Source organism: Convolutriloba macropyga, chromosome 7 (genome assembly GCF_964194025.1).
Source record: "Convolutriloba macropyga chromosome 7, txConMacr16.3, whole genome shotgun sequence".
Classification (NCBI taxonomy): Eukaryota; Metazoa; Xenacoelomorpha; order Acoela; family Convolutidae; genus Convolutriloba; species Convolutriloba macropyga.
Genome location: NC_134474.1, coordinates 54,497,228 through 54,785,585, shown reverse-complemented (window position 1 = coordinate 54,785,585; position 288,358 = coordinate 54,497,228). Strand labels below are relative to the sequence as shown.

The window sequence follows — 288,358 nt, the reverse complement described above, 5'->3', positions numbered from 1 at the left end:
TATTTTAAGCCCATGTTTGTTTCCGGTAATTAGTCCCTAAACAGGCGATGGACTTAGAGAAAATTGAAATCCGCAAAATTTTTTTTAAAAACTCCGGATTTCGCAACTCTAAAACACTTAATTTTTATTATATTGTGATACCAATCTTCTCCAAGCCGTTCACAGGCAGAATTGTAAATTATCCCGTGGATGAAGAGGTGTTTCGAAAAAAATGGAGCGGCCAAAGACTTTGACTTTAAGCAAAAAAAGTCAATTTGAAAAAAAAAATAGGGGATCATCTCGAGTTGAGGGCTCTGGCCTTCAACTGGGGATGATCCCCTATTTTTTTTTGACCCCCCGAGAAATCCCATTTTATGTCCGTTATTTTAAGCCCATGTTTGTTTCCCGTAATTAATCCCTAAACAGGCGATGGACTTAGAGAAAATTGAAATCCGCAAAAATTTTTTTAAAAAGTCCGAATTTCGCAGCTCTAAAACACTTAATTTTTATTATATTGTGATACCAATCTTCTCCAAGCCGTTCACAGGCAGAAATGTTAACTATCCCGTGGATGAAGAGGTGTTTTGAAAAAAATGGAGCGGCCAAAGACTTTGACTTTAAGCAAAAAAAATCAATTTGAAAAAAAAATAGGGGATCATCTCGAGTTGAGGGCTCTGGCCTTCAACTCGGAATGATCCCCTATTTTTTTTGACCCCCCGAGAAATCCCATTTTATGTCCGTTATTTTAAGCCCATGTTTGTTTCCCGTAATTAATCCCTAAACAGGCGATGGACTTAGAGAAAATTGAAATCCGCAAAAAATTTTTTAAAAAGTCCGGATTTCGCAGCTCTAAAACACTTAATTTTTATTATATTGTGATACCAATCTTCTCCAAGCCGTTCACAGGCAGAAATGTTAACTATCCCGTGGATGAAGAGGTGTTTTGAAAAAAAATGGAGCGGCCAAAGACTTTGATTTTAAGCAAAAAAAATCAATTTGAAAAAAAAAATAGGGGATCATCTCGAGTTGAGGGCTCTGGCCTTCAATTCGGGATGATCCCCTATTTTTTTTTGACCCCCCGAGAAATCCCATTTTATGTCCGTTATTTTAAGCCCATGTTTGTTTCCGGTAATTAGTCCCTAAACAGGCGATGGACTTAGAGAAAATTGAAATCCGCAAAAATTTTTTTAAAAACTCCGGATTTCGCAACTCTAAAACACTTAATTTTTATTATATTGTGATACCAATCTTCTCCAAGCCTTTCACAGGCAGAATTGTAAATTATCCCGTGGATGAAGAGGTGTTTCGAAAAAAATGGAGCGACCAAAGACTTTGACTTTAAGCAAAAAAAGTCAATTTGAAAAAAAAAAATAGGGGATCATCTCGAGTTGAGGGCTCTGGCCTTCAACTCGGGATGATCCCCTATTTTTTTTTACCCCCCGAGAAATCCCATTTTATGTCCGTTATTTTAAGCCCATGTTTGTTTCCGGTAATTTGTCCCTAAACAGGCGATGGACTTAGAGAAAATTGAAATCCGCAAAAATTTTTTTAAAAAGTCCGGATTTCGCAGCTCCAAACAACTTAATTTTTATTATATTGTGATACCAATCTTCTCCAAGCCGTTCACAGGCAGAAATGTTAGCTATCCCGTGGATGAAGAGGTGTTTTGAAAAAAATGGAGCGGCCAAAGACTTTGATTTTAAGCAAAAAAAAATCAATTTGAAAAAAAAAATAGGGGATTATCTCGAGTTGAGGGCTCTGGCCCTCAACTCGGGATGATCCCCTATTTTTTTTTGACACCCCGAAAAATCCCATTTTATGTCCGTTATTTTAAGCCCATGTTTGTTTCCCGTAATTAATCCCTAAACAGGCGATGGACTTAGAGAAAATTGAAATCCGCAAAAATTTTTTTAAAAAGTCCGGATTTCGCAGCTCTGAAACACTTAATTTTTATTATATTGTGATACCAATCTTCTCCAAGCCGTTCACAGGCAGAAATGTTAACTATCCCGTGGATGAAGAGGTGTTTTGAAAAAAATGGAGCGGCCAAAGACTTTGATTTTAAGCAAAAAAAATCAATTTGAAAAAAAAAATAGGGGATCATCTCGAGTTGAGGGCTCTGGCCTTCAACTCGGGATGATCCCCTATTTTTTTTGACCCCCCGAAAAATCCCATTTTATGTCCGTTATTTTAAGCCCATGTTTGTTTCCCGTAATTAATCCCTAAACAGGCGATGGACTTAGAGAAAATTGAAATCCGCAAACATTTTTTTAAAAAGTCCGGATTTCGCAGCTCTAAAACACTTAATTTTTATTATATTGTGATACCAATCTTCTCCAAGCCGTTCACAGGCAGAAATGTTAACTATCCCGTGGATGAAGAGGTGTTTTGAAAAAAATGGAGCGGCCAAAGACTTTGATTTTAAGCAAAAAAATTCAATTTGAAAAAAAAAATAGGGGATCATCTCGAGTTGAGGGCTCTGGCCTTCAACTCGGAATGATCCCCTATTTTTTTTGACCCCCCGAGAAATCCCATTTTATGTCCGTTATTTTAAGCCCATGTTTGTTTCCCGTAATTAATCCCTAAACAGGCGATGGACTTAGAGAAAATTGAAATCCGCAAAAATTTTTTTAAAAAGTCCGGATTTCGCAGCTCTAAAACACTTAATTTTTATTATATTGTGATACCAATCTTCTCCAAGCCGTTCACAGGCAGAAATGTTAACTATCCCGTGGATGATGAGGTGTTTTGAAAAAAATGGAGCGGCCAAAGACTTTGATTTTAAGCAAAAAAAATCAATTTGAAAAAAAAAATAGGGGATCATCTCGAGTTGAGGGCTCTGGCCTTCAATTCGGGATGCTCCCCTATTTTTTTTTGACCTCCCGAGAAATCTCATTTTATGTCCGTTATTTTAAGCCCATGTTTGTTTCCGGTAATTAGTCCCTAAACAGGCGATGGACTTAGAGAAAATTGAAATCCGCAAAAATTTTTTTAAAAACTCCGGATTTCGCAACTCTAAAACACTTAATTTTTATTATATTGTGATACCAATCTTCTCCAAGCCGTTCACAGGCAGAATTGTAAATTATCCCGTGGATGAAGAGGTGTTTCGAAAAAAATGGAGCGGCCAAAGACTTTGATTTTAAGCAAAAAAAATCAATTTGAAAAAAAAAAATAGGGGATCATCTCGAGTTGAGGGCTCTGGCCTTCAACTCGGGATGATCCCCTATTTTTTTTTGACCCCCCCAAAAATCCCATTTTATGTCCGTTATTTTAAGCCCATGTTTGTTTCCCGTAATTAATCCCTAAACAGGCGATGGACTTAGAGAAAATTGAAATCCGCAAAAATTTTTTTAAAAAGTCCGGATTTCGCAGCTCTAAAACAGTTAATTTTTATTATATTGTGATACCATTCTTCTCCAAGCCGTTCACAGGCAGAAATGTTAACTATCCCGTGGATGAAGAGGTGTTTTGAAAAGAATGGAGCTGCCAAAGACTTTGATTTTAATCAAAAAAAATCAATTTGAAAAAAAAAATAGGGGATCATCTCGAGTTGAGGGCTCTGGCCTTCAACTCGGGATGATCCCCTATTTTTTTTGACCCCCCGAAAAATCCCATTTTATGTCCGTTATTTTAAGCCCATGTTTGTTTCCCGTAATTAATCCCTAAACAGGCGATGGACTTAGAGAAAATTGAAATCCGCAAAAATTTTTTTAAAAAGTCCGGATTTCGCAGCTCTAAAACACTTAATTTTTATTATATTGTGATACCAATCTTCTCCAAGCCGTTCACAGGCAGAAATGTTAACTATCCCGTGGATGAAGAGGTGTTTTGAAAAAAATGGAGCTGCCAAAGACTTTGATTTTAAGCAAAAAAAATCAATTTGAAAAAAAAAATAGGGGATCATCTCGAGTTGAGGGCTCTGGCCTTCAACTCGGGATGATCCCCTATTTTTTTTGACCCCCCGAAAAATCCCATTTTATGTCCGTTATTTTAAGCCCATGTTTGTTTCCCGTAATTAATCCCTAAACAGGCGATGGACTTAGAGAAAATTGAAATCCGCAAAAATTTTTTTAAAAAGTCCGGATTTCGCAGCTCTAAAACACTTAATTTTTATTATATTGTGATACCAATCTTCTCCAAGCCGTTCACAGGCAGAAATGTTAACTATCCCGTGGATGAAGAGGTGTTTTGAAAAAAATGGAGCGGCCAAAGACTTTGATTTTAAGCAAAAAAAGTCAATTTGGAAAAAAAATAGGGGATCATCTCGAGTTGAGGGCTCTGGCCTTCAACTCGGGATGATCCCCTATTTTTTTTGACCCCCCGAGAAATCCCATTTTATGTCCGTTATTTTAAGCCCATGCTTGTTTCCGGTAATTTGTCCCTAAACAGGCGATGGACTTAGAGAAAATTGAAATCCGCAAAAATTTTTTCAAAAAGTCCGGATTTCGCAGCTCTAAACCACTTAATTTTTATTATATTGTGATACCAATCTTCTCCAAGCCGTTCACAGGCAGAAATGTTAACTATCCCGTGGATGAAGAGGTGTTTTGAAAAAAATGGAGCGGCCAAAGACTTTGATTTTAAGCAAAAAAAATCAATTTGAAAAAAAAAAATAGGGGATCATCTCGAGTTGAGGGCTCTGGCCTTCAACTCGGGATGATCCCCTATTTTTTTTTGACCCCCCGAAAAATCCCATTTTATGTCCGTTATTTTAAGCCCATGTTTGTTTCCCGTAATTAATCCCTAAACAGGCGATGGACTTAGAGAAAATTGAAATCCGCAAAAATTTTTTTAAAAAGTCCGGATTTCGCAGCTCTAAAACACTTAATTTTTATTATATTGTGATACCAATCTTCTCCAAGCCGTTCACAGGCAGAAATGTTAACTATCCCGTGGATGAAGAGGTGTTTTGAAAAAAATGGAGCGGCCAAAGACTTTGACTTTAAGCAAAAAAATCAATTTGAAAAAAAAAATAGGGGATCATCTCGAGTTGAGGGCTCTGGCCTTCAATTCGGGATGATCCCCTATTTTTTTTGACCCCCCGAGAAATCCCATTTTATGTCCGTTATTTTAAGCCCATGTTTGTTTCCGGTAATTAGTCCCTAAACAGGCGATGGACTTAGAGAAAATTGAAATCCGCAAAAATTTTTTTAAAAACTCCGGATTTCGCAACTCTAAAACACTTAATTTTTATTATATTGTGATACCAATCTTCTCCAAGCCGTTCACAGGCAGAAATGTTAACTATCCCGTGGATGAAGAGGTGTTTTGAAAAAAATGGAGCGGCCAAAGACTTTGATTTTAAGCAAAAAAAATCAATTTGAAAAAAAAAATAGGGGATCATCTCGAGTTGAGGGCTCTGGCCTTCAATTCGGGATGATCCCCTATTTTTTTTGACCCCCCGAGAAATCCTATTTTATGTCCGTTATTTTAAGCCCATGTTTGTTTCCGGTAATTAGTCCCTAAACAGGCGATGGACTTAGAGAAAATTGAAATCCGCAAAAATTTTTTTAAAAACTCCGGATTTCGCAACTCTAAAACACTTAATTTTTATTATATTGTGATACCAATCTTCTCCAAGCCGTTCACAGGCAGAAATGTTAACTATCCCGTGGATGAAAAGGTGTTTTGAAAAAAATGGAGCGGCCAAAGACTTTGATTTTAAGCAAAAAAAATCAATTTGAAAAAAAAAATAGGGGATCATCTCGAGTTGAGGGCTCTGGCCTTCAATTCGGGATGATCCCCTATTTTTTTTTACCCCCCGAGAAATCCCATTTTATGTCCGTGATTTTAAGCCCATGTTTGTTTCCGGTAATTTGTCCCTAAACAGGCGATGGACTTAGAGAAAATTGAAATCCGCAAAAATTTTTTTAAAAAGTCCGGATTTCGCAGCTCTAAACCACTTAATTTTTATTATATTGTGATACCAATCTTCTCCAAGCCGTTCACAGGCAGAAATGTTAACTATCCCGTGGATGAAGAGGTGTTTTGAAAAAAATGGAGCGGCCAAAGACTTTGATTTTAAGCAAAAAAAATCAATTTGAAAAAAAAAAATAGGGGATCATCTCGAGTTGAGGGCTCTGGCCTTCAACTCGGGATGATCCCCTATTTTTTTTTGACCCCCCGAAAAATCCCATTTTATGTCCGTTATTTTAAGCCCATGTTTGTTTCCCGTAATTAATCCCTAAACAGGCGATGGACTTAGAGAAAATTGAAATCCGCAAAATTTTTTTTAAAAAGTCCGGAATTCGCAGCTCTAAAACACTTAATTTTTATTATATTGTGATACCAATCTTCTCCAAGCCGTTCACAGGCAGAAATGTTAACTATCCCGTGGATGAAGAGGTGTTTTGAAAAAAATGGAGCGGCCAAAGACTTTGACTTTAAGCAAAAAAATCAATTTGAAAAAAAAAATAGGGGATCATCTCGAGTTGAGGGCTCTGGCCTTCAATTCGGGATGATCCCCTATTTTTTTTTGACCCCCCGAGAAATCCCATTTTATGTCCGTTATTTTAAGCCCATGTTTGTTTCCGGTAATTAGTCCCTAAACAGGCGATGGACTTAAAGAAAATTGAAATCCGCAAAAATTTTTTTAAAAACTCCGGATTTCGCAACTCTAAAACACTTAATTTTTATTATATTGTGATACCAATCTTCTCCAAGCCGTTCACAGGCAGAATTGTAAATTATCCCGTGGATGAAGAGGTGTTTCGAAAAAAATGGAGCGGCCAAAGACTTTGACTTTAAGCAAAAAAAGTCAATTTGAAAAAAAAAATAGGGGATCATCTCGAGTTGAGGGCTCTGGCCTTCAATTCGGGATGATCCCCTATTTTTTTTGACCCCCCGAGAAATCCCATTTTATGTCCGTTATTTTAAGCCCATGTTTGTTTCCGGTAATTAGTCCCTAAACAGGCGATGAACTTAGAGAAAATTGAAATCCGCAAAAATTTTTTTAAAAACTCCGGATTTCGCAACTCTAAAACACTTAATTTTTATTATATTGTGATACCAATCTTCTCCAAGCCGTTCACAGGCAGAAATGTTAACTATCCCGTGGATGAAGAGGTGTTTTGAAAAAAAATGGAGCGGCCGAAGACTTTGATTTTAAGCAAAAAAAATCAATTTGAAAAAAAAAAAATAGGGGATCATCTCGAGTTGAGGGCTCTGGCCTTCAACTCGGGATGATCCCCTATTTTTTTTTGATCCCCCGAGAAATCCCATTTTATGTCCATTATTTTAAGCCCATGTTTGTTTCCCGTAATTAATCCCTAAACAGGCGATGGACTTAGAGAAAATTGAAATCCGCAAAAAATTTTTTAAAAACTCCGGTTTTCGCAGCTCTAAAACACTTAATTTTTATTATATTGTGATACCAATCTTCTCCAAGCCGTTCACAGGCAGAAATGTTAACTATCCCGTGGATGAAGAGGTGTTTTGAAAAAAATGGGGCGGCCAAAGACTTTGATTTTAAGCAAAAAAAATCAATTTGAAAAAAAAATAGGGGATCATCTCGAGTTGAGGGCTCTGGCCTTCAATTCGGGATGATCCCCTATTTTTTTTTGACCCCCCGAGAAATCCCATTTTATGTCCGTTATTTTAGGCCCATGTTTGTTTCCGGTAATTAGTCCCTAAACAGGCGATGGACTTAGAGAAAATTGAAATCCGCAAAAATTTTTTTAAAAACTCCGGATTTCGCAACTCTAAAACACTTAATTTTTATTATATTGTAATACCAATCTTCTCCAAGCCGTTCACAGGCAGAAATGTTAACTATCCCGTGGATGAAGAGGTGTTTTGAAAAAAATGGAGCGGCCAAAGACTTTGATTTTAAGCAAAAAAAATCAATTTGAAAAAAAAAATAGGGGATCATCTCGAGTTGAGGGCTCTGGCCTTCAATTCAGGATGATCCCCTATATTTTTTGACCCCCCGAGAAATCCCATTTTATGTCCGTTATTTTAAGCCCATGTTTGTTTCCGGTAATTTGTCCCTAAACAGGCGATGGACTTAGAGAAAATTGAAATCCGCAAAAATTTTTTTAAAAACTCCGGATTTCGCAACTGTAAAACACTTAATTTTTATTATATTGTGATACCAATCTTCTCCAAGCCGTTCACAGGCAAAATTGTAAATTATCCCGTGGATGAAGAGGTGTTTCGAAAAAAATGGAGCGGCCAAAGACTTTGACTTTAAGCAAAAAAAGTCAATTTGAAAAAAAAATAGGGGATCATCTCGAGTTGAGGGCTCTGGCCTTCAACTCGGGATGATCCCCTATTTTTTTGACCCCCCGAGAAATCCCATTTTATGTCCGTTATTTTAAGCCCATGTTTGTTTCCCGTAATTAATCCCTAAACAGGCGATGGACTTAGAGAAAATTGAAATCCGCAAAAAATTTTTTAAAAAGTCCGGATTTCGCAGCTCTAAAACACTTAATTTTTATTATATTGTGATACCAATCTTCTCCAAGCCGTTCACAGGCAGAAATGTTAACTATCCCGTGGATGAAGAGGTGTTTTGAAAAAAAAATGGAGCGGCCAAAGACTTTGACTTTAAGCAAAAAAAATCAATTTGAAAAAAAAAATAGGGGATCATCTCGAGTTGAGGGCTCTGGCCTTCAACTCGGGATGATCCCCAATTTTTTTTGACCCCCCGAGAAATCTCATTTTATGTCCGTTATTTTAAGCCCATGTTTGTTTCGGTAATTAATCACTAAACAGGCGATGGACTTAGAGAAAATTGAAATCCGCAAAAATTTTTTTAAAAACTCCGGATTTCGCAACTCTAAAACAGTTAATTTTTACTATATTGTGATACCAATCTTCTCCAAGCCGTTCACAGGCAGAAATGTTAACTATCCCGTGGATGAAGAGGTGTTTTGAAAAAAATGGAGCGGCCAAAGACTTTGATTTTAAGCAAAAAAAATCAATTTGAAAAAAAAAAATAGGGGATCATCTCGAGTTGAGGGCTCTGGCCTTCAATTCGGGATGATCCCCTATTTTTTTTGACCCCCCGAGAAATCCTATTTTATGTCCGTTATTTTAAGCCCATGTTTGTTTCCGGTAATTAGTCCCTAAACAGGCGATGGACTTAGAGAAAATTGAAATCCGCAAAATTTTTTTAAAAACTCCGGATTTCGCAACTGTAAAACACTTAATTTTTATTATATTGTGATACCAATCTTCTCCAAGCCGTTCACAGGCAGAATTGTAAATTATCCCGTGGATGAAGAGGTGTTTCGAAAAAAATGGAGCGGCCAAAGACTTTGACTTTAAGCAAAAAAAGTCAATTTGAAAAAAAAATAGGGGATCATCTCGAGTTGAGGGCTCTGGCCTTCAACTCGGGATGATCCCCTATTTTTTTTGACCCCCCGAGAAATCCCATTTTATGTCCGTTATTTTAAGCCCATGTTTGTTTCCCGTAATTAATCCCTAAACAGGCGATGGACTTAGAGAAAATTGAAATCCGCAAAAATTTTTTTAAAAAGTCCGGATTTCGCAGCTCTAAAACACTTAATTTTTATTATATTGTGATACCAATCTTCTCCAAGCCGTTCACAGGCAGAAATTTTAACTATCCCGTGGATGAAGAGGTGTTTTGAAAAAAATGGAGCGGCCAAAGACATTGACTTTAAGCAAAAAAAGTCAATTTGAAAAAAAAAATAGGGGATCATCTCGAGTTGAGGGCTCTGGCCTTCAACTCGGGATGATCCCCTATTTTTTTTGACCCCCCGAGAAATCCCATTTTATGTCCGTTATTTTAAGCCCATGTTTGTTTCCGGTAATTAGTCCCTAAACAGGCGATGGACTTAGAGAAAATTGAAATCCGCAAAAATTTTTTTAAAAACTCCGGATTTCGCGACTCTAAAACACTCAATTTTTATTATATTGTGATACCAATCTTCTCCAAACCGTTCACAGGCAGAATTGTAAATTATCCCGTGGATGAAGAGGTGTTTCGAAAAAAATGGAGCGGCCAAAGACTTTGACTTTAAGCAAAAAAAGTCAATTTGAAAAAAAAAATAGGGGATCATCTCGAGTTGAGGGCTCTGGCCTTCAACTCGGGATGATCCCCTATTTTTTTTTGACCCCCCGAGAAATCCCATTTTATGTCCGTTATTTTAAGCCCATGTTTGTTTCCCGTAATTAATCCCTAAACAGGCGATGGACTTAGAGAAAATTGAAATCCGCAAAAATTTTTTTAAAAAGTCCGGATTTCGCAGCTCTAAACCACTTAATTTTTATTATATTGTGATACCAATCTTCTCCAAGCCGTTCACAGGCAGAAATGTTAACTATCCCGTGGATGAAGAGGTGTTTTGAAAAAAATGGAGCGACCAAAGACTTTGATTTTAAGCAAAAAAAATCAATTTGAAAAAAAAAATAGGGGATCATCTCGAGTTGAGGGCTCTGGCTTTCAATTCGGGATGATCCCCTATTTTTTTTGACCCCCCGAGAAATCCCATTTTATGTCCGTTATTTTAAGCCCATGTTTGTTTCCGGTAATTAGTCCCTAAACAAGCGATAGACTTAGAGATAATTGAAATCCGCAAAAATTTTTTTAAAAACTCCGGATTTCGCAACTCTAAAACACTTAATTTTTATTATATTGTGATACCAATCTTCTCCAAGCCTTTCACAGGCAGAATTGTTAATTATCCCGTGGATGAAGAGGTGTTTTGAGAAAAATGGAGCGGCCAAAGACTTTGACTTTAAGCAAAAAAAGTCAATTTGAAAAAAAAAATAGGGGATCATCTCGAGTTGAGGGCTCTGGCCTTCAACTCGGGATAATCCCCTATTTTTTTTGACCCCACGAGAAATCCCATTTTATGTCCGTTATTTTATGCCCATGTTTGTTTCCCGTAATTAATCCCTAAACAGGCGATGGACTTAGAGAAAATTGAAATCCGCAAAAAATTTTTTAAAAACTCCGGTTTTCGCAACTCTAAAACACTCAATTTTTATTATATTGTGATACCAATCTTCTCCAAACCGTTCACAGGCAGAATTGTAAATTATCCCGTGGATGAAGAGGTGTTTCGAAAAAAATGGAGCGGCCAAAGACTTTGACTTTAAGCAAAAAAAGTCAATTTGAAAAAAAAAATAGGGGATCATCTCGAGTTGAGGGCTCTGGCCTTCAACTCGGGATGATCCCCTATTTTTTTTTGACCCCCCGAGAAATCCCATTTTATGTCCGTTATTTTAAGCCCATGTTTGTTTCCCGTAATTAATCCCTAAACAGGCGATGGACTTAGAGAAAATTGAAATCCGCAAAAATTTTTTTAAAAAGTCCGGATTTCGCAGCTCTAAACCACTTAATTTTTATTATATTGTGATACCAATCTTCTCCAAGCCGTTCACAGGCAGAAATGTTAACTATCCCGTGGATGAAGAGGTGTTTTGAAAAAAATGGAGCGACCAAAGACTTTGATTTTAAGCAAAAAAAATCAATTTGAAAAAAAAAATAGGGGATCATCTCGAGTTGAGGGCTCTGGCTTTCAATTCGGGATGATCCCCTATTTTTTTTGACCCCCCGAGAAATCCCATTTTATGTCCGTTATTTTAAGCCCATGTTTGTTTCCGGTAATTAGTCCCTAAACAAGCGATAGACTTAGAGATAATTGAAATCCGCAAAAATTTTTTTAAAAACTCCGGATTTCGCAACTCTAAAACACTTAATTTTTATTATATTGTGATACCAATCTTCTCCAAGCCTTTCACAGGCAGAATTGTTAATTATCCCGTGGATGAAGAGGTGTTTTGAGAAAAATGGAGCGGCCAAAGACTTTGACTTTAAGCAAAAAAAGTCAATTTGAAAAAAAAAATAGGGGATCATCTCGAGTTGAGGGCTCTGGCCTTCAACTCGGGATAATCCCCTATTTTTTTTGACCCCACGAGAAATCCCATTTTATGTCCGTTATTTTATGCCCATGTTTGTTTCCGGTAATTAATCCCTAAACAGGCGATGGACTTAGAGAAAGTTGAAATCCGCAAAAATTTTTTTAAAAACTCCGGATTTCGCAACTCTAAAACACTTAATTTTTATTATATTGTGATACCAATCTTCTCCAAGCCGTTCACAGGCAGAATTGTAAATTATCCCTTGGATGAAGAGGTGTTTTGAAAAAAATGGAGCGGCCAAAGACTTTGACTTTAAGCCAAAAAAATCAATTTGAAAAAAATAGGGGATCATATCGAGTTGAGGGCTCTGGCCTTCATCTCGGGATAATCCCCTATTTTTTTGACCCCCCGAGAAATCCCAGTTTATGTCCGTTGTTTTAATCCCATGTTTGTTTCCGGTAATTCACCCCTAAACAGGTGATGGACTTAGAGAAAATTGAAAACCGCAAAAAATTTTTTAAAAACTCCGGATTTCGCAACTCTAAAACACTTAATTTTTATAATAATGTGATACACATCTTCTCCAAGAGATTTACAGGCAGATTTTTCAACTATCCCGTGGATGAGGAGGTGTTGTGAAAAAAAGGGAGGGGCCAAAGGCTTTGACTTAAAGCAAAAAAGATCAATTTGAAAAAAAAAATAGGGGATCGTCTCGATTTGAAGGCTCTGGCCCCGTAGAAATCATTTTTTCTTACCCCTGTAGCAATCAAAACGTATGTCCGTTATTTTAGACCTCTTTTTCCCCTGTAATTGATCCCTAATCAGGCAATGGACTTCGAAAAAAATTGAAAGCACTCAAAAGCATTCTACTCATACCAAAATTTTGGGCTAATTTTTAATGTCTTTAAATAATTTAGGCTGGATTTTTCCGTACGAACATCCATGAGGAGTTCGAGGAATTGGTATGACAATTATTTTTATGTTTGATAGAAAAACCTGGCGACCAGACCAATAGGGCCACTTTGGCATTTTTTTTTCGAACCCAAATTCTAGTTTTTTTGTTTTTCAAAGTTTTCCCCTTGTATTATTAAGATATGTGCATTTTCATCAACGTAAGTATTTTTTTCTCCATAAAACTGAATTGTAACAATAAACAGTATTTCAGAAATGACATCAGAAACCGTTCTCAAATTCGTTTTTCTGTACCTTGAACTCTTATTTTTTTGTTTCAGATTTTTTTGCTTCCTTTTTTTTCGAAGTTATTATTCTTTCTGCTTCAAAAAAAAAACTGGAGGAAAACAACTATATCGCAAAGGTACTGAAAATATTTCTTGCATGAAAATGATCATTTTTGTTTATGTTGTTCTCTCTGAATGGATCTCATCTTTTTCAGTTTGACTTCAACAAACTGCGATGTACCCAAATTCAAGTTTTTCACAAAAAATCAAAATCAACTAAAAACAACAACAAAACGGGTTTTCCAGTGAAAAGTTGTGTTAAAAAAAACGTTTTCGGTAAGCTTTGTGAACCAACAAGCAAACTGAAAACATTAGAAAGAAAAAAAAAGTTGCAAAAACGACCTATCAACTTTAATAATTTTCTGCTGCTTGACAAGAATTTGACATAAATTTCAGAACTCTATTTTTAGAATTGGGAGCTGAAAATATCGAGATCGCTGACTCTTAACATGTTTATTTCAAAACATTTTGAAGCACAATCCTCAGTAGCATAAATTTTGAATGGCCCTAATTTTGCTGAGTCTCGTCGGAAATTGCTTCTGGTGTTCGAAATAGTTTTTCGTTTTTTCTTATGTTATTTGAATCGAAAAATCGGCCCTTTTAAACCCGGATAGCATTCTGAAATTGAAGTTCCATAAATATTTTGCTGAGCTCATTAAAATTAACCGTCTCCCTGATATTCGCATCCGGCCAAAAATTATTAAAAATTCGTACCCAAATTCAAGTCCAGAATTTTAAAAACCTTTTTTTCTCGGTTTTTATTAGATATTAGAATCCAGCAAAATGTTACCTGTCTTGTATGACTATTTTTAGTTGACATGCGAAATTTCAGACTCCAGGACTCATTTTTGAGTTTTTGCCTCATTCCACTTTTCTTGCTTTTCTTGCAGTTCAGTGGTCACTCGTTTGGGTCACTTTCATTTTATGACCTAAAAATTAGGTCGTTTCCAGGCACTAAACGCAACTGCACTACAAGACCAAAAATGCCAGAACTTAGTCATACAGCACCAAAATTGAAAGAAAAAATCAAAAATATTAATTTTTGATGAAGAAACAGAGTTTTCAATTTCCCTTACTGTTTGGCCGCGGATGTCACCCTACTCCGCTCGGTCCATAAAACAACAAAAAAGAGAGCTAGAATGATTAAAAAAATTGTTCTGGAAAGCTCTCAAGCCTGACTAGCAATCTACGATGAGAAAAAGTAACTTTTATATGTAAAATTGAGAGAAAAAAGCAGTTTTTTCAAAAATTAATTAATTTTTTAAAACCTAATAAAAACCAAAGAAATGCTTTTCAAATAGGGCCATTTTCAGTTTTGGCTCGATTAACATCTTGGCTAACAAAAACAAGCTTTATCTGAGCTCTGGGAACAGAAATGAGAATTCTCCGAGCAAAACCGTAATCCGCGGATCGCTTACCCCAAATTCAAGTCGGCCGTAGTAGTAGTAGTAGTAGTAGTAGTAGTAGTAGTAGTAGTAGTAGTATTAGTAGTAGTAGTAGTAGTAGTAGTAGTAGTAGTAGTAGTAGTAGTAGTAGTAGTAGTAGTAGTAGTAGTAGTAGTAGTAGTAGTAATAGTAGTAGTAGTAGTAAGAGTAGTAGTAGTAGTAGTAGTAGTAGTAGTAGTAGCAGTAGTAGTAGTAGTAGTAGTAGTAGTAGTAGTAGTAGTAGTAGTAGTAGTAGTAGTAGTAGTAGTAGTAGTAGTAGTAGTAGTAGTAGTAGTAGTAGTAGTAGTAGTAGTAGTAGTAGTAGTAGTAGTAGTAGTAGTAGTAGTAGTAGTAGTAGTAGTAGTAGTAGTAGTAGTAGTAGTAAGAGTAGTAGTAGTAGTAGTAGTATTAATGTGGCCAAAACAAAGTATATGGGCGTAAAATGCGACAGCCCAAATGTTGTTGCAGTGCCTAGTATCCAACAGAACGTGGAGATACTCACTGGAACACATAAAGGCAGACTAGGACTCCTGGCAGAGACATCTAGCCAGTCACGACTAACCATCAGCACGGAGGTGCTGCTGGGAACGAAAAAGAAAGCGGGCTGGTTCGAAACACAAGATGGCCGGAAGCTAAGATTGAAAAGCTTAGCGGTGGCTAAGCCAGCGTTGGTAGCTTCACAACAACAATCTGTGGTATCAGATTCAGAGTCGCTAGAAAATGAGAGTCGGTCAGTGGTGGCTGACCAAGAGTCTTTAAGATGTCAGAATTGTCAGCGGCAATTCAGTACAGTTACCGGACGCAAAGTGCACCAAACAAGATTCTGCAAAGCCGGTTTGTCAAAGAATGTCGTCGACAAGTCAAAGTTCGAGCAACTAGAGGCGAGCCTTACCTGTGACAAGTGTGAAAGAAAGTTCAAAACAGTCAATGGCCGAAAAGTTCACCAATCGAGATACTGTGGCAAACCTAAAGCAGTTGCCACACGCGTGTTTTCCTGCAAAGTACAAGATGTTATCGGAAACGAGTTTGAAAACATAGAAGCGTTCAAGTATCTCGGATCATATGTCAGCCTCAAGCATGGAGACCTGCAGGAAGTCAATTGCAAACTTGCAGAAGGTAGACAACGGTTTGCTAACTTCCAAAATCTCTGGAAGAGCAAGCAGCTCAGCGTGCACCTCAAGAGCAATTTGTACAAAGCACTCGTTTTATCAGCCGTGCTGTACAGCTCAGAGACTTGGACTCTTTCGAAATCAATGTAGAGAAAACTTGAGAGTTTCCACTGTGGTTGTCTTCGGAGAATTCTACGTGTGTCATATCTGGAGAAAGCAACGAACGAAGAAATTGTGTCAAGATCACGAATGCCCCAACTATCCACGATGATCATGCTCAAACGGATAAAATGGTACGGACACATCCAGAGAATGGAACCAGGAAGATTGGCCCGCAGTGCCTTCGATTGGGACCCGCCCGATCAATACGTCCATGCTAGACGCGCTCCTGGGGGGCAACGGAAAACGTGGATGAGTCAAATCGAAGGAGACTGTGTACGAAACAAAGTATCGTTCACCAGATTGCAGGAGAAAGCAGCAACCGGGTCAAAGAATGCCTTCAACAATTTCGTCGTACAGCACTTCACAGAATAACCAAACAAATAACTCTTCTTGTTTTGTTTGTATTTGTTGCCAACCGTGCCTTTATTTCATATTTGGAATTAAAGTGTTGAAACAGTAGTAGTAGTAGTAGTAGTAGTAGTAGTAGTAGTAGTAGTAGTAGTAGTAGTAGTAGTAGTAGTAGTAGTAGTAGTAGTAGTAGTAGTAGTAGTAGTAGTAGTAGTAGTAGTAGTAGTAGTAGTAGTAGTAGACATTGGGAGATTGGTGGCTGAAAAGCTTAGCGGTGGCTAAGCCAGCGTTGGTAGCTTCACAACAACAATCTGCGGTAGCAGATTCAGAGTCGCTAGAAAATGAGAGTCGGTCAGTGGTGGCTGACCAAGAGTCTTTAGGTCAGAATTGTCAGCGGCAATTCAGTACAGTTACCGGACGCAAAGTGCACCAAACAAGATTCTGCAAAGCCGGTTTGTCAAAGAATGTCGTCGACAAGTCAAAGTTCGAGCAACTAGAGTAGAGCCTTACTTGTGACAAGTGTGAAAGAAAGTTCAAAACAGTCAATGGCCGAACAGTTCACCAATCGAGATACTGTGGCAAACGTAAAGCAGTTGCCACACGCGTGTTTTCCTGCAAAGTACAAGATGTTCTCGGAAACGAGTTTGAAAACATAGAAGCGTTCAAGTATCTCGGATTATATGTCAGCCTCAAGCATGGAGACCTGCAGGAAGTCAATTGCAAACTTGCAGAAGGTAGACAACGGTTTGCTAACTTCCAAAATCTCTGGAAGAGCAAGCAGCTCAGCGTGCACCTCAAGTGCAATTTGTACAAAGCACTCGTTTTATCAGCCGTGCTGTACAGCTCAGAGACTTGGACTCTTTCAAAATCAATGGAGAGAAAACTTGAGAGTTTCCACTGTGGTTGTCTTTGGAGAATTCTACGCGTGTCATATCTGGAGAAAGCAACGAACGAAGAAATTATGTCAAGATCACGAATGCCCCAACTATCCACGATGATCATGCTCAAACGGATAAAATGGTACGGACACATCCAGAGAATGGAACCAGGAAGTTTAGCCCGCAGTGCCTTCGATTGGGACCCGCCCGATCAATACGTCCATGCTAGACGCGCTCCTGGGGGGCAACGGAAAACGTGGATGAGTCAAATCGAAGGAGACTGTGTACGAAACAAAGTATCGTTCACCAGATTGCAGGAGAAAGCAGCAACCGGGTCCTTGAATGCCTTCAACAATTTTGTCGTACAGCACTTCACGGAATAACCAAACAAATAACTCTTCTTGTTTTGTTTGTATTTGTTGCCAACCGTGCCTTTATTTCATATTTGGAATTAAAGTGTTGAAACAGTAGTAGTAGTAGTAGTAGTAGTAGTAGTAGAAGTAGTAGTAGTAGTAGTAGTAGTAGTAGTAGTAGTAGTAGTAGTAGTAGTAGTAGTAGAAGTAGTAGTAGTAGTAGTAGTAGTAGTAGTAGTAGTAGTAGTAGTAGTAGTAGTAGTAGTAGTAGTAGCAGTAGTAGTATTAGTAGTAGTAGTAGTAGTAGTAGTAGTAGTAGTAGTAGTAGTATTTGTAGTAGTAGCACTACTAATATTAGTAGTAGTAGTAGTAGTAGTAGTAGTAGTAGTAGTAGTAGTAGTAGTAGTAGTAGCAGTAGTAGTAGTAGTTGTAAAGGCTTCTGGTGTTATTATAACCTTCGGTTCGCAAACAAATGTTGAGTTGAATGAATTTAAGATTATGTATTTTTCACTGAGCTTTCCACTGGGTTTGCGTGAGCCGCAGTAGCTGTTTGTTATCCAAGTACTGGAGTCAGGTTTGCAGTGTTTCTCAAAGTATTTTCAGTACATAAAACTGAAGTATTTATGGATACTTCAAGCATTTGTTTTCTAACTGCTCTAAATCTTTTGTTAGCAAGGATCGAAGTTCTGATAAAGAAGTCTGAATTTGATTTTTAAGGCGGGTTTTGGGAGAACTAACTTACTTCGGTCACATTGTCGCGTGATGGTCAGTGTTGTTTGAAAACAATCGCTGATTTTGATATTACAGTTGGCCTCTAGAAGTGATTATGAGCAAAAGGATGTCATGCGTTTCAATATATAGAATATAATGTAATGTTAATGTAAAGTTGATGTGTTTATTTAGCAGTGAAATGATAATTGCGATTTCTCAGTTGGTAATTTCGCCACCTTTTCAACCGCACTTTGACTTTAGTTTGAATTTGGTTTTGATATTTTCGTTGGTTTCTGGTGGTTTATGTTGAATCATTGTCTGAAGGATGGAGGAGGATAGAGGCAGTGAGAGTGGTTTGGATGTGATCTTTTTCTGGTTGTGGAGTTTGAGGAGGCCTTGTTATGTATTTGTGGAGCAATAAAGGGAGCCTGAAAGTGAGAGAAAATGAGAGAAAAGTTGATAGAGAGATAGATAGATAGAGAGAGAGAGAGGGTGAAAGAAGATAGGTGAGAAAAAGAAAGAGAGAAAGAAGAGAAGGAAGGGAGAAGGAAAGAAGGAAAGAAAGAAGATATAAAAGAGAAAAAAAAGATGTGACTCATTCTGGCCGCGATGTACAGGCACAAAATTGAGCAAATTTTTCTTTGTAATTTTGTAGCGTTTCGTGTGGACCTAACAGTCCAGTTTTTTGCATGACACATTTTTTTTCAAAAATCTATAACTGTGCCAATTTTTGCGAATTTAGGGCCATTTTTTGGATTTCGACCATTTTTCAGGTCAGGAATCTGAGTTTTTCTTTTCAACTGGGTCGTATACACTTTTTTGACGAATTTTTGACCTGAACTCATACAATATATGTGGGATGCTGAAACTTTGCAGACACAAAGGTATGTCAAAAAAAAGTGTCCACGCAAAATTTCAGGCCCGTAGTTTCCATTTTGAGCGAGAAAACAAGTTTTGAAAATCACTTAGTAAGTGGCCAGCTTTTTGCCTCGAACTCCGATAAATGAAAAACGCATTAAATTTTGCTCCAATTGTCAAGTATTTGATATGGTTGGAAAGCTTATTATCTCTGCTCTCCTCTAAAGTATCTTATGAAGGTGTTTTTGCAAAAATTAGCAAGAAAATAGAGTTTTTGTGAAAAATGAGCCGAAATTTTGCCAGCTCAGAAAACTGTCCTATAATTATTTTTTCCTGGCCATTTGTGGGCGCCGGCTTGGAAAATTCATGAAAATAATTTTCCTGGCCTTTTTAGGGCCTAAAAAATGAAATCCAGCAGCTGCGGAGGTTTTTGGCCGCACTCGGAACCACTAGCACAATTTCGATCCCGCTGTGCTAGTAGTAGTAGTAGTAGTAGTAGTAGTAGTAGTAGTAGTAGTAGTAGTAGTAGTAGTAGTAGTAGTAGTAGTAGTAGTAGTAGTAGTAGTAGTAGTAGTAGTAGTAGTAGTAGTAGTAGTAGTAGTAGTAGTAGTAGTAGTAGTAGTAGTAGTAGTAGTTGTAAAGGCTTCTGGTGTTATTATAACCTTCGGTTCGCAAACAAATGTTGAGTTGAATGAATTTAAGATTTTGTATTTTTCACTGAGCTTTCCACTGGGTTTGCTTGAGCCGCAGTAGCTGTTTATTATCCAAGTACTGGAGTCCGGTTTGCAGTGTTTCTCAAAGTATTTTCAGTACATAAAACTGAAGTATTTTTGGATAGTTCAAGCATTTGTTTTCTAACTGCTCTCAATCTTTTGTTAGCAAGGATCGAAGTTCTGATAAAGAAGTCTGAATTTGATTTTTAAGGCGGGTTTTGGGAGAACTAACTTACTTCGGTCACATTGTCGCGTGATGGTCAGTGTTGTTTGAAAAAAATCGCTGATTTTGATACTACAGTTGGCCTCTAGAAATGATTATGAGCAAAAGGATGTCATGCGTTTCAATATATAGAATGTAATATAATGTTAATGTAAAGTTGATGTGTTTAATTAGCAGTGAAATGATAATTGCGATTTCTCAGTTGGTAATTTTGCCACCTTTTCAACCGCACTTTGACTTTAGTTTGAATTTGGTTTTGATATTTTCGTTGGTTTCTGGTGGTTTATGTTGAATCATTGTCTGAAGGAAGGAGGAGGATAGAGGCAGTGAGAGTGGTTTGGATGTGATCTTTTTCTGGTTGTGGAGTTTGAGGAGGCCTTGTTATGTATTTGTGGAGCCTGAAAGTGAGAGAAAATGAGAGAAAATGAGAGAAAAGTTGATAGAGAGATAGATAGATAGAGAGAGAGAGGGTGAAAGAAGATAGGTGAGAAAAAGAAAGAGAGAAAGAAGAGAAGGAAGGGAGGAGGAAAGAAGGAAAGAAAGAAAGAAAGAAAGAAAGAAAGAAAAAAAGAATGAAAGAAAGAAAGAAAGAAAGAAAGAAAGAAAGAAAGAAAGAAAGAAAGAAAGAAAGAAAGAAAGAAAGAAAGAAAGAAAGAAAGAAAGAAAGAAAGAAAGAAAGAAAGAAAGAAAGAAAGAAAGAAAGAAAGAAAGAAAGAAAGAAAGAAAGAAAGAGGCACCCTCAGTGCACGTCCGGCAGCTAGTCCTCCTTTTCAGAGGAAAAACAACCGGCATGTGCACTGGGAACACAAAGGCTTGTATCTTATGCCTCTTATTAAGGTGCGGTTTTTTCGCCCTTGCAGGGGTGAGTGGTTGTTCTCAAGCGTGAATAGAGTGCCGGACCAGGATCAAGGCTTCATCATATTTCCCATAATCATGCTGTACTCGCTTACTGGTACCCTGGAGTTAGATCAGCTTCAAGACCTATACAGATTTCCGTAATCAGTTTAGTCTCCCACTCTGATAAACCATCAGTATTTTTCGCAGTTTTCTTCTTCGGTGTGTGGGAACGGTAGAAACAGTAAAGTAAAAGAAAAAATATCTAGAGAGATTCCCGTGATCAGATTAGTCTCCCACTTTGATAGGCCATCAGTAGTCTTCGCAGTTTCCTTCTTCGGTCTGTAAGATCGCAAGAAAAAGAAAGGAAAAAGAAAAAAGAAAACGAATAGAAAGAACAAGAGAAGGTTTGAAACTTCCAGAACACTAATTATATGTGTAGAGTATTATTAGGGAGAGGTGTGTTGATAATACTTGGTTGAATATAAGACCTCTACCCGAGCATGATGTAAGGCCCTATGATCGGTCTATTGCTAATCGGTGATCGACAGAGACCTGACCAAGACCTGCCTTGGGCTTGGTCAGGCACAACAGGAATTAACAATGAGACCGAGGGGTCTGAGAGAGCCTCCGGAGGTAAAAATGGTGCTAGATGGATTCTTGGGAAAGCTAGATCAAGCAGGGTTGAAGCAAAACAAATGACCGAGAAGTCTGACTAGTCCTCATAGAGAGGCCCGGAGAGAGAACGAGAGGCTGAAGTTTGCTAGACCTGCCTTGAGCTCGCACGATCGAGCAGTATCGGAGTTAACACTGAGACCGAGTGGTCTTGGAGACCCATTTAGAGGACCATTAGAGCACGATCAGGCCCTGAGAAGTCTAGATAGAGTAAGACTGAAGCTAAGTTACGAAGTGAAAGGTCTGAATGGTCCTCCTAGAGAGACCAGATGAGAATTTATTTAATGAGAGTATGATATACTAAATGAATAAACTTCAATTGCGCCTCAAGCAAGCAAAGTCGAGTTGTACTGGAGATGCCACTAAGATCGAAGGGTCTTAGAGAGCCCTCTTTTGGGTGGTGCGACTAGAGCAAGTCTTGTCAGAGCCACTTTTTTTGGTTTGTTGCCTTTAAAAAAGGCGGTCCAAGTGGTGGCTCAGCTCTTTTTGTTTTTTCACTTTCTTTGTTTTCTTGTCTTGAGTGAGGTATGCTCTTTCCTGCTGTTTTTCTCCTGTGTCTATTGAGCCACATATCTGCTGGTCTTGTTGTCATCATGAGTATCAGTGGTAAATCTATTTCGGATTCTGGGTGTACTACTGTTAGTCTTAGAGCTTCCTTGTGTTCCGCTTTCACAATTTGGCTCAGCAGCATTAAAATCACTCCCCCGTGTATATGCCTTTGCAGTAATTGATCTTTGACACCTTTTCTTGAGTCCGGCATGATGGCCGTGCTCATGTTGAGTCTTGACATCTGTTGTCCCAGTTCTTGGCTTGACATGGCTTTTTGATTGTCTGTGTAATGTTCACTGAGGCTGTTGCCAATGACGTCGTTGTAAATAGTGATCATTGATGATGAGTGTTAGATTTTGATGTTGTTGATGATATGTGGCACTCTTTTTTTGGTGTCTCTGTGGTTGAAAGGGACTCCTCCGGCAGCAAATTTCAGTTGTATGTGGATGTGTTTCTTGGGATCTCTGAGGCAGAAGTCTCAAACGCAGTAGATTGGTATTTTGCAGTTGTGTAGATGGATGGTGGTGCTATTGTGTCATTCTGACTAAAAGATTCACTTCAAAAAGCCATTCTAGTTGGTATATTTCCAGCCAATCACAAGTTGGCTCCTAATTTGGTTTGTTTTGATGTCGTCCAACCAGTAATTGAGAAAATGTTCGCTCTTTGATTGTTCAGATTCTATTTTGGAGTTTGAAATTGCTGTTTGGATCGTTTCAAGATGTTTTCCTCTTCTTCAATTCTTGTTTCTTCTTGTGGTGCAGTGAATAAGGTCATCATCATCCCGTTTTCTCCAAAGGGCGAGGTTCGTGGTCCTCGTCCGATGCCTTGTGTAGATAAAAACTTGGTGTTTGATGTGAGATTGCCTGATGCTCAGGAAGGGTGCATTGCATTCATTTAGCAGAAGCGGGCAAAGAGACAGGCAAAAAAAGAGAAGGCAGCTGCCTAGCAACTTGAGAGTTTTTCAGATGGGGATCTTGCTGTTGAATTTGTTTGCGATGATCCGCCTGATATTGGCCACTATAATTCCGAAGACCCTCGAAGTGATCCAGATGGTTCTCTTAGTCGTTTTAAGTTTCTTAACTCTGTGGTTACCTATTTGGTTTGGTTATTAAATGAAGTCGAATTAGAAAAAAATAAGACTAGTTTAATTCCAGATTGCAGTGTCTCTTATCCTATGTGAAATTGCATCGTTGTTTGTTCTATTTTGAGATCTACACTTCCCGTTCTTCTATAATTTCAGCTGTGGAGTCGTTTAATCTATATTTTGCTGCAGAGTCATTTATTCTATTTTTTTGCTTGGGCCCTCCATTACTGGTACTCTTGAGTTCAATCAGCTTCAAGACCTAGAATGATCGTCCTGTCGTTTTTTTCCTCCCTTCTATGGTTTTCCTCCCGTCAGGCTCTGTATATATACCCTAGACACATATGCAATCATGCGTGCAGGAAAAAGAAGAGAGAAAAAAGGAGATTAGCCCGGGCAAATTATTTTTTTGATGGCTTCAACTAGCGTCTCCAGTCATTCCCCAGACTTCAGGTTTTTAGCTTTAAAGTTGGATTTTAGGTTGTTAGCTTTAAGATAACTTAGCCTGTTCATTCTTTGTTGCAATTTTGTGACTATTTTGTTGACATGGTTTCTCGATGTCATATTTTAATTTAGGTCAAGTCCGAGAAATTTTACCGCTTTGCTGAAGTTAATGTCTTCTGACCCTAGTGATAGAATTAGATTTCTGTTCATTATTTTTCCGGTGAGGATAGTGTATATGTTTTCTCCCGCGTTGAGGAGTATTTTTCAATTGTCGCTCCATTTTTCTAGGTGTTTGATTCCGATTTGAAAATGTTTAGTAGCTATTTCTTGTTTTTCATGTGTGTATTATATAGCGATGTCATTTGCATATTGTGAAATTGATGTATCTTTACGTTTCGGTTTGCTTACATACATTTTGAACACGATTGGGCTTATAATGCTCCCTTGGGGGACCCTGCTTCGGGTGTGAACCTTTTATAAACTGCTTGGTTGTATTTTACTTCAATATTTCTGGTACTTAGGAGGCGGCTGGCCCATTCTGTGATCCAATCCATGTTGAGATCTGCACTTCCTTTTATTCTATATTTTCAGCTTTGGAGTCGTTTATTCTAAATTTCATTGGAGTGTCGTTTATTCTATATCTGAAAAAAGACGGAACCGTGAAGTGCAGGGTCTCCTTAGAGTTCGGGGCCAGTATCAAATATTCCCACGATCATGCGGCCCTCCCTTGCTGGTACTCTTGAGTTAGATCAGCTTCAAGACCTAGAATGATTCCCGTGATCAGTCTAGTCTCCCACACTGATCGTCTTGTCGTCGTTTTCCTGCCTTCAATGGTTTGTCAAGCTCTGTGTATACACCCTAGACACATATGCAATTATGCGTCAAGAAAAAAGGAAGAGAGAAAAAAAGAGCTTAGCCCGGGCAAATTGATTTTTTTTTGGCTTCAGCTAGCGTCTCGAGTCATACCGCAAACTTTCGCATCCAACATTGTTTAAATTGAATTTAAAATAATTTGTAAAAGATTTTGATACCTCTTAATCTGGCTCCAAAATAATAAATTTTTTCCTATTTTGTTTTTTATTTCTTTATTCCGTTTTATAGACCTTGCCAGACTTTCTGAGCTTATATTTTGGATTGTTTTGCTTACTCTTTCTGAATTTTCTGTTTGATGCAGTTCTTCTACTGTCGTCCACATTGGATGGTTATATGCAAAACTTACAGTTTTTTTTGTTCTTTTTGTATCTTGTTGAGATCGGTTTTTATTACATTTGCCCACGCTGCATTTGCATACATATATAGTGTTCTTCCCATTGTTTTTATATGTACATAATAAAATTAGATTTTAGGTTTTTGTCTTTAAGATGCTTTAGCCCGTTGATTATTTGTTGCATTTGTTTGACAATTTTCTTGACATGATTCATCGATATCAATTTTTAATATAGGTCAAGTCCGAGAAGTTTCACCTCTTTGCAGGAGTTAATGTCTTCTGACTCTAGTGATAGCATTAGATTTGTGTTCATTATTTTTTGGTGAGGATAGTGCGTATGGTTTCTCCCGCGTTGAGGGGTGTTTTCCATTTGTCGCTCCATTTTTCTTGGTGTTTGATTCAGATTTGAAAATGTTTAGTAGCTATTTATTATTTTTCGGGTAGGTATTATATAGCGATGTCATTTGCATATTGGGAAATTGATGAATCTTTACATTTCGGTTTGCTTACATACATTTTGAACACGATTGGGCTTATATTGCTCCCTTGGGGTCCCTGGTTCGCGTGCAAATCTTTTATTAAATGCTTGGTTGTATTTTACTTTGACCTTTCTGGTACTTAGGAAGCTGCTTGTCCATTCTGTGATCCACTTCATGTTGAGATCTGCACTTCCCTTTGTTCTATTTTTTCAGCTGTGGAGTCGTTTATTCTATATTTTGCTGCATTTTCATTTGTTCTATACTTTTAGTTGCAGTGTCTTTTATTCTATATCTAAAAAAGAACAAAACCGTGAAGTGCGGGTCCCCTTAGTGTTTGGGGCCAGTATCAAACATTCCCAAGATCATGCGGCCCTACCTTACTGGTACCCTTGAGTTAGATCAGCTTCAAGAACTAGAAAGATTCCCGTGATCAGTCTAGTCCCCACACTGATCGCTCTGTCATGGTTTTCCTCCCTTCTTTGGTTTGTCAGGCTCTGTATGTGCACCCTAGACACATATTCAATCGTGCTTGAAGAAAAATGAAGAGCGAAAAAAGGAGCTTAGCCCGGGCAAATTATTTTTTTGTTGGCTTCAGCTAGCGTCTCGAGTCATAACCCAGACCTCGCATCAAACATTGTTTAAATTGGTTTTAAAATATTTTGTAAAAGATTTTGATACCTCTTAATCTGGCTCCAAAATAACAAGTGTTTTCCTATTTTGTTTTTTGTTTCTTCTTTCCGTTTTATAGAACTTGCCAGACTTTCTGAGCTTATATTTTGGATTGTTTTGCTTACTATTTCTGAAATTTCTGTTTGAAGCAGTTCTTCTACGGTCGTCTACATTGGATGGTCATATGCAAAACTTACAGCTTTTTTTTGTTCTTTTTGTATCTTGTTCAGATCGGTTTTTATTACATTTGCCCACGCTGCTTTTGCATACATATATAGTGTTCTTACCATTGTTTTTATATGTACATAATAAAATTAGATTTTAGGTTTTTGTCTTTAAGATGCTTTAGCCCGTTGATTGTTTGTTGCATTTTTTTAACAATTTTATTGACATGGTTCGTCGATGTCAATTTTTAATAGAGGTCAAGTCCGAGAAATTTTACCTCTTTGCTGGAGTTAATAACTTTTTACCCTAGTGATAGCATTAGATTTGTGTTCATTATTTGTCTGGTGAGGATAGTGTATATGGTTTCTCCCGCGTTGAGGGTTATTTTCTATTTGTCGCTCCATTTTTCTAGGTGTTTGATTCCGATTTGAAAATGTTTAGTAGCTATTTCTTGTTCTTCATGTGTGTATTATATAGCAAGGTCATTTGCATATTGTGAAAAAGATGTATCTTTACATTTCAGTTTGCTTACATACATTTTGAACACGATTGGGCTGATAATGCTCCCTTGGGGAACCCTGCTTCGCGGGTAAAGCTTTTATAAATTGCTTGGTTGTATTTTACTTTGACTTTTCTGGTACATAGGAAGCTGCTTGTCCATTCTGTGATCCACTCCTTGTTGAGATCTGTATTTCCCTTTATTCTATATTTTCAGCTGTGGAGTCGTTTATTCTACATTTTGCTGCATTGTCAATTATTCTATACTTTTAGTTGCAGTGTCTTTTATTCTATATCTAAAAAAAGAACGAAACCGTGAAGTGCGGGTCCCCTTAGAGTTTGGGGCCAGTATCAAACATTCCCAAGATCATGCGGCCCTCCCTTACTGGTACTCTTGAGTTAGATCAGCTTCAAGAACTAGAATGATTCCCGTGATCAGTCTAGTCTCCCACACTGATCGCTCTGTCATGATTTTCTTCCCTTCTTTGGTTTGTCCGGCTCTGTATATGCGCCCTAGACACATATGCAATCGTGCTTGAAGAAAAAAGAGGAGAGAAAAAAGGAGCTTAGCCCGGGCAAATTAATTTTTTTGTTGGCTTCAGCTAGCGTCTCGAGTCATACCCCAGACCTCCGCATCCAACATTGTTTAAATTGGTTTGAAAATATTTTGCAAAAGATTTTGATACCTCTTAATCTGGCTCCAAAATAACAAATGTTTTCCTATTTTGTTTTTTGTTTCTGTATTCCGTTTTATAGAACTTGCCAGACTTTCTGAGCTTATATTTTTGCTTGTTTTGCTTACTGTTTCTGAAATTTCTGTTTGATGCAGTTCTTCTACGGTTGTCCACATTGGATGGTCATATGCAAAACTTACAGCTTTTTTGTTCTTTTTGTATCTTGTTGAGATCAGTTTTTGTTACATTTGCCCAGGCTGCATTTACAGACATATATAGTGTTTTTACCATTGTTTTTTATATGTACATAATAAAATTACACTTTAGGTTTTTAGCTTAAAATTTGTTGCATTTTTGTTACTATTTTATTGACATGGTTTGTCGATGTCAATTTTTAATATAGGTCAAGTCCGAGAAATTTTACCTCTTTGCTGGTGTTGATGTCTTCTGACCATAGTCATAGCATTAGATTTGTGTTCATTATTTGTCTGGTGAGGATATTGTATATGATTTCCCCCGCGTTGAGGAGTGTTTTCCAATTGTCGCTCCATTTTTCTAGGCGTTTGATTCCGATTTGAAAATGTTTAGTAGCTATTTCTTATTTTTCATGTGTGTATTATATTGCGATGTCATTTGCATTTTGTGAAATTGATGTATCTTTACATTGGGCCTATGATGCTCCCTTGGGCGACCTTTCTTAGGGTGAAAAGCTTTTATAAATTGCTGGGTTGTATTTTACTTTGATTGCTGCTTGTCCATTCTGTGATCGACTTTGTAGTTTCAATATAAACTTGTTTGTATAGAATACTTTCGTGCCTTAAAGAGTCAAAAGCTTGCTCTACATCTAAAAAGGCACCAGCTGTGGCATCGTTGCGTTTATTGCTTGTCATTGCCTTTTCTGTTAGTGTTAGAAGGTTATCTGTAGTGGATCTGCTAGACCTGTAAGCGCTTTTTTGGTCTCTGATCCGGTTGAGTTTTTCACATTGATTGACCAAGTGTTCATTTACAAGTTTCTCGCATAATTCTACAAGGCACGATGTTACAGATAGTGGTCTGTATCCTTTCAGCGTTCTGTGAATTTTTGGTATCATTGTTACAGTTGTAGTGTTCCATTTGGCAGGTACATGTCCTAATTGTATTGATGTTTGAATTGTTTGCGGGAAAGTTTGTATTGTTTCTAATGATAGTTGTTTTTTATCTGATAGTTTTTTCTGTCATGTCGTGATGCAGTATTTTTTTGATCTTTTAATAAACTTTTAAGAGTTTCAGGTTTTACATCGGTGGGCTTTCTTTCTTCTTTACTTAGATTGGTTGATTTGAAATTTATTTCCCTTACGTTTAGTGAGACAATTTTCTCATGGTCTGTCGCCTTATCTGTTTTTGATTCATTTGCTTTCATTGTTGTTTTAATATTTTTGGCGAAGGCATCTACAGCCTCCTGACTATTCATTGGTAACTTTTATTTGTTTTTCTGATTTTGGTTAGATAATAATTTTGCAGCTTTCCAAAGCTAATTACCGTTTCTTGCGTAGTTTAGTTTGTCATTTTGTTTTCTTTGTTGTCCTGTTGTGCTTTTTCTTACTTATTTTTTTAATTTCCTTTGTGATTAAATTGATCTTCTTGCATATTTTTTATTGCAACGTGTTTCTTTCGTCGTTTCTTCTTACTTTGTTCCTTTTTCTCTCTTATGCTTTCCTCTCATCAGTTTTTTGGTTTGTAGCTATGTGTTCATTCACATATTTGCTTTCTTTGTATGCAGCTTAAATTTTTAATGCAATTTTGTCTATGTCTCTTTCTAAGTCTATTTTCTTTGTTATGTTCCTATCTAGGTAATCAGAATTATTCAAGATATGATTTTTGAGTTTTTTCCAGTTGACTTTGTTATGTGATTGGATTGGTTTTTCTATGTTATGGTGCTAACAGCAGGGTAATGATCGCTTGGGTTTTCGTTGAAGACATAATTTTTATCAAATAAATTTGTTAGTTTATAGTTGGCTAGGTGCACATCCAGTTTTCCCCTGTACCTCTTTTTCTAGTTTGAAACAGTTCTGATTTTTAGTTATTACAGGTTTTTGTTTGTTTTAGTGCGGAATGTTCTGGTTTTTTGTTCTGTTGAAATTGAGTTAATTTAGTTTTTGTCTCAATTTTCCTTCATCTACTGTAAGTTTGTTCTCTTTTAAAATTTCGCTTAACCCTTTCGAGATGTCTTCCGGACGGTTTTCCTTATATTTTCTCGGGTTTTTCATATAATTTAATTGTGTTTTGTAGGATTGCATTTAATTGGTCTATTTTAACCTGAAGGTTGATTTTAAGTCGCTCATTTGCAATTTTTGTTATCTGTTCTTCTTTGCTTTTGAGTTTGCTTAAAAGACTCGTTAGTATGCTTTCAAGGTTTTTCTCTATTAATGTTTGAGAGTCAATTGCTTTTTTGTGCTCCTAATTGTCTTTGTTTTCTGTTTTATTTTTCAGAGCCTCTGCATATAACACAACGCGTGCTCGTTGTTTCGCTTCTTTTACATTTGACAGCCTTTTTATGGCTGTGCTATTGCAGCCCTAGCGCTGTGCTTTTCCTTGCAATTTGCGCAGCAAGGTACGTTTTGACTGCAGTCTTTGTTTGAAGTGGTGATTTCCACCGCATCTTGGACATCTTTGCACTTTGTCGCAGTCTGCTGCTATGTGACCATGGGTTTGGCATTGGAAACATTGGACTATTTTTGGTTGCTGTATTGACGGTTTTTGTAGGCACACTACTACATTTGATTTTTGTAGGCACATTACTATTCCATTCTTGATTGCTTTTTTGCTTGGTTTTCATTTGTAGTAAGGACTCTAACCAGTCTTGTTTCTTGATTTGTAACGGTGACTTTGACCCTAAAAGTATTTTCGGTTTTAATTATTTCTTTTTTGTTGTCAGAGGTAACTTTTACCTTATACTTTTGGAACTACAGCTTTATGTGTGTAAGCAATTTAGATGCTTCGTTATTTTTGTGTTTTATAGAGAAGCCATTTCTCATTTCGCATTCCTCTTATGCTGCCTGGGTCTTTTTGGTTAGTTAGTCTCATCATGGTGCTGGCGAAAGCAGCTCGTCGAGATCTCTCTCCCTTAAAATTAACAAACACGTTTGTAATTAGTGATTGCTTTTTGTTGCAGATTCTTTGTTGTATTCAGAGGTAATCAGATTTTTTCTTGTTGTCAGAGGTAACTTATTATACTTTCGGAACTATAGCTTGTTGTTTTTTGGTGTAAGCAATTTAGATGCTTCGTTATTTTTGTGTTTTATAGAGAAGCCATTTCTCATTTCGCATTCCTCTTATGCTGCCTGGGTCTTTTTGGTTAGTTAGTCTCATCATGGTGCTGGCGAAAGCAGCTCGTCGAGATCTCTCTCCCTTAAAATTAACAAACACGTTTGTAATTAGTGATTGCTTTTTGTTGCAGATTCTTTGTTGTATTCAGAGGCAATCAGATTTTTTCTTGTTGTCAGAGGTAACTTATTAAACTTTCGGAACTATAGCTTGTTGTTTTTTGGTGTAAGCAATTTAGATGCTTCGTTATTTTTGTGTTTTATAGAGAAGCCATTTCTCATTTCGCATTCCTCTTATGCTGCCCGGGTCTTTTTGGTTAGTTAGTCTCATCATGGTGCTGGCGAAAGCAGCTAGTCAAGATCTCTCTCCCTTAAAATTAACAAACACGTTGGTAATTAGTGTTTGCTTTTTGTTGCTCTACATTGGCACGTTTATTAGCAGCTTCTGCTTTTTCGTCTGCGTCAAGGGCCCATTTTCAGGCTCTAAGGAAAGTAGTACCGTTTCCGGTTGGTCTTTTTTTGTTTTTATTTCGCAAGGGGATTTTTTGGGTCTGAGCCCAAATCAATGTTATTATTGGAGTGGGTTGGTTCATATGGGCCGTTTCGGTGAGGATAAAAGGGGATGCTTGTTTACCATTGTACGCGGTTATGAGCTGAAGGTTCATTCTTTTTCATAAATTGGCGTATTATTGGGGCTTAAGGGAGATATGTCGAACTTTTGTTCGTAACATCCGGCGTCCCGGGAGTCGGATTATGTCTAAATAAATTAATTTAAATATTATTGCACTGAAAATGGCTGCGTCAAAACTTGCAACAACTTTTATTCATTAAAATTTCTAAAAATGGCAATTGAAACTTGCAAAAACACTTATCCTATAGAAGTTAAACTGCGAAAACGCTTATTCTATATTAAAAGTTGCAAAAACACATTCTACATGTAAAAAAATATAAGTTTCTGTAATAACACTTATCGTATCAAAAAAGTTTCAAAAAAACTATCCTATATTTTGAAAGACCTAATTTGGGTAGATCTAGCTTATAGGGAGCTGTACAAGCTCTTGGGTGCTAATCCGGAGGGGTCTTTAAAATCACTGATTTAGTTTATACTGAGAAGAGAGCAACAATTTACCTCACCGGCAACTTTTCGGACGAGTTACTAGGCTGCTGGTAAGGCTTCAATGCATCTCTTGTACTCTCAAAGCAAAGGCTAATGCCTCTGGTCTCACTCCCTTGTCTTGCTCTTTCGTCTGTTGTCTGCTTCTCCACTTTTAGAGCACATCCTGTCTTTTCTCAGGTCGCACTCTCACGTCTCAGGTTGTCTCTAGCTAGTCCAATGGTTCTCCTGCTTCCCCAGTTGCTTCTATTGTCTTGCTTTTTGTCTGTTGTTGTAGTTGTAGTTGGGTTGTTGGGTTGTTGATTGCTATTGGGTTGTAGAATGTCGTGCAATTCCATATATAGAGACAATGGCAAAAAACTTAGTTATATGAGTTGTTTTTTAAGCTGAAATATGCCTTTGGTATCCTTTTAATGGCTTTTCTCTGAATTCTTTCAAATAATCAAAATTTCGTATTATTATAGTGAGACACAGAGCAACCGTAATCAGTCGTTGGAGCCACGTAGCCGGTATAAGCATTCAATTTTCTCGTGACCGGACAGAATTTTCATGAATATGTCTGATAGAGTATTTTGATCCAATATCTTTCTTGCATCCTTTGACTGTATTTGTGTTCCAAGAAATTAGCATTCATTATTAAAACAGGTCCTTTTGGAGAACTGCGGGTGTTGCTGGATTACCGTTCATTTCCGCCTTCAATGTTTCCTTGAAATTTATTAGTGTGCATTTTCCTTCGCTTAGTCTCATGCAATTTACATAGCACTGCAATGCAATAATTGAATAAATTTTGCTCCTTGCCGCCTGATCTGTAGAAATAGCAGTATAGTCGTCTGCATAGCCGTAGTTCAGTTGATCGTTTAAAATTTCAGGGAGATCGTGTAGAAAAATGAAGAAAATAGTGAACCCAGTATAGATCCCTGAAGAAAACCACTAGTGATATCACATTTTTCAGATTTTTATTCACTGACTTTGACATATTGCTGACTTTGGCTTAGATACCAATCACTTAAGCTCAGTATTTTACCTCCAAAACCTTTTTTCCGTAATTTTCTAATTAACGGTTTATGGGCCACACAGTCAAAGCCTTCTCGAGTTCTAGTTAGAGTAGCGATAGGTCAGATATAGCTTGTTGGTCAAGGAGCTTGTATATTTGGTGGAGATTTAGTAACTACATAATGGCAGATTTCTTTTTTACGAAATCCGAATTTCGATTGATTGATGAGGGTGATCTTTAAATTTTTCGTAGATATAATCCAAAACAAGTTTTTCAAATGTTTTGTATAGGCAGTTTAATATACTTATAGGACGGTATCTGTTTATTTGGCTTTTATCTCCGTCTTTGAAAACAAGGACATATCAAAGACGTATCACGGTGAACTTACATTAAAGAGACTAAAAAATGCGGACAAAGTTCTCAACCTGCTCAGGAGAAATGTTGGGTTCCGAGCAAGAAAAACCACTTAAATAGGGCTCTACAGGTCTCTTGATTGATTAGATTAGATTTCAGTAGGGTTTCTCATATGCGGCAATAGCACAATCAGACCTGCGGATAATTAAACGCTTTCAAAAGAAGATGGATAACCGGTAACAAAGCAACATGTAATGTTTATCAATTAAAAATGTTAAACATCCTACCCCTTCCAATGTTCCTGCAGCTTAAAAAATTTCTCTACATTAAAAATCAATTGGATCAACGAGGAGAGCTTGTAACCAAACGTATACTCCAGGGACGGTCGAACGATATCTTTAAAGTTTCGTAAAATTGAATAGAAAATCACGAACTGATTTTTAATTTTGGACAACACAATTAGTAAATTGATTATCGAAATGTCAAACATATGATCGACATATCAAGTTAACGGTTCAAAAAATCAGCGTGCTAACTTGCAAGTCAAAATTTTTTAATGAAAGTTTTGATGGACAAAATCTCTGCTCATGGCATTTGGTCAGTGACTGTCGTCTGTGCAAAAACTTTAGCATAAATATATAAATGAGACGACTGGTACATATATATATTCGTGCAGGTAATTGGTAGTTGCTAAAACCCAACAACAACAACAATAATGCCTGATCTAATCCAGCTGTTTTCCTTAAGTTGTGTACGTCCTAGCTCCTGCGAAGGCTCTTCATCTAATTTACAGTTATTTTTGAGATTTTTCTGGGAGAATCGATTGTTATCTAGATTTTGCGGTACTACTGAAGCCAGAGAGTAGGAGTTTTTTCTATTCGAACTATTACATTGAAGTATTATTTCAAAAAGAAGTAATGTGACTTTCGAAGTTCAAAATTTATTCTGGTATATTTTAACTCAAAATTTTGTCAATCCCAGCAAAAAAACAAAATAAGAACAGATAAGAATGAAAGTGAAAATTCCTTTTCTGGAATGGAAAACTGTACACGCGGTTTTTTTCAAAAACTCCGGAATAAAAATCTAAGTAATTTAATTCTAATAAGTGTAAATAAATTGTTGTAATTATGACTGTTGTAAATTGTTGTAACTGTAAATAATTTGAAAAATTCGTTAACTCATTTCATATTTTAACTCATTTCACAGAATTAGAGTCAAAGTTTTCAAACTTTGGAAAATATTTTGTTTGTTTTTTTAAGTCAACTTAAGTTTTATTTGACAATTTCTTCTCTGCATCTTTAACCATTTTCAATTCGATCTTTAACGGGCCCAGAAACGGCGAAGTCAAGCAAAAATTTAACAGTCCATTGAAAAGAATCAGTTGAAAGACGCGCAGAATCTCCTGGTCAATGGCCGATGGAGCACGAGGACTGACATAGTTGTGTGGCATGATCAGATCAACAACAGCATCTCAAGCCACACACCCAATAACTACAGACCAAGTAGAGTACAAGAGCTGACAAACTACTTGACCACGAATAACAACAAGTTTAAAGGGCTGGTATACTGCCAGCGCACTGGAATACCTGATATTTTCAAGTGAGAAACTGGTTCTGAGTGTGACAAAGCACCTGATATCAAAGCGGAAGGCAAAAACACAGCTGGGAGACTACAGTGTGCTCCACCAGGAACCAGCACGTGAGATCAAGTCCCTTGACATTGTTCTGCACAACCAAGGAAACCTGAAAACTCTTCTCAAAAAAGAAAGAGGAAAAATTTCGGGAATCGGCAGAGGAAGGCGTGAGCAAAGGTAAGACAGGTAGAAAAAACAATAGGGCTTCCTTGCTCCCTGTCCTTGAGCGAGCTTCAGCGATGTGAAAAGTTTTACCACAACCATGTCTCAGATATTTCCTCAGGCACAGCAACTGCTTAAAATTTCCTAAACAATTTAAGATCTTCAAAATAAACTAATAAACTGTAAATATCGATTAGATTTCCTGAAAACTGTAATAAAAATGATATAATTCCGTATTTTTGAAGTTTCGAATTCACAAAAACGAAGTTTTTTTAGAACAAGCGGTGCAGAGTTTTCAGCTTAAGCTCTTAAAGAAAGAAAAAGGTCGTGCGGAGCATGGCCGTAGATTGTTCGAGGGAAAACATGCGGAGGATGGAGCCATTCTCAGGAAAGAAGTGAAAACAGAATTTTTACCTGCAATTGTGTACAGCATTAGAAAATAATTGAGATATCATTCCGAAATAGTTAGTAAGAGACTACATGACAAGTTAGCGAAGCTGTCTGAGAGACTGGACAGGCCTTTGCGGAATTGATCTCACAATGGGGTTGCTACATTGGACGGACGGTGTTGTACTCCAGGATTTGTCCTGGGCGTCTTATCATTAGGTCCAAAGCATCCATTCAGAGACAAATTCAATGAAGTTTACTTTCCTCCGGGCGTAGACAGATTAGCTCGTGAGTTAAGGGAGAAAAACACTGATGGTGAAAAATTATGTGAAATAGAATCTTCTGCCAAATGGTACGCCAACAAAGTGCGTAAGAAACGAATGGATAGAGGAGTCAAAAAATTTAATGAAGTTTTGACAGATCAAAAACTACTACTTTTTGGTAAAGGTTGTAGTTTTTATGTTATGAAGCAGGCAACCAACTGAAATGAACTAAATTAAATCCTTAGTGCCAGTCAGTTTGAGTCTCCTAATGGAGAAAGTGATGATCTAACAATAAAATAGCAGTTTGCATCGAATAATGAAACAGGTAAAGATAAGTGAAACGATTTATCATAGACTCAGCACAACTGGATGGCAACTGGCCAGGCTTTTTGTCTTGCTAAAGTACATAAAAACGGCACGCCGCTTCGGCCTGTTCTGTGAATACCCGGCAGCAGTAACGAGAACCTCAATGAATTTCTGTCTCACTGTATCGCGATATTACCAGGTGCAAATATTGAAATTAACTCGAAGGAAGCTAGAACCGCTTTAGAGGCTACTGAAATGGATGAATACGAGCTAGTAGTATCTTTTGATGTTAAAAGCTTGTACACCAATGTACCTGTTGAGGAGGCAATTGAAACTGTGCTTAAAGAACTCTACTCCAGTGACGAGGTTCCTGAGATTTTGAGGTCAGCTATGAAGAGCCTTTTGAGACTAGCCGTAACGAAGGCTCACTTTAGTTGTAATAAAATGTGGCTCACTCAACCGGACGGTTTAGCATTGGGTGCTTTGCTGGCAGTAATTCTAGCAAACCGGTGGAAAAAATCTTTTAAGGTTTCTTGCAGAAACCAGATAATGAAAGTGAGAACAAAACCCCTGCCATGAAGGGAATATGCATTGATTATAAGCGACGCGTTACTTTCCGGGGAAAGGAGTCGAGTACGTATCATGCAAAAATTGGTTTCATGCAAAATGCCAAGTTATCACTGACACTGAGTATAAAAACAGGCAGAAAATTGTTTGGATCTGTTTGTATTGTGCAGGGAAATGTACGACAGAGGACACACAGGAATTGAAATTATTCAAGAAGTATCTGGATGACAAAGTGGGCATTGTGAAGGGCAACCCTCTAGAATAACTTGAGGGTGAAAATTCTCTTCGCGATAAATTGCAACTCACTCCTGAGTTACAGAATGGTAGTGGGGACCTCGCATTCCTAGATCTAAACGTAATTGTAAACAAAGATTGAAAAATTAGCTGTCAATGGTATCAAAAATCGACCGATACAGGCTTCATTCTTAATTTTCGTTGATGTGCACCGTTACAACATAAGAAAAATGTGATTCAAGGGATTATTCATAGCGATTTAATTCGAACAGTGACTGGCAATCCTTTGATGTAGCTCTTAATAAAAATCAAAAGATCAGGACTCGAAATCTGTATCCAATTGAGTAGTCATCCAGTATTATAAATGAGACGTTGGATAAAATAGTCACGATGAAAAAGGTTACAAAAAGACCCCCGAGAAAGAGCAACATCTCAAAACAATTAAACGTCTCAACCAATATGAGCTTAAACCGATGTTTTTTATTCAATACAGAGGAAACATCACTCAAAGTTTGGCAGGTAGACTGAAAAAAGAGTGTGATATTAAAATCATTTTCACAGCAAGAAAAACACGAACAGGCTTGCGCGCCCTGAAATCATCTTTTGATAATAATCTGAAATCCCATGTGGTATATAAAGTTACATGTAATGGATGCATTTCCATCTATGTTGGCCAAACCAGCCGACATGTTACCACTAGAATTTCGGAGCATCAGAAGAAGAACTCCCCTGTGGGACAAGACATCGTTGAATCTTGTGGTTTAGCGCATAATCTTGAAAGGGAGATCCTAGATGCATGTCGCCGGGTTGGAAAAATAATGACAATAGAAGTGATCTATATCGAAAAGCTGTAACTGCAAATAAATACCCGCGACAAGTACCGGGGGCGGGAATTAACATTGAAGTATTAAATCAAATAGAAAAAAGTTGACTTTTGAAATTCAAAAATTATTGTGGTACTTGTTAGTTCAAAATTTTGTCAACCCCAACAAATAATGAAAATAACATAAGAATGAAAGTAAAAACTCCTTTTCAAGAATTAGCACGTAAGCAGAAAAACTGAAAAAAAGTTTTAGATTGCGAACAGTTCAGAAAAGAGTTGTGACAATATCGTAATGAAAAACGAAAAAAGAACGAAACAAAGAACTTTTGGATATGAGGAAAAAAAGGAAGATAACAGTTAATGTTTACGAAGCTTTAAGGTCCACTGGAGTGCAACCGGCTAGGTTGTATGTAATAGCTAAAGTACACAAAAACGAAATCCCTCTGAGACCTGTTCTCTCTATTCCGGGAAGTTGTTACCATAAATTTAACAGGTTTCTAACACCCTTTTTCCAAAAGATTGAAGGAGCAAACATAGAAACTAACACCAATGACGCACGAAACACTCTGGAGAAAATAAAACTTGAAAAAGACGAACAAGTCCTATCATTGGATGTAAAAAGTTTAAAAACCAGACGTACCTAGAACAACAATGAAACGTCTGCTTAAATTAGCCGTCACCAACGTTCATTTCAAATTCAAGGAAAGTTGGTACTATCAGAAAGACGGGTTGGCAATGGGTGCGTCCTTGGCGGTGATTTTGGCAAACCTTTGGATGAAATCGTGGGAGCCACAACTGAAATTACAGACACCTATAAGTAAAACCAACACACAATCAAGCACTTGTCGCAATTGCGAACACCATGTGAGAGCACGTTCCAGGGGTGCTTAGTGTGAAGTTTGTAATAGATGGTTCCACGCAAAATCTCAGCAGTCAGTAACACAGAATATCGCAGCATGGAAAACCAGTTCTGGATGTGCTCATTCTGTCGTGAAAATGATCAGACTGACATTAACCATTCGTCCGAAACTAAATTTTTTCTAAGATATGTCAACGATATTGTGAGAACAGTTAGAGTTGACACAAAAGAGCTGTTAGATGCGGCCAATAAACTCCATCCAAATCTCCAATTTACATTAGAAAAAACAGATGATAAAAACAGTTTGCCATTTCTGGACATGTCATTTAACGTACAACCGGAGGGGAACATTTTTTGCACATGGTATCAAAAAACATCAGATACTGGAACAATTCCGAACTATCGTAGCTGTGCAACCCTACAACATAAGAAAAGCATAATACAGTGAACAATACACTGTCTGTTCCGAGCCACCAGCAATTGGGAAGCGTTCGATGAAGCATTGACAAAAAATGAAGAAATTTGGGAACGTAATCAATATCCTAGACATTGGGTAGGGAATATCGTCAAGGATACAATTAATCAGCTGCGAATGAAAAAACAAAGAGAAGGACATAGATATAACCCGGCTGTAGCCGTAAAACAACAGGAAAATACTGAGAAACAACAATTTGTATTACAGTACAGAGGCAACATCTCTAATGAATTTGTAAAGAAGTTGAACAAAATTCATCCTGTACAGACAATTTTCACCTTTCGGAAACTGAAGAGCTGTTTACCTAGGCTCAAGTCTAGCTTTGATAATGCCACATGGTTTATGAACTCACTTGTAATGGATGCAAATCCATCTATGTAGGGCAGGCATGCCGACGTATTACCACAAGGGTTGCAGAGCATGCCAAGGCGGGCTCACCGATAGGAGTACATGCAATCGAGTTCAACGGTGATAAAACAGCTTTCCAGTGGAAGATATTAGACCAATTCAGCGACCAATATAAGTTAATGACACTAGAGGCGCTCTATATACGAACATTGAAACCAGCCATCAACACGCGCAACGAATACCAAACACGATAATTGACACTGAAAGCTTAGTTTGGAGATAAAAATCCAATTTGAATGACACGTTAAGAAACAAAAATTTCAACTTTACAATTGGACAAAAGCAAAGTAATTTTAAAGCAATATATGTAGGTTTTTTAATAAAAAAACATGTCGATGTGCATCTGCTACATCAAGTCGAAAATGTATTTTTACTCAGATGTAAATGTTTTGTAGATACGATTGTAGATATGTAAAAATTCGTTTTAAATTTCCTTGAATGATTGATTTTAGTGATTTGCATTTTAATTTTGGCTTTTCATTTTAGCATTTTGTATTGTTTGTAACCTGACGATCAACTCAGAGTTCGAAAACGTTCGTAAGAAAGTTTTAAATTGACAATCCATTTTTAAATCTTGAAAAACAATACACCCGGTTTTTTCAAAAACTCCGGAATAATGATTGAAGTACTTTTATTGTAATAAGTGTAAAGAAATTGTTGTTAATATGATTTTAACTGTAAAAAATTTCAAAAATAGGTTGTTATTTCAACTCATTTCTTAGAATTAGAGTCAACGACAAGTTGATGTACTTTGTGAATGGTTTTATTTGATTTTAGGCCTGACGATGAACGCAATGTTCGAAAACCTTTCGTTTTTAAATCAATTTAAGTTTTAATTGACAATTTCTCTGCAACCAGAGAGTAGAATGGGTAGAAGCAGCGAATTATAAAAACCGAGTTTTAGCGATGATCTGATTCCATGCGAGACCCTTCTCTCTGAACATTTAAAAAAATGGTCACCACACGCTCATTACGGAGTGACAACGATCTGAAACTCGACCATTCCAAACCACGTCTTGAAATTTGCCAGCAAAGCTTCTTCTATAAACTTGTGCTCTTGTGAATACACTTCAACAGAGTTTAAATTTTGGAAATGCAGTGGGTTTGAAAAGTCGACTACTCAATTTTCTGTGGCATCATTTTGAAACGAGTTGCAACGAACTAGTCAGCGATGCGTGGAAAATTTAACAGCAACCATGGACAAAGAAAAGGGACACAGTCCCCGCGCCCGACATCGAAGGGCCAAATCCCTACTACTACTACTACTAAAAGCATTTGCTTTTTGGAGTATAGGTTTGATATGGAATCGCCCATTAAAATTTTTGCTTATAAAACTCCGGAATTCATGGATCCTACGGAACTTGAAAGGTGGAGTCACCCACAATGGTTTTTGTCCAAATTGCGATGCATATCGCCTTTTCTCTATTATACCCCCATTGTTGTTTATTTACAGTAATTGGGGGCTATACGTTATATGAACGAGAACGTATGATGTGTTTGTCTGCAAGAGATGTTTGTCTGCATGAGATGTGTTTGTCTGCAAGAGATTAGATGTGTTTGTCTGCAAAAGATTAAATAACGAGCTAGTAATTTGTTCCTTCGTTTCAGATTCCAGTGACAAATAGTCGCAAACTTTCCAAAGCTTGAGAAGCAACTATGACACATTTTATTAGTTCGAATGAGGAAAGCTCAGATAAAGACACTAAAGTTGAAATTGGCGTGCCTAATGATGCCTCGCTTTTTCTCTCGGGTTTTGGAACCGAAGACTACCTTTGTGTGTTCCAATCATTACTAAATTTGTTTTTATTCGAAACGAAGCAAACCAATCTGCCTCTATTACAAATGAGGCAAATGTGTTTTCGACTGGAGAAAAAATTGTCCAAAGAAGCCAAAGGCTCGGAATATAATTTAGTCTTGAGAAAATTACCGAAGAGTGATCAGCAGATGTTATCGTTCTCGAAAAGCATTGACGTTCTATTTCACAGATTTGCTCTGGTATTTAGTTCTTATAAAGTATTAAAGGTTTTATTTGTTATTGGTTCGACAGTTTTCAACCCAAAGCAGAGTTTGTATATCGAGTTTGAAGCACAAAATGAACGCAAGATAATGACGGCCAAGGACGAAGGTCAAGGACCTGAGAATATGGGTTACGACAACTGCTCACGTTACTGTGTTCAGAACGTTCATCGGTTCTACTTCGCAACCAAATTCATGTCATTGTTCAAAAGTAAGCCATAAAAATTCAGTTAGTAGATGTTTGACAAGATTGTTGACCTTAACCATTTTTGAAAAGGTTTAAAGATCAATATTTTAGAAAGGTGTTATCTCGGATATTTGTGAATGTGTTCGTTTTTTTTGGCTTAAATGTTCGATTGTTTTTCTCTACCTTATCCAAACTTCTGATGTAATTTATAGCTACATTTTTATCACTTGTGCGAATACTGCCTCTTTTTAAAAATTTCTCTCGTTGTCTGCTTTGAGCTCGTCTTATTTCAATTTTGGCAATTAAAGTTATTAAGCTTTTCGTTTCTAATGGCATAACCAAGTAGTCACAATTGTCTTGCTGATGGCTGTTATGCTTTTGATTAATTTGCGCCCTCCACGAGAGTTCTCTAAGACTTCACCTGTAGTATTTTTGAAATGCTCAAATGTAAATTTAATTCACATGTTAATCACCACTATGGTTGTAGTTGAAGTTCATTGACAATATTTTAATTTTTGGTGTCCTTTGCTACTACATTATTTATATTACTTGTTCTGTTTCTGCATTTTTTTCAGGCTATTTAGAAACAAAGTTCCTCTCATTGAGTTAGTCAGAACCAGTTATTGAGCGACAGTCCCCTCTGCGCGAAACATAAATGAGGCTTTAATGAATTCCCTATCCTGCCAGAGTTGCGCAATTTGCCCATGCTCAACTGTCTCCGGATTTCTTTGGCCAATTAGTGTTTATGTTGCATTTCAAAGAGCCGCAAAGCGATAACTGGGGCTATTATTGGCCTTCTTGTTTTTTACAATCCACGAATTGGATTTTATTGGTGCTCTGTCTTTTTTACAATTCAAAGAATTTGAATTGTATTGGGCACTTTAAGAGGTTTGAGGATTTTTGAAGTCGAATTGGAGTAGTGATTTTGGTCACGTCGAAGCAAGAAGTGAAGCGAAAAAGCGAGTGATTTTGCGGCGTGAAATTTTTCCACTCGAATATTCAAGTAGAGTAAGAAATCGGTATTTGAACAAAAACTCGCTAGTGGTTTTTTGTTCACATGCGGTAATTTCACTTTTTTTAACGATTTTTTTGGATCAGATTTTTTTCTATATGGTTTTTCCAGTCCATTCAGAGTTCATTCTAGGCCTAATTTTTTGTTTGAACCAAAATTCTTTTTCTCGCTAGTGGTCTTTTGATCTCATGAGGCATTTTGAATTTGATTTTCTGTTTTTTTTTATCTGATTTTTTGGAAATGGTTTTCCCAATTCACTCGTCCGTTTGAGGTCTACTTTTTTGTTTAGTCAATGATAATTCTTTAAATTGTACGCGAGGACTTGTCCTGCTATGTTTCTTTAAGATCTGGTCACACATTGTCAATTTTGAAGTCAAGTTGGAGTACTGATTTTGGTCACGCCGAAACAGGAAGTGGAGCAAAAAATCGGGTGGTTTTGCGGCTTAAAATTTTTTCACTCGAATTTTAGAACAGAGTGAGAAAATGATGTTTGAACAAAAATTTGCTTTCTCGCTAGTGGTTTTTTGTTCACATGCGGCATTTCGACATTGATTTTTTACTGCTTTTCGATTTTTTTAAATGGTTTTCGCAATTCCTTCATAGTCCCTTTTATGTCTAGTTTTTTTTGTTTTCAATGAAAATTGTTTGAATTGTTCGTCAGGACTTGTCCTGTTATTTTTTTGTAAGATATTTTCACACATCTTTTTTATGACGAGATAAACAGGTATAGATAAGCGGGCATCAAGTTTCATTAGAGGCCCTTGGCCGCGTTTAATAGTTGTTCAAGTGCTTAGAGCGTCGGAGCTACTGGAAAGGCCGTAAATAAAGGTTAATAGTTCATTATTAGGAATTTTTGTCAAAGACCCCCCCCCCCCACACACACACACGCGCGCGTTGCCCCACCCCCTGTTGCCCCCCGCCTCACTTGAGGCCGCCTTCATGTAAGCTAAATCTAGCCTCACTAAACCGTGGCGAAGCCAACCCCTCGCCGGTCATTTGTGAACAATTCGCCCGACGTTAGTCGGTTATGTTTACAATGTTGGTGTCGAAGTTATGAGTACAAAGAATCTTCAGCAAATCTTATCATTTTTTCGTTTTTGGACATAAGCTGTACATGAATTTTTGTCTGTTCTGCTTGTCTTTTTTATTTCAAGCAGTTTATCTTAGATGCCAAGTGTTGTTCTTTTTCTCTTGCATTTGTCTTCAAAAACCTCGGTATTTAAGACGCTGATTCTCCAAAAGTATTTAAAATTTAAATGTAATCATTTTCTCAATATTGTCTATCATTTTTGTCTATTAGGCTCGTAATGTTGATTGGTCTGGTGGCCAGGTCGAGGCTTTTTTAATATTTCATTGAATTCTTTGGATTGTTTTTAGGACTCCTCTTTCCATGTTTATACGGTGTCAGGGCAATATAGTTTATACGCTGTCAGGGCAATATACCCAATGCCATTATACCCAATGTATTTTGATTCAATAATCCGACTGCAAATTAGCAGTCGCCATTACAAGGATGCTTCAACGTACTTAATGGCAACGGTCATGCCTCAGCGGCCCGTGGGACTTGATATGAAACTATCACAACCGAACATGGGATTAAATATCGAACATGGGATTAAATAGCAATAACCAACAAATAGTTTCGTTAATATATTGAGCCGATCATTTCAAATCCTTAGCATCTTTAGCATCTGACAATCTGTCTTTTAAAGTTTCTTAGTACTGCTACTGGCATCACTTGACGAGGACCATCGGACCTTTTGATGACCTATCAAGTAAGTGGCGGTTCTGTGCGGCCTAGTTTGTACAACAATGCCAACTTACTTGAAAACAATTTATTATTATTATTACTTGAGTATGCTAAAAACATACGTGCAATAGTGACGGCTAATTTGTAGACGGATTATTGAACAAAAATATCAAAGCGTGCGTATTGGGTACAATGGCATTGGGCATTTTGTTATTGGGTATAATGGCATTGCGTATATTGTCATGTAACCGTTTATACGATTAATCTTGTGATCCTGTTTATATTCTTTAGTTTATACAGGTTGAGTTGGAGTGATTAGACTGATAATCTTCTTGACTCTGTTTTGTGAACCTTTGATTTGAATTGGTTTCAGATGTTTTTTAAACCAGCTAATTAGCCAGTAAACACGCTTGCAAAGTTTTCCTAATTCTCCCTCTCTCAAACGATACTTTGACGTTGCAAATTACTGTCGTCAGTACACTAAAAACATGCTGATTACAGCTAGAATTACGGCTCCTTTCTTAGGGCTAGTGCTATTGAGTGACCCTCCTCGGCAATTCCTAAAATGACTGTAGTAACTTCAAATGAATGTTGAGTAATTGCCATTTGATTGTTATCTAAAGGAATTCCCCTTGCTAGCTGTCTCACTATCTATTAGCGAGCTAGCAAGTTATTTAAAGCGCTGTTCAATACAAATACGTTCATGCTTAGTTGCTATTTTAAACCATGAACGAACTTACACAAGATAATGCTAAAATATGAACCAATGTGTTCTCTCAGCACGCGATAGAACGAGAATTTTGCACATTTTGCATTGAAAGGAGCTGTATATGTAGCTGCATTAGCTTATAATATAATCAGTTGATTTGTAAGCGTTATTTAAATGAAAAAATCCCGCAAAAATGGGAATTTTGGGGGCCGAAAAAACGTTAAAAGTTGGGCGAGTTTTACTGTATTATCGGTTGAGATGCAAGTGTTGTTTGTTGCGAATTAGCTGTGAATAAGAAGGCTGACTGGTTAACAACTTGTTTTGGAGTCTCGGAAGACAAGCATCAATATGAAATGAAAATTACCTGATCATACTTACCTGGCGTCGGCCTCCCTTTTAGAGGAAGGCTAACTATCTCTCGCTTTAACTAGTGGATAACTACACTAGTTAAATCTAATACAATAAACCATTGCAATCTATTCCTGTCTACAAGTAAATACTTGCTACATAGCGATACAAATAGCTACAGTTTATTCGTTACTCGCCCATACACTGCGAATACGAATCGCTCTCCGCTTCATATTACGAAATTAACTATATTACACTAGTCCCAGTAGTAAAGTCGCGTAGCCCATTAGCTCGATCTGCGGGAACAGTCAGGTGGGATTTCTGACCGGGGGTTCGATTCCCCGCCCCCCACCCAAAAAACCTAAAGGTTATTACTCTTTTCCCCTGAATCTGTAATTCCCCTCCTCAACCTTTTTACCATTCTTACCTATTTATTATCGGTACTCTGTACCACAAACTTTTAATTCTCATCCATACTACCAACGGGAAGCACTGAAAGCGGCTTGTACTTACCTGGCAATTACTTCCCCGACCCAGTGAGACAAGTCGCCCAACGTAATTCATCCACACTTTGCTCCAGTATTACTACCCCTGCCGGTTCTCCAAAGTGAGGACCTTGGACGTAGAATACCCGAACAAGTTTCTTCTATCAAATCTCATCACCACATCTTTGTGACCACTATTGCCAGCTTTTAACAGAACACACTAGCGTGAATAATATAATGTCTGAGTACAAAGAGGGAACCGAAAATACAACTTCGATCAAATCATATGCAGCGGTGGCTCAAAAAACGAAACCAAAAGAAATGAACGACAACCCCCCACAGGTCATGAAAATTGTTCCTCCGCTCACGAAGACAATATTACAAAGCCCCGAAAAACTTACAGAAGCCTATAAACAATGTGCTTCAACAATCCTGCAGAAATTTCCCGCTGGCCTTAAGGACCAAATAACAATTTCAAAAACGTTTATAAAAGTTGGTGAGCGAACAAGACACAGCTTTACCGTGGTGTGTCCATCAGCTGGAAAACCCTATATGGATGAGATAAAGTCATCGGGAATAAACCTCCTAGGGCGGACTATATTTCCCCTAGGAACTCAACTACCTAACAACTCTGAGTTTTTCCCTAAAAAAGTTAAAATAAAGTTCAATAACCTACCGTATGCCTGCTCAGAGGACAGTTTGTTGTCATTACTCAATTTACCAGAAGGTGTCGAAGCACTGAATGAGAGTATCAGAGAAACTGATGAGCTCCCTGAGGGAGTATTCTACACAGGAAATGCAATCCTAGAAGTGAGCGTTCAAAATGAAAAATCACTGGAAAATTTCACGGAATGGTCGGAAAACGCTCGGTTGACTGAACATGATTGGTTCGGAGTAGCCATTTACTTTCACGCACCCTCCGTGCATGATTGCCAAAACTGCAAAGCAGCAAACAAACAGTGGAAGGGGCATGATGCGAAATGGTGCCGCTTCAACAAATTTATCCCTCCAGCCAACCCAAAACCCAGCAACGAGCCTGAACCCGTGGCAGTATCATACGAAAAGCAATCCGAAGTTGTTGAAAGCGGTTCACTTTCCGACACCGATGAATGCCTTAGAATCGATGAACAGGGAAACAATGCGCACCCCTGCGATGAAGTTCAGCCTGACTGTGTGAAAAGCCAACCTGAAAATGGTAATAATAACTCCAATAAACCCATCTTAAGCCCAAGCGTAGAAGCGCTTTTTATAAGCCCAAGAAAGCATAGGAGTTATAAAAGAGAACCTCCCCCAAACGATCTCTTCAACTTCACCCCAAACCAAAAGTTTCAACACTTTCCAACCTTACCAGTCAATCTTCAATTGGTACAAAAATACATACCTGGAAAGGAGAACAAACGGCAAACCGACTGGAAAAAAACAAAAGCAAAAAGAAGCAAGAAACAGCCCAACGTGTTCCCCGATAGGGACAACCCAAAATACTTTTTATAATGCCTCTACTGCCAGTTGATGTCTTTACCTTTAACTGCAACGGACTGGGTAAAGCTGCTAAATTAAACATGATTTTAACAAAAGCTCTGAAGACTAAAACTAACGAAAGTTTTGTTATTCATTTACAGGAAACTAAAAAAGCCTCTGCAAAAGTTCACAAAAAGTTTTAGACTACCACAACTGCGATTCATATACAAAGCCCTGTGAAGGTCACTACGGAGGGTTAATAACGATCTGGAGCAGAAACCTTTCCCTAAAGAAAATCATATCGGAAAGTGACTCACATATAGATCTAGTACTTTGTTATAACGATTCACCCTTTCGATCAATCAATGTGTATCTCTCCCCTACCATCTTTTACCGAAAGGCCTCTCAAGTATGCGATAGCGTTTGCACAACTAACGCTACTCCAACTATGCCGATACTTTTTGCAGGCGATTTGAATTCATTCGAGGATATAAACCTGGACTACAAAGGAATGAACAAACGCTGCGATGATAAACGCTTAGCTCGCTACAACAAGCTGAGGAGCATAATTACCCACTTAAAACTTACGCCTGCTAAACCGCAAAATAATATGAACAGATTTACTCACTACTGTAAGAAACAGAAATCGTTCTCGCGAATCGATCATGTTTTCACAAACCTTGAGCATGAAATATGTTGTTACACAATACCACTGAGTAACTCTGATCACAGGATGTTGCATGCAAACTGTAGTAATTTAATAACTGATCGAGGCCCTGGATACTGGAAACTCAACGAAGAAGTCTTAACTGATAATCGGAAATTGGTTCTCGATTTGTTCACAGAATTCCTTAATGCTGGTAATGTAAACTATGAGAGGTACGAACAACTAAAGTTGAAACTCAGAGAGACTCTCAACTTCCTAAATGTGAATCTGAATAGAATAAAGACGTACAGAAAAGCCTACCTTACAAAACGAAAACGCATAGTTGAGGAGCAGATTAACTCGAATAGCAATCTACCAAGAGATATCTTCATGAGGTATGAAGAATTAGATAAAAAAATTAAAACTATTGAAGGCAAAGAAACCTACAACAAATACAAGTTTTTGGCTAACCTGTTTCTCGAGGTGAACGAAGGTGATTCGAAAGCGCTCAAGGATTTTAAAAAGAAAAAACTAAAAGGCAACGGCATTTTGTCTCTCCATGACAACTTGAACAATGTAATAACAGATTCGGCCGAAATCCTTCAAGTGTTTGAAGATCAATATCAGCAACTATATCGCTCCAACCCATCACCGGGGGAGAATCACAACCCCATACTATCAAAGTTTGTGGAGCAACTGCCTTCCTCCTACAAACGAAAAGCTCAAAGACTATCAAAACCAATACTGCCCAGCGAAGTTGAAGCCGCGATTAGAAAACTGAACGGAAAGAGCTCCCCTGGTCCGGACGGGCTTACAGCCAATTTATACAAACTGTTTAAGGAACAATATAGCGCAATCCTTTCTGATCTGTTTAATAACGCAAGAGAAGGAGACCTTCTGCCACATAGTTTCAAAGATGCAATAATTAAACTCATTCCCAAATCAACTCAAGCCAACCGAGTGAGAGACTATCGACCGATCTCGCTCATCAATACTGATCAGAAGATACTTTCCCATGTCGTGAGTACAAGACTACAGCCTCTGCTAAGAAAAATCATTGGGCCGCATCAGAGGGCTTATCTTGAAAATCGGTCCATGCACCAAGGTATCTTGAACGCACGTATTAACCTCGAAGCAATCAGGGAAAACTCAACAATAGTCTCTCTGGACTTTAGTAAAGCCTTTGACCGCCTAGACCGATCTTATATCTTCAAACTCCTTCAAGCAATTCATGTTCCAAACAGTTTGATTTCCTTGATAAAGGAATCCAACACAGATCTGACTTCAATCATTGAAGTGAACGGTTTTCTTGGCAACAGGATAGAAATTCAGCGAGGGGTACGACAAGGTTGCCCACTATCTGCACTACTTTTTATCCTAGGAATTGAACCGCTCCTACGCAACCTGCAAGAAAGCCCTTACGTCAAGTCAAAATTCCAAACAAAAGTTTCAGCGTATGCAGATGACGTCGTGCTTTTCATCAAACATGACTCAATAGAAACAGCACTTGATTACGTTAACGAATTTTGTGAACAGACCCAATTAGAGATCAACACTGCAAAGACAACCATTGTCTCCAAACGCAAGATAAGAAATGAATTTCAAACTACAAAATCCTTTAAATACCTCGGTGTTCTTCTCTCCACTGCGAATGAACAATGTAGCTTCAACGCTATTAAGGAAGAACTTGAAAAGGACCAATTGGTACTTCGCCCGCTGTCCCTACGCGGTAAAAGCCTATCGATTGAAACGTTCTGGACCCCGAAAGTCCTCCACACAGCACGACACATCGACATAACAAACGAGTGCATTAATAAACTACAATTGCTAATGTATAAGAAATTTTGGAGCAACTTGAAACGGCCAGAGCTTTCAAAAGCAGTACTACATAACAGCCCCAACAACGGTGGCGTTGGGTTGCCGTATCTGCATGCCAAAATAACAACAGCAAAACTATTAGACCTCACAAAAGCCAACAACAATGAGTCAGAAGTGATCAAGAGGTGGAAAGACTCATCGCTCCACAAGTGTCTAAACAGAATGCTCAGACACTATAAACTAACCCTCGTACTCGAGAACGACCGGGTCTTTGTGAAGAAAAATGGCAGGAAAAGGTTAATTACTCCTGCCGCGGTTTTCAGAGACATATACTCTGAGTTAATCGAAATAAAGTTCCCCAAGATCCTTGTTGAAGATAGATTGCGCAGAAGTGAACTTAAGTACGACATCTCAGCAAAACTTCTCATTGCACTAACCCCCAAAATTTGGAGCTCTCATCAACTAACACCAATGGAAAAAAATCTTTGCTATCGTCTAATTTTCAACAACTTCAAAGACAAATACCAACTTTTCAATATGGGCTATCGTGACTCATCAAAGTGCGATTTTTGCCCCGAACCCCACCAAACAATTGAACACCTTATCTTCAAATGCAACGGCACACAACCGCTTCGTGAGCAAATTCTTGATTTCAGTGACTGGAAAACTACTTTCAATTCATGGAACGATACGAAAGCAAAACAACTTGCTAAAGGAATTTTTCTGACGTTTAACCAAAACTCAAACTCTTTCTTAGTAAAATACCTAAACTCAAACTGCCCCCAATAAATCAAATAAACTTAACTCAAACTACTGCTATGTAAATAACATTATTGATGTTGGAGATTTATAATGACTTCTTAATTTAGTTTTGATTACCTGGCGTCGGCCTCCCTTTTAGAGGAAGGCTAACTATCTCTCGCTTTAACTAGTGGATAACTACACTAGTTAAATCTAATACAATAAACCATTGCAATCTATTCCTGTCTACAAGTAAATACTTGCTACATAGCGATACAAATAGCTACAGTTTATTCGTTACTCGCCCATACACTGCGAATACGAATCGCTCTCCGCTTCATATTACGAAATTAACTATATTACACTAGTCCCAGTAGTAAAGTCGCGTAGCCCATTAGCTCGATCTGCGGGAACAGTCAGGTGGGATTTCTGACCGGGGGTTCGATTCCCCGCCCCCCACCCAAAAAACCTAAAGGTTATTACTCTTTTCCCCTGAATCTGTAATTCCCCTCCTCAACCTTTTTACCATTCTTACCTATTTATTATCGGTACTCTGTACCACAAACTTTTAATTCTCATCCATACTACCAACGGGAAGCACTGAAAGCGGCTTGTACTTACCTGGCAATTACTTCCCCGACCCAGTGAGACAAGTCGCCCAACGTAATTCATCCACACTTTGCTCCAGTATTACTACCCCTGCCGGTTCTCCAAAGTGAGGACCTTGGACGTAGAATACCCGAACAAGTTTCTTCTATCAAATCTCATCACCACATCTTTGTGACCACTATTGCCAGCTTTTAACAGAACACACTAGCGTGAATAATATAATGTCTGAGTACAAAGAGGGAACCGAAAATACAACTTCGATCAAATCATATGCAGCGGTGGCTCAAAAAACGAAACCAAAAGAAATGAACGACAACCCCCCACAGGTCATGAAAATTGTTCCTCCGCTCACGAAGACAATATTACAAAGCCCCGAAAAACTTACAGAAGCCTATAAACAATGTGCTTCAACAATCCTGCAGAAATTTCCCGCTGGCCTTAAGGACCAAATAACAATTTCAAAAACGTTTATAAAAGTTGGTGAGCGAACAAGACACAGCTTTACCGTGGTGTGTCCATCAGCTGGAAAACCCTATATGGATGAGATAAAGTCATCGGGAATAAACCTCCTAGGGCGGACTATATTTCCCCTAGGAACTCAACTACCTAACAACTCTGAGTTTTTCCCTAAAAAAGTTAAAATAAAGTTCAATAACCTACCGTATGCCTGCTCAGAGGACAGTTTGTTGTCATTACTCAATTTACCAGAAGGTGTCGAAGCACTGAATGAGAGTATCAGAGAAACTGATGAGCTCCCTGAGGGAGTATTCTACACAGGAAATGCAATCCTAGAAGTGAGCGTTCAAAATGAAAAATCACTGGAAAATTTCACGGAATGGTCGGAAAACGCTCGGTTGACTGAACATGATTGGTTCGGAGTAGCCATTTACTTTCACGCACCCTCCGTGCATGATTGCCAAAACTGCAAAGCAGCAAACAAACAGTGGAAGGGGCATGATGCGAAATGGTGCCGCTTCAACAAATTTATCCCTCCAGCCAACCCAAAACCCAGCAACGAGCCTGAACCCGTGGCAGTATCATACGAAAAGCAATCCGAAGTTGTTGAAAGCGGTTCACTTTCCGACACCGATGAATGCCTTAGAATCGATGAACAGGGAAACAATGCGCACCCCTGCGATGAAGTTCAGCCTGACTGTGTGAAAAGCCAACCTGAAAATGGTAATAATAACTCCAATAAACCCATCTTAAGCCCAAGCGTAGAAGCGCTTTTTATAAGCCCAAGAAAGCATAGGAGTTATAAAAGAGAACCTCCCCCAAACGATCTCTTCAACTTCACCCCAAACCAAAAGTTTCAACACTTTCCAACCTTACCAGTCAATCTTCAATTGGTACAAAAATACATACCTGGAAAGGAGAACAAACGGCAAACCGACTGGAAAAAAACAAAAGCAAAAAGAAGCAAGAAACAGCCCAACGTGTTCCCCGATAGGGACAACCCAAAATACTTTTTATAATGCCTCTACTGCCAGTTGATGTCTTTACCTTTAACTGCAACGGACTGGGTAAAGCTGCTAAATTAAACATGATTTTAACAAAAGCTCTGAAGACTAAAACTAACGAAAGTTTTGTTATTCATTTACAGGAAACTAAAATAAAAAGCCTCTGCAAAAGTTCACAAAAAGTTTTAGACTACCACAACTGCGATTCATATACAAAGCCCTGTGAAGGTCACTACGGAGGGTTAATAACGATCTGGAGCAGAAACCTTTCCCTAAAGAAAATCATATCGGAAAGTGACTCACATATAGATCTAGTACTTTGTTATAACGATTCACCCTTTCGATCAATCAATGTGTATCTCTCCCCTACCATCTTTTACCGAAAGGCCTCTCAAGTATGCGATAGCGTTTGCACAACTAACGCTACTCCAACTATGCCGATACTTTTTGCAGGCGATTTGAATTCATTCGAGGATATAAACCTGGACTACAAAGGAATGAACAAACGCTGCGATGATAAACGCTTAGCTCGCTACAACAAGCTGAGGAGCATAATTACCCACTTAAAACTTACGCCTGCTAAACCGCAAAATAATATGAACAGATTTACTCACTACTGTAAGAAACAGAAATCGTTCTCGCGAATCGATCATGTTTTCACAAACCTTGAGCATGAAATATGTTGTTACACAATACCACTGAGTAACTCTGATCACAGGATGTTGCATGCAAACTGTAGTAATTTAATAACTGATCGAGGCCCTGGATACTGGAAACTCAACGAAGAAGTCTTAACTGATAATCGGAAATTGGTTCTCGATTTGTTCACAGAATTCCTTAATGCTGGTAATGTAAACTATGAGAGGTACGAACAACTAAAGTTGAAACTCAGAGAGACTCTCAACTTCCTAAATGTGAATCTGAATAGAATAAAGACGTACAGAAAAGCCTACCTTACAAAACGAAAACGCATAGTTGAGGAGCAGATTAACTCGAATAGCAATCTACCAAGAGATATCTTCATGAGGTATGAAGAATTAGATAAAAAAATTAAAACTATTGAAGGCAAAGAAACCTACAACAAATACAAGTTTTTGGCTAACCTGTTTCTCGAGGTGAACGAAGGTGATTCGAAAGCGCTCAAGGATTTTAAAAAGAAAAAACTAAAAGGCAACGGCATTTTGTCTCTCCATGACAACTTGAACAATGTAATAACAGATTCGGCCGAAATCCTTCAAGTGTTTGAAGATCAATATCAGCAACTATATCGCTCCAACCCATCACCGGGGGAGAATCACAACCCCATACTATCAAAGTTTGTGGAGCAACTGCCTTCCTCCTACAAACGAAAAGCTCAAAGACTATCAAAACCAATACTGCCCAGCGAAGTTGAAGCCGCGATTAGAAAACTGAACGGAAAGAGCTCCCCTGGTCCGGACGGGCTTACAGCCAATTTATACAAACTGTTTAAGGAACAATATAGCGCAATCCTTTCTGATCTGTTTAATAACGCAAGAGAAGGAGACCTTCTGCCACATAGTTTCAAAGATGCAATAATTAAACTCATTCCCAAATCAACTCAAGCCAACCGAGTGAGAGACTATCGACCGATCTCGCTCATCAATACTGATCAGAAGATACTTTCCCATGTCGTGAGTACAAGACTACAGCCTCTGCTAAGAAAAATCATTGGGCCGCATCAGAGGGCTTATCTTGAAAATCGGTCCATGCACCAAGGTATCTTGAACGCACGTATTAACCTCGAAGCAATCAGGGAAAACTCAACAATAGTCTCTCTGGACTTTAGTAAAGCCTTTGACCGCCTAGACCGATCTTATATCTTCAAACTCCTTCAAGCAATTCATGTTCCAAACAGTTTGATTTCCTTGATAAAGGAATCCAACACAGATCTGACTTCAATCATTGAAGTGAACGGTTTTCTTGGCAACAGGATAGAAATTCAGCGAGGGGTACGACAAGGTTGCCCACTATCTGCACTACTTTTTATCCTAGGAATTGAACCGCTCCTACGCAACCTGCAAGAAAGCCCTTACGTCAAGTCAAAATTCCAAACAAAAGTTTCAGCGTATGCAGATGACGTCGTGCTTTTCATCAAACATGACTCAATAGAAACAGCACTTGATTACGTTAACGAATTTTGTGAACAGACCCAATTAGAGATCAACACTGCAAAGACAACCATTGTCTCCAAACGCAAGATAAGAAATGAATTTCAAACTACAAAATCCTTTAAATACCTCGGTGTTCTTCTCTCCACTGCGAATGAACAATGTAGCTTCAACGCTATTAAGGAAGAACTTGAAAAGGACCAATTGGTACTTCGCCCGCTGTCCCTACGCGGTAAAAGCCTATCGATTGAAACGTTCTGGACCCCGAAAGTCCTCCACACAGCACGACACATCGACATAACAAACGAGTGCATTAATAAACTACAATTGCTAATGTATAAGAAATTTTGGAGCAACTTGAAACGGCCAGAGCTTTCAAAAGCAGTACTACATAACAGCCCCAACAACGGTGGCGTTGGGTTGCCGTATCTGCATGCCAAAATAACAACAGCAAAACTATTAGACCTCACAAAAGCCAACAACAATGAGTCAGAAGTGATCAAGAGGTGGAAAGACTCATCGCTCCACAAGTGTCTAAACAGAATGCTCAGACACTATAAACTAACCCTCGTACTCGAGAACGACCGGGTCTTTGTGAAGAAAAATGGCAGGAAAAGGTTAATTACTCCTGCCGCGGTTTTCAGAGACATATACTCTGAGTTAATCGAAATAAAGTTCCCCAAGATCCTTGTTGAAGATAGATTGCGCAGAAGTGAACTTAAGTACGACATCTCAGCAAAACTTCTCATTGCACTAACCCCCAAAATTTGGAGCTCTCATCAACTAACACCAATGGAAAAAAATCTTTGCTATCGTCTAATTTTCAACAACTTCAAAGACAAATACCAACTTTTCAATATGGGCTATCGTGACTCATCAAAGTGCGATTTTTGCCCCGAACCCCACCAAACAATTGAACACCTTATCTTCAAATGCAACGGCACACAACCGCTTCGTGAGCAAATTCTTGATTTCAGTGACTGGAAAACTACTTTCAATTCATGGAACGATACGAAAGCAAAACAACTTGCTAAAGGAATTTTTCTGACGTTTAACCAAAACTCAAACTCTTTCTTAGTAAAATACCTAAACTCAAACTGCCCCCAATAAATCAAATAAACTTAACTCAAACTACTGCTATGTAAATAACATTATTGATGTTGGAGATTTATAATGACTTCTTAATTTAGTTTTGATTACCTGGCGTCGGCCTCCCTTTTAGAGGAAGGCTAACTATCTCTCGCTTTAACTAGTGGATAACTACACTAGTTAAATCTAATACAATAAACCATTGCAATCTATTCCTGTCTACAAGTAAATACTTGCTACATAGCGATACAAATAGCTACAGTTTATTCGTTACTCGCCCATACACTGCGAATACGAATCGCTCTCCGCTTCATATTACGAAATTAACTATATTACACTAGTCCCAGTAGTAAAGTCGCGTAGCCCATTAGCTCGATCTGCGGGAACAGTCAGGTGGGATTTCTGACCGGGGGTTCGATTCCCCGCCCCCCACCCAAAAAACCTAAAGGTTATTACTCTTTTCCCCTGAATCTGTAATTCCCCTCCTCAACCTTTTTACCATTCTTACCTATTTATTATCGGTACTCTGTACCACAAACTTTTAATTCTCATCCATACTACCAACGGGAAGCACTGAAAGCGGCTTGTACTTACCTGGCAATTACTTCCCCGACCCAGTGAGACAAGTCGCCCAACGTAATTCATCCACACTTTGCTCCAGTATTACTACCCCTGCCGGTTCTCCAAAGTGAGGACCTTGGACGTAGAATACCCGAACAAGTTTCTTCTATCAAATCTCATCACCACATCTTTGTGACCACTATTGCCAGCTTTTAACAGAACACACTAGCGTGAATAATATAATGTCTGAGTACAAAGAGGGAACCGAAAATACAACTTCGATCAAATCATATGCAGCGGTGGCTCAAAAAACGAAACCAAAAGAAATGAACGACAACCCCCCACAGGTCATGAAAATTGTTCCTCCGCTCACGAAGACAATATTACAAAGCCCCGAAAAACTTACAGAAGCCTATAAACAATGTGCTTCAACAATCCTGCAGAAATTTCCCGCTGGCCTTAAGGACCAAATAACAATTTCAAAAACGTTTATAAAAGTTGGTGAGCGAACAAGACACAGCTTTACCGTGGTGTGTCCATCAGCTGGAAAACCCTATATGGATGAGATAAAGTCATCGGGAATAAACCTCCTAGGGCGGACTATATTTCCCCTAGGAACTCAACTACCTAACAACTCTGAGTTTTTCCCTAAAAAAGTTAAAATAAAGTTCAATAACCTACCGTATGCCTGCTCAGAGGACAGTTTGTTGTCATTACTCAATTTACCAGAAGGTGTCGAAGCACTGAATGAGAGTATCAGAGAAACTGATGAGCTCCCTGAGGGAGTATTCTACACAGGAAATGCAATCCTAGAAGTGAGCGTTCAAAATGAAAAATCACTGGAAAATTTCACGGAATGGTCGGAAAACGCTCGGTTGACTGAACATGATTGGTTCGGAGTAGCCATTTACTTTCACGCACCCTCCGTGCATGATTGCCAAAACTGCAAAGCAGCAAACAAACAGTGGAAGGGGCATGATGCGAAATGGTGCCGCTTCAACAAATTTATCCCTCCAGCCAACCCAAAACCCAGCAACGAGCCTGAACCCGTGGCAGTATCATACGAAAAGCAATCCGAAGTTGTTGAAAGCGGTTCACTTTCCGACACCGATGAATGCCTTAGAATCGATGAACAGGGAAACAATGCGCACCCCTGCGATGAAGTTCAGCCTGACTGTGTGAAAAGCCAACCTGAAAATGGTAATAATAACTCCAATAAACCCATCTTAAGCCCAAGCGTAGAAGCGCTTTTTATAAGCCCAAGAAAGCATAGGAGTTATAAAAGAGAACCTCCCCCAAACGATCTCTTCAACTTCACCCCAAACCAAAAGTTTCAACACTTTCCAACCTTACCAGTCAATCTTCAATTGGTACAAAAATACATACCTGGAAAGGAGAACAAACGGCAAACCAACTGGAAAAAAACAAAAGCAAAAAGAAGCAAGAAACAGCCCAACGTGTTCCCCGATAGGGACAACCCAAAATACTTTTTATAATGCCTCTACTGCCAGTTGATGTCTTTACCTTTAACTGCAACGGACTGGGTAAAGCTGCTAAATTAAACATGATTTTAACAAAAGCTCTGAAGACTAAAACTAACGAAAGTTTTGTTATTCATTTACAGGAAACTAAAATAAAAAGCCTCTGCAAAAGTTCACAAAAAGTTTTAGACTACCACAACTGCGATTCATATACAAAGCCCTGTGAAGGTCACTACGGAGGGTTAATAACGATCTGGAGCAGAAACCTTTCCCTAAAGAATATCATATCGGAAAGTGACTCACATATAGATCTAGTACTTTGTTATAACGATTCACCCTTTCGATCAATCAATGTGTATCTCTCCCCTACCATCTTTTACCGAAAGGCCTCTCAAGTATGCGATAGCGTTTGCACAACTAACGCTACTCCAACTATGCCGATACTTTTTGCAGGCGATTTGAATTCATTCGAGGATATAAACCTGGACTACAAAGGAATGAACAAACGCTGCGATGATAAACGCTTAGCTCGCTACAACAAGCTGAGGAGCATAATTACCCACTTAAAACTTACGCCTGCTAAACCGCAAAATAATATGAACAGATTTACTCACTACTGTAAGAAACAGAAATCGTTCTCGCGAATCGATCATGTTTTCACAAACCTTGAGCATGAAATATGTTGTTACACAATACCACTGAGTAACTCTGATCACAGGATGTTGCATGCAAACTGTAGTATTTTAATAACTGATCGAGGCCCTGGATACTGGAAACTCAACGAAGAAGTCTTAACTGATAATCGGAAATCGGTTCTCGATTTGTTCACAGAATTCCTTAATGCTGGTAATGTAAACTATGAGAGGTACGAACAACTAAAGTTGAAACTCAGAGAGACTCTCAACTTCCTAAATGTGAATCTGAATAGAATAAAGACGTACAGAAAAGCCTACCTTACAAAACGAAAACGCATAGTTGAGGAGCAGATTAACTCGAATAGCAATCTACCAAGAGATATCTTCATGAGGTATGAAGAATTAGATAAAAAAATTAAAACTATTGAAGGCAAAGAAACCTACAACAAATACAAGTTTTTGGCTAACCTGTTTCTCGAGGTGAACGAAGGTGATTCGAAAGCGCTCAAGGATTTTAAAAAGAAAAAACTAAAAGGCAACGGCATTTTGTCTCTCCATGACAACTTGAACAATGTAATAACAGATTCGGCCGAAATCCTTCAAGTGTTTGAAGATCAATATCAGCAACTATATCGCTCCAACCCATCACCGGGGGAGAATCACAACCCCATACTATCAAAGTTTGTGGAGCAACTGCCTTCCTCCTACAAACGAAAAGCTCAAAGACTATCAAAACCAATACTGCCCAGCGAAGTTGAAGCCGCGATTAGAAAACTGAACGGAAAGAGCTCCCCTGGTCCGGACGGGCTTACAGCCAATTTATACAAACTGTTTAAGGAACAATATAGCGCAATCCTTTCTGATCTGTTTAATAACGCAAGAGGAGGAGACCTTCTGCCACATAGTTTCAAAGATGCAATAATTAAACTCATTCCCAAATCAACTCAAGCCAACCGAGTGACAGACTATCGACCGATCTCGCTCATCAATACTGATCAGAAGATACTTTCCCATGTCGTGAGTACAAGACTACAGCCTCTGCTAAGAAAAATCATTGGGCCGCATCAGAGGGCTTATCTTGAAAATCGGTCCATGCACCAAGGTATCTTGAACGCACGTATTAACCTCGAAGCAATCAGGGAAAACTCAACAATAGTCTCTCTGGACTTTAGTAAAGCCTTTGACCGCCTAGACCGATCTTATATCTTCAAACTCCTTCAAGCAATTCATGTTCCAAACAGTTTGATTTCCTTGATAAAGGAATCCAACACAGATCTGACTTCAATCATTGAAGTGAACGGTTTTCTTGGCAACAGGATAGAAATTCAGCGAGGGGTACGACAAGGTTGCCCACTATCTGCACTACTTTTTATCCTAGGAATTGAACCGCTCCTACGCAACCTGCAAGAAAGCCCTTACGTCAAGTCAAAATTCCAAACAAAAGTTTCAGCGTATGCAGATGACGTCGTGCTTTTCATCAAACATGACTCAATAGAAACAGCACTTGATTACGTTAACGAATTTTGTGAACAGACCCAATTAGAGATCAACACTGCAAAGACAACCATTGTCTCCAAACGCAAGATAAGAAATGAATTTCAAACTACAAAATCCTTTAAATACCTCGGTGTTCTTCTCTCCACTGCGAATGAACAATGTAGCTTCAACGCTATTAAGGAAGAACTTGAAAAGGACCAATTGGTACTTCGCCCGCTGTCCCTACGCGGTAAAAGCCTATCGATTGAAACGTTCTGGACCCCGAAAGTCCTTCACACAGCACGACACATCGACATAACAAACGAGTGCATTAATAAACTACAATTGCTAATGTATAAGAAATTTTGGAGCAACTTGAAACGGCCAGAGCTTTCAAAAGCAGTACTACATAACAGCCCCAACAACGGTGGCGTTGGGTTGCCGTATCTGCATGCCAAAATAACAACAGCAAAACTATTAGACCTCACAAAAGCCAACAACAATGAGTCAGAAGTGATCAAGAGGTGGAAAGACTCATCGCTCCACAAGTGTCTAAACAGAATGCTCAGACACTATAAACTAACCCTCGTACTCGAGAACGACCGGGTCTTTGTGAAGAAAAATGGCAGGAAAAGGTTAATTACTCCTGCCGCGGTTTTCAGAGACATATACTCTGAGTTAATCGAAATAAAGTTCCCCAAGATCCTTGTTGAAGATAGATTGCGCAGAAGTGAACTTAAGTACGACATCTCAGCAAAACTTCTCATTGCACTAACCCCCAAAATTTGGAACTCTCATCAACTAACACCAATGGAAAAAAATCTTTGCTATCGTCTAATTTTCAACAACTTCAAAGACAAATACCAACTTTTCAATATGGGCTATCGTGACTCATCAAAGTGCGATTTTTGCCCCGAACCCCACCAAACAATTGAACACCTGGCGTCGGCCTCCCTTTTAGAGGAAGGCTAACTATCTCTCGCTTTAACTAGTGGATAACTACACTAGTTAAATCTAATACAATAAACCATTGCAATCTATTCCTGTCTACAAGTAAATACTTGCTACATAGCGATACAAATAGCTACAGTTTATTCGTTACTCGCCCATACACTGCGAATACGAATCGCTCTCCGCTTCATATTACGAAATTAACTATATTACACTAGTCCCAGTAGTAAAGTCGCGTAGCCCATTAGCTCGATCTGCGGGAACAGTCAGGTGGGATTTCTGACCGGGGGTTCGATTCCCCGCCCCCCACCCAAAAAACCTAAAGGTTATTACTCTTTTCCCCTGAATCTGTAATTCCCCTCCTCAACCTTTTTACCATTCTTACCTATTTATTATCGGTCCTCTGTACCACAAACTTTTAATTCTCATCCATACTACCAACGGGAAGCACTGAAAGCGGCTTGTACTTACCTGGCAATTACTTCCCCGACCCAGTGAGACAAGTCGCCCAACGTAATTCATCCACACTTTGCTCCAGTATTACTACCCCTGCCGGTTCTCCAAAGTGAGGACCTTGGACGTAGAATACCCGAACAAGTTTCTTCTATCAAATCTCATCACCACATCTTTGTGACCACTATTGCCAGCTTTTAACAGAACACACTAGCGTGAATAATATAATGTCTGAGTACAAAGAGGGAACCGAAAATACAACTTCGATCAAATCATATGCAGCGGTGGCTCAAAAACGAAACCAAAAGAAATGAACGACAACCCCCCACAGGTCATGAAAATTGTTCCTCCGCTCACGAAGACAATATTACAAAGCCCCGAAAAACTTACAGAAGCCTATAAACAATGTGCTTCAACAATCCTGCAGAAATTTCCCGCTGGCCTTAAGGACCAAATAACAATTTCAAAAACGTTTATAAAAGTTGGTGAGCGAACAAGACACAGCTTTACCGTGGTGTGTCCATCAGCTGGAAAACCCTATATGGATGAGATAAAGTCATCGGGAATAAACCTCCTAGGGCGGACTATATTTCCCCTAGGAACTCAACTACCTAACAACTCTGAGTTTTTCCCTAAAAAAGTTAAAATAAAGTTCAATAACCTACCGTATGCCTGCTCAGAGGACAGTTTGTTGTCATTACTCAATTTACCAGAAGGTGTCGAAGCACTGAATGAGAGTATCAGAGAAACTGATGAGCTCCCTGAGGGAGTATTCTACACAGGAAATGCAATCCTAGAAGTGAGCGTTCAAAATGAAAAATCACTGGAAAATTTCACGGAATGGTCGGAAAACGCTCGGTTGACTGAACATGATTGGTTCGGAGTAGCCATTTACTTTCACGCACCCTCCGTGCATGATTGCCAAAACTGCAAAGCAGCAAACAAACAGTGGAAGGGGCATGATGCGAAATGGTGCCGCTTCAACAAATTTATCCCTCCAGCCAACCCAAAACCCAGCAACGAGCCTGAACCCGTGGCAGTATCATACGAAAAGCAATCCGAAGTTGTTGAAAGCGGTTCACTTTCCGACACCGATGAATGCCTTAGAATCGATGAACAGGGAAACAATGCGCACCCCTGCGATGAAGTTCAGCCTGACTGTGTGAAAAGCCAACCTGAAAATGGTAATAATAACTCCAATAAACCCATCTTAAGCCCAAGCGTAGAAGCGCTTTTTATAAGCCCAAGAAAGCATAGGAGTTATAAAAGAGAACCTCCCCCAAACGATCTCTTCAACTTCACCCCAAACCAAAAGTTTCAACACTTTCCAACCTTACCAGTCAATCTTCAATTGGTACAAAAATACATACCTGGAAAGGAGAACAAACGGCAAACCAACTGGAAAAAAACAAAAGCAAAAAGAAGCAAGAAACAGCCCAACGTGTTCCCCGATAGGGACAACCCAAAATACTTTTTATAATGCCTCTACTGCCAGTTGATGTCTTTACCTTTAACTGCAACGGACTGGGTAAAGCTGCTAAATTAAACATGATTTTAACAAAAGCTCTGAAGACTAAAACTAACGAAAGTTTTGTTATTCATTTACAGGAAACTAAAATAAAAAGCCTCTGCAAAAGTTCACAAAAAGTTTTAGACTACCACAACTGCGATTCATATACAAAGCCCTGTGAAGGTCACTACGGAGGGTTAATAACGATCTGGAGCAGAAACCTTTCCCTAAAGAATATCATATCGGAAAGTGACTCACATATAGATCTAGTACTTTGTTATAACGATTCACCCTTTCGATCAATCAATGTGTATCTCTCCCCTACCATCTTTTACCGAAAGGCCTCTCAAGTATGCGATAGCGTTTGCACAACTAACGCTACTCCAACTATGCCGATACTTTTTGCAGGCGATTTGAATTCATTCGAGGATATAAACCTGGACTACAAAGGAATGAACAAACGCTGCGATGATAAACGCTTAGCTCGCTACAACAAGCTGAGGAGCATAATTACCCACTTAAAACTTACGCCTGCTAAACCGCAAAATAATATGAACAGATTTACTCACTACTGTAAGAAACAGAAATCGTTCTCGCGAATCGATCATGTTTTCACAAACCTTGAGCATGAAATATGTTGTTACACAATACCACTGAGTAACTCTGATCACAGGATGTTGCATGCAAACTGTAGTAATTTAATAACTGATCGAGGCCCTGGATACTGGAAACTCAACGAAGAAGTCTTAACTGATAATCGGAAATCGGTTCTCGATTTGTTCACAGAATTCCTTAATGCTGGTAATGTAAACTATGAGAGGTACGAACAACTAAAGTTGAAACTCAGAGAGACTCTCAACTTCCTAAATGTGAATCTGAATAGAATAAAGACGTACAGAAAAGCCTACCTTACAAAACGAAAACGCATAGTTGAGGAGCAGATTAACTCGAATAGCAATCTACCAAGAGATATCTTCATGAGGTATGAAGAATTAGATAAAAAAATTAAAACTATTGAAGGCAAAGAAACCTACAACAAATACAAGTTTTTGGCTAACCTGTTTCTCGAGGTGAACGAAGGTGATTCGAAAGCGCTCAAGGATTTTAAAAAGAAAAAACTAAAAGGCAACGGCATTTTGTCTCTCCATGACAACTTGAACAATGTAATAACAGATTCGGCCGAAATCCTTCAAGTGTTTGAAGATCAATATCAGCAACTATATCGCTCCAACCCATCACCGGGGGAGAATCACAACCCCATACTATCAAAGTTTGTGGAGCAACTGCCTTCCTCCTACAAACGAAAAGCTCAAAGACTATCAAAACCAATACTGCCCAGCGAAGTTGAAGCCGCGATTAGAAAACTGAACGGAAAGAGCTCCCCTGGTCCGGACGGGCTTACAGCCAATTTATACAAACTGTTTAAGGAACAATATAGCGCAATCCTTTCTGATCTGTTTAATAACGCAAGAGGAGGAGACCTTCTGCCACATAGTTTCAAAGATGCAATAATTAAACTCATTCCCAAATCAACTCAAGCCAACCGAGTGACAGACTATCGACCGATCTCGCTCATCAATACTGATCAGAAGATACTTTCCCATGTCGTGAGTACAAGACTACAGCCTCTGCTAAGAAAAATCATTGGGCCGCATCAGAGGGCTTATCTTGAAAATCGGTCCATGCACCAAGGTATCTTGAACGCACGTATTAACCTCGAAGCAATCAGGGAAAACTCAACAATAGTCTCTCTGGACTTTAGTAAAGCCTTTGACCGCCTAGACCGATCTTATATCTTCAAACTCCTTCAAGCAATTCATGTTCCAAACAGTTTGATTTCCTTGATAAAGGAATCCAACACAGATCTGACTTCAATCATTGAAGTGAACGGTTTTCTTGGCAACAGGATAGAAATTCAGCGAGGGGTACGACAAGGTTGCCCACTATCTGCACTACTTTTTATCCTAGGAATTGAACCGCTCCTACGCAACCTGCAAGAAAGCCCTTACGTCAAGTCAAAATTCCAAACAAAAGTTTCAGCGTATGCAGATGACGTCGTGCTTTTCATCAAACATGACTCAATAGAAACAGCACTTGATTACGTTAACGAATTTTGTGAACAGACCCAATTAGAGATCAACACTGCAAAGACAACCATTGTCTCCAAACGCAAGATAAGAAATGAATTTCAAACTACAAAATCCTTTAAATACCTCGGTGTTCTTCTCTCCACTGCGAATGAACAATGTAGCTTCAACGCTATTAAGGAAGAACTTGAAAAGGACCAATTGGTACTTCGCCCGCTGTCCCTACGCGGTAAAAGCCTATCGATTGAAACGTTCTGGACCCCGAAAGTCCTTCACACAGCACGACACATCGACATAACAAACGAGTGCATTAATAAACTACAATTGCTAATGTATAAGAAATTTTGGAGCAACTTGAAACGGCCAGAGCTTTCAAAAGCAGTACTACATAACAGCCCCAACAACGGTGGCGTTGGGTTGCCGTATCTGCATGCCAAAATAACAACAGCAAAACTATTAGACCTCACAAAAGCCAACAACAATGAGTCAGAAGTGATCAAGAGGTGGAAAGACTCATCGCTCCACAAGTGTCTAAACAGAATGCTCAGACACTATAAACTAACCCTCGTACTCGAGAACGACCGGGTCTTTGTGAAGAAAAATGGCAGGAAAAGGTTAATTACTCCTGCCGCGGTTTTCAGAGACATATACTCTGAGTTAATCGAAATAAAGTTCCCCAAGATCCTTGTTGAAGATAGATTGCGCAGAAGTGAACTTAAGTACGACATCTCAGCAAAACTTCTCATTGCACTAACCCCCAAAATTTGGAACTCTCATCAACTAACACCAATGGAAAAAAATCTTTGCTATCGTCTAATTTTCAACAACTTCAAAGACAAATACCAACTTTTCAATATGGGCTATCGTGACTCATCAAAGTGCGATTTTTGCCCCGAACCCCACCAAACAATTGAACACCTTATCTTCAAATGCAACGGCACACAACCGCTTCGTGAGCAAATTCTTGATTTCAGTGACTGGAAAACTACTTTCAATTCATGGAACGATACGAAAGCAAAACAACTTGCTAAAGGAATTTTTCTGACGTTTAACCAAAACTCAAACTCTTTCTTAGTAAAATACCTAAACTCAAACTGCCCCCAATAAATCAAATAAACTTAACTCAAACTACTGCTATGTAAATAACATTATTGATGTTGGAGATTTATAATGACTTCTTAATTTAGTTTTGATTACCTGGCGTCGGCCGTCCCCTGATCAAGTAGAGGGGTGGCCCAGGGCGAGGCCTCCACATTGCACTGCGTGGAGGTTGACCCCTGCGATTTCTCCAAAGCGAGAAACTCGGACGCACAATTTCTTAGTGTTGGGACTGCGTTCGCGCTCTCCCTTAAAAATCTGAATGCTACAAAATTATTCAGTAATAATCCCGCAGTCGTAAACTGTTGAGTTCTTTTATTTATTTTATTCAAAATTGTTCTTTTCAGCAATGCCAATACACAAGACGTTTATCCTTGTTGGACTTCAGTCGAAGGAGTCCAGTGGAACGCAAATAACTTTGCCCAGTTTCTTACAGTCTAAGCCCAACTTCAAACTTGACTTAACCAGAGGCATATCACAGTCTCTAAAAGTTGGCAACGACCACAGCATACCTGAAAGGAAAAGTAGAGATGTAGCTCATCATGGCTGTGTGACAGGGCTAGAGGACAGGAGTGTTTGGGCGCAATATACAGAAGCGATTTGCGGGATGAAATGATGTGTTCAGTGTTAATTTTAGCAGTAAACCTTTAAAATTGAACGAGGAATCTCATTTTGAATGCTGGCTCCTCCTGGTTAAATACTGAAAGCGAATAGTCAATTCAAGTCAAACAGGGATCTTTTCAACAATTGTCCCCCCCCCCCCTTGGTACCTAGGAGAGAATCGCCACCCCTTCTGTGCTATACTTTACCACGATATTACTTGGCCTACAGTTTAGATAGTCGAATAATAGTTTAAGCGCAATTGCTGACCGCTGTTCATGGCCATACCGGATCTTTTCAACAATTGCCCCCTTGCAAAAGGGAGGCTATTCTTGAATAGAATTTAAGCGAGTCAATTATTAACCAATCAGAGACGACTAATAACGTTCCACGCATACGCACACTATGTTAAATTCAATAGAATGAAATACGCCATGGTATAGCAACGAGCCGAATAGGAATACAAAGCGAAAAGAATTTCCGACTGGCGGGTCGGTTATTGCATCGAAGCGCGCCCACCGATCCGCCAGTCGGAAATACTTTTCGCGTTTTTTCCTATTCGGCTAGTTTCTACGGTCTTTATTAAAATGGATTTTATATATACTAGGGTGCCTTTTTAATCATTATGTTTTCAGTTGCTAGAGAATGAAGTCTGGAGAAATTATTTGGAATATTCATGCACTTCAACGGCTCAAAGAGGAATATTGGAGTTTTTGTTTGTGTGAACACAATGTATTTGTTTTTCCCGGACCTGGTGTCGGCTATAATGATTTGGTTGCTCATAGATTTGAAAAATAGATTATCGTACGTTCCGGACAGTACAAATATGAATTGTTTGCGCCCATTTTATACTTCTTTCTCGTCCATTTTACTGTTTGTTTTTTATATCCTATACCCCTATATAAAACCTACGCTTACAAAATCCACTCTTATTTATTTTCTAACATCAGTTGTTACGAGTCCCAGTAGTAAAGTCACGTATACCTACTAGTTGATCTGCGGGACTAGTCTGGTAGGAAACAGGCCGGGGGTTCATTCCCCGCCCTACCCCAAAAAACCTAAGGGTTATTGCTTTTATTTTTTTTAGTTAGAATTGTCATTATCTCCCAGAATTCTAATATCACAACGAATTATGAATCCAGTAAAGTATTCCTTATCCTGTAAATCCTTGTACATTCCAAATTGTCCAAATTCCAAATTGTCCAAATTCCAAATTGTACAAATTCCAAATTTTCTTAATTCCAATTTGAATAAATCCTTGTAAATTTTAAATTCATTATTTCATTTCCTGCAACTACCCCCCCCCCCTCATCCCCCACCCTCTACCCCCCCCCCTATTCCCCCCACCCTCCACCGCCTTCAAATCTGCTATTGCCTTTTTTCATTTCTGTCACTTTACTTCCTTTTTTTCCTGTGCCATTCCTGTTATTTTATTTCATTTATTTTACTTTACATTATTTATTTTAATCCTGTGACATTTCTGTTATTTTATTTCCTTTACTTCTTTTATTTCATTTATTCCTTTATTTTTATCTTGTTATTTTATTTCATTCATTTAGTTACTTCATTCCTGTTACATTACTGTTATTACTTTTCACTCATTTTAGTTACTTCATTCCTGTTACATTACTGTTATTTTATTTCATTTATTTCTGGCTAGTTACTTTCTGGTTACTTCACTGTTTTCTTTTACTCCGTGTTACCATTTTCATTATTTTATTTCATCTATTCCTCCGTTTTGGAACATTAGTGTTATGTATGTTACGTTGATCCTTTTCTTAGTTTAATTAATCTACGGATTATTCAGGTGAGTTTATTTTCATAGAGTTCATTTTCACTCGCTTAACTTGTTAATAGTTATAAATATTAGTGATTATCGTTGTGCTTTATTGGCTGCTCTGTTGTCAAAATTGATCTCTTAATCCTATCACTGAGAATCTGATATGGCCTCATCTTCCGTGTCCTCACCTGCTGCGTCATATTCTAATATTCTACAAAATAATAAACCCAATAATACTTTGCAATCCGAAATAGATCTACAACATATGCAATTTATTCCTCCGTTTACGAAGGATGACTTTAAAGACTCTTCTAATTTACAACTTAAATACAATGAATGTGTAAGTTCCATTTTACAGCAGTTTCCTGAAAACTTACATCCTACCTAAACTCACGATTTCGAAAACGTTTTTCAAAAACAAAGATGGTAAAATTCTTCATTCCATCTCAGTGATTTCCCCACCAGAAGCCAAAGCGACTTATGTAAGAATTAGGACACAGGGTCTACAAATACAAAACAGAACTGTGTTTCCTATTAAAAGAGTTAAACTCAATTCCTCAATACAATATTTCCCCAAAAAAGTCAAAATTAAATTCACAAATCTACCTATAATTTGCGACGATATTAATGTCAAGAAATTGATAGAACTTCCGTCAGAAATTCAGCATGAGGCTGCCCTTGTGAGAGATCAGGACACTTTTGGTTCTGTGTCTTGCTATAATGGCAAAGCCACGTTGACTGTTATTATTTCCAATTCGGAACAGGAAACCACTCTACGTGAGTGGTCTTACAAATCTAGAACCAGTGGTGGTTTCGAGTGGAACTCTGTGATAGTCGGCTATCACATCCCGTCACTACATCACTGTGAGCATTGCGCTGTAGCAAAGAAACCCAGCCAAGGTCATCACAAGGATCGGTGTTCCTTCGCTGCCAAAAATAAAAGTGAAAACAAAGATGCTTCTACCAGTGAACAACCCATTAAAGAAGATTCAAATAACGACAATTCTGCATCTACTACAGACAACTTGAATACTGACTCGACTACTGACAACTTGAATAACACATCCACTTTTACTACTAACGAGACAACTAATACTGTTACTTCTATTACTTCTACCATAGCACTTGATTCTACTATTATTGAAAAGAATACTAATACAACTCCTCATACTACAACTCATATACTTATAATACAGGACAAATCGTCCACTACTTTTGACAAACTACAAGAGCAGAACTCTACACAACAAATTCCGAGTGTTTCACATTGTGATGACCCTTTGATACCCGATATTCAATCATCGCTCTCTATAGTGGATCAATTCCACTTCGGATTTTTCTGAATGTGATTCAGAAAAATCAAATAAAGATCCTACAAACCTTAGTAATGATCATCCCTTTATAGATGACGATACTTTTCATGTAGTGTCTTATAAAAGGCAACTTACAACATGTTCACCTACCGCACGACCGAAACGACTGAGGCAGAATAAAGCTGGCAAAAGACGAGATAGACAAAAGAAAAAACAAACTAATTTGCTTCTTTCCGGTCATATTGACCGAGATGCTTCAATATAACCCTCCCCCATGGCTCTCAACATATTTTCTTTCAATGCTGCAGGCATGGGAAACTCGATTAAATTACAAGCCACGCTCAATATTTGCCTCAAACACAAAACCACTGAATACTCGTCCTTTGTCTTCAAGAAGTCAAATGTTCCTTTCTTAAAAGTCTCAAAAAGCTCTTTTTGACAAATTCAAGTTACAATTTCACTTTCATCACGCTTCCGACAAATCTGGTGGTCTTCTTATTGCCTGGAGTTCAGATTTGGGCACGACCTCCCTGCTACAAAATAATGAATCCTGCCAATTACTTCACTTATGCTCCCACAACATCTCAATTTGCAACATTTATTTATGCGGCAGAATATTTGAACAGGCTTGTAAAAATGTAAATTCAGCTCTTAGCTTTCTCTCTAATAATACAGAAATTATTCTAGCAGGAGATTTTAATTCTTTTGACAATAACCCTATTAACTCATCCCGCAGTTTACGTACTAATGACATTCGTATTAAACGGTTTTCCAAAGTTGTTGATCTTATCCAACAACATTTTTTGCACGATTTTGCTGTCCTGTCAGACAACATCCACTTCACACATTATGATAAACAGCATAAATCTTTCTCTCGCTTATATTACTTCTTTACACCAGCCAATTGTAGCTTCACTTCTATGAAGACTCATCCACACTTTCGGATCATTTTCTACTTCAATTAATACCTCCTTCATCACAACAAGATCGTGGAACAAGTCATTGGAAACTCAATGAAAGTGTCTTATTACCAAACAAAGAACTTATTGCCTCACAAATAAATGAATTCGACCACTCCGCTGATAACATCATACTAGAATATGAAGAAAGAAAACTCTTTATACGCGATCTTTTACGGTCTTTGTCCATCGTGAAGAATAAAGTAGAAAGAGAATATAAGCAAAAATTAACAAACAAACTACTACTCTTAACCCAAAGCATTGAATGTGGTGACAACTCTTCCTCCTCCTTTGATGAATTTCATACACTACAGAATGAACTGACATCCATTGAAACTAAAGAACACTATGACAATAACGCAATTTTCAAACGAAACAGGAGACTCTGCAATGATGGCAATCCTAAGATCCTCAAAAATTGGAAAGACCACAAGAATTCTGTCAACAATATCTCCCACCTTAAAACCCATGATGATCATGTAATAGAATGTCCAGTCCAAATTCTCAATTCCTTTCGAACATATTTTGAAGACATATATCAGAAGAAAACTCCGAGTAGCTGTGCTCCTCTGATTTATAAATTCTGTGAAAAGCACTCAATTGACAAAGACATTGAAATTGGTGGATACATAACGGAAGACGAAGTCCAAAAAGCCATTAAGAAATTGAATAAAAGAAGTGCTCCTGGTGCTGACGGCTTAACCCCTAATTTTTATCGACTTTTTTATTTGGAACTATCTCCCATCCTATGTAAAGTCTATAACTCAGCATTTGATTACAACTCACTACCTCCCAGTCTAACGCTTTCCATCATCAAACTCTTACCTAAGAAAGAGAACTCTGAACAACTGAAGGACTTTCGTCCTATAAATCTCCTTAACACTGATGTTAAGATCTTGTCGCATATCTTGACATCACGTGTTAAAACAGTTTTAGACAAAATTATTAATCCCTTTCAATTTGCATATCTGCCCAATCGGAGTATCCACTCTGCACTTCACTCAATCCGAAAACGTATTAACTTACTTAATCGATCTCGATGCGTAGTAAATATTGACTTTTCAAACGCGTACGACAAAATTGACAGGGAATACCTATATGATCTACTAAAAGGTCTCAACTTGGATGAGATCACCCTTAAAGGGATTCAAATATGTACAAAGCGAACACCGCTCTAATTGAAATAAATGGTCACCTATCAAGTCCCCTAGAGATTAATCGGGGTGTGAAACAAGGGTGTCCTCTCTCTGCCCTGTTATTCATTCTTGGCATTGAACCCCTACTACAATCCATTGAGGAATGTCCTCAAATACGAAATTATGAAGGCAGCAAAACAATCGGCTATGCTGATGATGTCAATTGTTTTATCAAAACCAAATCCTTAGAAACTCTCTTTGACATGATTGAGGATTTCTGCGACATGACATCCCTGGAAATCAACAAAGAGAAATCTACTATTCTATGTTTCCGCCCGCTTGAGAACTATGTAACAGTTCGTCAATTCAATATATTGGGTATCATCTTCGATTTAATGCACTCACCCTACGATCTTCACAAGCTCCTCAAAGATCAAATTAGCAATAATCAAGCAACGTTAGCTCGTTGTCGGAATATGCGAGCAAAAGCTCTCGCAATTGATACTTTCATACTTCCCAAATTCCTTTACATTGTCAGACACACTACGACTACAATTTCTACTTTGAAAAAATGTCAATCAGAAATCAACAATCTTATGAAAGTATCCAACAAAATGGAAATTAAAGCGTCAACTCTACATCTCCCGATTTACAATGGTGGTGTCAACCTACCTTACATACCAGCAAAATTATGTGCCTCCCTCATCGTTGATTACTCTCGAAAGTACATTCCACTGAGCCCTTTCTTTGTGCTCTTACTCAAACACCACAATATTGGAATTGACACAGATAACAACTGCATTTCTTCTGGCATCAACAATCAAGTCATCACTCTGCAATCTCCACCTATCTTCCGTAATGTGTATCAGCTTCTTATGCTTAAATTTAATCCACTAAATCATACGCGTCTTCAGAGATCAATGACACGGTTTGGTACTTCTTATGATCAATTGATGCTGTTTTCACGGAAAATTTGGTTGAATAAACAGCTTCTACCGTACCAAAGAGACCTTCTCTATCGCTTATGCTACAACACCCTCATTGACAAACAATTGCGATGGCTCTGGAATAAATCCGAGTCCCCTCTTTGCTGCTTCTGTGACAATGAATTTGAAACTGCAGAACATCTTCTCTTCAAATGTGACCGACTCTCCAGTTTACGATCCTCTGACATCTCCAGTTGGGAGGACATTTTTATTTATCCAACTACAAGAAAACTTCGATTTACGACCAGCATCTTACTTGCTGCATGGCTTGAAAACTCCTTGAATACTATTTCCTTCCTAACAAACTTCAGAACTGAACTCTTCTTATTGATTAATTATTGTTCTTTCTTAACTATTGTCCTTTTGCAATGTCATTGCTTTTAAATATTTCCTCATAATGTAAGACACTCTGAATTCAATATTCAAAACCTGGCGTCGGCCGTCCCCTGATCAAGTAGAGGGGTGGCCCAGGGCGAGGCCTCCACATTGCACTGCGTGGAGGTTGACCCCTGCGATTTCTCCAAAGCGAGAAACTCGGACGCACAATTTCTTAGTGTTGGGACTGCGTTCGCGCTCTCCCTTAAAAATCTGAATGCTAGAAAATTATTCATTAATAATCCCGCAGTTGTAAACTGTTGAGTTCTTTTTTTTATTTTATTCAAAATTGTTCTTTTCAGCAATGCCAATACACAAGACGTTTATCCTTGTTGGACTTCAGTCGAAGGAGTCCAGTGGGACGCAAATAACTTTGCCAAGTTTCTTACAGTCTAAGCCCAGCTTCAAACTCGACTTAACCAGAGGCATATCACAGTCTCTAATAGTTTGCAACGACCACAGTATACCTGAAATGAAAAGTAGACATGTAGCTCATCATGGCTCCGTAACAGGGCCAGAGGACAGGAGTCTTTGGGCGCAATATTCAGAAGCAATTTGTGGAATGAAATGATCTGTGTTCAGTGTTGTTTTTAGCAGTTAACCTTTGAAATTAAGGAATCTGCTTTCGAATGCTGGCTCCTCCTGCTTAAAATGAAAGCGAATAGTCAATTCAAGTCAACAAGTACCTTAAAATAATTGTAGAGGGTGCTGTTCAACTTTACAGCAACCACGTCGGTTATTCTCTCAATCAAATGGCTCATACAAAGGTATTGCTTATTGGTTGGGGGCAAGGTTTATGGCAACCATAAAGAAAAATTGATTTAGGCTACAGGCCCTGAATTAAATTGCCTCGCCTGTCGTTCAACAGCAATTCTTCCGACATTTGTCGGTTTATGTTATATATATGCGAGGGTGGCTTTTCTATTCAATACGTTTCTAATTGCTAGAGAATGTAGTCTGAAAGTTTTATTAATAGCCGCGAAGTGATAGCGGCTATTATTGGGGACATCGTGGTTTTATACAGTTCAAAGAATTTGAATTCCATTGATGCGCTGTTTTTTTTCTAACTTGTTTGCACACATTTTTAAATGACTTTGGCCTTTCAAAAACCTTTGAACTTCTTAAATTTCAGGTTGTTCTTCTGCTGGGCTTCAGCTGAGATAATGGTATTTACTTCATCAAATTCCTCTATCTTTTAAATTAATTTGTTTGTTATCTGTTATTTGTCTCAGCAGACGCGAGCGTCGGGTAGTTAACCAACTTAACAGTTGGGCTTCAACGGCTGCTTTTTCGATACACATAGACCTAAGAGTATATCTTATCAAACACTTATTTCGATCATAGTTCTCGAAGTTCGTTGCCCCTTTATTGTCTTTGAATTCTGAAAGCAGCGAACTAATATAACTTTTATTGCGGAACAGCACTGCGGGTCAAAACTTCAAAGTGGCAGCGAGCTGTTGCTTTGGTCGTAGTTAAAGCAGTTAAAATCTCCAGCAATTGTAAGCTGACAGCAGTGAAAGGCTGAAAGGGCTTGTTTTAACATCATGCTTTTATTAGCATGTTCACTTTGATTTAGGTAAGCATTTTACAGATGTATATTGTATAACGGAATATAAACTACCTGGCAAGCTGGATTGCTGACTATCATTTTCACGTTTTGAATGTTATTTGGCTAAATAGTGATTAGTCCGCCAGATTTGTTGTTCGCCGGTGTGAGGCTAAAGTCGAGGTTATGATGACTTAACAAATTGAGGGCTGTATTGCATAGGGATTGAATTTTAGTTTCCTGAATGCAGAAAATGAAATACTGATTTCCAGACTTTTTCTGGCAAGTAGTAATAATACCAAGGAGTTTCGCGGAATTTCCAACTCAAAATTCGTTCAGACTGAAAATGTTAGGAATCATTGGTATACTTTAATAATCTTGAGCCGGCTGGTCACGGTCATCCGGTTTACGTATTTGAGCTCGTTCTTTAGATTTTCGGCGCATCTGACTATTCGGCCTCGATAGCCGGTGAAGCTTTACAAAGTTGAAAGGTGACATTTCGCGGTCATTTGGTAGTGTGAAGAATGTGGCTTTACTGATGTGCGAGTTTGGTTTTTATAAGGAACGCTCTTACGCATGGGGCAGTGTTCTTCAGTTCCCTGTACAAAATCTTCTGCTAAGGTTTTTTTTGATTCGCAAATCTGCTTAGCAAGCGCTTCATCGATGAGTAAATTAGGATGTGAGTTGTTCGAGTCAATAACCGGTGATGCGTCTGTTTCTGCTTCTTATTCGTAACTGTGACATGTTCACTAATATCTTCCGTAACGGGCATAGGCTGCGTTTGTGCCACTGCTTTTTTTGATTAGGTTACACCAATCTTTATGCTGTCCTTTGCTAAGACGTCCTTCGCTCTCACAACGTTCACAAATATGTAGCGAAGTTGCATGGAATGTAATGTTAAGATCGTTCCAGAATGCACCTTCTCCCATTGCGTTATTATAAGACCAATCAGTCAATTCAGCTCTTTATTGTTCATTTTTCAGAATAACTTCAAGTGTTTCGCATCCAGTGTGAAGGCTACGTCCGTTTTCAAGCTGGAAAGTCTCTCTCTACAGAACAGGGCAGTGTTCAATGCCTTGAGGAAGTTTCAGTAGAGCTTTCGTTTCCTAATCGTTGCATATAAAAGGCAAGTGGCAGTTTTACCTTGATTTTCCTTGGATAGAATTCACCTGGTCGTCGATATTTAACTACATATGAACAAAAGGAAAACAGAAACGTTTTGGGCGAAACAATTTGAAGCTGCTAGATGGGCAACGGAAACAACAGAACAGTTGCAAATTTTCTTGACTTAACTCGGGCCGCAATATGCAAACATATCTTTACACTAATGCAGTGCAAAACTTTAGTTGGCAAGGCTCGTTGCATCAAGACATTTAAATTATCAAAACTGCATATTGGGAGACACCAAAAATCTAAAGCAAGTGAGCTCTATAAATGTAAATCAGAGTTTCATCTTTGCTTTTCTTCGGCTTTTTTCATCTTTGCGAATCTCTTCTCCAGGAAATTCAGAGCAACGCAAATATTATTTCGAACCAGCCCTCTAAATTACAAGCCTACGCCGACGATGTATTATGCCTAATCAAAAACTCAGTTTCGGCAGAGCAGTGCACTTACATATGATCCAAAGAAAAGCAGAAATTTTCTCGACGGAGCAATTTGAAACTGCTAGATGGCCAACGGAAACAAAAATACGGGGAGTGAAAACAGAGAGGACAGCTGCAATTTTTCTTGACTTAACTCGGGCAACAATATGCAAACATCGCTTTAAACTAATCTAGAACAAAAATTTTAGTTGGCAAGGCTTGTTTCATCAACACATTTACATTGCCAAACTTTCTGGATATTGGGAGACACCAAATATCTTAAATAAGTGAGCTCCAGAAATGTCAATCACAGTTTCTACGAATTATTTATCCCAATAGAAAATACGAATTTTGCTCTGACGCTCTATTCCAACAATTGGAGAATGAGGCATTGTGTTGCCCAATTTAACCCTAAAATTTACGACTGCCAAGAATATGAGATTAGCCTTGGAGAGAAATCTTACGATCTTTCTCAATCGCCTGATCTCAAAGCTCTCTTGAATCACTCAAATGCAAAAAGTTGACAACTGGTGTCTTCAGTCACTTACTTATGAATCAAGATAACCACACTCAAACGCAACACGATTTCGAAATATCTGCAATACATCAGATTTCATACAATTGAAAAAATGGTTATGGAACGACTAAAAAACCATGCGAGAATTATTTGGTCGACACATAATGTCTCTTGTCCTTGGCCAGAGGTCAGGGGTGTTCGGGAGCAATATCCAGAAGCAATTTGCGGAATGAAATGATGTCTTCAGTGTTCATTTTAGCAGTAAACCTTAAAATTGAAAGAGGAATCTCCTTTGGCATGCTGGCTCCTGCTTAAAATAAATGCGAATAGTCAATTCAAGTCAACAAGTACCGTAAAATTAATGGTAGAGGGTGCTGTTCAACTTTATAGCAACCACGTCGGTTATTCGGAAAAGTAGACATGTAGCTCATCATGGCTCTGTGACAGGGCCAGAGGACAGGAGTGTTTGGGCGCAACATTCATAAGCATTTTGCGGAATGAAATAATATGTGTTCAGTGTTATTCTTAGCAGTTAATCTTTGAAATTGAAGGAGGAATCTCCTTTCTCATGCTGGCTCCTCCTGGTTAAATTCTGAAAGCGAATTGCCAATTTAAGTCAATCAGGATTGTAAGTTAATGTAAACGGTACTGTTCTTTCATCTTTATAGCAACCACGTCAGTTTTTCTCCCAATCAAATGGCTCCTTCAAAAGTAATGCTTCTTGGCGAAGAGCTTTATCCTACTACGGATAAGGAGAAATATATTATTCGTTGTAAAAATTGAATCAATTTCTTTATCTATTTGACCTTGTATTTTTCGTTTTTGTGCAGTAAATTTTCAGCTCATGTTTATTTTACAGGCACTAAGTTGTTTCTGCGGTATTTATTAAAATAATATTTATATATGCGAGTGGTTTTTCGGTTAAATATCAATTTCAATTCCAATTGTATTTCAATTTCAGTTTTCAATTGCTAGAAAATGAAGTCTGGTGTAAATATGTGAAGAATATTGGAAATTTTATTTGTGTGATTAGAATGTGGGTATTTGTTTTTTCGCGGATTGAGGATTTTCCCCAACAATAACGGGGAAAAGTTTTAAATTTAAAAAATTACATCCGTTTTTCGGCTTTAGTTTGGAAGAGTTTAAATAAAAGACTGTAAGTTTAAAGTGCTTTAATGTAATTTTTACTGTGTCGACTCTCCCCATTTAGAAGAAGACTAATTTTGTGTTTCGCTGAAGCGCATGTATACTAACCGCTTGTGGTAAATATACCTGACTATACAGTACAAACTTTTATTCTATTACAGTACTAATCGGTTTGTTCCAAGTTAAAAGCTAATATTCGTTTCCAATCTATTCAGAGCCTCTAGCTTAAAACTTTTGCTGTTCATTTTTATTCCAAACGGCTGTCTCAAATAGCAACGGAGTATTACAATTAAGTTGTCCAGATAGCGCTAGAAGGAGGACCTCGTTCCGAATATCTGGAACAGTTTGGCGGAATTGTGACAAAGTGGAGTTCGTTACCCCACCTCTCCAATACAACTTCCAAGCGGTTTTGCACCTTTTCGTCGTTCTTCTTCGCTATTTAACCCCTCCCCCCCCTTCAATAATGTCCCACCCAACCCATTCGTTTTTTACACCCCGCCCGACTTTTCTTTCGAATTACCTTTACTTGTTTACCTTTACTTGCTCTCTTAGTCCCGATGGCTTCCCCTGCAGTGTCGTTTGCAGAAGATTTGGAACGAAATCACCAGACAGTACCTGTAAACAACGACATACAATTCATTAAATTTATTTCTCCTTTCAAAAAAGAAGACGTTCAATCTATCGAAAAATGGGATCACGCATATGGGGGATGTGCAGAAAACATCTTGTCAATGTTTCCTAAGCCAATGCGGGAAGAAGCAACAATATCACGAACTTTCACAACTACCACAGATGGGATAAATTTCGCTCGTTGACAATTTTTGCATCTCCCGATTGGGAGCCGTTTTTTATTAAAATGAAATGTGAAAGTTTCAAGCTATTTGGACGAACTTATCTTTCCAATTGGATACATACCGTAGAAGACTTTCAAACTTCTACCCCCCGAAAAGCTTAAGTAAAAATCTCGAATCTACCCTTTATTTGCGGGGATGCGGAAACCATGTCGCTTCTTTGCCTACCAAATTAAGTTGAGCATAGCCCACTAATACAACGAAAAACCCTTTCCCTATCTAATGACAAACAGATTTCTACTGGACGCGCCATACTAGACGTCATCATAAAGAAGAAAAAAGATGAAGATGAACTAATAAAATGGTCATATACCAATGCAATGAAGGATGGAACAGATTGGCATGGTATTTGCCTGAATTTTCACATTCTCTCCCTGTAGTCCTGCGAACATTGCAAAGGCACTGGTAAACTTAGCTCGGGGAACTGATGTCTCAACCAAAGACTGATGTCTCAACCTCTTTGGAGAAAACGAGAAAGAACCCGGTCATGAAGAAGGCCGCTCGGAAATTTCTGATAAAGTCTACAAAATTCACGAGTCAGTTGTTGCAGATAGAGAAAATGACCTTGAGTCGAAGGACTGTGAGTCAACGATCATGGTAGATTTGCCACATCCACTATTTGCCTCATTCAGATGCAAAATTCCAGTTTTGACTGCCATTTTCTTTCCACATTTCAATAAGGAATTCACTTCCGATCGGCACTTTTGATTCCGATAAAGTGGGGTTCGCATGCCTGGCTATATAGAGGAACTTCGGTAACACAAACGTTTATATGGCGAGATCCTTTGCTCTCATTGTTTTACAACGTGCAATTGTACATTTAATTTTACTGATTAACTCTTTCATTAGCGCGAAAAGATCAGTTTCGGGGTCAGCAAGGTTGAAAGAAAAACCCGTTATTTTCTCAGAGTTATACCCATTCAAATTACGTATGGATAATATAACCGACTTGTCAGTATTTTTTTCCAAAGATGTTGGATCACATAAGTCACTGATTACATCAAAGAGCGTTTCCAGAGATTTAATTTTTATGCAACAGGTGACGTCATTGTTATAAGCTATTGTTTTTCTCGCCGAAGAGGTCATTATTTGCCCACTTTCTTCGATTTCCTTCAGAGGCTCAACACCTAATATGAACATCAAATATGATAATGGACAACCTCGTTTAACTCCACGGTTAATGGTAAGTGGGGTAGAAAGATGGTCATTTTTTTCAAGGAGCGTTACATTCGATTTAAAATTTACTTTGATTGTGCTAATAGTAAATTTATGACATTAAGTCCTGTGAGTAATTCGTAGAAGTGGTTTCTGGCGACGTTATCAAAGGCTTTGGAAAAATCATTAGACACTAGACAGCGACTAAGGCTCAACATCTTCACCTATTGCTTTTTATATGAATCGGTGAATTAATATTCCTTGCGATAGATAAGCAAATCGGTAAGGATTTATTATTTTGTTCAAAGCATTTTTGACCCGTTATATTAGAATGTGCGACCCGTTATGTTAAAATGTGCGACAGTTATGTTAGAATGTGCGACATTGTTCAGTAGATTGATAGGGCGTTAGCAATTTAATGATTGCGAGGCATTGACTTGGTAGCAGATATACTTTAATGATAGCGTTGTTGTAAACGAGTCACAGAATAGGGTTTAGCTCCATGATAAAAACACGATAGTAATTAGAGGTGAGCCAATCAGCACCTGGAGTACTCTCGCTGTTTAGTTTTTTGTTAGCTTTTCTTTATCGCTACGTACCTTACTAGAAGCACGGAACTTTTTAATAAGGTTTGAGCTATCACATGTAGATTTTTTGCTAATATGTTCCCTCGAAGTAAGACTTTAATACTGACCAGATTTTAGTGGGTAGTTGATAGTATCACCATTCATTTTCAAATACGAGATACTGTTCGACGTTATTTAGCACTCTTCCACTGTTTTAATAGTTAGGAACTACGATTTTTACATTGTCTCCAACTTTGTTTGAATAAACGTTCAATCAGGTGTTGCTCTTTTGCTTACATTAGATGAAGTTCAGCTAAAGTTTTATAAAACCTTTCCATTAAATCAGGTTTTTGATCACCATTTTCAATGACTGTTCAATTCTTTTATTAATGGACAGCACACGCAACAGATCACGCATTAACAAATTTTGCTGTTCATACAATTAAGATATCATCAGACTGAAAGTCAAGTGTTCGCAATTGTTCAGAAAGAAAATGGTGATTGGGTTAAATGACACTTTCATCGAGTTTCCAATAACTTATGCCACTTCCAGGTCTATTAGTTGATGAACTGAGTTGTAATAAGTAGTGGTCTGAGTAAGAATTTCTATGCATTTCCATGTAATCAAATTTGGATGTACTTCGAGTAAAGTAGTCTAATCGAGAGAAAGAATGCTGTCACTTACCAAAATGTGTAAATTACTGCAGAGAAGAGCAAAGTCGAAGAGGCAATGTTTTTCCAGAACTTCGTATAGCTTTTTGAAACGAGGTATCCGAACGTCATTTTGCCGCGGAACCTTTGAAGTGTTTCTTTCTGACAATAGAAAGCGTTAAAATCCCCTGCTGGAAATATTTCACTATTTCTGTACACAAAGTTGAGTGTATTGAGCAAATAAGTTCAAGCAGCCGCATACATGCTTAAACTCATGTATAGATTGCGTACAGTAATATCAAAGTCGCAGAAACGTAACAATTGACAAGTCTTATTGTTTGAAATTAAAGAAGTAGGTTGGAACAACTTCGCTTTCATCGTTTACAAGTTCGTTATTCTCTTCAACAGTAATACAAGGAGTTTTTTGTAGTTCAAAATCGTCATGTGTAGTTATTTTCTTTTGGTATTGAATTACTATAAGCAGGTTTGGCAGTAATATCGTTAATAGATTTAGCGTTGTTAGAATTTGCGTTGTCAGAAGAACAGTAATCAACGGCTGTCGGTTTTGCAGCAAGCAGACACCAGTCAACGTGGTGTCCCTGATGGAGTTTTTTGTGTTTTGTACAAAAATTGCATTTGTGTAACAAGGAAATATGAAAGCGAATAGCTACATTATTCCACATCACACTCCCATTCTTGCAATATAGGACCATTCTCAGAGAAGTTTCTTGCTCACAATCAGACACTGTTACACTAAGGGTAGCTTTTCCGTTGAAATCGGTCTTGCCCTTACATTTCTCTTTCTTTTTTGATGGCAGTGTCATAAATAATGTTTGGTGGTAAGCATAATAAATGTTTTACGGCTACGTTATCACAAATCACTGGTAAATTGTTGAATTTAATGTTAACTTTCTTGGGGTAAAGGCCATTGAAGAAGTGTAAAGTCGCCTTTTTCCAATAGGGAAAACTGTTTTGCCAAGAATCTGCAGGTCTTGAGTACAAATTTTGTTATAACTGAGTTTTGCTTCTGGGGGAGATGTAATGGTTACACTATAAAGCAGCTTGTCTTTACTCTTTGTAAATGTTTTTGAAATTGTAACTTTTTCTTCACTTCACTGGAGAATTTGTCGAAGATAACTCTTGCGCAATCACGGAAACATTGCTGAAGTTTATTGGGTCTTTAACCTCATTTTTGGATAGTCGGGGAATAAATTGCATTATTTGTAAATCCAATATTTTTGTCTATTGCAAGTTTTTTTTCAACTTGAGTAACCTTTGAATAGCTAGGGGAAGAATTCATATTTGATCAATAATAACGTAACAAACAATGAAGCAAAAAAATAATTTAAAACGAATGAGTTAGTTTTTAACAGCAACAAATTTCGTACAGAAATAACGAATAAGTCGACTAACGTTTGAAGTAAAACCAATAAATTAGCTCAAACTTTTGGGGAAAGCTTTTGTCCACCCAGTTGCGGAGGACTTAATTCGTGTCACTTTTTTGAGTAAGTGTGGGGAATTCAACGCCAGTTAAGTGCATTTATTAGGACATGTAATCAGTAAATCAACACCGGTATGTAATGAATCAGGTATGCAATCGATAGACAAGCATTAGTAAAAATCGAAAATTTCTGCATCATACCTGAATAAAATTTTGAAAAACTTTACTGTGATGGAAGAAGCAATAGTCGGAGTTCTTGGGTCATTAGACGTATCAAAATCATTTGGGCCTAATAACTTGCCTGCAGTTGTCCTCAGGAACTGCGCAAAAGAACTTACGAAGTCCATCTTGGAGTTACTAAGAAATTTTAGGCGCCTCGGAACCTATCCTAGTGCGTGGAAAATAGGAGCAGTTAGCCCAATTTTTAAGAAAAAAGGATTGAAAGCAGATGTGGTATATTATCGTCCTGTTACACTATTATGCATTGTCTCGAAAGTTCTAGAAAAATTTTTGTATGGCTCAATTGTCAATTTTTTCAAAGGACTCATAACTGATTCACAGTACGGTTTTCGTGAAAGAAGATCAGTTATTCTTCAAATGATTACCTACTTAGATGAGATATACAAATTCTGTTCTGAGAACAATCGAGAAAATAGCTCATTTCTCTTTGACTTTTCCAAAGCTTTCGACCAAATTGATCATGGAATACTCTTACGTAAGATCAATTGCATTGGAATAGGTGGCAAGCTGTTCAAGATTTTAAAGAGTTACCTGAGCGACAGACTGCAATACGTGAAAATTGGAAATCTAAAATCGAAGCAATCGCCGGTCACCTCGGGTGTACCTCAGGGCTCAATACTTGGGCCCCTACTTTTTCTTATTTTCATTAATGACTTACCTGAAACTGTTTTCAACTCCAAAGTCTTTCTTTTTGCTGACGATCTCAAATTATCATATAATGAAAATCTTGGAAAGGCACACGGAATCAAACAAGATCTAGAATCAATATTGCGTTGGAGTTACGAAAACAACATCAGCTTCAATCTATCAAAATGTCAGTACATAAATTTCAATATCAAGTCGAGATTAAGTCCGGTATTGGGTCAATGGTCGCTGGAACAATCACGAACTGTGGAGGACCTTGGAATCACTATGAACAACAGTCTCACTTGGAAGGAACATGTAGAATTGCGGACTCGTAAAGCCAATGAATTCTTCCACCAAATTAAAAGAAACACCTCAAATCTCCTGACGGTTACTGCAAAACTAAATCTTTATAAGAGCACGCTTATTCCAATCTTAATCTATGGATCTAACTGTTATATGCCTTCAAAATCTGACATGCGACTCCTTGAAAAATCTCAAGAAAAAGTTTCGAAAAGGATCCTACCGAACCTTAATCATTGCGAACGACTAAGATCCCTGAACTTATTACCTCTCAACTATTACATTGTGCTAACAGATCTTCTCTTGCTATCGAAATTGGTGAACAATTATTATGCGTTCAACATCAGCGAGCATATTATTATTGTGCAAAGACGGTCAAGTTTTCAGTTTGTGTTGCCTGAAATCAAAAAAGAATTTCAGCGGTCAAATTTTTTCTATCGAACCGCACATAGAGCAAATATCATTGATTCAAATGTTAAATTCTTTCAACCAGTCGGACTCAAATATCGAATCTTAAACTTGATGTGGAAGTACCTCAATATTTATTTCAGCGTCGAAAATTCGTGTTCCATGACATTTATCTGTCTCTGCCAAAAATGTCGGTCCTCAAATGAAATAAACCTAACAAACTTAAACTAGTACGATTCATCTATTTTTATATATATAATTCCCTCACGTTTTTGGAAGCCATAATAATAATAATAATAATAATAATAATAAGGTAGGTAAGGTAGAAAGTACTGAGGAAGTAAGTTGGGTAAAGTAGATAAAATACGAAGAGGTAGACTGTTGTGAGCTTCCTGAGATCCTGTTTAATGAAGATGCAGGTAAAAATCATTGCAATTTTTTTAGCACAAAATTTAATTCATCAATATTCCAGGAAAACCCTTCAGGAATTTTATCGGAGAGGAGGGATATCGAAACCCCGGTCTGCGCAATCCCACGAGACTAATTCCGAATTTGAAAAAAAACCTTTGCCTTTTAGTTCTTAAATGAGCTTTGTAATGATACTATTAAGGGGTAGAATTGTTTGCAAGGTTTGCAGTTTTGAGTATATAATTTTTCAGTATATAACCCATATAACTTTTTTTTCCACGCGTGATATGTCACAAAAATTTTTCTGATTCAGACTTTATTCATACTTGACTGTATAAAGGTATGAAGAGATGATTGATTTTCACTAATGTCTGTTGGTTTTTTGGGTTTTCCTCTGCATGTCGACCGCTAATTGAATGAGTTATACAATTTTTTGATTACAACATTAAAAAAGGAGTTTGAAAAGAAACAAGAATTGTTAGTTCAAAATTGAAATTCAAAAGGGCAGAAGATGGTGCAACTATCTAATGAACTATCAAACCATTAAACTATCAGTGCACTATAGGTGGCTTTTATAGTCTTTGACTACTACTATAAGGCTATTAATGAACTATCAATAGACAAGCAATAAACAATTTTAAAAAAACCATTGGACAATCTGCAGTTTCAAACAAAGCAAGTTTACCTTGATTTCGAATGACAGCCTTTGTTTCCAACAAGTATACTTCTTTGGATTTTGGACTGTCTTCTTTGCTGGCTTCCCTTTTCTGGGAATCTTTTGCAAGTTTTCTCAGCATCCCAATTTTTACGAACCTCACGCCATTGTATTTTTGTCTTGTCTTGCTGTATTGCTTCCATTGCCCAACAACAATTACTCTGACACCTTTTCGAGTACCTCTCCGGGTTCACAATTTGCTGCATAGCTATCTAACTTAATTGGGGTTGGCAAATTTTTGTCAACTTGTGGCTTGTAATTATAGGTGTCTGCCGTTTCCTTTTTGCAAGCAAGGTCATACTGCTTCTCACAACATATGCCACCTTTCTTTCTCCCCAAGGGCAGCCTCGCCTTCGTCAACCATATTGAAATATCAAAATAATACATTTCTGAAAGGCTTGCAAGACCTCTGTTACCAGAGCCAAGTTGCCAAACAGCGAGCAACTATACGTTTGAAATTACCAGGTCTTAACTAGGCGTCCAATTAACTTAGTGTGTCCTGACCAATCGCACACATTCTTTGAAATTGCCCGTTTGAACTATCCGTTACAGTTGTTTTGGTTTCAGTTCTTGCCGTTCATAGACTTGTGTTCACTCACTGTGGAGGCAAGACGGCTGCACGCGGCAACCCTTAAGCATGTCTTAACATAACAGCGCGCCGCCATTCGAAATCTTCTCATGACGAACTGAAACCATTGCGAACGAAGTTGACTGAAATTTCAAATTTATTAAGTAACATTATTTGAAAGCTCTCACCAAGGACTTTTCAGTAGGCTATACAAAACAAAATGAGTGCACAGACACGCATTATCTGTTTTGAAATGTTAAATAACAGAGAAGGGGGATGGTGTACAGTGGGAGGGGGGAGGTGCACAGTGGCACCAACAAGGGCTCAACACACCCCCCCCCCCCCTCCCCCCGGAAAACAAAAAACCGATTTCCATCTTGATCTACCAAACCAAATTTTGAAAAATAATTGTTACGAACTCAGCGTTCTTAGGGGTACACATTAATTCAAAAAAGTATTGGTAAATCGCTGGTGAAAACTCCAATTTGATTAAATTTTGGCTATTTTGGACAGCAAGTCAGAAAAATGAAAAAATTACTTTCGAAACGTTATAATAACTATCCACAAATTATATATTTTTAAAGCAAAGAAAAAAACAAAGGAAGCCCATTATTGTACTCTCAGAATCATCTAGAAATCAGAAAGTTATTAAGCTCACCAACTTTGAAATTTAGAAGTTTTTCAAAAAATGACAATTTAACTAGTTTTTTTCTCTCGCATTCACTAATATTTGTACAATTTTGCACAAATTTTACAATTTTAAGCAGTTTTCACAAGTTTTACAAACAAAAACCTTTCTGTCTTTTAGCTCATTAAATGAGCTTTGTAAGGATACCAAGAAGGGGTGGAATTGTTGGCAAAGTTTTCAAATTTCAGTATGAACCCTAACTTTTTACCTACGCCTGATATGTCGAGGAGATTTTTCTGACTCAGACTCTATGCACACTTGACCGAATAAAGGTTTGAAGAGATGATTGATTTTCACTAATGTCCGCCGGTTATCGAGGGTTTCCCCTGCAGATCGACCGCCAATTGAATGAATTATACTTTTTTCTGAAAAGAACATCAAAAATTTAAAAGAAAAAAGAATTTTAAGTTCGAAAATAAGTTTCAAAAGGGCAAATATGGTGGGTACATCTATCTAATGAACTACCAAATAATAAACTACCAGTGCACTAAAAGTGGCTTAAAGCTTTTGACTACTAGTATAAGGCTAATAATGAACTATCAATAGACACGCAATAAACAATTTTAAAAAACCATTAGACAATCTGCAGTTTCAAACAAAGCAAGTTTCCCTTGATTTCTAATGATCAGCCTTTGTTTCCAACACGTATACTTGTTTGACTTTTGGACTGTCTTCTTTGCTGGCCTCCCTTTTCTCGGAATCTTTCGCAAGTTTTCTCAGCATCCCATTTTTTACGAACCTCATGCCATTGTATTTTTGTCTTGTCTTGCTGTATTGCTTCCATTGCCCGACAACAATTACTCTGACACCTTTCGAGTACCTCTCCGGGTTCACAATTTGCTGCAGTTATCTAACTTTATTGGGGTTGCCAAATTTTTGTCAACTTGTGGCTTGTAACTATACTTTTCTGCAATTTTTTTTTGCAAGCGAGATCATACTGCTTGTCGCAACATATGCCGCCTTTTTTTCTTCCCAACAGCCTCGACTTTGTCAAGAACATTGAATTAACCAAAACAATGCATATATCAAAAATACGACATGCAGACCCTTTGTTGCCAGAACCGAGCTGCCAAACAGCGCTGTGATAAACCGCGAGCAACTATCCGTTTGAAATTACCAGGTTTAAACTAAGCGTCCAATTAACTTAGTTTGTCCTGACCATTTGCACAACTTCTTTGAAACAACTCGTTTGGAACTATCCTCTCGTTTCGAACTATACTCTACAGATATTTTAGTTTCAGTTATTACCGTTCGTAGATCTGTGTGTTCACACACTGCGGAGGCCCGACGGCTTCACGCGGCAACCCTTGAATATTTCTTAACATCGCAGATCGCCGCCGGTCGAAATCTTCACATGGCGAACTGGCAGGAATGTGAACGAAGTTGACTGAAAGTTTAAATTTGAGGTTTTTCTTGCCGTATTCGCAAAGCATAGCGTTGTAATAACAAACTATTTCCAACAAGCAAGCAAAATCTTCCTCGTATTTTAGTTCCGTTCCGATCACTAATATTTTTTAAAAAAAATCAGGTCTTGTCTTTTTTTCTCATTTGGCATCATTCAAACCCATTGATTGCTTTCTTTTGGGCTCAATTTAATCAAAATGTTGTCTATTGATAAATATATGACAGATTTTAGGCAATCTGAGAGCGAGAAATTTTCCAAAACATGAGAAATTTGATGAACCCGACAGCAAACTTGAAGAAAAGGTGACCTCATTCAGGCCAATAAAGTACCATCAAGAAAACGAATGTGAACCCTAGGGTTGTTGCAACCGTCTACAAATGTGTACCAAGCCTCTGGGAACACTAGCAGCCATCAGAAACCAATATATGTTTCTACAGATGGTCAAAAAAAGGACACCAACATCACCCCTCGAAAGCAACAAGATGCTCCCAAAAATTTGTTTTTTTTTAAAAAAAAAACAGAGTTGAAGTTCGTGGTTTTTCTTGCCTAATTCACAATTTATATCGTTTGCAAAAACAAATCATTACTATACACCAAGCAAAAGCTTCATTGTATTGTAATTCTGACCACTGAAATTACTGAAAAAAATTCAGTTATATTAAGATTCCTTATCTGGTCAATTTCTCATCTTTCAATCCAACTGATTGCTTTCGTTTGGGCTTAAATTGACCAAATTATGTCTATTGACAAATATATGAGGTTTTAACTACTCTTAGTGCAGTGCAAAAGTCCAAAAGATGAGAAATTTGATGAAACGAACAGCGAACTTGAGTAAAATAGTAACCTCATACAGGCCAAAAAGCACCAAATTGAAAGCGCATATGAGGCCTCAGATTTGTTCTGGACCTGTTTTCAAATGTCTACCAAGCATTTGGAAACATTAACAACCATCAGAAACCAATATTTGTCTAACAGATGGTCGAAAAAAGACACCAACAGTCCCTCTCAAAAGCAAAATAAATTGCACCCAAATTTCAATATTTTTTCACCAAAGTTTAAATTCGAGGATTTTCTTGCCTAAATCGTAAACCATGGCGTTTTTAACCATTACTGAAAACTAAGAGAAAAATAAATTTTCATGCAAGTATAGAACAGAGTAGATTTTCGAAAAATTCGAAGTACTTGGGGAATGATTTAGTCTCGACCGTTGTGAAATGTCGGAATAGTTCGCCAATACGTCATAACTGTCTGATGTGGCTAAAAAATGCGAAAAAGTGCTGCCCAAAAAGCCGATGTTTTCACGTTATAACCAAAAAATTTCAACAAATTCTAATGTTAATTTTCAAAAAATATTTTTGAACGCTAAAATCTTGACCCAGGCAGCTTGAAGGCGACGTCACAATATTTGTATTGGACTGAGCAAAAGGGGCGGCCAAATAATTCTAATTTTTCTAAATTGAATATATGGAAACGGAAAGAAACTATAACCCAGGGTAAAATTGGTTTCGGCAATATATATTGTTCATTTGACTATTTGCTTCCCGTTGTGAAGTTTATACACTGAGCAGTTTCATGATCACTATCGTGGAAGGGTTGTTTGTTTACAACTGTGATTAATTGTATCACTCATATACTGCGCAGTATAGAATTCCTTAAATACTGATCTTTCACTGGAGAAGTCATCGATATTCGCTAGCATAAATATGTTAATCATTTAAATACTGAACTTAAAATTTATCGAATCAACTGGTGGTGATTTACTATGATTTGAACGTGTCTGTTTTGTTGCTTGTGGTTTGTTAATTGATGTTTTCGCTGCTATTGTTTTTTCGCCAGACGTTCTCAGAGTAAAATTGTGAACTCAACAAAATTTCGGAAGCGGCCATAAAACCATTTTTTTTTAAATAATCGATTAAGATAAATTATTTAATCAATCAATGTATTCTCAGTAAAATCGTTGCTTTTGCTGTCGACCCTTCTTAACGTAGACCCTCTTTGTTTCACGATGCTATATATGTCGTATACAAAGTTCTAAACGAAATTGTTTATGCTTTAGATAGCATGAGAGATTTCATGAAGAGTACCGAAACATCTCAACAGATGATATTTTTCAAAATGGTTAAATGTGTTTCCTTAAACATTTAATGATGTAAATTTTGCATTTAATGATGTAAAATTTTACTTCTATTAATTCAAATAGATTCAACAAAGGGGTAACTTGTATTTACTGTAACTTGAAAGGAAACAAAATTTACTATTGACGAAAACGTATTTGCTTTCAGGTCTGCGTATCTCGCATGTTTCTAGAACATGTTGTGTAAACTGGTGCCTCGTTAAAGCGACTGTCTGCGGCCAATACGTGATCAGTTCACAGATGACATGGACATCTATGATCAGTTGAAAACAGACAAAATTGTGAGGCCATTTCTTCAACAGCTTTTTGCAATGAGAGATTTGATAACGAGCGAGTTTGTTGTAACCCAGATGCCATTACTACACGGTTCTCTCTTCATTATCAAACGCCTCACAGTTTCAAAGTTGGAGTCAAAAATATTCAAATTCAAACTGCTTTGTTGTGACACGCAACGACTAATTGTAGTTTTAGTTCCAAAATCATTAGCTGCGCATAACGCGAACAGCCCTTATTTGAACTCAGGTTGGGTTTTTGTACCCAATCAATTTTTCATCGCAAAGTGTTTCGTAGGCGAACCCGGGGAAGGGTTGAGTCCGACTGTTTGTTTTCACGCTTTGAGCGTAACAGTTACCTCTTCGCCAGCTATACCTGTGAACAAATTTGCCCAAAATGTAGTATTTAATAGTCTAACTCAAACGCTCTTAACTTGTGATCCTCTGATAAAGTCAGAAGATTCAGACAATTTGGTCAACGTTAACTCACCATCTCAGATTGGCTTGCTAATGAGGCAAAATGATAACGAAGATGGCAAATCGCCGTCGGATAGTGAAGCAAAAATGGTAGAAATAGAAATTAGTGGCGAGTCGTTAACTTGCAAAACTGTCGTTATTGACACACCATTGCGGGTATCGCGTTCTAACAATGTGGATGAGTTGACTACTTCCTGTAAAAACGTTTTGGCAGTACCAGCTGGGAACAGTGATAACGTTGGAAATGTAGACAACTCTTCTGAAACAAGAAAAACAGAAAGCGTTGACAGCCGAACGATTGATACAAAGGCTCAGAGACCAATTAAAGCCTCGGCATCAGCAGGAAACGAAGATATTGGTCGGTCAAACAAAGAGTCAATAGAGAAACGAAACTCGGTCTGCAAAGAGAACAATTTTGACAAGGATTTCAAAAACAGAAGTGAAATAGCTCAAAGTAGTGAGAAAAATCAAAAACAATGGAGTACGAACAGTTTAAGCAAACAGACCTCTGAAGCTAAAAATAGTTGCTCAGGTGCTCTTGTCAACAGCAGTCAATGCCCTCAAATTCTTCAAAGGTCTGCAAGTGTGCCTGTGGATCCGGGATTCAAGGGACCAAGAGAAGTTATGAAGCAAACTCACAATGAACTTCAATTTAATGATGTGCAATTTAATGATGTGCATTTAATGAAGTGTGAAACTAATGCTGATGGTGGAAGTGGATTGAAAAAGTTGTCTAGACGAAGCAGTGAATTGTTGTACGACGACTACTATGCCTTGGTTATGTCCCGCAACAGAACAAGGTCAAAATCGAAGGAGCAGGATTCGCTATCCGGTTCCGGTAATAGCTCAAACAACTTCTCTAAAAGCGGAGATCTGGGCAAATTTTTGTTAATAACACCTTCAAATCAGGACAAAAGTTCGCAGAGGTCAGAAAATTTTTCAGGTAAATTAAAAACCAAAAAAATAGGTGATGGAGATGAAGCTCAGAAAAGCTCCGAATGTGAAAGGCTGATGCAAGAGGCTAATGTGACCTATATTGTTGAATCGCGTGAACAAAATTGTGCAACTTTTTCTCGTGATGATAAACTCTATAAATCTAACATGCCAAATAAAATCTTAGAAAATAGTGAACTCGGTCACTTGAATAGTTGCTTGGCGACGGTTGAAAAAATGCACTTGAAAGATATATCAGAACTGAATGATAACAAAGAACTCGAACCAGATACAGGGCTGAGAGCCATATCAAACAAACAGGGCCGAGAATTCAACGCAAGTTTTAAAAACCTTATCTCTCAAACAGTGACGCAGAACGCCATATTGAGAGCAGCTGAAAATTCTGATAATAATTCTAAAGCTGTAAAACGTAAAGGACCTTATTCACGGTCGAAAGCTGCAAAGAAACTGAGAGGTAATGATAACACTGAAATTATGATGATTTTGCGATGTAGAGCAATAGATTTTGTTGGTAATGAAAATCAATAAATTGTTTGTTAAACTAGTTTTTGTCCCAGGCATTGTTTGTTTTGGTGTATTTTTTTGGGAAATATTCTGAAGTCTTAATGGAACAATGAATATTGAATTCAGTAATAATTAATGTTCAACGAACCGAACAAGGAGGCGCGTTACTGTGAGTTCGCACATAATGTTTCGACCTCTCATCCACATTTTGACTTGTTTACCAAGATAGGAAACTTCAATTGAACTTCATACTTCGATAGTAATTGGCGTATGAGTTAAAAAAAAGCGTTATAAACTCAAACCGCTAAATGAATTGAATAATGCCGCATTAGAAAGCCGCAGCGAACCGCCATTAATGTGACTACAGTACAAGACAAACAGAAAAAAAAACAACAATAATCATCAATTTCAGCTAAAGTTAATATTTTAGAAATGAGCAAATGATCAAATGAGCAATTGACTTGTTTTTCAATGGAAAGCAGTAACGGACAGTCCTTTATAAAACTAAATAACGAAGACAAAAAGAGGGAAAGTTTTTGAAATCACTTCACCTTTTTGAAACCAATTGATTTCGAACGATACAATAACCATAAATTTTCAACTAAAACGTACTTGTTCCCAATGACCTTGGGAACTCAAGAAAAGCATGACATTTGCTGATGATTAAAACTACCGCCAAAAACCTGAGAGTTACTCTTTCCCAAAAACATCTGACAAGAAGTCGCAACCAAATATGAGCAACCAAAAGTCTAGAATATATGTTTCATTACATAAATTGGTGACCCCGACGTGATTAAGAAACATAGTCTACCTTCTGAAACGGAATATTTTTAAAACAAAGAGGGTGACATCACCCCCCCCCCCCCCCCAAGGACAAAGAGACAAACCGTACCAAGTGTCCGAATTCAATGGGTTCTTAGACCAATACTGATCACGACGAAGACAATCAGCATCAAGTAAAGACCAACCCCCCCAAGGACAAAGAGACAAATAAACCGAAGTGTCCGAATTCATTGGCTTCTTAGACCAATACTGATCACGACGAAGACAATCAGCAGCAAGAAAAGCCCCCCGAGACGATTTTTTTTGGTCTCAGACGTCACCAAAGACGAGGAGATTTTCTTCAAGGGTTCCAGACGTCACCCGACCAAGAAGGCCTGACTTTTTTTTGGTTGCAGACGTCACCAAGAGATGATCGCCCGAGGTTCCAGACGTCACCTCAGAAGTCCCTTCCCCGGTTAGACGTATCAAAAAAAAAAACTTGAATTTTTTTTGCGACAAAAATCTCAAAAACATGAAAATTGTCCCCCAGCGAGCTTTTGTTGATGCTTTATGAAAGAAATAGCCATGAGAAACCACATGTCAGCATTTAGCAGCAAAAAAACACATAGATTGTACGAAAAAACGATATAGCCTTTTTTTTTGGATCAGAAAAATTCAAAAACATTTTCTGAATTTGTCGCAAAAAATCTACATAACAGTAAAATTAGTAGTTGAATAGAACACCTCAGTTGGACCTTAAATTGACTTTTTTAAAGTCTAGTTGTTTATGTAAAATTTTTGCACAAAAAACGAAAAAGTCGCTAAAGTGCTTTTTTGAGGGTCAAAAATCAAAAAACGTTATCCCAACATTTTAATGGAAAATTTTTAATAAATCCAAGAAAACCTATTGATCGGGCCCCCTCAGTTTGCTATAATACAAGTTTTAAAGTTAGTTTATGGTTTTTGCCTTTTAGCAAAGAGACAACGAGAATTTGGCAAAAATTGCTTCTTTGACTTTAAAAATTCAAAAAACGTTTTCTTGACGTTATGAGATAAACTATTAGTAGATCCAAGGAAACCTATTGATTGGGCCCCTTCAGTTGACTATAACACAAGTTTTAAAGTTAGTTTATGGACTTTGCTTTTTAGCAAAGAGACAACGAGATTTTGGCAAAAATTGCTTCTTTGACTTTAAAAATTCAAAAAACGTTTTCTTGACGTTATGATATAAACAATTAGTAGATCCAAGAAAACCTATTGATTGGGCCCCCTCAGTTTGCTATAATACAAGTTTTAAAGTTAGTTTATGGACTTTGCCTTTTAGCAAAGAGACAACGAGAATTTGGCAAAAATTGCTGCTTTGACTTTAAAAATTCAAAAAACGTTTTCTTGACGTTATGATATAAACTATTAGTAGATCCAAGGAAACCTAATGATTGGGCCCCCTCAGTTCGCTATAATACAAGTTTTAAAGTTAGTTTATGGACTTTGCTTTTTAGCAAAGAGACAACGAGAATTTGGCAAAAATTGCATCTTTGACTTTAAAAATTCAAAAAACGTTTTCTTGACGTTATGATATAAACTATTAGTAGATCCAAGAAAACCTATTGATTGGGCCCCCTAAGTTTGTTATTATACCAGTTTTAAAATTAGTTTATGGGTTTTGCACTTTAACAAAGAGGCAACTAAAATTTGGCAAAAATTGCATCTTTGACTTTAAAAATTCAAAAAACGTTTTCTTTACGTTATGATATAAACAATTAGTAGGTTCAAAAAAACCTATTGATTGGGCCCCCTCAGTTTGTTATTATACCAGTTTTAAAGTTAGTTTATGGGTTTTGCACTTTAACAAAGAGGCAGCTAGAATTTGGCAAAAATTGCATCTTTGACTTAAAAAATTCAAAAAACGTTTTCTTTACGTTATGATATAAACAATTAGTAGATCCAAGAAGACCTATTGATTGGGCTCCCTCAGTCTGCTATAATACAAGTTTCAAACTTAGTTTATCCATTTTGCATTTCAATAAAGAGGCAACATAAAATTGGCAAATTTGCTTCTTAGACTCAAAAAAAACTCAAAAAAAAAACTTTTGTTGACGTTTTGATAGATACAATTAGTAGATCTAAGAAAACCTTTTCATTGAACCCCCTCAGTTTGTTATAATACAAGCTTCAAAATTATTATTTCTATTTTACTTTTAGAAAAGAGGCAACATAAAATTGGCAAAAATGCTTCTTTCACTCAAAAAAAAATTAAAAACGTTTTCCGAAAGCTTTGGTTAAAACATTTATTAGTCCCAGAAAACCTGTTGATCGCACCCCCTCAGTTTATTTCAAAGCAAGCTGATAAATAAATTTTGTCACTTTTGCAAAACTTTATTCTTAAGAAAACCAGACAATCACATTTTTGCTTTCAATTTGTGCATACTACTAGCCGCGCGCTTAGTTAATGGGGTAGTATGCACTGAAACAACTTCAAGAAAAAAAACAAAAAAGAGGAAATATTAAGAACATTTTTCTCAATAGATCAAAAGCAAGAAAATCAAAAGCTCGAAATATTTCCCCTTTTAAGTTTGCTCACACAAATACTTCCTTGAGGATAACTCAAACGTCTCTTCCTTTTTTGTCCGCGGTCTCAGAAGTTGCCGAAAGAAGTCCCTTTGCCCCCCTTTTCGGTCTCAGTAGTCACCAGATAGAAGAAGAGAGCATTTTTGGTGTCAGTAGTTACCATAGTTGATGATCTTCAAAACTTAGAGTCAGCAGTTACAAGGGCGGAAGGAATTCTCAAAGTAAAGATTTCAAAAGTTTTGAAAAGAAAACAAGAAGCAAGCAGTTCAATTTAAGAGGAAAGAATTTCAAACGAGCCCCAGTACAAGTCGAGTTGTCTTGTCTGCTTGTCTGTAGCTCACGTTGCCTATTCGCACCGCAATAAAAAAAACATTTTCAACACAGGTACTAAGCAGTAGCAGCCTCTAAGCATTTTTTTGTTCCTTTTTCAAAAAAGGTTTTGTACTTGTGAAAGATTGTTACAAAAAACTATTCAAGAGCCATACACTTATTATACTCATAAGGAAATCTTAATTTCCCCAAGTTTTAGCAATTATTTGGTCGTGTTTATTGAAATAACGAAACAAGCGCGCGCACACGTTTATTTTTCTTTTTTAGATAAAACTAGCTAGATTTAACACAAAAAAAACAATAGGATTCTATTTTTCAGAAAAGTTGCGTCGTATTTTTAACAACAAAAACTGGGGCTGATTAGCCTCACAGTGTCATAAAAATTGTTTTTCAACTTTGAAATTTGCGTCGCTCCGGTTTCGAAGCCGTTTTTTACCTGTTAGTACGAAAAAGACCAACAAGAGCAAGATGACAAAGAAGAACAGTCAAAGTTGTCAGTACGCCTTAAACAAATTCAAAATTGCAGAGCTGAGTTTGAAAAGCAAGCTGGACCTCTTACAATCTGCCATTGATCAGCGAAAGAGTTTCAGATCACTCACCCTGCTCATCAATAAAGCAAAATCAAATGTTGAGGAGCTGAAAACAACACTAGATGCCGTGTTAAAAGAAAGCCGGAACTCCAGCAGTACTTCATCTGTCATGGAACGATATTCAAACCTTCTGTCACGTCTAGAGAAATTTGAACACGAAATTGACAGTTTAGATGACGATGGACTACTCAGCCAATCTTCAACTAGGATACGCGATGATGTCAGTGTAACAACTCATACGACTGCCAGATATCCAACCTCACGGAGATGCTCGCCATCAATGAACGAGATTCCAGAAGCAAGCAACCCAGAACGTTCATCATTCTCCAACAAAACACCACCTTTACCACCGAGATCGGAGAAACCATCCCTGTTTTTGTCTGAATGCCACAGGACCAAACCAATGTTGTCAAAGTTTTTAAATGGCAACAATGAGAATCCGCTTTCTATGGGAATGAGTACAGCAAGTTTATTCAGACCAATTAACATCGATAACACATTGGAATCCAAAACAGAAGTAAAAGACTCGGACAGAAATTTTGCGAAACCTGAGACGACCGTCGCAAAAACTCCCGATCGTTTTGCTCTCAGTGATACAACGTTATCTGCTGTTGATAATTTTACAGTCAACCAGCAGCAGTTTAAAGCAGACAATGATTCAATCCAGCCACTCAATTTTGTAAGCACGCAAAATAACTTTCAAAATCGTTTTCCTCAGGAAAACCTTAATAATCAATTACAGTCAAAAAATATGTTATCTGAATTTTCTCGAGATATCGCCGAGGAACGGTTTCAGACGCAAACGTTTGAACCAAAGAGCATGGGTTGTTCCCAATTCCAAGGAACACATAATCCCCGCTTGATGAATCCCAGTTCTGTCAAATATTACAGTCAAGAAAAAGCACAGAATCTAGTTTTTGATCCGCAACAGACAAAACAACCAATTGAACTGAGTAACACAATGACAAACTTTAATCAGTTCTCCGAAAATTCCTGCCAAAACCCAATCAATTTTCAAACATCTAACATATTTTCTTTACCATTGCATAATAGACAGGAATCGAAAAACACAGAGAATAAAAATTTACCTGGAAACTTCACTCAATTCCAGCTACAGTCACAATTCAATACCGTAGGCATTGAGCCTGTTAACCCATTCGGTGTTCATCAAACCGCCTGTTCAAAAACAATAACTGAAAGTGTTCCAATTGCTCCTTCAATCTCAACGTTTCCCCCACAGGCACTGCCTTCAGTAGAGCAAAATCCCCAGCCACAATTACCACATTCACATCAATTTTCCTGCGTATTGAATCCAATATTAAATGAAAGGTTCAAAAACCCTTCATTTGAAATCAATTCTTTACCGTGGACCTCAAACACAGCTCCATATTGCCAGAATTCAACAAGTAAACACTCAATAAAGTTACCACCTCTTACAATTCAAAACTTTAATGGCAACCCATTGAAGTACCACGAATGGATAAATAACTTTTTTTGCCTCGTACATAACAACACCAGTATCACCGACACACATCGTATCACCTATTTGCAAAATGCAGTTACTGGCAAGCAAAAGATGTAATCCAAGCTTATTCGTGTGATCCTGCTTATTATAGCACAGCTTTAAACGAACTAATGTCATATTTTGGTGATCCTACAATAGTGGTGAACGCCTTCATAAATCAATTGGAAAACTGGAAATCAACTAATGACTATAACAAGCAAAATTTTGTGGCCTTTGCTTTGTTCTTGAAACGTTTAGTGCAAGCTTTCCAATACTTGGGATACACAGCGGACCTACAGAGCTCAACACTTATGAAGAAAGCTAAAGAAAAAGTCCCGCATAACATCCTCCTCAAATGGACAGAGCACACCGTTACATCAATCGAAACACCAGCTACTTTAGTTGAATTTCAGAAATGGTTAGAAGTTCAAGCACATGTGTACGATAAGATAAACCGCGAAAACTTCCAGCAAAATAACCTTCGTAGAAACAACTTCGGTAACTCTGGAAATTTGAACAACAGCCTTAATCACGCAAGAAATTTAAGTATCCAAAATTCAAGCTTTCCAGCACAGCCGACTAGCCTAAATCAGTCAACAGCAATAAGCAGTAGCGGTAATGTGAAACCACCTAGCGCTCCACCATTTCCACCCCTAAATAACTCAAATCAACCAAAGCGTTCTTGCGAAAAATGTCGAGGAAACCATATACTAGCGACCTGTCCCGATTACCAAAAATGCAGCCCAAACCAGCGATTTGACATTGTAAGCAAGAGCAATCTTTGCTCGAACTGTTTGAGCAATAAACACAAGAAGCAAAACTGCCCATCAACAAAACGCTGCCAAACATGCAGCGGATACCACCACACAACACTGCATGACCCTGGTAAAATTATCAAGCGTCCACCAGCTGCTTTTGCCACCAGCAATTCCACAGGTACAAGTGTTACCAACCAAGCAAATCAGCTTGTCAAACAGCAATGTGAACCAGGAAGTAACAACAACACAAGCGCCTCATCCAAATCACAAAAGAGCCGCTACGGACAGTCTTTTGCAAACAAAAATCAGAATCAATTTCAGCGCGCTAATTTGAACAATGCCAACCAAAGTTTTAGCGTGAATCATCTACAGTTTACACCAAAAGAATGGTTCGAACAACTTCAACTTATCCCAGTATCTTTTCTAAACGGCAAAAAAGCTTTCGATACGTACGCTCTGATCGATCCAGGGAGCCAATTTACTTTCATACTTGACAAAATCACAGAGTTCCTTGCTCTTCCATGCGAAGATCAAGAAGCAACTACGCTTCAGTATCTTAACACAGAGCATGATATGCCACTTTCAAAAATTTCTGAACAAGTGACAGTTGCATCCTACGAAAATTTGGATCAAAAGTTTCAAATTACAACCACTTATAGCACTCCTTGTTTAAATGTAGCACCAGCTAATACATTTGAACTCAACCAACTTTGCGATGCATTCAAAGAACTCCGTCACATTCACTTCCCAGAAATAGCTGAAGGCAAAATCGGTGCCCTTTTGTGAATAAACACTTTTGCTTTCACACATCCAGTTGAAGTCATCCCGGCAACTAAAAACCAGCCTTTCGGCGTAAAGACGAGGCTTGGATGGACCCTAGCTGGAGAGTACGAAAGAGTGCAAAAGCAACCCAAACAACGATCTCACCAGCAGAAACAGTACGTGTACCACGTATCACGAAGAAGCTCCGACGATCAGCCTCTTGATGAATTGCTTGAGCAATTCTGGAAAATTGAAGCTGAAGGAACTCAACCCGAGCTTGAATCTAAAAATCCCGTTGACAAGGAAGCCCTTGATATATTGAACAAAACAATCAGCTACAATGGTGAGAGGTACGAAATTGGACTGCCTTGGAAAAAACCATTGAGAATTGAAAATAATTATTTTGCAGCTCTCAGCCAGCTGAAAAGTCTTCAGAAGCGACTCAGTAATGACCTCCGATTGAAAGAGTTGTATGAGCAAACTCTCACAACAGATCTTCAAAAATTTTATGTCAAGCCAGTTGAAATGCAGCAGCCAGAACCCGAGAAAATTTGGTATTTGCCTCATCACCCAGTGGTTAATCCAAACAAGCCCGGAAAAGTGCGCAGAGTAGCAAATGCTGCGGCCAAGTTTAGAGGACAATCTTTGAACTCCAATTTGATCACAGGACCAGATTTGCTGAACAACTTGGTAGGAATTCTTCTGAGATTTCGTGAAAACCCAGTTGCCATTCTCTCTGATATCGAAGGCATGTTCATGCAGATAGCAATAAGGCATGAGGACCAATCTGCATTACGCTTTCTCTGGCCCAATGAAGAGATGGTTAACCAATACCAGTTCACCAGATTAATTTTTGGAGCAACCTGCTCCCCATTTTGTGCAATTTTCGTTCTGAATCGTTGCGCAGAAGATAATGCAATTGAATTTCCAAAAGCAGTTAATGCAATAAAGAACCATTTTTATATGGACGACTATATCCATTCTTTGCCGTCTATAGAAGAAGCAATTGAAACCATTAACCAGACTAAAAATAGCCTTCATAAAGGTGGCTTTCGCTTGACAAAATTTGTGTCAAACAAACATGAAGCCCTAAGGTTCATTGAGCAAGAAGATCGAGATGAACTGAAAGAGATCAATAGAGTCCTCGGTCAGAAATGGAATACCAGAACTGACTCTTTTCTAATGAAGACATCAGAACATTTTCCCCGAAATGCAAGTGAGTATACACAAAGGAAAATGTTCAGCTTAGTATCAACAATTTTCGATACCCTAGGAATTTTGTCCCCGCTCACAATTAGAATCAAAATGCTTTTACAACAAGTCTGGAAGCTAGGTAAAAAGTGGGATGAACCACTTCCCGCAGAACTTCATTCCAACCTACAAAAAGTGCTCGATAGTTACTTTGCAATGCCTGATATCGAAATCCCCAGATGGTTGAACTCCTCAACGAATCAGGAAAATAATCACCAGCTCCATGTCTTTGTTGACGCCTCAACCGTTGCATTGTCAGCAGTTGCTTACATTCGCACCCAAAAACAGGACAAAATCTTTCAAACATCTTTTCTGCTTGGAAAATGCAAAGTTGCACCAATAAAACAAATTAGTGTGCCAAAACTAGAACTCGAAGCAGCCGTTTTAGGTACACGCCTCCGCACATTGATAGAAACCGAAATGACATTAAAATTTGAAAAAGTCTACTTGTGGACTGATAGTCGTGTTGTCTTAGATTGGATCAGTTCAACTAAGAAACAAAACGTTTTCGTCTCAAATCGACTCGAAGAAATTAAGAGAACAACTAAAACTGATGAGTGGAATCATGTCCCAACTAATTTTAATCCAGCCGACCATGGAACGCGTGGCCTTGAGCCATCAGAAATCCCCCCGAAATGGCTTACAGCACCACAATTTTTGCAAAACACTGAAAGTTCTTGGAAAGATTTGAAAAAGATTCCAACCGTAGGTGCCGTAACCAGAAATACAAAAACACCAATCAAACCTGTTCTAGACCCAAACCGCTTTTCAACATGGAATAAGCTACTTTTAACCCTCGCAACTGTCTTCAATTTAATTTACAGAGCTAAGAAGAATCGTTCCGACAAAAGCCAATACACAAAAGATGATGTTTGTATCTCAAAATTTTCTGCTAAAGTTGTCTCAAAACAATGCTTTCTCCTCAACAATCAACGCATTAAAAAGAACACAAAAGTTAGACGCCAAGAGCAAATTGAGAAACTTTAATCCAATAATTGACCAAAACGGACTCCTACGATCTAGTGGCCGTCTCCTATTTGCTCCAACAGAATTGGAGATCGAAAAATGTCCAATAATCTTGGACGCAAAGGAAAAGATTGCGAGACTATACCTTGAACATGCACACAGAATTTGTGCTCATCAAGCAACAGAACCGGTCAAAGCATTCGTACAACAACGCTACTACGTCATTGGACTTCGAAAAACACTACTTTCAATAAAATACCGATGTTTTCTGTGTCGCCGTTTTGACACTCAAAATATACAACCAATAATGGCCCCACTTCCTGCTTTCCGCTTCCCCACAGAAGAAACCAAATTTCCGTTTGCCAACACAGGACTGGACTTTTTTGGCCCGTTTTATATTGAGGACAAACAAGGCAAAATCGAGAAACATTATGGACTTATTTTTACATGCCTCGTTACGCGAGCAGTCCATTTAGAAACATGTCCAGATTTAAATACAGACACCTTCCTCAATGCATATCGACGATTCACCTGCCGAAGATGCCAACCTATTTTATTGTACAGCGATAACGGAAAAACATTTGTTGGCGCCTCCGAAGAGCTGAAGAAGTCGGTTAAGGCTTTAGACAAAGACAAGATTTATAAAGCCCTAGCTGCAGTCAAAACCACATGGAAATTTAACCCACCATACGGCCCTCATTTCGGTGGCGTGTGGGAGCGATTGATTCAGAGCGCCAAAAGGACACTCTTAATCATTCTAGGATCTAAGCGTCTCTCCTTCGACATCTTTGAGACAATAATGGTAGAAGTCGAGGCAATCCTGAATTCCAGACCACTGACAAACGTTGCTGATCAGCCTGAAAACGAAGAACCACTCACTCCTAACCATTTCCTCATTCAACGCCCTTACAGTTCCTTGCCACCCGGAAACTTTGGAGACCAACAGCCAGCTAGTTTCAAGAACTGGAAGCACGTGCAGCAGTTGATGAACCACGTGTGGCGGCGTTTGATTAAGGAGTACCTGCCGACGTTACTCAAGAGACGTAAATGGACAGACAACAACCAGTCTCCTGTGAAAGTTGGAGATGTTGTGTGGGTACTCAAGGACTTGACGCCGAGAGGAATCTGGCCCCTCGGAAGAGTTGTGGAAACATCCCCTGGGCGAGACGGTGAAGTACGAGTTGCCAAAGTAAAAACGGCTTACGGCTCGTTCGTGCGTCCGGTCGCCGGCCTCGCACGGGTTTTTTCCCCATAGTTTTTTTAATTCAAATTTTTTGCTTCGGTCTTAGGCAAGATGAGCTACATCCACCCCCTTTGATGTTATTGCCCTTACAGTATTTTCATTCCAATTATATAGGTTCAAGGATATCGGATCAAACGACAATCAAGATGATCTCCAACGCCTGCCCTCCTTCTTGGAGCATGTTCCCAATGACCTTGGGAACTCAAGAAAAGCATGACATTTGCTGATGATTAAAACTACCGCCAAAAACCTGAGAGTTACTCTTTCCCAAAAACATCTGACAAAAAGTCGCAACCAAATATGAGCAACCAAAAGTCTAGAATATATGTTTCATTACATAACAACAATAATCATCAATTTCAGCTAAAGTTAATATTTTAGAAATGAGCAAATGATCAAATGAGCAATTGACTTGTTTTTCAATGGAAAGCAGTAACGGACAGTCCTTTATAAAACTAAATAACGAAGACAAAAAGAGGGAAAGTTTTTGAAATCACTTCACCTTTTTGAAACCAATTGATTTCGAACGATACAATAACCATAAATTTTCAACTAAAACGTACTAAAGAATTTCACACATAACTTTTTAGTTATTAGTGAGTTTGAGTCATGTGACTACAATAAAAACAAAATAACAACAAATACAGTTAAAACTCAATTCTTAAAAATAGTGTTGAAGCCACCAAAAGTACAAGCCACTAGCTGCAAGATTTTATGTTAATTTAGGCCTAATTTGAGCATCAATGGGGCCTGTTTTATGAGGGACTATGTGATAAGACAAAGGAGCACACATTTTCAGCAGTATCTAGAATATACGATTTTTTAATGAAAATAAAACGTCAATATCGTAAAAACCAAGTTGAAACTAATTAAACAGGAGTCACTGTTTACTTGAAAAGAGCATGGATGGGCCCATCCATAAAAAATAAAAGTCAATAAAAAGTTAAAAGTTGAGAAAAATAAGAGCAGAGGAACAGATAAAGTGAAAGAAATATATTAATATTAAAATTAAATGAGTTCAAAATCCTTTGAGTTCAATATGAGTTCGAGCGAACCATTAGCTATCAATTGAGAGCAGCAAAATGATTTACTAATACCTTAATAGAAAGTTAATGAGACATTTCATTATTCAGAAAACATTTTACGACCAAACATAAACATTCAGGTAAAAATCAAAGTTAATAATCGCAGTTAAACAGTGTCGAAGCTATCCGATGGTACCGGTCATTAAAGATACTCAGCTAAAAGTCGGCAGAAATTGGATTAAAAATGTGGGGGCGTTTCAAATGCACGTTTTAAGTGCACGACACCAAAATTTTGTATCAAATGGACAACAGAAATGGTTAATACCTATCTCTACGCGCTGATAATTTAGTCCTAGCCGACGCGCCAGTTGTGATGGGTTGGAGTGCGCTGACATGTAGGGTTGTGATAGATTCATATCAAGTCCCACGGGCCGCTGAGGCATGACCATGGCTCGCGAGGCATCGCCAGACACGATAAAATATAATTTTGCTTTCCTTTCTAGTTTCAGTTAATCATTATGAATGTTAGTAATTAAGTTATGGATAAAATGGTCGAAATTTCAATGTTTAGCGAGGATTATCATTGAAAAACATGCATTTGTACATAATTAAATGTCGTCCATTTGAAACATCCTGTTGATCGGCCCCCTAAAATGTTGCAAAATCCAACAGCTCACGGGAGTCAAAATGGTTATTAGTGATAAGATGAAAGCAACAGACGTTTGGCTTCTTATTGGATAGGCTAAGATTAATAGAGAGCCAAACGTGTGTTGCTTTATGAGAGTAAGTCAATCTTCTACAAAAAAAAGCCAATGATCAAATCAATAACTAAACAATTTGTCAAACCCATAGAAACGTGGAATTCTTTCTGGAAACTTTTTATATGCGCTTCAAAGAGCTTTAATTGAAGGCAAAGGAGACTTGCCATTAATCGAACAAAAATTTTAAATTTGACGTGTGTTATTGGCATAAAAAAAGAAAAAAGAAGACTAACATAATCAGACTGATCAAACAATTCGACGACAACTTGCTGGTCAAATATTTACAAACAAGTAATTCTTGCAAAGGATAGCGAAAAATATAATATAGCAGAAATTCAATATATAAACAATACATGATGCCTTAAGGATAAACAACGATCTAAATTAGCAAAAAGTGCGCAAAGTTTTAATTCTAGACTACTCGTACCAGAAACAGGAGTGCAAACAGCCCTCTTCTGATTTTACGAAGGTTATATCCACAGTTTCTAGATCTGTAATTTTGGCAAATTTCGAGAGAGCGGGTTAAGGAATTAAACTTCTTGCCATCTTTCAAAAAAGGGCTGAAAAATTTGTCAAATAAGTCTAGTCAAACAGTGCAGCAAAACTCCCCTATCTCTAAACGTAAAAAAAAACATTATTGTTGTTAACAATACTACAGTGCTACATAATGTTAGCGCAAATGTTGAAAATTTCGGGAAAATTACAGAACATGTGGAATAAATCGCGTCAACTGTCAATTGCTAACAAAAATTGTAAAGTTCGATAACTCGAAAGATAAGTTTTAAAAAATTCTATTTAATAATATATTCTTCATGTGAATTTGCTATTGGCTTATCGCCAATATTGTATTGAGCATCTTTTCGAAAGCACATTTCAAGAAGGCATTTTGCTTAAAAGCAAGTCAACTTGGTCTTCAAATAATTGTTTCTACAATTCTTCATTAGAAAATATATACTATAGTATGAAGATGCTGTAAATCACGGTCTGTCCTAGGCTTGAGAAGAGGCCTGGAATTCCAAAGTTGTAAACGAAAATTCACTTTGCACTTAGAAGGAAATGAGGGCTCAAATTCATATTGGTTGTTTTGCTTTATTTACTGGTGATTCGCATTTCTGCGGACCAAATAAACAAGCACATCAGCCCAAAATACAGCAAAACCTATGCATTCAAACTTATCCTTTGAAGGGCATTGCTTAAACTAAGGAATTAGGAGGAAGAAACCCAAAAAGAACAATTTGTTGGATTGGTGTGAGACCTAAATAGTGAATTAATTAAGAGTCCTATTCCTTTCTGGCTGATTGTAGTATCCACGGATGAGACTAGAATTTGAATTTACAGTAACAATTTTTGGTATATTTTAAATAAAGCGTACACATTATTTATTAAAAAAACAAAAATTTATTTCCGAAAAGTGGCCGCAAATTTGTTATAAGTATGAAAAAATATATAGCAGGAAAAGTCCTGAATTACAATTCAAAGTACTGAATTAATTAAGGGTCTGACAGCTAGAATTTGTTCAGCAAAATTAAGCTAAGAGATTCAATAAAGCCAATGATCCTATATGAACACAAATGAAACATAAATGTAATTAACAAATGAACAAAAAACAATTAGAAAAATTCTGTTTCCAAGATCTAGTTTCTTGAGAGTCACTAATGATAACAACATTATGTGAAAACATGAACTCATATTTAGAACAAAAGTCAATGGCAGCAAAGCAAAAACAGGCTGTTTTAAAACATATCTCTAGTCTAATCATTCGTTAAAAGAGCACGTCTAAGTTTCACGTTGTTGGACAAAAGAGTCGAGTTTTTGTTGCAATTTTGGCGGTTTATTTGGATCATCTTGAAACTTGCAATAGCATTGGCAACATGCTGCAAGGGCACAAAGGGGGCATCAAGGGTTTTGTAGGCATCAATTGAAGTCTTTTGTCATCTTCTTTGAAGTTGGCTCTGAAACTGTAGGCTGAAATGTTGTCAATGTCATCAGTACATCAATTTGTGGGAAAGGGGTAACTCACGTTGCCTAAAACTGAAGCGAGAAAAATCGAAAAAAAACTACGGAAAAAACGCGTGCGAGACCGGAAACGGGGCGAACGAACGTGCCGTAAGCCGTTTTTACCTTTACGACTCGAGTTTCTCCATCTCTTCCTGGCGTTGTCTCCATGACTCTTCCCAGTGACCAAATGCCTCTTGGTGTTTGGCCTTTCAACACCCAAACAATGTCGTCCACTTTGAGCGGTCGATCGTTGCTGTTTGACCATTTTGACCGTCGGCTAAGGGTTGGCAGATACTCTTTCACCAAGCGTCGCCATATATGGTTCATCAGCTTCTGCGTGTTCTTCCATGTTTTCAAGCTTGCAGGTTGCTGGTCTCCAAATTGTCCTGGTGGCAAGCTATTGAAGTGACGCTGGATAAAAAAGTGGTTTGGAGTCAAAGGTTCCTCGTTGTCAGGCTGCTCAGCAACGTTAGTCAGTGGTCTGGAGTTGAGGATTGATTCTGTTTCCACCATGATTGTTAGGAAAGTGTCAAAAGAGAGTCTTCTGGATCCTAGAATGAGGAGGAGCGTCCTTTTGGCGCTCTGGATCAAACGCTCCCAGACACCGCCATAATGAGGGCCGTATGGGGGATGGAATTTCCACGTTGTATTGGCTACTGCTAAAGCTTTGTAGATTCTGTCATTGTCCAAGGCTTTAACAGTTTTCTTCAGTTCATCAGAAGCGCCAACAAAAGTTTTCCCGTTGTCGCTGTAGAGAAGTTGGGGCTGGCATCGACGACTGCAAAATCTTCTGAAGGCATTGAGAAACGTATCTGTGTTTAGGTCTGGACACGTTTCTAAGTGAACTGCACGCGTCACCATGCATGTAAATATCGGACCATAATGTTTTTCTATAATGCCTTTAGAATCTTCGATGTAGAAGGGTCCAAAGAAATCTACACCAGAATTAGCAAAAAGGAACTGTGTTTGTTGCTGTTGGAAAACGAAAACTAGGTAATGATGGCATAATTGGTTGAATGTTTTTCGTGTCAAAGCGTCGACATAAGAAACATTGAAATCGTACGCTTGCTAACGCGTTCCGAAGGCCAATTACATGATAACGCTGTTGAATGAATGCTTTTGTTGGTTCTGTGGACTGGTGAATACATATTTGATGGGCATGTTCCAGGTACAAACTAACAATTGTGTCCTTGGCGTGCAAAATTATTGGACGTTTTTCCAAATCCAGTTGTGTTGGTGCATACTGCAAACGACCACAAGATCTGAGTAATCCGTTCTCATCCAACAGCATATTTAGGCATCGTATTTTGCACTTGGAATCTAGTTTCATTCCACGTTGTAGGGAATTAACGGTCGAATGGAAAAAACTGTCCTGAGATAATTTCAGGAGATAATTTCTTGATACTTGAATGTCTTCAGTTGTGTATTGGTGATTGTTCGTTCGCATTTTCTTTGCACGATGAATTAGGTTGAAAACTGTTGCAACTGTCAGAAGAAGTATTTTCCACGTTGAAAATTTACTCGGATCGACTATAGGTTTAATTGTCTTGGGACTTCTCGTGACTGCCACACATGTTGCGCGTGGTTTGTTTATCTCATTCCAGGTCGACTCGTTTTCGCAAAGAAATTGGGGTGGATCTAACCGTTTCTGCTGAATTTCGTTTGTCTCAAGACCGCGAGTTCCGTGATCGGCGGGATTGAGATAAATTGAGATGTGATGCCTTTGCTGGGGTAAAGAACTTTTATAAGTTTCTTGCAATCTGTTTGAAACAAAAACGTTTTGCTTCTTATTTGAGGCTATCCAGTCCAAATCTACTTGACTGTCGGACCAGAGAAAATTTTGGTCAATTGTCCTTGTCATTTCTCTTTGTATCAGTTGTAGAAGGCGCACACCTATAACAGCGGCTTCTAGTTCCATTTTTGGCACGCTCATTTGCTTAATGGGAGCGACTTTGCACTTTCCCATGAGAAAACACACTTGTGGCGGAGTGGCTTGACTATTAGTTGTGCGGAGGTAAGTAACGGCTGCCATTGAGGCATCCACAAATATATGAAGTTGGCTGCTTGTGGTTTTACTGAAATTGTGAACAGTTCTTTGTATTCGGATTTTGGGCATGGCAAAGTAGCTGTCTAGGACTTTCTGGAGGGCATTGTGTAGTTCTTGTGGTATCAAATCATCCCATTTTCTTCCAAGTTTCCAAACCTGCTGCAAAACCATTTTTATTCTAATTGTCAGAGGAGACAGCAGACCGAAGGGATCGAAGATTGAAGATACCAAACTGAATATTTTTCTTTGTGTGTACAATGTTGCATCTTTTGGAAATTGTTGTTGGGGAAACATGACAAAATCGTCAGTTGTTATGTTCCATTTTTGACCAAGGACTCTTATGGTCTCGGTTGTTTAGTCTTTGTCGTCGGAAGAGATTTCAGCGAGTACATCTGGTTGGTTTGAAACAAATTTTGTCAACCTGAAGCCACCATTTTTCAGGCATCTTGTTTATCTGTGATATGACTTCTTTGGCTCCTGAAATTGTTGGTAGGACTGGATGTAGTCATCCATATGAAAGTGGTGTTTAATTGCATTCAAGGCGGTTGGAAATTTACTTTTTTTGTCTTTATTGAGCACATAAGTTGCGCAAAATGGTGAACATGTTGCGCCGAAGATTAATCTAGTGAATTGGAATTGTCGAATGGAGTTGTCTATCATCCAAAGGAAACGAAGAGCAGATTGGTCTTCTTGTCTCACGGCAATTTGCATAAACATTCCTTCGATGTCTGACAAAACAGCAACCGGGTGTTCTTTGAATCTCAACAGAACTCCAACTAAGTTATTCAGCAAATCGGGACCAGTTAGAAGATTTGAGTTCAGTGATTCACCACGGAACTTTGAAGCTGCGTTGGCAACTCTTCTCACTTTTCCGGGTTTGTTTGGTTTAGTGACTGGATGATGAGGTAAGTACCATATTGACTCTGGAGGTGGTGCTTGCATTTCGACTGGATTGACAAAATTTTTATCCAAGTCTGTTTGGAGTGTCTGGTTGTACTTCTGATTGAGACCGGGATCGTTTTGTAGTCGTTTTTGTAGACTTTTTAGTTGACTGACTGCTGAGAAATAGTTATTTTGGAGTTTCTTTACGGGTTTCCAAGGAAAGCCAATCTGATATCTTTCACCGTTGTGACAGATTGAGTTTTCCATTGTTTGCACTGCTAATTGGTCGAGTGAGTTCTCTTCATTCTGTTCGGGTAATGTACCTTCAGCTTCTATTTTCCAGAATCTTTGAACCAATTCGTCCAACGGTTCTTCTTCAATGTCTTTCCGGCAGACATGGTAAATGAATGGATGGCGCGGGGGCTTTTTTGTGTTCATTGTTTTATGAGATAGCTCGTACTCTCCAGCGAGAGTCCAACCAAGCTTTGTTTTGACGCCGAATGGACGCTTTTTGCTATCTTGGATTACATCGACTGGATATGTGAAGGCAAAGGTGTTGAAAACAAGAAGGGCGCCTATTGCACCAATGGCTATGCCAGGGAAATAAATGTGACTAAGTTCCTTGAAGGTGTCGCATAATTGATTGAGTTCAAGAACGTTAGCGGGTGAAACATTGAGACATGGCGTGCTATGCTATAGGCTCTTGCAATGCTGAATTGCTGATTGACTTCGTCAAAAGGCGTTACTGGCACTGTTTGACTTATTTTGGACAGTGGCATTTCATGTTCAGTGTTTAGGTACTGCTGAGTTGTTGATGCTTTTGCTTCGCAGGGAAGCTCCAGAAAGCTAGTAACTTTATCCAGCAGGAAGGTGAACTGGCTTCCGGGGTCGATCAAGGCGTAGGTATCAAAACCTTTACTTCCGTTTACAAATGAAACTGGTAGTATTTGTAGTTGTTCATACCATTCAGGAGGAGGAATTGTATTTCGGTTGATACTGAAGTTTTGGGTCGGATTCGAAGCATTCAAATGGGCGCGTTGAACATTTTGTTGCTGTGATTGTTGATTGTTGACAAGAGAACGATTGACCATATCTTGTGTGCTGCCTCTTTTTACTGCTGACAGTGTCAGTACTTTTTTTTATTTTGTTGTTGAAAGGATGGCGGTGTTTGGGGGCTTGCTAGATTTTGTGTCGGCTGATTGGGATTGCTTGTTGAGAAAGCAACGTTGGGCCGCTTAACTTGTCGAAGGATCATGCAAAGTTGTGTAGTGAAATCCTTTACATGTTTGGCATCGTTTTGTGGACGGACATGACTGCTTAAAATGTTTGTTGCTTAAACAGTTCGAGCAAAGATTGTTCTTGCTCACAATTTCATACCTTTGGTCTGGCGAACATTTCTGGTATTCAGGGCATGTAGCGAGTACGTGACTTCCTTTGCATTTCTCGCAAGACTCGTTCGACTGATCAGCATCTTTACGCGGAAGAAAGGGTGGTTGACCATGCTGGTTTGCAGGGCGACTTGTTTGCAATGAGTTCTGTTTCCAATTGTTTTGTGAATTATTAGAAAATTGATTCATAGCATTGCTGTTCCTATTATCATTGTTGTTGTTAATTCGGCTAATGTTCTTATTGTTTTGACCGAAAGTGTTCCAATTACTAAACGGCTTATTAACATTTTCTCTGTTGATTTTGTCGTATACTTGGGCCTGTACTTCAAGCCACTTGTGAAAGTCAGAGACGGTTGGTTGATTACCAATTGATGTTATTGTATACTCTGTCCATTTTATCGGAATATTATGTGGAATTTTTTCTTTTGCCTTTTTCATCAATGTTAAACTTTGCAAGTCAGCTTTGAAGCCTAAATATTCAAAAGCTTGCACTAAGCGTTTGAGAAAAGAAGCAAAAGATGCAAAATTCTGTTTGTTGTAGTCTTTGTTCGGACGCCAGGCTTCCAGTTGATTGATGAAAGCGTTCACAACAATGCTGGGATCTCCAAAGTGATCCATAAGCTCTTTCAAAGCAATGGCGTAGTAAGCTGGGTCACACGAGTAGGCATGAAATTTTTCTTTGGCTTTTCCTACGACCGAGTTCTGTAAGTATGTAATTCGGTGTGCATCCGTAACGCTAATATTATTGTGAACTAGGTTGAAAAAATTGTTTATCCACTCATGGTATTTCAGTGGATTACCATTGAAATTTGATATTGATATTGCTGGAAGATTTATGGAACTTTTGTTTGTGTTTTGTAAATTAAAATTGTTTTCAAAGGGGATTAATTCTGTTTGTATTTCAGTTCGTGGCTGAAACAGTTGCTTTCCAGGAAAAGATCAATTTGGAATTTGTTCCGAATTTCCCGAAAACTTTGGTTGGCTAATATGTTGAGTAATGGGGGGATGAATGGCTGTTTGGTAGTTTGTAAATGGAATTTCCGGAGTAAGCGGAAAATTAAGTGGCTGAGATGATGTACAGCAAACAAGGTTGGTACCTTGGTTGTTGAGTGTTGTATTGGGGGGAAACAATTCCATCGTTTGGTTCTTCCGTTTGATTTCCATTGCTAAAATGAATTCCAGTTGGGTAATGTAGGTTCTGAAATTGTTGGGAAACGTTTGTTTGCTCTATTGTTGGTAACGACATTGCTGACGCCAATTTTCCCCTGTTCTGGTTTTCACTTATTGGAACAGCTGAAAATTGAATCTTTGAAAGTGTTTGAGCAGTTGCACTTTGATTGTTGTCAAAATGTAGGGGATTATGACGAATGTCTTCGTAACAATATGGATTTGGCGTGGTCTCATTTGTCACTCTATTTGTTCCTTTCTCTGAATGAATTTGACGCTGAAGCAATTGCTCATTTAAATTGCATGAACTTGATGTTTGGTATGTATTGGTTTTTTTAACTGAGCAGTTATGTTGAAGTGAGTTTTGTAAATCTAATGCAAGACGTTGTATGCTTTGATCTTCTCTTTTGTTATTTCAGGGAACAGAAGACTTTTCTTTTGGTCTAACTGTGGCACTTGCTGGTTGATTCATTGGCATATCGGGCAATGTGATCAACTTTGAACTAGAGAACTGGTTCAATTCTCCAATTGATGAGTGAATTAATTCCGGTTGGTTATCAATAGATTCAACAGGAAATATAACTGCAGTTTGATTCACTGGAGAGTTGGGTTGTTGAAGTGAATCAAACTGGTTAAAAGTGTTTTCTTGCTCTCTGAGAACAACGTTGTGTTCTGAGGATTGATTATTACTCAAGACAAATCTGTCCTGAATGTTTGCTCTGGATAATAGGGTTGATGCTGGTGTTGGGGCTGCCAACAACGACATTGATTGGTTTATCTGTTCAACCGTCATAGAATTTTTTACTGATTCTTCAGTCAATTCTCTAGTATCCTGCGCAAATTGTCTGTTGATTTGAAGGAATTTTGAGAGGAGGTTGGCTTTATTTTCTCCTTGCGGAAGGAAAAACAATGGTTTCGCCGGTCTTGGGGTCACTGGAGGCGAGACATCGCTGGCAGGGTTCTTTACTGTCATGTTGTTTTGCTCTGAGTTTTGGGAAACCGGTGTCAATCGATGCAACTCGAGTTGTCTTCTTGAGGACTGTGAGACGCAGCTGATGTCATCGCAAAATCGAGTTGATGATTGACTCAATTGACCATTATCGTCGAGACTGTTGACTTCTAGTTCCAACTTTTCTAGACGAGAGATCAAGTTCGATTGAAGTTTCATGACTGAGTTTATGCTACTGGAGCTTGAGTAGCATAATGCTACTCAAGATGCTGTCAAGGTTTGTCTTCAGCTCTTCAACGCTCTCTTTGATTTTGTTGATCAACAAAGAAAGAGTGGGGAAGCTTTTTCTCTGCTCAATGGATGTCTGTACGAGATCAAGCTGATTTTTCATATTGAGCTCAGTCATTTTGAACTTGTTGAATGCGTATTGTAACTTCTGGCTGTTTTCTTTTGTCATCTTGATGAACCGGCTGTAGTAAACTTGTAATGGTTCTGTCGTATTTAAAGTAAAGGTAAAGGACGGCTCGAAATTTACGGAGCGACGATTTTTTTGGTAAATTAAAAATCTTTTATGTTTATGTAGGCTAATCAGCCTAGTTTTTTTCATTCAAAAGTAGCGACGCAACTTATCACGAAAACAAGAGTCCTAAATGTGTTTTTCTTGTGCTAAATCTAGCTAAAAATTTGCTTAAAAAAAGGAGAACTAAGCGTTCGCGCTTGTGTACCGTTGGTTTGTTGAACAGGACCAAATAGTTGCGTTCAACGTTTTTTTACATATATGACTTTGCAACAATTCTCCTGTAAGTTTTTGTTCTCCTTTAATTACAATCAAGGTACCAGAAAAATTATAGGAGTGTTTTCTTTTTTTTGCGTGTGAAGTTTTAGGAACAAATAAAAGCTAAAAAACCAAACAAACTAAATCTATATTATATTGATTTCTTCTGCAAAAAAATTATTTTTTTTTAGAATTTCTAATGCGGTGCGACGAGGCAACGTGAGCTACAGAAACGCAGAGAAAACTGGTTGCTTAAATGGTTGCTGGGTTTACTTTGAAGCTCTTTTCAAGAAACTCTGTTTTGCGATTCTTATGAAGTTAAGGACAACTGCTACCATTAAACTGCTTGTATTCGCTTCTGGATAATATCTGCCACCTATGAATTGCTCATCTTTACTTTGGTGACTACTGCGACTCAAAGGAAACACACTCCTCTTCAGTTAGTGACTACTGAGACCAAAGGGGAAAAAGGGACTTCTTTCGGCAACTTCTGAGACCGCGGACAAAAAAGAAGAGACGTTTGAGTTTTCCAATTTAAAGGGACTATATGCGTGAGCAAATTTGAGTGGGGAAATATTCGAGAGCGTTCGATTTTCTTCTTTTTGAGAAAAAAAAGAAAATAGATCTTATCTTCTCTTTTTTATTTCTCTTGAGAAGGTATTTTCAGTGTATACTACTCAATTAACTAGATGCGCGGCTAGTAGTATGCAAAATGAAAACAAAATAAGTGTAAACGCCGGCATACAACTTTCTTAGGAATGCATACTACCCCATTAACTAGGCTTGCGGCTAGTAGTATGCAATTCAGATAAAAGAAAACACAAACCTTTTTCTAGGTTTTTTTGTCAGAAGCTTTTCAGGAATTTTCCGTCTGTTTTTTTTTGGTTTTCCAGAATTGTTATATAGTTTCCCAGCTTGTTTTGTAATGAACTGAGGAGGTTTATTAAATAGCTCTTTTTGAAAATTGATTGATTTTTCTTTGAATAAGAAAAAAACTTAGAAAAAACGTTTATTGATTTTTATATGACAGAGAAACAATTTGGCAACTTTTCTGTTGCTTCTTTGCAGTTTTGCAAGGGGATGAAATAAGTTTTCAGCTTGTTTTCAAACAAACAGAAGGGGCTTTTCCGAACGTTTTCTTGTTATCTACTGAGAATTTCCAATAAATTTTCAATAATTTCCAATAATACTGAAAATTTCCAATAAATTTCCAATTCAATATGTTTTTTTGAATTTTTTAAGTAAAAGAAGCAAATTTGCAAATTTTAAGTTGCCTCTTTACAAATTTGTATAGTCAATCAACTGATTTTGAAGCCTGTTTTCCAACAAAACCAGGGGGGCTAATCAATGGGTTTCAGTGGAACTAATAAATGATTTATTCAAAACATTAGGAAAATGTTTTTTGAATTTTTTGAGTCAAAGAAGCATTTTTTGTCAAAATTGAGTTGCTTCTTCACAAAATTGGCAAATCGATCAATTGATTTTGAAGCTTCTTTGCCAACGAACCCAGGGGGGCTAATCCATGGGTTTTTGGATTTATTAAAAAGTTTTCATTAAAACGTGAGAAAAACGTTTTTTGATTTTTGACGCTCAAAAAGGCACTTTTGCGACTTTTTCATTTTTTGAGCAAAGATTTTACATAGGGAGTTTAACCAAAATAAAGTTGAGTTTAGGTCCAACTGAAGTATTCTGTTCAAATAAAAATATTACTTTCATGTAGATGCTTTGCGACAAATTGGGAAAATTGTGTTTGAGTTTTTCCGATGCAAAAAACGCTATATCGTTTTTTTCGTGCAATTTGTGTGTTTTTTTTTCGTCAATTGCTGACTTGTAGTTTCTCATGGCTATTTCATTCATAAACCATCAAAAAAAGCTTGTTGGGGGACAATTTTTGTATGTTTGAGATTTTTTTGTCGCAAAAAAAATCACGTTTTTTTGGATACGTCTAACCGGGGAAAAGACTTCTAAGGTGACGTCTGGAACCTCGGGCGATCTTCCTTGGTGACGTCTGTAACCAGAAAAAAAATGTCAGGCCTTCTTGGTAGGGTCACGTCTGAAAACCCTTGCAAAAATAACTCTTCGTCTATGGTTGGCTGGTCTGCAATAAGAAACTCTTCCTCTGTCGTAGTCTTGGATATTAGACTTGGGGTGCGCTCATGCCCCCTCTTTGTTTCAAAAAAAATATTAAATTACATTCAGAAGGTTCTATGTCCTTTTTATCAAGGCGGATGGTCGCCAAAATTATGTTTTAAAACATACCTCTAGTCTAATCATTCGTTAAAAGAGCACGTCTAAGTTTCCGTTGGACAAAAGAGTCGAGTTTTTGTTGCAATTTTGGCGGTTTATTTGAATCATCTTGAAAGTTGCAATAGCATTGGCAGCACAGGCAAATATCACAGACTATTGGAGATAAATCAAGCGCAAAATAAGAAAAGTACATAACTAAATGTCAAATACTTAACCAGAGCATGCCACTAAACTTTAGCAGTCAAAAAATATCTTTTACCAGTTCTAGTGGCTGAAAAATAGTTTTAAGCTAAACCTCATCCAATAACCATTAAAAGTTGCGAGTAAGCAGACAGACCCTATAGATTATCACTGCAAGAATAGGCAGACAGACCCTCTCGTTTTCTATTTAAATAGAGTAGCTACTTGCAATGCGCGTGCGTTTAATTTTATTTAACTAGCGATTCGCAAAGCGAGATCTTAACTAAATTTCTTAGCGCTTACTTGCGGAGCGGGCTTTACAATAGAGTTTTTTAACTGAATTTAAATTGCAAACTTAAGAGAATGAAATGAAATGAAGTGCTTGTAAGCAAACGTGAATGTGTGATCAGACATGTCTGATCACGAGGCGGGAAACCAAGAAGGAAATCATTAACAGATCACAAGACACGAACTGAATAAATATGAACAGGATTATCAAGGGCAAATAAATTGAACTACTTTACAACATCATTTAACATATACTGCATCGAACAAATGATGATTTCTTTAGGTAGCACATACCCCTTACACCGACAAAGAAAATTGTTATAATACAATTTTCGAATGTATAATTAATTACAATATTTACAAATTAATACTTGGTCCCCGGTTATATAAGTAATAACAATATATTTACTGCTTATCATAGCTAAAAATATATATTAATAAATAAGAGTTTGTATTTAAAGCAGTCTGAAGCATAAACTGTCATCGAACGCACGAGGGTCGGAGTGTCGATTTCCAAGAGAGAAGGATTTTGCGAACCGGGGGGAGATAATTCTCCTATTCGTGGAGATACGTTGAATTCAGTCGGCTGTTGTTCAGCAATGCTTTGCACTGTTTCAACAACAGAGTTAGATGGGGGCTGGAAGTTTTCAATATCACCCGCTCGTCGTGGACGTTTGGGTTGTGCTGCAATTGTGGAGTCAGGGGATGGACTTTCAAATCCATAATAATAAGGACTGCAGCTATCCTGTCCGATGACCTTGGTGATTGTGTGGTGGCCGTTGTGTTTGTGGTAGAGGTTGTAGGCTGTTCGCTGTGCGAAACAGTGCTTGCTTCTGGCTGCTGATTTCGCATCGCGAGAAAGTTGAATATATTAGGAATGCGACCTCGCATCGCGCTTGAGATGTTTGACTTTGATGAAGGGATCCCGCTGCCCGGATCACGCTTGCGGTGCTTCATCTTTTTGTCCCCCTTCTGCGGTCCGCGTATGCCTTCAATGGAGTTTGCCGCTCCAGTTGCGTCCCGAATTTAGCTATATCGCTATTTCTGACAGTTACCACAGATTTCCCTAGCTCTTTGATGGTGGAGGTTGTTGGGCTAACTTTCAGAATATGAGATCCAGGGGCAAGGACCTCATACAATCCTTCGAGGTTTTTCTTTGATCGTCTCTTGCCATGAATTTTTCGCGCTAAATTTAATTCGACAGCACGCTCTTTGAGAGGAATTGGTTGAGTGGCCTTTGTTCGCAGGAAACGAGATTCGCCATCGTTGCTAGCCCGTTTTCTTGACTTGGCCTCTTGCGTTGCTTGTGACATTCCTTTCTCAACCTCAATGTCACTGCGGTAGCCATACAGCCATTTGTCGTCTGGAAGTATTTCTACCGGCATCACTGTCTTCATCTAAATAGTAGTTTACTATGCTTTCGTAAGTGAGATTAGACAATTTAGGTATTGTCGATATCACGCTCAGCGGGGTATTAGGTTTTCTTCCGAAATGTGCTTCGAAGGGCCGACATCTTTGTTGTTTTTTGTTTACATATTCTCAATTACTGTATTATTTTCTTTAATGCGTGCTTTACATGAAAGGCATTATTAGACGATTTTTCCTCTTTGATACATGCAAGTCTATTTTTAATCGTTTGGATGAGTCTTTCTACCAAACCAATAGCACGATGATCGTTTACTGGAGCTTCAATGATGTCAATAATATTTTTGTTACAGAAAGTCTTTACTTGATTGCCAACCAAAAATTTTGCTTGATCAAGACGAATAGATCGAGGAATTCCGTGATTTTCTATATAAATGTCCAAAAATTTTAGAACATTAGGTCCGTTTGCTTTGTCATAAATACATGCAGTAGGATATTTGGAAAAACGATCAATAGCGGCCAAGAAATAAACTTCGGCACCCCTTTCATCAAAAATCGGGTTCCAAAATCAATTTGGATTTCTTGAGTCGGTTCAACACACGGTACATGAGGATGAAATTGTTTAGCGGGAATAACAGATTTAAGGTTCTTAACAATCACAGTGCAGGGCTTGCATTTAGTAGCCTTTACAATGAGTTCGCGGTGCATGTAGGGCACCAGCAATGCTTAGCCATGCAAATCATGCCCCTTGTGCCCGGATGGCTTGCGTGTATATCCTCAGTTAATGCCTCTCGCAACACATTTGTTTTGGCTACTTTTTCATCGATACACACGCACCCAGATCGAACATGAAGGTCTCTCCAATGTGAATGTATGTAGGGGTTCAACGTTTTTAGGCGGCTTTCGTTATTAGTCAATATGCATTCCCTGACTTCTTTTAAAACTGCGTCATTACTCGTTAGTGATGCGATTAGAGATTTATTGTAAATCTTGGACACAATGTAGTCAAATGTGGGTACATATGGGCTGGGTGTGAGAAGAGTACTAGCGTTAGAGGAATGAGCCGGAGATGTTGGGGTTAATATCTGTAAAGGACTCGCGGCGCGGGTAGTGTTATTCGAAGTTGTTCGCTGACTTGCGGTGCGGGTATTGTCAGATGTATTTGAGAGCGGACTTGCAAGGCGGGTTAAGTTCTGACTTGAAGATTGTTGATTCGCGGCGCGGGATGTGCCATTAAAACGAACTCGAGTGATTCGCTTTTTAGAAGGCATGTTGTTATTAAATTGATTTATTGAATTTAGTTCCGAAGAAAATTCAGATGACATTTTATTTCTAGAATTAGGATTGCACGACTGAATTGTAGAATGATGTGAGGCAAAAAGCATTGAATTTATTTGTGGGTTGTGACTTTTAAAATTATTTGTGAAATGTCTCCTAATTGGCGGGAATTTAGACCTAAGAATTGGAGTCTCGCACGGCGCGAGAGCTAATTCATTCCGATTTTGGACTAATTGTTTATACTTATTTGTATTGTGCTGAGCGAGAGAAGTGTTAAGTGGTATTTGCAACGCGGGGTCTACATATTTCAAATTGTTTAAATTACAAGTAGTATTTGAGGCTAACGTTTGCGGCGCGGGGGATATGTAATAATCATGTTTGCGTACTCTTGCTGCATGTGTGCTAATTAATTTTATCGCCTTATTGTTGGCCTCAATTTTAAGTGTAATTTGCGATGCGGGATCGTGTGTTTTTAATAATTGGTGTAAATGTGATGCGGGACGTGTTTTATTTAAATCTAATGAATTAATAGATGCAGAAATTAACTTGAGTTTTGCTAGAATAGATTCCTCGTCATAATTAGAAATTTTTTTAGCTTGTTGAAACGGGTGTCCGGAAATATAATCCACCAGACCCATTTTCGCCCCCGGAAGATGTTCAATGTCAAACTGAAATGTTAGTAGACGATCTATCCAGCGAGTTAGTCTACTATTGTACGATTTATTCGATCTATTTTCTTTCATAACAGAGAGAAGAGCTCGATGATCCGTAAAAACAGTAAAATTTTTCCCATACAGATAGTTTTTAAAACATTCAATCGACCAAACTACTCCCTGTAGCTCAAGTTCGTTCACACTATAGCGGTCTTCGCATGAATTTAAGAATCGCAAGGCAAACGCAATTGGTTTCCACCCGTCAACTGTTAGTTGTTCGAGTGCTGTTCCGAGACCGGAGCGCGATGCATCACATTTTATGCGTGTTTCGAGTTGCGGTTTATAGTGACTATTTGCGGTTGCGTTCGCAATGCGATCTTTTATTTCGTTAAAACACTTCTCGTGCTCCTCTGTCCAGCAGAATTTTGATGTCTTTTTCAGTAAAGGAGGGGGTGGCTAACTTGTGCAAGATTTGGAATAATTTTTCCGATGTAATGCACCGATCCCAGAAAAGAACGGAGTTTCTTTAGAGTTTTCGGAGCTGCAAGTGCAAAAATTGCAGCTGTTTTACTTTCAAGTGGTGAAATACCCGATTGAGATATATGATATCCTAGCCAATCGATTTCTAATTTTCCAAAATGACATTTGGGACGGTTTATTCTAAGATTTTCATCCTTCTATCGTTTTAAACAATTCATAACATAACTTTTATGTTCTTCGAAAGATCCCTTGCTAGCTATCAAAATGTCCTCTAGGAAACAATATGTATTTTTTAGACCGATCAAAATATAGTCCATTGCTTTTTGAAATTCGGCAGGCATATCTGTTAGCCCGTAAAATCCCGTTTAAAATCTGTAAGTGCCAGTCATATCACCATAATAATATTAAAGTTGCAAAGATTTGCCGTATTAATATCTAAGTTTATTTGACTGTATGCATACTTTAAATCTATCGTTGAAAAGTATGTTGTGTTTTGCGAAGCGGGAGCACTAATCTGTTGAGAAATAGATTCGACAAGCGTATCAATGTTTGGCATTTGATGTTTATTCTTGTGAATGGCTTTGTTTAGTTCTTTTGAATCGAGTTCTAGCTTTATCGTTTGGTCTTTCTTTACTGAAACCACTATTGGAGATATAAACTATTTGTCTGGGCAACTTGAAAGTTAAACGATATGTTTTTCATCTAACAATTTCTTAAGTTCAGTATTGACTTTTTCTTGTAAATTAATAGGGATTCGTCTACCTTTTTGAGGTCTAGGTTGAAAGTCTTTATGAAATTTGAATTTTGCCGCGTGATTCTTTGATCTCCCGATGCGCGATATCAGTTCAGGAAAAGTTTTTGCGATTAGTTCTTTGAACTCTGGAGAGGAAATATTGTTGACACATTTACTTTTTTGCGATGTAGATTTAGTCACAGCTAGACCAAGTCGATCGAATAAATCACGAGCAATTAGCGATTTCAGTCCGTCAGCTACAACAGTGAATGTTGCAGAGTCACAAGTCCATCCATTGCTCGTTATTGACGCTTGAATCTTCCCTTCTACCTGGATGGGTTCATTCGAAAAAGTCCAAATTGTGGTGGCATCTGTTCGCTGATCCAGAATGCGCGAGGACTACTTTGTACCACTTGCGATGCGAGTCAATGGTTCAGAATACTGCATGCGCTACCGGAGTCCTCGAGAAGGGTAGGGTTAATATTGCCGATCTTGATGGGCATGTTGAGCGGTTCAACTTTTTCTACTGAATTCTCGATCACCGCGACCGTGTTATCTTCTCCGCTACTGTAGTCCGATTCGTAGAGCTTAGCAGGTTGTAGAAAATGTACTGAATCCTCAAGATGCGGTTCTTCTTCCACGACACTCATCATCTTCTTTTTAGCATTTACTGGTTTCACTGTCTTTTGTTTATGCAAACTTTCGCAAAATGATTTAGGAGTCCACAATTGTTGCATGTTTTGTCTTTTGCGATACATTTATCTCGATGATTCGGAAGCCAAATCCCTCCACAGTTGGAGCAATAGAGCGTTGAGCGATTGTTTTGTCGTGTTGCATTACCGGAATTTTGCCAATTCGAGGCTCGAGAGCTACCAGAGAATTGAACCGTGTTGACGTTCGCCGGGATGACAATCTTATTATGCTGCTGAATTCGATGCTGGTTTCTTATCCCCAGTTCCATGTTAATTGCTAGCTCTAACGCCTAGCGCGGCTCAACTGTTTGTTTGAGAAGTTCCTTTTGAGATTCAGGATCTATGAGGTTAGTAATGAAGACATCGCGTACCAAAGTTTCTTTCTTATTCTCGAAGTCACAGTTCTCTGCCAACTCCTTTAGTTTTCCATAGAAGTGTTCCACCGTTTCTCCCCGAAGTTGTTTCGTAATCAAGAAAACTTGACGGTCAAAAGTTATGTTGCGAGGACGGATGAATGCCTCTTCTACGATTTTCCAGAAATCGGTGGTTGTTAGGGTATCAATCACGATGTGCGGGTTCTTGCAGTTGAGGATGCGGCATCCTTCTACCCCGATGCTTAGATACAGCAAAGACACGGTTTTGCGATCCGCCAACGGCCATGGTTTGTCGCCACACATTATACGAACTTCTATGAGTAGTTGGCACTTATTTTGCCAATTCATCTTTTGTTGCGCGTTGCGAGCGTTCCTTTCTTTCTCCGACTGTGCAGAAGCGCCGACTATAGATTCTTCGTATATTGGTTCGAGGGGAAGTTCCACCATCTCGGGGTTGGGTCCAAGTAGTGTATCAAGGATGATGTTCTCTTTCGTCAACAGTGCCAATTTATATTGCACTCGCCATTTCTCCCAGCAGAGGGGAGGATCGGGTGTAGGTTTATCCCAGAAAGCGTCAATTCCGCATGTGTACGTTTAGTTGCTGGCTGCCCCATGTCGTACTCTATTTAAATAGAGTAGCTACTTGAAATGCGCGTGCGTTTAATTTTATTTAACTAGCGATTCGCGGAGCGAGATCTTAACTAAATTTCTTAGCGCTTACTTGCGGAGCGGGATTTACAAGAGAGTTTGTTAACTGAATTTGAGTTGCAAACTTAAGAGAATGAAATGAATTGAAGTGCTTGTAAGCAAACGTGAATGTGTGATCAGACATGTCTGATCACGAGGCGGGAAACCAAGAAGGAAATCATTAACAGATCACACGACACGAACTGAATAAATATGAACAGGACTATCAAGGGCAAATAAATTGAACTACTTTACAACATAAATAAATTGAACATATAAAATATACTGCATCGAACAAATGATGATATCTTTAGGTATCACAGATCCTATAGGGTTTTGCTGCAACAATAAGCAGACAGACCTTCTTTGATATTCTCGGTAAATCATTCCGAGAAGGTTAATTTCGCTGAAGTGATAAGGAAATTAGAAATTGCACCAAATACTAAAATAACTAAAAAATTCACAAAAATTTCTGGAGAAATAATTTCAAAGTCATGAAAAAACTAGCCGTTAACAGGAACCATTCGTTGGGTTCGGTTATGTATCATTAGCAACCAATCAGAACTTTGTCAGTGATAATATTTTATGACCACAAACAGTGCCAAAATAATTTTAAAAAATATTAGCTGTTCGTTTATGAATTCAAGCAAATAAAAATAGGTGCAGTTACAATAATTGTAGCATTTAAAGAAACTCAAGTGAAATAAAACTGTGAACGGAAGTCAAACTGACGCACGTGAAAAAACATTCCTCTCAAAACCAAAAATTTGTTGAAACACCAATATCCCAATAAGAGTAGTTTAAATAAAATCACGCCCACGAGCCTGCTCTATTTTTCTCCCCCTTTACTAATTCACGTTGACTCATTTCACTACCCTAATTTGAGTTCTCACTTTCGTGAAAAAGCCATAAAATGTGTGAGCTGATTTTGAGGAAAGCCCGCTCCAGTACAATCCATAAGAAATCGGTAACTAATTTGATGACTCAGACAACGTTAGAGTCTTGTATGAAAACTAAACACACCTGTATGAAACTACATTGAGAGTTAAAAATGCTAAATGTGTCATGACTTGTTTGTTTTGTCCATTCTCACATTATGCTCCTAATATGTGGTTTCTAAATTGCAGTTTGCAGGAATAGGGAGAAAATTCGAAAACGTGCACTGAAATGGGCGTTGAATTAAAAAACGTTCTCTGATGATAAATACAAAGAGAGCCTTTTTCAGCCAGCACAATTTGCTACGAATTAGTTTTTTTTTACTTGTTCGAAAGTACCTAACTATGTTGAATAGAAATTTCAACTGTGAAAGTTTCATAGAAATTTACTGATCATTGGAAGTCTTACAAAAGTTATAATCAAACTCGCTCTGCTGGAAATCGTTTCATAACAACAAATTTCGAAGTTTCTCAAAATGCGATTGGGCAAATTTTTTGTGGTTAGAGTTGTAAGGTACGTAAATGTGATTATGCAAAAATATAACACCGAGGAAATTGGTTGGACATTCCCTTTTCCATTATTCAAGAAACAGTTGAATACTCTTTTAATATCAAAAAATAAAAAAAAAATATTTTCTATCAATGTCCGGTAAATTGGTCATGTTTATGTCAGTGAACTAAGTAATTACCGTAAATTGCGTACCAATCCAATTTAATAGTAATAATAATAGATTGTGTTTAGTGAGATTTTTCAAAATTATGAATAGTTTTCATGATGACAGTGTATAAAAAGGTCAAGATTCGACTAATGAAAAAATAGTATTTAGAATAACTGGGGTCATTTGATGAAGTTGAACAGAATAAATTTTAATCAGAGGACTTGTCCATTCAGGTAATCTTTGGAACCAATATTCAACATAGCTAGCTCTAAAATCTTTGAACTCACCAGTTTTCCCAGCTGTTCATATATATTGAAGCTGTATTTTGCATTCTGTCATCACTACAAGCATTAAATCAAGATTATTACATACATTAGAGCATGCACGAATTATAATTTTGATGGCACAATCAAGTAGCTACGTAATGGGAGAATTTGATGCATAAAAAACTTTTAATTAAGATTTTCATGCTATGTGACGTCTTGCGTTCGAGAACAAGATGGCATATACATAAAGAAGTTGATTTGGGGCTCAATGACATTTTACCGTATGCATTTTTAATGGTAACATCTGAAACTGCACATTTGTTCTAAATTATTGCGTGGTTAGGGATACAATGTCTGCCTAAAGTGGGATACAGAGGTATGCCTAAAGTGAAATCAAGGATTTTTGAAACCTTTAGCATAGTGCACATGTAACTCAAATTGGCTAGAAGTCTGAATCTCGTCTATTAACAAATGTTGGCGCCGCAAATTTTAGTTACATGCTTGGTCAAGTGAGAACTTTTACATGTGCAGCGTTATGAGCAGTCTTAAGCCACTTAGAAAAGAGATTGGTGATAGAGTGACGGGTGCTAATCAGATAGAGAGGAGTTTATTGTCATCATCAGCCATTTTCTCCAAAGCTCCAATCATTTCTGTGTCGTCCAAAGGGGAAAGAGGGTTTGATTCATTGCTGGTTCCAGCTTCGTAGTCCAATATTGTGCACCCTGTCAATTGTAATTTCGACCAATCAGAACTTTTTCCATTAGACTTCAATAAATTTTTCAATTGCAGCCCTTTTTTCTTATTATTCCCCACATTTAAGAACATTTTTTGCATTAGACTTCAATAAATTTTTAAATTGCAGCCCTTTTTCTTATTATTCCCCTTATTTCAGACTGATTGTTTTATGAGCAACATTACTCTTTTTTTGGTGACTATGGTCACTTTTTTTTGTCTGAGACTTTCGCGCGTACGATTATTGCAGCCAAGATTGGTCAGGCTATAGTCAACCTGAAGCTATATGGTTAAGTAAGAGCTCATCCTCATACAGACAGCTTCATGGAGGCAGGGGATTCCCGGGTTGATACTGACACTACGTCTTGATGCACAATTTCATTTGGAGAAGGAAAAAATTTTTTAATATGGTTTCTTAGATACCATAGACTTGTATGGCCCATATAAGACTATAAACGCAAAAAATTGCACACGCTTTTTTTTCTGGTTGAAATCATTTCGTTTTCGCTGAAAAGGGGCCTGGCGGAGTGTAAAACGTATCGAGGGCACCTTGCTAATGTTTAAGATTTATATGGTTTCTTAGATACCATATCTAAGGCCACCATAGACTTGTATGGCCCATATAAACACAAAAAATTGCACACACTTTAGAATCTTTAGAATAAGTTTGTTTTGGCAAAAACAAATGACGAAGTTGAGATTTCTTAGTAAAAAATACACTTAATCGGTACAATGGTGAAAAAATTGACGTGAAATAAAACCTTTTTTAAATGAACTGTTTTAATGCAGTTTTGTTGTGAATTGATTTTGCAATTTGTTTCTTGAATGTGCTATGGCAATAACTCAGTGAAAATTGAGTTTTGACCGATTTTTATGTCAATATGCAATGTTATTGAGGAATTATGAAGCCTGCTAAGGAACGTTTCTTAAGACTTTTTCTACTTTTTTCTCTTTCTATGATTTCTCTGGTTTTATTCGATTTTTCTAAATGTTTTAGGAGTTTTAGTTGTTTTGCATTTATCCCAAACTCTTTCTTAGAAACCATATCAAAGACCATATATGGTTTCTTGGATACCATATCTAAAACCATACATGATTCGTTCATACCATATCAAGGATGATGATCAAATCGACGCTGAGGAGTCGGGCGTCAATGGTTTCTTAGAAGCCATTTCCAAGACCATTTATGTTTTCTTGGATACCATAGCAAGATCATACACGAAATCAATGCTCTTCGTCTATGGAACCATATATGTCTTGGATACGTATTCTAAGAAGAGCCAACCCGGATTGAACTCTCAATCATTGGCGTGTGAATCACACACCTTACCACTCGGCTATCACGCCAAGAGGGTCCTAGATCATTTTTTAAAGACGAAAGTGAGCCAATACCTGCAAAATAGCCAGCACGAGAATGGCGCGCTATAAGGGGATTTTTTCTGCACGTCTAATTCGAAGGCACTTTAATCTATCACAATCCAGATATTAATTGGAGGCATTTTTGCTCACCTGCTCCAGGTACGCATGGCTCCAGAGGTTGACCTTCGTCCTGGTTCTCATACGGGTTCTGTGCACCCAAGTGGGAGATGACGAGAGTCAGGAGCTCCTCGGCTTTCCTCAGAGATTGACCCAACTGCTTCATCCTAAAACAATATTGATCATCGATTAGGAATTCGACGAGGTTTCCAAATTAATGGAAACCAATTTAAAATTTCCAAATTTCGCAGTTTCTGTATTTGTGTAATTATTTTGGTTCACGTTGATCAGGGTGAGGTTGGAATTGGTCTAGAAATTAAGAGTTTTTTTGGAAAAATGTCTCCTTTGGAAAAAATGTCTCCATGAACTTGTCTCCTTGGTGGTTTTGGCAGTTGCAATAAATGGCATACTATTAAGGCTTGTAGAGACTATTAGGGCTTTTGGAAAACTACTCAGATGCTTAGTAATTTCGATACGCCGCTTTTTCCCGTCTCTAAAGACGAAAAGTCAAAAATTCGATCGCTAGACTCGAGAACTGTCGCACATAACCATTCGTACGAAAAACTGCGCTAAAAAGGCAGGGGAGTGAAAGAATTGCTGCAAGTTCAGTTTGCGAGCAATTAATATCGCGGCATTAAAACAACGTTAAAAAGATTGATGCGAGTCAGACAAAATAACAAATGAAAATAATTCCGTAGCAAATGTTATCCTCAATGTCCTCATTGAATTGTCATCGTCATTAAAAATGACCTTTAGGTCAAATATAAAGATCACAATCAATGATTTTCAACTCTAGGTCAACTGAGGTTTTTATCTACGGACAAACTTTGACTTTTAACACTTTTCACCACTAAAAATTTGACCAAAAAATTGTATCCGGAAATTTTAAACCAACATTGTTTCACAGTTGGCTCCAAAATATCATCAAAGTTTTCCTCAAACAGAAAATACAATCCGAAGTTTCTAAACAACAAAAAATATTCAGTTTTTCTGACGTAACAAAAACGAAATGTTCAATATAGTCAGAAGAATATGCAAGGAAAGTGCATGTGGTCATGATGACATTAGTGGCGATGCTCGTAGAAATTCTGGTGTTGTAATGAGAGATTATCTGGCAGCCGCTATCAAGGAGAGTGTGCCAGCAGGTTTATTCCTGAATTTTTTGAATTTGAAATAGTATTCCTATTTTCAACAAAAGGAGCTAAGGATGACTGTAACAATTTGCGTCCAATCATGCCTACTATCACAGAAAAAAATCATGAAAATTTTTTTTATCAATGACTTTTCAATTTTTGCAGCAAATATTTCCTGGTTAATGGATGAATCTGACAAGCCTTTTTGCACAGCGGCACTTCTTTTACACAGGGTGGTACCGCACAGCGGTACCGAAAACAGTAGCAAATCAAACAGATAATGGAGTAAAATCAACATTGGAATGGAAACATCCACTTAGCGTGTTATGTTGATCTTTAAAAAGGCCTTAGATACTCTAAGTCAAGGCATTCAATTAACAAAGTTGGAACATGTTAGAAGCAGAGGTAGTGTCCTTTGTTGGTTTGAACTCAAGTCACTCAGGGTCATCCAGTTCCTATAGAATTCAATGTGGGGTACCTCAGGGATATGCGCTGGGTACTCTTTGGTTTTTGGTTTAAAACAATGTCCCCTAGAGCCGCAGGAATTCAAAAATTTCTGTAATTGCAGATGATTCAACAGTTAACTTCTGATTTCTTCAAATTTCTAGGAGACTTCGAGAGTCTTAAGCAATGGTTTGATGAATCATTTTCATTGAATGAAAGCAAGTTTGAATTGTCAATTTTAAAAAAACAATGTAAAAAAGGGGTCCAAATTGCATAAATTTAAAAAAGTTGAAGCAACATTTTGATATGCTTTGATTATTTGCTTTCCGACAACAAAACCTAATTTGGATAAGTTTTTGTTGACTGAGCAATTTTATATTAAGACAATGTGTTGCAGCAATAATGATGGCTGTTTATCTGCTATTTTATGTTCAGAGAAATTTACGTTGTTTTTAAGTTTTGTTTAGTAAAAATTTCACAAATGCTTTTCAAAATACAAGAGGCTGCTCTCAATCTGTTCGAACACACGTCTTCTTCGATAAAAGCGACATACTAGCAATCGTTTCAAGTGTCTAGTTAAAACAAAAACAGCTAAACGGATTAAAACAGCCTACAGTTTTCGCATGGAAAATGATCTGATATCAAACTGTTCTGATATCCCCGTTTATCATGCTGTCGATTTGAAGTTTGAGTATTTATTTGAGAATTCAACGGTCACTGACAAACAATTCACAAGAAAACGGTCTAAGGTTGAGAACAGAAACGTAACCAATTTTTTTCGTATGTAAAACAGTAGATGAGTCATTTGAGCAGGTATTTGAAGTTTTTATTGAAACAATGCATATCATATTCGGATAATAAGCGGAAAAAATTCTACAAAAAACCAGCAGGATACAGCCAACTGAAAAAAGCAGCAGCCAGAAACAAAACTTGTGTAAGTTATGTCCAAATACGCTAGGAACTCATTCAATTTCAGTTCAATATAAAAGCCGTGTTTTCAGGTGAGGGTTGGCAGAAAATTAGAGCATTTTATCGAACAAAAATGCAATAAATGTAAAAGAAGAGAAGAACTTTTTTCAGTTCTGTTGTATGCCAACAAGAAATTTTACAGTTTCGTATCAAAATATAATTTTTGAACAGTTAATCAATTTTTTTAATGATAGTGGCGCAGTATCGTTTGCAAAGTTTATGAAAACAATAAAACCAGCCCGAAAACAGCAAAAAAAGTTCACTCCTTCAAAAACGTGATTCTTTTATATCATCAAACTATAGGCAAATGTAAATTCTACCTGCTTTTGGCCAAATTTTTGAAAAACTGCTTTTTAATCTATTTAGATTCTCTTGCGTTGAAAAAAATTCAATCGAAAAGTTAGATTGGAATTCGTCGAAAAATAAGTGCAATTCATGACTTCAAAAAAAACTGAGTGGTGAAATTTGTAACAATTGGTCAAGGGCACAAAAATTGACAAAATGGGCCTTCATAAATTTGAAAAGAGCTTTAATACTCCCAACCACAATATTTTGCTAACGAAATGTCAAATGTATGGCTCCAGAGGAAGTGTATACAATTTAGCTCAATCTTACTTAAAAATGGAAGCCATTATATAAAAATAGCAAAAGCCAACACATAAGAAGACAATTAATTGTGTTCCACGAGGCTCTATTTTGTGGCCGTTACTTTTCAACATCTCCTTGAATGGCTAGCTTCAATACGACTGAATACTCTTGCAAACTGTATGCTGATGACACAACAATAACTTCACAAAGAACTACATAAACTACGGATACTACTGCAGCGCTGCAGAACTCAGCTGGAAAAAAATGGTTTTTTAAATTAAATAGACACTCAACACAGTAGAAACAAAACACAGTGTTTGACAAAAAGCAAATGGTCAAAAACACAAAAACCAATAATCAGCAATAGGTAAAATACTTTTGAGCTTTCATTGACAACACGCTCAGTTTCAGGGAACTCTTAAAAATAGTCAGAATGAAGCTGTTGAAATTGCGCTCCTATTTTCATCGCTTGAGGAGGATTTCTGGTCAACAGCAATTGTTGATTTTTGTTAAAAAAAAATTAACGTTAACCCAGTTGATCAGTATGGAAAATTGGTTTTCGGCTCGACAACAGGAAATCTTTTGAAATTTGAAGATGCTCATCAAAACATACTCAAAATAAATTTTTTTGAAGCGCAAAATTGATTCTATTGAGAAGTTAATAGTAAAGTGTTCAATGGTCAATGTCATGGAACTTCATACCTATGAAGTTTTAGCACTGTTGATAAAATTTATACTGGAAGAAGGGCGTCCGAAACAATAATAATAATAACTTTATGATAAAATGTTTTCGTAAAATCACAACCAGCGTAATGCTAAAAAAGCTCTGAGGTACAATTATGATTTTGTTGTGGAATGCAAAGCTTGAAAAAAAGGAAGTTAAAATTTTGTTCATAGATTTTGACATAAGATAATCGGCAGCATTGAATTGCTTAAGTTATTTTTTAGTACTTTGAAACTCCGCTTGGGCTATAAATTTTTATTTTGTTGGTGTATGACCAATTTCACGCAAACAATTTTCCTCAGAAATTACAGAAATGAGAATTGCATCAACTTTGAACTCTTCCAATGGGCTTTTGGAAACGAACCAGTTAGGTCCAACAGAGTCCTGATTGCGTCGATCTTGTTCTGATGTTTTTATACTTCGTAATCTATCTGTTTCTCGACCCTACGAACAAATGATTCTTATTATTTTCTCAAATTAAACGCAATTCTTACAGATAAGCAGCGCACTTTGTACTTTGTTTCATAAAACGCTGACCAGGTACAAGAAAACGCTGACCAGGTAAAATGCTGACCAGGAAAAAAGGAATTAGTACAAGAAGAATAGGTTTCTCAGAAAATATTTTGAACTGTTCGTTTTTGTGTTCGGCGCATATTGCATCAAAAATTCGCTTTTCACAAAACACATTTGATAGTCTAAATTTTGGAATAAAAAAATACGCTTTTTAAATTTTCAGAGATAATTTTTCATGGTATTAATGTCAAAATGTTTTGTTTTCTCGTGTCAAGACTATCTCATTTTTAACGCAGGACGCCCCTTCTATTGTTCTGTTTGATCTAGGCATATTAACTAGGGGTCTGTGTCCCCTCGGCCTGTGGTATGTTGCGGCCACCTGTGGGTAAAAACCTGGTTCTAACTTGGAGTGATTGTCGTGGTTGTCCTGATTGATTTTCTTGAGGATCCGGAGATTCTCTCCCTCGTCCTCTTTCTTCCTCTTGCTGAACAACTTCACTAATGCACGTCTCTACAAACAAGAACGAACACTCTTCTCATAAATAAAAAAATTGTTGTAATGGTCAGTAGTTGACCGCACTTATTTGAGACTCTTGAGGACCTTTTGACAAAGATTTAATATAAAAATTTTTTTGTTTTAAAAAATGAAACTGAGCTGACAGATTGGCAACGACTTAAAGTCCAAAGATTGATATAATTACTTCGAACTTCATTTTTTGCACTTAAATACGGCCTATTTTTCAAACTCAAAACTTTTAAGACAATCGATTCTATATAAAAATTAAGAAGATTGTGCCAAAGCAGATGAAACTGGAAGGGGGAGGGGGGGGGGCTTCTCATTTATAAAAAGATGTGACGTCATATTTACAAACATGTGATGCGCATTCGAGTCTAGCTGGGTAGATAATTCTCATCTCAGGTGTCTCACTCATCTTCCCCATTCCCCATCTCTTCAGGTGAGACTCTATCTGAGTGAACAGATTCGCCTAGAACAGAATTCATCCTTGAAAGTACCCACTCATCCCCTAGTCTACAATTAATGGTATCCAAAATGTATATGGGGATTATAATTTCTATGAAAACTTTGCTTTTTTCAGTCAATCAAAATCTTTTAGGAGATACAGCAAAGATTTTGAAAAGCTTTTGAACGAATCGTTTTCTCAAAGTTTTCCAGGTCTCTCTAAAAAGGAGGCTTGAAATTTTTAAAAGTAATTATTTCTATGACTCTTTGACGCAACATATATGTGGAGAAGAGGTTTGAAAAATTTAAATTCAGACGGTTAAAAATTACTGAAAGTTAGCAGACCAAAGACCGGGTATGGGCCAGACCGAACATGCCCATTTAAGGTATGGCCAAGCAGAAGAGATGGACGACGGGTAAGGGACGAGACCGAACAGACCCAATTCAGGTATGGGCCAGACGGAGCAATGCGACCAAAAATTTGTCCAGTCTATGAGCTCGGTCGCACCGGACCCCCCTGTCCGCGACCCAGGTCCGTCTGATCCATACCTGTCTTGGGCTTCATCCGGGGTAGTAAAATTGTGATCATATGAAACCCCAAAACAACTGATGTTACATGTTACAAGTTTAAGACCCCGAAATTTACTAAAAATGTGTCATGCCATAGATAATCTTTATTTCGCAGCTTGCAACTTTGTTTGTATGATAATGTTAGATGATCCGTTGTTTCAGGTTCGCCGTAACAAAAAGCACAGGGGATGGTTTCCAGGTTTTTTAACCACTCCAGTTTCTGGTACCAAAAGTTGCTATATAAACTGAACAATTTAGATTAAACTGTTTGTACAAAGTAAAGTTTTTCTCCAGAGCAAAATTTAAAACAAAATTGTGCGAGTTTGTCTTTTGACCCGGTGTGTTTTACGCTAATTTTGGTTCCCAGTTTTAGAGTAATACTGCAAACAGCATTTCTTGCTTTGTTTGATTAAAAAAGACTCACAATTAAAGGTGCAACAATGTTCGGAAAATGAAAGTGAGATCTTTTATTCCAAATTCAAGTACCGAATGAGACTTAAGAAAATCTCAAGTTCCGATGTGTCTGATACATAAACCTAGACTATTGCCATAAAGAAAGATGCACTGCTAAAGGCAAAACTTCAAACAATTTTGGCTAAGAAAATCTTACTTTACTTGTCTGCCGCAGCCTAAAAACTCCAATTATAAACATACCCGGCAGATTGCCGGAAAATAGCCGCCATTGATTCCCATAACTCTAGTGGGATTGAAAGAAAAGAAAATATCAATATAAATTGAATTTTGTATAAACATTTTAAGTGCGACTTTTTAAGTACTCCTGTCTCTCAGTGAGAGGCTACAGGGTCTACTATCAATATCAATAAGCATTATAGATGGTAACTAAAACTTATGAGAACAAAGTTTAAGTACCGGGCATCTAAAAATTGGCTTTATGGGTTTATCCCGTTTCTATTTGATAAAGGTGAAAACACTCTTTCGGAGATTCAATTCATTCAAACAAAACGTATTCAACTGTAAGCAACAAACGTATTAGCTTTATAACGTAAAAAGCAACAAGTTAGAGTTTAGTCGGCAAGGTTTTTTTGATGCTCTTTTACTGATTTTTTGTCTGATGTTATGGACGTCAGAATCGGTTCATAATCGATCAACAATTGTCTAAAGAACCTAAAACTTTTAAGCCGAAAACCACTTTAATCCGTACATATCGTGGTTATTTTTACTTAAAATTAGGTTATACGAAATTTTTCCGAACATTATACTTAAGTTGGGACGATTTCTATGTGCATTCTATTCAGTTAAAACCATATTCAAATACTCGATTCTGATTGGCTAATATTCTCTCGCTTATTTCTATTTAGTTACTAACATCCTCCGGCCCAGAAGAAGATGTTGGGAGAGTGGGTACTAATTTTACAATTGGGCGGACGAGCGATCCAGTAGACGTGCGTAAGACGGCGGAGCAAGCGACGCTGTCGGAACCGTAGCGGAGTTCAGTGTTCCAATTAGTAGGGTAGTAACCCCTTGGGTTGGTCTCTTCAACTACTCAGACCAAATCACCGGTCTTTAGGTATTGCTCGGCAGTTGGAACGTCGGTTCAGCGCCGGTATGTATTCTTTGATCCAAGGTGACCAAACAGCATTGGCATACGACTGTGCGCGGGCGTACCGTTTACGATGATTGAACTCGTCGACGCCAACGATTGACGAAATTGCTGTTGCTTGGTTACCAAGAAGACAAGGATTAGGTGTTATTGCGCCTAAATTGGACGGGTCGGCGCTTACGGGCGTTAACGGGCGTGAATTAAGTGCTTGTTCGACGAGACAAAAAGTAGTGTTCAAAACTTCGTCAGTGAGGCCACAAGTACCGAAGATGGTGTAAAGCATTCGCCTGAAACTACGTACCAGCCTCTCCCAGATGCCACCTTGGTGTGGTGCACTGGGCGGATTGAATCTCCACTTAATGCCTTTGGGGTCAAGTTTGACAGCGATGTTGGTGGTGTTCCACTTTTCGATATTCTCGCGTAGTTCTTTTTCCGCGCCAACAAAGTTAGTGCCATTGTCTGACCAAATATTGGCAGGTGTACCCCGATGGGAGACGAACCGCTCCACTCCCATTACACACGAACTAGCGTCCATGGACGGAACAATTTCAACATGAACGGCACGAGTAGTTAAGCATGTGATGATGAAACCCCGCCTCTTCTCGGTAGTTCTACGCACAGTAACGTGAAACGGGCTGAAGTAGTCGACCCCGGTTTCCGTGAAGAGAGGAGACTGGTATGCGAGTCTTTCTACTGGGAGTTCAGCCATGATCAGTTGAACGGTAGCAGCGCGGAATATTCGGCACATAACGCAGTTAGATTTAAAGGAACGTAGTGATGAACGCAATTTAAGGATGGCGTTTAGCCCCCAGGTAGTCAATACCTTGATGATGATGTTTAACGTGGGTGAGCCTCATGAACAACTTTACAAATGCATGTCGTGCGTCCAGAACGATAGGATGTTTTACATCAAAGTCAACTTCGACCAACCGTTTGATGCGGCCGGCCGATCGGATTAGACGATTTGGCCCAATAAAGGGAGAAAACGGACCAATACGGCTACTTCTTTTAATGAATTTGTTTTCGAGTAGAACTTTTCTCTCTGCATTAAATAATTCCCTTTGCACAAGGTACTGGAGATGACGCTCGGTTTCGTCAAGCTCCGTGGGGTCTATGATGCTACCATCGGTATTACGATAAAATTCGTGAGAAGGCAACAGGAGGAGCTCGTACGCTGTTATCGTATCAATTTTTGATAAGAACTGTATTTATCTAAAGGAATTAGTTGCGAGGGCCGTTGTTTAGTTGACTTGCTTACGGATGCGGCCAATGGCGTATTGGTTTCGTCAGTTTCTTCGTTTCCTTAGTTACAATACCAAGTTTGAGGTTTTTAACTACTTCGGTGCTTGGATCGAACGGTAATTCCTTGGTTCTTAAGAAATTTTGATCCCTCACCCAGCTACTTGATTGCAAAACCTCAGCGGAGTTACCACGAGTACCGGCATCTGCCGGATTATCGCCTGAGGCAACGTTGTTCCATTCATTAACGCTAGTGTGTTCTATAATCTCGCATACATGGTTTGCAACAAATATTGGTGCTTGCTTGTGGAGTGAAGCCACTGTAAGAGAGTTATGCTATCGGTCCACATAAAAACTTTGTTAACATGAACAGTAAGGGCTCGACAGATGTCTTGTTTCAACCGAGCGGCCAGTAAAGCAGCTTGCAGCTCTGGCTTTGGAATTGTCATCACCTTCATAGGTGATACGCGAGCTTTACCCAGGACAAATGCAAGCTCTGTTTTTGGCCCCCTAGAAGTGTTTACTTGAGCTCGGAGAACTGCAACAGCGCTGAAGACCTCTTGAGAACTGTCAGCAAACATGTCTAGTTCCAGATGTTCAAAATTTCTAGAAAAGTAGCTCCTTGGTATAGTGATTTCGGTAAGCTTGGTTAGTTCGACACTCCATTCGAGGAACTTTTCAACAGTGTCTTTTGGTAATTCTTCATCCTAGTGCTGCCCACTGACTGACACGCCAGATGTCCTTGAGTAACAACCGGGCATCAACAGTAATTGGTGCCACTAGGCCGATGAGATCAAATACCTTAGACAATAGGCTCAATATCAAGCGTTGTGTTAAAGACTTAGTTACTGTACTGGAGGTACCCCGACTCACAACTAGAGTATCATTGTTGTGATCCCATTTCAACCCAAGCACGTGCGAAGATTCTTCCTTAGACGAGGCAATTACTTTTGGTTCGGTGGACTGAGGTGACCCATTAATTTGGTCAGCCAGATTTGGTGCATTGCTTACAAACTTAGTAAGCCTGCGAACCCACACAAATGGAGAAGATGCACCAATTCCTTGGATCTATTGAGAGCCCTCTCAGGCGATTCCACTGAATCCAAGCAATCGTCCATGTAAAAGTTTTCTAGGAAGGCTTTGGTTGCATCCGGGTACTGACTAACATTGTCTCCGGCCGTGCGTTGCAATGCATAGTTAGCTTATATGGGTGAGTTTATAGCCCCGAATATGTGGTGCTTGTATTGAAACTCTACAACATTTGTTTTGGTGTCCTCCCGCCACAAAAAACACAGCGATGGTTGGTCACAGTCAGGGACACCCACTTGGAGGAACATACCCTTGATATCTGCGGACACGGCGAATTGATGTTGACGAAACCTAAGCAGTACAAGGATTAGGTTTTGGAGCAGGTCGGGGCCAGTGAGCAAAGATTTATTAAAAGAAGTACCGTGGAACTTTGCTGCACCATTTAATACCCTGCGAACTTTCCCCGGTTTGTTCGGGTTGATTACAGGATGATGTGGTAGGTATCACTCTTTATCAGACCGCTGCTCAACCTTGTGAGCATCAGGGACTGTAATTAGGTAATCTTTTTTCCAAGTCTTCACGGATGGTATTAGCATATTTTTGTTCAAAGTTGTGTCTCTCGAGAGCCACTCTTCGAGAGACTTGAGCTGTACCAGTCACAAAAAGTAGTTCTTCCGTAGCTGGATGTTGTCATCAGCCCATAACATACCGACATCGTATCTTTGGCCGTTATAAAAAGTTGTTGTTTCAAGTATTTCCTGGGAGCGATTATCCGCTGCGGATCGTGGGTCAACCTGCTTGAACGCGCCGTGAGGTGAGATTCCATGTCATGCCAAGACTTGACCTGACAGGATAATTCATAATCCTGTTCGACATTGGCTTTGAAAAACGTTGAGACTAAACTTGAACTTGACGGAATTTGACCGCTTAAAACCCAACCTATGGGCAAGCAAGCAGCGAACGGTGAGAACATTTCGTCGGCTGCAAAGTACTCTAACGGGCGGATGGCATGTAGACATCTTGTCCAAGTATCATCTCATTGTTTCCATAGCTATATCTTACAGGATCTAAGACGGCCAGATCCAGGTAAGGTTATTGCGTGGACTTAACGACAATTATGTCGGAACCTACATTTAATGTTTCCCTCACATAGGGGCGTACAGTAAATGCTTCGAAATCTTGATCCTTATGAGATGTGACAGTCAATTGAACCACTTTTGCCTCTTCCGTGCTTATAACCTTGACGGTCAGTTTTAATGCGATAGCCTGCAAACCGAGTCTAGCTGCAACACTATCGGACACCGAAGAGTTACTGCAAGCGGTATCGCATAAAACCAACGCCAAGGTATTGTTACCAGACGAATTAGTCAAGTTCAGTTCCGTGACCTGAAGGAGGCCTTTAACATCCGTCACTGATGACAAAGTGGTTGTTCTGCTTGGTTGCTGTTGACCAGTAGTTTGCCTTCTGGTACCTGTGTTCGAGTTCGTATTATTGATGTTCTTATTTGTTGAGGGTTTAGCTGGAAAAACCTTTTCAGTTCCGTGAAGTATGGTAATATGGGAGCTGTTGCAACCACCTTTTCTACATTTACGGGGACTTTTGCACTGCCTGAACATATGTTTATCACGCAAACACAAGAAACAGATCTTGGCATAAGGCACGACCATGGCTCTATGTGTGGGGGTCTTTTCCTTAATGACGCTGGCTGCCTTTGCATACAATGCAACTAAAGATTGGTGTTGACAAAAAACTCTGTTGCTGCTTAAGATTACTCTTGTTTTGCGTATTTGCAGCAGATGCATTCGAAGCAACTTCTGTTCTTGTTAATGAGTTGTCAGTATCCTCAGTCCTCGCTTTAGATGCGGTATTCTTCATTAAATTGTGCGCTTCGGCCTTCTTTTTTAATCATTCCTTAAAGTCCAGAAGATTAGGTTTCACCAAAAGCTTTTTGACGGTGAAGAGTGACCATGACCCTTTCATATTGGGTGGAAGCTTCTATACGGCGGTGTTGAGAAGCGCAGCACTCTGTAAATCCGAATCGTATGAGAGCGATTTAAAGACCCCGACAAGACTTGAAAAGCACCCTGAATAGTTAATGATGTTGCAGCTATTGTGCATCTTCAATGGTAGAAAGCTGCTGAGTCTGTCCAAATGGTCGCTTACGACCGCCTGTGGTTGGCCAAATTTACGTTCTCAGGTCTTCAGTGCGTCTTTGTACATTGCGCCGCAGTAAGGGAACTCAGCTATATCTGTTTTAGCTTTGCCAGTTACGAGGGTCTTAAGGTATGTTAATTTCATATCATCAGTTAGGGACTGAGAGTCAATTGCGCTTTTTAATTGACCACACCATTTCGTGCCACTGTAGGGGATCCCCTTTGTATTGGGACACCTACCAGTCGGGTAGCGGGTCATTGGTCGTGTAGTTAAGGCGTCAGTTAATGCCATAATCAAGCTTGCATTTTCAGATGCTGGCACTGGAGGCGTGGGATGCGGTGGGCCATCCCAACAGAACGGTCCAAGTCTTCACGGATGGTATTAACATATTTTCGTTCAAAGTTGTGTCTCTCGAGAGCCGCTTTTCGAGTGACTTGAGCTGTACCAGTCACGAAAAGTAGTTATTCGGGAGCTGGATGTTGTCATCAGCCCATAACATACCGACATCGTATCTTTGGCCATTATAAAAAGTTGTTGTTTCAAGTATTTCCTGCGAGCGATTATCCGCTGCGGATCGTGGGTCAACCTGCTTGAGCGCGCCGTGAGGTGAGATTCCATGTCATGCCAAGACTTAACCTGACAAGATAATTCATAATCCTGTTCGACATTGGCTTTGAAAAACGTTGAGACTAAATTTGAACTTGAACTTGAGTCATTCGCGCTTTTAAATTGACCATACCATTTCGTGCCACTGTAGGGGATCCCCTTTGTATTGGGACAACTACCAGTCGGGTAGCGGGTCATTCGTCTTGTAGTTAAGGCGTCAGTTACTGCCTTAATCAAGCTTGCATTTTCAGATGCTGGCACTGGAGGCGTGGGATGCGGTGGGCCATCCCTACAGAACGGTGCAGGTGCTGTATGACAGTACATGAGAGGAAAAAATGGTGTGACAAAAAACAGATCGATGTTAGTTGCCGTACTGAATGGGTTTACTTGGTTGCTACAGGTTGCTGCGTGGTTGCTATTAGCATTTTGAGGTGCAGTCGATTCTGAGATGGTGTGGCTAATGGTGGGCTTAGCAGTGCTTGGTGGTAGTATCGGTTGAAAGTTGTTGAGAACGGTTGCATCAATTGACAAGAGTTTACATTTGCGGGTTTTTTCAGAGGGAAACGCCACAAGTTTAGATCAGGTTACGGTTAAAGTAAGGCTGGTTGCGTTTGGACACGGTAATGGAAGGATTTGAGGGGAACACACGGGGTTTTGCGGTGGTTTATTAAAGGTGGGTACTTGCGGTGCCATAATGAGTGGGATTATGGGAATTTGGGAGTTAAATAGATGCTGCGGCGCGATTACGGGCGGCGGGTTCACGTTCCGGTTTGGAGATGAAGAGAAGTTAATCGGGAGATGGGTATTAGCGAATTGAGTTGCGTTATGGAAGTTAAATTGAGGCAAACTCTGTTGTTGTGGAACATGAGGGTTCGAGAGCCTTAATTGACCAGGCATACTGGAGTTTTTCGGACCCAAGAGTGCAGCGAATTGGTCCGTGAACTGATTTACTTGCGCGTTTGTTAACTGATCAGGTACAAAAATGTTTGACTTTGTTGTTGCCAGCACAGGAGTCGGTGGCCGGGGGCTTTGCATAGGTAGCAGAAGTGATGGGGGTGCGAAATTTTGCACGGCGGTCTGACCTTGGTTCTCTGGATTCTCATCACCACAACCTGATTGACTATTTAGCCTGGTCCACCCCTTGGCCATTGCCTTATTGGTGCATTTGAGCGTAATGGAGGTATTCTCCATACAGAACCTACTGCTGAGCAATAGAAATGGCAACTCTTGGCATTGTTTACTGAAATAGCATTTCAAGATGATTTAAGTTACCGGCAACATTACTTGTGTTTTCTGGAGGATTACTAGGAGCAGTATCTTGAACAAGAGGGTCAGCAGTTGCTTACCAGGACCCAGGACGTGAAAAGTTTAAACAAACTTGCGGCAGTCAATGAATTATCTGGTGGAAACGAATTTACCCGATCCTGACAAGTCTCTGACTTCTATCTGATCCCCTATCTTTAAGCAAATATAATTCATTTGAGTGGTGACTAAACAACGATTATCCATTAATTCGGCCTCGTCTAATTTAGCAGCGGCAACACGCTGGCGGTGGTCTTCCTCTAAATCTTGAAGTGCCATCTGCTCTATTTGTATTTCAAGCTCCTTTTTTCTCATAGCAATTTCGTGTTTTTGCATAGCAAGGCGCATGGCAGCGTGCTCCTGTTTTTCAGCTTCTTCGCGTTTTAGTTTTGCCATGAGAAAGTCATGTTTACGCTGGCTAGACACTGATGATTTTGTTCGGCGTGAACTTCTCTTAGAATGCCTTTGTGGATTAACGCCCTGGCATACGGTGTCTTGGTCAGCAGCTGAGTTAATACAGCTTCTAGCCGCAAGCAGGAATTTATCATTGTTCTAAGTTAAATCATCCAACCATTGCTCAAGGACAGGGTAAATTGAATCTGGGTTCTCGGGTTTACTGGCCAAGTTGAATAGTTCTTCGTTCTTCTGCGCTATTTTACTGAAAACATCTTTCAACTTAGAAACCAAGCGTTCAACTTTAACCCTCTTGTTTTGACGATCTATGGCGTCTGTGATGTCCTTATGGATGTTACGTAACTCAGATTCTAGATTAGATCTTGCATTGAAGAGCTTTTTCAATTTCTCTTGCAGTTCAGCCATGATCATGAAATGGCTAATTTCTCAATGCAATGAAAATAACTTCCAAAAGAACGCGTGGAGTGTGGGTTATACCGAACCCAAAAGACGACGACTTGGTAATCAAGACACCGAAGAGCAGAAAAGAAGTAACCGAATAACTATTTACTTGGCGAAAGTAAGTAACAAAAGTTAGAGAGCCTCTAACGTGCTTTTAAGAAACGTGAGACTAAACAGAAAGACAGGCAACCGACGAAAGAGGGCCCGCTGGACGAAGCACTACGTATCTGGACACGAAATGGTCGAGGCGGCAAGGACGGGCGAAGGGCGCACGACGAAACAGGAGACGGAACACAACGGGCGTGAACGCGGGTAGGAAACGGGCAACGCAACGTACGGAAGAGAAACGCTGAACGAGCAACGCACGACGAAACGGGAAACGGAACGGGCGGAGCGGAAACGTTGGGCAACGAGTGGACGACGCGGTGCAAAAACGGACCGTTAGAACGGACGTGTTGAGCCAATAGCGCGCAACGAAGCGGAAAGACGGAAAGGAACAAGCGAGAGAGAATATTAAGCAATGAGCGGGAAGGTCGGTAAGTACTATGCTAGCAGACCAGAGCAACAAACTCAAGAAGGAGGAGAGATGCTACTGCAAGACAAACTAGCATAAGTCATTATGTTGCTTAACCTACAAATGACAAACTATGTTACGGCAAAGCAGTAGTATATTAAATAGATGAGAAGAGCAAGAAACTTACTAGATGTAACTCCAGAATAAACTTAAGTTACACACAAGCAATGTTCAAACCTAAACAACCGATCAGCATACCAACAATCTTAAACAAACTACAGCAAAATTTAATCAATATGCAGCGGTTTTGTAGTCTGTGAAGGCTGAAGAAGTGAAGAAAACATCTAGCCGTAACTCCAGAATAAACTTAAGTCACATCCTGGAAGGCAAAAGCCCAAACCAACTAACAATCATACAATTACACGAAAACATAAAGCAGCAAAAATCAAAATAATACAACAGAGGTGCTAGTAAATTAGTAAGTTGGAAAAGTCCAGGAAACACCTAGCCGTAACTCTTAAGTCACACGCTTGAACAAAGTAAGTTGGAAAAGTCCAAGAACCACCTAGCCTTAACTCTTAAGTCACACCGAAAAAAAAAATAAGTCACACCCTAGAAAGCAACAAGAACAAAACAACGAACCAGCATACTAGCTTAATCAACAAAATGCAACAAAAACACAACATACTTCATCATATATGACAACATACTAAAGCGAAATCCGGAAAAGTGGATGGAGAAAAAGAAAAGCAAGGCTTTGGGAGAGCGATGTTATTGTATAAAAAAACGGAAAATGGACAATTGACGAGTGAATGGACAAAAAGGACGCGTACGAAACGTTACATCAACATGCGACAAGAAAAAATACTGGGAATTCGATAATTTTTTCCTAAGGCCAGAGGTTGTGAGTTTTTCATATTTTTTCTGTGTGTATTGAGTTTCAATCAATTGACGAGCCTTCTGGTTGAAAAACCATAATTTGACGAATTTGCCAAAATTTTATGCTTTTGTCCAATTTTTTGAAGTTTTGGTCATTTTTTTCTGCAAATTCTTGATTACGGAACGGTAATCCAGTAACTAGACGGTTTTCAGCCCGAATATATGGTTTATCAATATTCGGTATTGATTTTCTAAAGTTTTTTTGGAATTCCATTAAAATTGACCAGAAGTTTTCAAAATTGGACAATTTAGCATAATTTTTTTTCTATTTTCTATATATCAGAGGTAATTTTTGATATACGAACCGACCTGATCACGTTTTTTATAAATTACGATTATGTAAGTCTATCTCACCAAACATTCGTGTTCTTTTATTTGTTAGACCCGAACGGAAAAAATCAGGGTTGGGTTTTGCCGTCTAAGTTAACTCAGTATCAATTTAAGACTTGCAAAATTAGAAAAAACTCACGTCAGTCTTACAATTTAGTTCCTTTTTATACATATCACGGTAAAATTTGAGTCACAGTGGTGTTCTTTGGGGTAACCACAATTGCTGAAATTATCGTAACGGGTTCCTTTTTTTGCGATTCTTTTCCTCGTCTTGCTAATTTAAGCCTCCACATACTACATCCCATTCTGAATTATGCTGAGCGCGTGGTGGTATTTGACCTCAATTAAAGTTTTTCTGACATGTGACTCGTTGCCAAACACAAACGGGGTGTGGTTAAAGCCGCTGTCCACTTGAATGAATGCATTTCTAATTTCACATCGGTTTCAATGCTCCCAACCAGTAACAATCTCCATATGCAATCTTTCTTCTGCCACACCAACATCTGATCTATTTGTGTCAGGTGCACTAATCCAGATGGTCAACCCGCAATGCCCTGGGGCTTAGCCATCCAGTCTGAGTACTGTGTATTTTGCATCTGCATTGTAATCAGCTTTCAAGCAAAACCTATTTAGTAACTTTACCACAACAATTATGCCATGGATTTCCCCTGAAATTGTGCTCGTAAGCCAGGAGCGGCATCATGATACAGGTGAAGACACTCTTTTGAAGATTCAGTTCATACAAACAAAACGTATTCAACTGTAAGCAACGAACGTATTAGTTTTATAACGTAAAAAGCAACAAGTGAGAGTTTAGGCGGCCAAGTTTTTTGATGCTCTTTTACTGTTTTTTTTCTGATGTTAGGAACGTCAGAATTGGTTCATAATCGATTAACAACTGTCTAAAGAACCTAAAAATTTAAAGCCGAAAACCACTTTAATCCGTATATGTCGTGGTTATTTTTACTTAAAATTAGGTTATACGAAATTTTTCCGAACATTATACGTAAGTTCGGACGATTTCTAAGTGCATTTTATTCAGTTAAATCCGTATTCAAATACTCGATTCTGAAATATTCTCTTGCTTACATCTATTTAGTTACTAACACTATTTCTGACTTTGATTTTTTTATACTGACTCTCTTCTTTTTGAATTGCTTTGCTGAGCAGCTGCTGTTTAAAAGGACTTTGAGCAGAATGACAGAAGAGTGAAACTAGCCTAGAGAAGTCAAAAAGATTTCACACAAAATGTCGATAAAGCGGCAAAATGGGTAAAGCGAAAAAAAGTTCGACGAAGTAAAAAAAACATAGCAGGACAAGTCCTGACGTACAATTCAAAGAATTTTCATTGACTAAACAGAAAACTAGACCTAAAACGGACTATGAATGGATTGGGAAAGCTATTTAGAAAAAACCGATCGAAAAAAATTGAAAAAAAAACAATTAAAATCAAAGTGATATTGCCGCATGTGAACAAAAAACCACTAGCGAGAAAGCGAATTTTTTGTCAAACACCGCTTTCTCACTCTACTTTAAAATTAGAGCGGAAGAATTTCACGCCGCAACACCACTCGCTTTTTTGCTCCACTTTCTGTTGCGGCGTGACAAAAATCACTGCTCCAATTTGACTATAAAAATCATGAAAATGTCTGAACAGATCTTAAAAAAAGACAGCGCCCCAATACAGTTCTTTGAATTGTAAAAAAAATAGGAGCGCTATAATAGCTGGCTGAGAAGATGAGGGCGGCTATTAAAAACTCCCCTTACTTCACTAAATTCTCTTAATGCTACTTAATCGATAAAGGAGACAATTAAAACAGTTTATGCCCAAACGATTACGAGGATCGAGAGCTCTGTTTGCAAGATGGACCCTCCAAAAACAGCTCTTCAATTTTTTTCAAGTAATTTTTCAAATCAGTTTGCTCAACTTTACTTGAAATGTTTGAACAATCGTATATCAGTCTCTTGCAGACTAAGAATGCATCTCTAAATTAAGGGAAAATATTCACTTTCGATCAATCAGGAAAAAAGCTTTCAGAATGAACCCATAGACGTTGGTGGAGCAATTCAACCATCATTGGCTTGTAATGGCTAGTGCAGCGAGGAAGCAGAATTTGTTACAGTTCTAGGCCAACTTAAGCATCCCGTTAGCCCTGAGCTTTCAAGCAACTGGATATTGCTGTAACGCAAACTCGTCATTGTCATTCGACGGAAATTAATTTGCAATGTGCATTCCATTCATAACAACAAATAGGTGGACAAGTATCAACTTCATCAACTTCTAAAAGAAGCACATATAGAAAAACTGCCAATCTTCATGATTCACTTTTTATATCAATGATAGGGATTACTGTAAAAAGCGATCGGGAAAAATAATTAGCTTTGGACTTAAATTCACGATAAATCTATTCATAAAAAATGCCTACACATTTTTAGATTCAATATCTAAACAAAAAAACTATTTTAACCATGCATTCCAAAATGCAGCTGAATTCTCAGCAATCGATCTCAAAGATGCAAGCATTGAACAGTTTTTGCTTACAGATAGTAGAACGCATTGTAACCCCAAAATCGTTAAACAAGATTTGACGGGCTCGTATCGTTTTCAGATGGTTATTTACGTAATCCCAGATGTGTCGGCTGAGCTTCATAAATCTATTGATTCCACTTCTATCGGCCTGAAAAACTTTTGTTTCCTGGATGAAAAATTGATTGTGAGCAGGGGGACCATAAAAAGACTATATAAAAATTTCCCTGGAAGTCCTTCGCATAAACCTACCGAAATTTTGAGAAATCAGAACCAAAAAGCTTACTCTTAAATTAGATTGTTTCAAATTAGTTGTTAGTGCTGAGATTGCTGACTTAAAAAATCCTCAAGAACAATTTAAACAGCCGATTTAGAATAGCATTACAATCAAAATCTAATGCTCCGATCAATCAGATCTCTATTAATTCGTGCACGCTTGTCAAAATGATTAGTAACTAATAGTTGTACTTCAATATCATACATGAAGCGAAACTGAATATCAAACTCGAACTCCCTTATCTATCGCCAAATCATCAATGCCAACCATTCTGAAATTGCAGAACCGTTCTCTAGTTTGACAAATTAGTCTCAAATAAAGTATGAGATACAAAAATTGGTCTGCCAGTTTCACCGAACTTTGTGACAATTATACCAAATCCGAAAGCGCTGGGCACTATAGTATGTATCCGATCCTCAAATTCATTGATATGAGAGACTTGTAAACAACGTGACTAGCCACAGTTATAGCTTGGACACCACCAAAAATATTTGAATCTCATTAATTTCGTCTTATTCAGTTGAACTACAAGGCGTATTTAAAGACAATTTTTGAGCATTGTAATACTTGTGGCTTTGGGGTTTTTGTAAATCAACTTTCTGCAAGATTGTAGAACGCATTGTGACTCTAAAATCGTTAAACGAGATTTGACGGGCTCGTATCGTTTTCAGATGTCTTTTTACGTAATCCCAGATGTGTCGGCTGAGTTTCATAAATCAATTACTTCCACTTCTATCGGCCTGAAAAAACGTTTTGTTTCCTGGATGAAAAATTGATTGTAAGCAGGGGGACCAGAAAAATACTATATAAAAATTTCCCTGGGAGTCCTCGAATTTCAGATTCAGATAAATTTCGCATAAACCTACCGAAATTTTGAGAAATCAGAACCAAAAAGTTTACTCTTAAATTAGCTTGTTTCAAATTAGTTGTTAGTGCTGAGATTGCTGACTTAAAAAATCCTCAAGAACAATTTAAACAGCCGATTTAGAATAGCATTACAAGCAAAATTTAATGCTCCGTTCAATCAGATCTCTATTAATTTGTGCACGCTCGTCAAAATGATTATTTACTAATAGTTGTTTTTCAATATCATACATGAAGTGAAACTGAATATCAAACTCGAACTACCTTATCTATCGCCAAGTCATCAATGCCAACCATTCTGAAGTTTGCAGAACCGTTCTCTAGTTTCACAAATTAGTCTCAATTAAAGTATGAGATACAAAAACTGGTCTGCCAGTTTCACCAAACTTTGTGACAATTATACCAACTCAGAGAGCGCAGGGCACCATATTAGGTATCCGATCCTCAAAATCATTTATATGAGAGACTTGTTGATAAAGGGACTAGCCACAGTTATAGCTTGGACACCACCAAAAATATTTGAATCTCATTAGTTTTGTCTTACTCAGTTGAACTACAGTGCGTATTCAAACACAATTCTTGAGCATTATAATATTTGTGGCTTTGGCGGTTTTGTATATCAACTTTGCGCGTGATTGGTTAATTGTCAAATTTGATCTCAGAACTTACAATTCTATATTTTTTGGCCATGGATTAATATTTTGTATAAAACTCAAAAACCAGGCCTAAAGTAGTTTAGCTAATGTTGTTATATTTGCAGCAAAACCAGGCATAAAATAGTGTAGCCAGTGTTGTTATTTCTGCAGCAAGAAGTGGGCCCACCCAACGTCCATAAGCACGTATTTAGTCATTAGCTGACTAGCATTCACGGTCTAGGAGATGATCAAGGGAAACATGTGATTTTTGATATCTTTAATAATTGAAATTTGAATTATTTGTTCAATTTGAGTGAGGCAATTCTTTCTTCAGCAAAGCTGAACGGTTAGTTAGTAAAAATACCCCTTGCCCTAAAATAACCTTATCTAATCACCTTCACATTACGATAGAAATTCCTTTCACTTTGCCCTAACCAAGTCAGAAATTTACATTAAAATTAGGGTAAGTTAGGGTAAACCATTAAGGAGTTGATTAATTCTCTACTGAGTGGTTCTAAGTTTGTCTTTATTATTCAACAATAACAAATAGTTTTACGGAAACAGTACTGGTGCTAGATGGTATTAGGTTGAAACATTTTGAAAACTTTTGGCTGAAGATTTTTTCATCTTCAACTTTTGAAGATTATGAGACATGCTTTGATTTTTTTTTATTTTTTCTATACTTTCGAGCAATTTGTCGAACTAGAGCAATTCTTACACAATTTTAGTATACCTTCCACTCTCAAATTGAATATTTTCTTTCAGTATATTGCAGGCGCAACTGATCTCTTTCTTCATACTGATGAAGATGAGTAAAAATGGAGAGGAATTCAAAATTGATTAAATTTTTCCGATTGATTTTTATCCCCTGCACTAAATTTTTGCTCGGCTTTATAATTGGACTCAGTTCGATATTAAAAAATTTCCATTTTTAAGCTTTAGGTCTATGAGGACTATTCTTTTGTTCACGTGTCTCCAGTATTTATATGAAAAAAACTTATTCAGAAAAAAAATTTCCGGCTAGTGTTGTATCTCAGTTCTTCGATCGAAAAATTTTTAATAGTTGAATATGAAAAGCGAGAAGCAACAATTAGGCGGACTATTTAGCGAAAAAATAATTTACGTAATGCAAAAATTATCTAATCTTCAGTGGTTCACCTCATGAAACAGGGGCACGACTAATTTGAATAGAAGTTAGTAACATACCCGGCAGATTGCCGGAAAATAGTCGTTGATTCCCATAACTCTATTGGGACTGAAAGAAAAGAAAATATCAACAAAAATTGATTTTTTTATAAAAACATTTATAAGTGCGATTTATTTTGATGTCATTTCGTAATTGAACATACTCCTGTCTCTCAATGAGACGCTACAAGGTCTAGTTTCAATACCAATAAGCCTATTATCGCGCTTCGATAATATTTTTTCAAACATCAATTTCTCGCTCTCTCAGAAACAGCGGTATGAGCAAACCCCACTCTCTTTTCGCTCCGCTCTTAACTTTTGTTCAGCACCAAAATCATTCCAAATTCTTTCACGCGTCTCATTTTCAGCTTCAAAAATCACTCCAATAAAATTGATTTAAAAAACATAGCCGGAAGGATTCCGGAAACGACTCGAAGTGAAAATCCATTTAAACGCCATCCAACTACTCATCAAACAAAACGAACTCTCACTAATTTATGATTATCTTGAAACAAAGTCATGAAACAAAAAAGTAAAAACAATAAAATCAAATCTGTTAAAATATGATAAAAAAATCTGATCAATTTTTGTTATAAATTGAGATCTCGAAAAAAACTATCTCTGCCAAAATAACTTCATCAAATCAACTAGTACTTACAAAAACCACTTATGTGATTTTCGAAAAAAAAATACTGTAGGCTAAATTTTGAAAAAAAAGCTCTTAAAAATAAATTTCACCGAAAAACTGGAAAAAGTTACTATTTTTTATTAAATATTTCAAAAAACATATAAATCCAAGGAAAAATTCCCTTCAGCCAATAGTGTATCCAGATATTCGCAAAACAATAGGCAAGTAATAATAGGCAAGTAAACTTAGCTAAAAACAGAAAAAAAAACGATAAACTGCAAAAAATTAAGAAAAATAGTTCCAATTTTCGCCATTTTTTGTCATAGTTCTCAACACAAAATGATTCTTACCCACAAAACTGTAACCAATTGTTATCATAAAATTGCTAAAGTAGAAGGGGTTTCTTCAATACCCATTTGAGCCAGTAAAACAAAATAAATGTCAAAAAAAATGCAAAAATTAGCCCGAAAATCAGCAAAATACATTAAAAACCACCGAATTATCATAAAATTCATATGAATTTCCAGAAACCTTCAAACCACTACCGAAACCAGCCTAACATTAAAACAAAAAACATAGCAAAACCTCTTAACGAAAACAAATGAAAAAAAAACTGCTTTAAAATGCCGCACGTGAACAAAAAAATTTTCTCTTCGCTCGCTTAGAGAAAATTTTTTCACACATCAATTTCTCGCTCTCTCAAAAACAGCGGTATGAACAAAAACCACTCTCTTTTCGCTCCGCTCTTCACTTTTGTTCAGCACCAAAATTACTCCAAATTTTTTCACGCGTTTCATTTCCCGCTTCAAAAGTCACTCCAATAAAATTGATTTAAAAAAAAGGACTTCTCCAATACTCCTCTTCGAGTCGTAATAAAAAGGACTTCTCCAATACTCCTCCTCGAGTCATAAAAATAGGAGCGCTATAGTAGCCGGCTGAGAAGATGAGGGCGGCTATTAATAAGTTATATCTTCACATTTTTATTCGATTTTTGACGTATTGTGGAAATGTGAATAACCGTCCTTGTTCAAATCATGAACAATATGCCAGTCTCCGAATGTTTTAACGGTCAAATTGGTAGGGAAAGCCGACCGCGGACATTTAAGGGTAACTTTGAAACCATAAAATTACAAGATGGTAGAATGGATTGACAAAGTTTATTTATATTTCTGAAAATCAAGAAAGGACGATTGAAAGTGGTCGAACTTATATGTCACTTACGGTCATTTGTATGTTCTTCACTTTGGAGTCCTTCGTTAACTGAGCAATGTCACCCACTGCTAAACCAATCTGCAAACCACAAAGAAAAACAAAATACAGCCATTCGACAGTGAAAAGCAAAAATAAAATAATGAAAAAGAAACTTTTAAGTTAAATCAAACATCACCCCAAATTTAACTTTGTAACCAGCAACTGACTGTCCCCCCGCATTATCGCCAATTTTCATTTGTTCTTACCATGAGGTTGACGAATAGGATGCATATGAATACGATGAATGCGACCACAAACATGAGGTCGAACCAGGTGAGCCTTCCTGCCTTGAAGTTCCTGATGAATGTCGTCGTCATGTCTATCTCACCCAACATCATACTGGCTGTCTTGCTCAGGGCTGCTGGGAAACTCGAAAAGCTGTAGCTCCTCTGAACACACCCAAGGTAATGTTCGCTCAAACGGCTATAGAATTAGATTTTTTTAAAAATCTTAAAGAATCATGATAACATGATATAACATGATATAAATGGACTTTATTTTAAACGGGTGGAAGGTTTTACAGAGCTGGTAGGAATATTAGTCCAGATCTAGTTATCCAGAAGTCCCTCCCCAGAATGGTTTTTTGGATTAAAACCAGAGTGCTTCCAACAATTAAAAATATGGTTCCCCAACGATTGGACTCTGTTAGCCAGCATGAAAGGTACGACTTTCAAATGCGAGCCAACTAACGGTCACTGACCAGTTCGATGATGTCAGTGTTCTCCAGTCCCCCGAAGAAGACGAGGAATGCGATGGCGAATCCGAAGAGGAGGAAGAAGAAGAGAAAGATGAGTCTGCTTGTTGTCTTCAATATCTCATTGTACATCACTATGTAGATTCCGAAACTCGAGAACCTTTAAAAATAGATAAAATAGTGGTAGAAATCCTCTAGTCAAATAAGGTGACAGTTGATTTGTAAGATTTTATGAAGACTCAGACATAACTCAGTGAAAAACCGTGACCACCCTTATCCCTGATATTTTTTGGAAACGTAAATTTTAAATGCAATATTGACGTATCTCTAAATGCGTTATCTCATATCTCATCAAATCTAACGTTTTCCTGATCGTTTACCTATAAATCTGAGCTCTTTTTTCTTTTGGTGAAACAACACAAAACTGTTCGTTCACAAGTGCAGCTCACAACTATTCATGATCACACCCTAATGTTTTTTAATCAGACGTTTTTGGCTCGAATATTTTAAGCGGTCTATTTTTTTGAAAATCTCAAAGCAGTTATAATAAATACTTTAATTTAATAAAATGGGTAAACGAAAAGTAAAAGGAACATTTGTTTTAAGAGATGTTCAAAATTATTTAAATTAGCACCAATAATCATAAAACTGTGCTTAATTTCCAGTTTGTTATATAATTGTTTCGCTAATTCTACCTGCATGGGAGGTAACAAGACAAATTTGGATTGGAGTTCATATAAAAAATCAAGGTTCTTTAACACTTGTCAATTTTTAGTTATTGTCAATCCTTGGCTCATTCACGTAGACTTTGGTTTGTTTGATTTCTGTCATTATGGCACTTGGTTTTGCTCTCTGAGCTTGTTTTTGTTTGCGCATTTCGTGGACTGTGTGTATCTTCTGGACTCATCATATATAATTTTGCACGAGGACTCTGTCCGGCGTTGTCACTTTCCATTTATGTGTACCTTCTCATTAACTGACGTTTCTTCAGCTTTCAATTGTTTTTGAATAGGTTAGCTGGCCTTGAAGTCGCTGATAAAGTCGAGACATAAGCTTAATCTTACAGTGACTTTAGCGTAAAAACGTGACACGTTTAGAAGGAAATTGGGCACTGCAAAGATTCATTGCCCTACTTCCTCACATGCCCGCCCAGGCTTAGGTACAGACTTATGAAAAGACAATGCTCGACCAAAATGTACTACGAAAAGACCGTACTCGATTAATTTGAGCTATGAAAAGACTTTACCTCGACTTTAAGACACACTGGACTTTAGCTCGACCGAAAAGTTTACGAAAGACTTAAGCTCGACTCAAAAGTTTTTAGAAGATTTAGAAGCTCGATCCAAAATTAGGGCTGGATTTTAGCTCGACCTAATAATTGTATCCCGAGTCGAGTTCATTGACAAATGACCAGACAAGCCACACAGCTTCCAGACAACCGAAACAACCAAATTTCTTTGTCCAGACCAACCAGTCTAATGACCAGACAACGCAGACAACCCAGACAACCCAGCCAATCCATTCGACGAGTCATTATGTCCAGACAACCCAGACAATCCTGTCAGCTCAGTCCACAAGTCATCCCCGGGGCTTACCACCCAGAGTAGTTCAGTACTGAACCTGAGTATCTCCATATTATCTTGTAAAACCAGTACTGAAACAACTTATTTACATTCAAAAAGTTGGTCATTATGCCCAGAAAAAACCAGAACAGCTATTCAGACTGTTCAGAATAATTTCAGTGTAAAATTAGTAGTGTAAAAATTTCGAAAATGTTGAAACATGCTGAGCATGTCGGAAAACCATGCAAAATGCATGCAAAATGCATGCATTTTGCTGTAACGACACGTTATCAGTTAAAACAGCTACATACATACTATATACTGTGTGCATACTGCTACTTTCACTGATACTGGATATTTCGGGATCCGTCTGTGGCGCGTTTGGGGTGCGTTCAGGGTGAGTTCGGGGAGCGTTCGGGGTGCGTTCGCATGATCATTTAACCAGAGCAGATATATTGTCGACCTTCCGGGTCACTTAACAGGTGTACTCACGATGTCCCGGGTCACATTACAGGTGTATTTACGATGTCCCGCGTCACTTTACAGGTGTATTTACGAAGTCTTGGGTCACTTTACAGGTGTATTCACGACATCCCGCGTCACTTTACAGGTGTATTTACGATGTCCCGGGTCACTTTACAGGTGTATTTACGATGTCCCGGGTCACTTTACAGGTGTATTTACGATGTCTCGGGTCACTTTACAGGTGTCTTTACGATATCTCGGGTCACTTTACAGGTGTATTTACGATGCCCAGGGTCACTTTACAGGTGTGTTCACGATATCCCGGGCCACTTTACAGGTGTATTTACGATGTCCCGGGTCACTTTACAGGTGTATTTACGATGTCTCGGGTCACTTTACAGGTGTCTTTACGATATCCCGGGTCACTTTACAGGTGTATTTACGATGCCCCGGGTCACCTTACAGGTGTATTTACAATGTCTCGGGTCACTTTACAGGTGTCTTTACGATGTCTCGGGTCACTTTACAGGTGTCTTTACGATATCCCGGGTCACTTTACAGGTGTATTTACGATGCCCCGGGTCACCTTACAGGTGTATTTACAATGTCTCGGGTTACTTTACAGGTGTCTTTACGATGTCTTGGGTCACTTTACAGGTGTATTCACGATGTCCCGGGCCACTTTACAGGTGTTATTACTATGTCCCGCGTCACTTTACAGGTGTATTTACGAAGTCTCGTGTCACTTCACAGGTGTATTCACGATATCCCTGGTCACTTTACAGGTGTGTTCACGATATCCCGGGTCACTTTACAGGTGTATTTACGATGCCCAGGGTCACTTTACAGGTGTGTTTACGATGTATCGGGTCTTTTTACAGGTGTCTTTACGATGTTTTGGGTCACTTTACAGGTGTATTCACGATATTCCGGGTCACCTTACAGGTGTATTTACAATGTCTCAGGTCACTTTACAGGTGTCTTTACAATGTCTTAGGTCACTTTACAGGTGTATTCACGATAACCCGGGTCACTTTACAGGTGTATTTACGATGCCTCGGGTCACTTTACCAGTGTATTTACGATGTCTTTGGTCACTTTACAGGTGTCTTTACGATATCCCGGGTCACTTTACAGGTGTATTTACGAAGTCTCGGGTCACTTTACAGGTGTACTCACGATATCCCGGGTCACTTTACAGGTGTGTTCACGATATCAGTATGATATCAGTGTTCTCCAGTTCCCCGAAGAAGACAAGGAATATGATGGCGAGTCCGAAAAGCAGGAAGAAGAAGAGAAAGATGAGTCTGCTTGTTGTCTTCAATATCTCATTGTACATCACTATGTAGATCCCAAAACTCGCGAATCTTTAAAAAAGATAAAATAATGGCAGCAATCTTCTAGTCAAATAAGGTGACAATTGATTTGTAAGATTTTATGAAGACTCAGACATAATTCAGTGAAAAACCGTGACCACCCTTATCCCTGATATTTTTTGGAAAGGTAAATTTTGAGTGCAAAATTGACGTATCTCTAAATGCGTTATCTCATATCTCATCAAATCTAACGTTTTCCTGATCGTTTACCTATAAATCTGAGCTCTTTTTTCTTTTGGTGAAACAACACAAAACTGTTCGTTCACAAGTGCAGCTCATAACTATTCATGATCACACCCTACTGTTTTTTAATCAGACCTATCAGAGCCATAAAGACTTATGGTGCGACTTCTGCTTGTTGAAAATTGTTGGCACGTTCGTCACTTAATTAAGTTCACATAAAGCAAATTGTGCGGGCTGAATCAAATTGTGCGCACGTTTTTAACTCGAATATATTAATCGGTCTATTTTTCTGGAAAATCTCAAAGCACTTTTAATAGATACATTAATCAGATACACAAGAAAATGGGTAAACGAAAAGTAAGAACATTTGTATTGAGAGATCTTCAAAATTGTTTAAATTAGCACCAATAATCATAAAACTGTGCTTAATTTCCAGTTTTTTATATAATTGTTTCGCTAATTCTACCTGCATGGGAGGCTACCAGACAAATTTGGATTGAAGTTCATATAAAATACCAAGGATTTTGAAAGAGAATTTTTTAACACTTGTCAATTTTTATTTATTGTCAATCCTTGGCTCATTCACGTAGACTTTGATTTGTTTGATTTCTGTCATTATGGCACTTGGTTTTGCTCTCTGAGCTTGTTTTTGTTTGCGCACTTTGTGGACTGTGTGTATCTTCTGGACTCATCATATATAATTTTGCACGAGGACTCTGTCCGGCGTTGTCACTTTCCATTTATGTGTACCTTCTCATTAACTGACGTTTCTTCAGCTTTCAACTGTTTTTGAATAGGTTACGTGGCCCTGAAGTCGCTGATAAAGTCTAGACATAAGCTTAATATTAAAGTGACTTTAGCTTAAAAACATGACATGATTAGAAGGAAATTGGGCACTGCAAAGATTCATTGCCCTACTTTTCACTATCCTCACATGCCCGCCCAGGCTTGAGTACAGACCTATGAAAAGACAATGCTCGACAAAAATGTACTACGAAAAGACCGTACTTGACTAGTTTGAGCTATGAAAAGACTTTACCTCGACTTTAAGACACGCTGGACTTTAGCTCGACAGAGATTTTTAACAAAAAATTTAGCTCGACCGAAAATCTTACGAAAGACTTAAGCTTGACTCAAAAGTTTTTAGAAGATTTTAGCTCGACCCAAAAGTTTACGAAAGACTTAAGCTCGACTCAAAAGTTTTTAGAAGATTTACAAGCTCGATCCAAAATTAGGGCTGGATTTTAGCTTGACCTAATAATGGTATCCCGAGTCGAGGTCATTGACACTTGACCAGACAAGCCAGACAGCTTCCAGACAACCAAGACAACCAAATTTCTATGTCCAGCCCAATCAGTCTAATGACCGGACAAACCAGACAACGCAGACAACCCAGCCAATCCATTCAACGAGTCATTATGTCCAAACAACCCAGACAATCCTGTCAGCTCAGTCCACAAGTCATCCCCGGGGCTTACCACCCAGAGTAGTTCAGTACACAACCTGAGTGTCTCCATATTATCTTGCAAAACCAGTATTGAAACAATTTATTTACATTCAAAAAGTTGGTCATTATGCCCAGAAAAAACCAGAACAGCTATTCAGACTGTTCAGAATAATTTCAGTGTAAAATTAGTTGTGTAAAATTTTCGAAAATGTTGAAACATGCTGAGCATGTCGGAAAACCATGCAAAATGCATGCAAAATGCATGCATTTTGCTGTAACGACACGTTATCAGTTAAAACAGCTACATACATACTATATACTGTGTGCATACTGCTACTTTCACTGATACTGGATATTTCGGGATCCGTCTGTGGCGCGTTTGGGGTGCGTTCAGGGTGAGTTCGGGGAGCGTTCGGGGTGCGTTCGCATGATCGTTTAACCAGAGCAGGTATATTCTCGACCTCCCGGGTCACTTAACAGGTGTACTCACGATGTCCCGGGTCACTTTACAGGTGTATTTACGATGTCCCGCGTCATTTTACAGGTGTATTTACGAAGTCTCGGGTCACTTTACAGGTGTATTCACGATATCCCGCGTCAATTTACAGGTGTGTTCACGATATACCGGGTCACTTTACAGATGTATTTACGATGTTCCGGGTCACTTTACAGCTGTATTTACGATGTCTCGGGTCACTTTACAGGTGTCTTTACGATGTCTTGGGTCACTTTACAGGTGTATTCACGATATCCCGGGTCACTTTACAGGTGTATTTACGATGTCTTGGGCCACTTTAAAAAACGTCATAATCAATTAAATTTCTTGAATGATTAAACAAAGTAATGATCGCTTTCATCTAACCTGAGGTTTGGTTAGTCAAACAGTGCTTTGACGGAGCTGTGAACAAATGACGAGTGAAATGAACGCACTGCAAGGTGCTCTAAACTTGCCGCTTAACTTGAACACACGCTTGTCTGAGAAATGCATTTTAAATAACAACTAGCAGGACCGCATTTTAAACAACAACTAGCGGGACCGCAAAACTTTGGAAGAAAATCATTTAACAGAATAGGAGGTTTACGTAAAATTAGGATTACTCATACCCCAACCCTGGCTCGAACCCATGCCCATGGTTTGAATGCTGTAGGTCTTACTGCTTGCGCCCCCTATCCCTGCAGTTTGCGTCTGTTGCCCTATGTAGCAGCAACAGCCTTTTGGACAACTTTTTTTGGCTTTGATGTGTCGCATGTTTAAGGAGCGGTAGGAATTGTTCAAACAATGACCCTCTAAATGATGACAATGCGTCTCAAAAGGCAAAAACTACTCTAAGCTTCAAGCTTGAGGAGCTTCAAAAATTGCAAAAATTAGGACCTTAATCATAGTGACAGGGCACAATAAAAGAACAAGTAATATACCATAGAAAAATAAAAAGGAGGAAAGGAAGAAAGAAACACAGGAGTGGATGGAAAAAAACTATTTTTCGAGCCCATAAAAATTCGAATTGTTCGACACTAACTCAGGTGCGAACCAATGCCCCTCACTTAGGAGTATCATTCCTTAGGTATCATAGGTCTCATCCCTTACGCTACCGATAGCATCTGACTTTCACTATTGCTCTTTCTATATCAGCAATATTTCGATCAATGCTTTTATCGTCTTGCTTTTTTCTGCGACATGTTTAATGAACGCAAATACATGTGCAGAATGGGGGCTTTAAAATGGGGGTATGGTGCGTCCCAAAGCGCTTGTGCTTCGCTCGGCTGCAGCTCTAAAGGCTGTTAAAGCATGTGACGATAGGAGCGCTGTTAACCAATTCGCTTAACTGCGACTTTCTTTTAAAAAAACAGTAGGTAAAAGAAGGGGAAAGATAAAAAGGTTGAAAAATAAAAAAAAATAAAGACAAAAGTGGGTCAAAGACGACAACCCTTTTTGGTTTTTGGGTGAAGAATTTAATTTTTTGGCACTAAACAGGGTGTCAGTCCAAACCCCTCGCGTAACTGCCAGAAGTCTTATCCCTGATTTGCCCATGCGTAGTGCATTTGTCGATTGCTCTTACTACATCAGCAATTCTTCGGTCATTGTATTTATCGGCTCTCGTGTTTTTGAAATGCAGCGTGCTTATTGAGCGCAAGACTTGTTCAGATTAGAACCTAAACTTTACCAGAGAAAGATGAGAAAGAAAGAAAAGAAAACCAAAAGAAGCAAAATTAAAGGAATAAACGTGACGAAAAAAGCAAAATATTGTCGTACAGGGAACTATTCCTCTTATTCCGCGCAACTCCGAATTGAACCCCTGACCCTGGATAAACAGCTTTTGCCTCTATCCCAAACGCTACCTATACAAAAAGTTTAATTCGATTACCCTTTCTAATAAGCTAATTTTTGGTAGGTCGCCACTTGCCTCGCGTCTCTTTGGTATGCGCTTTACTCAATGAGCGCCAGAACATGTGCAGTTTAGGAGCAAAACGTGGAGTTAAAAAGCATCTCAACGCGCTCGCGTTGCGTTTGGCTGTAGCTCTAAGGACAGTTAAAGCATGTGAAGAAAAAGCTGTCGACCATTGCGCTCAATTGCGATTTACTTTCAATAGAATACTAATAGACCCACAAAACCATCAAAAAAACTAAGGTTTCTGTTTCGCACCAACGCGAGCTCGAACCCAACCCCCTCGCTTCACAACCATCGGTATCACCAATTACGCTACCATTCCCTTTTCTTTTGCTCTTTCTACATCGGCAAATTTCTACACCAAAGTCTTTGTGATTCGCTTGTTTCTGCTATGCCGCATGCTTAATGAGCGTGAAAGATGTGCAGATTCGGAGCTTCAATATGATGGCATAGCACGTCTCAAAAGGCATGTATTACGCTAGGCTTCATTCTTAAGGACAGATAAAATTTGCGATAATAGGAATACTATTAAAAAATTGAGCTTAAGTGCGACTTACATCTAATATAAAAGTTACGCTAGGCCACCTATTTAAGCACCGTTGAAACACGTGAGAATTTGTGCTTAAACATTGTGGAACAGCATTCGACATAGAATTAATATATAGATAAAGATAGATAGATAGATAGATAGATAAGAAAAAGTATTCTTTAACGAAGAAAGATAAGAAAAAATTAAAGAGAAAGAAAAAGAAGGCAAGAGAGAAAGCCGGGAGTGGAACAAAAGCAACAATTACCCGTACTTGGATCAATAAAAAAAGTCAATTTTAATCGGATGCGATCCCACGCCCCATACGAAACCAAGGGTCTTTTCAATTACGCTACCGATGCGTATTGCATTTGGCTATTGCTCCTTCCGAATCCGCAAAATGTTGGTCTTTAATGGCTCATCTGTTTTGGCAAACTCATAGAACGCAAACTTCGTGCAGATTCAATGTCAAAATCTGACAAAAAAAGAGAAAGAGCGGAAAGAAAATGAAAAACGAAATGGAGAGAAATAAAAGTAAATAAAAAAGAACAAAATGACGGCTTGCTGACAGTTCAGTTAAAATTGCATCACCAGATGAACAAAAAACAGATTTGAAGTGATCGTGACGTCATTGGGTTACATCCCACGTCAAAAAAATGACTACGAAATAACCTTGAGAAGGCCAATAATAGCCCCCTGTTATTGCTGTGTGGCCATTAGTAAGAATAAATATATATCGGCTAACGTTGAAAAATTGATCTCGAGTGAAGGGTGGGGCGCAAATTTTTATATATGTGTGCAAAAATGTCAGATGAAGATGGGATTTGGACCTCGACCTCCTGAGTCCGATTCCTTCACCTCGACAGAGGCTTTAACCACAAGGCTATTAGTTCTTCGTCATCGCCCCTCTAACAAATGTTTTTGTTTGAGTAACAGTTTTCATTTCTCAGTGAGAGCAATTGAAATCATTCAAAGATCAAGAAGAACTGCCTGAAAAAAAACTTGAGAAGTGAATATTATTTGCGTTAAAAGTCACACGTTTACAATAAATTCTTCTCATTCGAGGGCAGTTAAAAATAGTGAAGAACAAAAATACCTATAATTAATTATAAATATGAAAATTTCTCAAATGAAAAATATTATATGGACAATTATTAGTTTGAACAATTGTTATATGAACAATTATAAATTACGGATCACAATAAGGGACAAAAATAAGTAGGGACAAATAGGGTAGGGACAAATAAGTAGGGAAAAATTAGGGACAAATAATGTTGTTTAAGTAAAATTTGAGGATCTACTAGAGAAAAGTTGCTTAAGTTCCCGACGTTAGTGTTCTGAAAACCCAATTCTATGGCACTAAAATTTAGTCGATTTTCTTTGCAAAGACTTTGTTGGCCCCTAGAGATGATAAGGAGAGAACGAAATGGAGAAAGAAGAAAATAATGAATGAATCAGACAGAACGAAAGGAAGATATAAATAACAAATAAAACCAAAGATACCAAGGGAAGAAAAAGACAGCCAACTCGTTTTTATCCCAATACATTATGCATTCTTTTCCTCCCCTGCTCCGACTCGATTCCATGCACCTCGCTTCACAGCTATAGGTCTATTCCCTACCACTATCGACGTCTGTTCTTTGTGACTATTGAACTGACTACATGTGCAAAATGTTGAACAATTTTTTTTCTCTAGCTTGTTTTTGCTAAGATGCATGCTTAATGAGAACAAAAATATTTTCAGATGATGAGCTTCAGCATGGACGTGTGAGCTGCAAGTTTAAGTAAGGATTGTAAAAACTTGTGAAGTTAGGAGTGCTGTTAACCATTGCGCTCAAGTGCGACTTGCCATTAATATAAGCAATTGAAACAATGATTAATGCCGCATACACTTCGTCCTCATCTTGTCCAAGGAAGTATTTTTGTAAATGAGCTCTCGTACTCATTTTGTCTCTGACGGGAATCAATCTGACGGTCTGCAGCTTGGGAGGTTAATGCGTATCGTACATTGCAAAGTGGAACAAATTTAAAAATGAGTTTTCTCCAAACTGGGAAAACTGGTCTTTAATTCTATTCATCTAATACCAACTGGATTCCAGCCCAATTTCAATAAAGCCCTCCGCCTGCCAACTTTCTTTCTCAAAAATAAAATCTCCCACTTTTTCCTATATCAACCTTTTCTTCCGTGAAAGTGCCCAGCGACCACCGAAGGACTGTTTCAATCTTTTCAAGTCATTAAGATGGGTTGCACCAATTGTCTATTTTCAACTTGCAGGCATTATTTTAGCCAAATTTTACGCGTGAGATTTGAGAAGCTTCCCGTTTAAATTCCGGGTAAGAGTTTGATTGTAATGACATGCCGGTAGAGCCCCACCCCCACCCCGCTCAATGAGACAATCGCTCGTGTGCCTAAGCAACCACTGAAGCAAATGTAGTGTATCCAACAGAATATAATTCCGCAGTCACAGAACCATTATTACGATATCTGCAGACGAATCATGCCGTGTATGTTTTATTAATGAAAATAATCCCTTGAAAATCATTTTGAACACAATTAGTGTGGAAAAAACTGCATAACCGTTGCGCCCTTTTCTTGTTTGTTAGGCGTATAGTTTTTATTGGTATTTTTTCCAACTCATATTTCGCAGGGCCATATCAGGGTCTGAAATTTTGCGAACTTGCCATCATTGTATAGCTATATTATGACATCCATTTGCGCTATAAGTTAATTTGGATTTCGGTATTGTTATGAAATATTGGTCAAGAAAATGATTGAAACAACTTCACGATTGATTACGGGCAACAGATTAAAATAATTCCAATTTAAGATAGAAATTTTGAATGAAAAATTTCGTAAATCAGTAAATAATTTATTCCAGCTGACTTTGCAGCCAACAAAAAAGTGAATAAAATGTCAGATCACAGCCGCAAAGATCAATCTGCCCGTTCTGTGTATTAATCTCTGCTGCTAAACAGCTCAACAAAAACGATGGAATTTTTGAGTTTTTATATTAACGTCTTTTAAGTCAGTACTAGGGCACACTGTTAAAGACAAAACACAGATGTATAACCATATGAGCTTTTTGACCCAATCGAGCAAACGTGAGCTGTATCAAGTTCTTTAGGCATAAAATAATTTTCCTTAATGAATTTGCATTTTAAATGTTTAAAACCATCAAAATTTAGAACATTAGTTTAGTTCATTTGAGACAGAAAAAATCAGTAATCTTGTGAAAATTTCTGGATAGATGCAATAATTCAACCTTATTTTTTCAGTTGATTTTGACAAAATTGGTATCTTTATTTTCATCCTATGGATCCAATAAAAAGCATTAAAGAAAAGACAAGCCTTGTTTATAGACACAACTAAATTACAAATTAGATTTTGTTCAAATTTTGGAAAGAATTGTTTTTTTTACCTACGCGAAGTTCTCTAAATAAAAGAGTTCAAAATTAACAATACAAAGTAATGACCAATAGGATGTCAAGGTTTCTAAATTCAATACAGTCTTCCTTTATTCTGGAGAGCCAAATAATTGCCACTTAAAAATATTCGAGCACACGATTATTACAGTTGAGGATCATTTCAACAACACATTTTAACCCAAGTATAGTTATTTCATTGATCTGGGCAAAGAAGGGACAAATGCGGTATGGAATGCTATTGTTTGATTTAAAAAAATTTCCTTCTCGACGTAAGATTTTTCAATCTTTTCTTAACTGGCTTTTTGTTTATCTGGCAACTATCTAATTACCTTTTTTATGAACTTGAATTACATACACACATATATATATATATATATATATATATATATATATATATATATATATAATCATATATATATATATATATATATATATATATATATATATATATATGTATATGTATATATGTATATATATATATATATATATATATATATATATATATATATATACCATCTCACTAAATCTATATTGTTATAAAATTTAAGGAACAATATTTGGATATTTTAGAAATTTGGATTTTTTTAGAAAACTGTGGGAAGTTTCTTTAACAAAAACGTTTGAAAAATCTAACGTTTCATTTACTTGAAGTAGCATGTCTCCAAGACAATAGTCTTCAAATAATTACAAAAAAGGTCGACGCAAACCGAATCATAGCTGACACTTATTCAGGTTGTGGTCAAGCAATCCGATAATAAAGTGAGCCGAAATTTGGAAAGAGTACAAATAAGCCGAAAAGTTTTGGGATGTCCGTATTTTAAGTTGACCTGGCGGGCCAGTGGGCGCGCTTTACGATTTCAGGATATAGCAGATGAGAAGCACGGACAGCGGTCCGTTGAAACTCGGACCCACTAGATGTCTAAAAATTGATCTTTTTTGTTTCTTTGGTGCATCAGAATACATTATGCACTGTAATACTATGCGCAGTGTTGATTGTAACCGTTAACAATGTTTCATTTCTGATAGTTTAAATAACTATTACATAACTTTCGGCTTAATTTTACTTCGGCTTTCTTTTAAACCCTTTTCATGGGTTCTTTTTTGGGTCTTTAGCAACCACGGCATAAATTTTAAATCCAGACAACTAACGTATGGTCCTTTGAGCTCACCAGGCTCTCTTTTTAAATGACAAAAACAAAGAAAAAAATATACAAACCTAACAAAACAGTATCAACGGTAACTTGTTAGATTCTCTTATATTCTCCAGCTATGAAATCTTTTTTGCGCAAACAAACACTCAATTTGCTAAAACATGAGATTTTCTACGGAGTGCAGTTGTCAGTCACTCAAAATCAATGTTGGAAACAAATTTTTTGCGAGATAAATTTAGGTGGCGCACTTAACCACATTTTTTCATATTAAAGAATTAACTTTGGTTTTAGTCACTAAAAAAGCCCAATGTAGCATGAAATTATCATTGATAGAACAGACTTCTGTTCTGAAGGAAATTTGGAAGAGGAAAAAATCTGTCTTTTTTATAAAAATTGCTTCATTTCCTCATACATTCATTCACATGCATGAAAAACAGTGTAATTTTTCATCACACGAAGAAAATTTTCTTGTGTGAAATCACACGGGACGCATTTTTCACACGAAAAATTTTTAGGGTGATTTCACACGAGATATTTTTAGGGTGATGCTTTTATGTTACAATAACTACGTTTATATAATGAAAGTTCCATTTATCTAATAGCTGAAAATAAAATTTTATTACTTTTGCTTCTCAGATATTTTCTCAGACATATCTATATTTTTTGTTTAAACTTCTTCAAATCAACGTGGAGAATTGCTGAGTTTTATGCGCCCACGCAGTACCAAGGAATCTCATTATTTTCTCTTCGAGAAAAAATTTGATGAACTCACGGATACAGAACATCCAGAACTTGGAACCAGCCCAGAAATGCCAGCACTCCAATGATATAGAACCCAATTGGGTACAACCAGTAGGTCCCATGAGGAACAAGGATAGATAGAGCGTAGATGCCAGCCAGTATATTAGTCACAAGAAGTCTGGACTTGGATATTAATCCAAAGTTGGTCAGGGATTTGAAGTAGTCGTCGGCTGACATTCGACGCATGTACTCAAACAAAACAATTGGTTGATTTTGTTACGGTTTTTCACTTATCGAGAACGTTTAGTTCATTTTTCAATAAAGTGCAAATTTTCTTTTGTTTTCAAAATATTTTGAAGGCAATAAAATTTCGTCATTATTTTTTATTATTTGCCTTTTTCATATTATTGATGAAAATTCATTTCAACTATGAATTAATTGAGTAACTTCCTTTTCAAGTGAAATTATATTTTGATATATTTGAAGTCCGGCTTGATGAACAGTTTTTATTCCTAAAGGAAGATATTTTGAGGCATCATATTTGGTTCTGGGAAAGCAAATTCTATTGCTTTGAAACAACCTTCATGATAGTCTCAACCAATTACTAATTAATTATATAAGGATTTGATTCTACAGCTTTAAAACTCTACTATCCTTCAAAGCCGCAAGCCTAGAAGTTAAATAGCTTGTTCCAGTGGGCATATGGGGTAGTGGTCAGTTATCGGGAACCTCGTAAAAGAGTTTCCTTGTCGTGGGTCGAAAAGACTGGTGTTTTTAAAATTAAAAAGGAACTAGAGGGTAAGTGTCTCTCTCTACTTCAATCAAACCTGCTACTCAAAGCTTCGCAAAACTGCCATTCAAGAATTTTGCAAAACTCTTTTCTACAATCGAACCCTAAATACTTTAGCTAATTTATCTATCTCCCGTTTGACCAGTCTACTTAGTTCTCTTTTTGGTCAACCTCTGCTGCTTTGATTTTAAGGACATCAGGATACAAATCGTTTCGCATATAACTGGAAATTCTTATACCAACTCCTCCTCCCGCACTTCTCTGTAAAAGTGCAGATGATTTGGTGAAGATCTGGCTTGCCGAACAAAATCGACTTTTTTTGCATAAAAAGTAATGTGAATTTTGAATTTGTCTTTCATACATGTTTCATCGATGATTCATTTTTACGATTTTTGTCAAAATGTGAAATTTGCTTATTTTTGGTATAAAGGCTTCCTGGATTCATGTAACTAAACTTTATAGTATCTGATTTTCCTTATGACTAAAACTGAAACTATCACTGCTGGATGCGGGAAGGGGGATATTTGATTTCCCCAAATTAACGCAATCATTGGTGTAACGTAAACTTGGAAACTGGTAGATGTCGAAGAAAAAACTGATGCGACCACTTATTGCCCTCGGGATTCTTCATGTTGACGCTATGCTTCATGCTAAACAAATCAATTGAAGGTCAAATCAAGCAGTGAAGTTAGAATATCATGACAGGCGAAATTTAATGCAACATTCTGTCAAAGCCATATTGATTTGTTCACTTCTATCATTTATTTATATTTAGTAAATATCTTTAGTACATGATTATCATACATGAAGTGAAACTCAACTTAAAACTATCTCAACATCAGCAAAAACATCATCACGACCTATGTTTATTGCATCTGCATCTTTACAATTGGTTTGCGAATCAACCTGTTATTGATGAAAAACATTGGACAAAATTTCTACACGATTAAAAATTACCATGACATTAAATTTACACTGAAAGGATGACGTTATGGAAAACTGTTCACATTCTGTCGACATCTTTATCTACAACCAATCAGAGATGAAATTTTGACATGTAAACCCACGTGACCAGCAGCATAAAAAGAGCTTGAAGAACTACGAAACATTAGGGCACATTTGCAAATTTTGTCCAATTAAACTGACCTAGAGTGCGTATTGAAACAAATTTCTTGATCGGTAAATTACTCGTTATTGCGCTGTGTTTCTGTAGCCCTTACTGGTGATTTTACAACATAGATAGCTTTGATTCGATGAAAAGAGAATTAACTTTTGATTTTTTCATTCTTTCCTCCTGAGGAACAAAGTCCCTAAGTAAAAGAGACTCTGTGCAAACCACAGAGTAAATTGCTCTTACCAGCTTTAACGGAGCCTAATGTAGTTCAACATTGGCGTTATTGAAGTCAATAGAAAGACTTGCTAATATCAAAGTTAGAAAAGCATTTCTGTTTTTCGGTTACATTTACAGTATTTTAACCTCTTTAACAACTGCTGATTGTAGCAGGCTGAAAATTTTGAAAGTTATAGCCAAGTTATATGGTGATGTTTTGTTGTAGTGATAATTTCCAAATTCGAGTACAATTTCGTGTTAGTAACAAAACTCAAGCCAATCTTGGATTGTTTCAATTTGTTATTTTGTTATTCTGAGCAAAACTGCAAAGTAGTTAAACTGCAATACTGAGCAGTTAGATATTGAGACTAATTGTGCAACAAGTAATGCAATGGTAATCTGCAGTATAGCGGATAATACAGTTCACAAAAGGTAACTGCAAAAAGGTAACTGCAAAACTGGACAGATTTGAAACTGCTGAAATGAAATGGGCGGTGTAAATTTTTCCTTGCCTTTGATATGAGAGAAGCTGTTACACTTTAATTTTTTTAACCGTTTTTGTGATTTAAAGTCAAAAGCGTCACACGAAAAATTGAACAGGACCCAAATATTAAGCATTGTTCGAGAGCATTTGTGCATTTAATAAATCATATTGGTAAAACTAAACCTAACTTTTAGTTTGTCCACTTGGCTTCGTTTCTGTTATATTTTACAATTTTTTGTGGAATTTTTTTGTTTCTTTCTACTTTACCTGTAGGGTCATGGCGAGCATGAACAAGAACACGAGGTCTAGACCAGCCGTGAATCCCAGCCAATAGCAACAGGCCACCACTCCAGTACTCATGTCCTAGTAGCACATCATATGTACGAAGGGTCAGGTTCCATGTGCCCAAAATGGGGATACAAGTCAGCATTTATCTTTTTTTGTTCATTTCAAGCTTCCTTCAATCATTCACGCCTCTTTGAAGTCAACCTGGGCCATGCACTATCATAGCCGAGTGGTTAATAATAGCTCGAGATATTTTGTTAGGGGGTCTTAGCAGGAGCTTTTGCTCTGAAAATGAAGCAGTACTGAAAGCCAACCAACATCTCTAACTTTAACTTACAAGTCTACTGTGATAGCCATTGGACGAACTGGTCTTAAGCTCTCGCACTTGGGCATCTCTTTTAACCCATTCAGTTGTTCTTTCTTCTACCTCAAGTAAGTCATGGTAAGTATAGGAATTGAGCAAACGACCATTAGGGTGACACACACCCTAAAGGATTTGAGCATATCGGCCTTTAGGGTGAGTGTCACCTTAATGGGCGTTTGCTCAGTTACTATATATACCATTTCTCAAGTATTGATCTCTCTAGCCAACTATATATTAAACATCAAGAGCTCTTTGTCAAGCTTTTTTAAAAAAGGAAAAACAATGAATCATTCAAACAATATGAAAATTCAATGTTTTCCAGAGGACTTACATTGATATAACTGTCTAGCATGTCAGTGTAGTTGCTAGTGTTTTTGATGAGTACAAAGTTGGGCACTCTCACTCGGCGTATCTTGTCAATGGCCATCACTGTTGTGGCTCCCACGTGCACTATGTACAGTATGGCCACCATGGACATGAAGCGACGGCCGAATTTATTCCTATCAACACACACACACACACACACACACACACACACACATCCTATCCTACACAAAAGCTCTCAAACTTTCTTCCACACACATAATGACATGTAACATTTATCTCTTAATAGCAATTAAAAAGCCTCCCTAAAATTTGGATTACGTTGTAAAAGTGTAAATTCATAATTTGAGGCTGTTTTGGCCTTTCCTGGACAACCCTACAAATTCTCATATAGTTATTATTATTCACAATAAAAAAGCTATACGGTAACTGCGAATAAAGGTAAGGCAAAATGCACGAATTTCGCTATTTGCATTGGTGAATAACGCAACTGTTGTCTACAATTTCGAGCCTAAAATCATATTGCTCGAATTCAATTAGTAATTAATTGAGACCCCAACCGGATAAATAATTGTAATTGTTCTAGTGAGCTCCCATATGGGTAGTAGCACACACGGATTTGTTCTAATTTTGCCCCTCCCCCAGTCCTATATAACCAGTCTGTTTGCACCCTCCAAATTTTTTCCTAATTTTTTGTCCTTAGAGATGCTTCAGTTTACTCACTATATATTGTCGGTACCGGCAGCCAATTGGATGGATTTCTGTTTCCGGTTGTCAGTGCCACCGGATTTCAAACAGAGATTCAGTCTATAAGGCAAGAAGCACTCAAATCTATGTTGTCAATATGTAATTATTTTACTTCTAACATTTGCTCGATTCTAGCGGTTATTTTTTATTACTTCTCTACTATAGTGGAGACATTGAATTGAACCCCGGTTCATACTAAAAATGCAGTGGAATTTTTCACAATTGCCTGAGGGCCTGTCCCAAAAATCTAAAAATAATCCGTCTAAACTGTTGGAGTTTAAATAAAAAATCCATCGAATTAAAACATCTAGTCAATGACATCGTTTTAATTGCATATACGGCTTCAATGAAACATGGTTAAATACGTTTTCAAAACTGACACTATTTGAAACACAGAAAAGTGATTAGACCTATTTGAGAAATGACAGAGGCGAAGCGAAGAAAGTTGGTGGTTTAATGTTGCTAATACCAAAAACAATGAACGCAAAGTTGCGTACGGACTTTGAAGACATGAATGAAAATTGTGAAAGCATGTTGGATCAATTTACTCACCTAAAAACCAGGCAAAAATTTATGATCAATCTTTCGTACTGTCCCAATAAAGAGTTTGCTGACGAATTCCTTGAAAACTAGCCGGAGGGCTAGATCGGGCGGCGGTATCTCAAAACATGCCGGTAATATTAATGGGAGACTATAATTTGAACTATTGGGACCAATCAGATCATTAAAAAATTGATACAGTTGTTGTTCCCTACAATTTAAATATCAATAACGTGTCACAAGCCTCTAGAATAGGAAACAAAAAAAGGAACATCAATTGATTGTTTTATAGCGGAACGATCATTAACGATAAACAAAATTTACGTTTTTGATACCTTGATCAAAACTGACCATATGGCAACACTCTCGATTTTAAATTTAACGCTCAATAAAAAACCAGCCGTTAGTACAAAGTTGGTTTTTTTATAAGACAATTTTAGGTAAAAAACATTTCAAAAACGATTAAAAACTCAGATTGGAATTTTTTACTCAATAAAAGACATAGAAACAATATACACAACTTTTGAAAAAATTGTTCTTGGTGCAAAAAGAACTCATGCTCCGTTGACAAACGTATATATACGCAACGATAAACCCCTGTTCTCTTTAGCACAAAAATTTGTTAGCACAACAACTTGACAGTTACAAACGAAGAAAGAACATCTACTTGACAATGAAATTTTTGACAAACTACTCAATACGAGAAATCAATTGAGCTCCAACTACAAGAGAAATTTTGAAAAATTTCAGAAACAGTTGATTGAGAGTAACTCAAGCAGTTGAAAAATGGATTGTTATTAATGAAGTTAGAAACTTCAAAAGAACAGCAACGAAAGTCGACTGCTTAAAAAATAGCTTTGGTAAGTTAATAACAAATAAACAAGAGATTGCTAATCACTTCAACTACCTTTTAAATCAATTAGGGGCTTTTAAAATTAATAATAATGATATAAAATATTAGGTTGAAAAGCACACTCGGTTCCTCTAAGGTTTAGATTTGTAACCAGCCATGAATGCCTAAGAGTGCTTCGTGACTTAAACAAAGATAAACCACTGGGTCCTTCTAACTTGCCTGCTTGGGCACTTAAATTAGGAGCACCAGAACTAGCTAAACCGTTGTGTTTTCTGTTTAATGAATATTTGAGGCCGAACAATTTCCTTCAAAACTAAAAATTGCTCACATCACTCCTCTACTCAAAAGGGTGATATTGACAACCCATTAAACTATAGAACAATCTTTTTAACGCCTGCCTTATCAAACGTTTTTGAAAAACTTCTAACAGAGCAAATTGAAGAATATCTTCACAAAGTCAATATCTACAACAAAACGCAATTTCGGTTCCGGAAAAATTATTCCACAATAGACGCACTGGTATATTTAACAAACAATACGCTGCAAACTTGATGAAAAAGACCAAATAGCAGCCGTTTTCCTTTATTTATCAAAAGCGTATGATTCGATAAACCAGGAGAATTTATTTGCAAAACTTGAAACCTTGGGTTTTACCGATTCAACCAAGAATATTATCAAACGTTATCTAAATGATAGGTTTCACTGTGTCAAAGTAAACAATGTAGAATCGGACTGGTTGAAATTAATCAGAGGGGTTCCGCGAGGTACGGCTCTCGGTCGCCTTTTATTCAATATTTACGTTATTGACCTGCTATTCAACATAGTCTCTAACATAGTTCAATAGGCAGATGACACAGTCATTTTCTCTTCCGAAAAGAAGGTTCAACATAGTCTCCAAATTCTTGAAAAAGATGTAAAAAATTTGGTTAAATACTTTGATTGCAATCTTTTTAGGGTCAATGCAGACAAAACGCAATTCATTGTTTCTGGCTCCACAGAACCTAAGGATATGTCAGTTACAATTGATGGACAAAAATTTTTTAAAAAAATGGATGTCAAAAATCTTGGGGTTACTATTGATAAAAACTCACCTTTCAATCCGAGGTAAAAAATATTTTACAAAGTATGGAACAAGGCATAAAATCAATCTATATATTACGAAACTGCGTTCCTGAAAGCTTCAAAAAAACACTTATTAACTATCTTGTTATAAGTCACCTGCAATATCCAGCAGTACTTCTATGCTCATTATCTTAGAATCTTACAACTCTCGAAAAACAATTAAACTGGGCAGTCAAAGCTTGCTACAATCGTAAAATTTGATTCATCTCACGATCTTAAACTGATGAATAACAGAATACCTGTTCGAATGTTAAGACAATATAGGGATGCACTATACACCAGACAAATTTTCAATTTTAAAAGCAAGCATTTAAAAATATTTCTGGCGTTCCATTACCAACAGCGAATTTTTATTTTCATAATCGGACGAGAAAAACAGTAAATAAAATCATTGCTAGAACTAAATACTTTGAACAGGGGGTGATCAATAGTGGTGTAAGACATCATAATGAAATTTTGAAGGCGAATGAAACCTTGTCAAAATCTTCTGTAATTGGAAGAAAATATAAAAAACTCACTTTTTAAAAAAGTTCAAGGAGGACCCAGGCCAAATTCAGTTCGGCCAATTAACGTGGCGTGAATTCAAATTGAGTTCATGATGTGTGCTGTTCCTAACAATGTATTTAATAATCTATCTATTTATCTATCATTTCAATTATTCGGTATTCACTATTCAAAAATATCTTTCCTGTTTATTTATTAATTACATACACTACCTGCATGATGTATTTTATATATCATTTCAGGAATTTACGTGTTCTTCTTTTAACTTAGTGTCATAAATCCAATCCTATGAAAGAAAAGTGCAAAATTTGTAATAATACACATAAATCGTTGCCTGCCTATTTTATGAGCAAAGTTGAATTACTTTGATTGTGTTAGTTTCAAAATTTCACTGCATCATTAAACTGTAATTGCCATTTGTGCATAATTGTAAATGCAAATGTATGACATGCAAACAATTTGCTTTTATATGTGTAAGTGCGGGGGTGGAGGGGGCGTGGATAAGGGTGACAAGGGGCGTGGACAAGGGTGACAAGAGGCGTGGACAAGGGAGACAAGGACGTGGACAAGGGTGACAAGGGGCGTGGACAAGGGTGAAAAGGGGGCGTGGACAAGAGCGACGACAGCGCTTCACGCTTGTTGAGAAAGAGGCGTCGTGGATAATTGTGACGGATATTGCCAAACTTGGGAGTGGGTTTCAACTGAATTTGGAAATGTCACAAATGTCCACACAGCCACTTACAAGCTTAATCTTAAAACATAGTCGTGAATATTAGTGACAAGCTTTATCTTTTCAACAGTTGTCCCCCCTTTGGTACCTAGTCGAGAATCCACTTCTGTGCTATACTTTACCACAATATTACTTGCTCTACACTTTGGATAGCCGATTAACTTTTTCATCGCAATTGCGAACCGCTAATCACGGCTAGGCCTCTTATGCGTTGTAGGATGTAATCTGGAAATTGCGGGTCGGTTATCAAGGCATGTCGAAATTGTTTTGCTTTGTATTCCAGTTCGGCTAATTAAAATATCATGCCGTTCTTTATTCTATTCAGTTTAATATAGTATGCGCATACGTTATTAGTCTTCTCTGATTTTATAATAAATCACTCACTTAAATTCTATTCAAGAATATAGCCTCTCCTTCTGCAAAAAAAGGGGGGGCAATTGATGAAAAGATCCGACAGTAATAATAGAGCTCGAGTAATAATAGAGCAAGTTGCGCTTTTATTATGTAATATTGACAAAAAAACAATTAAACAGCACAAGGGTCAAATTTTTGTAAATTACGTGAGTAACATGTGGTAACAATAACCAAAAGTGCAGAAAACTGACAATTTCCGCTCATTTCTGTCATAATCTAGACTCATTTCTTACATAAAGCGCAATATTGTAACATTTTTGCGTAACAATATACCTTAAAAACGTCTTAAATTCATAACATCACCATGGCTCTGAACTATTGCGCACATCCTTGTTGCGCACAAAATTAACCAAGAATAATAAATAGACAGCTGATTAAACGATCACCAAATAAGGAATATTACTTGACATAAACTCAATCTGATTGGCTAGATTAAAGTACAAGCAATTTAAGTATGATCTGCCCTAATAACTTAAACTATTTTTTTGTGTACACCAACTTTTGGGAGATATGAAGATGAATGTATGATGTCTTTTTAAATAGATACCTACCAGCGGGTCTCCATGTAACTGCAGCAGAGAGGATGAATCAACAGGCTCTCTTCCCCCCTCTCCGATAGCAACTAAAACAAACAAAACAAGCCACTAATGCAGATCTGAAGTTAACAAATGGACACTTACCCTATGACCCGGTAGAACATGACCCTTAATAACTGACCTCTTAGCATGTTTTATAATGGTACATTTGTATACTAATTGTAATGGATAGTCTCATTGACCTCTTACTGCGCTGTACAAAACAAGCATCAGTTTGTTCACAAATCCAAACGAAATTAATGTTCAAGGGGAACAAGAAACAAATATTTTTAATGCGTTACTGTCAACCTCTTTCTTATCTTTTTTGAGGAATTTTAGCAAATTAAATTTCTGAGATGATTGCTGAATTCGCCCAATTGGAATAGTCTCGCCCAGTTGATCCCAACACTCAAAGCACTTGATCCTCTCAACCAAACATGTAATGTTGATTTATCGTTTAAAAACCCTTCATTTTCAACAAAAATGATTTTATAAAACAAAATGATAAGATGTATCCACCTGTAGTTATTTCAAGTAATAGATGATTCTGCATTGATGTATAATATCAAACATGTGCAACAACCCACCACTGTACAGCCAACAGGAATTACAAAAAAAATAGCGAACCAACTGTTTCCAGAACCTGCTCTGGCAAGTTGACCTTTAAACCATAACCCTATAATAATTTGGCGATTCGGTTGGACTTATATGTCTGCTGATGGTTGTAGCACATGGTGGCCATGCTTTGAAGAAGAGAGGGTCGGAGAAACAAATAATGTTAAATGAATGATCTGACCTCCATAGTTCCACAAGGTTCGTCATTTAGTCTCATAATCTCCTCTTCAGGGAAGGTGTCCTCGCAGTACTTCTGCATCAGGAAGTGATAGTTGAACTTGATCTGTTCAATCAACCGATTTTCAAGCAACAACATTAAATGTCACAGCGATCCATTCGGAATAATAAGAGTCTGTCCTTACCCAATACTCTGGTAGATTTGGGTTGCAATCACACGTCTCAATTGACTTGTCCATCAAAGACTTAAAAAGCACAATTTTCATAACAATGACCAAAATATGATGTTCAGTGGATTCTTTGCCAGACCAGACTGGGTCAATTTTTTTGGCCGACATTAGCTCCTGCTATATAGATCGCTATTGCGTCTCAATTACGTGTAAAACATAAATCCGTTACTTACCAGACTTGTGTAAGAAGACTTTCTGCTAGCCGGACTATCAGTTTTAATTGTACCCAGGCCTGTACAGACTTATGAGAAGACATTGCTCGACCAAAATACATTATGGAAAGAACATACTTGACTCATTTCAGCTATGAAAAGACATTGGCTGGACTTGAAGTTATGCTTGACTTTAGCTCGACTCACATTTCTCTCAAAAGACTTTGACTGGGCCCCAAATTTTCTCAAAAAGACTTTAGCTCGACCAAAAGTTTTACAAAAGATTTTAGCTCAACCCAAAGTTCGGGCCGGACTTAAGCTCGACCCAATGTTTGCAAAGAAGACTTTAGCTAGACTCAAAAAGGTTTTTTAATGGTCCAATTAACATCTTTTTATAACCAATTAATCGATTAGAGTCAAGCTAAATTTTTTCGTAAGTCTGCTTTTCATTAGTCTTTTCATAAGTATGCTTTTTGCATCTAAAGTCTTGCGTGCAACTGTTTTGTTCATTTTTGCTTGTAATGTAGTCAGCACGTATGCTAATTCAATTTTTACGATGTTCAAGAATCACAATTCCCTCAAAGACCTGCAATGTTATGAAAAAAAGATAGTTCATACCTTTGGAAGGAAACACAAGCTTAATAGCGCCACATTGTTTGTAATGGTAACAGGACAGTCACACTAGGGCTACCGGGTTTTATTCAACCAAGTAATGTGGCAATATACCCAGCTGCCATAAAGCTCTATCGTGAGAGTTGCAAAATTCTTGAGTCTTTTGGCAGTTTTCCAACTGTTTCTTAAGTTGTACTGCTCTGGTGCAAAGCTGTCCAGTCTTGCTCTGGTGCTCATTCTCTATGTACAGCAGAAAAAAATTTTAAAAATTCCGAATTGGCAAATAAGCAGACTTATGAAAAGACTAATGGAGGAGATATGAAAAGACCTTACCTCGACTTTGTTGGTCAAGAAAAAAAGAAAAATAAAGGTGGACCCATGAAAAGACCTTGCTCGACTCTAATTGGTTAGGAAAAGACTCTAGCGGGAACCAAGAAAAGACCTTAACTGGACTTTTACTAGTTGCTGGACAGTGTAATTATAGTCAAATTTGCAAAATTGCCCCCCCTCCCTTACTAGACTTTTCAAGTCTTTTCTTTAGTCGAGTTCTAGACCTGGGTAAAATTTCACCTATTTTTCCCATTTTACAACATTTTCATTCGCTAAATTTGATCCCTTCCTGAAGTAATAATGCATCTTACCCTGAACGTTGTTTTCTATATCTAGTAAGATTGTTGTGTTGTGTTAATAAGAAAGTGTTCAGATTCAACCGATGTGCCGCCTACAAGGTTATCACGCAACGTTTCTTACATCTTTTTTAAAACGTATAATCAAAAACAGCAGCAGGTCTGGAATATATCCTATGGCATATGTTCTCTGTAAACCGGGACTGCATACAAACAGATCCTCTGATAACCTGATTCAAAAATTTCTAGTCTACCGCAAGGATAAGCAAAACTGGTTCTTTGTCAGGCATTTGTGCCAATTAATGCATATTAGGCTAATGTTAAAGCAACTGATTCGTAGCATTATAACTTAGGCATAGTTAGTTTCATCTGTTCATCTTTAAAGATAATGAGCAAACGCAAAAAGTTATAACCTCTGCTATCGTATTTTACTCTCTTACATATCCTAGTTATGGTAGAAGGATCGGCTTATAAGAGGTCCGGAACAGAAACAGGTGATTTCCTAGTAATCATACATGGAGGTTAAAACAAATAGTGTATGATGTGTATGACATCATTTATATCTCTACTGTTACGAAGTATTAACTGAGGAAGTACTTACCACAGCTATCTCGGGAATTGAGGAAACAACAGTCCGAAATGGAGACTCGTGTCCTGGCGCGTAAAAGGAGAACGCTTCCCTCCACCGAGAATGGCAAAGGAACGCCTCAATTGCGAACTGGAATCGGGGTTCTAGAGCCAACTCCAGAGCACTCTGGCCGTACTCGTTCAGGGTGAGTTCACATTTGAGAGACAGGAGGAGGTCAATTGACTTGGGCTGGTTGTTCTCCGCACTCAAGTGCAATGCTGTATTCTGTAGAAAAAAAAACAATCATTTATTTGTTGGATGGGTAGAGAGGTTTTATTGAGCAAAGTATCGTCAAATATCACAAATATCTTTAACGGAATATTTTAGGAAAGAACCTGTTGACGGCAAAGATGAGCTGAGCACCACATGCTTTGTGCTAACCTAATATAAGAATAATGAAAATAACTTTATACTGATCAATGTACCCTCATTTCAGGGCTGCTATCAAAAAAGATATACAAAGAGAGGTGGGGGTTTACTTTCGATACGGACTTCCACATACAGCTATAACCTCAACCACTCATTAACCCTAGCCAAAAAGGTGTAGAAACATGAGTAGTATCTACTAGGTTCCTCATGAAATTTCTGAATGGACAGCTCAGTTTTTTGTAATGAGTCTTTCTAGATATATATGAGGCGTTGACTTACCCCCTCGTTATCTTCCATGTCTATGAGTGTCTTCCTTGTTTCAAGAAGAGTCCTCATTATGTCAACATGACCTCCAATGGCTGCATAGTGCAGTGCTGTGTACCCTTTCAGATCACTGAAACAAACACAAAATAACACTCAAATCCTATCGAACAAATAGATTTATTCTGATTCTCTCACCCACCCCTCCCCCGAACAAATTACAATTTGTGTGGTTCTATAGCACGGTAGCATGTAAAAAGAGCACGTGTACCTGTAGGCGTTAAATTTATATGCCCAACAAGGAGGCTCCTTAATGTGCGTTCGCACATGATGTTCCGACCCGCGCTCATCTACATTTTTGACATAACTTTCCACCAAATGAATCTTTGAATTTAAAAAACCGTTACACAAACTACTAAATGAATAACATAATGCCATGCCTCATTACAGCATTCACGAGATCTCACAGACTTAATAAAACTACGGGAGGAGAAAATAAACAACAAAATAAGCAAAGAGAAAAAGACATTTTTTACGGCAAAAATCAACATCTAAATTTAAAAGCACCTAGTAACAACGTCAAGATACAATAAGAAAAACCGTTACTAAACAAATTTACTTTTTTGTTGATACAAAGCAGATGGGACTTTATATTTATGAGACTAGGTAACACGTTGACAAAAACAAGCAATAATGGGGCAAAATCAAAAAAATCAACCAAAACTTTTTAAACCAGTTATTTATAAATTGACATAAAAACCATTAAATTTAATAAAAAAAATACTTGAAGAAATTACTAAAAAGTCATTACAAGATCAATAGAATCTGCCATTGGTTAGACTAAGCGACAGAAACGGACTAAAGATGAAGAAAAATTGAAAAAATTGCAAACATTTTTTGGAAACACAAATTATTGAAGCCATTAAAATCTTTTGCTGTTATCTGTATTTTGTTTTTAATTCAAATGTTAATTAAAATATTTCGGTTAAAACTATACTAAAAGATTAAGTATGTTCACTTGGGCCGCATTTGAAAATCATTTGGATCTGTTATTACGCGAATGTGATTAAAGAAGAGAAAAAGGAACACAAATATTGATCACTAACAAATTTTTAATGAAATCTCATATTGTTCAACAAACAAAACATCAAAAAGAGAAAAGCGTCGAAGCCATTGAAAAATGAACCATTCATTAAAATCTTTTTCATCTCGAAATAATTTGTTAACAACAAGGGATAGTGTTTGGTATCAATTTGTTAATAACAAGGGATAGTGTTTGGTATCAACAAGAGATAGTGTTTGGCTCCAAAAAACCGACAAATATTAATAAATATATTTAAAAATACGTTTTTTTTTCAGAGAATCCGTAGTAATCAAAGCCATTAAACTCAATAGCTTTCAACGGAAATCAATAAGTAACAATAATACGTTATGCTTATAATACTGTTATAATACGTTATGCTTCGACGAGAAAGCAATAATTTTGCGTCATTTTTAGATCATCAATAAGTCATCACATTAAGTCATATGACTCTGGAGACGACAACAAATACAGGCAAAAACCAAATGAATCTGTAGAAAAGTTCGAGAAGACATTGTCGGAGCCATAAAAACCATACGTTTTTTTCCTGCAGACTTTATCTATGAGCTATTGAAAGTCTCCTGTATGCCAACAGGATCTTGCAGTGATAGGATAATGTGAGAGGTTGTCAAAAGTATTCAAAGTTATGAAAAACATAACAAAAATTTACATTTTTTTGAGAAGTGTTGGCATCGAAGTCATGCAGATAATAGTTAGAACATAAAAGCGCTAACCAGATTAATTTTGGTTGCGGTGGAAAAAAAAAGGAGTCTTTTCAATAGTGAGACTGACTTACAGTTCACAGAAACAAGTTTAAGATCGGTTAATTTAAAAAAAAAAGGTTTTTTTTCCAGCTTTTTTAGAAAGAATTAACAGCCATAAGCGGTCCACTCAAATTACTAAACAGGTTCTCTGCAGGAAGCCTGTTGCACTTTCAGTCAACGAGTCTATGTCATGGAACTACAAATTTTTATTAAAGTCTCAAAAAGAAAATTAAAATTTCATTTAAAATTACGAAAACATAGAGTCGAGGAAAAAAAATTAAACAATTCCTTAAAAACGAATTATTTGTTAAAATGGGCAACATTTGACTATATATGACGTTTGTCATTAACAGAACCTGGAATTGAAAAGCGTCTAGTCTCTAAGTGACTTGAAAAAAATGAAAAAAATTCGAAATGTTTTTTAAAATATCAGCTCTCAAATAGATATCGAATTTTTTGTAGTAAACTTCCCTATGAGACAAAAACTACCCTTTTTATGGCCTTTCGTCTGTTATAAACACAAGACTTTTTAATTTGTAGCATAAAACGTATTTTTGATTTTATATTCTTATAGAAAAAATCATATTTTGTTAAAAAAAAAAACAAATGAACAAAATCATGCCAAACATCACGTGTTCACTCAAAATTTTAAAGCTCGATAACTCCTCGAAAAACACGAAATTCAAAAACTGTTTTTAATTCCGAATTCTACGCTGGACGAGCTTTTTAATGATACCACTCACATTTCTCTACGATGAATATATCGATCGGCCAAAATTGTCTGAATAAAAAAACCCATTTGAGTATATAGTCTCTCCCCCACAAGTGGGGTCGAAACAATAAGCAGCTCGGGGGGCAGAATGGATCCGAACAAACAAAACAAATATACAATGAATGCCCACAACCTATTAAGAAAGAGTATATCAGCCACTGTGTTTAATAAAGTAAACTATTTTTTTCTGAAGTTCACTGTAAACTGTAGTGTGTCAGCTGCTCTTCATAACATTATTTGACATTGAGCACAGTAGTTGCGGTTGACCCGGGCCGAGGATTTTGCCCAAAAATAACGGGGAAAAGAGTGTAAAGAGTGTAAAAATAATATTTTTACACCGTTAGTGCCCCCCTTATTAAGGGTGGAATTCCCTGTTAGAGTGTAATTTTAGCGGTGTAATTTTAAGATTTAACGGTGGAAAAAGAGTGGAATAACTTATTACACTCTTTTGATTACACTGTTGAAACTTAAATTTACACTCTTTATTACACCGTTAAAACTTATTTTTACACTCTTTATTACACCGTTAAAACTTATTGTTACACTCTTTGTTACACCGTTAAAACTTATTGTTACACTCTTTTTTACACTCTTTTTCTATAATTTACACCCGTAAATTACACTTTAATATGTAATTCCACCCTTAATAAGGGGGGCACTAACGGTGTAAAAATATTATTTTTACACTCTTTACACTCTTTTCCCCGTTATTAAACCCTTAGTTAGGGGGGCACTAACGGTGTAAAAATATTATTTTTACACTCCTTACACTCTTTTCCCCGTTATTTTGGGCAAAATCCTCGGCCCTTAAAATGTCTCGAAAGCACGCGGTAGTCTGATCAGATGCACTAAATGAGTCTATAAATTTAGCTACAGTAGTGTCGGAAATATCTCAATTTGATTTTAAAAAATCAACTTATGAGATTTTTCCATTATGATTTGGGTGTGTTTCCCTCCTCCTTATCTCAACCGGGCTGGGGACCGGCTACGGCGGAGTTATGAACATTCAACTATAGGAGATTTTTGAGCAAAGCACTGGCCAAAAAACCAGGTCTAAACTCTATCTCCAAAGAAAATAAAAGCAAACAATAAATAAAACAATTATATAAACCATTATATAAAATTCAATAATTGCAATTTAAACGAAATATTAGCAAATTTCCGTATAAAAAACTAACTTTTTTTCTAGGAAGGTTAGGCGGACCATTCTTTTTGCATTACAACCTAAATATTACTGGTAGTGTGGGATATCAATTTGGTTCACTTTGAACAACTCCTTGACCCGATGAAAAAGACCTATTTTTAAAATTATTTATTTGAAATAATAGCAAATTTCCGTATGAAAAACTAACTTTTTTTCTAGGAAGGTTAGGCGGACCATTCTTTTTGCATTACAACCTAAATAGTACTGGTAGTCTGGGATATCAATTTGGTTCACTTTGAACAACTCCTTGACCCGATGAAAAAGACCTATTTTTAAAATTATTTATTTGAAATAATAGCAAATTTCCGTATGAAAAACTAATTTTTTTCTAGGAAAGTTAGGCGAACCATTCTTTTTGCATAACAACCTAAAGAGTACTGGTAGTCTGGGATATCAATTTGGTTCGATTTGGACAACTCCTTGACCCGACGAAATAGACCTATTTTTAAAATTCAATAATTGCAATTTAAACGAAATAATAGCAAATTTCCGTACGAAAAACTAATTTTTTTCTAGGAAGGTTAGGCGGACCATTCTTTTTGCATTACAACCTAAATATTACTGGTAGTCTGGGATATCAATTTGGTTCACTGTGAACAACTCCTTGACCCGATGAAAAAGACCTATTTTTAAAATTATTTATTTCAAATAATAGCAAATTTCCGTAAGAAAAACTAACTTTTTTTCTAGGAAGGTTAGGCGGACCATTTTTTTTGCATTACAACCTAAATAATACTGGTAGTCTGGGATATCAATTTGGTTCACTTTGAACAACTCCTTGACCCGATGAAAAAGACCTATTTTTAAAATTATTTATTTGAAATAATAGCAAATTTCCGTATGAAAAACTAATTTTTTTTCTAGGAAAGTTAGGCGAATCATTCTTTTTGCATAACAACCTAATTAGTACTGGTAGTCTGGGATATCAATTTGGTTCGATTTGGACAACTCCTTGACCCGACGAAATAGACCTATTTTTAAAATTCAATAATTGCAATTTAAACGAAATAATAGCAAATTTCCGTATGAAAAACTAACTTTTTTCTAGGAAGGTTAGGCGGACCATTCTTTTTGCATTACAACCTAAATATTACTGGTAGTCTGGGATATCAATTTGGTTCACTTTGAACAACTCCTTGACCCGATGAAAAAGACCTATTTTTAAAATTATTTATTTGAAATAATAGCAAATTTCCGTATGAAAAACTAAATTTTTTTCTTGGAAGGTTAGGCGGACCATTCTTTTTGCATTACAACCTAAATAGTACTGGTAGTCTGGGATATCAATTTGGTTCACTTTGAACAACTCCTTGACCCGATGAAAAAGACCTATTTTTAAAATTATTTATTTGAAATAATAGCAAATTTCCGTATGAAAAACTAATTTTTTTTTCTGGGAAAGTTAGGCGAACCATTCTTTTTGCATAACAACTTAAATAGTACTGGTAGTCTGGGATATCAATTTGGTTCACTTTGAACAACTCCTTGACCCGATGAAAATTCTATATTTTTGAGAATAGAATAAGCGAATAAGTCAAAATTTCCGTATGAAAAACTAACTTTTTTCCTAGGCAAGCTATAGCAAAATTTCTTTTTGTTTTAGACTCTATATATACAGGGGATACTCCATGCCAAAATTGGTTCGATTTGGACAACTCCTTGACCCGACGAAATAGACCTATTTTTAAAATTAAATAATTGCAATTTAAACAAAATAATAGCAAATTTCCGTATGAAAAACTAACTTTTTTTCTAGGAAGGTTAGGCGGACCATTTTTTTTGCATTACCACCTAAATATTACTGGTAGTCTGGGATATCGATTTGGTTCACTTTGAACAACTCCTTGACCCGATGAAAGTTCTATATTTTTGAAAATAGAATAAGCGAATAAGTCAAAATTTCCGTATGAAAAAATTACTTTGTTCCTAGGCAAGATATAGCAAAATTCCTTTTTGTTTTAGACTCTATATATAAAGGGGATACTCCATACCAAAACTGGTTCGGTTTGGACAACTCCTTGACCCGACGAAATAGACTTATTTTTAAAATAATACTCGCAAAATTATTCGAAATAATAGCAAATTTCCGTATGAAAAACCAACTTTTTTCTAGGCAAGCTATAGCAGAAATTCTTTTTGTTTTACACTCTAGATACCTATGGGATTCTCCATATCGAGTTTGGTTTGATTTGGACAACTCCTCGACTCCACGAAATAGACCTGTTTTTAAAATTATTTATTTGAAATAATAGCAAATTTCCGTATGAAAAACTAACTTTTTTCCTAGGCAAGATATAGCAAAATTCCTTTTTGTTTTAGACTCTATATATACAGGGAATACTCCATACCAAAATTGGTTCGGTTTGAACAACTCCTTGGCCAGATGAAAAAGACCTATTTTTAAAATTATTCATTTGAAATAATAGCAAATTTCCGTATGAAAAACCAACTTTTTTTTCTAGGCAAGCTATAGCAGAAATTCTTTTTGTTTTACACTCTAGATACCTATGGGATTCTCCATATCGAGTTTGGTTCGATTTGGACAACTCCTCGACTCCACGAAATAGACCTATTTTTAAAATTATTTATTTGAAATAATAGCAAATTTCCGTATGAAAAACTAACTTTTTTCCTAGACAAGATATAGCAAAATTCCTTTTTGTTTTAGACTCTATATATACAGGGAATACTCCATACCAAAATTGGTTCGGTTTGGACAACTCCTTGACCCGACGAAATAGACCTATTTTTAAAATAATACTCGCAAAATTATTCGAAATAATAGCAAATTTCCATATGAAAACCCAACTTTTTTTCTAGGCAAGCTATAGCAGAAATTCTTTTTGTTTTACACTCTAGGTACCCATGGGATTCTCCATACCGAGTTTAAATCGATTTGAACAACTCCTTGACCCGATGAAATTTCTATATTTTTGAAAATAGAATAAGCGAATAAGTCAAAATTTCCGTATGAAAAACTAACTTTTTTTCTAGGAAAGTTACGCAGACCATTCTTTTTGTATTACAATCTAATTAGCACTGGTAGTCTGGGATATCAAATTGGTTCACTTTGAACAACTCCTTAACCCGATGAAATTTCTATATTTTTGAAAATAGAATAAGCGAATAAGTCAAAATTTCCGTATGAAAAACTAACTTTTTTCCTAGGCAAGCTATAGCAGAAATTCTTTTTGTTTTACACTCTAGGTACCTATGGGATTCTCCATACCGAGTTTGGTTTGATTTGGACAACTCCTCGACCCGACGAAATTGACCTATTTTTAAAATTATTTATTTGAAAAAATAGCAAATTTCCGTATGAAAAACTAACTTTTTTTCTAGGAAGGTTAGGCGGGCCATTCTTTTTGCATTACAACCTAAATAGTACTGGTAGTCTGGGATATCAATTTGGTTCACTTTGAACAACTCCTTGACCCGATGAAAAAGACCTATTTTTAAAATTATTTATTTGAAATAATAGCAAATTTCCGTATGAAAAACTAATTTTTTTTCTAGGAAAGTTAGGCGAACCATTCTTTTTGCATAACAACCTAAATAGTACTGGTAGTCTGGAATATCAATTTGGTTCACTTTGAACAACTCCTTGACCCGATGAAAATACTATATTTTTGAAAATAGAATAAGCGAATAAGTCAAAATTTCCGTATGAAAAACTAACTTTTTTCCTAGGCAAGCTATAGCAAAATTTCTTTTTGTTTTAGACTCTATATATACAGGGGATACTCCATACCAAAATTGGTTCGATTTGGACAACTCCTTGACCCGACGAAATAGACCTATTTTTAAAATTCAATAATTGCAGTTTAAACGAAATAATAGCAAATTTCCGTATGAAAAACTAACTTTTTTTCTAGGAAGGTTAGGCGGACCAATCTTTTTGCATAACAACCTAAATAGTACTGGTAGTCTGGGATATCAATTTGGTTCACTTTGAACAACTCCTTGACCCGATGAAATTTCTATATTTTTGAAAATAGAATAAGCGAATAAGTCAAAATTTCCGTATGAAAAACTAACTTTTTTCCTAGGCAAGCTATAGCAAAATCTTTTTGTTTCAGACTCTATATTGACAGGGGATACTCCATACCAAGTTTGGTTCGATTTGGACAACTCCTTGACCCGATGAAAAAGACCTATTTTTAAAATTATTTATTTGAAATAATAGCAAATTTCCGTATGAAAAACTAATTTTTTTTCTAAGAAAGTTAGGCGAACCATTCTTTTTGCATAACAACCTAAATAGTACTGGTAGTCTGGGATATCAATTTGGTTCACTTTGAACAACTCCTTGACCCGATGAAATTTCTATATTTTTGAAAATAGAATAAGCGAATAAGTCAAAATTTCCGTATGAAAAACTAACTTTTTTCCTAGGCAAGCTATAGCAAAATCTTTTTGTTTCAGACTCTATATTGACAGGGGATACTCCATACCAAGTTTGGTTCGATTTGGACAACTCCTTGACCCGATAAAAATGACCTATTTTTAAAAATTATTTAAAATTAATTATTCGAATTAATCGGAAATTTACGTATGAAGCAATATATATCAAGCAATATGAACATATTTGATTTATGAAAATAAGTTTGAAGCAATATTATATTGAATCAATATAAAAATTTTCGGAAAAAGTCTCTATAGTTGAATTTATAATCAACTTTTCGAATTCTTTCCAGTATGCTCTGTTCATGTTACCCTCCTCCTTTTTCATTCCGGACTTGGGACCGGCAGTGGTGGAGTTACAAAAAGATTTAGGAGAATTGAGCACAGCACCAGGTACACAACCAGGCTCAAGGAACTCTCTCCAAATGTAAACAAACAAACAGATATTTTTTTTGTTTGAAGGTTATAGGAGAGATAAGCATAGCACTAGATACAAAACCAAGCTCCAAAACTCTCCAAATCTAAACAAATAGATACTATTTTTTTGTTTAGAGGTTATAGGAGAAATGAGGAGAGCACTAGATACAAATCAGGGCTCAAAGAGCACTCTCCAAACCTAACATAAAGCTATCTTTTATCTAATTAAACTTCGAAGCGTGCAGAAACACCCGCTAAAGTCCCGGAATTTCAAATTTAAAGATTTAAATCCGCGGTCGAAGCGGGCAGAAACACCCGCTAACGTTTATTGCGTACTTCAACATTATTAAAATTTTTAAGTAATATTAAAATTAACTTAAACAAGTAACAAAGTTAAAAGCAGAACTAGTAATAAAAATTCGAAGCGGACAGAAACACCCGCTAACGTCCCGGAATTTCAAATTTAAAGTTTTAAATCCGCGGTCGAAGCGGGCAGAAACTTCCGCTAACGTTTATTGCGTACTTCAACATTATTAAAGTTTTTAAGTAATATTAAAATTAACTTAAACAAGTAAAAAAGTTAAAAGCAGCACTAGTAATAAAAATTCGAAGCGGACAGAAACACCCGCTAAAGTCCCGGAATTTCAAATTTAAAGTTTTAAATCCGCGTTCGAAGCGGGCAGAAACACCCGCTAACGTTTATTGAGTATTTCAACATTATTAAAGTTTTTAAGTAATATTAAAATTAGTATGTATGTATGTGTAATGAATGTATATATGTACTCTTGAGAAAATAAATTTCAGAAACCAGTAAATTCACTCAGAAGCTCCACTTAAACAAAGTATTGATTTAGTTCCCTTGCTATCAGAAACCTACGCAAGTAGGCAAATCTGGACTAAACTATCAGAACAAGTAAAAATTAAATTTTGAGAACTAAACGGTCCTTCAAATCTAAACGTGCTCGAAATGTTTTAGCACGTTGATAAAGTAAAGATCGCCCAGGAAGAAAAACTTGATAAGCTTATTTTGAACTGAATCCACTCTCAGAAGCTGAATGTCAGGCAATTCTGTAACACGATATGCAAGAGGCTCAAGGACACCTGATTCCTTTTCAAATTCTGTCGACCTGAGATCAATAACGACTGTTTCAATTATCTCGTACAGCTGTACTAAACAGAAGATCGCTGAACTTCGATCTACGAACAGTAGAATCTGACCCACCTTAAACTCACCATCCTCACGAATTGCGACAAAACTGTTAGCGTTTGATCTCGTATAACTCTGGCTGTCAAGATGGAACAGCCCTCGAAATCTGCCGAATAAACGAGCTTCTGGAAACTTAGCTTGGGTCTCATTGAAAACGTCATTCCTTTCTACGCACAAGTCTTCATTGAAATCGCTAGGTTTGTTTTTCAGTTTTTTAATAAAACATGTCAGATTGTCTTCTTTCGTTTCAAAGCTGCCAAGTTGTCGATTACGAATATAGCAACTGACAATCAGACTGCAAGTATTTACCGTTCCAGTCAGAGTTCTTATAAGGTGGTTGTTTGCGTTCTCAAACATCGTAGCCGAAGTAGTCCACAATGGCCCAAAGGTAGCGCACTGCCATGCTAGATGTCTTAATACATGATAATTGATAGAATCAAATTTTTTCGGCGGATAGCGAAACGACATATTATAGCAAAAGGCTTCTAAAATATGTCCACATAGGCTTGCTTGTGATACACCCTCGTACATGGATCGTAGTGAAAATGCTAGGTAATCAAGATTTTGAATGTTAGTCTCATGGGCGACAGAACTTTCGAAAAACTTACGAAAAACTATGGGTGAAAAATAAAGAATAAAAGTTTTCAATTCATTTGCTTTGAAATGATCAAGTGAGCGCAGTGATCTGATCAACCGCTTGAACTCGCTTGGTAAACGTATTTTTTCAGTTGCATTGTCAATTTGGGCTATTTCAATCGAGCTGAGTTGTTCAGCGAAAAATTTGATGACATCGTGAGCAACACCCTTAAGGCATTGGTGCATGGTGTCTATAGGGCAGGTCAATGGCAGGTTCGGAACAATGTCGAAAATTTTCGAGCGTCCTTTGACACCCAAGGTGTCAACTTCTGGATCCTTCTCTTTTCTTCCCTTTCTTTCGTCAACGACTCCGCTCTCAAATAGTCTAACCAAGTGCTCATGCTCTGCAGGATTCCTCATTGTGAAGGTGCGATCATTCGGGTACGAATGACTACCTGGAAATCTCTGAATTCCCCTCATAGTACAAAGCCCACAGCCATAATAATCGTTGAATTTTTTCATTTTCAGAACATCATGTTTGCAGACGAGGTCGACAATCAAGAAAATTGTAGTGAAGCGGATTTGGTACGAACGTTCATTGTATTTAATATTCTCTACTTTTGAAATCTCAGAAGCATAGTGATCAAAAATGGGATCCCACGAAATTTCTCCTTTGCCGTACCACAAAGAACAGAGAAAAATATTATCGAATGATGATCTGAGTTTTGGTGGCAGGTCAGCTAAAGCAACCCAGAGAGGGTAAGCGGAGCAATCACTAGATTCTCGAACCTGAACTCCGTCAACGTTAATTATAAGTTTCAAATGGATTGTACCTTCCTCAAAAAGACTCGAGAGTTTTAGATCTGTTTTTGTTTCTGGGTCTGCGTATTTCACTATTTCATTAATGTACTTTTGAACATTCTGCACCAATTTGTCGAAAAAATTTAGATAAATAACTTCCCCATTGCCATTGTTCTCTCTGTGCTTTATGTTTTGCTCTGTCAGTTTCTTTGTCTCTTGTTTCAAAAAATTTGGAGCAGGTAGACGGTCATTTGGATGAATAATCTTTTGAAATTTTAAAAGGTCATGCAGCGCTTCGTCGGGTAAACAATAACGGGCAGAAATTGCAAATAAACCAAGTGCACTATTATGGACAGTGACGTTTGAATTACACAATAGAGGCTGAGAAGAAAATTGAAAGCCATCTTTGCTATGGTCGTAACAGTCTTTTTCCGTGTCGACTACGTCTTCACTGTCGTGGTCTGAGATGATATCTAGCCGATTCGATGACGATTCACCTATAGAAGCAACTTCACAAGATGGATCGGACATTATGTCATCAGCAGAAACAGGCATACTCCCATGGGTACTATTCTCCTCAGTTTCAACATCTGAGGAACGCACAGAATCAACTTGGTGTATGTACGTTTGAATGTGTCTACTTGAACTGTCCACCAACCTTCTTTTCACGCGCCTCTTCCGTTGATTCTGGAATTTTCTTTTTATGGCACTTCCAAAATCGGTAGGCGTACCAACACTCGATTGACTTGCTCCATAATTTGAACCGAAACTTTCTCCGGAATGAAAAATTTCACTTGAATTTCCTGAAGCATGTAAAGATTGGGTCGAAATATCACACAGGCGTTTTTCTCGGGGTGTCGTGGGTGGCAAGATTTCATTATATGATTCATGCTTCTCTTTGTGCGGACATCTACATTTCAATCGGCCATCTTTAAAATAGTTGTTACCGTAGCTCACTGTGATTTCTTCTCCAACTTCTATAGACTTGATAACTTGGAGAAAAATGCATCTATTGTGGGGGAGGAAAGAGCTTGTGTATCCCATAAAAAATTTGGTGTTCGGGGAGCAGGAGTGGTTGGCAAAACGAATTGGACCCAATAGCACTAGTTCATCCCTTTCCAACTCACCGCGCATGACTGACAAATCAGACATTTCGTTTTGTAATTCCTGAGGAACACTTTCAATAGGCCCAACAGGAAAAGGTCTTAGGGGTTCCAGCGAAGGCTTCAAGGTCTTTTCTGTATGATTGAAGAGGCCAAAGCCCCCGAAACTGTCTGGCAAGATTTTGAAACCCCTCTCAATAGAGGCCTCATAGAGTTCTTTTAAAGACGAGTATGCTTTAAAAAGTCGTCTGTCTGCTTTCAAACGTTTCTCATACTCTTCAAAACTGATCAACGGAAGCATTGTTTGAGGAACTACATCGAATTTGCTTAAGATTTGACGCACTACTTGTCCGTCCACAATTACCAGTTCTTCGCAAGTTATCATCATATGACTTGAAAAACTTAATTAGAATTTAATCAAGGTGAATGAATGAATAAACGAATGAATGCATGAAGGGATTAACGTATGTATGCAAAAGAGCACTCTCCAAACCTAACATAAAATTATCTATTATCTAATTAAGCTTCGAAGCGTGCAGAAACGCCCGCTAAAGTCCCGGAATTTCAAATTTAAAGTTTTAAATCCGCGGTCGAAGCGGGCAGAAACACCCGCTAACGTTTATTGCGTACTTCAACATTATAAAAGTTTTTAGGTAATATTAAAATTAACTTAAACAAGTAACAAAGTTAAAAGCAGAACTAGTAATAAAAATTCGAAGCGGACAGAAACATCCGCTAACGTCCCCGAATTTCAAATTTAAAGTTTTAAATCCGCGGTCGAAGCGGGCAGAAACACCCGCTAACGTGTATTGCGTACTTAAACATTATTAAAGTTTTTAAGTATTATTAAAATTAACTTAAACAAGTAACAAAGTTAAAAGCAGAACAAGTAATAAAATTTCGAAGCGTGCAGAAACACACGCTAAAGTCCCGGATTTTCAAATTTAAAGTTTTAAATTCGCGGTCGAAGCGGGCAGAAACACCCGCTAACGTTTATTGCGTATTTCAACGTTATTAAAGTTTTGAATGTATGTATGTATTTAAGTAAGTACGAAATTAAATTTGTATGTATGAAAAACAATCAAGTAAACTTTGAATTTATGATCACAACACGAAAACCGAGCTTCAGAAAACGGCAAACTCATCAACTAAACAATATAATATCAAATGATTTAAACAGGGAATTAGGTTAAACACTAGAGTAGAAGTAAAGGCAGAAAGGCGAGTATTTTCTAAGGAACTGTATTTCTACAAATAGGAAGCACGTATCAGTACAATAAACAAGATCAAGGAGATGGCCTTCACATTACAAACAATGATCTTCTAAACAACTACTCATTCGCTTCTAAACTAGAATGTCGTTTCCGACAATCCTTGCCGTATTGGTTGGCAGCTTTTCTTGCAGTCTCGAAAGCCAGTTTTGGTGTATCTGGGTACTTTTGCTCTACAACTTCTAAAACAGGCAGAAAAACCTGGTCATTTTTTGCTCATCAATTAACTTAGGTTTTTGGGTTTTCAGGTCAAGGAAAGATCGATCTCTTAATTCATGCTATTTAAGGCTGTTGTGCAATGATGACTCCTATGGTGAAGCTGACGAATAAGTTTTACTAAAAAAACCTACTCCTGAACTTTTCGAGAATTTCACTTGGCGCTTCTTTGCGGCCGTCAGCTTCACGTCTTCTCGGCTCAAGGATAACACCTGCACGCTCGTTTTCTGGCAACAATTTCTCAAAGAGGGCCCGCGCAAATTTCCCGACTTCAGATCCGGCATGCATTGTCATCAGATCTTCATCGTTGTGTATAACAGCAACTATAGATGTGCCGCGGGAAGGATGATCGTCTATGCTCTGGTAGCCGTGATGGTCAACAAAGCGAATTTCTTTCAACTCTGCAGTCTGAAACAAGTTTTCATGTAACCAACTGCGCCTATTTCTTGCAGAAACTCATTTGTCTACTACCACTTGTCACTACCAGTTGTCATGGGTAAGGCCAAAAAGGTCTAGCAATTAAGCCTGAGTGATACCAAATTGTTAAGCAAACAATAATCTAACTTTCTCGTCAATTCTTGCACACAGGTTTGCACGCTTCTTGTCGTCGATCTTTCGTTTCTCTTCAAAGCTTTTCATCAACTCGTTCATCTCCAGAACGTGATTATCGAGATACTCTTTTAAAAAAGAGCAATTGGGGCCGCAATCGTCTTTGTTGGTTCCACTGTTTGAAACCATGTTGGCGCTGAACTCAGGTAAAGAACTGGAGCAAGGTTGTGAGAAACTCAGATTATCAGAGGGCTGCTAAAAACGCAAAGAGCAAATTTTCCAATCACACCAAAATTCGAAACTCGAAGCGAGCAGAAACACCCACTGACGTCTGCGATGATTAAAATTATTATATATGTATGTTTGTATGTATGTATTTATGTATGGAAGTATGTATGTATGCATAAATGTTTATTTAATTTGGCGACTGATTTTGATTTAGAAACAACTGGAACCATATGATCTGGTTTGTGATTAAAATTATTGAAAACCTTTAATTTTTACCATGTTCTTGTTCTGGCTGCCCTGGAGAACGGCTGGCTGCGTTAACTTTTCGACTTTAGCCTTTTTTGAATTCTTCCGCTCAGTTGATTGTCCTAGGCAGACTTCTCTGCTGCTCATAACTGGAGCGCGGGAACGACTCAAAAAGTTGACATCATCAACTACAGGAGCCTTCGGCGCAGCTAGAACTTTTTTGCGCAATTCTGAAGGACTTTTGCCACCGTCTAGTTCTGCTTGAAAACTCTTCATCGCTTCCTCTACTTTTTTATGATTGCCTTTAGACAACAAACGACAAGAAACAGATTGGTCTTTAAATTGCAGGTTGTAACTCTCTCCTTCAATTAAACTCAACATTTCTGAGGGTTTTATTTTCTTAGGCCAATTGGTGCTGCTGTAAGTAATAAGAATCAAATTGTCTTTCACAAAAAGCCATGCTAAGTTGTCCCTCAAAATGCTATCCTTTATACTATCCTCTCTTTCAGCCTCAGAGTCGAATAGGTTATGGCTTTTCGCTGGTTCAGATCTCAAGTTGTCTTTTTTCATTTTCAACGATCTAAAAATTTGCAGACAAAGTAGAGCGAAACTATTTCTATGTTGTGTGCGAATCTGCAATTAGAATTTCTTACATTAAATTGTTCTTGTGTTAAATTATTTGAAAAAAAAGACTTGATTTTCAACAACCTAAATGAGTTGATTTCATCCAAAATTTCCAATACAAAAAATAGCACCTTTAAGAAGACAAACTGAAACTAACTAGCATAAATTCTCATCTGTAACACTTAGGCGTACTTCTGCAAAAGACAACACTTACGTATAGGATATAGGAACCCAAATCAACCTCGTGTTAAACGTCTGACTCAATTACAATTTATTTCAAAACAGAACTAAAGAAAAACAGCCGATTCTAAAATCACTACAAACGGTTCCTAATCTTGATTACAATTCAATTTTCTTCATTCTTAACTATCTTAAAACTTTCAAACTAGCTAGAGCAAAATTACTTCTATGTTTTTTCTGCGAATCTGCAATTAGTATTTCTTGCATAAAATTGTTCTTGTGTTAAATCATTTGAAAAAAAAGTGATTTGATTTTCAACAACTTTAATGAGTTGATTTCATCCAAAACTTCCAATTCGAGAAATAGCACCTTTAAGAAGACAAATTAAAACTAAAGTAGCACAAATTCTCATCTGTAACACTTTTGCGTGCTTCCGCAAAAGACAACACTTACATATAGGAACTCAAATTTACCGTGTTTAACGTCTGATTCAATTACAATTTTTCAAATTTCAAAAATCACTCGCAAAAATTGCTACTCCTGATTATTGGATGGAAACTCATTGCTTTCGGTCTCAGATTCGCTCAAATCTACACAACTTTGAGAAGTCTCGGGGAGTTTCCTTCCCTGTCGCTTTTTCTTGGCCTCTGCCTTTTCCCTCATTTGATTCAACCAAAAAGGATCAGATTTTCGTTTCTTGTATCGAAGTGAATCCATGCCAGCTCTGTTGGCAGCCAAACGAGCTTCATTGTACGCATCTGGCCAAAGACGAGGTGGAAACTGTCTCTGTACAAGGCCTTAAGCAGAGGAAAACACACCTAAGCTAAGCTTTTTAGGAAAATCAATCATAAAAAATGGTTACAAAAAACTTCAAAAACGAAAACAGAAAAAAATCATTTGAGAAAATCAGTTTGAACTTCCGACAACTTATTCTTGAAACCCAGTTTTTGACAACTTAGTTTTTGATCATTATACCTTTAAAGATTTTTGTTCTCTTGGGAGATGCAGGCTTCCGCACTTCGCTTTCTCGGGTTGGGGATATGATATCCCTCTGTAGACCCTTCTCGCCCCATAATGCTGTTCGCAGATTTCTTCCCCGCTCTTCCGGATTTGAAGTTGTTGGGAAATTATCCAAATCAACTTCCTCATAAAAACTTGGTATAGCTATACCTGCCTCTTCTGTGTCATTGTCTGCATCAACTTTCTTGAGATCTTTCTAAATACAGATAGTTTGGAATCTATCCAAAACTTTGCAAAATAAACATTTCTTGACAGAAAAGTCTGAGCGCAAAAATTGAGCAAACTTTATAAAAACTTGCTAGAAACCACTTCTACCAAAAAATTGGTCAAAATTTTGTATCACTGAGGCAAGATCTTACAATGGTTTTCAATTTCTGGAGCTCGCTCTCCAGCTTTCTGTTGCAGGACAAAACCGTCTTCTCATATGCTTGTATAACCTCTGCGATGAGTTTTTTGTCCTCATTAAGAACTTCCAGCAATCTTTCATGATTAGCGCATTTCTAAACAAGAATGTTTTTAACTGACAAAACCAAAGAACTGATAACGAATCAACCAAATTTTCGGATCGTAGCTTAACGATTGCAGTAGTCACTCGCTATGATATTTTATCTGCTTAAATTTCTCGCAAAAAATTACAATGTTTATCTTTTATTGACTTCTTAGACAGCAAATGTTTTATATTTATTGCGATAACTCTTTCACAGAGAGAAAAAAGAGGAGCTCTAACCAAAACCCTTGGACTTGCAGTTGCTAGCCTTGTAGTCGGTGTCCCACCTTGGCTGAGGGTCCACTTTGCACCTGTAGGTGGGGTACCACTTACTGGGTTTTCAAACTGTTGTGCGAAAGCCCCATAAATTTCTTGGTATCGCTCGAATTCAACTTGCATTGCCGCAGGAGGCCCGTGTTTTAACAACACGCATTCAATTTCAACACCATCGATCAACAGATTAGTTTTTCCATCAATCTCTAATTTCAATCGATCATTTATTTGAAGGCTCTTGAGCCAACGCCCATCAAATAACCCAATTTTTAACACCTGACAACCTGCTGTCAGGAAAACAAACTCGATTTTCATTGGCATTTCTGAAATCGTTAGGTCAGTAAAAACAGATCAATCCAGAAATTTAAAAAATAACGGAGAAAATTGTCAAAGACGTTCGAGTCAACATTCATTTAATTGAGAGTCAATTGCAATCCAACGAAGAAAGCGAAAAGACAAAAAACATCAACTTCATGCACAATTACTAACAATTTCAATCAAACTCTACAGCCAAATGAATTGCTTTGCGACTATCATTATCAAAAAGATCAAGCTCTGAGAATAAGAAAAACAAAGTCAAACAAAGTAACACTACGAAAGTTTCACACTGCACCTTTGAGGAAACAAAAATTAATAAAATCCATTCATCGGCTCCATATTTTCAGCACTTGATATGGAAGCAGTTGTCGTGTAGCTGGACTCCTCATTGCTTTCCGAGAACTCAATATACTCAACTTCTAGGTCTTCTACTCGTTGCCTTAAGCCATCTATTTTTTCACGTAGCTCTTTTATTTCTTGCCACAGTTTTTCAATTTCAGACAAAGGACTTTCAAGAAACCTGGTTTCAATCGCAGTACCACTTTCCAAACCCAGAAAATTCTGTCTGAACACAATTTTTGTTTGTTGCAGCATATCAGCCGTTCAACTGAAAACATTTTTGAGTTCCAAAAAAGTTTATATCGAATAGAAAAAAAATTATAAAAATTTCCAAAAGGTTTCTTAAAAAGCACAACATGTAATAAAAGATGACAGCTCAAAAAAACTTTCACCTCCTGTCCTACCGCAGTACATTCACGCCTAAATCCACCATCGCCATCAATCTTCAAGAAGTTATGGGTATTCTAATTTCAACTAATTATAACTGCTAATTTCTACTTCATCTTAAGTTATAGGTCTAAAAATTGGAAGCGGACAGAAACACCCGCTAACTTTCGTCAATTTTAATTTTATTGAAATTTTACAATAACGGTCGAAGCGGAAAAGATCCGCTTAGTGGAAATTCGAAGCGGGCAGAAACACCCGCTAACGTTTGTCAATTTCAACTTTATTGAAATTTTACAATAACGGTCGAAGCGGAAAAGATCCGCTCAGTCGAAATTCAAAGCGGGCAGAAACACCCGCTAACGTTCGTCAATTTTAATTTTATTAAAATTTTACAATAACGGTCGAAGCGGAAGATCCGCCTAGCGGAAATTCGAAGCGGGCAGAAACACCCGCTAACGTTCGTAAATTTTAATTTTATTGAAATTTTACAATAAAGGTCGAAGCGGAAAAAATCCGCTTAGTGGAAATTCGAAGCGGGCAGAAACACCCGCTAACGTTCGTCAATTTTAATTTTATTGAAAATTTACAATAACGGTCAAAGCGGAAAAGATCCACTTAGTGAAAATTCGAAGCGAGCAGAAACACCCGCTAACGTTCGTCAATTTTAATTTTATTGAAATTTTACAATACCGGTCGAAGCGGAAAAGATCCGCTTAGAGAAAATTCGAAGCGGGCAGAAACACCCGCTAACGTTCGTCAATTTTAATTTTCTACTACTACTATTACTACTACCGTGGCCGGTCAATTGGCCGACATACAAATTACACGACACACCTTTTAGCCGACACTTGAGCAAATATAACAACTCGAACACCGCAATTCACGATAATTACCCGCGCATTAAGCGGTAAATGTAGCACTCTTTATTTGTGAAACAAACATTAATCGGCTATTACTGCTAGCTAACATAGCCATGCCTCCGTGGCTCGTGGGACTTGATATGAATCTATCACAACCGAACAAATTTTGACGGCCGAACGTAATTAAGTCGACGCTTCTAATAACACAACTTTAATTGTACAGTTCCGATTTTGGTCATTTTCACGTCGTCTTGATGAAAGCTGCCAGCTAATTGGCGTGTCTTCTAACTTGTGTGTCGCCTAATACACCTAGCACCTACTACTACTAATGTAATCAATTTTTTTGTCAAAATCGGTCAAATGTAAATTGAATCAAATTGCAATAGTGCAAGTACAAATAGTCAAAGAAAGCAATCAAATTGCAATAGTACAAATAAATCAAAGTAATAAAAAAACAAAGGTACAAGTAGTCAAAGAAAGCAATCAAATTTAAGCTAATTCAATTGATTTTCTCGCACGGCTTTGTTGATTGCGCAAGCAAGCTCCTTTCTACCTTTCTCGTTTAGATGGACGCCGTCAGGTAAAAAAGACCTCGCTTTGTGCACTTCTTTGTGCAGCTTGAAAAAAGGCAAGTTTGACTGACTTAGTTGCGCGTTGAAACCTTGGATGTTAAAGTGAGTGCAGTTTCGCTTCAGTACAGTGCACACGATCACTCTTGGACGGTTCGCCAAATTTCTGATGGCACTGTATAAGGCCCGTATTTTCTCCAATACATCAGTTGGATCTTCGCCCGGTCCATTGCGCGCAGCCAGACTGTTACCACCTACAGCCAGGATAACATTTCTGTAGACGGCCAAGGTATCCAGCAACACAAAAAATTGATTAACTTTCCCCCCGATAAGGAATAGGCAACACAGTTCTGAACACATATGCTGTCGAAGATAGAATCGCCGACTATCGCGGTATGGACCTCTTCTTCATCAACAAAATTATTATAAATAAATTCAGTTGTGGTGCCGTCGATGTTGTCCTTCACAAGCCGTCCGTGCTGTTGATGGTTAGCAAACAGCGGTTTTAGCCTTTTCTTAGGCGGGGCTGAGTTGTTGTTCCCATGGAGGTTACCCAGTCGACTGCGATCCATTTCAACTGAAAGCGAAACAAATATTTACAAAGCTCAATAACACAGCAGCAGCAAACCACCAATAGTATAATAGTACAGATATAGTATTAAGCGCGTATTGGGTACTGGCATATAGCCTATCGAGTTCGCCTTGACGAGAGCTTTCCAACGATATAACTTTTGTATGGGTCCCATCGAAACGGAGCGATGGGCCGCGCCAGGCCCCTGTGCCGCCATCGCGACCCTGTGCCGCCATCGCGACCCTGTGCCGCCATCGCAACACATCCGTCCAACACGCCATGTATCGCAACACGCCATCGCGACCCTGTGTCGATCCTGTGTCCGAAATCGTACAACGACCTATTGGAACTAATGAAATTAATTCCGGCTTACTGTCTGAGCTTTTGGAACTTTCGTATACATTGCGCAATTTCAAATGCTCTATTCATGGCAGTTCAGTGAGCGGATGCAGGTGATGCCGTCTCCACCAGTGTTGACTCACAATTAGCATGTCACGTTACCTGTGAGGCAACACACCAAACGAAATTTTCATACCCTGCTTTATGGTGAACAACTATGAAGTGAGCATTTCAAAACTTGAAATTTAAAAAGTATATCATTGGAAAGCTGGATTCATATAGAATCTAACTAAGTAAACGGGATTTCAAAAATCGAACGGGAACACATTTAAAAAAAAGGTTTGCAGTTGGGGGGGGGGCTGGAGGTTATGGGACCCATGGGCCTGGTATGCGTCCGAAAAAGGCTTATATCTCGAAAACTACTGAACCAAATTTAAAAAATGAATATGTTTTGGAATCAGCATGAACTGGGGCATCAACCTGGCGTTAAAAAAGTTAAAAAAGTAAAGGAATAAAAACTCAATTTTTGACAATTTGGCTAAATTTTGCCTTTTTTCAGCAAAGTTTGGAAAATTGGAAAATAAGGCAATGAAATTAAACCGAAGCTTTTCAACCAATATACATTCGTAAAGAGGATTAAATGGGCAAGAAAATGATATAATATACTTTCAAATACGTCGGGTAACAAAAAAATTATTAAACTAAACAACTTTGAAAATTCGAAAATTTTGCGAAAATCGACCCTGATTTCGGTCTCTACATTGCTCTCGCATTCTCTTGTTTGGCAATACTTTAAAAAGATAATAACATGGTTGTTGGAAGCGTGAAATCTAGTTTACCATGATACCAAAAACTTGTATGTTTTGTCTTGACAAAGTGGGAAATTTAGTCAAAGTAACTCAAAATTGTCAAATTTTTGGCCCCTAAATCGCTAATTATTGAAAATTTTGAAATCAAATAAACAAAGTGGAAAAAAACTATATATATTCTGAAAGTACACTAACAGGGCAACAAAATGAGCTATTATAGACTTTCTAAATCGTCTTCCTCAAAAAGTTAATAACAGACGGTTTTCATGAAGTTCGACTTTTTCTTCACCTAATTCGACGGTTCTTTAAAATTTTGTGAACAAATCAAAATATTGGCATTTACTTCTACACAAACTCACAAAGTATGTTAACACGGCAATAAAATGAGCTATTATAGACTTTCTAAATCGTCTTCCTCAAAAAGTTATTAACAGACGTTTTTCATGAAGTTCGACTTTTTCTTCACCTAATTCGACGGTTCTTTAAAATTTTGTGAACAAATCAAAATATTGGCATTTACTTCTACACAAACTCAAAGAGTACGTTAACACGGCAACAAAATGAGCTATTATAGACTTTCTAAATCGTCCTCTTCAAAAAGTTATTAACAGACGTTTTTCATGAAGTTCGACTTCTTCTTCACCTTATTCGACGGTTCTTTAAAATTTTGTGAAGAAATCAAAATATTGGCATTTAGTTCTACACAAACTCATAAAGTATGTGAAAACGGCAATAAAATGAGCTATTATAGACTTTCTAAATCGTCCTCTTCAAAAAGTTATTAACAGACGTTTTTCATGAAGTTCGACTTCTTCTTCACCTTATTCGACGGTTCTTTAAAATTTTGTGAACAAATCAAAATATTGGCATTTAGTTCCACACAAACTAATAAAGTACGTTAACAGGGCAACAAAATGAGCTATTATAGACTTTCTAAATTGTCTTCCTCAAAAAGTTATTAACAGACGTTTTTCATGAAGTTCGACATTTTCTTCACCAAATTCGACGGTTCATTAAAACTTTGTGAACAAATCAAAATATGAGCATTTACTTCTACATAAATTCATTGGATACGTTATCACGGGAACAAAATGGGCTAACAACTGACAGAGACGTTCTAACTCGTCTTCTTCAAAAAGTTATTAACAGACGTTTTTCATGAAGTTCGACTATTTCTTCACCTAATTAGACGGTTCATTCAAATTTTGTGAACAAATCAAAATATGGGCAATTACTTCTACACAAACTCATAAAATACGTTATCATGGCAACAAAAAAGTCTAACATAGACCTTCTAACTCGTTTTCCTAAACAAGTTTTTAACAGACGTTTTTCATGAAGTTCGACTATTTCTTCAGTTAATTTTACGGTTCATTAAAATTTTGTGAACAAATCGAAATTTAGGCAATTGCTTGTACACAAACTCATGAAGTACGTTACCAGTGCAACAAAATGGGCTAACATAGATCTTCTAATTCGTCTTTTTCAAAACGTTATTTGAAGACGTTTTTCATGAAGTTCGACATTTTCTCCAACTAATTCGATGATTAAATGCCCACATGTTGATTTGTTCACAAAAAATTAATGTGAACAAATCAACATGTGGGCATTTAATTATACACAAATTGATTTTGTACGTTATCACGGCAACAAAATGGGCTAAAAGCTAACATAGACTTTCAAACTCGTCTTCTTCAAAAAGTTATTAACAGACGTTTTTCATGAAGTTCGACTTTTTCTTCACCTAATTCGACGGTTCTTTAAAATTTTGTGAACAAATCAAAATATTGGCATTTACTTCTACACAAACTCATAGAGTACGTTAACACGGCAACAAAATGAGCTATTATAGACTTTCTAAATCGTCCTCCTCAAAAAGTTAATAACAGACGGTTTTCATGAAGTTCGACTTTTTCTTCACCTAATTCGACGGTTCTTTAAAATTTTGTGAACAAATCAAAATATTGGCATTTACTTCTACACAAACTCATAAAGTATGTTAACACGGCAATAAAATGAGCTATTATAGACTTTATAAATCGTCTTCCTCAAAAAGTTATTAACAGACGTTTTTCATGAAGTTCGACTTTTTCTTCACCTAATTCGACGGTTCTTTAAAATTTTGTGAACAAATCAAAATATTGGCATTTACTTCTACACAAACTCAAAGAGTACGTTAACACGGCAACAAAATGAGCTATTATAGACTTTCTAAATCGTCCTCTTCAAAAAGTTATTAACAGACGTTTTTCATGAAGTTCGACTTCTTCTTCACCTTATTCGACGGTTCTTTAAAATTTTGTGAACAAATCAAAATATTGGCATTTAGTTCTACACAAACTCATAAAGTACGTTAACACGGCAACAAAATGAGCTATTATAGACTTTCTAAATCGTCTTCCTCAAAAAGTTATTAACAGACGTTTTTCATGAAGTTCGACATTTTCTTCACCAAATTCGACGGTTCATTAAAATTTTGTGAACAAATCAAAATATGAGCATTTACTTCTACATAAATTCATTGGATACGTTATCACGGGAACAAAATGGGCTAACAACTGACAGAGACGTTCTAACTCGTCTTCTTCAAAAAGTTATTAACAGACGTTTTTCATGAAGTTCGACTATTTCTTCACCTAATTAGACGGTTCATTCAAATTTTGTGAACAAATCAAAATATGGGCAATTACTTCTACACAAACTCATAAAGTATGTTATCACGGCAACAAAAAAGTCTAACATAGACCTTCTAACTCGTTTTCCTAAACAAGTTTTTAACAGACGTTTTTCATGAAGTTCGACTATTTCTTCAGTTAATTATACGGTTCATTAAAATTTTGTGAACAAATCAAAATTTAGGCAATTGCTTGTACACAAACTCAAGAAGTACGTTACCAGTGCAACAAAATGGGCTAACATAGATCTTCTAATTCGTCTTTTTCAAAACGTTATTCGAAGACGTTTTTCATGAAGTTCGACATTTTCTCCAACTAATTCGATGATTAATTAATATTTTGTGAACAAATCAACATGTGGGCATTTAATTCTACACAAATTGATTTTGTACGTTATCACGGCAACAAAATGGGCTAAAAGCTAACATAGACTTTCAAACTCGTCTTCTTCAAAAAGTTATTAACAGACGTTTTTCATGAAGTTCGACTTTTTCTTCACCTAATTCGACGGTTCTTTAAAATTTTGTGAACAAATCAAAATATTGGCATTTACTTCTACACAAACTCATAGAGTAGGTTAACACGGCAACAAAATGAGCTATTATAGACTTTCTAAATCGTCTTCCTCAAAAAGTTATTAACAGACGTTTTTCATGAAGTTCGACCTTTTCTTCACCAAATTCGACGGTTCATTAAAATTTTGTGAACAAATCAAAATATGAGCATTTACTTCAACACAAATTCATTGGGTACGTTATCACGGGAACAAAATGGGCTAACAACTGACAGAGACGTTCTAACTACATGCCATTAACCTGCAAAAGTCTCTTCTACTGCAGAAAGAAGAACAAAAATAAGCCAAACCAAAAAAACTAACAAAAAAGGCTTCATTGTCATCTGTATCCTCCTCCTCTTCATTCTGGGTTGAAGACGTAGATCAAATTTTTATTTTTGCAGCACAAATTTCTGTAATTTTTTTCCGTGCGGAGCCTGGATAAGATTTACACCCGTTGAAAAGAAGGAAATAAGTGGACAAAACAGTGTAATTGTAGTGTATTTCTAAGAGTGTAATTTATTAAAAATAGCGGTGTATTTCTAAGAGTGTAATCACTTCAAAATTACACTTTTCACTCTTTTCCCCACTAAAAATTGAACAAAAGAGTGTAATTTTTAAGAGTGTAAAAAGAGTGGAATGAAGAGTGTAAAGAGTGTAAAAAGAGTGTAATTTTCTAAAAATTACACTCTTACACTCTTTTCCCTGCTATTTAAGAGTGGAAAACGCTTTACACCCTAATCTCGCTTAATAACGGTGTATTAGGGGTGGACACCTCGGCCCGGGGACCAACCTGTGCACTAGGAGAGCACCCCTGGATATGAGTAGTTGTACCACTTTGGAGTATCCATTGGCGGCTGCCTGCATGATTGGAGTCATGTCTTGACTGTTTCTGCTATTCATCATCGAGGGACCATTCGAACACGAGAGAAGATTCACACACGCGTTGTACCGACCAAGTCTCAAACATATTTATATTTATTAGCAACGATCATCGAAACTCTCACTTGCAAGTTGTAAAATGTCAGATCTCAGCAGTGCCAGATTAAAAAATGCCACATTTTCCAGTCTACAATGCCAGATTCTAAAACTGCCGGCACTTTAAAACTTGCAAAGTGCATGTTTCAAGAGAGGTTATGTGACACTGCTAAAGATCCTTCAAAATTCTGCCTTATATCTCGCTCTGGTTCACGTTTCTCGATTAATGCCAGATTTTGTCAGAGACTTCATCAGTCATGTAACCTATACAGAATCACAATTCATTAACAGTCCCACATTACGAACGATGAGATAAATCAACTAGTTTCAGCGCATTTCCTTCAGAAAAGACAGCGCTGAAAGTTATCTGACAACTGAACACGATCTGATTAAACCTGATTCACCTTTGATGTTTCTGATTCATATACCAGTTTAATAATTTCTCTATCATTTTAAACAAAAGTCAGTGGAAATATTTCTGACCTAGCAGCGTAGTGGAGTGGACATTCGTTGTTGATGCTCTTGGACATGACTGAGTTGAATGGACACTTGATGTCAATGAGCCACCCAAGTGCCTTCAATCTGCCTCCTAACACTGCATAGTGGATGGCAGAGCAGCCATAGATGTCCTGCTCACTGAACAGACACTTCACAGCGTTGTAGTTTGACATCTCCGTCTGAAATATAGGCTCATATACAGAATAAAAGTTGTTTAATACGCAGATATGAAAATCGTTTTGCTACTCTCTCCTGGTGTCCACTACTGCTCAATGCAATGAAATTTACAAGAGTTAAGAGTATTCTTGGAGTCACAAACGTTGAACAAGTTCAAGTATTACTCCTCACAAACAATACCAATTCATATTATCAAAAAAAATTTTCTCGCAAATTACCCGAGAAAAGCTACTCTTAAGCAATAGAGTCCAATCGCTAACAAGTGGTTGAGTTGAGTTGAAATGTGTGGGTTCCGCCAGACTGGCTAGCAGTCAGAGCAGCAACTTCTTGAGCTGTGGGTTCCCAGCTCTCATACGTCGCTAGTTTGCAGTGGTGGTTTCCGTCACAGTAGTTTTCGTCGTTGGTGGCAGTGGTTTTGGTCGCATTCAGCAGACGGGTCTGGGCTGTCTTGCTTGCTCGAGTCTGGAGGGACTTTGAGGAGCTTGCAGAGTAGGTCGGCGATGTGGAGGTCTTGTCTCTCTTTGCATTGCTGACGAAAATTGTCGGGATCGAAGTCAGTGTACCGGATAGTCTTGGCTAGAACCACGGCATTAGCTACAATTTGCGTGTACGTAGTGAGGATTTCTGGAACGTCTCTCACTGTGATGCATCTAGCTTCTTGGGTGCACGCATTTGCCTCGTGACCAAAGCCTTGGCACTCGTAGCACTGGATCATCACATCACGTTTAACAAGAGGAGAAGAGGACTGGGCTTGTTTTGACTCTTCGCATCGATGAGGGGTGATTCCGATCATCAGGCCGCGGCTGATCAGAAGGGTTTTCGTTGTCTCGCATTTCAAGAAGGATCTGACTAGGCGAGTTGGTGCTTGGGTGGCTCGACTTCGGATGTGCACTAGGCTGATTTTTGCCGGGTAGGTCTTGTTGACAGCTGCTTTGACCTCGTCCAGTTTCTTGTCCAGCCCTACTCCGACTATCACACAGCTATAGTCCTTAGCATTCTTGGCGCCATCGGTGGAAGGCAAAGCTTCCGGACACGCGCTTTGGATAGCGGAGAGGGCCTTCTTGAAAAGGGGGTCGCTCGGGTTGGGCCTCTTTGCAGCTGTTGTTGTTGTTTGGACTTCTTGTGTCATCTTTTTGACTGTTGTAGTTGTAATTGGGTTAAGCAAAAGAGTCCAACCGCTAACAAGTGGTCGGTGTTTTATTCAGACGTTTGTTTTAAGTAACTGTAAAACTTCATTTATGGTGCCTGGGAACTTAAGCAATGGCGTATGCAAAGTTTTCAGTTTAAAATTTTCTGTGAACTTTTTATTTCAGAAAAAAAACTTCAATTTTGAATTGACTCCATTGAATTTTCTGCTGGAGACATCATTTTTTGTGAAATGTATATATTATAACGATACTTGCACTGTCGTGCGTGTTTAAGCTTAGTCTTTTTTCAGAGGCCACTTTTGTGTCTGAAAGTCAGAGACAGTTAGATCAGAGGCCAGTTCGCTCTGAAAGGTCTGATCATAGTTTGTTTATAGTCTGAACTATTGTCTGAATTTGAGTCTGATCATAAGCGCGCTGTAGTCTAGGCCATAGTCTGGGTACCATCTGATCAGAAGTTATCTTGGTCTCGAAAGTCTGATCAGATGTCATTTCAGTCTGGATAGTCTGATCAGAGGTGATTTCAGTCTGGATAGTCTGATCATAGCTCAATATGGGTTTGGACGGACCTCAACCTGGGAGACTATCACGAACTCGGTTGTGTTCGTTAAAAGTGTCTCCCCTGCCGCAGCAAGAAGCGACAGGGTCAATGTCTTTGTCACTTTCTATAATCACTTTTCGAAATTTCGTCATCGTTTTGCGTTGCAGCTCAGGTTCAATCGTGAAAAAATAGCGCTTTGATGTATAACCTGAAGAAAGTCACCGACAGAGCAAGTGAGTGTGTTTGAGTGGAGCATTGCCAGGTGCACAATGTTCCTGCCCCTTCTATCCTTCAAAGTCAAATCACTGACATCTTTGAGGTACTTTGCCACCTCAGTGGATCCACGGATCACAGACAGCATCAGGGCAGAGTTCCCATCGTTGCACTGCACATCCACCGGACTTCCCTGAATTACAGGTCAAATAACAGTTTGGAAGTTATTGTTTCTATGCACTTTTGTGCAACGGGTGTCTTTAGCTACCTATTTCGACAAACGCAATTCCAACAAATTAAAAACATCAATTGTATTCTTTTCTGAACATTCGAATATGTTCATGTACAATCATTTGACAAAATACTCAAACAATTTAATGTCTCCAACAGTTAAACAATTTTGAATCGACGTCTTCAACTTCCTCGTGCCAGCCTGTAAGCCCAAAGATCATTTGCTACACGTGGAGGTGCAAAATACCGCAAAAAATTGCATCATTAAAATCGTAAATTATGAGTGTTGCCATCAATGAATAACCCCAATTTAGTTCGCTTCGTAGCATATACTCAATGGTATCAAAGAGCAGCTTACAAATGCACATATTTTTTTTAGATAAAAGGTCAAATATTTATCGAATAAGACAGCGTTTTTGGTTCCTATCAGTAACTAGTAACTAGTAACGCGTCATTGTACTTTTACTTTTTTTAATATATTTTTAAACTCAGTCAGACAGCATGTATAGTTAGTTCAGATGGCCATAAAAGTATCAGATGGTGTGTGCGTAAACATTGTTTCGAATTTCTTACACTTTCTTGTAATTTTTCAAAAAGGCTGCCTGTTTTTGTTGACATTGCTTTAAAATGGTAGCAAATTTGAGTTACATAACCCCTAATCTCGTTTTTCACCTTCTTTTCTGAAAAATACTGCAGACCATAATCAATTTACTTACAGATTTTTTTTGTAAAAGGTATTATCTAAAAACATGCATTTTTCAACAAGTTTTAAAACTTTTTTACCCTCTTTTACCCAGCACAAATTATTCTTAATGTGCCTACATTATGCTGCAGGCGTTTTGGGTACCATAAACAGATAATACTTTTCTCTTATTTGCAGGTAGGGGCTTCTAATTTTGAGAAGAGATCTCACATTCTGGACGAGAAGTTTTGCTACTTCCAGCTGGTTGAACATTGCAGCACTGAAACAGAGATAGCGTCTGGAAAAATACCCGAGATAAAGTTAACTTCTATCTCAAAGTCTATATCGGTATTTACATCACTGTGTTATGGCTATATGTTTTCCTCCACTTTATTAGATGATAAGAAAGCATAATTAATCAGTGCAAGATCACTCCTTCATTTGTTCATAGGCGAATTATAAGCATCTTTGTCTAGGGAGCGCCATGAAAGGACTTTTACTTGACTTATAATAGTCTATGATAAGACCATGACACGACCCATGAAAAGAGTAAGCTTGACCTTGTTCATCTATGAATAAAGCTCCATTGTGTAAATTGGGTCAATATCGTCCCCCGATTTTTTGAGTTTTTCCATTGAGTCTAAATCTCGACTAGGGAGAGAAATTCTATCTAGTCACTTTTTGTCAGTCACATTCTACTGAGAATAGTGGCTACCTGTGAAGTGGAGTGAGTCCCTGTATGTCTTGAGCTGCCAATGACGTCACGAGGTCTTCTCTCGGTGTTTTCTCAGTGATAGCTTCCACTATCTTGTGGTGACCTAAGGCGGCTGCCAAGTGAACACAGGTGGACTCGTCTTCTGTCCTACTGTCTATCTTCGCTCCAAACTCCAGACACAACATCACTGACTAGAGTCCGAAATATACAATTGTAACTTACGTCACTTTTGATTGAAACTTAAATCGAAACTCAACATCCCAGATTTTGTATTAGAATCCAAATTACTCAACAGCTATGACTTGTCATCAACAGGTACAAAGGTTGCGAACATGTGAACAGAGTACGCGGAAATAAGTAAGTTGGTGCTGTTCGATTTAGCTTTCCCCATCGCCACCCCAAACAAAAATACGGGCCAACTATTGTATTTTAACTATAATTAAGGTTATAGGATCTAAACTGTCGAGCAGGGGCGAAAATATGAAACAACTGGATCTGACAAAAAATTACCAATCTGACCAAATGTGATCTAATTTGTAAATAACAATCTTAAATTATTAAAATCATTATTTGCAAATCAATTGACTCTGCAACTTCATTGTTGTAGTTCTAACCTGTGTGTCTCCGATGCTGACTGCCACGTGTAGGGGAGTGCTCAAGTTTTTGTCACAAAAGTTCATCACGTGTTCACGAGTGTAGCCCAAAGTGGTGCCTGTACATACATGTGAGAAACATTTCACATTCATAGTTTTTCATGTTTCTTTAGTTATCAGTTTAATCAGTCTATCTCAAAAGTGTCTTCATGTTTATGAAAAATGTACCTTTTTGTCAACTATTATCGCTTAAGATAGACATTCTATTTTTGCAACTGCTATTGGATCTGTCCTTAAACGAATTATGATTGGTTCATTCAACTTCAAATGTTTAGGCCAAGTTGGAAAAATTAATTTGCCTTAATTCCAAGTTAACTGATGGAACTTGAATGTCACAGTTTTTGTCAACCTTGCTATTTTTTGACATAATAAGTGTTGAGATATAATAACACGAATACAGAAGTGTTACAGTGTTTGATGATGGAGTTGAGAACATCTCTTGCCCCGTTGAGTACTGCCACATGAACTGAAGTGTAGCCACATGCACATGCAACACACGGGCGGGCTCCATTTTTCATCTAACACGCAGTACATTTAATATACCATGTGTATTTTACAGTACACTAACTTGAAAGAACGTAAAAATTCTTTGGGCAGGTTACTTTTGCTTGTTATTGCAAAAACTGCTTAAAACAAATCTTGTAATTGAATTTTGTAATTTTGATATGTCATAAGGGTTCTAGCTGGGGACTTGCAAGCGCCCAATACTGATTTGTTTGGTGGTTCCTTTTGTTGATGGAAGTGTGTACAAGTGTGTACTTTCTTGTCCCTCAAAAGGTGACTCTCTTGACTGATTGAAAACGTCGCTCCGGATACTTGTATTATTAAGCAACAAAAGTAGTAATTGCAACTATTAAAGTTATAGCCAGAGACACTTAATTGAGTAAATTCAACAAAAAATGTCCTTTTGTAATACAGACCAATAATTAACAGTTGATCCCTTCGAACAATCTGCCACTATCAAATAATTAACCAACCGATTTTCTAAAACCAAATGACTTTTAGTTTTGGGAAGTCAATTTAAAAAATCATATTTTGTCACCAAGTCTGTCTGCTACGGGCCAAAAATATATTAACCTCTCTCTCAACCAAAAATTTTTAATAACTCTGCAGTTTCACTCACTGGCACAAATCAACATTTTTCTTTTCATAATATTCTCACTTATAAAAACAACTTTCTCTCGCTGAGAACCAACTGTGACGCTGAAATATTCCCCCTCTCTTCCTCTCCCTCACTCTCGCTCGCACTCGCATAAAAAAATGTTTTCTGGAAAAATTTTTGTCCTCAAAAGTGCGTTGAAAATTTTCCAGTGATAGTTTTTTTGTTTGTCTTAAAAAAATGAGAAACTAACAACTTTGCAAAACGAGAATTTTTTTCCCTGTGCTTCAAAATAATTTTACATTTGTTCGAGGCCCAATTAGTTTATTTTCAATACTTATTGCACCCCAGAAAGTAACTCACTACAGGGGTGACATGGTTTGCAATTTTCCAGAGGCTTTTATATTCAACAAATGACTTTATTATTGCCATAATTATTCCTAACAAACGTTTTTTAAAATGTACATTTCAAATGAGGCTTGAATGAAGAGTTCTCTAAGCAGAAATATTTCTCTTTTTCCGATATCAACTGTCATTTTTACTTCTTAGTTCAATATGTCTACCCACAACTTGGGCGTCGAATGTTTTGGCCTACTGAATGTCCAATTATTTTTGCTGTACCTTATTGACCATTTTATTTCTCTCAATTTCAATGCAACCAAAATTTTCGATTTTTTCGATATGTGACTTTTCCCAAAAATTCCGCAAAAAATTGTGACTTCAGGGATGCAAACTGAACATTAGAACCCATCCATTTAGTAGCATTGTTTCCAAAAAATTACTTGAATCAGGTGTTTTCAACAATCACAAAATTCTTCCTGAATTATTACTCCTAATTCTCTCTAATTAATTCTCTCTAACTAACTAGTTCTCCTAATAATTGGTTACCAAGTTTGATCCAAAAATCTCTAGATAAAACAACAAAGAAACAAAGTTTCAGTTAGGTTCCTTATTGGTTCAATTCTTTTTGCATGCCTTTTGAACAGCCTTTCGTGTTATATGAATTTTGTTTCAGAGCCAAGCACGTTTGACCGTTGCAGAACCAAAACCCATGCAGAACAAAAAGGTCTTATAAAACCTTGAAAGCATGAGAAAGCTTCTCTAATACTTTGATAAAAATGAAAAACGACCACAAAGTGCTTGAAGGAAAACTTTGAGTGTTTTTTATGAGGTTTTTTAATTTGTGACTACATCTGTTATGTTGTCCCTGACAACACCATTAGCAATTTTGAGACCTTGCAATTGCCTATGAAGAGCATTTCGTCAAACTTTCATAACAGAGGAGATTCTAAAAGTATTTTTAGAGATTGGGGGAAGCATCCTAACGCAAACTACCAGTTGTTTTTGATGTGTCCGTTCATTCTCCATTTCTGCTTTAATAAATTTCGAATATGCGCACTTTCTGCAATTTGGACATTGGATGTCTACAGACTAAACACACAACAAATTTCACGCAAATTTCGCTGATCAAGTCCGTCAGCAGTTTGCTTAAATGAATAAAATATTTTAAAGATTTGCACCAAAAACTTTACTAGCTAATCAAACACTCAATATCACAGATTGAAGCAAGAGTTCGTGGCTTCGGAGTTTTGAAGTCCTGATAGCAACCAATTCTGCAATAGTAATGACAATAAAACTGGTAGTTTATTAAATTTCTTGGAATCAATGCTCTTAATAAATGTTCTAAAGTGTGCATTTTTCATGTCTCTGCAAAAAAACTTTAAATTTTCAGTGACTCTTACAAGTTTTATACGGAGATATGGTAATTGCATTCATTAGAAGATTTATTCTAATTCAATTCTTAAGTGATTCTTATTGGGAACCAAAAACCTTCAGAAAAACAAAAAAGAACAGCAGGAAAACAATTTGACTCGAATTATAAGGGAACTTGACTCAAGACAAATTACAATTTTTTTTTCAAATGGCATTTTTTTTCACGAAAAATGTTGCTTCAAATTTGTGCATTAAAATTTTTAAAAAATTTTGCAGGTAATTTACCTGAATGGTGTGCAGGTAAGCAATTTTCGGGACAATTGTGCAGTTCAATTTTACCTGCACATGGCCCTACCTGCAACAGTGTTCAGGTAAATTTACCTATACATTATTTAGTGTTTTGAAGCACTCTTGTTACATTTTAAAAAAATAACAAGTGGAATTTGACCTGAGGGTAACGAAATAAAGGAGCACTTTGAGCGGAGTAACTCACGAGTATCTCGGCGCATCTGACGAAGTTATTAGAGGCGGCATAGTGCAGTGCCGTCTTGCCTCTGTCACCCCTCGCTTGCACGTCAACCTTAGGACTCTTCAGCAGAAGCTGAAAGCACAACATGTCTTATATATGAATCCTAGTTGTCATTCAAGGATCAGTTAAACAAAAAAATAACAAACTCCCAAAATACTTTAACCGTTATGTCCTTAGTCACTAATACCAAATAATGCAGCCGATACTTGTTAGCCGCGAAAAAACACTATGTATTCCTAATAGGTCATTATATGATTTATAGGAATTCTTGAGAGAGCAATGCATTATTTCAGTACGCACTAAGCAGGTTTTCTCGGTAATGTGTGGTAACCTCACTACTCCGCATTTTTGACCTAATATTCTTCCAAATAGGGAAGAGATAGAAAATTTTCAAAAATTCACATTTTGTTCACCAAACCACTAAATGAAAAAAGTAACGCGGCATTGGAGGGTTGATGAAACCTGCGAACACTGAGACTACGATAGAATACAGACGTAAAAGTGACCTAAAAATGAACATTAGTTACTCTCAAAACTCGATGTCTATCTTTAGCAGAGAACACAATAACAAAATCAGAACGGCATCATATAACACCCAAAGTAAACAAATTGACCTGAAAATTATTACAAAAAGACATGACACCAGTACTTAACCAAACTCCGGAACAATTCAAGAAAAGAACGCAGAAACGACAAAGTTCAAGAATAAGTTTCCATTTTTGAAAACTTAAATTTTCTAGGTGACTAAAAGTATTAGGTATCAACTGAAATCACTAAGAAGGCTCATTGATTTCCCTTGTTTTACAACCAAGGACGTAATTGAAACCTTTTAGTTTAAATATTTTCACCGAGCAATTTGACCTGTCGTTATACAGATTTCTCATACGACTACAAACGCAGCCTTTGAGGGGATAATCTGTTCAATGAGAAAATTAAAGGTTCAATTGCACAATCCCAGAACGCCAATGGCACCTCCCTATTAGTTTTGTTATTTTGGTAAAGAAACAAAGAATAACCTCAAAAATTTGCAGATATCCAAAATCGAATTTTTAAATGAAAATGCGTGGTAACAGAGCCACGACACCATTAGTTGAAAACAAACAGTTGTGAAGATCGTATTTTGGCTCCCTAGAAAAAAATAGAATGAACTATCTCAGCTACCTAAAAAAAATAAAAACAAATTTAAAAAACCTTTCAAACAAATACTTTCCTAAAACATAAAAGCCATCAGCTTTCAACTAAAAACATAAGAGGATTATCTTAGCACTGCTTGATAACCTATTTCAGTTGGTTAAAAACGAGGCTAAATGAGACAAGTCATACGACTACAATAAACATTTAACACGGACAGAGCTCAAAATTTAACAAAGGAAGTTACGGAACCACAGCATTGAACCAATTAAAACTATGGCAGTTCAGAAACCATGAACAATTGACGGTAGTTCAATTCTTCATTTGGGTTTCATTTGATTATCAATAGGTCCACTTTGTAAAGCTCCACTTTCGAAAAACACACGAAATTTGGAAAGGTTTAGAAAAGTCGTAACAACTCATATGAGAATGGTGTCAGCTTAGAGCCGTCAGTCAAATAATAAAACAACCTAAATTGATATGTTGGTTTGAGCAGGAATTTGACGATATATGTCAATTTTGGGACTAAGTTAGATGGTGCCAAATTCAAGAACACAAAAGGAGACGTTCAAAAATCCTTTTGTTTTTCGAACATTTTTCATCTGAAACTCATTAAAAGCAATAGCTATAATATGGACAAATTGAAAAACGTCAGGTCTAAATCCAGAAAAGGCTATTGATATCTCTCATAATCTAAATTTTCTTGAACGATTACAAAAAGAACAACAAAAATTAAAAAAAAAACTAATAATTTTTGAAAGAGGACGGTTTTGCAGTTGTCGAAATCTTAGGAAAATCATCAAAACAATAAATTTGTTCCATTGCGCTGTTCACTGCTTTCCATTGCGCAGTCGATTTTATTGATGTCAACTGCAACTGTCATTAATGTGATAAATTGTCAAACAAACAAAAATGGATTTCCAAGATGGACAAACTTCCAAAAATCGTTTTTTAATGAAACTTGCAATACCAAAACCAGCAAACTAATAGTTAAAATTGCAACCGTCATAGAAAACAAACGTGATTTCACATAGAAAATATGTTGAGTTTTATTTACTTAGACCAAGCCGCAGTTCGACAGTAGTAAGATATAAAAGATGCACAGTTCAAATTTATATATACAAAGTACCAGAAGATATCAAGAGAAGACACCATTTAGTTTTTTTTAAAAGAACTAAAGAAAGCAATCGGATTGTTTTTTAGTGAGACTAACTCACGAGGCTGCAAAAAACAAAACTTGTAGGCAAAACCCAAGAACTCAATTTGCTTTTTAAACATTTTGTCATAGCCTTAAAGACCGCCAGCTCATCCCCAAAAACTATCATATTAACTCATTGGAACTCATTGTCCCGTAAATGGGACTTGCCTTATCCGAACCTTAACTTGAAAGTTGTAAAAGGGAAGAAGTTGCAAATTTTTTGAAAAAAAAGATTGAGCCCCAACAGAAACCGAACTATTTCTTGTTATCAGAGTTCACAAAGTAAACAACGCGAGCCCTGATTTATCTGCGCGTCTGATTCAAAATTAATTGTTCTAATTTTTTTAACCAATTCGACAGATTGGCAAATGCATTGTTTCATAATATATGAAAATAGATTATGCATTTTGCTTACATATCGTGTTAAATTAACAAAGAACGGGCAAAATTTTTTAATGCAAGAAGAGTTTATAGGAAGCGGAAACAAATATAACCATCTCCTTCTGGACTTTAAAAGATTATGTTAGCAGTTTTGAGGCCGCTTTTTTGGCAAACATAAACAAAGTTAGCTAAAAAAATCCTATTTGGGGTCATTTTTGATGACGAAGTCCGAAACGCAAAAAAATTAACTGCAAATCAAACTCGGATAAAACCGTCCACCAACTCTCGTCTATCCTTAGAAGTAAAACCAATAGCTCTATTGTTGACATTTTAAAAAACATTTTAGCAAAATAAACGGCAGTTCGGACTAAAATCAGGGAAAATGTGATTAAAAACAACAGAAATCGGTCTACTATTCACAAATTTTTGTGCTTCGATAAACCCTCTGAAAAAACATTGTTCAGAAAAAATTTAATTCCTTATTATACACTGGATGGGTTTTTTAAGGAGACCACTATTCACCACTTTCTACGATGAATATATCGATCAGCCAAAATTGACTGAACAAAAAACCATTCGAGTATAGAATTCCTCCCTCCCAATAATTGGGATCAGAACAAAAAAAGCATTCGGGTATATATTTCCTCCCTCCCAATAATTGGGATTGAATTACATCAAAACTGAAAAGATCCGTCTCTACTGTCCGGCATTGCAGTTTTGTAATCCCACGCAAAAATTATAAACAATTGTCAGTAAAATTATGGGTTTTTGTATGTAGTTTGCTTGATCATTGTACCAAATTTCAGCTCCAATTTTTACAATCACTAAGTAGGTGTGTTCTGTAATTACACTCACTCATTTCCGCCGTTTTATCAAGATGCGTTGAAAAGGGTGTCGAAAATTATTGGCCATAATTTTTTGCGAGCATTTTTGTATGAATCGAATTTAGTAGTCACCAGAGGGCTTTCTCATTCCTTAAAACAAATGTCAGGTTATATCTGTCAATCCTAGATATCTTGTAAAAAACTCAACTTGCAGGGATCTTTACAACGCCTTCCGAAATTCGAATCGGGATGGTACGCTCTAGCAATGTGGAATGCAATTTTAATTATTTTTAAGTTAAAACACTGTAGTTTAACAAGAGCCCAAAAAGAGTTACAGAAACCACTCAAAAACCACTCAAGGTTTCACTTTTTGTCTGTGACCATAAACTAATTTAACAGTTTGAATTGACGATTGACTTGGTTATCATGATTTAGTCATCAACACAACAGATTAGCAGTTTATTTATTGAAATATCAGTCCGTTTCTTTTCTTCACAACAGAAAGGCCTCTATAACAAATTGTTTTTGTTTTCCCCACTCTGGTCAGGTAAAAAACAAAAACTCGTGATTAAAGGAATTCAAATAGCTAGAGGGTTTTCTTCTGGATACATAATGCTGTTTTTTGTTTTTCAGTTGATTATTTTTTTAAATTAAGCCCTTTTTGAGGTGCTCACGCAAGCATTATTGTCAATTGAATCTGAGCTTGATGACCCCTTCATTGCAGGACAAAACCACCAGAGCGCTAATAATTGGCGTTGAAATTTGTTGTCCCCACTGATTGGATGACATACAAAAAAAGATTTTTGAATCCATGCCAGTCTTGAATTTGGAAACAAATAATTAATAATTTCTGGCCGATTACTGCTGGAACGTCAAAAAAGAATTGTCTTCTCAGTATATGAAGGCTCCATCTCCATAGCCAAAACAATCTACTTTTAGATCTAGATCCTTGCATGCCCAAATTTGACGCCCTTAAGATTGCAAAAATCAACCTCAATATGACCCATTTCGTGATAATGCTGTCTGCTTTGTAACAGTTAGAGGCGAGTCTGTCTTTTGAGAAAAATTTTGCTTTCTCTGGCCACCATTCTATTAACAATGAAAATTAACGGAGTAAAAGCGATATGTTTTTCTTGGCAAGCTTCGGAGTATTTCCTCCCTTTGCACTGGTTCTCTGTTGAAGATTTTGCCTCAGTGTCTGTGACACGGACATCAAACAATGCCGTTTCTAGCGGGCTCCAACCGCCTCTTATGGGAAGATTGGATCCTAAAATTTTTTGATTCTGGGAATGTTCACGAAATAATGGCTCTTTTTGATTGTAAGTCCATGCAAGGCACCATAGGCCTCTCAATAGATCTCTAATTTCATTATGCCTTTGTGTAGAACATGAAGATTTTCACCACGACCGTCACAGTTTACAGGGATGTATGTGAGAGATAAACCGTATCTTAGCGCCATGTTCATTTCGTCCTTCGACAAAACAAAAGTCTCACTCTAACACTTTTGCTGTTAACCAACAAGAGTTTCCCGTTTTAAATTTCTGTTTCTTTCTTCTCCTGTCTGACATGCACGCTTGCCCTAATTATATGTATTACTCAGCTGGAACTCCTTTTCAAGCCAAAAGTTTTGTTTGCTGCTGCGAACTTGAGTTTTGGCGATGTCCAATGTCGTTCCACTCAAAAAGTAGTAATTTTTCTTGGGCATTTCAAATTGCTCGCTCGCTTCTAACACTGGCTCTGGAATACCTAGTCCCCCATTCTTTCCAGATAAACTGAATAGGTTTTGATGGGGATTATATATGTTGGCTACTGTTGATACGAACTTGTTATTTATTGAATTTGCTGATGGCTTCCAAAATTCATGGCTTGTTGAGACAATTCTCATCCAAAATTTCATTCGGCCTGACTGATTTACTGAACACCGAGAAACTGTCACGCTCGAAAGGACATAAATCGGCTGCAGCAATTAAAAGTTGAATTTTATTCTGCCAATTTGTTTGTTTTTGTGTGAACAAATTCATTCAAGGCGGACTCATCGCCAATGAAGCATCCAAGATTACGTTTTCAGATTTCAATTTTCACACCTGTTGACTCGAAGCAACGCTTGGCCTAATTAACATAGTTTGGATGAACAAAAATGAACCTCCTTTGGCTGATGGTAGTAACCAAACTTCGGCCCCTCATCAACTAATTGTCTCAGTTATGGAACTTTGCGCAGGCCGTTGTGTCAACTGCATAAAAATTTTGGGTATGCTTCGCCAGGTTGAGCAGCATGAAAAGAGGGTGGCCTTGAGTTGTCGCTTCTTTGGTGCGACACACACATCAGTATTGCTCTGCACAAGCTTAGAGCTTTCCTGGTAGCTATAGTACAGAAAAGCGGAAGTCCTGGACCAAAGGGTTCTGGCGTTTGGAAGCGCTGAATTTTTGTTTTTAGAGTTGAAAGCATTTTTTGCATCAAGCAGCATCAAACTACAAAAACCGTTGGAGGACTATTTCTCAAACAGCTCTCGAAGTCCACGAATCGGTCCCTCAATTCTACATGACACTCCCCAGTCGAGTTGTTCTGATCCAAACACATATGCCAAGTCATCAAAAGTCAATCAGATACCGTCTTGCCTTACCGAGTAAACTTTGCAGTGTTTCTCTGACACCTGGCTGTTTGTCCAATGCAAAGAGTCGACATGGGGAACAAGGCTTTGATTTTTTGCAACAAATAGATTTAGTTTGCGGTCAAGATAGCAAGCTGAGAAACGAAGTCTCAAAATCTGGAGTTTTCAAGCCAAAATTAAATAAACACATCAAACGAATGGTTGGCATTTGATCCAGAGGGCCCTGCACTACCAAAAAGTTTCTGGGCTTGATTTTTAATTGAACTAATTGCTATGTTTAGTTTTCTGGAGGAGGAAGTTCTGATATGTTGAATGTCTCTTCACATAATTATGAGACGTTCGTGTGCTTTTCCTGCCGAATTTCGGTAGTTGTTTTTCCGTCTATTAAATCAAGAGGCTCAAAGCACTTGTTGTGTTTTACCAGCAAGTTTCCTTGTAGCAATTTGATGTTTCCCTCCTGAACCATCCCAGCAAACTCTCGGAGTTTATCCTCAGAATCGCTATCAGCAGCTAACAGTTTTGCTCTAAGCAGTTAACAGCTTTGCTCGAGATCTGAGTGCATCTCATAATATGGAACAAGGGATTATAAATCTTCCATCAACGACTCCTCCTCAATCTACTCTCAATTGCTTTTTTCTACATCTTGGGAGTGTCTCATTGTTGTCTCTGTGGACTACGAGAGTCCAAAAACCGAAAGTCAATCTGATGGAATATTTAATTTTAGGAAACTCTGAAGATTGCAATTTAGTATATTTAAATACTCTCTACAAATTTTTCCCATTGTCAATCTGTAAAAATTGCTTCTGCGTGTGCAAACATCGTCTCATCTTTTTTTCCAAAACACAATCTTTCTCTGCATCTGATAAACAATTATCTGCTTGATTGTTGCCAGTTAGATTAAGCTTCGCTAAATCTTGCGCTAAATCAATAGAAGAAGACTCAAAATCCTCTAAATTGCACGCAATTTTGAAAATCATTTAGGACCAATTCGTCAAAGAATCTTTCTCCGCATCTGATAAACAATTATCTGCTTGATTGTTGCCAGTTAGATTAAGCTTCGCTAAATCTTGCGCTAAATCAATAGAAGAAGACTCAAAATCCTCTAACTTGCACGCAATTTTGAAAATCATTTAGGACCAATTCGTCAAAGAATCTTTCTCCGCATCTGATAAACAATTATCTGCTTGATTGTTGCCAGTTAGATTATGCTTCGCTAAATCCTGCGCTAAACTAATAGAAGAAGACTCTAAATTGCACGCAATTTTGAAAATTATTCAGGATCAATTTGTTTACCTCATGGGTCATAATTTTATGTTGCTTAAGTTTTTGTACCAATTGATAAAAAATCCAAAATGACTAAGTGTCAAAAGTTGTGTCATATTTTCTATACGAATTCACAAAATGGAGTTTCGATCGATCGTTTCAGTGCCCAATAACTTTTGCTTTTTATTTTTTCCTAACGTGACCAGTAATCCAAATTTCAGTGTTCTTTTGAACCTAATACTCCGCGTGGATTCTTTATTTTTTATTATCAATATCCCGATGGATTCAAAACCTGTCCGGATCTCCTCTCTTGTATCAAGCTGATGAGCTTGCTCAGAACTAAATGTGTTGTTCAAGTTAAAAAATAAATCATTTTTTTCCGCTGGGGTTGCCTCTGATGGGGCCTTGGATGAGGTAGGGAAAACCAAAGGAACAATCACACCGGGTTTGAAGTCAAGTCTACAGTAGACGGGCGCCAAAAAGTACACCTCTAGTTTCACTCCCTCTAGCAGAAACCACCTCGGTCACACTTCAGTAGTGGATAAAACAAGGCTTCCAGCCACCAGCAAAAATTTGACCCTTTCTCCAAGCGCTAATCACGCATGTCGAATCTGGCCAAATTTTACTGATTTCCGGAAGCCTTGTTTTATCCACTACTATATTCACCAGTATAAATACATACTACACGCACAATTTTGTGTACAAAAATGAACATAGCTAGTATAATTTATGCAATTCATACACTAATATCCAAAAGTTCTCAAAGCTAGATTTAAGCCTAATTTCATATCTAATATGCCAAACTATACTGAAATAAATCAGGTTAATCATCTCAAAAAAATTTTTTTCAATAGAATCGGAGGGATTGAAAATAACTCAAAATTGCTTAGAACTGGATAATAAGAAACAAGTTTCTTTAAAATTTTGACTTTAACCAGGAGACGATTGATCTATGATGTTTAACTGAGTGATTCTATGTACCTGGTTACATTTTTGAGCCGAGTCTTGGGAGGTCTTGTTAAAAGGTTGACTCGCCTTTACCACGCTACGGCAGTACTGCTCGACCTTTCTTAATGGCAACTGTGAAGGAGGGTGCAACTACAAAATGCTTGAACACTTTTAATTTTAATTATTAGGCTGACTGAAGTCTAATATTAAGCTGACTGAACAATCTTAATGTATCATTTGTAGGGATATCAATATTAATATTAACATTAAATATATTTCTGAATAATCAATCACTCATTTATCATTTATGAGAATTGTAGTTCTGTCATGCATCTAGATTGTAGCTGGCTATCCTTCTGAACTTCTGCCAAAAACATTGTTAGGAACTTTTTCCATTCTGAGTAGTAGTCTGTTGAGACTAGGATTCTCGAATAGCTTTCACATGCCTGAGAGAAGTTGATATAACTCTGGATGGTAGAGTAGGAATATCTTTTATCGTTCAGCAGTTGTTTCCAAGGAATATCCTTATTGTTTTCTTGATTGTCTTGTTTCACTTTCCCCCATATGTATCCTCTGTCAGAAATTGTCAGTAGATATAAACGATTCAGCTTTCCCTCCATGTTATTGACTGTGGTGAGATAAGACTCAAATTCACCAATATTGAATGAACTCCTGAGTTTATTGTGGAAAGATAAATATTCCGGCACGTTCACTTCAAACTTGTCCAGTGTTTCCTGATGCTCGTAACTTAGTAGGTACTTCTGGAACTTGGAGAGGAACAACTGGAAGAGTTCTGTTTTAGTTCGTTTTCCAGTCTCACTTTCATGTTCGGCGGTGTTGTCGGGTTTGCATTTGTTCTCCTTACAAAATGTAATCAATTGAGTTGTTAAATTAGTCAACTCGTTTATATTCTCTTCAGATAAAGAAGTGGATGATAAAGCTCCAGTTATTAAAGTCTCATCAAATGACAAAAATTGTTTAAAATTTTTCGCTAATTTTTGTAGTGAAGTGAAACTCATGATGAATAGCCAAAAAGTGCCGTGGAGAATTAAGGTCCCATCGTGGAGAATTATTCTAGAACAGTCTTTTTCTAGAATATTCTCACATGATTTTTAATTTAAAATTAGTTATCATTTCCCAAGTAATTACATGTTTTAAAGTAAAATAATAATTAAATCCTTCTAATAAATTGAATGATTTGTATAATCTATTAAAAATTAAATAAAGACTTTAATAAATACTCACTTTACTAGCTAATTTTTTCAGGGTATCTTATATTCAAAATTTTCACTTGTTTTCATTCTGTTAGTGGTGGTGGCTTTCTTTGTCAATGGCGGCGGCCATTTTAGCATGACATGCACTTTTCATTTGATCTGCTAAGCAGTGTAATGCGATGTTAAACCACGATTGTTGACTTCTTGTACTATTAGCAGTTGCTAAATATGAAAGAAAGCGAACAATGATAGCACAGACAAAAACACTGAGATCGGTGGAAACACAGTGATTAGTGTTTTTCTATGTCTTCTTGAATACTATACTTATAAACATGCTCTCTGAATTGATTTCTAGTGTGACCATATCTATATCTATGAAGATAAATACATAGTCTACATTTCCTATTTCTAAATCTATATAATGATATATGTTTATAAACATTACACATACTACATTTTAGATATTGATCAGGATCAGAATAATGATATCCCAAATGTTCTATATAATCTTTAACCTTAACCATATTTTTACATACATAACAAGAATATTCTAATTCTTTACAATTATTACAACATTCTTTCCAAGGTTTATTTATGCATTTATTGGATTTCATTTTCATTTTTCGAAAAATTCTTTTTTGATTATTTCCCTAAATAAATACATCATGTCTCAATCAACTAATACTAGTGTCATAAACTTCTGCGATGTCTGTAATCTATCCTTTGAATCAAAGAAGGGTTTATACAGACACCAATCTTATGATCTCAAACATAAGGAACTATTGGAGAAATTGTTTGAGTCTGAAGAAGAAGAAATCTTGGAGAGGGTGTATAATCCGGATGAAGATGATTATATTATTAAAACTAAACCAGCCACCAAACCTAAAACTAAAACTGAAGAGGATATCTACACCAGAATTGAGTATGAATGCAAAGAATGTCATGAAGAATTTAGAAGTAAAGTGGCTCTAACTACTCATTCATATAGTCACAATCGCATGTATCTAGAAAACACAGAAGACTTCGATATAAACTCAAGTCAGAACATGAGAGAATTTTATATTACTGATAAAGGTGGGAATTACATTGAAGATATAGATGAAGCAACTAATTACTCTTTAGAAGAAATTAAAAACTGTTACCAGCTTCATAAAGTTAAAAGTTTTAAATATAAGATCACGGCTGAATGTGATTATAAGAAGAGAACCAAAGTAGAAGTTAAAACTATTAAAATATTTTTCAATACTGATTATATTAATAATAATGCAATATATAAATATGGTGACTTCAATCGGTGGCTAGATTTCGAAAAGGAAATATATGAAGGTTATGGTTATGATTTTGAATTTCTACGAATAAGAAGTATTCAGTTAAACATTGAACCAATTAAAGCATCTATTGGTAGTTATATAGATTTACCTCCGGATCTCAAAAACTCTAAATCGATATTAAATATACGTAGTCATAAATACAATTGCTTACAACTAACTATAACTGCTTGGCTACATCCCGCTCCACACCATGCAACTCGAGAAAGTAAATATGTAGATAAACTAATTGAACCAAGACAACAACATGAAGATGATTTTGCTTATATAATAAGAATACAGAAATTGTATAAAATTTATATTTGGGTATACACACCTTGTGGTAATGGTAAAATAGAATTGTTTAAACAAGTGGATAATTTTAACAAAGATAGAAAAGATGTGAGAATACTAGTTTGGAGTAATGGTCAAATAGAACACTGCGCTCTAATTAAAAACATAGAAACCTTGTTAGAAAGACCAAATAAAAACAACATTAAATATTATTATTGTGATAGGTGTACCAATTGGTTTAACTCACAAATTAAATATGATAAACACGAATGCAGCACCTCATTCAAACCAGAGATTGTTTGTCCTAAGAAAAAACATATTACTTTTGTAAATGAACACAAACGTCAGAATATAAAAAATATTATAACTGCCGATATAGAAAGTTGCATTGTTGAAGTCTCAACTAATGACTGTAAATATGTAATAGCTGAACATATTCCAATAGCAGTGGGTTACACCTGGCAAGGTAACTTCAAACACTACTTCGGTCTAGGCTGCATCAAAAGATTTGCTAGAGATCTGTTAGAAATAGAAACTGAGAATAATTTCAAACATAATGAAAAGATGATATTCACAGAAGAAGATAAATTATATCATGAAACGAATAACACATGTCATATCTGCAGTAAAACATGTATTAATAAAGTAAGAGATCATTGTCATGAAACTGGTAAATATAGAGGACCAGCATGTAAAATATGTAATCTAAGATACAAACAACAAAACTTCATTCCAGTAATTTTCCATAATGGCTCTGGCTATGATTTCAATCGGCTATACAGTGAACTCTTCAAACATAATAATGATAAAAGAAAAGTATATAACATACCACTAGCTGCTGGTAAGTCTAAGATGTTTAGCATTGGTTGTCTTAAATTCTTAGATAGTTATAACTTCTTAGCTATGCCCCTAGATCAAATGGCAAAGATATACGGATGTAAAACTAAAACATTATATCCATATGAAAATTTTGGTTTAGAGTCATTGGGAACCACGACCAAGTCGTACAGTAGCAAAGCTACCTATAATAATCTTATAGGTAATCTAAAAATAGAAGACTTCAAATCCTCACTACATAATAAATTACCAACACAAGAAGAAGTAGATAACTTTAATAATGAAAACAGTCATTAAACTGGAAAATATCTAACTATAGTGTATTTACAGAATGATGTGGAAATATTAGACTATTGCATGAATGAATATGTTAAACTAAGTATGAAAGAATTCAAGCTCAATCCACTACATTACGTTAGTCTCCCGGGTTATAGTTTTGATTGTTGGTTAATGTCAAGCGGTGTAACATTAGATACATTACAAGATAAACAAATGCTAGATGATTTTGTTGGAGCAAAGAGAGGTGTTATATGTGGAATAATGGGTGATAGATATATAGATCACAGTGATGGTAAGACCATATGGTACATAGACGCAAACAACCTATATGGTTATGCAATGATGCAAAAGTTACCTTATAAGGAATTTGAGTTTATTACTACTACAACTCTAGATCCGCGAACGGACTTCGTCCGTGGCAAGCCAAGCGGGTTCCTCGATACAATATTGAATACTCCAGATGATAGTGATCATGATTACTATATAGTTTGTGATATTGATTATACTAATGAATGTAAAGAGAGAACAGAACAGTTAGCACTAATGCCTAATAAGAGAAAGATAATTGATAATAAATTGGGATACCGACAAAGAGAGAAAAGTAAAGCAAGATCCGAGAAATTAATGTTTGACCAAAACAACAAAACAGAATATATGGTTCATTATAGGATGTTAAAGTTCTATGTTAAGATGGGAGTAAGAGTAACTAAAATACATAGAGTAATTAAATTTAAACAAGATTATATATGTAGCGATTATATATAAAACAATACAAATAAAAGAGCAACAGCTAAAACTGAAGCAGAAAAGAATGTAAGGAAAATAATGAACAACTCATTATATGGAAGAAAGTGCATGAATCCTCTACACTTCTTTCAAAGCAAGTTCTTGCATGTTGAAGAAAAGATAATGAAAAGTGTAAGTAAACCAACATTTAGGAATATAACTAGATATAGAGATTATAGCCAAATAGAATATATAAAGAAAAAAATAGAATATGATTCTCCAGTATATGTAGGTGTTACTATCTTAGAAATAGGTAAATTACACATGTATGATGTATTCTATAATATTCTACAACCATCTCTCAAAGATCAACAACTCCATTATATGGATACGGACAGTTTCGTATTAAGTTATAGTGAAGGTAAAGTTGCTGATGAGCATATGGACTTAAGTAATCTAGACATACCTATAAAAACTAATAATAAAGTCCCCGGCAAGTTTAAGCACGAGCTGGGAAGTAGGATTATTGAGGAATTTATAGCATTGTCCCCCAAAACATATAGCTTCAAAAATTATCCTAAAAACACTAAAGAAAAAGGAATAAAGAAGCATAAAAATGCTAGGCACATAGATTATTATGATGCTTTAATGAATAATACACAGAGAACAGTAGATGAATGTAGAATACAAAAAGTTGGCGATAACATGACAACAACAAAAACAAGTAAGATTAGTTTAAATATATTTGATGATAAAAGGTTTCAAGTAAATAATATTAAAAGCTATCCTCATGATGAGAATCTATATCTATTCAAAAGATTTAATAAAAATGATCCAACAAGCATCAGTGAAACTGCTTTGCAGATCATTAGATGGAGACAAAGACCTACTGGTTAATAATATTCTATAACTAACCATTAATGATGATAGAAAGTTAATTGAAGTTGCTATTATATTATATAACGAGCTTTGCTAATTTTTATAACAAATAATTATAGACTTAACTCATTCATTACATCCATATGGTTGGTAGTTCGTATTTTATAAATCATTATCTGGGCCATATATTTTTCCATAGTGTCTCCCATGATTGTATTCTGAAATAGTGTAGCTCCAGCTATTATATTTTTATTATATTCTAGATATTTTATTATCTTCCCAGCCCCATCTACATATTTAGAATAAGTTGAAATTATTAAATCATCAGGATTTGGTTCCTTAATATGATAAATAAACTCATCTATAGTATTACAACGTCTTTTACAAGCTAAACATCTTTTTAGATTAAGAGAAGCTGTTTTCATTATCCATTTTTTTATTATAATTTTTCAATACATATAAATTGACTAAACTAGATAAACTAATGGAATTAAACAATCTAGAAAAACAAAACAGAAGAAATAGATTAGAAGATAAATTAAAACAACAAGAATATTATGGTGAAATAGAAGAGTTATTCGATCCTTTAACTAAAACTATCAGTGAAACTGCTTCGCAGATAAATGAAAACACTGAACGGAATCTAGCATTAGGTGAACAAACATTAAGAGCAATAGATTGGCAAAATCAAGAGTTAGATAAACAAACTAAGATGATTGGTGAAACTGCTTCGCAGATCGAGCAAGCTGGTTCCCAGTTTAATGAAACTGCTTCCAAGATGGGTGAAACCACTTCGCAGATTGGTGAAACGTTAAAGGGGACCATAAAGCAAACTCAAGATATAGCACCAGTTTATGTTGATATAAAAACAGCCAAACTTCTTCATGGCATGGGGGCTCAAACTAATCCTCAATTAAAATTAGAACTCGTAGATTTACCTAGTAGGAGATATAAAATGAATGGTGTTGACATAACTCTGGAGCAGGGTGCATTTTTAGTTAGGGATAATGTATATGGGTTTTCAGAAGGATTTACTGGTTTTCTTACTAAATCAAATGTAACATATGATGATAAGGTTGAGGAAGATGAAAACAAAAATAAAAGGTTTTTAAAGGATATTAGATATGATTTAGGAAAAGGGGATAAGAAAAGCGCTAGATATAGAACAATAAAACGTATAATGGAGGTAAGAGATGATATATTTGGCAGGGGATTAAATGGCAACCCAAATAATTTAGTAGAAAGACTAGAATTATTAATACTAGAAACAAAAGCTGGTCATGATGGATTATATGATGAAATGCTAGATATATCTAAGCAACTATTAACTATGAATATTATTAATCAAGAACAATTAGATAATTTTGTTTTTGACTATGGTAAATGAATAATGATGGAAAAACAACAACAAATTTTATTATCTAAAGAAGTATTCAGTCCTCAAATAACAAAGTTTAAAAGACAAAGAATAATACCACTATATAAAGATGAAACATGGTCAGCTGATTTAATTGATAAGTCATCTCTAAGTAAATACGATAATAATTAAAAGTTTATATTAACAGTTATAGATATATTCACAAAATATGCATGGGCTATTCCTTTAAAGAATAAATCTGGTTTATCTATAACTAATGGTTTTAAAACAATCCTATCAGAAGGACGAAAACAAGAAAAGTTATGGGTAGATAGAGGTAGTGAGTTTTACAATAAGACATTTAAATCTTTACTTAAAGAATATGGAACCGGCAAAGCCGCTTCAGGGATAGAGCTATATTCTGCATATAGTGATTTAAAGGCTGTGTTTATAGAGAGATTCAATAGAACTTTATTACACATAATAAATAAATCAATGTTCATCAATGGCGATGGTAATTGGGTAAATATATTAAATGATAATGTTGTAACATATAACAATAACATTCACTCGACAATTAATATGACACCAGTTGACGCTTCCAATAATCCTGATAAAGTTAAGTACACTTTTAATTTTAAGAATATTAAACCTAAACTTAACGTTGGTGATTATGTTAGAAATGTAGATAAACGTAATATCTTCTCTAAAGGTTACACTTCTAATTGGAATAGAGAATTGTTTAAAGTTAATGAAGTTCTAAAAACACAACCACCAACTTATAAAATAGGAGATATTAATGGTGAGATATTAGAAGGTAAATATTACGAACAGGAATTATTAAAATCTGAGTTTGATTTTGAATCTAATAATAAAGTTTTAGAATCATTAAATATATTTCTTAAAATAAATAATGACAAGAAATAGATTCAATCAAGCTAAAAATAAATCAACATCAACATTAACAAACAACTTAACACTAAGTAAGGCCCGAGGGTTGTTCCTAGAAGATAATGATAATATTAACATGAAGGATACATATAAAATTACAAATGTTCATCCTCCCACAGATGAAAAAGATGTTGTTAATAAAGAGTATTGTGACAATAACTTATTATCCTCTTCTAATAAATTAGACATTTTAAGTAAAAACACTGAACTAAGAAAAGGTGACTTTGATAAAGTTACAACTAAAACATTACAACTAAATGAAACACAAGTTAATGAAGAACCAATTAATGAGTTTATTGAATCAACAAATGAAGTCAGAAATACTGTTAAATTTTGTAATAAAGTTGCTGCAGATACTATGTCTAAATATAATCAATTAAGGCAAGAATTTGATAATAATAAGTTTAATCAGAATATAACTAACATACACTTATATGAAATGTTTACTAACGGTCTGAGAGAAATGAAAGAATACAATAAATCTCTTAGAGGTGTTATAGTACAATATATAATTGCTAAACTTTTACAAAGTAAGTTACTTGATAATAAAGAGAAAGACAGACTTGAGATGCATTATAGTTTTAATCAAGAAGATATAATGAAAGAAATAGAAAGAATTTTTACTAATAAAAATAAGCAAAGCAATGACCAATCCAACAGCGCCGAGTGAGAGATTACTATATCCAGATTTGTCATCAGTATCAGAAAGATTGATAAACGAAAAGATTCAAGCTAATAATAAATTTAACAACAATATTAACATTATAAAAGATATTAGAAATTATTATGAAACTGAAACTAATAACTATAATAAGAAGTTAAGTAGATATAAGAATTATATTAACGTAGCTGAGATAACAGAAATAGTATTATCATCAATAGCAACAACTGCAACAACAACATCACTTTCATTAACAGGTATAGGATTAGCTTATTCTATACCAACAGCTTTTGCTACAGCAACTGTTTGTGGTTCATTATCAAAAACAATTAATACTAAAATTAGAAATAAAATTATAAAGTATTCACAAATGTATATTTTAAGTAAACAGTTTAGTGATAAGTTTAATAAACTATATACTAAATCAATGAATGATAATAAAATAGATAATGATGAGTATAGTGAATTTGTTAAGTTATTTGAGGATCATAAGAAGAACAAGAAAAACAAGCTGAGTATTTTTTTAGATTAAAGATATTAGTGCTTAGTAATAACAATGTTTTTAGTGAATAATAATATTAGCACTAATATTTATCCGCAAAGCGGTTACACCGATCGATAAATATATAATCATAATCATAGCTATAATCATAATTATAAACATAATATAATCATGAATATAATCATGGATATAATCATAATCATAATCATAATCATAATCATAATCAAATAATTATCTTTTCTTTGTACCTAAGTATAACCCTCTACCTTTTTGTACTCCCGTTATACCTTCACCAGTAGTTGCAAATTTAATTAAATAAAGTGTAGCCGCTAGAGCTGCTTTAGGTTTTCTAGATGCAGCTGCACTTCCTATTTTACTTGCTATTTCTAATGCTCTCACTGGATTATTAGCAACTTTCTTTCCAAAATTAACCGTAGCTTTACCAACACTTTTAAAGAAATCTTTACGTCCTTCTGCTTCTATTGTTGCATCAGATACTGTCATTGATTTATTCCTTCTACATAAAACACAATTACCTTTTAACATTTTAGTACCTTTTGAAGTGATAACTCCTCTAATATTAACAGTACCACTATAATGTCTACCTCCAACACAATATGAATTAGTTTTGAACTTATTTAAAAGACTCATTTCTATATATAAAAAATAATGGAAGTTAAAAAGTATAATCCTTTTGTTGTTATTAAACCCAAGCCTAAGGTTAGGCCCAAGGCTAAGATTAAGATTGAAGCTAGAGGCTTGGCTCTAGAGAATAAAAAGAAATTAGACATTATTCATGCTAAAGGTTTTGTTAATACTAATAAGAAATAGTTAGGTATTAACAAGAGTAACAATTAGAGCTGACTAGCTATAAGTATAAGTATAAGTATAAGTATAAGTATATGGTTATGTATATAATTAAAACAATAACTATATTATACTATAATTATAAATTATCGCTAGAGTTATATCTAAAATTATAATTATCGCTAGAGTTATATCTAAAATTATAATTATCGCTAGAGTTATATCTATGACTTAAATTATATCTATGACTTAAATTATATCTATGACTTAAATTATATCTATGACTTAAATTATATCTATGATATTATATCAACCATCTTATTACCATCACTATTAACACTAATAACCTTTCTAGTTAATACTAATGCTTGACATATAACATCTGCAACTGCAGCACTAAATTTAAAATTAAGTTGTAATGGTTGTGGACCTATATGATCCCTTTGATATCTAGTATCGAATACATATATTCTATAATTACTTTTGAATGTTCTATGATTTATATATGGTTTTATATTATGTGGTAGCCCATTATAATCTTTATTTAAGCTAACAATCTGTTTAAAAGCATCATAATAATTATTGGTACCATAATTAATATTCATTCTTTCCCCAGGATAAAACTCGCTGCCAATCTTAAAATAACATTCAGTAACATTCATTACATCAAATGTACTTGCATCATGAGTTTGTTCATTAACATTATTATTTTCAAAACCAAATATTATATATTGCGGTCTTTCCATACCACTTTCTATACCTAGATCAAACAAGAGGTTAGTTGCATTGGGTACATTCTTATAAAATGTCTTTCTTTCATAATAACTAAAGTCTACATTATTCTTTATATTTAATCCTTTCTGCACAATAATTCCATTATCATTACTAGGATCAATACTAGGTACACACCATGATATATCTCTAATTTCCATATTACCATCATTGGCAACTGCACCAGGATTAGCATTAACTCTATATAGAGCTCTATCATTATTATTTCTTTTTAATATTAGTTCAAATCCTAAACCATATATAATCTTTTCTAAATCATTTACGAAACCAAATAGATCACTCATCTTTATCATCATATACATATGTCCTCGTTGTGCAGCAATATGGTCACCTTTAAGTTGACTATCTCTATTGCCCTGATTTCTAACAAAACCACTCTCATATTCATCACCAGTACTAGTTAATAACTTATACATCAATAGATTAGGTTGACAATGATCTATATATTCAATAGTCCTACCACCACTAGTTTCAAGCTTAATTGAACTAAACAATGCCATCATACCATAATTAACTAATCTAATATTAGCATCATCAGCAAATACACCACCAGCATCATCTGATACAACAAACTCTATCTCTAGATATGAATCACGCCAATTTAAGTGATTGTCTTCTCTATTGAGTATGATATTAATGTTAGTATTAACCGTATTCATTGTTGCCAGGTTATTTGGTTTATATTTTATAATCTTACTTTTATGTATATCTTTTTTGCAACCATAAGTTGCATCCAAATTGAAATCCATTTTTATTAGATAAAAAATGAGACAACTTGATTCTATATGAACTACAAAATATACACGAAGCTTTAACTAAAACTAAAGAAGAGTATACACTTAACTTTAGAGTGGTAGAACCAACAGAAAAGTTTAACTTTATTGAACCTATACTTAATACAACAAAATTAGGTTTAATTAGATTATCTGTTTATAATTCGGTGTTTAATGTGAATAGGAGAAACAATCAATTCTTATATGCTAGTACTGTTATAGAAGAAGATGAAGCTTTACCTCAGGCTCTTAGCTCTGACCCTAACCTTATACCTATCTCTATCTCAAGCCCAAACATTACATCTATACTTAGTTATAATTATAAAGGAATCCCGTTGCTATATTCAACTATTACACCGGGAGCATATGAGTTAACTGATATAGCAGAATTAATAAAAGAAGAAACTGATGGTAATGTTATAATAGGACCTGATAAGAATACGATGAAATGTTTAATGGAAATAAAACAAGGAGCACTCAGCTTTGATATAGAAAACTCACTAGCCTTATTACTAGAATTTAGAAAAATAATTTTTAAAAAAGGTAGATATAAATCTCAGAAAATTATTGATTTTATGGGTTTTAGTACTATTAACATTCATTGTAATGTGATATCTGGAGCTAAAGATAATGGTAAAGATACAGACATGCTATATACTTTTAATCTAACAGAACCACCAGGTTACTTGATAAATATTATACCAACTATTATCTTATATCAAAATATAACTAAAGATAGAATAGAATATATTGAATTTCATGTTAAAGATGAGCATGGAAGACCTATAGACTTTAATGGTGATGTATTAAGTTTTACTTTACGTCTAGTTTAGTCTTTATCTTTATCTTTATCTTAATCTTAATCTTTGACTTAACTTAAACTAAACTACAAAATTTTCCTATCCCAATTAATTCTTAGTTTACCATTAATATTTTCGTTTTTAGTTATATCAATGACAATATAATTATAAGGCTCTTTCCATACCTTATTACATATATTAGCAAAATCATTATAACTAAGTTCAACATTATTAAAGAAATCTTGATATATAGATATGAGGACTTTACCTCTCTGTTCAAATAAAATAAATAGATTACAGTTCTCTCTAACACTCTGCCTATCCAGAGAGAACAGGTTTTGATTAAGATATATCATTTTGCAATTATTATGTCTACCTCTACAAAAGTATTCATTAATAAATGGTTCTTTGGCTCTAACATCATCGAATATCATTAGTTTCTTTAAGTCTTTGGGTAGTTTATCGGGAGATGGTAAATCTTTTATATCTTTAATAAATTCAACATCTGCTTTGGGGTTTATTCTTTCTATACCATGGTACTGATCACCAGTAGGTCCAATGATGTATAGCTTATCAAAGTATATACTAGCTAGAATTAGTTTTTTTAATAAGAATGTCTTACCACATTCACTAGGACCAGATACTATACATCTAAAGTTATCTGGGAATGCGGCTTCAGTAATTATATCATCACCATCATTTAACCATGAATTTAGATCATTATTTATGTTTATAGAGATACTGTTAGTAGGACTATTGTTATTAGGTTTAAACTTTTGATGAGGCTTCAAACATATCACTATCATTATCATTATCATTATCATTATCATTATCATTATCATTATCATTATCATTATCTTTATCATTATCATTATCATTATCATTATCATTATCATTATCATTATCATTATCATTATCATTATCATTATCATTATCATTATCATTATCATTATCAATGTCATTACCACTATCATTAGCATTATCATTATCATTATCAATGACATTATCATTTTCATTAACATTAACATTATCTATATCATTAAAATTATCATTATCTTTAAATTAACATTATCTTTATCATTAACATTATCTTTATCATTAACATTAACATTATCTTTATCATTAACATTAACCTCATCATTATCTTTACTACAACCTAAACAAAAACACTCATTATATATTCCTGGATATTTACATTTATTAACTAGAATATTCAAAGCGCTTTTAATTCTAAATCCTCTATCAATAAGATAGATCATATATAAACAATAAGCCCCACAATAAGATTCATCATATTGTTGAATTCTCTCATTAGAGCCTAGATCAACATATTCTTCTAAAAAAAAGGTGGAGTTTCCACACCAAAACTATCAAAGTAATACATAGGACCATCATTTCTTCTTATAACTAAAACCCAATGTGTACCTTCAGTTGGATGTAGATTTACAATAATGTTAGAGTTAGGTTCACTTACCATTTCTGGTTTATCATCTCTCATTACAATTTCAATTGGTGTTAGACTTATATCTTTGCCTATATCTTTTATTCTGATATCACTCATAGCATTATTATCAATATCAAACCTATTATTGAATTCCTTAAAAGTTAGGATGAGCATTTTTGTATAATAAAATTTATTAAATCTAAGTCTAAGTCTAAGTCTAAATCAAATCTATATTTATTATATAAAAATGGAAACAGGTAGTGCAGTTTTTATTTTTATTATTATTATTGGAATTTGTTATATAATATATGATTCAAGAACAAGTAAATATACAAAACTAGAAGAAAGCTTGGGTGGATTTATGAATAGGAGTCTAGTTAGATTTGAATATGAAAAGTCACCATTACATACTATTGTTTATGGTGGAACTGGTACAGGCAAAACATATTTTATTAGACAATATTTAAAATTATACTCAGTCCAAAATCAAGATCAAGATCAAGATCAAGATCGAGATCAAGTTCAAGATCAAGCTAAAAATATAGTTATAGTGTGTAAAGATGACAGAGACTGGATAGATCCTGAGTCTTATAAGTTTTATACTGGGTTTAATAAATGTGATATAAATATGATCACAAAAAATAATATGCATAAATTTCAAAATTGTGTAATAGTACGTGATGATATGGGTGATAGGTTAAATAAGGATATAGGTTATTATTTTATTGAAGGTAGACATTATAAAATTCAAATGATTGTAATGTGTCATAAACCAGCTCAAATAATTAATACAGCAAAAATGAGTTGTGATACTGTTTATTTAACAACTTATAATGGACCTGACCTATTTAAAAAATTTAATGAGATATATAAATGTGAACATGACTTCAATAAAATAATTAGTGAATTAAATAGTAACTATTATAATTATACAGATGGAATGTCAGATGAACTTCGTTATGGTATAATTAAATATAATAAAAAGGAAAATACTTTTATGATTATTAGTAGTAATAGTACAATGATATATGATTCAAGAGTTGGTTTCCTTGATTTAAAAGCTCTTAGTTTAAAAGATGATTTAGAGAGAGAAGATATAATTAAACTTATGGCATATATGAAACCACTAATGATTAATGCAACAGATAGAAATGTTATTAATCATGATAATTATCAGTTTTATTTTAATAAACTTCTTACTTAAAATAATATTAAAATTCAGAATGATGTTCTAAATAAAGAAATGATTATGGGAAAGGGTATGAAAATTTTATCAAGTATTGATGGAATTATAGGCGCAGGTTTATTTATATTTAATTGTTTTTATCCTAATTCAATATCAAGAAATGCTGGAACTGTAGCAATGGGAGCAAGTACAATGTTGAGCAGAGTAAATACATTAGTTAATGTTGGATATGGAGAAGAGTTGGAAGGTGAAACACGAAGCAGTTATACTGATCAGGGAAGCAGTTATACTGATCAGTGTAACTATGACTTCGTCAATGAAGAGATGGGAATTTTGAATAGAAAGGGAGGAAGGTTTTTAAACAAACTATATATAAATAATGAAGAATTTAGAGAAGAGATTACAAATTTTGTTAAAGATAAAAAAAATTAGACCTTGATTTGATTTTAGATAAGAGAAGTAAAACTAATACACTCAATACTTTAGGAAATAAATATTTAGCAGAGTGTATCACATATAATGATAATACTAAAGATTTAATTGAAATCATGGCTAAATATTACCCTGTGAAGGATTAGGTAAATATTATAGTTTACCCTATTATAAAAGCTTTTACAATGTTTAAAGTGTAACTATAAATGTGAGAACATTGCTGTTTTAAAATATCATTATGAATCGTTTCATAAAGATAAAACTGATAAATGTATGTGTGGTAATATAATATTAAGTGGTATTTGTGCTAATAATTTTTCTCCGTGGGGTTGTTCTTTAAAAAATGAATCTAGTTCTAGTTCTAGCTCTAATTCTAGTTCTAACCCTAGTTCTAATTCTAATTCTAATTCTAGTTCTAACCCTAGTTCTAGTTCTAAACCTAATTCTAACTCTAGTTCTAACCCTAGTTCTAGCTCTAGTTCTAGTTCTGCTTCTGGTTCTAACCCCAGTTCTAGCTCTAGTTCTGGTTCTGGTTCTATCTATGACTATAACTCTAACTCAGATCCTAACCCCAACCCTAACCCTAACCTTATCCCCAACCCTAACCCTAACCTTAACCCCAGCTCAGAAGTATTAACTAGATGTTGTAATAAGTGTAATTATATAAAACCACTAAATAATTTTGATGAGGGTAAGTATACATGTAGAAGTTGTACTTCAGCTAAAGTTAATTGTCCATATTGTACTTCTGTTGTGAGATATGATGGGATACGGGCTCATGTAAAGAAACAACATCCAGATATAGAGTTGACTAGAGGATTTAGTAGAAATCTGCAAAGCAGGTTCCCTGATATAACTGATCGGTGTAACCGCTTCGCGGATAAAACAATTAATCCTAGTTGGCAAAGTCCTAGAGCTGTAAGTCCTTTAGTTATTAACCAAACAGAAGAAAGTTGTTCATGTAAATACTATAATTTTGTATCATTTCTTATTAATAATGGAATAAATATAGAAAAAATAAAAGAAAATATAAATTTATTGAAAAGTATAGATAATTTGAAATAAAAAGTATAAAAAAATTATCAAAAAAGAGGGATTCACTCTTTAAGAGCGAAAAAGAGCGATCTTTTCTACTGGGGATCACTCCGAATAAGTTTTTTTTTTATTTTTGTTTTATTTTTGATTTTAATTTTAGTTTTTATCAAATTTAGAGCTAATATATAGTAGTGGATATAACAAGGCTTCCAGAAATCAGTAAAATTTGGCCAGATTCGACATGCATGGTTAGCGCTTGGAGAAAGGGTCAAATTTTTGCTGGTGGCTGGAAGCCTTGTTTTATCCACTACTCACTTCCTCACCAGTAACACCTCAACCCACGGTAAACAAAAACTGGACGCAAAAACAGAGTGAACAAATATGAGCTCTCTGATTTCGATCAAATTTGACTTGGTGTTCGTTCATTTAACTCAGCTGCATTCAAGCGCATGTGCTTCATTTTTGTGCTTCAACTATGCAAATTTGTTGATTGATTGAATATGCTCTCTCAGACAAGACTGGGCGATCAGTTCAGACTATTAACTAAATCATTAAGAAATAACGCACCCATAGCCAAAATATCTTGAAAGCAGATTTCGAGAAAAAAAAACACCAAATAAATGTACTAATTGATAACAATATGCTTCACCTGGTTAGCCTTCTCAGATGCTTTTCTCCTACTAACTTTCACAACAATCATTTATGATTTCTTTAATTTCTTACCAGGGCCATGTAAAATTTCTGTGAAATTCTAGAGAGATCGTACTAGGAAATAGGTTATGATTTGTATGACATCATAGATTATCTTTGTTTGACTATAGTAAGAAACGGAGACCCTGGAACTGCTCACTTCAAGTGCGTGGACCCTGTTGTGTTTGACAGCGAGGTGGATGGGAGCGAGTCCATGATTGTTGGGTTTGTTCACAATTGGGAAGAACTCTATCACGTGAGTGAGGAACATGAGACTGTTGAACTGGACTGCAACGTGCACTACTGAACACCCGTCACTTGTAAGTTTCGTCTCCACTAGAAAACACAGCAAAAATTTAGTTTTATGAATTACAAGTCAGCTGAACAGAAAGAAACAGTTTCCAAATTCGCACTTTGTCCAATATTTTGAATCAATATTGGTTGTAACTGTCCTTGTTATGGAAATTGGATACATTCTGCGCCACTGTAACTCTGACCCCCTGTCAAATTATTTATTGTTGTATAGCTTATTGGACTGTAAGCGGGGGAATTCACATTTAATAAAAAAAATGAGAGTAGCCAAAAAATTTCGAATTTCAACATCAGAAATCTATAACTCAGATTTGAAAGACTCTTAGGAATTTGAATTAAACTAAGTCTTCACTTATGCATAGGTTACGAAGCTCTGCTTGAAGTCAGTGAGCACTTCTGGCGTTTATCAAGAACCGCGTAGCAGTTCGAGTTGTTAGGCCAGAATTTTGAAGAGACTTCCGCAGAGTCACGTAATCGTTTGGTTTAAACATGCAGGTTTTAAAATGGCGAAAGTCATTGAAAGTCAACTTTGTCATTTAACTTCTGGAACTGGAGAATTTCAGCACTTTATTACGTGCAGGTGGGCGTTTTTACATACGAAAGGGTCTTAAGTCCTAAAGAATACCTGCTCCGTGTTGCAGCAGTACATCATAGCACTGAGGTCTGTCCAGCTGTGCTGCCTTGTGTACCAGGTGTGGACTACCCCTCTCCTCCCTCAGTTGGAAGTTGGCCAGTCCTCCTCCAGCACAACTCCCGTCCAGAATCATCTGCAGCTTGATGTGGTCGTCATTTTTCATCGCCTTTTGTTATGCAACAAGTTATCAATCTTTTAAGATTTCGTGACAAGGATCGAAATAACTTCAAATCAAGTTTTAGTAGTTAAGTGCGAACAGGAACACACACACACACACACACACACACACATATATATATATATATATATATATATATATATATATATATATATAAATTTAAATATATATATATATATAAATATATATATATATATATATATATTTTACATACATGCGTATATATTTTTACATTAGGTATTGTAAAACTTGCTGAATTATTGAGTTTTAACTTTATTTTTAGGTCTCATTATAAAAGTTTGTTAATGAAAGGATGTATAGGCTCTCTAAAGTGGCAAAAAAATTATAGCGTTTTTATTCAACAGTTTTCATTTTTTTTCATGGTTTTTGTGTGCAAATTGTTAATTTATTTTTGCGTCCTTTCTCTAATTGTTGCTCTCTATGTTTTCTTATCAATAAGCCTTGACCGTGGCAGCTGCTCTGGGGCTTTCTAACGAGACATTCGTGAATTTTTATGAAATTTTAAGTTAAATGAAATTGTTTGTTGCTTTTGGGTTTTGTCAATTATTTTTGAATTCGGTAGTTTTTGTAGAAGTGATCTTTTAGTTTTTTAAATAATTGTATTCGTTGCACTCTTGTTGTTCCGATCCCTCTTGAGGGGGGAGGAACTATATACTCAACTGGTTCTTTTTGTTCAGACAATTTTGACCGATCGATGCATTCATCGTAGAGAGTTGTGAGTCGTATCAATAAAAAGCCCGTCCAGCGTTGAATATGCAATAAATAAGATTTTCCGAATTCTGCTTTCTCGAGCGAAATATCGAGGTTTATATTTTTGTGATTATTGCGACAGATTTGCGTTGTTTTTAGTCACATTTTCCTAAATAGTTTTGCTAAATTTTAGCCAATTCTGCCGAAAATATGTTAAATTTGTTAGAATCAGTTCTGTTGATTTGACTTTCAAAGACAAAAAAGTGTTGTTGACTTTTTTATTTAATTTTTTTGGCAAAATTTTGGCTGAATATTTAAAAAATGTGCCTTTGTCATCAAAAACTGCGCAAAATAAGCTTTTTTGTTTAACTTTTATTAAAATTGCCGGAATTACGCACCCAAAACCCACTAACACAATCTTTTCAAACTACCATGGGGCTATTCTTACTTCCGCTTCCCTTGAGAGTACTCCCGAAATAAAGTTTTGCCATTTTTTGCTAATTTTTCCAAAAACACAGCCTTTATTTTTGATTCTTTTACTAATAAATTAGTTATATCTATAACATTCGAAACAATTAAGTGTTTTTATTGGAAAAACAGCAATAGCGAAGCTAGTTTTGGTCCGTCCTTGGACTGGTGCAACCCAAAAAAATTTCGGATAGTAATCAGTCGGTCTTTTATAAAGAAAATTCGATCATTCTTATGTTAATTATAGAACAGAACAACTCACATCAAAGCTCACGGGTGATAAGGCTAATTGGTTCCTAAGCAGTTTCAAATTATTGTAACTATTTTTCCACTCATAAGCCTGTGGTCGCTTTGTCTTTTAAAACTATTTGATTTTTAAATAAGCAATGGCTTTTTGAGCTTTTTCACTTTTTTCTGTTAATTTGGTCAACTTGTAGCTTACTGTCAGCAAAGAAAGATGCTTCTTCTTTTCACTGAATTAAAAATTATTGTTTGCGGTTTTACGGGTTCAGATATGGTTTTCCGGGTTTGACACTGCCAGTTTTCATTCAAAAAATTTTGATTTTTATGCATTTACGCCTTTTTCACGACTTTTTCTCGTTTTTTCACATGATCACAATATTGAAATTCCACATAACACATTACTGGTGTTCACCATAGGGCAAAACTAACATATCAAATTCTCTAAAAAATAGATTATGGTTTTAACACCTTCGACGCCACTTTCTCAAAGAAATAATTGAGTTTTTTTTTACTTTTGTCTTCAACTGTCGTTTTCACTCTGTTTTTTAGTCATATCACATTACCTGGTGGTTAACAGGTCTCTTTGGTGTTTAATGGAGGATTAGATGGAGCCTATATTTTGATCTGAGGAGATAGCTGATGGCTTTCAAGACATTGAAAACAATGGTTTAAAAAAAATATTTAAATTCGCATTTTTTTCATTTTGTTTGTATTTGTTACCTAGTCTCGTTAATTACATTTCATATATGACATTATTGGCGCTGGGAGCAGGAGAAATTGTACAAATTCTAATAATTTTACAGAAATCGTTATGACTTTACAAGTTTCCACACTTTTTTTGCAACAAAATGGGAAATTAGTTTTTGAATTTTGTCTATATTCGACGTTCTGTTTTTGAACGTAAGACATCTTCTGAATAACTACAAACCTAAAAGGCTTATTTTGGATGAATAAACTAACCTATTTAATGTTTTTCAACTTCTAGCTGATGGTTTTTATGACTTTGAGAATAATTCTTTCCGAAAAAATAAACAAAAGTATTGCTTAAATTTAAAACTTTTTCTCCTTTTTGTCAATTTTTTACCTAGTTCTATTACTGAGAGGCGCAACCGAACACATTTTGAGGGGAAAAAAGATGGCTTGATGGCTTCGAGAGCATTTCCTCGCAATTGAATATCGTTTGTTGTCTCTATTTAATGTTCTTTTTGTAACCGCATAAAAAATTGATTGAAAACAAATCTTAATGGCCTCCTATACAGGCATCGGTGATAGCAAAAGATTGGGATGTCTAGTTGATATCTAATGGTTTTCAGTACTTTGAAATTAATTGTTTTTTAAAAAATAAACGAATTAATTAACTTTGCTGTTTTTGTTCTTTTTTGTCTAATTGTAACCGAGCCTTATTATGGACTGGTACCATTTTTTTTCTACTAAAGTACAATTTATTTTGTTCAATTTCAATCAGATGCGATCTTGACTTTGTAATTCGGTTTTCTTTCTTAAATGGACATGAAGATTTGGATGTAATTAATGTTTGTTGTTGTTGTTTGATTTTGTTGTTAGTCTTGCATCGCTTTCTTAATAATGGCAGATCTCATCAATCTAATGCGGATTTTTTTTCTCCGCTGAGGTATTTGCGTTGGAGGTGATATTTTTCTTCATACACCAATTTTGCGAAATATACTTTTGGGGGGAATTTTGGGGGTTTTTCTGTCTGTTCATTTGGTAGACAATTATTTCAAAAATGTGGATGAGCGGGGTCGGAAATACATGTGTTCCTTGTTTCATATTCTCATCAATAACAGGCCTCATCTGATTTCTAAAGGAGTTTCTTTGGTTTACTGGTTCCATATTTTAGAGCTCAAATAACTAACTAAGACGCCATCTAATTTTGAATATTCTATGTAATTTTCTGAACCTTTGCTTCAATTAGCTTCCTTTGTTTGTATTCACTTGCATCGATTTCATTTTTGTGACTTTGCGCTCTTTGCAACTAATAAAAGAATGATGCGTACTTTTTGAGTACTTTTTGAAAAAAAAATTCGCTATTTTTTCAAAAATTATTGTTTTTGGCGATAAATAGTCTCAATCCGTTCAACATTGCATAATTCGTTTGAACAAATTTAGCGTCATTATCTTTCAAAAAAAAGGAATTTTTTGTCTAGATGTTTTTTCTGTAACTTATTGCGTTTATTTTTTCCTCATATGTTTTTGTTTATTGTCAAAAACCGACGCCATTGTAAACATGTTGGAAATCAAGAATGTGGCTTCAAGCATCTAAAAAGAGATATTTTTCGTGCACTCTAACGCTGAATTTGTTTTTTTTGACATCACATGTTGCCGCGCACTGTTTTTTGCCAATCCGTTGACAGAATTTACGAGCGCACTCAATGAATTTCAACTGAGACTGCAAACTTTAAATAAAATAAATGGAGGTGGCCGAATTGAATAATCATAAAGTTTTGGTTTTTTGAAGGACCTGAGAGTTTGAAATGTTTGTAAGTTGGAAATAAATGTTTTCAGAATTTCGTTTTTGTTTTTTGACAAGATTGGGTATCACTTGTCCAAATCGTTGGTTTTTCTCTGCGGGAAGTTGTATTAATGTTTATTTCTATCTAAATCTGAATGTGAAATGTGATGCACAGTTAATTTTTTGTTCATTGCATTTAAAGAAAAAATAATCCGAATGGTATTAACTTCATTGGTATAAATATCCTTCGTAATTTGAGAGTACATCATTTTATAAATCTACTCTTATAAAATGATCTACTCTTTATTAGTTTGACTTTTTCTTACCTCTGCTTGATTTGGTAGATATTCAATCAAAAAGTGTGGACGAACGGGGTCGGCACATTATGTGCGAACGCACATTACCGAGCCTCCTTGTTTTTATTATTGTTGTTTATTAATAGAAATATACTTTTCAACCATTACAAAAATCTTTTGAAATGAGAGTGGAGATGGAACTAACCTCAACAGCTGCTCTGAAATCCATGCACATCTTCATCTTCAGCCTATTGGCACAAGCAGCCAGGGTGCGTGTACACTTGCTGCCCCCACTAGACCTGCTCTTGGATCCTCCCAGAAGACTCTTTCTCCCATCAGTGGACCCAGTCTCAGAGGACAGTTTGGTTGTGGTGGATCTGTAATTTGCTGACGATTCCACTACTATGCGAGGAATACTCAATCTTTTCAGGTCATCCATGTTGACCCTAGTCGAACGTATACTCCTATCTAGTATGGTCTTGCAGGAATTTTCCAAAAAACGGTTCTTTTGCAAGATCTTGCATTTACATTCACAAAGACTTGCGACTTCACAAAGGCATCGCTTTACTATAGTCAGACATGATCAGATTATGAAAGGTCTGAATGCGGCTCTGATCAGACTTTCCAGGCCGTATTGAAGACTTATTGGCAGGCCCTGTCACTGGGTCAAGCCTTAACCCCCCTTGCGCAACCCATGTAGGTCTGATCAGACCTGGCTTTGGCTGAGCACTTCAACCACCCCTGTAGGTTGCTTAAAAACTTTTTGATGACCTGTCAGATCTGAGTGGCATGTTTGTATTGAATAAATAACAATTCATTGACCTCGTAAAATTTTGCAAGATCTTACAAGACAGGAGAGTAGACTAAGATAGCCACATCACAGTGTTGGTTATAAAACCCAGTTTGTCTTAGTACAAATTTTTAATCAATAAATGAGGAAATAATGCAATAATTTGTTCCCGCATTTTGCCTAAATCGTAAGATTATTACCGAAACTTTGAAGCGAAGAAACAATTATCAGAAAAATTTATCAACTGACAATTTAAAGATGGATGTTACGGACCCATAATTATACTGATTTTTTACTCCTACTTTGTTTAATCTAAGTACAGAAGCCAATTAAAACGGGATATACAATTTAACTTAAATTTTAAAAAAGTAGAAAGAATAAACCATGAAAAATTGGTTAAAATTCAAAGACTATGACTATTTGATTTAATATCCGGTGGACAATAATTAAACAACGGTTGCCAGGAAATGCCTACAGTAAAAAGTTAAGAAATAGTTTAATTAAAAACAGAACAAAGCAGCATTATACACCATCAACCAGTTATTTGAAGTCCTGAAAATTGTTGGCCAAAATTGAAGTTGAAAGTGTTGTTGAAGTCATAGCGATTTAGTTTGAACTATAATAATTTTTTATAATAATAAATTTTGTGGGGGGAAAATTTGCTAAAATTATTATAGTTAATTCATTGATTACAGAAAACAGTTTCAAAATTTGACCAAGAGCGGACCAAGATTGACAAAATGCAGGTAATAATATGTAGGAATCAATATGTTGCTGTAAAATATTTGGTTGAAGTTCGAAGAAATGTTGATCCAGCCTGATCAACAACATTTATATAATGGCGTAGACTGTCTTTCTGTATATACATTCAACCGTTCTCGTGAAACAAGAGGCATTCAAGTATGGCATACAAATTGCTTTCCAAAAACTGACAAGGGTTTGGTGTGTGTGTGTGTGTGTGTGTGTGTCTGTGGGGGGGGGGGGGGGGGGGGGGGGAGAAATTTAAAGAGAAAAATTATCAATATTTTGGCACATTTTTCATTTGACGTGTAGTGAGTTGCAACCATTTCAGTTCAGCTATTTAGAATTCTATATGAGAGATAAAATTAGATTACGCAAACTCAAAAAGTTAATCGTAATAAAAGTCAATCGAAACAACAAAAACTCTTCGAGTCCTAACTTTGAAAGAACAAAATTGAGCATTAAAATGGCAAAATTCACGAATTGTTCACAGCAAGGTTCAGTCCGACCAGCTGGGTCGTGGACTAGCCGAATAGTAGCTTTTCACGTACTTTTCAATTACAGTTCAAAACTGAAAACTTTTTCATGAAAATTCGGTAGGCCAAGGCGGCATGCATCAATTAGTGATAGTAATTATGACGAGCTTCCTTGAATACTTTCTGAAAAAAAACTCAAAGGTACATGCTATTTTGATTTGATTTTGGATATGATAAAGATTATAAAATGAATATCAATTAGCATAAGACCCCATAACTAAGAATAATTGAAACAAAATGATTGAGTTTGATCAGTTTGATGGAATCTTGAACTTGAAAACTGAAAATTTTTATTGAAAAACTTACACACCTTTGCTACAATCTGTTTTTTGTGGAGTGCAAGTGGAGTGCAGTTTATTTAATTGGGTCTACGGGGGCTAGCCGAAAGGCTCAATATCAGTTCTCCGGTGAGATCGTACCTATTCTTTGTTCAATTTTCCGGGGTGGTCTAACTGTGAAAGTTCAATCTTCCCCCCCCCAAGTTTTCTGGGGCGGTTTGCCTGTGAAAACAGTCGAAAACCATTCCCCAACGCCTATTTTTTATGCACAAGTCAGAAATGGGAAAACAGAAAGGCACAAAAACAAATAACAACTCCTCTGAAAATTTTCCTTGCGGCTCCTGCAAATTAAATTGCAAAAATTACTGCATTAACTGCTTTAAATGCAATTCATGGTTTCACGTTGCATGTACAGATTTGTCGCATGAGAACTTTGTGGCATTGGACAAGATAAATGGAGCTTTTTGGGCCTGCATAGCCTGTAGAGCAAACGTCATAGGTAACCAGAACCACGAAATAGAAAATTTGCAAAATAATTTTCAACAGAGCGTTGCTGGAATAAGAGACGACTTGCAAAAGGAGATTACTGAGTTTAAAAGTGAAATGCTTAACAACATAGAAGAAATTAAATTGACGCTTAAAAATTCACGATACGAGAATGAACCTCAAAAGTTAACTGAGAACTTGAGAGCGAAGGCTGATCTAACTAGTCAATCAGAGCGAGAAAACAAAATCATAGTTTTTGGAGTATCAGAGAAAACGAGCGATACAATGATAACCGTATTGGACAGAATCAGTCATGACAAAAAATCAGTTAAAGAACTTTCTCGAAAAACCGGAATCCAGACATTAAATATCGAAGACATTTTTCGTCTGGGTAATTTTGACTCAACCCAAACTCGTCCGCGACCGCTGGTAGTGAAGCTCTCAAATACTTGGAATTGCAGAATCATGATGATGTCAAATGCGAAATTGAAGGCCGACGATATTTTTATCAAACAGTTTTTATCGAAAAAAGAGTGGGAAAAAGAAAAACAGGCTCTAGAGTATCGGTTTAAACTTGCTCAAACCTTGAATATCAACCGTTCAGACATTAAAATTAGGTCAGCCAGGCTGTTTTTCAGGAAAAAAATGATTGATACTAACTTATCTATAGAAGAAAATAGTTGCCTACTAACGAACTCTCCTGAATTCAGTTGACTACAATCAAGTAAAATTTTTTGCGTGTACTGTCATTGAATTGTCGTTCACTATTAAGTATGGATAGACGAGTGATGTTGGATATCCTTCTGAAAAATATTAATCCCGATATTGTTTGCCTCACAGAAACCTGGTTAAACCCAATTATTGGAAACCAAGAGGTCCTAATTAGTCAATCTTATTCAATCCAGTCGCAATCAGATAGAAAACTTGGACCGCATTGGGGTGTCCTAATAGCACACCGAAACACATTATCATGCAAAATGGAGGTTTTGCGAACAAATTCGGATTTCATTTGTTGTTGCTTATACTTCTTCAAGGAGGTTACAATCGTTATTATCACCATTTATAATCCCCCAGCTGACAGCAAATACAGACTCAGTGCAGATTTGTTCTGCAAAACCATTCAGGAGATTGTCAGAGATGTCCAAGAATATCAAAAGTCCATTGAACCATTTACTTTCTTTTTGAATGGTGACATTAACTTCACTCACACAGATTGGCTTACTTTAAGCAGTAATTGTTCATACGAAGAAGTAGTTTTGAATGAATTCAAAAAATTAAGTATGTCATCACTGCAATCCCATGTAAGCTCGCTGGATATTTTTCTTAGTAACAATATTTACTTATGTAGCGAAACATTAGAGGAGAAATCGTTCTCAGATCACAAGTATTTGTTAGCTGAAATTTCGATTGAATATGCTGAACAAGAAGCCCTGCCTAAAATTAAACATTTATATATTAGCAAAGCTAATTGGGACGAATTTACGATCAATTTTAATTTTCAAATGTCTTCCTTTGACTCAATTGATAATATTGTCGACTCGTTTTACCATAAATTAGAACTAGCGTCTTCCATTGCAATTCCACTCGAAACCTCTAGAAGAACCAATGCGCCTTTTTGCAGGTCCTTTAACAGTATCCATTTAGAAAATAAACTCAAAACAGCTTTGAAAAATACACAAAGCGCAGAGAAAATTTCACGACTTAGAGAAGAGTTATCCATTTCTCTAAATAATGAAAAGAAACATTTCGTTGAAAGAAGCAAAGTCTGGTCAACGAACGATGCATATAAATTAATGGGACAAATAACAAAACAGCCAGCTCTGCTTGAGAAAATGGTGTACATGGAAAAAGAAGTTTTTGGGTACAACAGCATTGCAGAATGTTTTAACAATTATTTTGCTTCTGTTTTTGTTCAAGACGTTTCTGAAGTTGTTATTCCATTTAATCAAAGTCCAGAAATATTTCTTGCTGACATTCAGTTTAGCAAAGTGGCTCTGAGTGAGGAAATCAAATACATACGTAGTGGTGCTAACTCTTTTGATGGAATCAGCCCTAAGTTTTTGAAGTCTGCTTTACCGTACATTACGAATCAACTTTTTGTTTATCTTCAGTTGCTGTGTTAGCAAATGTGAGTTTCCCAGTTTGTGGAAAAAAGTGCGTGTAGGACCCCATTTCAAAAGCGGTAGCAAATTAGATATCAAGAACTACCGACCGATTGCCATGCTTAGCTGCTTGTCAGTGCTATTTGAGCGTATGGTGTATAAACAGCTCTCGATCTTTCTGCAACAAAAACTTTGCGTGGAGCAACATAAATTTAGAAAAAATCATTAAATCATCACTCAATTAGTTCTCTACTGCAATAGGTTGTATGAGTTACTTGAAGCATACAAAATGCCAATGACAGTGTATCTAGACATAGCAAAGGCCTTTGGTACCATCAATTATAATATCATACTTTTAAAATTATGTCGAATGGGATTTGACAGTGCTTTCTTGAGGTTTTTCGCGTCACATTTAACTGATCGACAGCAGAGAGTTTTAATATCTTGCGGAAAATTGGACTTTCGACCGATCACCAGCGGTGGGCCTCAAGGGTCAATTTTTACAGTGTTTCTTTTTTCCGTTTATATAAATGACCTACCCGAAATAATTGTCAATGAGCGCTACTTATACGCGGATGACACAAAAATTGTCAGCACTGTAGACAATAGAATACAGCTGGAAAAATATATTGAAAATGCTATTGTTTGGAGCAAGGAAAATTGGTTAAATTTCAATTTCGATAAGTTTAAAAATGTGCAATTTTCATTACAAAAAAAATCAAAACAAGCAATTTTTGCGTCTTCCCAGCAATGGAGCCATCTCACAGGAAACACACTTCAAAGACTTGGGATATATTTTTCAGAAAACTTATCATGGGATCATCACTTAAGTTCTGTTCTACAAAAAACAAATCAGAAGCTTGCTTATCTAAAGAAAACAATTCCAAGTGAAACAAAATTGTCAATCAAATGCATCGTAGTGAAAACTTACATAATATCGATCTTGTTTTATGGATCAAATGATTGGTATGCCAGTAAAACTATCGTCAGGCAAATGGAAAGGCTTCAGAGAAAAAGTTTAAAATGGATAGAATCAAACAGTCATTTTACTGATAACGAATACAATGATTGTCTTCGGTCACATATTTACTTCCGATCACATATATATTTGTTTTTTTTTGGATCTCGTAGTTTTAAACTGAACTTTGACCAGAAAATTCCAACTTGAGGCAGAGCAATTTTGGCAAATAGGGAATGGACATCCGAAAACACGATCAAACGAGAAAATATTTTTATACTCAAACGAATGTAATCGCTAGCGTTGCCGATCTAATTTTTTCTACCGAGTTACAAACTTCAACAATTCGATGTTACTGGCGCGCGTTTTTCCCAACTATAACCCATATTCAAGTCCTCCCAAATTCAAAAGAGAAGTCAAAGAATATCTATTTGATTTAGCTAAGAAGAATTTTAATTACAAATCATACCCATATGGATGGACAGTGTTTGAGGGAAATCAAATTCAAGCCCCGTTAGGGACTTACTAAGCTTGGCAAAACCAAGTTTAGTGAAATTCATTGTTATTAATCTTATTATTATTATTAGTATTATTATTATTATTATTATTATTATTATTATTATTATTATTATTATTATTATTATTATTATTTTTATTATTATTAATATTATTATTATTATTATTAATATTATTATTATTATTATTATTATTATTATTTTTAATATTATTATTATTATTATTATTGTTATTATTATTTTTATTGTTATTATTAGTATTATTATTATGATTATTTTTATTATTTTTATTATTATTATTATTATTATTATTATTTTTATTATTATTATTATTATTATTATTATTATTATTATTATTATTATTATTATTATTAAATCATACCCATATGGATGGACAGTGTTTGAGGGAAATCAAATTCAAGCCCCTTTGGGGATTTACTAAGCTTGGCAAAACCAAGTTTAGTGAAATTCATTGTTATTAATCTTATTATTATTATTATTATTATTATTATTATTATTATTATTATTTTTATTATTATTATTATTATTATTATTATTATTATTGTTATTATTATTATTATTATTATTAATATTATTATTATTATTATTATTATTATTATTATTATTATTTTTATTATTATTATTATTATTATTATTATTATTATTATTATTATTATTATTATTATTATTATTATTATTATTATTAGTATTATTATTATTATTATTATTTTTATTATTATTATTTTTATTATTATTATTATTATTATTATTATTATTATTATTATTATTATTAGTATTATTATTATTATTATTATTAATATTATTATTATTATTTTTTATTATCATTGTTATTATTATTATTAGTATTATTATTATTATTATTATTATTATTATTATTATTATTATTATTATTATTATTATTATTATTATTATTATTATTATTATTATTATTATTATTCGTATTATTATTATTATTATTATTATTATTATTATTATTATTATTTTTATCATTATTATTATTATTATTATTGTTATTATTATTATTATTATTATTATTATTATTATTATTATTATTATTATTATTATTATTATTATTATTATTATTATTATTATTATTATTATTATTATTATTATTATTATTATTATTATTATTATTATTATTATTATTATTATTATTATTATTATTATTATTATTATTATTATTATTATTATTATTATTATTATTATTATTATTATTATTATTATTATTATTATTATTATTATTATTATTATTATTATTATTATTATTATTATTATTATTATTATTATTATTATTATTATTATTATTATTATTATTATTATTATTATTATTATTATTATTATTATTATTATTATTATTATTATTATTATTATTATTATTATTATTATTATTGTTATTATTATTATTATAAAGTCATCTAAAACTGCGCTTTTTGTGTTTATTCATTTTCTAATTATAGGATTTTGTTTTCGACTGTGACCGTGTTGTGTTCTCTTGACAGGTTTTGTTCGGTCTTTCTGATCAATAAACTTGGAAATATCGATGGCTCAAGAAAAGAATTTGAAATGAACCGAGTCAATTTTATTTTACATTCTTGTGCCCGTTCGTTTCAAATTTGTCTTTGAGCCGTCAATATTTCAATGTATATTGTTCGGAATAATCGACGAACAAAACCTGTCACGAGAAAACAACACAAAAGTCACGAGAAAACGGAAAATTAGGTCAGGCGACTCAAACTTCTGTTTGACGAAATAAATAAAACATAATAAGACAAATCTTGAACAACTACAAATCAAAGGACTTTTATTGGCCATATCAACGATTGGACCTAAATCGACTATGAATGGAATTGAAAAGCGTTAAAACGAAACTCGGTCAAATAACATGCAAAAAGAGTAAAAACAGATATGAAATTTCCACTTGTGAACAATAAATCACTGTTGGGTAATTTTTTTGTTTTGTTTAAAAAATTGAGTAAAAACGTGTCAAGCCGCAAAAATACTGGCTTTTTACTTCACCTCCTGTTTTGGTGAGACCAAACTTGATTTCAAAAAAAATTTTTAAACAGATAAGAACAGCGCCTTTTAAAGAAGACAGTTGAAAAGCTATTTGGGAAGATAAAATACTAACTTGGCTGGGGAGATAGATTGCTAATTTGACTATTTTATTTTTTCTGTATAATGAGGGGTTGGTTCAGAAAACAAGATCCAATAGGTGAACGCATAACCCATCAGAGTCAGAAAAGTACTCCAAAATGAAAAGCAGCAAAAACTATTTTAAACATGCTTTTTCCATTTCTCTGCTAAGCAATACAATGACATAAAATGAAAAAAGAGAACAACTGTGTATTTTTTGCTGATATAAACCTCTATCGTTGAATCAATCCAGCGAAAAATTTTATTTGAAAGACAGAACTATATTCTACGACTTTTTTTTATAAAGGAAAAGAAGATACTAAACTGAGAAAACGTTTACTTTTTAAGTCTCAAGCAAACGAAAAATTAACTAGTCACCAAATTTTTACAATTAAAGTAAAAAATTAAAATCCCATGTAATCAAAACACTTCTGCTTAAAGAATGCGTTTTTTTTTAAAAATTTCGAAAAATAAAAGAGTGTCCAAAAATCCCAAAGTTTTCAAATTGTCTACTTCTGCCGAATCTGGACCCAATTGTTTGAAACGAAAAAGGGCCTATCAAATGCACTGAGAAGAAAATCAAAAGCAGAGAAATCTTATTTTTTGCATAAAATTCTTAAATGTTTTTGTCTCGGAAACATATAGTCACGGCTATGAAAATTTCTTCAATTATATTATTACACATAACAGAAAAAAAACTATGAAAAAATTTATATCGAGAGAACCACGGAAATGTGAGTTAGACATAGAACCAGGATACAACCAGCAGAGTGACCTGCAAGATGAGAAACAGACTTGAGAGCCGTGGAGTAGCAAAAAAACACAGACAAAGAACTGTATGATGGAGTCGTGATGCGTTAACTAATATTTTTCTCAAGAAATTCAGGAACTTTATGAAATGTTTTCTTTATAAATTTTATGCAAAAAATGTAGTGTTTGTTACAATTTATTTGCGTTTCCTCAAAAAACTTTAATATATATATATATATATATATATATATATATATATATATATATAAGAGTCGTTTTTTGACCGTAATCGTGTATTTGTAAACTTAGCTCAACAATGTTGGTGTTCAGAGTAATTTTGAGAGTGATGTCAGTAACTTATGATCAAAACTGATCACGCAATTCAGTTACAAACTGACTCCTGAGGCTGTAACAAATAATTTCTTAGAAATCAAAGGCATTAAAATTGAATCGATTTGCTGTTTTAGGGTTTGCGGCAAGAAAAATGTAATTTGAAAAAAAAACCACCAAAGCTGAAACTGAAGAAAAAGCCGGGACACTTCCGGAAATGAACCAAGGACAATTGACAGAAACACTTAGACAAATTTTCTACAAAGAAAATAACACCAAGAAAATACAAAGAAGAATAAAAACATTATCTAACAGAATTGCCAAAACAGCAAAATAATATCCCTTAAAATTATCTCTTGCAATATTCCAATCATATCCTTTGCAAATTATCTATTTTTGCGGGCCCCAAAACAATTAGTCGCAATAAACCGTGTGATACAGTTTTTGTAAACCGTAAAGCAATATTTTTCACACTAAAATAAACAATTCAAAAAACCGCAGAAAAATTAGTCAGCACAAAAAAAAATTTCAAATTAATTCACGAGGGGCAAAGTATAAATTATTTTTCTCGAGTACTTGCGAAGACGTTTTTGCTCAATTTAGTGACGAACTCTGTGATAGAATGCACAACAGAGAACAAAAACTAAATAATCAACGAAAATTAACAATCTATATATAAAGAATGTTTATTTTAAAAAACGTTTATTTTATTCACGTAATACCAATTATTTTTTCAAACTAACCAAACTTTTGGTCCTAAAAATTTCATTGGTCGAAGGAACTAATCCGAACCAGATAGCAGAAACGGGAAGATAGAACGATTGAAGAACTATTTTTGTTTTTGTCACAGGAAGAGAACCTAATAAAGGGGAAAAATTAAAATGAACAGGAAAAGTTCCCGGACAACTAGCATCATCCTAAAAGTATAAACTGGACAGTTATGATATGGAGGAAATGTTTTACCAACGCATCATAGGAAACGGCCAATTACAGAACAAATTGCTCCAAATTGCATCAAAATTGGTACTTAAACTTTGAAATAGTCAAAACAGCCATGAAAAGCACAATGCCATTGTGCATTAGAGATATTAATCAAGATTTATGAGAACAAAGTTTCAGCAGCCGGCATCTAAAATTAGGCTTCATGGGTTTATCCCGTTTCTTTTTTGAATTTGTCTTTATGATTCCATTCATTTTGGATTGTTTTGTTGAGTAACTGCTGTTTAATAGAACTTTGAGCAGAATGAGCGAAGTAAACTAGCCTAGATAAGTCCAACAATTTCACGCAAAGTGCTGCTGTGAATTAAGGTAAAGCGAAACAATGATTTATTCCGCAAAGTAAAAAAAATCGTAGCCAAGTGCTGAATTGCAATCCAAAAAATTGACATGAATATTGACCTTACAATTAAAATTTTTATAGCATTATCAAACTAAGACAGTCAACAAAGCTGCTGACCCATAAAAGCAAAACGAATGAAAATATCTAATAACAATTAGAAAACTTTTTCAGTGCTTTAGTTTAGAGATAGAAAATGAGAAACAAATTGAGGAAATATAAGCTAGATCAACTCTAGTAAATTAAACTGAGCTATAGGAGAAAATGAAAACCAAACTTAAGGACTCAAGAAAACTTAAAAAAAACTTAACTCAGAGGTGCATTCAGTCAGTTTGTTCAACTGCAATAAAAATATAACCAGCAAAAAACCAGAAATTACCCTCCGTTGGGGAATATCGGGATGGAACCAGAAAATGAACGAAAACAAGAGATTGTATTTGGACGAATTTTTTCCTAAGTGTCAAAAAGTGTTCTAATTTGGCGTGGTTTCCATTAAATTCTAAATCTATACTTAATTGAGCTTCTAAACTGAAAGCTATACAGCTTAATATTATTTTCAGCTCGCAATAACTCTGATGAAGTTTGAAAACTCACTATGCGCTATGAATAATGCACTATGAAATAATGACAGATTTTTATTGGCTTATCCCATTTCTCATAATTTTTGCTAACCTGGCATTGACCTTATTCACTATCATTGCGTAATTCTTTGAGGGAAAGAATTTAAAATCCATTCAGTTGAAACAGTGAGCGTAGTAAGTCACGAGTCAAGTGTGAAAAACGTGACACATGTAAAACGAAAAACTTGATCGAAAGGTTAAAGCGAAATCAAAAATATAACAGGATAAGTCCTGACAAAATTCAGAGAACTTTTATGGACTAAACAAAAAAAGGCATAGGACGGATAATGAATGAATTAGGAAAATGATTTTGAAAAATAAATCATATCCAAAAAATCTTTAAAAAATTAAAAGTCGCATGTGAACAAAAAATCTTAAGCAAAAAAACGGATTTTTGCTCAAACGCCATTTCTTCACTGTACTATAGAAAAGAACGACAAAGTTTCACGCCGCAGATCCGCTTGTTTTTTTGTTCTAATACCTGTTTTGGCGTGACCAAATTCATTACTCCAATTTGACTTCAGAAATCAAGAATGTCTGATGCAATTCAATTTCTCTGAATTTTAAGAAACATTGAAAAACAAATCCCAAAGTACAATCCAAAGAATTGGATACAAAGTTACTGTATCTGTCGAGTAATTAATTTACAAGTCCTAAAATCTTTTATTAGCCTTTGACCATTGATAAACTGAAAAATTTTGAAAACAGTATTTTTTTAAAATATTCTAAAATTCGTAACATCAGTATCTTCAAAAATATTACATTGTCTCTGTTGAAACAATTTCAAGCATAAAAATTTCACCGGCCCATAAAGATCGATAAACTTGGAACATGATGGTAGTTTTGAGAAAAAATAATAGAAATTTAAATAAAAAATTTAAGGTGATGAAAACCATTCCATTACTTCTAGAAACTACACAGTAACCTACTATCTAACTATAGAGTGATTTCCCTGGCCCCTGGGTCCGGGAAAAACTCAGAAAATAGCCAAAAGGTTAAAACTTGAAAAAATCAGTCAAAATTGATATTACTCTGTTAATATTGGCATAACAACGAAAGTAAACAAAAAATTTTGAGCAGAAAAAGACATTTTGCATAGCATAAAAGACATATTAACTATGGCAGACCTTTAAAATAACCAAATAAGCAATTCAACAGAAAATTGTTAAAAACAAAAAAAATGCAGGATTGGGGGCTCAAAAACAGCGAAAATTGAATTTTTTCATCTTGAATTTAGCCTTTACAGCAGTTACAACACATTAGGCACCCAAATAGCTACTATATCCAGCTTAGGTCCTTTATTGCAACCTAATGCTCGCCGACCTTTACCTGTTCATTTCGTTCCAAAAGCTTAAAGTCATGGAAAAAGGTAAAAAGGTGTCAAAACATGGTTGTAAAATCATGGCAAAAGGCGGTCAGTAATTTTTTTTTAAAAAAACTTAGGAAAAAGGAAAAAATCTTTCAAAAAACAAATTAAAGGATATGAACTCAAAAACACAGCAAATAAAGATACAGCTAAAGGTTATGGGATCACATTAAAGAGAAATAATGCCATATTAGAAAATGGAAATAATCAACACATCGTAAACATGGCCGGCAAACTCCCGAAAATAGCCGCCGTTGACCCGCTTTTCGCACATTGGGATTGAAACAGAAAAAGAAGAGGCTAAGAGATAAATTGATTGACAAAATTTTTCTTAGTATCAATTTGTTCCTATTTGGTGTGCATATATTGCATATTCGGTTATACTGTAACAAAACACTTTTTAAGCTTCTAAACTGAAAGTTTTTAAGCATAATAGTAATGTCAGCTAGCTATCGCTTTAAGGAACTTTTATAATCTAATGCACTATGACGTAATGACTGGGCTTTATATGTTTATCCCGCTTCTTCAGATTTTGCTCTTCTGTCCTTGGCCGTATCCATTACATTGCGGAATTCATTATGTGAGAGAATTTTGGATCTATTAAATTGAAACAGTAGTTGAGGTAATTCAGGAGACAAACTTGAAAATCGTGACTTTTTGAAAACGAAAACGTGACAAAAAGCGATATAAAATTTAGCCAGAATTTTGGAAACGATTAGAAGATGTCTTTACCAAAAAGCAGCCTGTCGAATAACTAGTTTCTGAAGGCAGTGAGCATCAAAGAAGAGAAAAGACTATTTGATTTGAAAAAAAAATAATTACTTTTTCTAATTTTTGCAAATACGAAAGCAAACGTTAGATCTTCATGACAGTTTAATTGCTCTCACAAAATAGGACAAGCAAAATAAGCACAAAAGCAAATTTTAAAACAAAGCGGAAAACTGTAAGAAATGAAAAACTAACTTTTTTTGTCTAAAATCAAAGAAAAAAATGCTTGCTACCAGATAAATTGTTTACAATTTCTATTTGAAAAAACCCACGTGCATTAAGCTTACATTGTTACCTGTGAAAGCAATGAAATACGATAACGGAGCCATCAATTGCTAAAATAGATTTAGACAGGAGAAAAACAGGAGATTTAGTTGAAAAACTTCAAAATGGCGTAGAACTCCCTACCTTTGTGAGATGTTATATTCTGAAATTATATTATATTAAGATTATATATTTTGATTACGAATATGTGAGATGATATATTCTGAGATTAAATTATTTTGAAACGTTATATTTTGATTACTAATATGCATACGTTATTGCTGTTTCAAATAGCTGCTCTCCAATGACCTTCATTAAGAGTGATACGCACTCACTTGATTTTATCTTTTTGTATTAAAGAAGAGAAAAAATCAGTTTCAGAGTCGGGAATTCGTTTTTGAGAGCGAGTTAAGTCACGCGTGACCAAAAACTTATTAGTAGTGGATAAAACAAGGGATTCAACCACCAGCAAAATTTTTCCCTTTCTCCTAACGCTAATCGCGCATGTCGAATCAGGCCAAATTTTACTGTTTGTTGAATCCCTTGTTTTATCCACTACTATATTCACCACTATGGATACATACTACACGCACAATTTTGTGTACAAAAATGTACATAGCTAGTATAATTTATGCAAATCATACACTAATATCCAAAAGTTCTCAAAGCTAGATTTAAGCCTAATTTCATATCTAATATGCCAAGCTATACTGAAATAAATCAGGTTAATCATCTCACAAAGTTTTTTTCAATAGAATCGGATGGACTGAAAATAACTCAAAATTGCTTAGAACTGGATAATAAGAAACAAGTTTCTTTAAAATTTTGACTTTAACCGGGAGACGATTGATCTATGATGTTTAACTGAGTGATTCTATGTACCTGGTTACATTTTTGAGCCGAGTCTTGGGAGGGCTTGATAAAAGGTTAACTTGCCTTTACCACGCTACGGCAGTACTGCTCGACCTTTCTTAATGGCAACTGTGGGGGAGGGTGCAACTACAGAATGCATGAACACTTTTAATTTTAATTATTAGGCTGACTGAAGTCTAATATTAAGCTGACTGAACAATATTAATGTATCATTTGTAGGGATATCGATGTCAATATTAATATTAAATATATTTCTGAATAAACAATCACTCATTTATCATTTATGAAAATTGTAGTTCTGTCATGCACCTAGATTGTAGCTGGCTATCCTTCTGAACTTCTGCCAAAAACATTGTAAGGAACTTTTTCCATTCTGAGTAGTAGTCTGTTGAGACTAGGATCCTGGGATAGCCTTCACACGCTTGAGAGAAGTTGATATAACTCTGGATAGTAGAGTAGGAATATCCTTTATCGTTCAGTAGTTTTTTCCAGGGAATATCCTTATTGTTTTCTTGATGGTCTTGTTTCACTTTCCCCCATATGTATCCTCTGTCAGAAATTGTCAGTAGATATAAACGATTCAACTTTCCCTCCATGTTATTGACTGTGGTGAGATAAGACTCAAATTCACCAATATTGAATGAACTCCTGAGTTTATTGTGGAAAGATAAATATTCCGGCACATTCACTTCAAACTTGTCCAGTGTTTCCTGATGCTCGTAACTTAATAGGTCCTTCTTGAACTTGGAGAGGAACAACTGGAAGAGTTCTGTTTTAGTTCGTTTTCCAGTCTCACTTTCATGTTCTGCGGTGTTGTCGGTTATGCATTTGTTCTCCTTACAAATTGTAATCATTTGATTTGTTAAAATAGTCAGCTCATTTATATTCTCTTCAGACAAAGAAGTGGATGATAAAGCTCCAGTTATTAAAGTCTCGTCAAATGACGAAAATTGTTTAAATTTTTTCGCTAGTTTTTGTAGTGAAGTGAAACTTATGATGAATAGCCAAAAAATGCCGTGGAGAATAAGGGTCCCCACGTGGAGAATTATTCTAGAATATTCTTTTTTCTAGAATATTCTCACATGAATTTTAACTTAAAATTAGTTATCATCTCCCAAGTAATTACATGTTTTAAATTAAAATATTAATTAAATCCTTCTATTAAATTGAATGATTTGTATAATCTATTAACAATTAAATAAAGATTTTAATAAATACTCACTTTACTAGCTAATTTTTAAGGATATCTTATATTCCAAATTTTCACTTGTTTTCATTCTGTTAGTGGTGGTGGCTTTCTTTGTCAATGGCCAAATTTTACTGTTTCTTGAATCCCTTGTTTTATCCACTACTATATTCACCACTATAAATACATACTACACGCACAATTTTGTGTACAAAAATGTACATAGCTAGTATAATTTATGCAAATCATACACTAATATCCAAAAGTTCTCAAAGCTAGATTAAAGCCTAATTTCATATCTAATATGCCAAGCTATACTGAAATAAATCAGGTTAATCATCTCACAAAGTTTTTTTCACTAGAATCGGATGGACTGAAAATAACTCAAAATTGCTTAGAACTGGATAATAAGAAACAAGTTTCTTTAAAATTTTGACTTTAACCGGGAGACGATTGATCTATGATGTTTAACTGAGTGATTCTATGTACCTGGTTACATTTTTGAGCCGAGTCTTGGGAGGGCTTGATAAAAGGTTAACTTGCCTTTACCACGCTACGGCAGTACTGCTCGACCTTTCTTAATGGCAACTGTGGGGGAGGGTGCAACTACAGAATGCATGAACACTTTTAATTTTAATTATTAGGCTGACTGAAGTCTAATATTAAGCTGACTGAACAATATTAATGTATCATTTGTAGGGATATCGATGTCAATATTAATATTAAATATATTTCTGAATAAACAATCACTCATTTATCATTTATGAAAATTGTAGTTCTGTCATGCACCTAGATTGTAGCTGGCTATCCTTCTGAACTTCTGCCAAAAACATTGTAAGGAACTTTTTCCATTCTGAGTAGTAGTCTGTTGAGACTAGGATCCTGGGATAGCCTTCACACGCTTGAGAGAAGTTGATATAACTCTGGATGGTAGAGTCGGAATATCCTTTATCGTTCAGCAGTTGTTTCCAAGGAATATCCTTATTGTTTTCTTGATGGTCTTGTTTCACTTTCCCCCATATGTATCCTCTGTCAGAAATTGTCAGTAGATATAAACGATTCAACTTTCCCTCCATGTTATTGACTGTGGTGAGATAAGACTCAAATTTACCAATATTGAATGAACTCCTGAGTTTATTGTGGAAAGATAAATATTCCGGCACATTCTCTTCAAACTTTTCCAGTGTTTCCTGATGCTCGTAACTTAGTAGGTCCTTCTTGAACTTGGAGAGGAACAACTGGAAGAGTTCTGTTTTAGTTCGTTTTCCAGTCTCACTTTCATGTTCGGCGGTGTTGTCGGTTATGCATTTGTTCTCCTTACAAAATGTAATCATTTGATTTGTTAAATTAGTCAAGTCGTTAATATTCTCTTCAGACAAAGAAGTGGATGATAAAGCTCCAGTTATTAAAGTCTCGTCAAATGACGAAAATTGTTAAAAATTTTTCGCTAGTTTTTGTAGTGAAGTGAAACTCATGATGAATAGCCAAAAAATGCCGTGGAGAATAAAGGTCCCCACGTGGAGAATTATTTTAGAACATTCTTTTTTCTAGAATATTCTCACATGATTTTTCACTTAAAATTAGTTATCATTTCCCAAGTAATTACATGTTTTAAAGTAAAATAATAATTAAATCCTATTAAATTGAATGATTTGTATAATCTATTAAAAATTAAATAAAGATTTTAATAAATACTCACTTTACTAGCTAATTTTGAAGGGTTTTTTATATTTCAAATTTTCACTTGTTTTCATTCTATTAGTGGTGGTGGCTTTCTTTGTCAACGGCGGCGGCCATTTTAGCATGACATGCACTTTTCATTCGATCTGCTAAGCAGTGTAATGCGATGTTAAACCAAGCTTGTTGACTTCTTGTACTATTAGTGGTTGCTAAATATGAAAGAAAGCGAACAATAATAGCACAGTCAAAAACACTGAGATCAGTGGAAACCCAGTGATTAGTGTTTTTCTATGTCTTCTTGAATATTATACTTATAAACATGCTCTCTTAATTGATTTCTAGTATGACCATATCTATATCTATGAAGATAAATACATAGTCTACATTTCCTATTTCTAAATCTATATAATGATATATGTTTATAAACATTACACATACTACATGTTAGATATTGATCAGGATCAGAATAATGATATCCCAAATGTTCTATATAATCTTTAACCTTAACCATATTTTTACATACATAACAAGAATATTCTAATTCTTTACAATTATTACAACATTCTTTCCAAGGTTTATTTATGCATTTATTGCATTTCATTTTCATTTTTCGAAAAATTATTTTTTGATTTTTCCCCTAAAAAAATACATCATGTCTCAATCAACTAATACTAGTGTCATAAACTTCTGCGATGTCTGTAATCTATCCTTTGAATCAAAGAAGGCTTTATACAGGCATCAATCATACGATCTCAAACATAAGGAACTATTGGAGAAAATGTTTGAGTCTGAAGAAGAGGAAATCTCGGAGAGGGTGTATAATTTGGATGAAGATGATTATATTATTAAAACTAGGGCTAAAACTAAAACAGAAACTCAATCAGAAACTGAAACTGAAATCAATATCTATTCTAAGATTAGGTGTATATGTAAAGAATGTCATGAAGAATTTAGAAGTAAAGTAGCTCTAACTACTCATTCATATAGTCACAATCGCATGTATCTAGAAAACATAGAAGACTTCGATATAAACTCAATTCAGAATATGAGAGAATTTTATATTACTGATAAAGGTGGGAATTACATTGAAGATATAGATGAAGCAACTAATTACTCTTTAGAAGAAATTAAAAACTGTTACCAGTTTTGTAAAGTTAAGAGTTTTAAATATAAGATCACGGCTGAATGTGATTATAAGAAGAGAACCAAAGAAGAAGTTAAAACTACTAATATATTTTTCAATACTGATTATATTAATAATAATGCAATCCGCGAAGCGGTTTCATCGATATATGAATATGGTGACTTCAATCGGTGGTTGGAATTCTGAAAGGAAATATATGAAGGTTATGGTTATGATTTTGAGTTTCTTGGAATAAGAAGTATTCAGTTAAACATTGAACCAACTAAAGCATCTATTGGTAGTTATATAGATTTACCTCCTGATCTCAAAAACTCTAAATCGATATTAAATGTACGTAGTTATAAATACAATTGCTTGCAACTGACTATAACTGCTTGGCTACATCCCGCCCCACACCATGCAACTCGAGAAAGTAAAAATGTAGATAAACTAGTTGAACCAAGACAACAACAAGAAGATGATTTTGCTTATATAATAAGAAAACAGAAATTGTATAATATTAATATTTGGGTATACACACCTTGTGGTAATGGTAAAATAGAATTGTTTAAACCAGTGGATGATTTTAATAAAAATAGAAAAGATGTAAGAATACTAGTTTGGAGTAATGGTCAAATAGAACACTGTGCCCTAATAAAAAATATAGAAACCTTGTTAGAACGACCAAATAAAAACAACATTAAATGTTATTATTGTGATAGGTGTACCTATTGGTTTAACTCACAAATTAAATATGATAAACACGAATGCAACAACTCATTCAAACCAGAGATTGTTTGTCCTAAGAAAAAACATATTACTTTTGTAAATGAACACAAACGTCAGAATATAAAAAATATTATAACTGCCGATATAGAATGTTGCATTGTTGAAGTCTCAACTAATGATTTAAAATATGTAATAGCTGAACATATTCCAATAGCTGTGGGTTACACCTGGCAAGGTAACTTCAAACATTACTTCGGTCTAGGCTGCATCAAAAGATTTGCTAGAGATCTATTAGAAATAGAAACTGAGAATAATTTCAAACATAATGAAAAGATGATATTCACAGAAGAAGATAAATTATATCATGAAACTAATAACACTTGTCATATCTGCAGCAAAACATGTATTAATAAAGTAAGAGATCATTGTCATGAAACTGGTAAATATAGAGGACCAGCATGTAAAATATGTAATCTAAGATACAAACAACAAAACTTCATTCCAGTAATATTCCATAATGGCTCTGGCTATGACTTCAACCTACTATACAGTGAACTCTTTAAACAGAATAATGATAAAAGAAAGTAGATAACATACCACTAGCTGCTGGTAAATCTAAGATGTTTAGCATTGGTTGTCTCAAATTCTTAGACAGTTATAACTTCTTAGCTATGCCTCTAGATCAAATGGCAAAGATATACGGATGTAAAACTAAAACATTATATCTATATGAATACTTTGGTTTAGACTCCTTTGGAACCACGACAAAGTCGTATAATAATCTTATAGGTAATCTAAAAATAGAAGACTTCAAATCCTCTCTACATAATAAATTTCCAACACAAGAAGATGTCGATATCTTTAATAAAGACAACAGTCATAAAACTGGTAAAGATCTAACTATAGAGTATTTACAAAATGATGTGGAAATATTAGACTACTGCATGAATGAATATGTTAAACTAAGTATGAAAGAATTCATGCTTAACCCACTACATTATGTAAGTCTCCCAGGTTATAGTTTTGATTGTTGGTTAATGTCAAGCGGTGTAACATTAGATACATTGCAAGATAAACAAGTGCTAGATGATTTTGTTGGAGCAAAGAGAGGTGGTATATGTGGAATAATGGGAGATAGATATATAGATAACAGTGATGGTATGACCAAATATAACATAGACACAAACAATCTATATGGTTATGCAATGATGCAAATGTTACATTATAAGGATTTTGAGTTTATTACTACTACTACTCTAGATCCGCAAAGCGGGTACCTCGATGTAATATTGAATACTCCAGATGATAGTGATCATGGTTACTATATAGTTTGTGATATTGATTACACTAATGAATGTAAAGAGAGAACAGAACAGTTAGCACTAATGCCTAATAAAAGAAAGATAAATGATAAGGAATTGGGATATCAAGAACGAGATGGAGTCAAAGCAAGATCAGGGAAACTGCTTCACAGATCAGAGAAATTAATCTTAGACCAAAACAACAAACCAGATTATATGGTTCATTATAGGATGTTAAAGTTCTATGTTAAGATGGGGGTAAAAGTAACAAAAATGCATAGAGTAATTAAATTTAAACAAGATTATATATGTAGCAATTATATACAAAACAATACAAATAAAAGAGCAACAGCTAAAACTGAAGCAGAGAAGGATGTAAGGAAACTAATGAATAACTCATGATATGAAAGATTGTGCATGAATCCTCTACACTTCTTTCAAAGCAAGTTCTTGCATGATGAAGAAAAGATAATGAAAAGTTTAAGTAAACCAACATTTAAGAATATAACTAGATATAGAGATTATAGCCAAATAAAATATATAAAGAAAAAATAGAAGATGATTCTCCACTATATGTAGGTGTTACTATCTTAGAATTAAGTAAATTACACATGTATGATGTATTCTATAATATTCTACAACCATCCCTCAAAGATCTAACACTTCACTATATGGATACGGACAGTTTCGTATTAAGTTATAGTGAAGGTAAAGTTAGTGATGAACATATGGACTTAAGTAATCTAGACATACCTATAAAAACTAATAATAAAGTCCCCGGCAAGTTTAAGCACGAGCTGGGAAGTAGGTTTATTGAGGAATTTATAGTATTGTCCCCCAAAACGTATAGCTTCAAAATTTATCCTAAAAACACTAAAGAAAAAGGAATAAAGAAGCATAATAATGCTAGGCACATAGATTATTATGATGCATTAATGAATAATACACAGAGAACAGTAGATGAATGTAGAATACAAAAAGTTGGTGATAACATGACAACAGCAAAAACAAGTAAGATTAGTCTAAACACATTTGATGATAAAAGATTTTATGTAAATAATATTAAAAGCTATCCTCATGATGAGAATCTATATCTATTCAAAAGAGGTTTAATAAAATTGATCCGCCAAGCATCAGTGAACGAGCAAAGCTCGCGGTTTACCAAACTGCTTCGCAGATCATTAGATGGAGACAAAGACCTACTGGTTAATAATATTCTAGAACTAAACATTAATGATGATAGAAAGTTAATTGAAGTTGCTATTATATTATATAATGAGCTTTGCTAATTTTATAACAAATAAATATAGACCTAATTCATTCATTACATCCATAGGGTTGGTAGTTAGTATATTATAAATCATTATCTGAGCCATATATTTTTCCATAGTGTCTCCCATGATTGTATTCTTATGTAGTGTAGCTCCAGCTATTATATTTTTATTATATTCTAGAAATTTTATTATCTTCCCAGCCCCATCTACATATTTAGAATAAGTTGAAATTATTAAATCATCATGATTTGGTTCCTTAATATGATCAATAAACTCATCTATAGTATTACAACGTCTTTTACAAGCTAAACATCTTTTTAGATTAAGAGAGAAGCTGTTTTCATTATCCATTTTTTAATCTTATTATAATTTTTCAATACATATGAAATGACTAAACTAGATGAACTTATAGAATTAAACAATCTAGAAAAACAAAACAGAAGAAATAGATTAGAAGATAAATTAAAACAACAAGAATTTTATGGTGAAATAGAAGAGTTGTTTGATCCTCTAACCAAAACTATCAGTGAAACTGCTTCGCAGATAAACGCAAACAATGAACGGAATCTAGCATTAAGTGAACAAACATTAAGAGCAATAGATTGGCAAAATCAAGAGTTAGATAAACAAACTAAGATGATTGGTGAAACTGCTTCGCAGATCGAGCAAGCTGGTTCCCAGTTTAATGAAACTGCCTCCAAGATGGGTGAAACTGCTTCGCAGATTGGTGAAACGTTAAAGGGGACCATAAAGCAAACTCAAGATATAGCACCGGTTTATGTTGATACAAAAACAGCCAAACTTCTTCATGACATGGGGGCTCAAACTAATCCTCAATTAAAATTAGAACTCGTAGATTTACCTAGTAGGAGATATAAAATGAATGGTGTTGATATAACTCTAGAGCAGGGTGCATTTTTAGTTAGGGATAATGTATATGAGTTTTCAGAAGGATTTACTGATTTTCTTACTAAAACAAATGTAACATATGATGATAAGGTTGAGGAAGATGAAAACAAAATTAAAAGGTTTTTAAAGGATATTAGATATGATTTAGGAAAAAGGGATAAGAAAAGCGCTAGATATAGAAAAATAAAACGTATAATGGAGGTAAGTGATGATATATTTGGCAGGGGATTAAATGACAACCCAAATAATTTAGTAGAAAGGCTAGAATTATTAATACTAGAAACAAAAGCTGGTCATGATGGATTATATGATGAAATGCTAGATATATCTAAGCAACTATTATCTATGAATATTATTAATCAAGACCAACTAGATAATTTTGTTTTTAACTATGGTAAATAGGTGAAACCATGACTATGTCCATAAAAAAAATGATAGAAAAACAACAACAACTACTAGCTAAAGAAGGATTCAGTCCTCAAATAACAAAGTTTAAAAGACAAACAATAATACCACTATATAAAAATGAAACATGGTCAGCTGATTTAATTGATAAGTCATCTCTAAGTAAATACAATAATAATTATAAGTTTATATTAACAGTTATAGATATATTCACAAAATATGCATGGGCTATTCCTTGAAAGAATAAATCTGGTATATCTATAACTAATGGTTTTAAAATAGTATTAAGTGAACATCCACAAGGTGGCTCTGAACCTAGAAAACCAGAAAAATTATGGGTAGATAGAGGTAGCGAGTTTTACAAAAAAACATTTAAATCTTTACTTAAAGAATATGGAACCGGCAAAGCCGCTTCAGGGATAGAGCTATATTCTACTTATAGTGATTTAAAGGCTGTGTTTATAGAGAGATTTAATAGAGAACATTATTACACATAATAAATAAACCAATGTTCATCAATGGCGATGGTAATTGGGTAAATATATTAAATGATGCTGTTGTAACATATAACAATAACATTCACTCAACAATTAATATGACACCAGTTGATGCTTCTAATAATCCTGATAAAGTTATACACACTTCTAGTTTTAAGAATATTAAACCTAAACTTAACATTGGTGATTATGTTAGAAATGTAGATAAACGTAAAATCTTCTCTAAAGGTTACACTTCTAATTGGAATAGAGAATTGTTTAAAGTGGATGAAGTTCTAAAAACACATCCAACAACATATAAAATAGAAGATATTAATGGAGAGATAATAGAAGGCAAATATTATGAACAGGAACTATTGAAATCTGAGTTTGATTTTGAATCTAATAATAAAGTTTTAGAATCATTAAGTATATTTCTTAATATAAATAATGACAAGAAATAGATTCAATCAAGCGAAACGTCATATAGGGAATGGAAACAACTTAACACTAAGTAAGGCTCGTGGGTTATTCCTAGAAGATAATGATAATATTGATATGAAAGGATACCTATAAAATTACAAATGTTCATCCTCCAATAGATGAAAAAGATGTTGTTAATAAAGAGTATTGTGACAATAACTTATTATCCTCTTCTAATAAAATAGACATTTTATAGAAGCATAACTGAACTAAGAAAGGGTGATTTTGATAAAGTTACAACTAAAACATTACAACTAAATGAAACACAAATTAATGAAGAACTAAATAATGAGTTTATTGAATCAACAAATGAAGTCAGAAAAACTGTTAAGTTTTGTAATAAAGTTGCTGCAGATACTATCTCTGATTATAATCAATTAAAGCAAGAATTTGATAATAATAAATTTAATCAGAATATAACTAACATACACTAAGATGAAATGTTTACTAACGGTCTGAGAGAAATGAAAGAATACAATAAATCTCTTAGAGGTGTTATAGTACAATATATAATTGCTATACTTTTACAAAGTAAGTTACTTGATAATAAAGAGAAAGACAGACTTGAGACGCATTATAGTTTTAATCAAGAAGATGTAATGAAAGAAATAGAGAGAATTTTTACTAATGAAAATAAGCAAAGCAATGACCAATCCAACAGCACCAAGTGAGAGATTACTATAACCAGATTTGTCATCAGTATCAGAAAGATTGATAAACGAAAAGATTCAAGCTAATAATAAATTTAACAACAATATTAACATTATAAAAGATATTAGAAATTATTATGAAACTGAAACTAATAACTATAATAAGAAGTTAAGTAGATATAAGAATTATACTAACATAGCTGAGATAACAGAAATAGTATTATCATCAATAGCAACAACTGCAACAACAACATCAGTTTCATTAACAGGTATAGGATTAGCTTATTCTATACCAACAGCTTTTGCTACAGCAACTGTTTGTGGTTCATTATCAAAAACATTTAATACTAAAATTAGAAATAAAATTACAAAGTATTCACAAATGTATATTTTAAGTAAACAGTTTAGTGATAAGTTTAATAAACTATATACTAAATCAATGAATGATAATAAAATAGATAATGATGAATATAAAGAATTTATATGAAGAAAGAAGTTATATGAAGAATATAAGAAGAACAAGAAGAATCAGTTGAGTATTTTTTTAGATTAAAGATATTAGTGCTTAATAACAATGTTTTTAGTAATAATAATATTAGTTTTAATATTTATCGATAAATATATAACCATAATCATAGCTATAATCATAAACATAATCATAATCATAATCATAATCAAATAATTATCTTTTCTTTGTACCTAAGTATAACCCTCTTCCTTTTTGTACTACTCTTATACCTTCACCAGTAGTTGCAAATTTAATTAAATCAGGTGTAGCTGCTAGAGCTGCTTTAGGGTTTCTAGATTCAGCTGCACTTCCTATTTTACTTGCTATTTCTAATGCTCTTACTGGATTATTAGCAACTTTCTTTCCAAAGTTAACTGTAGCCCTACCAACACTTTTAAAGAAATCTTTAAGTCCTTCTGCTTCTATTGTTGCATCAGATACTGTCATTGATTTATTTCTCTTACACTTAACACAATTACCCTTTAACATTTTAGTACCTTTTGAAGTAATAAAACCTCTTATGTTATTAGTACCACTATAATGTCTACCTCCAACACAATAAGAATTAGTTTTGAACTTATTTAAAAGACTCATTTCTATATATAAAAAATAATGGAAGTTAAAAAGTATAATCCTTTTGTTGTTATCAAACCTAAGCCTAAGGTTAAGCCCAAGCCCAAGGTTAAGCTTGAAGCTAGAGGCTTGGCTCTAGAGAATAAAAAGAAATTAGACATTATTTATGCTAAAGGTTTTGTTAATACTAATATGAAATAGTTGGGTGTTAACAAGAGTAACAAGAGTAACAATTAGAGTTGACTAGCTATAAATATAAGTATAAGTATATGGTTATGTATAAGTATAAGTATATAATTATAACAATAACTATATTATACTATAATTATAAATTATCACTAGAGTTATATCTAAAATTAAAATTATCGCTAGAGTTATATCTAAAATTATAATTATCGCTAGAGCTATATCTATGACTTAAAATATATCTATGACTTAAATTATATCTATGATATTATGTCTACCATCTTATTACCATCACTATTCACACTAATAACCTTTCTAGTTAGTACTAATGCATGACATATAACATCTGCAACTGCAGCACTAAATTTAAAATTAAGTTGTATTGGTTGTGGACCTATATGATCCCTTTAATATCTAGTATCGAATACATATATTCTATAATTACTTTTGAATGTTCTATGATTTATATATGGTTTTATATTATGTGGTAGCCCATTATAATCTTTATTAAAGCTAACAATCTCTTTAAAAGCCTCATTATAATTATTGGTTCCATAATTAATATTCATTCTATCCTCGGGATAAAACTCACTGCCAATCTTACAATACCATTCAGTAACATTCATTACATCAAATGTACTTGCATCATGAGTTTGCTCTTTAACATTATTATTTTCAAAACCAACTTTAAAATATTGTGGTCTTTCCATACCACTCTCCATACCTAGATCAAACAAGAAGTTAGTAGCATTGGGTACATTCTTATAAAATGTCTTTCTTTCATAATAACTAAAGTCTACATTATTCTTTTTTACTTAAACCCTTTTGCACAATAATTCTATTATCATTACTAGGATCAATACTAGGTACACACCATGATATATCTCTAATTTCTATATTACCATCATTAGCAACTGCACCAGGATTAGCATTAACTCTATATAGAGCTCTATCATTATTATTCCTTTTTAACAATAGTTTAAATCCTAAACCATATATAATCTTTTCTAAATCATTTATGAAACCAAATAGATCACTCATCTTAATCATCATATACATATGACCTCGTTGTGCAGCAATATGGTCACCTTTAAGTTGACTATCTCTATTACCTTGATTTCTATCAAACCCACTCTCATATTCATCATCAGTACTAGTTAATAACTTATACATCAACAGATTAGGATGACAATGATCTATATATTCAATAGTCCTACCACCACTAGTTTCAAGCTTAATTGAACTAAACAATGCCATCATACCATAATTAACTAATCTAATATTAGCATCATTAGCAAATACACCACCAGCATCATCTGATACAACAAACTCTATCTCTAGATAGGAATCACGCAAATTTAAGTGATTCTCTTCTCTATTGAGTTCAATATTAATATTGGTATTTATCGTATTCATTGTTGCCAGGTTATTTGGTTTATATTTTATAATCTTACTTTTAAGTATATCATTTTTGTAACCATAAGTTGCATCCAAATTAAAATCCATTTTTATTAGATAAAAAATGACAGACAACTTGATTCTATATGAACTACAAAATATACATGAAGCTTTAACTAAAACTAAAGAAGAGTATACACTTAACTTTAGAATGATAAAAGCAACAGAAAAGTTGAACTTTAGTGAACCTATACTTAATACAACAAAATTAGGTTTAATTAGATTATCTGTTTATAATTCGGTGTTTAATGTGAATAGGAGAAATAATCAATTCTTATATGCTAGTACTGTTTTAGAAGATGATGAAGCTTTACCTCAGGCTCTTAGCTCTGACCCTAACTTTAACCCTATCTCTACCTCAAGCCCAAACATTACATCTATACTTAATCATAATTATAAAGGAATCCCGTTGCTATATTCAACTATTACACCGGGAGCATATGAGTTAACTGATATAGCAGAATTAATAAAAGAAGAAACTTATGGTAATGTTATAATAGAACCTGATAAGAATACGATGAAATGTTTAATGGAAATAAAACAAGGGGCACTCAGCTTTGATATAGAAAACTCACTAGCCTCATTACTAGGATTTAGAAAAATAATTTATAAAAAAGGTAGATATAAATCTCAGAAAATTATTGATATTATGGGTTTCAATAACATTAACATTCATTGTATTGTGATATCCGGAGCTAAAGATAATGGTAAAGATACAGACATACTATATACTTTAAATCTAACTGAACCACCAGGTTACTTGATAAATATTATACCAACTAATATCTTGTATCATAATGTAACTAAAGATAGAATAGAGTATATAGAATTTCATATTGAAGATGAGCATGGAAGACCTATAGACTTTAATGGTGATGTATTAAGTTTTACTTTACATTTGATTTAATTTTATACTTGTACTTAGACTTAGACTTATCTGCGAAGCAGGTTCCCTGATACTTAGACTAAACTACAAAACTCTCCGATCCCAATTAATTCTTAGTTTACCATTAATTTTTTTATTTTTAGTTATACCAATGACAATATAATTATAAGGCTCTTTCCATACCTTATTACATATATTAGCAAAATCATTATAACTAAGTTCAACATTATTAAAGAAATCTTGATATATAGATATGAGGACTTTACCTCTTTGTTCAAATAAAATAAATAGATTACAGTTCTCTCTAACACTCTGCCTATCCAGAGAGAACAGGTTTTGATTAAGATATATCATATTGCAATTATTATGTCTACCTCTACAAAAGTATTCATTAATAACTGGTTCTTTGGCACTAACATCATCGAATATCATTAGTTTCTTTAAGTCTTTAGGTAGTTTATCGGGAGATGGTAAATCTTTTATATCTTAAATAAATTCAACATCTGCTTTGGGGTTTATTCTTTCTATACCACGGTACTGATCGCCAGTAGGTCCAATGATGTATAGCTTATCAAATTATATACTAGCTAGAATTAGTTTTTTCAATAAGAATGTCTTACCACATTCACTAGGACCAGATATTATACATCTAAAGTTATCTGGGAATGCGGCTTCAGTAATTATGTCATCATCATTTAACCATGAATATAGATCATCATTTATGTTTACAGAGATCGGCGAAACCGCTTCGCGGATACTGTTAGTAGGACTATGGGACTTCGTCCAAGTTTCACCATTGTTATTAGGTTTAAACTTTTGACGGGACTTCATCCATGCTTCGCCATGAGGTTTCACCCATCCGGGAACCGGTTCCACCGATGTTTCACCATGTTTTTCATCCAATATATATAAAAAATTATCATTATCATTATCATTATCATTATCATTATCATTATCATTATCATTATCATTATCATTATCATTATCATTATCATTATCATTATCATAATCATAATCATAATCATTATCATTATCATTATCATTATCATTATCATTATCATTATAATTAACATTAACATTAACATTAACATTATCATTATCATTATCACTAACATTAACATTAACATTATCTTTATCATTAAAATTATCAGTATCATTAACATTATCTTTATCATTAACATTAACATTATCTTTATCATTAACATTACAACTTAAACAAAAACACTCATTATATATTCCTGGATATTTACATTGATTAACTAGAATATTCAAAACACTTTTAATTCTTAATCCTCTATCAATAAGATAGATCATATATAAACAATAAGGCCCACAATAAGATTCATCATATTGTTGTATTCTTTCATTGGAGCCTAGATCAACATACTCTTCTAAAAATAAAGGTGGAGTTTCTACACCAAAACTATCAAAGTAATAGACAGGACCATCGGTGTAACCGCTTCGCTGATCTTCTCTTCCTATAACTGAAATCCAATGTGTACCTTCAGTTGGATGTAGATTTACAATAATGTTGAAGTTAGGATCCCCGATACTATCTGGAGTTTGATCTCTCATTACAATTTCAATTGGTGTTAGACTTATATCTTTGCCTATATCTTTTATTCTGATATCACTCATAGCATTATTATCAATATTAAATTTATTATTGAATTCCTCAAAAGTTAGGATGAGCATTTTTATATATATAAATTTTATATATAAAAATGGAAACAGGTAGTGCGGTTTTTATTTTTATTATTATTATTGGAATTTGTTATATAATATATGATTCAAGACCAAGTAAATATACAAAACTAGAAGAAGGCTTTGGTGGATTTATGAATAGGAGTCTAGTTAGATTTGAATATGAAAAGTCACCATTACATACTATTGTTTATGGTGGAACTGGAACGGGTAAAACATATTTTATTAGACAAAACTTAAAGTTATACTTAGACCATGGTCAAGTTCAAGATCAAAACCAAAACCAAAACCAAGACCAAAACCAAAACCAAAACCAAGACCAAAACCAAGCTAAAAAATAGTTATAGTTTGTAAAGATGACTGAGACTGGATAGATCCTGAGTCTAATAAGTTGTATACAGGGTTTAATAAATGTGATATAAATATGATCACAAAAAACAATATGCATAAATTTCAAAATTGTGTAATAGTACTTGATGATATGGGTGATAGGTTAAATAAGGATATAGGTTATCATTTTACTGAAGGTAGACATTATAATAATCAAATGATTGTAATGTGTCATAAACCAGCTCTAATAATTAATACAGCAAGAATGAGTTGTGATACTATTTTTTTAACAACTTATAATGGACCTGACCTATTTAAAAACTTTAATGAGATATATAAATGTGAACATGACGTCAATAAAATAATTAGTGAATTAAATAGTAACTATTATAATTATACAGATGGAATGTCAGATGAACTTCGTTATGGTATAATTAAATATAATAAAAATGAAATTACTTTTATTATTATTAGTAGTAATAGAACAAAGATATATGATTCAAGAGTTGGTTTCCTTGATTTAAAAGCTCTTAGTTTAAAAGATGATCTAGAAAGAGAAGACATAAATAAACTTATAGCATATATGAAACCACTAATGATTAATGCAACAGATAGAAATGTTATTAATCATGATAATTATCAGTTTTATTTCAATAAACTTCTTACTTTAAATAATATTAAAATACAGAATGATGTTCTAACTAAAGAAATGATTATGGGAAAGGGTATGAAAATTTTATCAAATATTGGTGGAATTATAGGCACAGGTTTAATTATATTTAGTTATATTTATCCCGATTCAATATCAAGAAATGCTGGAACTGTAGCAATGGGAGCAAGCACAATGTTGAGTAGACTAAATAAATTAGGTAATGTTGGATATTGAGAAGAGTTGGAAGGTGAAACACGAAGCAGTTTGGTAAACCATGAACAAAGTTCGTATACTGATCAGTGTTACTGTGACTTTGTCAATGAAGAGATGGGAATTTTGAATAGAAAGGGAGGAAGGTTTTTAAACAAACTATATATAAATAATGAAGAATTTAGAGAAGAGATTAAAAATTTAGTTAAAGATAAAAAAGAATTAGACCTTGATTTGATCTTAGATAACAGATGTAAAACTAATACACTCAATACGTTAGGAAATAAATATTTAGCAGAGTGTATCACATCTAAAGATAATACTAAAGATTTAATTGAAATTATGGCTAAATATTATCAGAGACATTAAATTTTACCTATTATAAATGCTTTTACAATGTTTAGAGTGTAACTATAAATGTGGAAACATTGCTGTTTTAAAATATCATTATGAATCATTTCATAAAGATAAAACTGATAAAAGTATGTGTGGTAATATAATATTAAGTGGTATTTGTGCTAATGATTTTTCCCCATGGGGTTGTTCTTTAAAAAATGAATCTAATTCTAGTTCTAATTCTAATTCTAATTCTAATTCTAATTCTAATTCTAATTCTAATTCTAATTCTAATTCTAATTCTAATTCTAATTCTAATTCTAATTCTGTTTCTATTTCTAGTTCTAACCCTTGTTCTAATTCTAGTTCTAACCGTAGTACTAGTTCTGGTTCTGGTTCTATCTATGACTATAACTCTAACTCAGATCCTAACTTTATCCCTAACCCTAAGCCTAGCTCAGAAGTATTAACTAGATGTTGTAATAAGTGTAATTATATAAAGCCACTAAAAAATTTCGATGAGGGTAAGTATTTATGTAGAAGTTGTACTTCAGCTAAAGTTAATTGTCCATATTGTACTTCTGTTGTGAGCGATGATGGGATACGGGCTCATGTAAAGAAACAACATCCAGATATAGAATTAACTAGAGGATTAAGTAGAAATCTGCAAAGCAGGTTCCCTGATATAACTGAAAGATCAGTGGAGCTGGTTCCCAGATCTGATATTACCCAAACTGGGGATCTTCGAATTTGCAAAACAACTCCGTTGAGCAGTTATACTGATAGTTGTTCATGTAAATACTATAATTTTGTATCATTTCTTATTAATAATGGAATAAATATAGAAAAAGTAAAAGAAAATATAAATTTATTGAAGAGTATAGATAATTTGAAATAAAAAGTATAAAAAAATTAAAAAATATCAAAAAAGAGGGAATCACTCTTTACGAGCGAAAAAGAGCGATCTTTTCTACTGGGGGATCACTCCGAATAAGAGTGAATCACTCTTTAAGAGTGAAATGTAAATTTTGCTTTGATTTTTTGATGTTTGCTTTATTTTTGGTTCCCATTTTTTAATTTTTATCAAATTTAGAGCTAACATGTAGTAGTGGATAAAACAAGGCTTCCAGAAATCAGTAAAATTTGGCCAGGTTCGACATGCGTGATTAGCGCTTGGAGAAAGGGTCAAATTTTGCTGGTGGCTGGAAGCCTTGTTTTATCCACTACTCTTATTCAAGCAAATTAACACAAAAACTCACTCCACTAATGGTGAAAAAAAACGTCAGGCACGCAATTCAATTCAAATTGCATGAACGAATAAAAAAGCAGGTTTCGAGTAATTGTGACAGAATATGGTCGAAAATTCTATATCCTCACTGTACTAATGCACTTTCTACAAAATTATGCTTAATATTTTTATACAACAGGAAAAATATTATGAGAAAACTAACTAACAAATTGATACACCATCTGATAAAACTTGATTTTAGTTGACTCCAAAAATATTGTTGAAAAAATCTGTAAAACAGGTAGTCTACAACACAAGCTCAGACAATTTTTTAAATGGGTTGCTTAAGAGAAACTCAAGGAAAAATGTTGACCGAGTTGACAGAAAAAAGTAAAATTCTTTAAAAAAGAATTCTACAAATTTTAAGTACGATTTCTGTACCATTACTTCGAGAGAAAATAATTACGTTCTCACATACATCAGACACCCACCCAATAATTGACAGAGAAGTGCTAAAACAACAACTAAAAAAAGACGAAAACCTGAAAACAAAAAAATTGTTTATATTATTTAAGTGAAAAGTGCCCTGCTTGCAACCTCAGGTTCTTCCCGAAATTTATTCTACAAAAATTTTTTATAGCCTCCACTGAATTGGTCATTCGTCCAAAACGCAGGTGAGAAATACCGAACGACTACTGGAAACTGCCAAGACCAGAAACCTGAAAATAAAACTTTTGTAATTGAATTTTGTTCAAAAAGGCAATCTCTAGACTTCAAGTGTCACCTCATAGTAGCAAAACCTATAGAATAACTCTTAACGAAGAATTAACCAAAAAAACTGCAGTGAAAATTGTAAGATCAGAAGAAATAGGCAAAAACCATAAACATCCGAAACTCGAGAAAAACTTGCTCGAACTTAGCCAATTTTTTTCAACAAAAATATTGAAACTAACTATTAGTCAAAACAAAAGACCACTGAACCTGCTATAACAACTGATGTCAACCACAAAACTCTAAAACTGCTATCAGAAATAAAAGCCAAAAGCGTAAAATGCTAGAAAATTTAAAACAAGGCAAAATTGTAAAATTAGCTGAAAATAGAATCCTAAAGTGTAATGTTTGCTTCAGATGGTCGCTTAGCGATATTTTTTTCACACCTAATTTTCTCGTTCTCTTTCAAAAAAGTCTGAGCGTGAACCAATCTATCTCTTCTAGCTGCTCTTCGATCCACCCGGCCGCTTGACCTAAACACCTAATTTTCACATGAAGCATTGACTTTAACATCCTGTTTCAAAAACATTCAAAATCGATTAAAAAAAAAGTACATATATTTATTTAGCGATCATGTCTGAAAAACATCACGGACTGAAAGAAGAGAAGAAACAAATTAAAAAAGAAATTTCGTACAGTATATTTTATAGTGCAACTTATTTTGATGTCATTTTGGAGCTGAATATACGCCTGTTTCCAAGTAAGACGGAACAGGGTCTAGTATCAATACGATTATTCATTAAAGATGGTAACTAAGAACAAAGTTTGAGTAACGGACATTAAAAATTTGGGCTTTATCCCGTTTCTATTTGATCTCATTTTTTGATATTAACTTTGTTTCTTTTGAATTCCTTTGCTCTGCTTTCTAAAAACACTTTCAGAAGAATGATAAAAGAGTGAAACACGCCTGGAAAATCAAAAAGATTTCACGCTAAATGTTGAACAAGCTGTGAACTAAAGTAAAGTAAAAAACTTTTTGTTTGACGAAGTAAAATAGGAGCAGTATAATAGGCCGCTGAGAAGCTGAGGCGGCCAATAAACAATTACGAAAATTGTAATTAAAAAACAAAAGTAACCGACTAAGGTCGGGCAAATTGCTCTTAAGCAACCTGCGAGCAGTTGGCTTCGTCAGTAGCTACCAAGGTTTAGTGTGGCTAGCTTTCGATTTATTGAAGGGGCATAAGGTGGGAGCAGCGGGCTGCACTACAGCGGGGGTGCAAAAGTGGATTGAGGGGACTGGTGATGGGGCGGTGGATGGGTGGGGGTGGTGGATCAATTTCTAAGAACCGCCCTTCGCACCATACGTATAAGTCTCCAAAACAAATTTCAAAAAGCTTGAAAAAATTGCAAGTTTTATAAAAAAACATTGCTATAACTTCTAATAAAAAGTTGAAATTTAATCAATGACTAGATGACTAGGAAACAGTTCAGTAACTTTTCTATCAAAGCCTAACGGAGGTTTTACTGACCCTTGAGGCTCAAAAAACCTGAGTAATGACTATAATCGTCAAAATGGAAAAAATGGCAAAAGTCAAAAGAATGCAAAAATTCGTGATGTTAAAATCTTGCCAGACATTCCATTACATCTGGGAAAAATACAGTAACCCCTTTTTAAGTCCTAAAGGAGGTTCCTTGGCTCTTGAGGCAAAAACAACCTAGAAAAAGTACAAACATTTTAAAAAAATCTTGAAGGCAAGTTTTTTCAAAAAGTTACTAAAAATTGTTTCTTAAAAATGTTGAAAAACTACTCCATGGCCAATAAAAATTTGTCAGAAACTTGTTATCATAACCCTGACTAAGGAGCAAAGTGTGGATAAAATTAAAAAAAGTTGCAAGTTTTGACAAAAACTGCTAAAATTTGTGATGTCAAAATGTTGAAAATTGTCTACTACCAATAGAAACTATGCAATAACCTATTACCAAAAACCTAGAGGAAGTTGCCTGACACCTAGGGGTGAAAGAACTCAAAACGTCACAAAAATTTTCAAAAACCTTGGGAAAATTTGTGATGTTAAAATCTTAAAAAACAGTTTATTACATCTAGAAACAATACAGTAACCTATTGTAAAACCTTAAAGATTCCTGGGCTCTTTAGGCTGGAGAGCATTAAAAAATCATAAAAACTATTCCATGCTAATAAAAACTTTTCAGTAACTTATTATTAATTCCTTGATAAAGGGGCATTTTCTGCCCCCTGCGTCTTCAAAAACGTGAGTAATGAAAAATAAACGTCAAAAGAATTGAAAAAAATTGCACGTTTTGTCAAGAAATGATAAAAATTGTGATGTCAAAATGTTGAAAATTGTCTACTACCAATAGAAACTATGCAATAACCTATTACCAAAAACCTAGAGGAAGTTGCCTGACACCTAGGGGTGAAAGAACTCAAAACGTCACAAAAATTTTCAAAAACCTTGGGAAAATTTGTGATGTTAAAATCTTAAAAAACAGTTTATTACATCTAGAAACAATACAGTAACCTATTGTAAAACCTTAAAGATTCCTGGGCTCTTTAGGCTGGAGAGCATTAAAAAATCATAAAAACTATTCCATGCTAATAAAAACTTTTCAGTAACTTATTATTAATTCCTTGATAAAGGGGCATTTTCTGCCCCCTGCGTCTTCAAAAACGTGAGTAATGAAAAATAAACGTCAAAAGAATTGAAAAAAATTGCACGTTTTGTCAAGAAATGATAAAAATTGCGATGTCAAATTGTTGTAAACGTTCCAATACCAATAGAAAGTGTGCAGTAACCTATTACAAAAACCTAGAGGAGATTCTATGACGGAACACAAAAAACATAAATTTTCAAAAAAATTGAAAATAGCAAAATAGTACAAATTTGCGTGTGCTTAGCGAGCGGTTGTTCGTCAGTATCTGGAAACGGGATGGTGGAATGCACCAAGGGCCGATGAGGGGGGGGGGGGTCGGAAACAGTGGTGTGGGGGATATCAGCGCGCATGGGCGGGGGGGGGGGTGGCGGCAATAGTCGAGGGGGGTCAACAGTGGAGGGGTCTGCAACCTCTAAGAACCGCCATTCACAACATAAGTCTCCAAAACAGTTTGGGGTGAAACAGAGCTGACGGGCTCTAGGAACACTTAATGCCCGCTGGGCGCTACCTGTTTATCCCGTTTTTGAAGACGAAAAGTCAAAAGCGTCAGACGAAATATCCGTCAAGCGAAAAATCGCAATAAGACCGACAGGACTATTAAAATTGCTACAAATTTCGTTTGAGCGCAATTAAAAATTCATTGAAATTAAAATATTAAAAATTAAAAGATAAATATTTTTTTCAATAACACGAAATTAACCACTGGCTGGGCAGAAAGAATATTTCTACAAATCAAAACCAAAAAACAAAAAAACAATAGCAAAAAATAGATTAGTGTGTTTAAAATTTTAACACAAAAGACCTCATGTTCAAAAGAGTTGTTCAATTCACGAATTGCGGAACGAACTTTGCCATATACGCTAATATTTAAGAAAAAAAGTCCTCTCATATATCAAAAATGAGGAAATTAAGGAAAAAATTCATAAAATTAATTATAAAGTTGAAACATGTGCCCATTTTATACTTGAAAAGAATTATTAGGCTGTGCAAAACTTTGTGGTATCAATTTCAGAAAGTTGCGTATCAATGCAGCATCGATCAAAAACTATTTCTGCAAAAAGCAAACTAAAAGAAAAAAATTGAGCCAAATGGACAAAAGAACGGCTAAAAACGGTTATCTATATGCACCGGTCTCTCAATAACGTTTTTCGAAGTCAGAAAGTCATTCACTAATCCAAGCGCATGATCAAAAACTTTCTCTGCCTCGCTTTTAGGTCAAAATACCGTCTGAACGAATAGTACTTCCGGTTAAAAAAACCTTAAGAAAGCCAATACTTCTCTTCGAGTCGTAAAAACCAAGAGAAGGCCAATAATAGCCTCGGGTTTGCTGCTATTTATAATATTTGCATTTAAGTCCACATAAATAGAACTTCAAAGTAAATGTACGGCCAGTCAAATAATGGGAGTTTTAAACCATGTTTTAGAAAACCATATCATCCACTTCTGGTCGAGATTTCATTCGCAGCTGCTGATAATTCAAAATTTTAAATCGAGAAAGAAAATGTGAATTAACATTTATCAACTTTTATTGTTCGGATAAATTTACGAGTTTGATAAATGAGCTAATTTTATTCTGTTGGTCAATTGTGCAATTGAAATTTTCAAAATGTGTGAACATATAATTACTAAGCATTTACATGTTATACACAAATTTACACTCATTAGATCCATATTTACAAATGTACATCTAATTTATTTGCCGCCTAAGACCACCCGTTACCAGCGGGATCAGATCTTCGTTTCCTAAGAGCCAAGATTAACTTTTTCCATTTAGATGTGGTTCTAAAACAAAGCAAACGACTGTGCTTCAGGAATCAGTTTATATAAAAACAGGAGTTAATTCATGGACCAGAAGTGTTGTGAAAATATGAGTCCATGTTAATAGTTTCGCAAAATGTCGGCAACATCCTCTCCTCGTTTGAGTTTGGCAACACATGCTTTGATTAGCTCTGCGATGTCTGGATGGCCTTTCTCTAACGCGAGGTCTGACGGATTCTTCCTCTGGGAATTGCGGAAGTTGAGAACTGCTCCCTGTTCTATCAACCACTTGACCGATGCCAACAGTCCCCTAAGAACGTAATGCAAACATGCTTAACATACTACTTAACGAATTCGATTGGTTACGCTTTCGCTGTAATAACTTACTTTTGACTTTTTATTTGATGGGCAAAGTTCTTACTTATTTGTGACACCAGACATCGCATATATAAAGACTATGGGAAGCTTTACCCAATTGCGAAGCTAAGTTAAACGCACTCACGGATACTGCTCCCTACGACGACGCTCTTCTTTCGATCAATTGTTGTTAACATTTTCTTCAGCATGATGAACATAAACCGACTAACGAAGGATGAACTGCTCTCGAACGACGGGCGGGAGAAACTTAATTTAGAGGGGTTGTAGCTTATAACTATTTTATGGTTGCAAAGACACGGGGGTTCGATCCACCGACCTCCTGCTTAGCAGTGTGATATCTTATCCACTCAGTTACAATGCCTTTGATTTCCTTTCGCTCACAATCGATTTAGCTAGGAACTTGATCTCAGAACTAGAGCAACGTAGTTCACTCTCAAAACTGAAGTTTGAAACATTTACTAAAGAAGTCACAGAAAGTTCTAGAACAAAAGCGCAAAAACATTCGATCAAAAATTTTGCATAAAAAGACCAACACAATTAGAATAATTGCTTCGAACTTCGTTCGAGAGCAAATAACAGATCCGTCGCCATCACATACATATTTGAAGTCGAAAGACTTGCCAAGCATTGATAAAGTCTGAATACTCAAACAAAAGACTATAACTACTATTTATATAGTTATTATTTCTTCAAATTAATAAATATACCCGCCAGATTGCTGGAAAATAGCCGCCCCTGCTGGTATTGAAAGAACAAAAAAACTTATCAACTGAAATTTGTACATGTAATTTTGTGGTAATTTTGAAGTTGGAAATACTCCTGGTCTAGTACAAGGGGCTAGTATCAAAACCAATAAGTATTAAAGAAGTTAACTCAGACAAAAATAGTTCAATTAAAGGACATCTAAGGAGCAACTGCTGCATAAAAGCATTTTAAGAATGCGAGAAAAGTGAAACTAGCCAAGAAAAAAAAATGTTTTCACGCAAATTGTTGAACAATCTGTGAACTAAGGGAAAGCGAAAGATTTGCTCGACGAAGTAAAAAACATAGCAGGACAAGTCCTGACGTACAGTTCAAAGAATTTTCATTGACTAAACAAAAGACTATACCTAGAACGGACTATGATAGAGTTGGGAAAACCAATTCTAAAAAATCAGATCAAAAAAATTGCCGGCAACATAGCCGGCAGATTGCCGGAAAATAGCCGCGATAGACGCTTGTGGCGTTACATGAATTGAAACAACTATAGAAACAAAATAGACAGATCGACCACCAGTCCTTTAATAGACCACTAGACTTTTTGGGTTAGCTTCGGACTGTCATTTTTATGAGACACAAGCTCTATAAGGAGAAAGCCCTAATAGGGCTTTTCAAAATTAGGATCTTTTCAGTTTGTGCCCCCTCAGCTTAGTGGGCGCATATTATTTGCACCCCCCAGATGCACGTGCAGTATTTAACTGAAAAGATCCCAAAATTAATATTCGAAAGAACTCAAGACTCTAAAAATCAAGAATTAGGGCATATATGTTTGGCACTACTTAGATGAACACTATAAACCTTTAATAAGTAAAAGTTCATAAAATTTGAAGTTTCATAAGTGAGTTCAGAAGTCATTTTTTTGAGTGAGGTAAGTCATTGAAAAAGTCAATTCCAAGAAGTCAGGGTAAGACGAAACAAAAATGTTAGACGAAGTAAAAAACATAGCAGGACTAGTCCTGACGAACAATTCAAAAAATTTTCATTGACTAAACAAACATCTAGACCTTAAAAGGACTATGAGCGAATTGGAAAAACCATTTAAAAAAATCAGATAAAAAAATTTAAAAAGCCAGAAAATCAATGTCAAAATGCCGCATGTCAAGAAAAAAAATCATTAGCGAGAAATGGAAATTTGGTTCATACGAAAAACTAGGCCTAGAATGAACTATGAATAGATTGGGAAAACCATTTAGAAAAAAATCCGATCCAAAAAATCGAAAAAACAGTAAAAATCAAATTGAAATTGCCGCATGTGAACAAAAAACCACTACCGAGAAAGCTAATTTTTGTTCAAACACCGTGTTCTCATTCTACTTTAAAATTAGAGCGAAAAAATTTCACGCCGCAAAACTACTCGCCTTTTCGCTCCATTTCCTGTTTCGGCGTGACCAAAATCACCACTCCAATTTGACTTCAAAAATCATGAAAATGTGTGAACGGATCTTAAAAAAAAGACAGCGCCCCAATACAATTCAAATTCTTTGAATTGTAAAAAATTAGAGCGCTATAATAGCCGCCTTGAATTGAGGACGCGGCTATTGAAAAAACAGCAACGCAAAAACCAAAAAAATACTATCGAGAAAGCAAATTTTTGTTCAAACACCGTTTTCTCACTCTACATTAAGATTAGAGCGAAAAAATTTCACGCCGCAAAACCACTGGTTTTTTGTTCCACTTCCTGTTTCGGCGTGACCAAAATCACTACTCCAATTTGACTTCGAAAATCAAGAAAATGTGAACAGAACTTGAAAAAAAAGACAGCGCCCCAATACAATTCAAATTCTTTGAATTGTAAAACGCCCTACTATAACAGCCAGCTGAGAACGAGGGCGCTATTAATAGTTATAACCAACAAATTACTTGAAAACAGGGCTATGAAGAAAAACGCCCCGTTTGGCTATACAATTTTTTTCAACACTTACACCCCTCCAATTTTTTATACGTTTCATTTCCTGCTTCAAAACTCAGTCCCATGAAAATGTTAAGAATAAAACTCCTCCAAAACTCGTCTTCGAGCTTCCTGGTAATGCAGTTAAGAAAGAAAACATAACCGACTAACCTCGGGCGAATTGCTCTCAAACGACCGGCGAGCGGCACGGTTTAGTGACCTCGGGGCACTACATCTTTATCCCGTTTCTGAAGACGAAAGTCAAATGAGTCAGACGAAAAATCGGCCAAGCAAAAAAATTGCATAAAAGACAAAAAGGGTTAATAAATGTGCTAATAATTGATTTTGAGAGCAATTAACAATGGTTTCCCAAAAGGTGCCTGTTAGATCAGTTATGATAAAAAACATTTCAACTACAGCTCATTGATAATGAGGACCAGAGATGATGACATTACGCAAAGATGATGATGACATTACGCAAGACATTATTATCTTAAGAACCAATTCATTGTCTCAAGAGAACATTCCTTATACCTGTTTGAAGCCAGAAACAGTTTGACAGGCTCATAAAGATCCATACACTTGGAACATAAATTTTCCAAACATTTGAAAAGATTAAATTTTATTCAAAAATTACTTAAACTGGAGTCATAAAAAAGGTTGATCACCATTCCATTAACTCTAGAAACTATACAGCAGCTTGTTATCAAACCTTGAAGGAGGTTCGAGGGCCTCTGTTGCCGGAAAAAAATCAAAAACATGAAAAATTGCAAATATTTTAAAAAATTGTTTAAACTCGAGATATTAAAATCTTGAAAAACATTCCATTATATATTTAAAATATGCAGTAATATATTATCAAACCCTATAGGAAGTTCCGAGGCCCTTGAGGCTAGAGAATCCTACGAAATGACAAAAATTTTTAAATTACTTAAAATTGCAAGTTTTATAAAAAAAATTGCTATAATTGTGATATTAAAAAGATGAAAATTAACCCATGACCAACAAAAATTTTCCACTAACTTATCATCAAACCCTAACGGAGGCTTTCTGACTTTTGAGGTTCAAAAAATCTGAATAATGAGTATGTCAAAAAAAATGGGGGAAAAATGGCTAAAAATATGAAAAATATGTTGAAATTCGCGAGGTTTAAATCTTGCAAGACAATCCATTTAATCTAAAAATTATTCAGTAACCTATTTTCAAAACCTAGAGGAGGTTCCTTGGCTTTTCAGGCTGAAAAAACTTAAAAAACTACAAAAAAATCCAAAAAACTTGAAAAAAAGCACGTTTTCTCAAAAAATTGCTTATATTTGTGACATTAAAAAGTTGAAAAACTATTCCATGGCCATTAAAAATTTGTCAGTAACTTATTATCAACCCCCTTAGGATGTTTTCTGGCCCCTGGGTCTGGAAAACCACTGAATAAGGAGAAAAAATGTCAGAGCTATTAATAACTAATCTTTTTACAGATATTGTAACCTGTAGTAACAACGAGGACACTAAGGCCGACTGGCCCGTTTTCAAATGCCTCCTGTAATGGAGGACAAACTCTAAGAATGTTTCCTGAAATAAGATTACTTAGATTAAATGAGGAAAAATTCATTTGGTACCATCCTTGTATGTACATAAATGTTACTTAATTCGAATGGGACTTTCTCGTAAACTGGCTCAGACTTTCAGTTCATTCATTTTCTTTCTTTGAGTCTTGAATAAATTTATGTCGCAAAATGGTATCTGACTGTGAGAGCTCTAAGCAGGCGCAACTACTCTGGAAATGGACCAGTACTGGATTCGAACCAGAATCTGTTACTTGCAAGCTTAGTGTGCCAGCCATTACTCCAACTGGTCTTAAGCTCTCGAACTTGGGCATCTCTTATGACCCATTTTCATGTTCTTTCTTGCTCTTCAAGGCTTCTTTTTTCTAGGCAAGTATACGTTGACCGAGTAGAGCTTCTTGTCAAGCTATGTCAAGCTTATCGTATGCATAATTTACATTAGGTTGTTCTCTCTCAACTTCCTAACACTGACCTTTCAGCTGCCAAGTGCAAAGGTGTCTGTTGGTCGGGAGTCTTGGCATCTATGTCCACATCCAGACTGTTGAGCATATCAAGACATGGGATGTGCTTGTGGAGGGTGGCCAGATGGATGGGCTGGTATCCCGTGGGAGTCTGTTGGGACAACTCACTGCCCATCGAGGATAACATCTAAACACACCGTGTTACTGAATTCAAAGACAAATTTCCTGAGAAATCAGAAACTAAAAAGAAATTCAGGAAGCAGAGTAAACGAAAGAGATGGCATCGTAATTCGGATTCAATTAAATAAAATTGGTCTCAACGTGAACCGACAATCTATATCTATAAACATAGCCGGCATATTGCCGGAATAGCTGCGAAAGAATAGACCTGCGTGCCATATAATAGAGATAGAAACAGATACAGATCTAAGTTGAAAAAAAAATCGACGCCGCTCAAAAAACTAGGTAAAAAACATTCAGCGATAAATTAATCAAGCTTGTTGAAATTCATTCCGCAGAAGCCTCTTATTAGGGACCTTTACTGCACACATGAGTTCCTTTGACCTTAAACTAATTCAAATTAAACTTAAGTTTTAAAGTGCAAAAGTCATTTTATTGAGTGAGGTAAGTCACGTATGATCAAAATCTAATCACGCAAATAACCTAAAAACTTTTGCTAAAGCGAGTGAGAAATGACGTCACGCGCGCAAATGCCGTTAGTGATAGGACGAAATCATTCAGAAAAATTGACTACCTTTTGTATTAAACCATTAACTCACTACCTCTCCACGTCTGCTCTAAAAATTGGTGAAACTTAAACCAGTCAACAAGAGAAACAAAATGCAACAAAAGTTTATATTATTGAAACCGTTTGGTAACGCTAAAAAATCCAAAAAAATTAAGGTGGTCAAAAACCTGATAGTCTGAAAAAGCTGACAAGGTTATCAATAGCACTCAAATAATTCATGATTGTAATCTGAAAAAGATCGCGAAAGCAAACTGCAGATAATAATCTTAGAAACTAAGTTAAATCTTTTCAAAATGGAAAGCTCAAATTTAAGAATCAGAAAACACCTATAATTACACTTCTAATCACTGCGATTAAGACAAAAAACAACACACGCCTGTTTTCTTGTACATAAGCTAGACAACATAATTTCATACTAAATCAAAAATAAAATTGATCATAGAAAAGACATAAGCAGCAGAATTTTCAAAGGCAAAAAATCGTTTTAATTAATACCGAGGACGGAAGAAAGCTGTAGTAATTAGTCATAAGTGGAAATTTTGGAAAAAGCTTGCTATCAAACTCTCAGTACTGCCTTATGTTGAATGCAATCAATTGCAACCAAAGAAATGACAAAAATCTAAAAAAAAAAGCTGAAGTCATTCATTTTTTATAGCTGAAAAAATCAATATACCGAAAAAAAATGTAGGTGCCAGGACAAAACTAGAATGATACTAACTAGAATGTAAATATGAGCACAATGAAAGGAACACCATAACAAAAAGACATTCTTGATTTTTGACAGTTAAAAATCAATTTAAAAAATTCAAGAAAAAAGAACACATTTCATTGTCCAGCATTCAAGACATAGAAAAGATAACTAGTCATCCGGTACAAAGATCTATCCTCCTGAAGAGCACAAAAAATAGGAAAAAGCAGAATTCATAAATACGAAACATTGAAATATTTTGCAAAAAAAATGGGCAAAGAACTTTTAAGTTAGACTGCATTTATGAAAAAGTTTTAACTGTTTTTTTTCAAAACTTAACACCAAAAACTGATTGAATTTTTATTGAAACGAAATTAAAGTCCCTCAAGTTGCACAAAAAAAACTATTTCTGGCTATTACAACCATAATACAAACGAAAAACAGACGAAAATCAGAAAAAAACTACCAAAATCGGATTAGCATATGTACAATTTTATGAAACAAAATTACATCGAGGTAGAAAGAGGCGTTGAATATAGGATTTGTCAAAGAGAAGTTGCTATTTTAACTGATTTTTGACAAAAAGAGGGTTAAAAAATCCAAAAATGAAGAAATTATTATAAAAAATCCAAAAATTAACTAAAAAGTCAAGAATTATGTGCCAATTTTCAACTTGAAACGCATTTTCAGGCTCTGCAAAACACTGTGGCATCAATTTCCGAGGTTGAAATTTCAATATAATATCGAATAAAACTTATTTCTACAAGAAACCAAATTAAAAGCAAAAAAATTGGGCCACTTAGACGAAAAAACGGCTAAAAACGGTTATCTATATGTGCAATTCAGTCAAAACCTACTTTTCAAAGTCAAAAAGTCCTTCACTAAACTAAGCGCATGATCAAAAAACTTCTCTCGCTCAGCGAAAAGCTGTTCAACAAGACAGCTTTTCTCAGTTTTGCTTTTCGGTCAAAATGCCGCATGAACAAATCTACTTCCTGTAAAAAACCATAGCCGGAAGAATTCCGGAAGCGACTCGAAGCGTCAGAAATTCACTAACAAAACCGTAATTGCAACGGACGCCACTACCTTTTGTATTGAATCATTAACCTACTACCTCCCCAGGTCTGCTCTAAAAATTGGTGAAACTTAAACCACTGTCAACAAGAGAAACAAAATGCAGCAAAATTTTATATTACCGAAAACGTTTGGTAACGTTAAAAAATCCAAAATAATTAAGGTGGTCAAAAACCTGATAGTCTGAAAAAGCTGACAAGGTTAACATTAGCCCTCAAATAATTCATGATTTTAATCTGAAAAAGATCGCGAAAGCAAACGGCAGATAATAATCTTAGTAACCAAGTTAAAGCTATTCAAAAAAGAAAGCTGAAATTTAAGAATCAGAAAACACCTATAATTACGTTCTAATCACAGCGATTAAGACAAAAAAACACATCTGTTCCTTCTTGTACATAAGCTAGACAGCATGATTTCATACTAAATCAAAAATAAAATTGATCATAGAAAAGACATAAACAGCAGAATATTCAAAGGCAAAAAATCGTTTTAATTAATACCTAGGCCGGAAGAACGCTGTAGTAATTAGTCATAAGTGAAAATTTCGGAAAAAAGGTTGCTACCAAACTCTCAGTACTGCCTTATGTAGAATGA

At 36.0% G+C, this 288,358-nt stretch overlaps 5 protein-coding genes and 2 non-coding genes across 8 annotated transcripts in view; 3 read left to right on the top strand and 4 right to left on the bottom strand.

Moving 5' to 3' along the window:
• The first annotated feature begins 40,465 nt into the window (after positions 1-40,465).
• On the top strand, positions 40,466-66,751 carry LOC142342374 (uncharacterized). Its single transcript, XM_075393680.1, has 2 exons — positions 40,466-41,217; positions 66,047-66,751. The coding sequence occupies exons 1-2, from the start codon at positions 40,647-40,649 to the stop codon at positions 66,313-66,315; spliced, it is 840 nt and encodes a 279-aa protein (XP_075249795.1). The 5' UTR covers positions 40,466-40,646; the 3' UTR covers positions 66,316-66,751.
• On the top strand, positions 65,791-65,951 carry LOC142343327 (U1 spliceosomal RNA). Its single transcript, XR_012759198.1, has one exon. It is a non-coding gene; the product is annotated as a U1 spliceosomal RNA (small nuclear RNA).
• Positions 66,752-72,897: 6,146 nt separating the features above from the next.
• LOC142343338 (U1 spliceosomal RNA) lies at positions 72,898-73,055 on the top strand. Its single transcript, XR_012759209.1, has one exon. It is a non-coding gene; the product is annotated as a U1 spliceosomal RNA (small nuclear RNA).
• A 31,483-nt stretch (positions 73,056-104,538) lies between these two features.
• Positions 104,539-107,383, bottom strand: LOC142343073 (uncharacterized). Its single transcript, XM_075394761.1, has 2 exons — positions 106,646-107,383; positions 104,539-104,559 (listed from the first exon to the last, which is right to left on the bottom strand). The coding sequence occupies exons 1-2, from the start codon at positions 107,381-107,383 to the stop codon at positions 104,539-104,541; spliced, it is 759 nt and encodes a 252-aa protein (XP_075250876.1).
• Positions 107,384-109,019: 1,636 nt separating this feature from the next.
• On the bottom strand, positions 109,020-109,889 carry LOC142343072 (uncharacterized). Its single transcript, XM_075394760.1, has one exon. It carries the CDS (start codon positions 109,887-109,889, stop codon positions 109,020-109,022), a length of 870 nt encoding a protein of 289 aa, XP_075250875.1.
• Positions 109,890-125,105: 15,216 nt separating this feature from the next.
• Positions 125,106-242,352, bottom strand: LOC142343071 (transient receptor potential cation channel subfamily A member 1-like). The gene is made up of 26 exons (XM_075394759.1): positions 242,119-242,352; positions 237,539-237,713; positions 236,762-236,937; positions 211,246-211,353; positions 208,350-208,458; positions 207,902-207,999; positions 207,288-207,478; positions 206,804-206,852; positions 205,655-205,852; positions 203,569-203,762; positions 202,901-203,068; positions 177,283-177,397; positions 176,608-176,859; positions 174,572-174,631; positions 174,391-174,492; positions 173,571-173,641; positions 168,117-168,285; positions 167,404-167,499; positions 164,564-164,781; positions 151,275-151,428; positions 150,781-150,963; positions 150,545-150,613; positions 132,019-132,132; positions 131,551-131,657; positions 126,809-126,942; positions 125,106-125,289 (listed from the first exon to the last, which is right to left on the bottom strand). The coding sequence occupies exons 1-26, from the start codon at positions 242,350-242,352 to the stop codon at positions 125,159-125,161; spliced, it is 3,675 nt and encodes a 1,224-aa protein (XP_075250874.1). The 3' UTR covers positions 125,106-125,158.
• Positions 242,353-279,940: 37,588 nt separating this feature from the next.
• Positions 279,941-288,358, bottom strand: part of LOC142343163 (uncharacterized) — a 68,202-nt gene continuing 59,784 nt past the window's right edge. For both annotated transcript variants that reach the window (XM_075394860.1, XM_075394861.1), the window contains 2 exons: positions 285,266-285,441; positions 279,941-280,519 (listed from right to left, as the gene is read on the bottom strand). In XM_075394860.1, coding sequence (XP_075250975.1) covers positions 280,330-280,519; positions 285,266-285,441 — 366 coding nt within the window. In that variant the 3' untranslated portion in view covers positions 279,941-280,329. The remainder of the gene's footprint in view (positions 280,520-285,265; positions 285,442-288,358) is intronic.

Coding starts and splice junctions, on each gene's coding strand:
- LOC142343072 (XM_075394760.1), bottom strand. CDS start 109,889: ATGAACACAAAAAAGCCCCCGCGCCATCCATTCATTTACCATGTCTGC.
- LOC142343073 (XM_075394761.1), bottom strand. CDS start 107,383: ATGGTGACGCGTGCAGTTCACTTAGAAACGTGTCCAGACCTAAACACA. Junction 104,560..106,645: donor GAGAAACTCGAGTCGTAAAG/GTAAAAACGGCT, acceptor TTTTTTTTGTAG/AAGATTGACTTACTCTCATA.
- LOC142343071 (XM_075394759.1), bottom strand. CDS start 242,352: ATGGATGACCTGAAAAGATTGAGTATTCCTCGCATAGTAGTGGAATCG. Junction 205,853..206,803: donor CAAAACTTCTCGTCCAGAAT/GTGAGATCTCTT, acceptor CCTGTAATTCAG/GGAAGTCCGGTGGATGTGCA. Junction 174,493..174,571: donor CAAATCTACCAGAGTATTGG/GTAAGGACAGAC, acceptor TTGATTGAACAG/ATCAAGTTCAACTATCACTT.
- LOC142342374 (XM_075393680.1), top strand. CDS start 40,647: ATGACACATTTTATTAGTTCGAATGAGGAAAGCTCAGATAAAGACACT. Junction 41,218..66,046: donor ATTCATGTCATTGTTCAAAA/GTAAGCCATAAA, acceptor TGTTCTTTTCAG/CAATGCCAATACACAAGACG.